Genomic DNA, 254,860 nt, shown 5'->3' on the forward strand with positions numbered 1-254,860 from the left:
TGAAACTGTAATATTCCAGAAGAAAACAGAGGGGAAACTCTTCATGACATTGTTCTTGGTAATGATTTTTTGGATATAATACCAAAAGCACAGGCAGCAAAAGCAAAAATAGACAAGTGGTGTTATATCAAAATAAAAAGCTTCTGGGCCAGGCATGGTGGCTCACTCTTGTAATTCCAGCATTTTAGGAGGCCGAGGCAGGCCGATCACTTGAGGCCAGGAGTTCGAGACCAGTCTGGCTAATATGGCAAAATACTATCTCTACTAAAAAAAAAAAAAAAAAAATTATCCGGGTGTGGTGATGTGCATCTGTAGTCCCAGCTACTTCAGAGGCTGAGGCATGAGAATTGCTTGAACACAGGAGGCAGAGATTGCAGTAAGCCGAGATCGTGCCACTGCACTCTGGCCTGGGCAACAGAGAGACCCTGTCTCACAAAAAAAAAAAAAAAAAAAGCTTCTGCACAGCAAAACAGAACAAAAAACAATCAACAAAGTGGAAAGGCAACCTATGGAATGGAAAAATATATTTGTGAATTATGCATCTGATAAGGGATTAATATCCAAAATACCTAAGAAACTCCTACAACTCAATAGCAAGCAAAACAAAACAAATAAATCAATTTAAAAATGCATAAAGAATTGGAATAGACATTTCTCCAAAGAAGACAATACAAATGGCCATTAGGTATATGAAAATATGCTCAACATCAATTATCATGATGGAAATGCAAAAAAAAAACCACACCTGTTAGGATGGCCATTATTAAAAAAATAGTGTTGACAAAGATTTGGAGAAATTGGAACACTTACGCACATTGACGGGAATGTAAAATGGTGCAGCCTCTATGGAAAACAGCATGGAGTGCCTCAAAACAATTAAAAATAGAATTATTCCTATGATCTGGCAACTCCTTTTCTGGGTATTTATCCTAAGGTATTAAAATCAGTGTCTCAAATTGATATTTGCAAACTCATGTTTATTACAACATTATTCACAATAGCCAAGATGTGGAAGCAACCCAAATGTCCCTCAACAGATGAATGAATGAAGAAAATGTGCTATATACATACAGTGGAATATTACTTAGCCTTAAGAAAGAAATTTTATCATATGTGACAACATGGATGAACCTTAAGGACATTATGCTGTGTGAAATAAGCCAGGCACAGAAGGACAAATACTGCATGATTCCGTTTATATGAGGTATCTAAAGTAATCAAACACCATAGAAGTGGAAAGTAGAATGCTGATTACCAGGGGAAGGGGAAAATGAGGAATTGCTGTTCAGTGGGTATAGTTTCAGTTATGCAAGAGAAAATATTCTAGAGAGCTGCTGTATAGCATTTTGCATGTAGTTAACCATACTATACCGTATGCTTAAAAGTGTGTTAAGATTATGTGCACATAAAATAATAATAAACTAATTAATTAAAATAAAATGAAATTTGAACAGACATCTTACCAAAGAAGATATACAGATGGCAAATAAGCATATGAAAAGATGCCCAACATCATATGTCTTTACAGAATTGTAAATTAACATTTAGATACCGCTACACACCTGTTAGAATCACAAAAGTTCAAAACACTGACAACTCCAAATACTGGTGAAGATGTGGAGCAATGGGAACTCTCATTCATTATTGATGGGAATGCAAAACGGTACAGCCACTTTATTTTATTTTATTTTATTTTTTGAGACAGGGTCTCGCTCTGTCGCCCAGGCTGGAGTCCAGTGGTAGGATATCAGCTCACTGTAACCTCCTTCTCCCAGGTTCAAGTGATTCTCATGTCTCAGCCTCCCCAGTAGCTGGGATTACAGGAGTGTGCCATCATACCTGGCTACTTTTAGTATTTTTAGTAGAGACGGGGTTTTACCATGTTGGTCAGTCTGGTCTCGAACTCCTGATCTCAAGTGATCCGCCTGCCTTGGCTTCCCAAAGTGCTGGGATTACAGGCATGCACCACCAGGCCCAGCTAATTTTAGTAGAGACAGGGTTTCACCATATTGCTCAGGCTGATCTCAAACTCCTCACCTCAGATGATCCGCCCGCCTTGGCCTCTCAAAGTGCTGGGATTACAGGCGTGAGCCACTGCGCCCGGCAGGTACAACCGCTTGGGAATACAGTTTGCCAAATGAAACTAAACATACCCTTACCGTATGATCCAGTAATTAAGCTCTTAAGTATTTGCCCAAGGCGTTGAAAACTTACGTCCACACAAAAACGTGCACACAGCTGTTTTATTCATAACTGCCAAAACTTGGAAGCAACCAAAATGTACTTCAGTAAGTGAATGAAAAAAATAAACTATGGTGCCTTCAGACAATGGGATATTGTTCAGTGTTAAACAGCAATGAACTATTAAGCCATGAAAAAACATGGAGGAACAAATGGTTTCTAAGTGCTAGAAACCAATCTGAAAAGGCTACATACTATATGATAACAAGTATATAACATTCTGGGAAAGGCAAAACTATGGGGACAGTAAAAAGATCAGTGGTTGCCAGGTGTTAGGGAGGTGAGGGGGATGAAGAAGTGGGGCACAGAAGATTTTTAGAGTAGTAAAAGTAATCTGTATGATACTGTAATGGTGAATACATATCATTATATATTTGTGCAAACCCATAGAATGGACAATACCAAGAGTGAACCTTAATATCAAGGATGGACTTGGGTGATATTGATGGGTCAATGTATCTTCATCAGTTGTAGCAAATGTACCTCTCTTGTGTGGAATGTTGATAGTGGGAGAGGTTGTGCATGTGTCAGTACAGGGGGTTTATGGAAACTCTGTACTTTCTGCTCAATTTTGCCATGAACCTGAAATTGCTCCAAAAAATCAAGTTGATTTTTAAAAAGACAAATATATTTTTAGACAAGCAAAGCTGACAGGAGACCTGAACTACAGGAAATGTTAAAGGATGTCTGTCCTTCAGACAGAAGGAAAATGACACCAGACAGAAATAGGGATTTACAAGAAGGAATGAAGAGCACAAAAAATAATGAATACGTGAAAAACATGTTTTTTGTTAAGTATCTTTAAAAGATAATTGTATTTAAGCAAAAAAAAGTAGCAATATTTTATTATCTTCATAACACATGTATAAGTAAAATGTATGATCAGGCCTGGCACAGTGGCTCACAATTGTAATCCCAGCACTTTGGGAGGATGAAGCGGGAGAATCACCTAAGGCCAGGAGTTCGAAACTAGCCTGGCCAACATGCTGAAACTCCTTCTCTACTAAAAATACAAAAATTAGCTGGGCATGGTGGCGCACACCTGTAATCCCAGCTACACAGGAAGCTAACGCAAGAGAATCACTTGAACCCGGGAGCAGAGGTTGCAATGAGCCGATATTGTGCCACTGCACTCTAGCCTGGGCAACAGAGTGAGACTCTGTCTCAAAAAAATAAATAAATAAATAAAAATAAATAAATACATAAAATGTATGCTCATATGTAACATAAATCTGTTGAATGACTTATCCTATTTTAATACACTTAGATGCTACTGTAAATGATGTTTTTAAATTTTCAGTTTCCCATGATTTGATGCAATTATTAGAAATGTTTTTTTAACAATATATAGATTGTGTTTCCTGCAACTTGTTAAAGTCATCTATTTGTTCTAGAAGGTTTTTTTTTGTTTTTGATTTTTTTTTTTTTTTTTTTTTTTTTGAGACGGAGTCTCGCTCTGTGGCCCAGGCTGGAGTGCAATGGTGCAATTTCGGCTCACTGCAACCTCCACCTCCCTGGTTCAAGCAATTCCCCTGCCTCAGCCTCCCGAGTAGCTGGGATTACAGGCACACGCCACCACGCCCAGCTAATTGTTTTGTATTTTTAGTAGGGACGGGGTTTCACCATGTTGCCCAGACCGGTCTCGAACTCCTGACCTCAGGCAATCCACCCACCTCAGGCTCCCAAAGTGCTGGGATTACAGGCGTGAGCCACTGCACCCAGCCTAGAAGCGATTTTGTAGACTCCATTGCATGTTCTACATAGACGATTATATTGTGCAAAGAATGACTTTTTTTTCCCTTATTCCTTATGCCTTTGTTTCTTTTTCTTCCCTGATTGTCCTGGCTATAAGCTTTACCATAATTTTGAAAATAGTGAGTAAAGCAGATATCCTTGCTTTATTTTTGGACTTAGGAAAAGAGCTTTAATCAAACACAATTAAGTTTAATGGTAGCAGTAGGTTTTCTGTACATGTTCTTTATCAGCTTGAGGAAGTTCACTTCTATTTTTAGTTGCTGAGAGTTTTTTTTTTTTTAATTGGGAATGGAAGTAGGATTTTATCAAATATTTTTTGTGTACCAATTGAGACTATTGTATGGTGTTTTTTAGTTTGTTAATATGGTGGATTCTACTGATTGATTTTTAAAGATTAAACCAACCCTGGGATATTATTTCTGAGATAAACCTCACTTGGTCATATATTTTTGGTTTTGATTTGCAAAAAAAAAAATTGTTAAGAATTTTTGCATCTATAGTCACAGAGGCATCAACCTGCAGTTTTCTTTTCTTTTCTTTTCTTTTTTTTAAGCCTGGTTTTGGTTTCAGGGCAATGCTTATCTTAAAGGATAAATTGGGAAATATTCCTTCATCTTCAATTTTCTGGAACAGTTTGTTAGATTTAGCATTATTTCTTCCTTAAATGTTTGGCAGAATTCACTAGTTAAGCCATAAGTCTTGAGCTTTCTTTGTTCAACATTTTTAACTACAGAATAAACTTCTTTAGCTTAAATAGCTTCACAGATATGAAGCTATTTAGGTTATCTATTTCTTCTTGAGTAAGCACTGATAGATTGTGTCTTTAAAATAATTTGTATATCTAAATTTCCATTTGTTAGCAGAAAGGTTTTTAAAAAATAGTATCCCCTTGTTATCTTTTTATATCTGTGGAATCATTCGTGATGTTACCACTCTCATTCCTGATACTGGTAATTTGTTTCTTCTGTCTCTCCTTTTTTCTGACCAGTCTGACTTGAGATTTATCCATTTTGTTTGGCTTAAAGAATTAGCTTTGGTTTCATTGATATTCTCTGTTCTATTTCTTTTTCTCTTTCATTCATTTATGCTGTTTATTATTTTTCTTCTCCTTATGTTGCATTTGACTTATTTTTAGCTGTGTAATGTAGAAACAGATTATTGATTTTGCCTTTTTTTCTAATAAAGACAGTTTAGTGCTATAAATTTCCTTCTGAATACTGCTTTAGCTCATCTCATAGATTTCTAGATATTTTGTTTTTATTTTTATTGAGTTCAACTTACTCTCTAATCTCCCTTTTTATTTCTTCTTGAACTGTGAGTTATTTAGAAGTAATTTAGCTCCCACATATGAGGAAATTTCCTAGATAATTTTTTGTTATTGATTTCTAATTTAATTCCATTTATGGTCTGGGAGCATACTTTGTACAATTTAAGTCATTTTATAGTTTTGGGATTTTTTAATGGCCCAGAATATATCTTGGTAAATTTCCCATGTGCATGTGAAAATAATTTGTAGTTGCTATTTTTGAGTGTTCTATGTCAATTAGATCAGGTTAAGTTAATATTGTTGTTCAAATCTTCTATAATCTTACTGATATTCTGTATACTTGTTCTATCAATTGTCAAGAGAGTGTGTTGAAATCTCTGAGTATAATTTATATTTGCCTATTTTTCCTTCCAGTTCTATCAGTTTTTGCTTCCTGTATTTTGTAGCTCCATTATTAGGTATAGAAAAATTAGAAATTATTATTTTCTCTTGATTAACTGACTCCTTTATAATTATGAAATGACCATTTTTTGTCCTGGTAACAATATTTGCACTAAATCTATTAATGTAGTTATTCTAGCTTTATTTTCATTTTTTTAACATAATATGTCTTTTTCCTTTCTTTTACTTTTAACCTGTGCCTTTTAAATTTATTATTATAGGCAGTAATTAGATGGGTCTTGCAAACTTTCCAGTCTGATAATCTTTTAAAATTGGAATGTTTAGAATATTTAGAGTTAATGTAATTGTTGACTTACTTGGGTTTAAATCCATCATCTGGCTCTTGGTTTTCTATATGTTTATCTGTCATTTGTTTCCTTTTTTCTCTTGTTTTTTTTTAATAATTGAGCAATTTTTATGATCCTAGATTTTCCTACTTTTTGCCTTAGTAGATACAACTCCTTTGTTTCTATAAAAGTTAATTCAAGGCCCGGCATGGTGGCTCACGCCTGTAATCCCAGCACTTTGGAAGGCTGAGGCGGGCGGATCACAAGGTTAAGAGATCGAGACCATCCTGGCCAATATGGTGAAACCCCATCTCTACTAAAAAATACAAAAATTAGCGGGGCGTGGTGGCATACGCCTGTAGTCCCAGCTACTCGGGAGGCTGAGGCAGGAGAATCACTTAAACTCGGGAGGTGGAGGTTACAGTGAGCCGCGATCACGCATCCAGCCTGGTGGCAGAGCGAGGCTCTGTCTAAAAAAATAAGTTGATTCAGTGTTTATAATATGCATCTTTAGTCTATAGTAATCTATTTTGAAATAGCATCATGCCACTTTGCATATAAAAAAAGAGCCTTACAAGAGTGAATTTCCATTTCGTATCCTCTAGCTTTTGGGCTAATGCTGTCATATATTTTACGCCTACATGTTGTAGACCTCATACTGCATTGTTGTTGTTATTATTATTTGAGACAGAGTCTCACTCTGTCACCCAGGCTGGAGTGCAGTGGCACGATCTCGGCACACTGCAACGTCCGCCTCCTGGGTTTAAGCAATTCTCCTGCCTCAGCCTCCTGAGTACAGGCACCTGCCACCACGCCCAGCTAAATTTTGTATTTCTAGTAGAGATGGGGTTTCATCATGTTGGCCAGACCAGTCTCGACCTCCTGACCTCTCGTGACCCGCCCACCTCAGCCTCCTGAAGTGCTGGGATTGTAGGCATGAGCCACCGCACCTGGCCACATTGTTATTATTTTTGCTTGAAACAATCAAGTACCTTTTAAAGAACATTTTAAAAGAAGGAGGGAAGTCTTTCATAGATCTTCTACCACATTGGCCACTTCTATTGCCCTTTATGACTTGGTGTGCATCCAGATTTCCTTCTGGGATCAATTTCCTTCATTTCAAAATGTAGAAAACCACATTTTTTATAGTGCAGATCTGCTGCTAATTTAGTCTTTCCATTTTTGTATGCCTTAAAAAGTCTTTATTATGTCTACGTTTTTGGAAGCTATTTTCTTTCGGTACAGAATTTTAGGATGACAGGTTTTTTTTTTTTTTCTTTCAGTACTTTAAGGTATTGCTTCATTATGTTCAGGCTTGTGTTTTTCTGATGAAAACAAAACACAAAAATTAGAAAGACCTGATGTTCTCCTTATCTTCACTCCTCCATATGTAGTGTGTCTTTATTTATTCTGGCTGCCATTGTCACTGACATCAGTTTTTCAAGCAATTTGACTGTGATGGGCCTTGGCTTAGTTTTCTTCATGTTTCTTGTCCTTGTGATTTGTTGAGCTTTCTGGTTCTAAGAGTTTAGATTTTCATCAAATTTGAAAAGTTTTTATTTATTATGTTTTCAGTTATTGTGCCTTATCTTTCTCTAGAGACTCCAATTACATGTATATTAGGTCACTTGAAGTTGTCCCACCACTCACTGATGTTCTGTTCATTTTAGTATTTTGTATCCGTGTTTCTTTTTTTCTTTTTCTTTTCCTTTTTCTTTTTTTTTTTTGAGATAGAGTTTTGCCCTTGTTGCCCAGGCTGGAGTGCAATGGCATGATCTCGGCTCACTGCAACCTCCACCTCCTGAGTTCAGCGATTCTCTTGCCTCAGCCTCTCGAGTAGCTGGGATTACAGGCACCTGCCACCATGCCCGGCTAATTTTTGTATTTTTAGTAGAGATGTGGTTTCACCATTTTGGCCAGGCTGTTCTCAAACTCCTGGCCTCAGGTGATCCACCCACCTCGGCCTCCCAAAGTGCTGGGATTACAGGCGTGAGCCACCATGCCTGGCCTGTGTTTCATTTTTGATAGTGTCTATTGTCTAACTTCAAGTTCACTGTGCATTACCTCTGCAGCGTCTAATTGGTTATTATTCCATTTTGTTGTATTTTTATCTTGCTCTTTGAATTTGAGTCTTTTCAAGTCTCTTGTTTTTACATCTATCATGCCTTCATTTAATATGCTCAATCTCTCCTGTCTTCTTGAACATATTAAGTATGTCATATATTATGTATTTAATATTATGTATAAATGCATAACTTTTTATTGTTCTTGCCTACTTTTTACTGTATTTTTTTGAGACAAGATCTCTCTCTGTTGTCCTGCCTGGAGTGCAGTGGTGCAATCATGGCTCACTGCAGCCTCGACCTCCCAGGCTCAAGTGATCTTCCTACCTCATCCTACTGAGTAGCTGGAACTACAGGTGCATGCCACCATGTCTGGTTAATTTTTGATTTTTTGTAGAGATGGGGTCTTACTATGTTGCCCAAGCCAGTGTTGAACTCCTGGACACAAGTGATCCTCCTGCCTCTACCTCCCAAAGTGCTATGATTACAAGTGTGAGCCACCATGCCTGGCCTGTCCTTGCCTACTAATTCTATCTATTTCTGAATCTCTTTTTGTTGATTTACTTTCTCCTTATTATAGGTCATATTTTCTTGATTTTGTTCATGCCTTTCCATTCCAATTGCATGACTGCCATTGTAAATTTTGTTTGTTTGTTTGTTTGAGACAGAGTCTCTCTCATTGCCCAGGCTATAGTGCAATGGTCCGATCTCGGCTCACTGCAACCTCTGCCTCCTGGGTTCAAGCAATTCTCCTGCCTCAGCTTCCCAAGTAGCTGGGATTATAGATGCCCACCACCATGCCTGGCTAATTTTCGTATTTTTAGTAGAGATGGGGTTTCACCATGTTGGCCAGGCTGGCCTTGAACTCCTGACTTAAGGAGATCCATCCTCCTCAGCCTCCCAAAGTGCTGGGATTACAGGCGTGAGCCACCGCGCCTGGCCCTGACATTGTAAACTTTTACCTTTGAGGTGCTCAATATTTTTGTATTCCAATAAATATGTTGAACTTTGTTCTGGGATGCAGTTAATTTACTTGGAGCAGATTAATTGTTTTGAGGCCTGCTTTTAAGTTTAATAAGCAACAGCAGAATAGCCTTTGGTCTAGAGAAGTGATTCTCAACAGGAGCTGATTTCCTTCTTTAGGGGACTTTCTGCAATGTGTGGAGACCATTTTAGTTGTCACAAGTTGTGGAGGTGCTGCTACTGGCATCTAGTGGGTAGAGGCCAGGGCTGCTGCAAAACATCTACAATATGTAGGACAGCCTTCACAACAAAAAATTATCCAGCACCAAATGCCCACAGAGGTAAAGTTGAGAAACCCTGATGCAAGAGCTCATTTCCCTTCACTACTGTGACAATACACTTCTGGGCACTTTATCCAATGCTTCATGAGTTATGAAGTTTTCCACTCTGGCTGGTGGGAACAGAAACTATTCCCAGCCCTGTGTGAGTGCTAAGGATTGTTTCCTGTGCTTCTTTTGGGTGGTGCTTTCTTCAATTGAAAGTAGTTTCTTCTGTGCAGGCACTGATCAGAACCCAGCTGAAGACTTGACAGGAATCCCTGCAAATCCCTGGAATTCTCTCTCTCCGTGCAGCCCTTATTCTCCATTATTTTATCCCAAAAACTCTAACTGTGTTGCTTTCCCTAAAACTGCAGCTTTGTCTCCTTAGCTCAGGGAGATCATCAAGCTCTATGTGAGCTATCCTTGTGCTGCAGCCTGGTAAATGTCTCCAGGCAGGAAGCTGGGGAAATCATCAGGCTCACCTCTTGTTTTTCAGGGATTATGGTCCTGTGTTGCCCCATGTCCAGTGTCTTTTGAGAACTGTTGCTTCATGTATTTAGCTTGCTTTTTCAGTTGTTTCATGCAGGTAAGTTAGGCTCCTGTTACCCTACCTTGTCTGGAAGCGAAAGTTTTCTAATACTTTGTAACACTGGGCCAAGACCTTGCATGTCTTCATCATTCTGAGAAAATTAACTGCCTCTTTCTTTACATAATGTCATGCAAAAGAAACACTTTATTATCAAAGTATGGGTGCATGCAGGCATCATTCATAGGAAAATAAAAAATAGAATGTTAAGTGAAAAAAAGGATATAAAACCAAATATATATTAGGAATACAACTATGTTGTTAAAACTATGGAAATAGAAAAGGGGATCATGCTCAAGTGGAAGAATCATTGGCTATTTAAAAATTATTTTTCGGCCGGGCACAGTGGCTCCCGCCTGTAATCCCACACTTTGGGAGACCGATTCAGGCAGATCAGCTGAGGTCAGGGGTTCCAGACCAGCTTGACCAACATGGTAAAACCCCATCTCTACTAAAATACAAAAATTAGCCGGGTGTGGTGACGTATGCCTGTAATCCCAGCTACTCATGAGGCTGGGGCAGGAGAATCGCTTGAACTCAGGAGGCGGAGTTTGCCATGAGCAGAGATTGTGCCACCACATTCCATCCTGGGTGACAGAGCGAGACTCCGTCTCAAAAAATATATATATACTTTTCAAAATGTTTGTATTGTATTATATTGCTTTTATAAGTTTATAAGTGTATACATTTTAAAAGAAAAGATTATATATTCTCTAAGTGAAATAAGGCTATCACATTCTGAGAGGTGAAGTGCTTCCAGACACCAGAGCCCCAAGTAAGAGCCAAGACACTGGACAGGTTATTTGCATCTCCCTTTCAAAATGATAGATACACATTAAATATTTATTGTTAATAGCATAGAGTGACACATTGTATTTGTGAAATTATAAAAGGCATGAGGTTCAAGAGAGAAAAGATTTTAGCGCAGTGCAATACCCCTAGCATCCTCTGGGACATGAGCTAAAAGAGTGCAGCACCAATATTCCTACACACAATTGATTTTCAATCCTATATTGTATTAAGTTGGACTGGCAATGAAGGTGAACTTATGTGACACTATCATGTCAGTTTGGTCAGATGATCTCTATTTGACAGACCTAAAGTTTCCTTTTTTCTTAAATGGCTTGCCACATATACTCTATGACAGATTAATTTTAAAGTAACATTTCAGAGAAACTGTATTCATTACTAAATCTGATAAAATATATGCAGGTTTCAAACCCTGTGACATGGGTTTGTTTCATTAGGGTAGATGGATGAAAGGAAGCACCAAGAATCCCTCTCTTCACTTTAACAACAATTGTGCTGGATGAGTCTGTCTGGTGTAATTATTTTCTGTGTGTGTGTGTGTGTGTGTGTTTTTGAGACAGAATTTCACCCTTTTTGCCCAGGCTGGAGTGCATTGGCACGACCTCGGCTCACTGCAACCTCTGCCTCCCAGTTCAGGCAATTCTCCTGCCTCAGCTTCCCAAGTAGCTGGGATTACAGGTATGTACCATTATGTCCAGGTAATTTTGTATTTTTAGTAGAGACGGGGTTTCACCATGTTGGTCAGGCCGGTCTCGAACCCCTGACCTCAGGTGATCTGCCTGAATCGGCCTCCCAAAATGCTGGGATTATAGGCGTGAGACACCGTGCCTGGCCTGATGTAATTATTTTGAAACTCTGGAATCTATTTGAAGGGTTGCAGCTTCCAGGGGAAGACTTGGATGACATTTAAGAATTAGGACATTCCAAAGCAACCACATATATGGGGGAGTGTAGGAAGGCACCACACATGCTCTGGGAAAGACATGGGCTTAAAAAAAGACCTGAGAAAACCTGAAGTTTATAACTAAGTCTGATTCCCAGCACAGAGACATCCTACAACAATTTTTGTTAAAAAAAAAAAAAAAAAAAGCAAACCTCTGGAGAAAGAAGAGTCAGATTTCTAAAGTTATCATATTATAGATTCAAATGTATAGTTTTCAATAAAAATCACAAAGCATACAAAGAAACAGAAAATTCAAAGGTACCATACAAGGTACCATAAAATTTAAAAACGTTTAAAGTTATATTTGGTATACATGGGAGCTCAACAATGTGTACACATGGACATAGAGAGTGGAAGACTAGACATTAGAGATTCCAAAAGGTGAGAAGGTGGGATGGGAGGGGGGTGAGGGATGAGAAATTACCTATTGGGTACAATGCGCACTATTCAGGGGATGGTTACACTAAAAAGCCCAGACTCCACCACTATGCAATCAGTATATTCATGAAACAAAAATGCACTTGCACACCCTAAGTCTATTTTAAAAATTTAAAAATCCAGAAAAATGATGTAATTTGTGACACCAATAAGTGAAAGAGGTAGGGACAGAGCTGTATAGAAGCAGACATTTTGTATGCTATTGAAGTGAAGCTGGTAAAAATTCAAATTAGAGTGCTATAACTTTAGGCTGTTAAATGCAATCCCCATGGCAACTCCACAAAGAAAATAGATATAGAACATACACAAAAGGCAATATAAAGAGAATTAAAATGTTTCACTACAAAAAAGTCAACTAAACCAAAAGAAAGCAGTAAAGTAAGAAATAAGGAACAAGAAAGCTACAAGCCTATAGAAAAAAAAGCAAAATAGCAGAAGTCCTTTCATATCAGTAATTACTTCAAATATAAATGGATTAAACTCTCCAATCTAAAGACAGAGATTTGCAGAATGAATTTTAAAAACATGATCATCTATATGCTGTCTAAAAGAAGACTTATTAGATTCAAAGACACAAACAGTTGAAGGTGAAAGGATAGAAGAAGATATTTCGTGCAAATAGTAACCAAAAAAGGACCTATACTAACATCAAATGATATTGACTTTAACTCAAAAACTGTTACAAAAGACAAAAAGGACATTATATATTGACAAAGGAGTCAACTTACCAAAAATATATAGCAACTATAAACATTTATACATCTAACAGACCATTAGAATATATGAAGCAAAAATTTTTAGGATGAAATAGACGGTTCTACAATAATAGTTGGAGACTTCAATACTCCACTTTTATAAATGAATAGGACAGCCAGACAGAAGGTGTCAGTAAATAGAGGACTTGAATACCAACTAGACAATAAACCAACTAGATCTAACAGACATATGCAGAATACTCCAAAAAACAAGAGAATCTATATTTTTCTCAAGTGCACATGGGACATTCACAAAGATAAACCATATGTTAGGCCACAAAACAAGTCTCAATAGATACAAAAAGATATACAGCATACAAATTATCTTCTCTGACCACAACAAGATGAAGTTAGAAATTAATAACAGAAGAAAACTGGTAAATTTACAAATAGGTGGAAATTAAACACACTTCTAAATGACCAATGAGTCAAAAAAGAAATCACAGGGGAAATTGGAAAAAACTTAGAGATGAATTAAAATGATAACACAACATTCAGAAACTTATGAGATGCAGTAAAAGAGATAAAAGGGAAATTTATAGCTGTAAACATATATTTAATAAGGAGAAATCTCAAATCAACAACCTAACTTTACAATTTAAGGAAGTAGAAAAGCACCAACTAAACTCAAATCTAGCAGAAAGAGGAAATGATAAAGATTAGAGCAAAGATAAATAAGGAATAGGAAAAAAATAGAGAAAATAAATGAAATCCAAAGTAGGTTCTTTGAAAAGATCAACAAAATTGACAAACCTTAGGTTAGCCTGACAAGAAAAAGAGGACTCAAATTACTGAAGTCAGAAATGAAAGTGAGGACATTGCTACAGATTCTACAGATAAAAATGACTTAAAGTGAGTACTATGAACAACTGTACACCAAGAAGTTAGATGATCCAGATGAAATGGACTAATTCTTAGAAACACAAACCTACCAAGACTGAACCATGAAGTAGAAAATCTGAATAAACATATAACTAATAATAATAACAAAAACTCCCAACAAAAAAAATCCCTGCACCTGATGGCTTCACAGGTAAATTCTACCAAATATTTAAGAAGAACCACTATAAATCCTTCTCAAACACTTCCAAAAAGTTGAATCAGAAAAAACACTTTCTAAATTATTCTGTGAGGCCAGCATTATCCTGACACCAAAACTAGGCAAAGACACTACAAGAAAAGAAAACTACAGAACAATATACCTTAAGAATATTAATACAAAAATCCTCAAAAATACTAGCAAATTGAATTTAGTAACATTAAAAGTAGGATATGATACACTGTGACCAAGTGAGGTTTATTCTTGTAACGCAAGCATGGTTCAACATACAAAAATTGATTGGTACACCACATTAATAGAATGAAGGGGGAAAACAACCATAATTATCTCAAATGATGCAGAAAAAGCATTTGACAAAATTCAACATCCTTTTATGATTAAAAAAATTCAACAAACTAGGAAAAGAAGGAAGATTCCTCAACATAATAAAGATTATATATGAAAAACCCATAGGTAACATGATAGTGATTTGTAGAGACATAAAGTAGAACAGTGGTTACTGGAGGCTTAGGGAAGAAATAATGAGGAGTTACTGTTTAATAGGTAGACAATTTCATCCTTGCACAGGGGCCATGCTAATCTTCTCTGTATCATTTCAATTTTAGTATATGTGCTGCTGAAGTGAGCACATGGTAGAGAATTTCACTTTGAGATAATAAAAAACTTTTGGAGATGGACAGTAGTGATAGTTGCACAATACAAATGCACTTAATGTCACCCAAAATAGTTAAAATGGTAAACTGTATTATATATATTTTTAATTTTTAAACGCCTGTGACACAAAATCTTTTAAAAATGTATTTGTGTTTTTCTGTTCCACATTTCTTTGGATATGATGTTCTAATCAGCCAGGGGCACCTGTAAAAGAACTATTTTCAAAACAAGATAAAATCATGACTCTCATACAGATATAAAATGAACATAATCTACAGATTTTATTTATTTCATCATTATGAGGAAACTGGTAAGGTATTACAACTTCACTTCAAAGGATAAACAAATGATGCACTTAAAGGTATGAGTAACAGAAGCAAAAATTCAGGAAATACAGAGAACACCATTAAGATACTCCCCATGGGGAAGAGGGACATTGACTGAAGCTCCTCCATGAGAATTCTGTGTTCAGCAACAAACAGTATTTACATAATCATGATAATGTAAACATGAACTACCATTTAAAACTCCAATTATAATAGAATTACACTGAAAACGAGATGAGGAGGAAGTAAACGTGAGCATAAAGAAAGAGAAATTAAACCTCAAATACTCAACAGGTGTCAATAGATAATGTATACAATAAATAAGTCAATCTAGCAAGATAACAAATTATTTGGAAACATATAGGTAAATACTAGAAGCAACAATTGAAAGTATTGAAAGTTGTTTCTGTGGATCTTCATACATGAGAAAACACAAGCACCAGACTTATTAAACAAAGACTTTTAAAAACTTGTCTTAAATATGCTGAAAGAGCTAAATGACAACATGGGAATAGAACTAAAAGAAATAAGAAAAAATGATATATTAAAAGTAAGGATATCAACAAAGAGAAAAATTGTAAAAATGAACAAAAAATTCTTGAGATGACATGTACATAACTAAGAGATTGTGCCACTGCACTCCAGCCTAGGTGACAGAGTAAGACTCTGTCTCAGAATAAATTAATAAATAATAATAATAAATAAATGTAAATGAATTAAACTACCCAATCAAAAGTTACAGATTGGCAGAATGGATAAAAATATGTGATCCAAATAGATTCAGTCTACAAGAGAAGCACTTCAGATCTAAGGACACACCTACATTGAAAGTGAAAGGATGCAAAAAGATATCTCGTGCAAACAGTAACCAAAAAAAAAAAAAAAAGAGCAGGGGTGGCTATATTAAGATGAGACAAAATAGACTTTAAATCAAAAATTGTTAAAAGACACAAAAATTACATTACATATTAATTAAAGTGTCAATTTATCAAGTTATAACAATTACAAACATGTGTACACCAAACACCGGAATTCCTAAATCTGTGAAGCAAACATTGACAGAATAGAAGGAGAAATTGTTCCACAGTAATATCAAGAGACTTCAATATCCCTCTTTCAATAACGGATAGAACAACCAGATACAAGAGAAATAAGAAAATAGAAAACTTGAACAACACTATAATTTTATGTGTTAACTTGAGTAGTCAGGTACTCAGATATTTGGTCAAACACTATTCTAGATATTTCTGTGAAGGTATATTTTGGATAGGATTAACATTTACATCAGTAGACTTTGAGTAATACAGATTGCCCTTCATAATGTCAGTGGGTCTCATCCAGTCATTGGAAGTCTTTAAGAAAAATACTGACTTCCAATGAAGAAGAGGCAATTCTGCTAGAAAACTCCATTCAGACTTGAATGGCAACTCTTCTCTAGGTCTCCAGCCTGCCAGACTTCCTTGTAGATTTGGGACTTGCCAACCTCCACATTTGGGCCAGCCAGTTCCTTTAACACATGCACACATGCACTTGCATACACACACACACACACACACACACTATCTCTCTCTCCCTCTCTTTCTTTCTCTCTCACTCACATCTTATGTGATCTAGTCCTGTTTGCCTCCACATTCCTTTGGTGTTTTAAAACATACGGTGCTTATTAAATTGATTTTTCATTGTTGTTATACATTTACTACATCTGATTAGAAGAAGTCATAGTCATTTGTTTAAACTGAGTTTTTGTATATTTTTCCTTAACTCAGAGAACCTACCTTTTCCTGCTTGGATTCTCTGCTGTCACTGTGCAAATGTGTAAAGTCCTTAGGGGAAAAGCCCATGTGAACCTGTTGCTTCATTCTTGTGCTTCCTTCCCTTTTGTCAGGGATTGTAGCCCCTCAAGCTCTGTCTGCGTGAGATTGAGATCTCTGGTCCTTCAGTTATGTGTATGTGTATATGTGTGTATGTGTGTGTGTGTGTGTGTGTGTCTATATTTTGTCCAGCTTTCTTTATTGCTGTCCAATGCAAGCTACTCAATGAAAATGAAATATTTTACCCTGAACTGTTTTAAACCAATGAATATTTTGCCTAGAATTTCAATAGCAATAGTGAGTATTCTTCCAGCCAGAATATCTTGCCTTTCACTGTTTAGAACTACACTGAGTATTTAATGCATTCTCTTCAAAGCCTATTAAAATATCACTGTCTTTTACATTTTGATTTTTGGTGATGGGTTTGCATAAGACACTTAAAAATACTATTATATACCCTCTTGGCCTTTCCTGTTTCTTGTATTTTAAGTAAATGTAGCAATGAGCTTTGTGGGTATCAGATTTGCTTGATGGAAGAGTAGCCTAACCGGCCCCCACATTCTGTCCCTGTGCCATGTCTCCCCCTTCCAACTCTTGACATCCATGTTGATGCTGGAGTGTGGAATGACCATAATTAAAGCACACATGCACAGCCATAGTTTCTGTGTGAATGTGTGTGTTTGTGTTCAGCAATTTTGTGTGGCCACAGGGTGCACATGGCCATTTTGTAATTTGTGTGTTGGTATGTTTGGTTAATGTGTATGTGTGCTTAGAGGGTGTATGGTCAATATGGGCTCTCAGATAAAGTGCAGTCTGTGTGGGTGGTTTGAGTGTATGTATGGTCAGAGTATCAATTACTCCAATAACAAATTTTGTTTGTGGTAAGAATGTTTATGGTCATTTGAAAATTATGTATATGTGAATGTGAGTATGTGTTGTCAGTGTTTGCCTGTGTCAGAGGGTGCTTGTTATTGTGATAAGTGTGTGTGGGATAAGTATATTTTATTTTATTGTATTTATTTATTTTTGAGACAGAGTCTCGCTCTGTCATCCAGGCTGGAGTGCAGTGACGCGAACTTGGCTCACTGCAACCTTTGCCTCCTGAGTTCAAGTGATTCTCCTGCCTTAGCCTCCTGAGTAGCTGGGACTACAGGTGCGTGCCACCACACCTGGCTAATTTTTAAACTTTTAGTAGAGACGGGGTTTCACCATGTTGTTCAGGCTGGTCCCGAACTCCTAACCTTGTGATCCACCCACTTCAGCCTCCCAAAGTGCTGGGATTATAGGCGTGAGCCACTGTGCCCAGCCCAACTCTCCTTTTTTCTTTATGATCTCTCACCAGAATGCCCCTTAATGTCCATATTTCTACCAATAATCTTATCAAGGCAATCTAGTCTTTTCTATCAGATGCCTCAAAACTCTTCTTTCCTCTGCCCATTGCCCAGTTCAAAAGTGACTTCCACATTTTCAGGTATTTGTTACAGCAGCACCACACTTCTCAGTACCAAAATTAGTATTGGTTTGCTAGGTTTGACAGAACAAAGTACCGCAGTCTGAGTGAAACGACAGAAATTAATTTTCTCACAATTTTGGAGGCTGGAAATCTGAGCCTAAGGTGTTGGAAGGTTTGGCTTCTTCTGAGGTGTCTTCACATGGTCTTCCCTATGTGTGACTCTGTGTCTAAATTTCCTGTTCGTATAGGGACACCTATTGTATTGCATCGGGGCCTATCCTAATGATCCCATTTTAACTTAATTACTTCTTCTTCAAAGTCCCTATCTCCAAATACAGCCACCTTTTGAGGTACTGGGTGGCCGGACTCCAACATATAAATATTGGGGAACACAAATCAGCCTGTAACAGCCAGGGTCAGCAGCATCTGCACCTCCTGGGCACATGTCAAAGAGGTAGAATTGCAGGCCATGTCCCCAACCTGTGGAATCAGAATCTGAAATTAATGAGAGCCCCAAGCAATTTGCACATTATACTGTGAGAAGTGCTGTTCTAAGTCTTTCTGGTTTATATACACATTTCAGTTTGAGAGGTGCTGGCCTGGAAGTCTTCCTGGGTCCAAAGTAGAAGTGAGAAAACCAACAAACAGAACTAATTGTTTGTTGTAGTAGGGCTGAGGTCAAAAGAGGGTGCTTAGAAATCAAGAACCATGATGAGTGTGCTAAGGCCACAAGTGGATACACAAGCAGGGGAGGCCTCTCTGAGAAGATGACATTTCAGCTGAACACTGAAGCAAGTGATGAAATGGCCATGGGAGCGTCTGGGGAAACAGTAGCAAGGGCAAAGATCCTGGGGTTGGCATGTGCTTAGTGCATGTAGGAAGCACAAAGGAGGCTGGGATGGCTGAGGCTGAGAAAAGCAGGAAGCCAGTGTTGGGAGGTAGTGGGTGTGGATTGTGTTGACCCTATAGCTCATGGTAAGGACCTGAAATACATTTTTGAGTGAAATTTGAAGCCATTGGAGGGTTTCAGTTGAGCCGTCACATGATCTGATTTTTAAGAGAAATCTCTCTGGTTGATGTGCTGAGAATAGATCAATGAAGGCAAAGCAAGAAGGTGGTATCAGAGGCAACTGCAGAAATCCTGGTGAGAGACGAATCCAGGTGGCCTGGGCTAGGGTGGGAGCAATGGAGAGGAAAAGTGCCCAGAGTCTGGTCATGTTCTGAAAGCAGAACTGATAGGATTTGTAATGACGGGTGTGAGATAAGGAGAGAGAGAAAGAGAAGAATCCCCCAAGTCTGGTCTGTGCACCCCTGCAGATCAGCCTTCTCAGAAGTGACTTCATATCTTGCCTTTGGGGACTACAATTGGCACAGACAGATGTCTCTTTTAAACATGGTGGATGGAGCATATATGTTCATCTCTGTTCCTCCCCAAACCCCTAAAATGTTGATAAAAGAACAAAAGCAGGAAACCCACAGGACAAGGGCTGAAAGACGGGGCACAGTGAGCAAGTTAGAAATGACAGATCTGCCTTGATCAAATGTAGAGGAAGGGATTCAAAAGCTTAGGTACCAACAAGCACAGGCGACCAAAACAAACATGGAAAAATGGGATCACATCTAGCTAAAAAGCTTCTGCACAGCAAAGGAAACAATCAACAAAGTGAAGAGATAACCCACAGAATGGGATAAAATATTTGCAAACTACTCATCAGATAAGCAGTTAATAACCAGAATAGATAAGGAGCTCAAGCAACTCTATGGGAAAAAATCTAATAATCAGAATAAAAAATGAACAATACATCTGAATAGACATTTCTCAAAACAAGACATATCAATGGCAATCAGGTATATGAAAAGGTACTCACCAGCACTGATCATCAGAGAAGTGCACATCAAAACCACAATGAGATATCATCTCACTCAAGTTAAAATGACTTATCCAAAAGGCAACAGCAAATTCTGGTGATGATGTGGAGAAAAGGGAATGTTTGTATGCTGTTGATGGGCATGTAAATTAATACAATCGGAGGTTCCTCAAAAAACTAACAATAGAGGTATCATATGATTCAGCAGTCCTGCTGCTAGAGATATACCCAAAATGAAGGAAGTCAGTGTATTAAAGAGATATCTGCACTCCATGTTTATTGCAGCATTGTTCACAATAGGCAAGATTTGGAAGTAACCTGTGTCCATCAACAGATGAATGGATAAAGAAAATGTGGTACATATACACAATGGAGTACAGTTCAGCCACAAAAACATGAGATTCTGTCATTTGCAACAACATGGCTGGAGTCTGGGGGGTCATTATGTTAAGTGAAATAAACCAGGCACAGAAAACAAACTTCCCATGTTCTCACTTACTTATGAGCACTAAAACTTAAAACAATTGAATTCACGAAGATAGAGAGTAGAATGATGATTACAGAGGTTGGGAGGGTAGTGTTGGGAAGGGGAAGTAGGGATGGTTACCGGGTACAAAACTACAGTTAGGTAGAATGAATAAGATCTAGTATTTGATAGCACAACAGGGTGACTACAATCAATGATAACTTGTATATTTTAAAATAACTAAAAGAGGCCAGGCACGGTGGCTCACACCTATAATCCCAGCACTTTGAGAGGGTGAGACAGATTGATCTCCTGAGGTCAGGAGTGCAAGACCAGCCTGGCCAACATGGTGAAACCCTATCTCTACTAAAAATACAAAAAAATTAGCCAGGCATGATGGTGGGCACCTGTAATCCCAACTACTCAGGAGGCTGAGGCCGGAGAATCACTTGAACCCAGGAGGCAGAGGTTGCAGTGAGCCGAGATCGTGCCATTGTACTACAGCCTGAGGAACAAGAGTAAAACTCTGCCTCAAAATAATAATTAATAATAATAATAATAATAATAATAAAATAATAAGATAAAATAACTAAAAGAGTATAACTGGAGTGTTTGTAATACAAAGAATAAATGCTTGAGGTTGTGGATACCTCATTTACCCTTATGTGACTATTACACATTGCATGCCTGAATCAAAATATCTCATGTACCCCATAAACATATACACCTACCATGTACCCACAAAAGTTAAAAATTAAAAAAAGTATAAAAAGGCTTACGGAGACTGGAATGTTAGAATAGATGTGTCAACTAAGACCTACTCTCCCACCCTGAAAGAGTCCAAAAGACACACCTTTCATGACTGTGAGAAATAAATTGGTAGCCAGGTGTGGAGGCTCATGCCTGTAATCCCAGTGCTTTTGGAGGCCAAGGTGGGAGGACTGCTTGAGGTCAGGACTTTGAGACCAGCCTGGGCAGCATAGTGAGACCCCATCTCTAAAAAAAAGTAGCTGGGTGTGATGGCATGTACCAGTAGTCCCAGCTACTTGGGAGGCTAATGTGGGAGGATGGCTTGAGCCCAGGAGTTCCAAATTACAGTGAGCTATGATTGCACCACTGCATTCCAGCTGGGGCAGCAGAGCAAGACTCTGTCTCTAAAATAAAAAAAGAAGAAAAAACATGTGCAGAGATCCCCAGCATTCTTGAAGAGCTCTGTGATAGCTTTTCTATATAGGCCAGAACTTACATAAGAGATGTGGTAACTGAATTGAGAAAACTATGTGCAATAGGAGTCACTGGATTCCAGGGTGACAGAGGCCAAGTGGATGCACTCAACCACCAAAGGCAAGACGGGCATAGTTACTATAAGGAACAGCAGAGGCAAAGCAGCAGTCAAAACTGTGATTCCATAAACCTACGGCATTTGTTAGTTGATCATGGTGGTCCTAGAAGTGAAACAGATAAGAAACCTACAGAATTCTTACTTCATCTGTGTTAGCATAAAAGTTCTAGGTTAAATGAACTAAAAGTCTAACTTGACTCAAAAAAAAAACAGAGAGAAATAGCCCTGTATTAGGCCATTCTTGCATTGCTGTGAAGAAATACTTGAGTTTGGGTAATTTATAAGAAAAGATATTTAATTGACTCACAGTTCTGCAGGCTGTATAGGAAGCATAGTGGTGTCTGCTTCTTGGGAGGCCTCAGAAAGCCTCCAATCATGAAGGAAGGCAAAGGGGAAGCAGGCACATCACATGGTGAGAATGGGAGCAGTAAACCATGCTGTAAGTTTTTAAATGCATATAAGTAAATAGGCCGGGTGTGGTGGCTCACACCTGTAATTCCAATACTTGGGAGGCCAAGGTGGGAGGATTGCCTGAGGCCAGGCACTCAAGACCAGTCTGGGCAACATAGTAGGGCCCTGTCTCTACAAAATATTTAAAAATTAGCAAGGTATTGTGCTGGGCTATGATTGCACCACGGGACTCCAGCCTGGGTGACAAAGTGAGACGCTGTATCTAAAAAAACAACATGGCTGGGCATGGTGGCTCACGCCTGTAATCTCAGTACTTTGGGAGGCCAAGGTGAGTGGATCACCTGAGGTCAGGAGCTCGAGACCAGCCTGGCCAACAAGGTGAAACCCCATCTCTACTAAAAATACCAAAAATTAGCCGGGTGTGGTGGTGGGCGCCTATAATCCCATCTACTCGGGAGGCTGAGGCAGGAGAATAGTTTGAACCCAGGAGGCAGATGTTGCAGTGAGCAGAGATCACACCACTGCACTCTAGCCTGGGCAACAGAGCAAGACTATGTCTCAAAAACAACAACAGCAACAAAACCCAGAATCCTGTCTTCATTCATTAGAGAATGCAATTAAGCCTGGGTCGGGACGCCTGCCTTCCAGGTGGTTAAGGGAGTTCAGCAATGGTGACCACTCTGTACACATCATGGTTGTGGTCCCTGAACTTGGCTTTATTAGACTTGCCCTTGAGAGGGGGCAGAAGGCCCGCATGCCACAGGCATCACTGTGCTGGTGGTGGCTCATGCAGTCCTGCAGAGGTGTGGAGAAGAGTCCCTCACCTTGAGAGGACACAGGGGGTAGAAGGCTACCCGAGGCGAGGCTGGATGGGGAGACAATGTTGTCCCATGCAACTCTGTGAAGAATCATTCATTTCTCACTGTGGTGGACAGCAGAGACCAGGGTCCTGGGCTGCAGGGGTCGGAGCCACAGCCAGCTGGTTCTGCCTCCCAGTGAGGCTGTGTGGGCCGGGGCAGGAGGGCTTTGGAGCAATAGCAGTTCCTAACAGTTGATCCTTTTGAGCCCAAGCCCTCCAAATTTGATCACCAGCTCAAGGTTCTGTGAGCTGCCAGACCCATAAATCCAACTGCCTCTCCTCCTCTCCATGGAGACCCTCAAAGTCATCTTGAAGATGCTCCACGTTGTAAGACGATGTCACTCCCAAGCTTCATGGGGTCTTCCCAGATGTCCCAGTTTCCAAGGCTGGCATGACCAGTCACCTGGTTCATTCTCAGTCTAGGACTCAGACTCATCCTTGTCCTCTCATTTCCCAAATGTGGGCTGCGAGCAGCCGAGTAGATGTTTTAGCTGAAATGTCCCCAAACCCCCTTCCATCCAGTCTCCTCACTGCAGCCTGCATGATCTCTTCAGAGTCAAACAATGGATGCTCCGGTCCAGCCTCCTTGCTGGGCTCTGCTCCCCTCATTTTGAGCCCCATCACTAGGCGGGGTCCCTTGAGCCCAGAGGGGCCCGTCTCCATCCTCCTAGGGCCTCACAAATGCCTACTCGGCGCCTGGTCCCTGCTGCAGCTTCACTTCCCCAGGCAGCCTCCCCAACTCAAGGCCGGGTCTGCCTGATGCGCCTGTGCTCCCTTCTGAACATGACCTTCCCTGTGGACCTCCTGCCTCACTTCTCAGAGTGTGACGATGCACCACGGAGGCCACAGGGGATCCCATGTGTGTCCCCCTCCATCCCCCTCCAGCCTGCCCATGGCTGCCGGCTACCTGGGCACAGAAGTCCTGTTTGTTTCACTTCCTATTTCCTCCTGTTGCTACGAGGGAGGCACTCAGCCTGATTCTGTGGAGTGAGTGAGTGGAAGCTGGGGAGAGGGAAGAGGGTGTGTGGATGGAGCAGGGGCACGCAGGGGACTCGAGAGCAGCCGGATCCTGGGAAGGGTGAGGAACCAGGGCGAGGACGCAGCCCCTCGGGAAGCTTAGGTGGAGTTGGGAGTGCCTGTGGCTGCGTGGAGGGTGGCGAGAGTCAGAAGCCACAGCGGACAGCCCTGGTCCCCACAGAGAGGGCTTACCTGTTCAGGCAGCACAGTGGGCTTAGGGAATGTTGACAGACATGGGTGAGGGCAGTGTGAGGCACAGATGGCAGCAGCATGTCAAGGAGGTGGGTGTAGGTCCTAGACCAGAAGCAACCAGCACACGGCACATCCCAGGCGTGCTCCCAGCAGGCCTGTGGTGGTGCCTATGATCTCTGCCAAGTAATGGGGTCAGAGAAGACAAACCCATTCCACAAATGCAGAAGCTAGTGCTCGAAGCGGAGTGACTGACTCTTTGTGATGGAGCCTGGGCTAGAACACAGGCTCCCATTCCCAGGTCCTTGTCCCATGCTACTCTAACAGCCTGGAAGTTTCCCATATGTTAGATGGAGCAGTGAGAGGCAGACCTTATCCAGCCTTCCCCTCCTACTTCTCTTGTTCTTGCTACAGAGAGATGGATGTTGCTAACTCTCCCATCACTCTCAGACTTTAGGTTAGAGCAGCAAGGACTTCCTTGACCACAGCATCTAAAAGAGCCACCCAGCCCCACCCTACTTGCTAATCCTATGGCTGCCTTATCAGTCTCCTGGGCCTATTGTAGCAAATCACCACAAACTTGATGACTTAAACAAACAGAAATTTCTTTCAGTTCTTGAGGTAGGAAGTCTGAAATCAAAGGCACTGGGCTGAAATCAAGGAGTCTCCAGGGCCACACTCCCTCCAGACTTGTGGACCCTCCTTGCCTTCTCCAGCTTTTGGAAGCACCTGGCATTTCTTGGCTTGTGGCCACATCATGCAGTCTTCAACACAAGAATGTTCACATCTCTTTCTGCTCCCTCTTCACATGGCCCTCTCCTCTGCCTGTGCTGTGTCTCTCTCAGCCTCCCTTTCCTGAGACACAAGTGATTGCACTGGGGGCCCACCCAGATCATCCAGGAGAGTCTGGCCATCTCAAGAATCTTAGCTGAATTCCGTAAAGTCTACCCCATTTTTTAAAATCACATATTATTCATGGGTTTCAGGGATTAGGATGTGAATTTCTTTGGTGAGGTCATTATTTAGCCTGCAACAACTACTTTATTTTTGTTTTTCTTCATAGTATTTATCACCATCTGTCCAAGTCCATTTTGTATTGCTATGACAATACCTCAGACTGGGTAATTGAAAAGGAAGACAGGCTTATTTAGCTCCCAATTCTGCAGGCTGGGAAGTTCAAGGGCACAGTTCTGGCTTCTGGTGAGAGCTCTTGTGTATTGTCCTAACATGGCAAGGAAGGTCAAAGTGGAAGCAAATAAGTGTAAAGAGTCAAAACCCAAGAGGCATCATGTCATTACGACAACTCACTCTTATGGGAAGAAATACAGACTCATGAGAACTAGTCCAGTCTCTCCAGAGCAATAACTCATTGCCAGGAGTACAGTACCAAGACATCATGAAGGATCCATTCCCATGACCAAAACACCTGCCACTAGCTCCCACCTCCACACATCATCATGTTGGGGGTCAAATTGCAGCATGAACTTTGGTGGAAAGAAACCATATGCAGTCATAGTGCCACCCGATGAGGACACAGTGAGTGGTTTCTGTCTATACATACTATGTCTCCATCTAGAATGTCAACTCCATGGGAGCAGGAACTTTGTCTTGTTCACCACTGTATTCCCAGTGGTATGTGCCTGCACATAGTAGGTACTCAATAAACACTTATGACAATATAGAGACTGAACTGAGAATAAGAATGCACTGTGGTTATATACAATGCTGATGTGAAAACCAATCTCCTCTGTGCACTGGTAATACACAACACCTGTTGGAGGAAAATGACACAACTTCACTTAGAGATTCACAAAGAAGACCTGAATAAAAAGAGAGGCATTCCATGCTTCTGAATCAGAAGAACTTAGTTTTTTAACAAATCAAGTTTGGGAATCAAAATCCCAAAGGAATTTTTCCTGTACCTTGGCAAAGTGACTCAAGAAAGTTTCATTTGGAAGAATAAATAGGTGAAACGAGACTAGACATTTAGGGAAAAAGGAAGAGTAATCAATAGAAATTATACTACCAGTCATTAAAGCATTTAATGAAACTATCATAATTAAAGTAATATAGCATATAATTTTGGAAGAAAATTCAAAAGAAAAATTAATGGAACAGGAAGACACTGGTTTAAACCAGACTCTAGTAATTATAAAACTTAGAATAAAATCAAGAAACATTTCAAATAATAAGTTGAGTAAATATTCCTGAAATATTGTGTAACTGTTTACGGAATAAAAAATGTGAGAGCTATGCCTCCACTATACATTTAGAGTGGTGACTAAGACATGAGATCTGGGTTCAGATCTCCACCTCATGGCTTACTTGCTGCACCACCTTGGACTACTCACCCCTTAAAGCCTCAAATAGGAGTTAGCAATTCCTAGTATCATTGTGAGGATTCAGAGATTGAGTGCCTAGAAAATACTAAGCACACCCTAGGTGTGTGGCTAAGTTATTTAGAGCTGATTCAATGAAAAAATGAAATGACGTAAAACCTGGAAAAAATGTAGTTTAGGGTCTATCAGAATTTCACATTGGTAGCAACAAAAACAGCAAAGAAAAGCATAAATAGAAATTTATCAGAGTTGAGTACATAAAAATTCAAAGTATACGTGGTATATCACAAAAAAATCTTCAAAATTGAAAAGGAAAAATACTCTGTATAAATCAGATGCACATCTAGTTACTATTTATAAAATATACATCTTATGAATGAATTTATGTTTAATAGCACAGCAGAAAATTTGGAAATAAAGGCCAGGTGCAGTGGCTCACACCCATAATCCCAGCACTTTGGGAGGCCGAGGTGGCTCACTTGAGGTCAGGAGTTTGAGACCAGCCTGACCAACATCATGAAACCCCATCTCTACTAAAAATACAAAAATTAGCGGGTGTGGTGGCATGTGCCTGTAATCCCAGCTACTTGGGAGGCTGAGGCAGGAGAATCGCTGGAACCTGGGAGGCGGAGGTTGCAATGAGCCAAGATTGCACCACTGCACTCCAGCCTGGGTGACAGAGTGAGACTTCATCTCAAAAATAAATAAATAAATAAAATAAAAGAAGGGAGAGGACCAGAAGGTAGCTATGCGTTATTGTCAATGAAGGATTTGTTTTGGGATGAGATTTAGAGGGTGCTTATTATGTTGCTGAAAATATACACAGTCACATATGCAAGATCTCTGCCATGTAGAGCTCAATTGTGAGGCACCAAGGGATATAATCTATCCAATTCCAAGGAATGGAGACTCTGCTCATGTGCACACATACACATACACAAGTTATGTAGCATTTGAAGATTAAAATGTCTTTAAAGCCTTTCAAAATAGTATCAAAAACATGGAATACCAAGGGCTTTATTGGCCCCATAAGGGAAACTTGCTTCCTTAAAGAAAAGCACACCGTTCCAGTCAAAGCCTTGGTAAAATAACCAGTTTCTCCAATTGTGTCCTGTTACAAATGAAAACAAATTCTTATTTGCATTTATACAAATAACCATATTGTCATAAGTTAAGAATACTCACAAATAGTTTCCAGATTTTGTAGAAATCAGATAGAGAGAAACAAATATGCTCCTAATTTTGTTCATAGGAGTACATTAAATTGTTAAAAGCTGTCAATATCTCAAAAGAAAAGTTTCAAGACTCTAAAAAAACAAAACAAAGGATTAGCAACATTTAAAGCAAAAGTTGAAATGGTTACTTTAGTCTTCTATCAGTTCAGTTTATGCAGTTAACTCCTGTTCTGCTTGATATTCCTGAACACTTCAGCTCTCCATAAGAGTCCTGAAAGTTTTTTTTCCCTCTGTTCTAATGTCACAACCTCCAAAGTTATCAGAAACCTACATTTAAGAACACCTGTTAGAGGCCGGGAGTGGTGTCTCACACCTGTAATCCCAGCACTATGGGAGGCTGAAGGAAGGTGGATTGCTTGGGGTCAGGAGTTGGAGACCAGCCTGACCAATTGGTAAAACCCTGTCTCTACTAAAAATACAAAAATTAGCCGAGCATAAGTGGTGGGCACTTGTAATCCCCGCTACTCGGGAGGCTGAGGCAGGAGAATCTCTTGAACACAGGAGGCAGAGATTGCAGTGAACCTAGATTGCACCACTGCACTCTAGCCTGGATGACAGAGTGAGATTCTGTCTCAAAGAAAAAAATAAACAAACAAAGAACACATATCAGAGTTCTAAAGCTTATTATAGAACCACTTTCTAAAAAGGACCAAAAGATGACAATTGCCTGTAGATGAAAAAAAGTTTTAGGGCAGCCATAATCAAAGACACAATTGACAAGGAAATTTGTTATCTCTGCGGCACACAATAATTTAACATAATAATTATAATTATTACTGACAATGTCCTCTAAGTTATATCAGAATTATAGGAGTTTCCCATAATTTTGGAACACATGCCAATAACATATTTATATAAACACAGCCCAAAGAAAATCAAACACCATTTCATATTTGACAATGCTTCCTGTATAATTTTTGTAACAAAATAAGCCAAATTATGTCATTTTTGGACTTCAGGGAACCTAATATCTTAAATGATTAATTAGGTCAGAAAAAGACATAATTTATAATTTGATTTTGGAAAGTTTGTCAAATATCAAATGTTTAAAACACTTGATATCACAAAATAAGATCACAGATCATTGTAAAATAAGTCATTCATTTACCAAAGTGATAACTCAAGGATTTCAAAAAAAGGTGAAAACCTTCATTCTTTGAGAGAGGAGACTTAATTTACCAAGAACAAGCTGTAATAAAAATAGCATGAGGCCAATTAAATTTGTTTTTCAAAATTTTATAAACAATCTATAAAATCTTAATCTTGACCACAAGATTCAGCTTCCATAAGCCTTTTATAACTTTTATAACCTTTATTAAGGAGTTGGTTAATGCTTCAAGAAAACCTTGTTAATCTGACAGAGGGGCCCATATACTAGTCTTGCATCAGTGTGCCTTTGACATTAATGATTAATTTATAGAGAAACTGAACTTATTTTATCTTTTGAAATCAGTCCTTACAATCTCACATGCCCACCTCTTCTGTGATACTCCTTGGGCCTTAAGGCATATTATATAGCTTTAATTTCTTGCCCTGTGTCTCAGAAGTGCAGCTTATTTTGATTAGCATCTTCTATAGGTCCTAAAGATGAGGCTCTAATTGCTGTCAGTGTTAAAGATTTAGTAGGACTTCATGTCCTTTTTAGACCCAGAGTCAAAGCCCTGTAATGTATGAATGTGGTAACATCAATTTAAAAAATTTTTTTTGGCTGGGCGTGGTGGCTCATGCCTGTAATCACAGCACTTTGGGAAGCTGAGGCAGGCAGATCACAAGGTCAGGAAATTGAGACCATTCTGGCTAACATGATGAAACCCTGTCTCTACTAAAAAAACCAAAATATTAGCTGGGTATGGTGGCATGCACCTGTAGTCCCAGCTACTCAGGAGGCTGAGGCATAAGAATCACTTGAACCCGGGAGGCGGAGGGAGGTTGCAGTGAGCCGAGATTGTGCCACTGAACTCCAGCCTAGGCAACAGAGCGAGACTCCATCTCAAAATAAATTTTTTTAAAATCTCAGTGTTTATTCCTAAGCAAGCCAAAACTTAATAACAATATGACAGCCTGACCATATAAACGTTCTTGTTTGTTTGTTTTTTAATAAATCCTCTTATTGTGACTTACACCGACCGTTCGTGACATTCTTGGACTTTTTAGTTTGTCCTGAACATCCCTCCTTCTTAAACAACCAGTCATTTTATTTTAGGACTAAATTTACCATACAAGATTCTTTCTCATATAAAATTATTTCTCTTTCAGCTTTCTTACTGACCTCCTGACCTCAGGTGATCTGCCCGCCTCGGCCTCCCAAAGTGCTAGGATTACAGGCGTGAGCCACTGCACCTGGCCTATACATAACCTTTAAACAAGATTTGAATTATACAAAACTTGTTCACCTTTTTAAAAGAGACATATCTTTTTTTTTTTTTTTTTTTTTAGCAAGAATGCTTTCCTACAATACATATTTTTTGGAAAATACCCAAATAATGAAATTTTGGATTCTAAATTATAACAAGTTTGTCTACAAGTATTTATGACATTACATTTACCTAAATAGAAACAAATAATTATAATTTACTTTAATTGTTTAGCTAGATTACTTATGGAAACTTCAATAGTCATGATTTAAAGTTATGAAACTGCCATTGCAAAATTATAACTGAGACAATGAAAAAAATATAACCTAACTGATTCCATCTTGCTTCTAACCTCCAAGCTGTCCTTGTTCACACCTGGCCTTTGGGAAGAATTTAATTTATAGTTTAGCTTTGAAACAAAGATGTTAACAGTCCTTTTCCTTTCCCAAAACAAACCTCCTTACTGCATGTGGACTAGACTGCCTAAAGCCACAAGATTAGAAGTTATGATAATTTTACTAAATAATTCAAGATGTAACTTTTTTTTTTTTTGAGACAGAGTCTTTCTTGCACTGTTGCCCAAGCTGGAGTGCAGTGGTGCGATCTCGGCTCACTGCAAACTCCACCTCCCGGGTTCATGCCATTCTCCTGCCTCAGCCTCCCAAGTAGCTGGCACTACAGGTGCCTGCCACCACATCTGGCTAATTTTTTGCACTTTTAGTAGAGACGGAGTTTCACCATGTTAGCCAGGATGGTCTCGATCTCCTGACCTCGTGATCCACCCGCCTCGGCCTCCCAAAGTGCTGGGATTACAGGCATGAGCCACCACCCCTGGCCCCAAGATGTAGCTATTTTTATTAAACCAATATCAATGTCTTATTTATTAAGGATTACACAAGCAAAGATCATTCTGTCTTGGGCTGGGTTTATAGTTTTGTAACCCCTATGCCAAATTTTGACACCTTTTAGTATTTGGCAGGGATAAGTATGAAATTGCTTGATTAATAAATGCAAACAAAAATGTATGCTGGCAATTCTTAAGATATTTCTTATATTACTTTGCCAATAATTTTAAAGCGAGCTTACTTAATAAATATTTTAATTAAGTTACATAAACTTGAAAAAGCATTTGACTAGTCTTTTCTTTTTTTACTATCTGATTTCAGCACTTTCATTTCATTTTTTAAGCCAATTAACGAGCACTCTTTTATATATTTGTAGTAGTGAAATATTGTGTACACAACACATAAATACATAGACCTATTAGGCATGCCGATAGAAGTACATTTTATAGATTCATAAAAACCTTTTTTTTCCTATCTTAGACTTTCAGATTCTTGATAACCTGTTTCACAACCCTGGGCAGTTGTCAGCTAAATAGCCTTGAAATTGCATATTAAAGGAAGTAACTCAGGTGAAAGTCAAATAGCAAAATTTACATTATAAGGTATGGAGAGTAAAAGTGTGGTGTGCTAAAGGGAAATTAAAACACATTTAATTGCCAATTAAACATAAAATTATAGAAATCATAAGGGCCTTTTAAATACACACACACACACACACACACACACACACACAAAGATCCTATAGCTTTTACTTCAGAACTTTTAGCCATGAGATAAATACAAATTCACCAGCTTGCAAAAAGAACTTGTTGGATCTAAATGGTGGTTTTTGTCTTAATAGAAAAATAGCAGCAGATTTAGAGAAGCCAGAAAAGAGAAAAAATGGAGAAAAAGAGGACTTAGAAACTCTATAGTTTGCAGGTTGACCTTAGGGCTCTTTTTCCTTGATGTAAATGTGCACGAAGACCATATTATCCCGATTTTACATAAACTTTCGCAAGTAGAGGTGCCATAAAACCTATGGAATGCTCAAAAGGGGGTCATTCTCCTTGTTTTCTCCTCATTCTTAGATTGTTTCCTGCTTTTTTTTTTCTTAAGAAGAGGAACTGAGCTGTGGCCTAGGGTTTTTGTGTGGTGGATTGGTGTGTGCTGCCTGTGCACAGGACTCCACGGTGTGTCACCACTACATCACTTCCACCATCTTACATGTTTCAGTTTCTCTCTCTAGAGGTCTGTGACCTCAGAGAGGGCTCAAAACAGTGGGTGATCAGTCCTTATGAGCCATTTTTAAAATTAATTTTTGTTGGAGATTTACCTTCAGGATTGTGGCATGTCATGGTGGGGTCAACCTCCTAGACACTCCCACGAGGTCCCCCTTCACCCAGGGGCACCTTTCAGCTGGGAGGAGTAAATGCTGTTTCTCTTTGGAGCTGAGAAAATTCAGTCTCTCATTAACATATAAAAACAACAGTTCAGTTCCTTATGCAAATGCACACAGACAAACCGAATTAAGATTAAATTTGAGAGAAAAAGCAGTAGAGAAGATCCTTTAGAATGCATCTCCAAACTAGAATTAGGATCCTTAAACAACTTCAGACCAGAACAAACAACAACAACAACAAAAAACCCAACAACAATATGATCACTGAACACTCTAATGGTAAGGAGAAATTAAGACCAGCTGTTGTTAATCTTAACTTTAGCCAAGACAAAACTCCAGTTCAGTTACTTACCTAGGGATGGGTCTCAGGCTGAAGACTGCTCTTCACAATCCTAGAAGCAGGGAAAAAATACAAACAAACACGTCTTACCTGTGGAAGCAAGCTCAAACTTCATACAGGAGTTACCTGCCTTCCATCGTTACGGAAGCAGGAAAACCTTGACTTCCTTGTGTGGGAAGCAAGTGAAAACCTTGACTTCCTTGTGTGGGAAGCAAGTAAAACTCCAAAAAAAGAGGAGTTGTACAGCAAAATAAACTTTAGATCTCGACCAAATTTTGGAAGATCAGAGATTCTCTGGAGGCAGTGTTCTCAAACCTCAGCAAATTTTCCTATTGGTTTGAGTCATAAAGTTAGCTCATGCTGATACCAAGCATTGATAGGAGATTTGCCAAAGGTCAGGGTCATCTCCATTCAGAATCCCTCCATGGTTACCAAATGTGAACCCCCAAAATTTGAGACAGGTCTCAATTAATTTAGAAAACGTATTTTACCAAGGTAGAGAACACATGCCCATGACACAGCCTCAGGAAGTCCTGACAACATGTACGCAAGGTAGTCGTGGCACAGCTTGGTTTTATGTATTTTAGGGAGACATGAGACATCAATCAATATATGTAAGAACTACATTGGTTCTGTCCAAAAACACAGGGACAACTTGAAGCAGGGAGAGGGCTTCCAGGTCACAGGTAGGTGAGAGACAAATGATTGCATTCTTTGGAGTTTCTGATAAGCCTTTCTAAAGGAGGCAATCAGAATATGCATCTATCTCAGTGAGCAGAGGGATGACTTTGAATAGCATGGGAGGCAGGTTTGCCCTGAGCAGTTCCCAGCTTGAATTTCTCCTCTAGCTTAGTGATTCTGGGGGCCCAAGATGTTTTCCTTTCACACTAGTATGCTAGATGTTACTAAAAATTAAATCTTTAATCTTTAAATAGTCTGAGAAATAAAGATCTACACTATACAGATTATGCTTTTGCAAAACTTCAGAACATGATCAAGAATTTAGTAAAGGGTTCTTTTTATCATAACACTGATTCAGCTATCTGGTCAAATCACTCATTAATCTTCTAGATAGTCTTTAAGAAAAGGAATATACACAGAATGTTCAATCTTCTTAAGTCAAATCTATACAAAGAGATTAAATCACATCAGAATTTTTAAAAAATAGAGATAGGGTTTCCCTCTGTTGCCCAGGGTGGAGTGCGGTGGTGGGATCACATATCCCTGTAGCTTTGACCTACCTGGCTCAAGCCATCCTCCCACCTCAGCCTCCTGAGTAGCTGACTACAGGGTCACACCACCACGCTGGACTCACTTCATTTTTTGTAGACACAGGGCCTTGTTATGTTGCTCAGACTTGTCTCAAGCAATCTGCCTGCCTTGGCCTCCCAAAATGTTGGAACAGGTGTGAGCCACCACACCTAGACTAGAAATGTCTTACTTGCAGAAAGGTTCTAAAATGGCTAATCAAAGATATTGCCATACTTTAATTAGTCCAAAAGATGAAAACCTATTCTTTTAAATCAATGGATTGATGTGAGTAAGGATCACCAACCAAACAAGGAAACAACACAGATGGTAAAGCTCAGGTACCTTTTTCTTCGCCCATCCTTGTTAGATCAGCTGCAAGACACTGATGGCAAGCTCTGTCATTTTACAAACTTTAGGACAGCCAGCTACAAACTACAACAATTACATATTCCCCAAATTTCCTCTATTTTACTTTCACTGTTTGAGTACAGGATAATGAAATGTCAGTCCTCTTAATAATCCATTTTGCTAATGTAATGTACAAGATATATTCTACAATAAAACTTTACAGCTGCTAATATAAATAGCAGTATTCAGTTTATTCCAACTCTGAAATTAGTTCACTAAGGAAAAAAAAAAGAATCAGGTACAATGTGAATGACTGAAAATCCAGAAATAAATACCATATTCCCAGACATTATCTTACCACTAATCATGATTTTATATTTTATACTATTACTTGAATAAATTTTGCTTTTAGAATTTTGGAATTTAAAAAATTGCATTATTCTGATACCATCAGTTAATTGTTTGCTAACTACTTTTTCTTAAAGGTCAGTGAATTGTAAAAGGCATATTTCGCAGAAAATGTAAGATATCATGTGTTGCATTTTAAAATTTAATTTTAGAGTTAGAATTATACTATTTAACTACTTTCTATGCTAGGTAATGTCACAATATACTTAAAAAGAGTTACATATAATACATAGTCACAAAATATAGATTATATGTATAACTACTACCCATGGGTGTGGAAAAAATACCATTCACTCCCAGTATCTTATGCAAAAAAAAGAAATGTTTACTAACCCATTTACAAGGGCACATTTGCAATCTTTCTTCTATTGGCTCAGCCTCTTTTTAATGAATGTCCACAATCACTAAGTGATACTGTGGCAAACTCTACTCTTCCAAGACTCCCTAGAGACAATCAGCATCACATTTTAATTCCAAAGACCATTAAAAAAATGTACATTGCAGGAAAAAATAACTTTCAACAAGAGCCACTTTTTCTGACCTTGTCAACCTGTGAATCAGCTGTTCTTAGAAGCACAGTCATTTAGACACGACACCATTCCTTCAGATGACGCGGTCTTAAGGAATTTAGTAATTATGTGATTTACTAACTTCTGACAAACTGAAAAGGCCTCCTCACCTACTCCTGGAGTCTTCCCAGAATCCAGGCACCCAGTGTAAGAAAACAGGTGTTGAAAGCTCTGCTGTCACTTCTGTAAAAGCAAACTAAGTATGGCCTAAGAAAGACTCTGTACTTCTATATGTGGGTTCTTGTGGACAAACTGTAAGGTAGCTTAACAGGTAGACAAGATTGAAAACCTAATTTAGGAGTCTGTGCCTATAACAATAGCTGAGTCTTGACCATACTTCAACCACTCATGTACTGCTAAGTGTTCAAACTGTGTTCAAATAAGGCAAATGCCAGCCTGTAACCAATCCAGCTGTTTCTCTACCTCATTGCCACTTTCTTTCTTTCTTTTTTATTTTTTTGAGACTGAGTTTTGCTCTTGTTGCCCAGGCTATAGTGCAACGGCATGATCTCGGCTCACTGCAACCTCTGCCTCCTGGGTTCAAGCGATTCCCCTACCTCAGCCTCCTGAGTAGCTGGGACTACAAAAGCCTGCCACCATGCCTGGCTAATTTCTGTATTTTTAGTAGAGACGGGGTTTTACCATGTTGACCAGGATGTCTTGATCTCCTGACCTTGTGATCCACTCGCCTTGGCCAATTATATTTTTAGAAGGCCTGTACACTTGGAAAAGACTATTATAATAATTAGAATAACTTGTCTCATTATTTATTTAGAAATGCTATATTTAAAAGTAGGCTAGGCCAGGCATGGTGCACTTTGGGAAACCAAGGGGGGTGGATCACCTGAGGTCAGGAGTGGGAGACCAGCCTGACCAACATGGTGAAACCCTGTCTCAACTAAAAATACAAAAATTAGTCAGGCATAGTGGCAGGTGCCTGTAATCCCAGCTACTTGGGATGCTGAAGCAGAAGAATCGCTTGAACCTGGGAGGCAGAGGTTTCAGTGAGCTGAGGTCATGCCATTGCACTTCAGCCTGGGCAACAAGAGTGAAACTCTGCCTCAAAACATAAAAGAATGAAAGTAGGCCAACAATAGGAATTTTGCAGTTGCACAACAGAGAACGTAAATGAATTAACATTCAGTGTCCATAGCATGTTACATACTGTGACTTACCCCATCTACCCTGAAGCATTTACTCCATCCATGTGGTGGCTCAAATAGAGTTCCCGTGTTAATCCCACAATGAACCTCAATAATTCTCACGTCACGGTGGTTGTAAACATTTGTTAACGGAAAAAGAATGCTTTTCCTAAAACAGCTACATAACACTAAGACTACTCAAATTTCTAAATAATCCTTTTACAAGACAGCCTGGCAACTTCCTTTTTTTCATGGGCGTCCGTGTGAAGAGATCACCAAACAGGCTTTGTGTGAGCAACATGGCTGTTTATTTCACCTGGGTGCAGGTGGGCTGAGTCCGAAAAGAGAGTCAGCAAAGGGAGATAAGGGTGGGGCCATTTTACAGGATTTGGGTAGGTAAATTACAGTCAAAGGGGGTTTGTTCTCTGGCAGGCAGGAGTGGGGGTCGCAAGGTGCTCAGTGGGGGTGCTTTTTGAGCCAGGATGAGCCAGGAAAAGGACTTTCACAAGGTAATGTCATCACTTAAGGCAAGGACCGGCCATTTACACTTCTCTTGTGGTGGAATGTCATCAGTTAAGGTGGGGCAGGGCATATTCACTTCTTTTGTGATTCTTCAGTTACTTCAGGCCATCTGGGCGTATACGTGCAAGTCACAGGGGATGCGATGGCTTGGCTTGGGCTCAGAGGCCTGACATTCCTGCCTTCTTATATTAATAAGAAAAATAAAACAAAATAGTGTTGAAGTGTTGGGGTGGTGAAAATTTTTGGGGGGTTATATGGAGAGAGAATGGGCAACGTTTCTCAGGGCTATTTCAAGCGTGATTAGGGGCAGTGTGGGAACCTAGAGTGGGAGAGATTAAGCTGAAGGGAGGTCTTGTGGTAAGGGGTGATATTGTGGGGATGTTAGAAGAAACATTTGTCGTATAGAATGATTGGTGATGGCCTGGATACGGTTTTGGATGAATTGAGAAACTAAATGGAATAACAGAAGGAGAAAAACAGGTATAAAAGGTCTAAGAATTGGGACGACTGAGGACATCTGATTAGAGAGTGCCTAAGGAGATTCAGCATAGTCCTGCCAGCAAAGATTATTTATTTACTTCAAGAGTTAAGAGTGGCAGTTTGGGGATAGCACCAAGAGATATCAGCTGTGATGGCTTGGAAAAACAGTGTAAACCGGCAGTGTAAACAAGAGCAGGGCATGTATGAGTAGTTGAGAATGGTGAATAGGAGTATGACTAGACAGAAGATAATAAGGATGACAAGTATTTTAGGGGGCACAGTCTAAGTTGGTCTGGTGTCTGGAATGAGACTGGGGCCTCTATACGGAGCATCTATACGGAGCTTAAATGGGCTGTACCCCGTAGCATTCCAAGGACAGGCCTGAATTCTGAGAAGGGAAAGTGGTAAAAGTATTGTCCAGTCCTTTTTAAGTTGGTGACTGAGCTTGGTGAGGTGTGTTTTTAAAAGACCTTTAGTCCATTCTACTTTTCTTGAAGACAGAGGACCGTAAGGGATATAAAGGTTTCACTGAATACTAAGAGCCTGAAAAACTGCTTGGCTGATTTGACTAATAAAGGCTCGTCTGTTATCAGACTCTATTGAGGTGGGAAGGCTAAACTGAGGAATTATGTCTGACAGAAGAGAAGAAATGACTGCGGTGGCCTTCTCAGACCCTGTAGGAAAGGCCTCTACCTATCTAGTGAAAGTATCTACCTAGACTAAGAGGTATTTTAGTTATCTGACTCAGGGCATGTTGAGTAAAGCTAATTTGCCAGTCCTGGGTGGGGCAAATCCTCGAGCTTGATGTGTAGGGAAGGAAGGGGGCCTGAATAATTCCTGAGGAGTAATAGAATAGCAGATGGAACACTGAGAAGTTATTTCCTTGAGGATAGATTTCCACGACGGAAAGGAAATGAGAGGTTCTAAGAGGCAGGCTAGTGGCTTGTACTATAGCATAACCTGCCTTTGCTGGTGTGTGGCGATTAGGCCTGGTGGAACCACCATAAATAAATCAAGCGTGATCAGGGTGAGGAACAGGAAAGAAGGAAATTTGGGGAAATGGGGTGAATGTCAGGTGGATCAGAGAGATACAGTCATGCGGGTCAGGTGTGGTATCAGGAATAATGTGGGAGGCCGGATTGAAGTCTGGGCCAGGAACAACGGTAATTGTGGGAGACTCAACAAAGAGTGAGTATAGCTGAAGGAGCCAGGAAGCAGAAAGTATATGCATCAGGTATGAGGAAGAAAACAGATTTTGGAAGTTATGAGAACTGTAGAGAGTGAGTTGAGCATAGTTTGTGATTTTGAGGGCCTCTAAAAGTATTAATGCAGCGGCAGCCACTGCACGCAGACATGAGGGTGTGGCTAAAACAGTAAGGTCAAGTTGTTTGGACAGAAAGGCTATAGGGTGTGGTCCTGGCTCTTGTGTAAGAATTCTGACCACGCTAACCATGCCTAGGAAGGAAAGGAGTTGTTGTTTTGTAGAAAGTGCTGGGGTTTGAGAGATCAGTAGGACACAATTGGCAGGGAGAGCACGTGTGGTTTTATGAGACTTATGCTGAGATAGGTAACAGATGAGGAAGAAATTTGGGCTTGATTGAAGTAATGGGGGCTGTCTGTGAAGCTTTGCAGCAGTACAGCCTAGGTAATTTGCTGAGCTTGATAGGTGTCAGGCTCAGTCCAAGTGAAAGCGAAGAGACGCTGGGATTAAGGGTGCAAAGGAATAGTAAAGAAAGCATGTTTGAGATCTAGAACAGAATAATGGGTTGTAGAGGCAGGTATTGAGGATAGGAGAGTATATGGGTTTGGCACCATGGGGTGGATAGGCAAAACAATTTGGTTGATAAGGCGCAGATCCTGAACTAACTTGTAAGGCTTGTCTGGTTTTAGGACGGGTAAAATGGGGGAATTGTAAGGAGAGTTTATAGGCTTTAAAAGGCCATGCTGTAGCAGGCAAGTGATAACAGGCTTTAATCTTTTTAAAGCGTGCTGCAGGATGGGATATTGGTGTTGAGTGGGGTAAGGGTGATTAGGTTTTAATGAGATGGTAAGGGGTGCATGATCGGTCGCCAAGGAGGGAGTAGAGGTATCTTATACTTGTGGGTTAAGGTGGGGGGATACAAGAGGAGGACACAAAGGAGGCTTTGGATTGGGAAGAAGGGCCGCAATGAGATGCAGCTGTAGTCCAGGAATAGTCAGGGAAGCACATAATTTAGTTAAAGTGTCTCAGCCTAATAAGGGAACTGGGCAGGTGCGGATAACTAAAAAGGAGTGCCTAAAAGAGTATTGTCTAAGTTGGCACCAGAGTTGGGGAGTTTTGAGAGGTTTAGAAGCCTGGTCGTCAATACCCACAACAGTTATGGAGGCAAGGGAAACAGGCCCTTGAAAAGAAGGTAATGTGGAGTAGGTAGCCTCCGTATTGATTAAGAAGGGGACGGGCTTACCTTCCACTGTGAGAGTTACCGGCAGTTCGGCGTCCGTGATGGTCTAGGGGGCTTCCGAGGCGATCGGGCAGTGTCAGTCTTCAGCCGCTAAGCCGAGAAGATCTGGGAAGGAGTCAGTCAGAGAGCCTTGGGCCAGAGTTCCAGGAGCTCTGGGAGTGGCTGCCAGGTGAGTTGAATAGTCCGATTTTCAGTGGGGTCCTGCACAGATGGGACGTGGCTTAGGAGGAATCCCGGGCTGTGGGCATTCCTTGGCCCAGTGGCCAGATTTCTGGCACGTGTAGCAAGCTCCTGGGGGAGGAGGTTCTGGAGGAACGCCTGGCCGCTGCGGTTCAGGCGTTTGGAAGTTCTTGTGTGCTGGAGATGTGGCTGGGGTTTGTCTCACAGTGGAGGCAAGGAAGTGCAACTTTTTTCTATTATTGTACACCTTGAAGATGAGGTTAATTAAATCCTGTTGTGGGGTTTGAGGGCCGGAATTTAATTTTTGGAGTTTTATTTAATGTCGGGAGCAGATTGGGTAATAAAATGTATATTGAGAATAAGACGGCCTTTTGACCTTTTAGGGTCTAGGGCTGTAAAGTGTCTCAGGGTTGCTGCCAAACAAGTCATGAACTGGGCTGGATTTTTATATTTGATGAAAAAGAGCCTAAACGCTATCCGATTTGGGATAAAGAAAAAGGAGCATTAACCTTGACTATGCCTTTAGCTCCAGCCACCTTTTTAAGAGTAAATTGCTGGGCAGGAGGGGGAGGGCTAGTCACGGAACGAAACTGTAAGCCCGACCAGGTGTGAGGAGGGGAGGTGATAAAAAGATTATAGGGTGGAGGAGCGGAGGCTGAGGAAGAATTGGGACCTAGCTCGGCCCGGTGAGGAGCAGCCTGGGGAGGAAGGGAGAGGTCAGATGGGTCTGTAGAAAAGGAAGATTAGAAAGACTCAGCGATGCTTGGGGTTGGTACTGAAGGGACAGGCGGGAGGGAAAGAAGGAAGATTTGGGACGAGTTGCACTGGGCACAGAGACTAGGAAGGGACTGATGTGTAAAAGAATGCCGGGATGTCAGGCACCTCAGACCGTTTGCCTATTTTACGACAAGAATTATTTAGATCTTGCAGGATGGAAAAATTCAAAGTGCCATTTTCTGGCTATTTGGAACTATTGTCGAGTTTGTATTGGGGTCAAGCGGCATTGCAGAAGAAAATAAGGCATTTAGGTTTTAGGTCAGGTGTGAGTTTAAGAGGTTTTAAGTTTTTGAGAACACAGGCCAAGGGAGTAGAAGGACGAATGGAGGGTGGAAGGTTGCCCATAGTGAAGGAAGCAAGCCTAGAGAAAAGAGAGAGTAGAGAAACGGAGGGAAGGGGTTCAGGGGTTCTTACCTTCCAGAAAAGTGGGAAAAGGGGTTGGGGCGCAGAGATAAGAGGTCGGGGCGCGGAAATAAGGGATGGGGTGCAGAAATAAGGGGTCGGGGCATGGAAATAAGGGGTTGGGGTACAGAAATAAGGGATTGGGGCACAGAGATAAGAGGTCGGGACGCGGAAATAAGGGATTGGGGCACAGAGATACAAGGTTGGGGTACTTGCCCCTCCTCTAGAAAAGTGGGACTTGCCGCTAAGAGTGAAGGAGAAGGGGTTGAGGGGTACTTGCCCCTCTCCCAGAAAAGCGGGACTTGCCGCTAAGGGTGAAGGACCAAGGCAGGCGTCCCTACGTGGTCTGACACCCTTGAAACGTTAGTGTATAATCAGAGAGGTGTCCCTGCAATGATTAAACACTAAGGGAAGGCTGCCTTCCCAGTCCGTGACCGGCGCCGGAGTTTTGGGTCCACGGATAAAACTTGTCTCCTTTGTCTCTACCAGAAAATGAAAGGAATTGAAATTAAGAGAAGGGAGAGATTGAAGTGTGGTGCCAAGATTGAAAGGAGAAAGAGGTTGAGGGATAGTGAGGGAGGTTGGAGAAGAGAGTAAAAAGAGGCCGCTTACCGGATTTGAAATTGGTGAGATGTTTCTTGGGCTGGTGGGTCTGAGGACCTGAGGTCGTAGGTGGATCTTTCTCACGGAGCAAAGAACAGGAGGACAGGGGATTGATCTCCTAAGGGAGGTCCCCCGATCCGAGTCATGGCACCAAATTTCATGTGCGTCCGTGTGAAGAGACCACCAAACAGGCTTTGTGTGAGCAACATGGCTGTTTATTTCACCTGGGTGCAGGTGGGCTGAGTCCGAAAAGAGAGTCAGCAAAGGGAGATAAGGGTGGGGCTGTTTTATAGGATTTGGATAGGTAAAGGAAAATTACAGTCAAAGGGGGTTTGTTCTCTGGCGGGCAGGAGTGGGGGTCCCAAAGTACTCAGTGGGGGGTGCTTTTTGAGCCAGGATGAGCCAGGAAAAGGACTTTCACAAGGTAATGTCATCACTTAAGGCAAGGACCGGCCATTTACACATCTTTTGTGGTGGAATGTCATCAGTTAAGGTGGGGCAGGGCATATTCACTTCTTTTGTGATTCTTCAGTTACTTCAGGCCATCTGGGCGTATACGTGCAAGTCACAGGGGATGCGATGGCTTGGCTTGGGCTCAGAGGCCTGACACTTTTCATACATTAACACGTGGAGCCCATTTTAAAAGCTCTTTAACAGTGACTGTCGAAACAGCTTCCTAGTTATTCATATGTTTCTTCTTTTTTTTAAGTTTTCAAATTAGTTTTAGAAAAACTTAAACACTGATGAATTTGGGCCGCTATCAAATCCTTAAGAAGCATTTTTGCCAAATAAGATGGGCAAACGTCCTACATCTGCTAAATCTGACATGAGAGGCCATGTATTTTTGAAAAAAATGAATAAATAACGATTTCTAACAGTCGCTGAGCCTTTTTTTTCTGTTTGTTTTTCTTTTCTTTCTTTCTTTCTTTCTTTTTTTTTTTTTTTTTTGAGACAGTCTCCCAGGCTGGAGTGCAGTGGCGCAATCTCGGCTCACTGCATCCTCCACCTCCCGAGTTCAAACGATTCTCCTGCCTCAACCTCCTGAGTAGCTGGGACCACGCTCAACTAATTTTTGTATTTTTAGTAGAGAAGGGGTTTCACCATATTGGCCAGGCTAATCTCGAATTCCTGACCTCAAGTGATCCACCTGCCTCGGTCTTCCAAAGTGCTGGAATTACAGGAGTGAAACACCGCACCCGGCCTAGCCTTTTAGTTTAAAATTATTTCAGTGTTATTTTCACACTCTATGTTTGATAATACAATTTTTTTTTGAGGCCGTTAGGCTTAAAGTATATTTCTTAAGAGCCGACTTAGCACATAAAGCCGGCCCGTCTGTACTGCTGATGGACCCTCAGTAGATTTGGGGTGCTGACAGCAAGGGGCAGTTTCAATAAAGAACTTCACTGTGAGGAATGACATCCGAAAGAGATGGTGCTGGAAGGCAGGCGGGAGACCAGGGTGGGAGCAGAAGAGGAAGCCGCCGACGAGGGAAGGAGATGGTGTGGGACGCCGAAAGCGAAGGGCGAGCAGAGGAGCGAGGAGCGGAGCGCAGCGCGGGCGGAACCGGCGGTAAGGGCGTGGGAAAGGCCGTGTTTTCAAATGAGGCGGGCGCCGGGAGAGGCGAGCCCGGCCGGGGGAGCCACGCGCTCTGGTGGGGAAGAGCTGCCTGCAGACTGAAGCCGAGAGGAGGAAGCAGCGGATCTCCAGGCGTCCCTGCAAACTCCCGTTCCCTCCCCGCGCCCCTCGTGGCCCCCAGCCCGTTGGCGGCGGGAAGGCGCAGGATTCGGAGCTCAGAGGCCCGGGCCGCCGGCCGCCTCCCCTCCGTGGCTCGAGGGCGGAGGCGGAGGCGGGGACCGGGGTACCTCGCTCGCGCAGCCTGGAGCCCATGCTGGGCTCAGCCCGACCCTGCTTTGGCAGCTGCCTGCCGGGTCTCCAGCGCCGCCGGACCCTCACGCCGCCACCTTCTCTCCAGCCCAGCGCCGCTGCGGCCGCAGCCTCCTGCCGAGCATCTTCCAGATCCCAATCCCTGAGAATCAGTTCTGGGATGTAACAGAGCAAGCGGACATTATTCTGGGATCAGCAAGCCTCGGTCACTGCAGCCACCACACTACGTGGGTAAGTAAAGGCCTCTGGGATCAGCATGGACCATGCGGTAATCCAAAGAGGTTGAAATATTAATTCACCATAAAATCTTACAGATTTATTCCCTTGAAACGCGATTTTCTGCAGTCATACAGCCTGAGACAGCTGAGTGCTCTAGCAAAAGGACCAAAGGAGGCAGGTCCTCTAGGGCAGAAAGAGTGAAAACATGAAAGAGACCACATGGCGGCCCACACTGCCCGAGGCCAGGCCTGGCTGACAGCTGGACGGCTGGACCCACCTGGTGGCCCTTCAGTCCTACTGTGGGCAGGAGCAGAGCCCCCGGGGCCTCTTGCAGAGGAGTGGGCTCAGTAGGGGGCAGGGACGGCCTTGGGGGTTGGGGACTGACCAAGCCTGGGGACTGTGACCCCTAAGTGGGGCCCATTATAGAAGCTGGTGATGACTTCCTTATTTTCTCCAGAGATGGTATGATACTCCATAGTGTGGAGGTGCCATATTTAGCCATGTCCCTGCTGTCAGCATCAAGAATATGTTTTTTGCTATTATTATGACTTTTGAACCCAAATGCCCATCAACGATAGACGGGATAAAGACAATGTGGTACATATACACCATGGAATATTATGCAGCCATAACAAGGAATGAGATCAGGTCAGGCATGGTGGCTCACACTTTGGGAGGCCAAGGTGGGAGGATCACTTGAGACCAGGAGTTTAAGACCTGCCTGGCCAACATGGCAAAACCCCGTGTCTACTGAAAACATTATACAAAAATTAGTCTGGATGGCGGCGCACACCTGTAATCCCAGCTACTCGGGAGCCTGAGGCACGAGAATCGCTTGAACCTGGGAGGCAGAGGCTGCAGTGAGCTGAGATTGTGCCAGTGCACTCCAGCCTGAGCGACAGAGCAAGACCCTGTCTTAAAAAAAAAAAAAAAAAAAGAGGAATGAGATCATGGCCTTTGCAGGGACATGGATGGAGCTGGAAGCCATTATTCTCAGCAAACTAACACAGAAACAGAAAACCAAATACTGCATGCTGTAACTTATAAGTGTGAGCTGAACAATGAGAACATGGACACAGGGAGGGGAACAAGACACACTGGGGCCTGTCGAGGGTTGAGGTGAGGGAAGGGAGAGCATCAGGAAAAGTAGCTAATGCATGCTGGGCTTAATACCTAGGTGATGGGTTGATAGGTGCAGCAAAACACCATGGCGCATGTTTACCTATGTAACAAACCTGCACGTCCTGCACATGTACCCCAGAACTTAAAAAATAACATTAAAAAAGAATTTTATTTTCACCAGGTATTCAATATTATACTTTTGCCATATTTTACTAATAACTTTAGAATTTTGACATTCCTTAAAAATGTTTTACATTAAATCCTCACTTTGTTCTATAACTTTGCTTACTAGACTTGTCCTTTCCTAGGTTTTTACTAAAGTTTTTTTGTGTGTGTGGTTGTTAGGAAAACCTGTTAATGTAACAAAAAATAGAAGGAACAGTAGAATGAGTGGTGGCATACCTACTTCAGGTTACATAAATGGCAACCTGTGCTTGAGATCATTCTTTTATAAAAAAGAGATGCATCAGGCCTAAGTCATGTACAGCTCCCTTGAACATGTTTTTATATTTTCTCACCTCATACCCATGGGATAATTAATAGCATTGCTTTGCTTTTCAATTAAAGGCTGTATTGTACATGCCAGTCTGTGCTTGCTCTTTTTGAGATGTGTCCTTGTTCATCTTTATCAGTTTTGTTGTTGTTGTGTTTGAGACAGAGTCACACTCTGTCGCCCAGGCTGTAGTGCAGTGGCACGATCTTGGCTCACTGCAGCTTCCGCTTCCTGGATTCAAGTGATTCTCCTGCCTCAGCCTCCTGAGTAGCTGGGATTACAGGCGTGTACACCTGGCTAATTTTTGTATATTTAGTAGAGACGGGTTTCAGCATGTTGGTCTCGAACTGCTGATCTCAAGTGATCCACCCGTCTCAGCCTCCCAATGTGCTGGGATTACAAGCGTGAGCCACCATGCCCGGCCAGTTTTTATCTTTAAAGCTAACGCAGATGACGTTGATGTTAAGCCCCGGAGGCTGACAGAATAAAGGGCACCAGAGGGAAGTCAGGGCATTACTCCCATTGAGTAGAAAGGCCACTCATCTTGCCCTTCCGGTCCACAATTCCCAAGTAGAAAATTGGATTCTCCTGCTGGTGCTGGGGGCTCTGCTTTCAGCGTCTGCTCTGTGACCTTTCGCTCCATTTTCAGTGAGTTCGTGGTAGTTAGTGTGAAGTAGGAAGTGACACAGGCTGCCTGATTGTGTGGCTGTTTTGGAAGGTCATTTTTATTTTGAACTTAAAAATCAGATGTTTTGGAAGAACCTACACCCACCTTTGAGCTATTGTCTGATTTAAAAGACTGCAGTGTGTGTCTTCCCAAAGTGGATGCACTTAGGTTTATTAATGTTATATTCGTTAATGGCGTTTCAATATTTGGTTACAAATGAGGAATGTCAGTTCAGTTTACCAGTGACTTCAAAATAGAGACCTGGTAGAGTTTTCTTTTAGGTTGTGCTTTTCCAAAACCCACAAATGGACAGAAACTAATTTATCTTATTTCATCATAGACTTACAAAACACATTTCAGTGCCTAAATGGGATTTGGGATTTTTGTTTGTTTTTTTGTGTTGCTTTTGTGAGTGTGTGTAGAAACAGTCTTGATGTGTTGCCTGGCCTGGTCTGAACTGCCTCAGCCTCCCAGTGTCGGGATTGTAGTCATGAGCCACCGTAACCAGCCTTGATGAGATGTAATGTTCCTATTCTGCCTTCTTGAACTTTGCTCAGTCAGTACAAGTATTCTGTTCAAACTGATTAATTAAACCCAGGAACTGAATACATTTAGATAAAACTTGCTACTTGAGACTCGGGCACCGGGTGGATTCGAATGATGCCGTATCTCGTGATGTCTACCCTCTCACTATCCACATTCAGGGATGGGAAGGATTTGGGGAGTGAGGAATGTTTATAGAAGTTCAGCCCAGCTCCCTGCTGTAGAATGTTCTTGTATGAGCAGTCCAGCAGTCAGTAAAGCAACCCTTTTCATTGTTGAACTGCTCTTGTTCTTAGAAAGTTCTTGTTTCTGTTGACTTGAAATTTGCTTCCGTGGTTTAATTTTTCCCGCTGTTCCGAATTCTTTCACGTGCCACGCAGGACGTGCCTGTTCACTGAGTTCATAATCTTACTTCTCATGGGCCTTGTACTTAGCCTTCTTCAAGCTGATCATGCCTCAGGTTTTGCCTCCTTCTGTCACCAGGCCTCCTCTTCTGGGCGCCGGCCTCTGGCTCTTCCCTTGGGGTCTGGCCAGCACCGCAGGCTCTGGGCCAGCATCAGCTGCCCCGGGGCTCTTAGCTCTTGGGAGTTGCTCCTCCATCCTTTGCCTCCCTGGGCACCGACCTCGTGCCTGGTCTCAGTCCAGGCTCAGCCAGCCAGACCGGCTCTACGGGGCCTCCTCTCCCTACAGGATGGCCAGACGCTGCGCCCCCCCACTGTGCTCCAAGGCCCCACCCTGCTTCTCTGGACACTGGATCTGTAGTGTAACGGGAACAGGTCACATGACAGTTTCCTTTCTATACCTTTTTATCTTCTGTAGACTATTGAGATTTAGTAAGCATGTCCGTTTGCACATGCTTAAAATGGTTGGAAAATTTTGCCTTGTCTATGTTTGCAAGCAATGAAAATTAAAGGTGGTAGGGATTATACTGACTTATTTAATCTTGGGCTCAACATTTTCAAAGCTATATTTTTTGGGTAATATATGAAAATCATACAATGTCTGCCCTTACAGTTTTTTTTTTTTTTGCCCGTATATTTTTTTTTTGAAGACTTACTTTGTACTCTTCTTTGTTTTGTTTAACATAACATTTCAGAATAATATGCCAAGTAATGGATGAGCGTTTGTTAGGTTGGGCTAGGAATGGGGACTGGGGTAAGGCCGACTGTAGTTCTAAGAAGAGGTTCCAGTTTAACACCATTCCTTTAAGAATTATATGTTATTTTAATTCAGAGCAAAAGCCACACAGCTGCATATAGGCATAAGTGAGTCTTTTGAGGAAGTAGGTAACTGAGCTATAAAAAGTCGAGATTGCAGCCAGGTACGGTGGCTTATGCCTGTAATCCCAGCACTTTGGGAGGCCAAGGCAGGCGGATCACCTGAGGTTGGGAGTTCGAGACCAGCCTGACCAACATGGAGAAACCCCATCTCTACTAAAAATACAAAAAGTTAGCTGGGCATGGTGGCGCATGCCTGCAACCCTAGCTAGTCAGGAGGCTGAGGCAGGAGAATCGCTTGAACCCAGGAGGCGGAGGTTGTGGTGAGCCAAGATCACGCCATTGCACTCCAGCCTGGGCAACAAGAGCAAAACTCTGTCTCAAAAAAAAAAAAAAAAAAAGTTGAGACCACACAGCTGAGGGACTGCAGTGTGTGTTTCTTTTCTCTTCATTCTGAAAGAACTTTTTACTATTTAAAAACTAATTTTAAAGTTATGAAATATTTCAAAATATAATAAACTTTTTTTGGCCTTTTTTCCTCTTTTTGCTTCTTGTATTCAGTCTGCATACTAATTTAACAAAAGCCCACCTCTCTAGTAAGTGTGAAAGGAAGAGAGTGAGAAACTGGTGGTGTGACCTCCACTCTGGAGCCCCGTGTCCCTTCTGAGAAAGATGCCTCTTGTTGTAGAGAGGACACACAGTGGTTCTGCTCAGCTGCACTTGGGCATGGAGAACAAGAACCGATATAGACGAAGGCCTGAATCTGCAGAGGCAGCCCCTGGGTTAGGAGGCACTTCTGCAGCCTTCAGAAAATACAGACGAATTAATTCACTTATTGGACTGCCTTGATAGAATAGGATTCTATACAGAGGATTATTTGAGGTCAATGATTGGAATGTGATTTTAGAAAATATTCTTTCCTTGGAATTCTTTGGTTTTATGCTGTAGTGTAGTTTGTTTGTTTGTTTGTTTGCTTTAGAGGAAAATTGGTGCTTTCAAGGAAGGTTTTAGGATGTAATGGCCAAAAATAGAAAAACAAAAATGATCGTCTGCACTTGAATGCTGCTGCTGCATGAGACTAGCCTTGCATTTTTACTATTACAAAGTTAGGGCTGGGCATGTGGCTCATGCCAGTAATCCCAGCACTTTGGGGGCCGAGGTGGGCAGATCACTTGAGGTCAGGAGTTCGACACCAGCCTGGCCAACATGGTGAAACCCCATCTCTACTAAAAATAAAAAAACAAATAGCTAAGTGGTGGTGCATGGCTGTAGTCCCAGCTACTCGGGAGGCTGAGACAGGAGACTCTCTCGAACCCGGGGGATGGAGGTTGCAGTGAGCCGAGGTCATGCCATTGCACTCCAGCCTGGGCAACAGAGTGAGACTCCATCTCAAAACAAAGTTAGGTATGTGAGGATACTCACAAGACATTATACACTAGACATTTTACATTGATTTAAATTATACTGTTAGAGCTTGAACGACTTTGTAATATTCTTTGGACCAAATCTGGCTATGATTCAGAATCACCTGTGAATGAGTTTTTGAAATAATGGTGACTTCGATCGCATACTTAGAAGTGCAGATCTAGCTGACGTACTCTTTGATTAGGAACAACTCCTTGTGTGGTCTGTGCCATGCATGTGTGTGTGGCATGCATGCCTGTGTGTGTATGTGTGTGTGTGCCGTGCATGCAAGGGTGGGGGTGTGTTTATGTGCACTCCTGTGTGTATCTGCTCCTGTGCATGAGTGAGTGCTTGCTTGTGCACACACATCCCTTAGAGGCATGGATCTGTGGACTTATTGTTCAGTCAGGGACATGTGTGCACGTGTGTCTGTGTGCATGTTGCGTGCAAGTGTGAGGTGTCTGTGACTACACACATGCTGGTCTCATTATTCCTAGCTTCTCATACTGCAGTTTTCTTTGTTTAGTACAAAGCTGGAAGCTCTGCCAAGGTTTTTTCTTGGTGCGAGCCAGGATCAAAGGGCTATGGTATTTTAGAGCTTGTAAGCTGAAAGCCCTTAGAAGGTGGGAACTTCACACAGGATCATAGTCTGTAAGATTCCTGGTCCTTCTCTGGGGGCAGTCAACAATGATCTGTACCTCACTCCCAGCCTCCGTGGGCCATGCTTGGCTCTCAGGAGGCTGGGCCCAGGACAAAGTTTGCACTCCTGGTCTCACCACCCCTAGTATCGGCTTAGGGAGCCTCTTGTGAGTGCAGCCATGGATGTTTGCTTTCAGGGAGCAGGAGCAAAGGTTTGGGGAATGTTTCTGTCCTCACCTATTTTGGCAGATAGGCAGTGTGAAAGGTGGTGGTTCGTGGGTTGTGTTCCCCATCCCTAGTGTATTTGTCTGTTTTCATACTGCTATAAAGAACTGCCTGAGACTGGGTAATTTATAAAGGAAAGAGTTTTAATTGACTCACAGTTCAGCATGGCTGGCGAGGCCTCAGGAAACGTAACAATCATGGCAGAAGGCAAAGGGGAAGCAAGGCACCTTCTTCACAAGGCAGCAGTAAGAAGTTCCAAGTGAAAGGGGAACAGCCCCTTATAAAACCATCAGATTTTATGAGAACTCACTCCCTATCATGAGAACAGCATGGGGGAAACTGCCCCCATGATCGAATTACCTCCACCTCATCTCTGCCTTGACACGTGGGGATTATAGGCATTAATTTCAAGATGAGATTTGGGTGGGGAAACAAAACTTAACCATATTATTCTGCCCCAGCCTCTCCCAAATCTCATGTCCCTTTCATATTTCAAAACCAATCATGCCTTCTCAATGGTCCCCCAAAGTATTAATTCATTCCAGCATTAACTCAAAAGTCCAAGTCCAAAGTCTCATCTGAGACAAGACAACCCCCCTCCTCCGCCTATGTGCCTGTAAAATCAAAAGCAAGTTAGTTACTTCCTAGATACAATGAGGGTACAGGCATTGGGTAAATATGCCCCTTCCAAATGGGAGAAATTGGCCAAAATGAAGGGGCTATAGGCCCCATGCAATTCTAAAATCCAGTGGGGCCATCAAATCTTGAAACTCCAAAATGATATCCTTTGACTCCATGTCTCACATTCAGGTCACACTGATACAAGAGGTGGGCTCCCATGGCCTTGGTCAGCTCCACCTCTGTGGCTTTGCAGGGTACAGCCTCCCTCCCGACTGCTTTCACAGGCTGATGTTGAGTATCTGTGGCTTTTCCAGGGGTGTGGTGCAAACAGTCAGTGGATCTACCATTTGGGGGTCTGTAGGACTGTGGCCCTCTTCTCATAGCTGCACTAGACAGTGCCCCAGTGGGGACTCTTTGGGGGGGCTCTGACCCCACATTTCCCTTCTGCACTGCCCTAGCAGAGGTTCTCCATGAGGGCTCCATTCCTGCAGCAAACTTCTGCCTAGACATCCATGCATTTCCATACATCCTCTGAAGTCTAGGTGGAGTTCCCAAACCTCAGTTTTTGACTTCTGTGCACCCGCAGGCCCAATACCACGTAGAAGCCACCAAGGCTTGGGGCTTTCACACTGTAAAGCAATGGCCTGAGGCCTGAGCTGTACATTGTCCTTTTTTAACCACAGCTGGGATGCAACATACCAAGTCCCAAGACTGCAAAAAGCAGCAAGGCCCTGGGCCCGGCCCATAAAACCATTTTTTCCTCCTAGGCCTCAGGGCCTATGATGGGAGGGGCTGCCTTGAAGACCTCTGACATGCCCTGGAGACATTTTCCCCATTGTCTTGGCTATTAACATTTGGCTCCTCATTACTTATGCAAACTTCTGCAGCCAGCTTGAATTTTTCCTCAGAAAACGGGTTTTTCTTTTCTATCCCATCATCAGGCTGCACATTTTCTAAACCTTTATGCTTGCTTTTCTTTTAAACATTAGTTCCAATTCCAAATCATCTCTGTGAATGCATAAAACTGAATGCTTTTAAGAGCACCCAAGTCACTTCTTGAACGCTTTGCTGCTTAGAAATTTCTTCCACCTGATACTCTAAATCATCTCTCTCAAGTTCAAAGTTCCACAGATCTCTAGGGCAGGGGCAAAATGCCACCAGTCTCTTTGCTGAAGCATAGCAAGAATCACCTTTGCTCCAGTTCCCAACAAGTTCTTCATCGCCATCTGAGATCACCTCATCCTGGACTTCATTGTCCATATCACTATCAGCATTTTGGTTAAAGTCTTTCAACAAGAATCTAGGAAGTTCCAAAGTTTCCTACATCTTCCTGTCTTCTTCTGAGACCTCCAAACAGTTCCAACGTGTGCCTGTTACCCAGTTCCAAAGTTGCTTCCCATTTTCAGGTATCTTTATAGCTGCACCCCACTCTTTTCAGTACCTATTCATTGTATTAGTCCATTTTCATACTAGTATAAAGAAGCTTTCCTGGGACTGTGTAATTTATAAAGGAAAGAGGTTTAGTTGACTCACAGTTCAGCATAGCTGGGGAGGCCTCAGGAAAATTATAATCCTGGCAAAAGCAAAGGAGAAGCAAGGCACTTTCTTAACAAGGTGGCACAAAGGAGAAGTGCCGAGCAAAGGGGAAAGAGCCCCTTATAAAACCATCAGATCTTGTGAGAACTCACTCACTATCACAAGAACAGCATGAGGAAACGACTCCCATGATCCAGTTACCTCCACCTGGTGTCTCCCTGACACATGGGGATTATGGGGACTATGAAGTTTATAATTAAAGATGAGATTTGGGTGGGGACGTGAAGCCTAACCATATCACCTGGTGTTCAGATGAAGAGGTTGTAGAAGCATATCTACTGCTTAAAGAGGGAAATTGGAGTCAGGAAGCTCTAGGCTTGGTTTTCTTCAACATTTAAAACAAACCCAAGGAAGAGATGGTGCAGCCGTGCAAGCCCCTGGTGGATCTGTTGTGTCTCACTCAGGTTTTGTATTTTCTCTGTGTCTTCAGTAGTATGTGTCTTACCGACACCGCCTTAGGGCTCCTGGCATCCTCCAGTCCAGTTCTCAGCCTGACACATCATCGGCACTCAGCACCTAAGTGTTCTGAGAGGGAGTGCAGCTCCTAGGGGTCCGTGTCCCATGTCCTCCTGTTTCCTGCTGGTGGTGTCTGGAAGTGCTGTTGACGTTTGGGCCCCAGTCGGTCCTTGTTACTGCGGGTCTTGTGCTGTCTCTGGAACAGCCCTTTATGGGCACCATCTACTCACTCATTCACTTCTTTTGGCTGACATGGCCCTTGGGCTCTCTTCCTGTCCTTAGATCCCTCAAGGCCAGATGCAGTGTTGAATGTGAAGGCTTCCAGCCCCTGCCTTCTGTCCCAGCTTCAGGCTGGCCCGGCTCCTCGTCCTGCTGTCCTGCTTCAGTTCCTCCACATGGCTTTCACTCCCCTAACAGATTTCTTCAATTTGCAAGGTAGCGTGGGAATGATGACTAGAACATGGCAGCACACATCAGGCAGGTTTATGAAATTATGTTTTAAGAGAACACAGAATCCCAAATTACTCGTCTTGTAATACGTGTTAAAGTGTGTAACCTAATTGCTGAACAATGAAAAACAATTCCTTTTAAATTTAAAAACTCACTAGTTAGCTGAGAACCTAATGGTAGTTGCAATGTACTTTAAATAGAAAAGTCCTCTTGCTTGACAAAGGTAAAGGAAACTGTTCGGTCCGACTTTGTTCCTTTCATGCCTGCCAGGGCTTCTGGTTTCACGGAGATCTCAGGCTAGGAGCAGCCCTGAGCAGGGAGACTGAGTTACAGAGAATCCCCACCAAGTTGCAGGCAGAGGGACAGCCGAGGTCCTCAGGAAGTGCACGAGAGCAGAACCACTATGGCAAGTTCACTGAGAAATCTGGAAAGTTAGAATCCCAGCCCGAGTCCATCAAATCGAGCATCATAAAATTAAGTTTTCCTTACTGTGAAATGGCAATTCGTAATGATTTCTGAGAAGTGGGACCCATGGTGGTGTCGATGTCTGAGCCAGGTGAGGGTGAGATCCCTGGCGCCATGGGCTGGCCCCCAGGATGCCCTGGAAAACGCATTCTGTTCACAGCTGTGTGATTCTTTTCTTTCTGTGTTGGTGAAGCAGCCAGACCCGGTCCGTTTGGAATGCCTGGGATGGTGCCGCCGCATGTTCCTCCTCAGATGCTCAACATTCCGCAGACCTCTCTGCAAGCAAAGCCCGTGGTAAGGCCTTCCCTGCGTTGGGTCGGGTGGCGGGTCTCAGACACGGTGTATGCATTGAATTTCAACGAATGCTAAAATAAGTTCCTAACCTCTTGAATTGATATGTGAAATAGATGCCAGTGTTTGTTGAAATAAAAATGAGCCAGGAAACGTCAGCCTGGGCCTGAGTCGGGTCCTGCTGGCCACGTGTGCATGACGTGTGCCCTTCACTTCAGGCCCCACAGGTGCCCAGCCCAGGGGGCGCCCCGGGCCAGGGTCCATACCCGTACAGCCTCTCTGAGCCAGCACCTCTCACTTTGGACACGAGCGGGAAGAATCTGACAGAGCAGAACAGCTACAGCAACATTCTTCACGAAGGGAAGCACACGCCGCTGTATGAGCGGTCCTCGCCCATCAACCCGGCCCAGAGCGGCAGCCCTAACCACGTGGATTCCGCCTACTTCCCTGGCTCTTCTACATCATCATCTTCTGACAACGACGAGGGCAGCGGAGGGGCGACAAAGTGAGTGGTGCGTGGGTCGCTGGGTGCTTCCTGGCGGGTAGTGACCTGGGGAAGCTGCCTTCTGGCCTGCCAGCCCAGCTGGTGTTTTGCTCAGAGATGTAGTTTATTGCAGGTGGGTGGTGGTCAGTCTGTACTCAGATGGGGGCTCCTTGGACAGAGAGGAGAGAGGAAGAGTAGGTATGTTCTTGAAGTTTCCATGATTTAAAATCTGCACCATCCCAGCCCCATGGCCTGGAGCCACAGGAAACTTTCTGGGGAGGAATTTGACAAGAACTGGTTTGTGTGATGACCAAAACATGGGGGCATTTGTCCGGTGTGGTGCCACTCACACCCACCACAGCAACCCCCTGCTGACCCCCGAAACATTAATCTTCTGGCTCCTGGATCAAGGGAGCTCTGAATTTCCACTCCTTCTAAACTCAGCAGGTTACAGGACACTTTGGAAATAACACTGTTTGCCCAAGCAAAACCCTAGAAAGCTGCCTAGACCCAGGCTGGAATTGTTTCCTTAGAGGAGTATTTTAAACACTGTGCGGGCTGGATGCAGTGGCACATACCTGTAATCCCAGCACTTCGGAAGGCCAAGGCAGGTGGATTACCTGAGGTTGGGAGTTCGAGACCAGCCTGGCCAACATGGCGAAACCCCGTCTGTACTAAAAATACAAAAATTGGCCGGGCGTGGTGGCATGTGCCTGTAGTCCCAGCTACTCAGGAGGCTGAGTTAGGAGGATCACTTGAACCCAGGAGACAGAGGTTGAAGTGAGCTGAGATGTCGCCAGTGCACTATGGCCTGGGTGACAGAGCGAGACTCCGTCTCAAAAAATACAAACAATAATAATAATAAAAACACTGTGTGTCCCTGAGTAAATGAGTTCACAAATATATAGTTGGTTAAAATCTGATCGAAGAGGCTGGGCACGGTGGCCCATGCCTGTAATCCCAGCACTTTGGGAGGCAGTGGCAGGCGGATCACTTGAGTTCAGGAGTTCAAGACCAGCTTGGCCAACATGGTAAAACCCCATCTCTACTAAAAAATATAAAAACTAGCCAGGCGTGGTGGCATTCACCTGTAATCCCAGCTACTCTGGAGGCTGAGGCAGGAGAATCGCTTGAACCTGGGAGTTGGAGGCTGCAGTGAGCCGAGATCACGCCACTGCACTCCAGCCTGGGTGACGGAGCAAAACTCCGACTGTGGAAAAAAAAAAATTCTGATCAAGGAAATCTTAAATTTGTACACCTCCCCTCCCTTTAAACTGTCTAATATTTTTTTAAAAAAAAAAAGAAAGAGAAAGAAAATGTCTTTCCTTTAAGTCAGTGTCTCTTTTTCCTTAGTGTGAACTCCACAGAGTAGATAACCAGGGCTGGTTGATGTTACATCTATTTCTGATGTAAGAAATCTAAGAGACGTAGTTGTTAGTTTCCATGCCAGTTCTTACCTGGTGTGTCACCTGAAGCAGGTGATCTTTCCTCTCTGTCCTCTGTCCATCTTTAAAATGGGAACGAATGTCGGTTGACCCAGGGCAGAGGTCACTGAAGGGCTCACTGCCATCCAGGGATGCACACCCTGTTTATGGCAAAGAAGTATAAAATTAATAAATGTTGATTTGCTGTATGTGCAATGCTAAAACTCTAAAATGAAGTAAAAAGTTGCAATTGAATATTCAAAGTTTTAAATTAACCTCTAACAAGATAATATATTGAGTATCCTTTGAATCAGAATCTCTGGGTTGGGGCCCCAAAATTTGCATTTTAAATAAGCACCTCAGTCAGTCTTTTGCACACTGAAGTTTGAGAACAACTGCTTGATGGTCTTGGAAGCCCTTATGCACTAGAATTATAAGGCATCTGCATTTTGTTGTAAAATGTGACTCATGTCAGCAAGGTCAAAGTGTCTGTACAATACAGTTTTCATCTTAGTTAAATGTTCTTTCTGAACTCTGAAACATAGGTAAGAAGTAAGACAAAAGCAAAATAAGTAAGCTTTATGACCCCAACAAGAGTTCCATGCTAGTGATGGAGATGTGGAAACCAGGTCAAGGTGCTGACTTGGGAACATGGGTGGTGACTGGGGCACGTCTCAGTTGAGGTGCTTGTTCCTCCGGCAGGGAGGGATTGAGAAGAATGCGAGTTGCCCATCTAATTTGGCAAGTTGTCTGTATTAGTCTGTTCTCATGCTGCTAATAAAGACATTACCCAAGACTGGGTAACTTGCAAAGGAAAGAGGTTTAATTGACTCAGAGTTTCCACATGGCTGGAGAGGCGTCACAATCGTGGTGGATGGCAAAGGAGGAGCAAAGTCACGTCTTGCATGGCAGCAGGCAAGAGAGCATGTGCAGGGGAACTTACCTTTATAAAACCATCAGATCTTGTAAGATTTATTCACTGTCACGAGAATAGCACAGGAAAGACATTCAATGACCTCCCACCAGATACCTACCATGACCTGTGGGAATTATGGGAGCTGCAATTGAAGATGAGATTTGGGTGGGGACACAGCCAAACCATATCATCATCTTTGTTAGGATGAGCTGAACTTGGAGTGAGTAGAACTGCCCGAACATGTCCTGTCTTTTCTGGGTATGCACCTCCTACCTGTCTGTGAAGGTTATGGTCAGCTTTTTGGAGCTCTGGGCATCTGGTCTCCCTCTGACCTCTCACAGTGCTTATTGTCTTTATCTCCGTTATGGCATCTTTACTGTTTTCTGGAGATGCATCTTGTTTCTGCCACTGGAATTTGACCTGCTCAGAGTCTTGTGTTTTGCCATCCTTGTGGTATGAAGTGCCATGAAGAATGCAGGGTACATCCTGTAATCAAAGATTGGATTCAAGCTGTGTGTTAGGAGTAACTTAATTTCCTTGAATCTGCTTCCACTTTTATTATAATAAGAAAGAGACAGACATGTTAGACTTGAGAGGAGTGAAGGCAGAGGAGACGAGGGTGTTTGTTCCTGAAGGCTTTGGGGTCAGAAACTGACATTTGACTTGGGGTCAAACCCTTGATCACGGGCATCCTTTGCTTCTGGCAGGTGCAGGGGTGTGATTTGGATTTATGTGTCCACAGCTGCCAAGTAGAGACAATGTTCATGGTTTCCTGCAAGGGTTCTAGCGTGTTGAATGCGTTGAATATAGTGGAGCAGAAGCCCATGAGTAGAAACCTCCGCAGGAACCAATGTGAGTGCAAGGAAACCTAAACTGTCATTGATAGATTGTTGGAGGCTCAACGTGGACAAACCTGAGAATTGAAGACTCCAGAGGGCCTGGTGATGTGGGGGTCCACATGCTTTTGTGCATTTTACCTGCTAGATCTCTACCAAATTCTCACAGTAAATATTGGAGAAAAATCCCTTGTACCTCTGGCGCGGGGAAGAAAAAGAGAATTATTTTAAAATGTGAGAGAACACTCTTTTTTTTTTGAGACGGAGTCTTGCTCTGTCACCCAGGCTGGAGTGCAATGGCACGATCTCGGCTTACTGCAAGCTCCGCCTCCCAGGTTCAAGCAATTCTCCTGCCTCAGCCTCCCAAGTAGCTGGGATTACAGGCTTGAGCCACCACACCCAGCCAGAACACTCTGTTCTTAACAAGGCCTTCTGTCAGGAGAAACTACCTAACCAGAGCCTAACCTGCTGGGTTTCACGAGAACCTAATTAATCTGAGGGAAAGGAAACACCCAAATCTAGCTCCCCATAGCTATCCCATCCCAGCTAAGCAGGGCCAGGGACTGAGAATCACATTTGAAGATCACAGCCCAGAGACTCATTATAAGACTCAGGCCTAATAATTGTACCATAGAACCTGTGCCCCCCTGAAAAGAGAAAAAACAAATCATATAAAGTGCTCAACTGAAACAAGAGAAAGAAGAAAAAGAATGGAAGACATGGAGAAAGAATGGAAAACAGTAACAAATATAGTAAGTAGCTCTTAATCCACGTATATCAATAATTAAACATCAGTGATGTACATATGCAAATTAAAAGAAAGAGGCTGTTGGATGGAATCAAGACCCAGCTATCTGTGTCTACAAGAAACTCATCTTATATATGAAGACTCGTTCTCTTTCTGTTAACAAATGGTTATAAGTACTGTGATGTGCGAATTACTGAGGTTTATTGTGGAATGAACACAGGAACTCTATTTGAATCACTGCGTGAACGGAGACGTGGTGAATGGTTCAGGGTAGATGGTGTAAGTCACAGAATGTTCTAGTAGATGGGGAAACACGCCATGGCCACTGAGTGTTATTCATTTACTTTCTCTGTTGTGCAATTGCAAAGTTCCTATTGTTGGTCGACTTTTAAATAGAATATTTCTAAGTAAATAGTGAGACAAGTTATTCTAGTTATTATCATAGTCTTTTCCAAGTGTCAAGGCTTTTTAAAAATATAGTTGAAGTCATGGTAATTTTTTAAGGAAATGTTTTTGTAGGCCTCCCAAATGACAGTGTGTTAGAATAGAAATTTTTCTTTTTTTTTTTGAGATGGAGTCTCACTCTGTCACCCAGACTAGAGTGCAGTGGTGCAATCTCGGCTCACTGCAAGCTCCGCCTCCTGGGTTCATGCCATTCTCCTGCCTCAGCCTCCCAAGTAGCTGGGACTACAGGCGCCCGCCACAACGCCCGGCTAATTTTTTTGTATTTTTAATACAGGCGGGGTTTCACCATGTTAGCCAGGATGGTCTCGATCTCCTGACCTCATGATCTGCCCGCTTTGGCTTCCCAAAGTGCTGGGATTACAGGCGTGAGCCACCACACCTGGCCTAGAATAGACATTTTTAAATTAAGTATTTAGAACAGATTTTTTTTAGTCAACAGATTTTCTTTCAGGGATAATCTTTTTTCCTGTGCTTCTTTCCCTCAATGCCTTCTTTGTCCTTATTTCTTAATGGTTGTTGTGTTTTCCCCTCTTCATTTGTTTTTACTCTCATAAAGCTTCACAACCATTTCTGCAGTGCTTCTTTTTGTTGCTGTGTGCTTAGCATGCAGTAGTATTTTCATTTGAACATTTTCATACCTTAGGTTAAGATTTTCACAGTTTCTAGTACATTATCTTTTGCATTTATTGTTGTGATTATTCTCTTTGAAGTGACAGCAGAGCTTTCAACACCTGTTTTCTTACACTGGGTGTCTGGATTCTGGGAAGACTCCAGGAGTAGGTGAGAAGACCTTTTCAGTTTGTCTGGTCATGTCAGTAAATACTGTCTTATGTTAGTAAATCACATAATTGCTAAATTCCTTAAGATTACATCATCTGAAGGGAGGGTGTCGTGTCTAAATAGCTGCGCCTCCAAGAACAGCTGATACACAGGTCGGCAGCATCAGAAAAAGTGGCTTTTGCTGAAAGTTATATTTTCCTACAACGTACATTTTTTATGGTCTTTGGAATTATTCACAAAATGTGATGATCATTAGCTGTCTCTTAGCCATCTCGGAAGAGTAGAGTTTGCCACGGTATCACTTAGTGATTGTGGACATTCATTAAAAAGAGGCTGAGCCAATAGCGAAAAGAATGCAAATGTGCCCTTGTAAATGGGTTAGTAAACATTTATTTTATTGCATAAGACACTGGGAGTGAATGGTATTTTTCCACACCCATGGGTGTTAGTTATACATATAACCTGTGTTTCATGAATATTTATATGTTATATGTAACTATTTTAAAGTAGTTTGTGACATTACCTAGCATAGAAAGTAGTTAAATAGTATAATTCCAACTCCAAAATTTGATTTTTAAAGTGCAACACAAGGTGTCTTATATTTTCTGTGACATAGGCCTTTCACAATTCACTGACCTTTAAGAAAAAGTAGTTGGCAAACAACTAACTGATGGTATCAGAATAATAAAAGCTTTTTTAATTCCAAAATTCTAATAGCAGAATTTATTCAATTAATAGCATAAAATACAAAATCATGATTAGTGGTAAGATAATATCTGGGAATATGGTATTTCTGGATTTTCAGTTATTCTTTACATTGTACTTGATTCTTTTTTTTTCCTTGGTGAACTAATTTCAGAATTGGAATAAACTGAATACTGCTATTTATATTAGCAGCTATAAAGTTTTATTGTAGAACATATCTTATACATTATATTAGCAAAATGGGTGATTAAGAGGACCAACATTACACTATCCTGTACTCAAATTAAACAGTGAAGGTAAAAACAAAGAAAATTTGGGGAATTTTTTTTTTTTCAGACAGAGTCTTGCTCTGTCGCCCAGGCTGGAGTATAGTGGCGCAGTCTCAGCTCACTGCAACCTCTGTTTCCCGGGTTCAAGCAGTTCTCCTACCTCAGCCTCCCAAGTAGCTGGGACTACAGGCATCTGCCACCACACTCAGCTACTTTTTTCTGTATTTTTTAATAGAGACGGGGTTTCACCATGTTGGTCAGGCTAGTTTCAATCTCCTGACCTCAAGTGATCCGCCTTCCTCAGCCTCCCAAAGTGTTGGGAATACAGGCACGAGCCCCTGTGTCTAGCCCCAGGAATATTTAATTGTTGTAGCTTGTAGTTGACAATCATGAAGTTTGTAAAATGATAGAGCTTGTCATCAGCGTCTAGCAGCTGATCCAACAAGGACAGGTGAAGAAAAAGTTACCTGAGCTTCACCATCTGTGTTGTTTCCTTGTTTGGTTGGTGATGCTTACTCACATCAATCCATTGATTTGAAAGAATAGGTTTCATCTTTTGGACTAATTCAAGTATGCCAAAATCTTTAATTAGCCATTTTAGAACCTTTCTGCAAGTAAGACATTTCTAGGCTAGGTGTGGTGGCTCACATCTGTCCGAACATTTTGGGAGGCCAAGGTAGGCAGATTGCTTGAGGCCAGGAGTTTGAGACCAGCCTGGGAAACATAGCGAGGCCCTATGTCTACGAAAAGTAAAGTGGGCCGGGCATGGTGGCTCATGCCTTGGCCACCTTTGGGAGGCCAAGGTGGGCGGATCACCTGAGGTCAGGAGTTTGAGACCAGTCTGGCCAACATGGGGAAACCCTGTCTCTACTAAAATACAAAAATTAGCAGGGCATGGTACAGGCACCTGTAACCCCAGCTACATAGGAGGCTGAGGCAGGAAGAATGGCTTGAACCCGGAGGTAGAGGTTGCAGTGAGCCGAGATTGCGCCACTGCACTCCAGCCTGGGTGACAGAGCAAGACTCTGTCTCAAAAAAAAAAAAAAAAAAAAAAAAAAAAAAAAAAGTAAAGTGAACCCAGCATGATGTGAGCCTATAGTCAGCTACTCAGGAGGCTGAGGCGGGAGGATGGCTTGAGCCAGGGAGGTCGAAGTTTCAGGGAGCTGTCATCTCACCACTACACTCCAGCCTGGGCAACAGAGGGAAACCCCATCTCTATTTAAAAAAAAACAAAACTCTAATGTGATTTAATATCCTTGTGTAGATTTGACTTAAGAAGATAGAACATTCCATCATACTCCTTTTCTTAAAGACTACCTAGAAGACTAATGAGTGATTTGACCACATAGTTGAATCAGTGTTATAATAAAAAGAACACTTTACTAAATTCTCGATAATGTTCTGAAGTTTTCCAAAAGTGTAGTCTATATAGATCTTTATTTTTCAGACTATTTAAATATTTTTGAGATTTAGTTTGTAGTAACATCTAGCATCCTAGGAAAACACAAATACTGTATGACAGCTCATATACTTTTTTCTTTTTAATTTTCATTCAAATTTCAGGGTGCTTTGTTTCTCCCCTTCAATTTTAATTTTAATAGCAGCTGTAAACACTTTGCTTCAAAATTATGGTAAATCATGACACAAAAGAGGTCTCAAGCAGAGTTTTTTTCTTTTCATTTTACTATAGCTAGCTTGTGACCACATCTACATCTTGTTATTGCTTGGCATAGCACATACCTTTTATAACAATACTCTTTGTAATAACTTATTTAACTACAAGGAACTCATAGCCTACTCAACAGTAGTATTTTAAGTTGTTAGTTCATATATTAGATGTACACTTGACACGGTTTGTAACATTTAAAACACACATTATTAATTTAAAGCTTTTGATGTGCCACATAGTTTAATATTAACTTGCTGAATGTAAAATGGACTCAAAGTTTCCTTTTGGAGTATGTTGAAAGATTATCAAGGTTATAGTTCTTGGTTATACATAATTATGTGGTTATAGTTATTTGTTTCTTAAAAATGAACAATCTTAAAGTTTAGAAACGTAACAGTACTTGGAACATTGTTCTGCATCCTTGTGGACAAAAGAAGATCCAGTGATACTTAGAGGAGAGAGACAAACTTTGGAAGCTGTCTGTTGACTATTAAGAGACTTGTCTTCCTCTTAGAGGTGGGACCAATGACTGGGAGTGATATAGGGAGGATAAGACCTGTCTCTAAAATTGCTGTGAATATTGTCCACGTAGAGTGCACTTCACTTCAGCATAGGTTGTGAATGAAAAGTATATTGATGTGCTAGAAAGGCTTTAACCAAAGGCCTGAGCTTGTCAAGCCTGAGGCCGGCACGTGGCGTGAGCGTGGTGAATGTGCAGTGGCCTCTGCCCGCACCCAGCTCCCCGGCTCTGGGTCATGAAGGGCCGCTGGGTGTTTCTCCGCATGGTGCCTGTGTCTCCTGCATTGTTAGGAGCTCCTGCTTCTCACTCCAGTTCCTCCTTCTCACTCCTGCTTCCTCCTCCAGTTAGGATCGTCAAATACAAGGTCACAAAAGGATGGCTTAGCCGAGTTCAATCTCTTCCTGAACTGTGCCATATGGAAGTATATGTCAACTCGTGAGCAAGGTGGACAGCGTGAGTTCAGTCTTCATCTAAATGCAGCCCTGGACAGTCAAACACTTCACTATTATGCTAATTCATCCACTGTGGACATATCACACTTTTGGTTATGATGATTCTTCATCTTTGAGGGCAATAGACACCACCTATGTTTTGAGAAGGTCCTGGCAGAAGCAATGATATGTGGAATAAACAGAATGTCAAGCCTGCCTGGGCAAAGTTCAGGTCCCTCCAGTTTACTGAGGAACCAAAAGAGACTGCAGTTGCCAGTCTCTCTCCAAAAGCTAATTCTAGTGCCAAGCTCATGGGATGCCGGGCACACATGGATTCCAGACAAGCGACCCATGTATTCCACTCAGAGTCAAGGGCATGGTCGTGTTGAGTCAGACACTGAGTCTCCAGATATGCTGTGAGGACAGGACGTCGTTCTCCCAGGAAAGGAGCTGCTAGGAAGACAGTGGGGGAGGAAGCGGGTGCAGCAGTAAGCATCCACCTTCAGCCTCCCTCCACCGCCCCCTCCCCTCCCCCACTCAGTGTCTTATTCAGATGCTGCTGGGTGGGGCCTGGATGTCTGTATTTTTTGCAGGTTCCTCTCAGGATTCGGATGCAGAGCAAAGCTGGGGCCCATCCGAGGGCATCGCTTGAGACTTGCGAAGGGGATGCTTATTTCCCCAGGTCCAGCCCACAGGCCCCTAGCCTCTCACGGCTCCTGACCTTGTGGTCCACGGTGTGACCAGCCTGTCCTCCCACCCCCAGGCTCTGTCGTCCGCCATCTGTTGTCTGTGGCTTAGCTGCAGGGTGTAGCTCACACAGGCTCCTGTCCTGCCAGCTTCCTTGGGGTCCAGCCCCCGGGGAACCCCAGAAGGATAGCAGGGGCAGGGGCAGGCTGGGGCCAGGCGCTGAGCCTCCCAGCTCCTTCCTGCGAGGCCACCTCAGCTGGCTCTGTCGTGGGCTGCAGGCCATGCTCCTCTTCCGGGGTGACTCTCACAGCTGTGTTCCTTGGGGCTCCTCCAACGTGACCCTCCTGTGGCAGCCCCAGGCCTGGAGCCGGTCATGGCTGGATGGGGACGGCCTTCGGTTCCTACCTGCGTGTGTTTCTTGACGCTGCTCTAAGGTCTCACCCCAGCCTGGCAGTCTCAAGCAGCACAAACTTATTACCCTCCTGTCCTGGAAGACAAAACTGAAAATCAGTCTTGCTGGGCGAAAGTCAAGGTCTGGGCAGGGCGGGCTCCTGCTGGGGGCTCCTCCTGCCTTCTCCGACTTCCCAGGCTGCCCAAGGCCCTGGGCTGCTGCCCGGTCCTCCCCTCCTGGTCTCCACTCAGCATCTGCTCTCCGGGTCCTGCTGCTGCTGTCACACTTCCTCCCCTGACCCCTCCCTCCTGCATGGAGGGACCCTGAGATGATGCTGCATCTGCCTGGCTCATCACGGCCTCTCCCCACCTGAAGATCCTGTCCCAAGTCCCATCAGCGAGGGTGCTGGTGCCATGTGAAGGTGACATGCACAGGACCAGGCATTCACATGTGGGCCCCTTGAGGGGACATTATTCTGTCTACCAACACTGCCTTCCAGACACCCACACTTTTGGAAACAGTCCCTTGTGTATGAACCTTCCTCAAAGTCACCCAATTCCAGCACTGTCTGTTTCCCTGACAGGGTGTGCTGTCCTTGGCTCTTATTTCAAAGCAGGTCGAGAAGGGAAACCCATGCCTGTCAACATTCCCTAAGCCCACTGTGCTGCCTGAACAGGTAAGCCTGTGGGGACCGTGGCTGTCCACTGTGGCTTCTGACTCTTGTTACCCTCCACGCAGCCACAGGCTCCTCCAGCTCTGCCTGAGCTTCCCCAGGGGCTGCGTCCTCACCTTTGTTCCTCACCCTGCCCAGGATCTGGCTGCTCTCGCGTCCCCTGCCCGCCCCTCCTCCATCCATACACCCTCTTCCGTCTCCCCAGCCTCCACTCACTCACTCCACAGAATCAGGCTGAGCGCCTCCCTCATAGGAACAGGAGGAAATAGGAAGTGAAACAGACAGGACTTCTGTGCCCAGGTGGCCGGCAGCCATGGGGAGGCTGGAGGGGGATGGAAGGGGACATACATGGGATCCCCTGTGGCCTCCATGGTGCATCGTCACACTCTGAGAAGTGAGACAGGAGGTCCACAGGGAAGGCCACGTTCAGAAGGGAGCACAGGGGCATCAGGCTGACCCGGCCTTGAGTTGGGGAGGCTGCCTACGGAAGTGAGGCTGGAGCAGGGACCAGGCGCCGAGTAGGCATTTGTGAGGCCCTAGGAGGACGGAGCCGGGCCCCTCAGGGCTCAAGGGACCCCGCCTAGTGGTGGGGCTCAGAATGAGGGGAGCAGCAGGTAGGAAAGACCTGGAGAGGGCAGAGCTGGGCAAGGAGGCTGGACCGGAGCATCCATTGTTTGAAGAGATCATGCAGGCTGCAGTGAGGAGACTGGATGGAAGGGGGTTTGGGGACATTTCAGCTAAAACATCTACTCAGCTGTTCACAGCCCACATTTGGGAAATGAGGGGACAAGGATGAGTCTGAGTCCTAGACTGAGAATGAACCAGGTGACTGGTCATGCCAGCCTCGGAAACTGGGACATCTGGGAAGACCCCATGAAGCTTGGGAGTGATATCGTTTTACAACGTGGAGCATCTTCAAGATGACTTTGAGGGTCTCCATGGAGAGGGGGAGAGGCAGCTGGATTTATGGGTCTGGCAGCTCACAGAACCTTGAGCTGGTGATCAAATTTGGAGGGCTTGGGCTCAAAAGGATCAACTGTTAGGAACTGCTATTGCTCCAAAGCCCTCCTGCCCCGGCCCACACAGCCTCACTGGGAGGCAGAACCAGCTGGCTGTGGCTCCGACCCCTGCAGCCCAGGACCCTGGTCTCTGCTGTCCACCACAGTGAGAAATGAATGATTCTTCACAGAGTTGCATGGGACAACATTGTCTCCCCATCCAGCCTGGCCTCGGGCAGCCTTCGACCCCCAGTGTCCTCTCAGGGTGAGGGACTCTTCTCCACACCTCTGCAGGACTGCATGAGCCACCACCAGCACAGTGATGCCTGTGGCATGCGGGCCTTCTGCCCCTTCTCAAGGGCAAGTCTAATAAAGCCAAGTTCAGGGACCACAACCACGATGTGTACAGAGTGGTCACCATTGCTGAACTCCCTTAACCACCTGGAAGGCAGGTGTCCTGGCCCAGGCTTAATTGCATCCTCTAATGAATGAAGACAGGCTTCTTCAGGTGTTTTATTTTTGTTTCTGTTTTTTTGTTGTTGTTGTTGTTTGTTTGTTTTAGAGACAGGGTCTCACTCTGTCACCCAGGCTGGAGTGCAGTGATGTGATCACGGCTTACTGCAGCCTTGACCTCTTGGCCTCAAGTGATCCTCCTGCCTCAGCCTCCCAAAGCACCAGGATTACAGGCATAGGTCACTGCGCCTAGCCTTACCAGCCCTTTAGTAATAAGCACTTTTCAGAGAATTGAAGCTGTTCAGCCTGGAGATGAGGCGCAGATATCACCCTGGACACTGGAAGTCTGGTTGGATGCCGGGGTCAGCTAAGAACAAAACAACACTGGAGAGCAGAGGCTGTGGCTTGGCTGCCTTGACCCTGCAGGAGGAGCTTGGACTGGCCCCAGGTGATGCTGCCTTTGCTGTCCTAGGAGAGGCCTGGCAGGGTCCTTTCCATCCCAGAAATGCTGTGATCAGAGCCAATAAGCACCCACTGGAAGCTTCATCTGCCCAAAGGAGTCTGCCTTCATCAGCACAATTCATTGCGCGCCAGCTTCACTCAGTGACTGTTTTGGAAGGTGAAGGGCTATCAAAAACAATTTTAAGTCCCTGCTTTCAGGAAGTCAAGCATAACAAATAATATGCACCCATGAGAACTCTCCATGAGGGGCTGAGGTCTCTGGGGCTCTCGTGAGCTGTCCACCCAGACTGTGTGATAGAACCCAGAGGAGGAGAGAACCCGGGACTGGGAGGGTCAAGAATGAATCCGGAGCTGGGCGCGGTGATTCATGCCTGTAATCCCAGCACTTTGGGAGGCCGAGACAGGTGGATCACGAGGTCAGGAGATCGAGACCATCCTGGCTAACACGGTGAAACCCCGTCTCTACTAAAAATACAAAAAATTAGCCAGCCTGGTGGCAGGGCTGCCTGTAGTCCCAGCTACTCAGAAGGCCGAGGCAGGAGAATGATGTGAACCCGGGAGGCGGAGCTTGCAGTGAGCCGAGATCGCGCCACTGCACTCCAGCCTGGGCGACAGAGCGAGACTCCATCTCAAAAAAAAAAAAAAAAAAGAATATCCGGGCCCAGCTGGCACGCTGTGCAGCAGCAGTGAAGCCTGAAGCAGGGACGCGTCTAGTGGGTGAGGCTGAACACCAAGAGCCTTGGATTCTGTGGCTGAGGCTTGGGGCCTTTTCCTAGCGGCCCTGGAGGGCTGCTAGGTGGTTCTGAGCAGCAGATGAAGCTGGGATTCGGGGCCCCAGAGTCCTGGAAGTGCACCGTGCAGAATCTCCCCAGAGGGTGCTGGCTTGACCATTATCATTTCATTGACCATTGTACTACTATTTACTACCATACTACCACCAAATTTTACCATTGACATTTATACTATTATTCACTTAAAGAAAATGATTAAAATAAATGTGCAGTTTGAAAGGCAAACTGCGGCCGGGCACGGTGGCTCACGCCTGTAATCCTAACACTTTGTGAGGCCAAGGCGGGCGGATCACGAGGTCAAGAGTTTGAGACCAGCCTAGCCAACACACTGAAACTCCATCTCTACTAAAAATACAAAAATTAGCCAGGTGTGATGGTGGCGCACACGTGTAATCCCAGCTACTCAGGAGGCTGAGGCAGAAGAATCACTTGAACCCAGGAGGCGGAGGTTGCAGTGAGCTGAATTTGCATCACTGCACTCCAGCCTGGGCAACAGAGCAAGACTCGGTCTCATTAAAAAAAGAAGAAAAAAAAAAAAAAAAGAAAAGGCAAACTGCATTACTATGGTCCACAGAAAACCAGTCACATGAGCCACCAACAGAAGAGAACACAAACTAAGACCAAGGGAAGCCATGTTCCTAGCACCGTGCCATCCCTGCTCCCAGCTGAGGCTTGGAGGAGGCCTACCCTGCTGATCACACGGAGAAGAGCCAGGACTCCGAGGTCACCCGCACACAGCGGGATGGCATCTCCGACACTCCCGTGGGGAAGCAGCGTCACTGTGCCCTGAAGACTCATGTTTGAGATAGGCAGGCAGCGCCGCTCTATCAGCTGGCTGGACAGTTTTACATCTCAGGGAAGGGCACTGTGTCATGGATGTAAATGGCATGGCACAGCAATATCTGTGGTGTCTAGTGGTGATGAAGTCCAGGTGCTGTTAGTGGAGGAAATGCTAAATTGCAGTTAGACATTAATGAAAATAGAGATGCAATGCTTTTTCATTGTGATGCATGGGACCCCAAATTCTCCCTAGACCTCTGGACCCAGCATAAGGCCCCTGTGCCTGCTGGCCAGGCTAGGGTGTGGGGACCTTACCACGGCACGTTTCCTTGGTGAGGCCATGTCAACGTTCCTCGTTTCTCACACTTAGGACCCCTCCCACGAGTGGGGGGTATGCAGCCCTCCAAGGAGCCAGTGGTCTCAGACCTGCCACCCCACAGCCAGAGGTTTCTGGCCCCAGGCCACTGGTGTTTTCCCTGCCAGTGCAGGTGAATTCTGGAAGGAGGGTGCCTGGGAGGTGGGTGTGGGGGTGGTGGGTGACTTCAAGCCTCCAAAGACCAGAGGGAAGGGTCTGCCTCATGGAGCTCTGTGAGCAAAGGCCAGGAGGCACCCAGGACCCCGAGTCCGTGCCAGCTGGCATCGGGGGGACTTGGAGATCAGCCTCCCCGGGGCCGCCACCTCCAGGGCCCTGCAGAGAACAGGGCTATCCTGAGCGTGCCAGGGTCCTGGGAATGTCCCCCCACCCCCGTCACATCCCAGTCACCTGGCTGGCCGAGGGCCACCAGAGAGGAAATAGTTTGAAAAACCAAAGTCCTTTCTGCCCCAAAATATTTTTTATTCTTGCATTACATTTGTGTTTCCAATTGTGAATAAAAAATGCTTAGAAAGTGGTTACAAAACAGCGTGAACTGGACAGGAGGAGCAGCTGGCCCTGAGGGTCCGTCACTTCTCCACTTAGACGGCGTGAAGTGGGCCTGGCATCTAGGCGGGGTCAGTCAGGCTTCTCACTCTCAGGATCTGGAAAACAAAACCGCGCAGCTGACTGTGGGCCCACCGCGGTGCTGGCCACTCGCCGAGGGCCAGGCCCTGACACCCTCCCAGGAGCTGCCGACGGGAAGGCTGCGCCAGCTCTGCCATGACCCACGCCCTGTGTAGATGGTCTTGTCCTCAGCACAGCCCTGGCGGCCTCTGTCACCTGGGCCACCCTTCTTTGTGTGACCAGTCAGCACACTGAACGGCTGCCATAAACCCAAACAGACGCTCTGCTCCTGTGCCGTCTGGAGCATCTGGGGAGCGAGCTGCCCTCCAACACCCAAAACAGGAGGCTCTGGGATGAGTGTTCCTCCTCCCTCCATGCAGAAGCTCGAAGGCTGGCACTGCAGCTCTCTGAGGAGGTGGCCCCACAGCCAAGGCAGCCCCCACAGTGGACTGGGCAGGAGACACTGGGACCCTCAGCTTGCTCACGGTGAGGCCTGCAATGCACATGCAGGAGGGACCGCAGTCAGCTCGAGGCTGTCTTTAGTGGGAGGCTGGGGGGCTGGCTGCCACCATGCGCTGAGTCCCACAGGATGAGTCCCCACCCTGGATGGCCACCTTCCCTAAGACCCCTGTGCCTACCAGAAAAGCCACTGCCCCTTGCATGATCCATGGGCAACCCCAGCCCCAAGTCCTCCTCTCAACAAGTCCAAGCTCATCTGAGGAGCTCCCACTTCCCCTGAGCTCGGCCCATCTGGAGCAAAGAGGGTGGCCCCAGGGGCTGCAGCAAGTAATGCAAACCAAGCCTCCTGGAGACAGGGGCTGCAGGTGTGTCTCGCTGACCAGGAGGCTGGCTCCCTCCATCATGGTCACAGCCCGTGGCACTGCTAAGTGTAATCAGGTGCAGAGTGGTGGGCAGCCCAGCCAGCTAACCCGACCAGCAGAGCTGACCGTGCTCGGGGTCCAGGCCACAGCTGGCGGGGGCAGTGTTGGGGGCCAGGCAGCCCTGCCAGATGCCCTGCTCTCAGACCCCTGCCGGGGACAGCCCAGCCCAGCACCCGCAGCCCCTCAGCACCCTCCTCCAGAGGTGTGGATGCAGCTGAGCCCAGAACTGGCTCCCAACTCCTGTGCTCCCTAGGAGGCTGGTTGCTTTGGATTTTATATGGACAGAGGGTAAGAAAAAGATGTTGTTTCACACTGTTTTCGAGCAAAAGTGTTTATTTTTCTCCTTCAGATATACAATCTCTTGGGGATTCCGTGCCACTGACCACCATGTACAAGGAAGGGATTCACAGGCAAGGGGTACAGGTGAGGGCAGCCCCCACTTCACTCAAGGAACAGGGCAAGGGGGCCCAGTACAGAGAACAGAAATCTCTTACGACAGCATCGTGCCCTGGCAGAAGATTCTGCATAATCACCTAGAAAATTCAATTCTAACTGAATTGATGGAATAATAGATTTGAACCAAAATAATTTACCCAGTTCTAGTAAGTACAGAAACTATACAATTCACAGCTGGGCAGTCCCAAGCAGTCTGCTTTCCAGTGGGAGGTGGAGGAGGCTGGGGACTTCCCCTCCCACCAAGGGCTGTGTTGTGCCCGCTGGGGACGAGTCCCACTGAAATCTCCAGGAGAAGAATGACCCCGCCCTCCGCAGAGCAGGCTTAGGGCTGGACGGGAGAGCGGTCTGCATGCCAGGGGTGAGCAGAGCCACAGGTCTCCACGGAAATCATGGAGAAGGGAGGGAAGTGGGCAGGAGAGAGGGCAGCCTCTCCAGCTGGAGGAGCTGCGCTTGTCTCCACAGGGTGGGCGGGCAGCCAGAGTTTCTATGCCCAACACACACCTTATCCTCACTCACAGCAGCCCACTGGCACCGGGGGCATGTCTGCTCACCTAACATTTTCTGGCGGATTTCTCATGGCCCAGCGCAACAGCTGACATTCCCTACTGAGCAAGCAGCTCCGCCAGTGTGCCCTGCCCCAGCGTCCCGCCGTCTCTCAGCCCCTGGATGAGCCCAGGGAACCAGCACTCTACTGAGGACAAAGCAGGGCTCACCTAGCATTGGAAGCTCTTCAATACTTAAGGTAGCTAATTCAATGTTTGTAAAAGGCATTTACAACAGAAAACCAAAGATTGAACTTCAGCTTCAGATTTGTAAACCATTCACATCTCTGCAGCTTAAAACAGTAAATAAAGATTATCAATGCACAAGCCAATTGCAAATGAAACCTTTTCCGATAATTTTTTTTAACATATCTTTTCATCAGGGAACGGAAAAGCTGGCATTCAAGGCACTGTACTTCTGCAGGGTGACGACAAGGTTCTAACCATCAACTCAAGTATAGGAAGTGGGTGTGGAGACGGCGCGTGGACCACAGGAACCTAGGAGCGAACAGGGTCTGAAGCCGCAAAGGAAGCAGTCTTGCTGCCCACCCGCTGTCCCCCTCGCGGCTGAGTGCTGTGCCCACAGCAGGCGGTGGGGGGGACTCGGAGGCCAAACCACACCTGGTTTCTCCGGGCGGTTCCGAGGGCGCCATCTGGCAAGGGACAGGGCAGAAGCCTACGTGATCCGCAGCCGGGGGCCAGGCATGCTGACCACAGGTGGCTGCAAGAAGACTGGCAGCACGGGCACCTGGGGGGTGTTCCAGCTGCCCTGTGCCCCCAGCTGGCCCACCTGGCCTGCCCAGGGCCCCCAGGACACTGGAGCTGGGAGCAGGCCTCTGTACTGACCCAGAGGCAGTGCACAGGGTGGGGTTGGGAGGTTGGAGAGGGCAGTACCTGGTGTGGGCACGGACAGGGTCGGGGCGGCTCCGGGAATGACCGTGGTGGACAGAGGGCTGGGCGCTGGGGGCAGACGTGGCATCCCCACTCCTGCTCGAGGTGCGGTCATCTACGAAACACAGAGACGAGAAGAGGAAGGTACACGTGGCTGCAATCAGCTGGCCTCCCTTAGTGGCCCCCAGGGTGCCGCAGTTTCTCCATCCTCAGGAGGCAGCAGTCCTGGAACCTGCTGTGACAGGCACCCTCTCAGGGCTGACACCAGACTGATGGTGTGGGGCCAGGAACCATCACCCTCCCTTGTTCGCTTCCCCAAGCTGCAGCCTGATAGCCTCTAGGCCACACACCTGGGTGTCCACCAGCCAAAATGGGCCTTGGAGGAGGACTAGTGGGGCCTGGACCCCGAGGGCGCATGAGTGGCCCCACATGCCTCTACTCAGCCACCACAAAGGCCTCCTGCTTGGCTGGTCAGTGCCCTCACAGGAGCATGAACCACCCAGGAGCTGGCAGGAGCAGAGCCCCAGGACCTGGGCAAAGCAAGTGTGCAGGGAGGTGATGGCAAGGCAGCCCTTCCACTGTCCCAGCCCGGGGAGAAGCTGTATGCGGGGTGTGCCCCAGGAAGGCAAGGCTGCTGGCCACGGGGAGTCACTCCTCTCCACTCCAGGGAGGGCCCCACTGGGCACTCTTCACAGGTGCATGGAGGGCACTCGGTGACTTCCACACCCCTTCCTGGAAATCAAGCTCGGCAGTCAGGGGCTGGAGGGGCCTCCTTATCTGGAAGGGCCTCTACGGAACCGACAGCTGAGCCCCTGCCCACGACAAAATGCCCAACACCTCCCCAAGGTGCCTCCATGCTTCCAGTCGACACCGCGGGGATCTCCAGGCGGGGAGGAAAAGGAGTCAACCGCACAGACTGGACAAAGAGAAGGAGAACTGGCCTCATGCAGATGACAAGACTGTGTATGCAGAAAACCCACAAGAATGGACAAACCAATTTCTAGAACTAATAGCAAATTTAGCACAGTTGCAGGATATGGGGTACGAAAGTCAACCATAGTTTTATATTCTAGCAACAGGAAGCTGGAAAAGGAGATTTAAAGAAAAATAACATTTATAATAGCATTCCAAAACATCAGCTACCTAGGGATAAATTTAATGAAAGAGGTATAACATCTTTACACTGCAGAGAAACAAAAAAGATGCCAGTAAATGGACACTACGTTCACAGGAACGCTCATGTTGTTCATATGTCAAACCTCACCCAGATAATCAACAGACTGAGTCCACTCCCAGTCGAAATCCCAGTGGGCTAGCCTGCAGAAAGTGACAGGCTGTTCCTAAAACATATGGAAATATTAACGACCTGAAAAAAATCAAGAACTTCTTGAAGAAGATCCACACTGAAAGTCTTTTCCTGAGCAAAGATTAAACTTCCTAGAAAACTTCAGTCATTAAGAGAGTGTGGTGTTGCCGCAACGATAAGGGAATTGCTAAAGGAAACAAAATAGCAAATTCAGAAATGGACCTACACACAGACGGCCACTTGACAAATGTCTGCTCAATTCAGTGCAATTCAATATGGAGAGGAAGGGGCTGGAACGATCAGATATGCAGAGAGGAAAAAAACAGATTGACCTCTGCATCAAAATATACTCAAGAGTTCATTTGAGATGGCTCATGGGATCTAAAGCAATAGCTAAAGCTGCAAAGCTTTTAGGAAAAACAAAATTAAAATTTTTACCATTTCATGTTCACCATTAAGAAAGTGAAAACACAAACCACAGATTGGTAGACTATATCCATTATATATATATACACACACACACACACACACACACACACAAGGGGTCTTCAAAAAGTTCATGGAAAATACATATCATGAAAAAACTATGCATGACTTTCAAAAAAAATCTTTGCACCCAAATAAACTTGTACTAACTTATTGCAGCATGTCTGAAGAGGAGGTAGTCTCAGGCACTAAGAAGAAGAAGACTTCAGTTTGAAAAGAGCCCCTATCACAATAACGTGAATTCTTCCAAGCAAGAACCAACATCACATGTATGGTGAAGCTTGGGTGGAAGAATGGTGAGATCACTGATGCTTTCTGAAAAGTTTACAGGGTCCATGTCCCCAAAGAAAATAGCAGTTTACAAATGGTTGACTTCTTTTAAGAAGGGATGAGACCATGCTGAAGACGGAGCCCACAGCGGCAGGCCATCCGCATCACTTTGTGAGGAAAACACTCATCTGGTCTGAGCCGTAAGTGCAGAGGACGGGTGGTTAACAGCAGAAATAGTGGCCAACACCACAGACATCTCAGTAGGTTGAGCTTACACAATTCTGACAGAAAAATGAAAGTTGAGCAGACTTTCCACTCAATGGGTGCCAAACCCATTGCGCCCACATCGGGCGCAAAGAGCAGAGCTGTCAGTGGTAACTTTGAACAAGTGGGATGGAGATCCTGAAGCTCTCTTTGAACTATAGCGACATGAAACGTGGCTTTCCCGGTATGGTCCTGAAGACCAAGCGCAGTCAAGGCAATGGTGCTGAGGGCTGGAAGTGGTCCCATCAGAGCAAAAGTGGGCCAGTCAAGAGCAGATTGTGGCAACAGCTTTTGGGATGCTTAAGGCATTCTGCTTGCTGACTTTCTGGAGGGGTAACAAGGAATATAACATCTGCTTAGTATGAGAATGTTTAGGGAATGTTAGCCAAAGCTTCAGCAAAACCCCCCCTGGAAAGCTTCCCCAGAGAGTCCATCTCCATCACGACAATGCTCCTGCTCGTTCCTCTCACCAAAGAAGGGTGATTTTTGCAAGAGTTTCTATGGGAAATCACCAGGCATCTACCCTACAGTCCTGATTTGGCTCCCTCTGACTTCTTTTTGCTTCCTAATTTTGAAACATCTGTAAAGGGCACCCATTTTTTGTCAATTCATAATGTAAAAAAGACTCCATGGCCATGGTTAAATTCCCAGGACCATTAGGTCTTCAGGGAGGGACTAAATGGCAGCATCATTGCTTATAAATGGCTGGCATCATTGCTTATAAATGGCTGGCATCATTGCTTATAAATGGCTGGCATCATTGCTTATAAAAGTGTCTTGAACTTGATGGCACTTGTGTTAAGAAAAAAGCATGTATTTCTTCTTTAGTAGCTGTAACTATAGGTATGTGCCACCATGCCCAGCTGTTTTTTTTTTCTTTCCAGACAGGGTCTTGCTCTGTTGCCAGGCTGGAGTGCAGTGGCACTATCTCGGCTCACTGCAGCCTTGACCTCCTGGGCTCAAGCGATCCTCTCACCTCAGCCTCCTTAGTAGCTGTAACTGTAGGTATGCACCACCATGCCCAGCTGGTTTTTTATTTTTATTTGAGACGGACTTTTGCTCTTGTCGCCCAGGCTGGAGTGCAGTGGCACAATCTCGGCTCACTGCAACCTCTGCCTCCCAGGTTCAAGCGATTCTCCTGCCTCAGCCTCCTGAGTAGCTGGGATTACAGAAGCCCACCACCATGCTGGGCTAATTTTTTTTTTTTTTTTTTGTACTTTTAGTAGAGACAGGGTTTCACCATGTTGGCCAGGCTAGTCTTGAACTCCTGACCTCAGATGATCCACCCGCCTCGGCCTCCCAAAGTGCTGGGATTACAAGCGTGAGCCACTGCACCCAGCAGCCCAGCTAATTTTTGTATTTTTTGTAGAGATGAGGTTTTGCCATATTGCAAAGGCTGGTCTTGAACTCCTGGACTCAATCAATCCACCTGCCTCAGCCTCCCTAAGTGCTGGGATTACAGGTGTGAGCTACCATGGCCAGCCATATATTTCTCATTTTTATCTTTTAATTCCATTTTTCTGTGAACTTTTGGAAGCCCCCTTGTATATGACAAAAGATACATGATGAACTCCCACAAAACAAATCAACTTTTAAATGGTCACTATCCTTGACCAGGCACTTTTTAAAAGACGGCTGATAAGAATATGAAAAGTGCTCTAAGGCAAATTAAACAATAATGAGAAACCTACTACTAGACCTCAAATTCTTTTTGCAAATACAATTTCAACTACAATGTCCTACACAGAATATTTAAAAAGTCACAAGAAAAGACAAGGCAATATAAAGAAAAACTAGGACAAAGAGCAAACAAAAACTAAAAAATATTATGTGAAGGAGATACAAGATAGAGAATTTTGGTAAAGAGTCAGAAACTTTTTTTTTTAAAGATACAGCAGATATGGTTAAAAAAAAATTTCAACTGAAAAACACAATAACCCAAATTAAAAACTGAATGGATAGGTTTAACAGCAGTTTAGACACAAAGAAAAATTTAGTGACCTAAAATCTAAAGCAAATAAAACAGGAAGGTATGATTCATTCAAAGGAAAATATTTAACTGACAAAAACATGCCCAAGGAAGCCCAGACATTGGACTTAGTAAACAAAGGCTTTAAACCGACTGTCTTAAATGTGCTCGAAGAACTGAAGGAAGCCATGGACACAGAACTACAGGAAGTCAGGAAAATCACAGAGGAACACAATGAGGATATCAACAGATAGGAATTATGAAGGGGATCAAATGGAACTAGAAGAGCTGAAAATAATAACTGACACTTACAAATTCACTAGAGGGGTTCACCGGCAGATCTGGGCAGGCAGAATAAAGAATCAGCAAGCTGGAGACACTTACAATGGAAATGATCCTGTGAGGAGCAGAGGAAAAAAGTGGCAGAGTGGACAGAGCCAGAGGGTGGTCCACCATGAAGTGGATGAGTAAAACATTACGGGAGTCACAGGAGAGGAGAGCCCAGAGATGAAGGCTAACTCTTATGCTGCAGTGACTCTCCACAAGGGGGCCAAGACCATTCAAAGGGGAAAGCAGTTTTCAACAACGTCTGCTGGGAAAACTGGATATGTACATACCAGGAAAAGAAGGTGGAGCCCTGCCTTGCCTCACAAAAATCAACTCTATCCCAGCACTTTGGGAGGCCGAGGCGGGCGGATCATGAGGTCAAGGGATCGAGACCATCCTGGCCAACATGGTGAAATCTCGTCTCTACTAAAAATAAAATAAAATAATTAGCTGGGCATGGTGGTGCAAGCCTGTAGTCCCAGCTACTTGGGAGGCTGAGGCAGGAGAATTGCTTGAACCCGGGAGGCAGAGGTTGCGGTGAGCTGAGATCATGCCACTGCACTCCAGCCTGGCGACAGAGTGAGACACAATCTCAGGAAAAAAGAAAAAAAAATCAACTCTAAATGGACCAAAGTTCTAAATGTCAAAGCGAAAACCAGAAAACTCTTAGTAGGAAACTTAAGGAAAAGGTTTCACAACATTGGATTTGGCAGTGATTTCTTGGATATTTCACTAAAGGCACAGGCAACAAATGAAAAACAAGACAAATTTTAAAACTTTCGTGCATCCAAAGGCACTATCAACAGATCATATATCTGATAAGGGATTAATATCTGGATTATGCAGAAAATTCCTAAAACTCAACAATGAAAAAAACGAGCTGATTCAAACATTGGCAGAAGACTTCAATAAATACTTCTTCAAGGAAGACATAGAAACAGCCAATAAGCACATGAAAAGCTGCTCAATATCACTACTCAATTAGGAAAATGTAAAGCAAAACCACAAGATACCACTTCACACCTGAGAGGATGGCTACCATCAAAAACCAGAAAGGATGGCTGAACGCGGTGGCGCGGTGGCTCACGCCTGTAATCCCAGCACTTTGGGAGGCCGAGGCGGGTGGATCACTTGAGGTCAGGAGTTCGAGATCAGCCTGACCAACATGGTGAAACCCCGTCTCTACTAAAAATACAAAAATTAACTGGCCGTGGTGGCAGACGCCTGTAATCCCAGCTACTCGGGAGGCAGGAGAATTGCTTGAACCTAGAGGGTAGAGGTTACAGTGAGCCAAGATCGTGTCATTGCACTCCAGCCTGGGCAAAAGAGCAAACCTCCGTCTCAAACACACACACACACACACACACACACACACACACACAAACCCAGAAAGGAAATCTTCTGTTGGCACAGATGTGGAAAAACTGGAACCTTTGTGCACTGTTAGTGGAAATGTCAAATGGTATAGCTGTTATTGAAAATAGTTCCTCGAAAAACTATCATACAATTACCATATGATCTAGCAATTCCATTTCTGGGTTTATTCCCAAAAGGATAAAAGCAGGGTCTTGAAGGGATCCTTGTACACCTATGTTCACAGCAGATTAATAACAGCTAAAAGATGGAAACCACCCAAGCGTCCACTGACAGAACTGACAGACAATCCCGTAACAGGATTCCCCTGAGAATGGATGTGGTACCAGATACAATGAACTATCACTCAGCCTTCAAAGGAAAGGAAATTCGGACATGCTACAACATGGATGTCATCGAGGGTGCCCTTGGAGGACATTTTGCTAAGTAGAATAAGCCAGTGGAAAAAGATACCGTGTGATTCCACTCTATGAGGTACATAGAGGAGTCAAAGTCAGAGAGACCAGAAGCAGAATGGAAGTTCCCAGGGGCTGGGGGAGGGACAATAGGGAGTTATTGTTCAATGGGTACAGAGTTTCACACAATAAAAAGAGATGGAGATGAACAGTGGTGGTGGCTGCACAGTATTCTGAATTTATTTATTTTTGAGACAGGATCTTGCTCTGTCACCCAGGCTGGAGTACAGTGGTACGATCATAGTTCACTGCAGCCTCCAACTCCTGGGCTCCAGCGATCCTCCCACCTCAGCCTCCCGGGTGGCTGGGACCACAGGCATGTGCAACCACGCCTGGCTGATTTTAAAAAGTTCTGATACATACTATAACATGGATGCACCTTGAAAACATTGTATCAAATGAAATAAACCATTCACCAAAGGGCACATACTGTATGATTCCATTTCTATGAGGTACTTAGAGTAGTCAAAGTAATAGAGACAGAAAGAAGGATAGAGGCTACCAGGGCCTGGGAAACCAGAGGTGCCAGAGAGGGGGCTGAGGAACTAGTGTTTAATGGGGATAGAGTTTCTCTGGGAAAGATGAAAAGGTTCAGTGGATGGATGGTGATGGTTACACAATGCTCTGAATGTACTTCATGCCACTGAACTGTACGCTTGAAAATGTGTAAAATTGTAAATTTTGTGTTTTATATATATATATATTTTTTTTTTTTTTTTTGCCATGACAAAAATGAAAGTTTAAAAAAACCCTTAACACTTAAAAAGAATCCAGAACATCTGAACAACAGTTAGCACTGCTAATCCTGAACGCTGATATAGCTGGAGCCCAGGCAGCAGAGATGAGCCTGCCCAGGCTCCGGGTGCAGCCTTGCAGAGCTGTGGGACCATGTTCAGGAGTCCTGACTTTGTCCTAGAATAATGGGGTTCCACTGAGAATAAATTTGAGGACTCAGACTGGCGGAGGTGTACCCGTCAAGAGGACCCTGCAGTTGTTCAGAACAGAAGTCACAGTGGCGGAGCTTGGGAGTGTGGATGTGGAGAGAAGGGAACAGATTCAGCTCCAGCATCATTGGAACAGCAACAAAGACTGACAGCCGGGTCAAGAGCCAGTCCTGGAAGATCTCCACAAACCGCAAGCACTAAGTCTGCTCTCCTACCACAGTGCAGCCACACGAAAACACACTGACAAAAGGTCATCTGAAAACTAACAACCACACTTACTTCAAATAGCAACAGAAATTATAAAATATTTTCAAACAAAGGTTAATGAAAATGCTGCACATACTTTTGGGATGCAGCTAAAACCATTAGTGGGCACTTTATAGCCTTGAATGCCTACATTACAACAGAAAGGCTAGAAATCAATGAACATATCATAAGAAACTTTCCAGAACAACAAAATTCACCCAAAGATAGAAGGCAAGAAATAAGAAAATAAATTAATGAAACATACAATAAAGACTATCAAACACAAAATGTGTTCTTTGAATAGGCTAATAAAATGTACACCCCTAAGGAGATTGCATAAAGAGAGAGAAAGAGCGAAGGAGAGGCAGAGAGAGAGGAGGCAGAAATCACCAACATCAGGAATGAAATCAGGACATCACTGTAAATCCTGCAAATGGAAAAAATAATAGCTATTATGGATACTTTTATGGCAATTAATTTAAAATTTTAGATAAATTTAGAGGAGAGATACCAATTGCCAGAAAGGCAGAATTTAACAAAACAAAACAGAAAATCCAAATGGTGTTAAAAGTGTAGAAGAAATTGAATCCATAGTAACAACTGTACCCTCAAGGAATGAACAGGTGTGTGATAAATACAGCAAAAATATCAATTAGAGTGTACGTAGTGGGTCCTATGGATGTTCACTCTTCTGTGTGTTTGAAAAATTTTAAGGTAAAAGATCATAGAGGAAAGTATCCCACGCTAAAAAATACAAAAACAAAACTCCAGCCCAGATGGATTCACAAATGACCTTTACTAAATATTTGAGATAGAAATAACACCAGTCTTCCACAAACCCCTCCAGAAAGCTGAAAAACAGCAGATGCTTCTCCAACTCGCGCTGACATCAAACAAGTTAGGTGTGAAAACCTAGGACAGCAGGTCCTCACTTCCGCCCCACATTGGCTCAGGTGCGTGTGAGCTATGGCCCGACGCTGGTGTCACTTGGGTGACATGCACACCTGCCCTGGTCTCCAGCCTGGGCACAAACAGAACCCAGGCAGAGGTGGGCCTGTCTGCCAAGACCAGGGCTACCTGCTCTGAGTGCGGTGCTTGGGCTGCCCAGGCTGGGGCAGCTGCTGTATCTGAGCTGTGGAGTCACAGCCCCGGCCTGGCCTGGCCTGTCCTTTCCACCTGCCAGCTGCGGAGCTGTGGGCGCGTCGCTCACCTCCCAATCTGTAAAGTGGAGAAGCCTAGTTCTTGGGGCTGTGGGGAGAATGAACTTGGATCATGAAAATGAAGAGCTTAACTGGACACCCCTCTGCCACACAGGGCACTAGCAAATGCTGGAGGCAAGGCTACCCCACCCCAGGAGCACCCGCCCCACCCGCCCCGCACTCACAGCCCGCGCCTCGCCAGGGGCAGCCCAGCCTGCCTGGGCCTCCATGTCTTGCAGCTTCTGGGTCTGCTTCAGCTGGTTGAGCGTGGGCTTCAGCTGCGCGGCCCCCACCGTCTTGCTCGTCCACTCGTCCACCAGCTTGTGCAGGTCGTCCGTGAAGGTACCCTTCTTGTTGTTGCTGTTGTTCACCTGCGCCTGGACGTGCAGGGCGGGCTGGGGGCCTGGCTCAGGGCCTGGGGCCAGGCTGCTGGTGGAGGACCCTGGGGAGTCACACACAGGCCAGGATTGGTGACGCCACACACGCGCCCAGGCCCCCAGTGGGCTGGCCGCATTCATTCTTACGTGACAGCTGAGACAATGGTCTCACTTGGGCCAGGCAGCACCTTGCTTCAAGAGGCGGTCGGATTAAGGGGCCTGGCTGCCCAGGGTCAGACATGGTGGGGCATTTCCATGGGCTGTGCCAGGTGGCCATCACCCACCTCAGAAGCCAGGCCAGGGGACAGGACTCTGCAGCAGCCGGCAGCCTCTGCTCAGCATCCACTCTGTGCCCACCGCTGCCCATCCCCAGACTCACGTGTGAGAGAGCTCAGGAAACTCCTGGCACAGCCAGACGCACTGGGCTTCCGAGTCATGGTGCCTAGAGTCAGGTTCCTCGGGCTCTCTCTGGCCTGTGCGTCCTCAGCCGTAACATGAGGACGCGGGGCGGTGGAGTACCGTGTGCAGAGCGCTCAGCACACACGGCGGGCTGGCCTGCAGGCAGCCCCCTGGCCCACGGGAAAATGCCTGCCAGGGCTGCCTGACTTGCATTCCCATGAATTTTAATGGTCTGGTTGTTTGGAATTCCAGACATAGAAATTGTCCTGACCAGCGCATTCGAGGAAGGTATTCATAAAGGGTACCCATGCCTGGGGCTGCCTGACGCGGCCCCACCAGCTCCTGCCATGGGCTGCGGCCAACGCCCTGCTGCAGGAGGGAGCTGGGAGCCGCTCTGCTGACCATTAGCACACCAGAGCACTTGGCTGCTTCATTCAAAGCGTTTTTTAAGGGACTAAAATGAGACTTTAAAAATTTTAAATCATACCCTTTCCATGCAACACATGTAATTTCTCGTTGGCAATTTTGAATAAGCCAATTCAAAAATTTTCTGCATAGATAAACAATCTAATGACCATCTCTTCAAACAAGCTGTCCCAAAATGTAGTGGACTTTAGTGGCTAGCAATGAAAAAGCACAGACACAGACAATTAAAAATTAGTGATGAGATTTGACACACATGGAGCTATTCCTACATGAAAAGTTCAGCCAGAAAAGAAAAAAAATATTTTTTCGAGAGAGAGAGAGATGAGAGAGAGAGAGAGGTGAGTGGCCCAAGGAGACTAATACCCACTCAGTCCTGGCATCTCTCCTCGTGGGGAGGCACTCATCTTTAGGACTTCAAGGAAATACGCATTCCTACGGTTTTGGAAAAGGAGCCAATTAATGATTGGCAATTTGCGGGTGTTCCGGGGAAAGATAAGCCCGTTAGATGTGAACTGGCGAGACCGCACAAACTCTAGGCGCCACGGAGACACACGGGGGAGCCGAGGACAGCGATCCCGCCAGGCAGAAGCGAAGCAGTGCCCGGCCGAGAGGCATGGAGCAGGCGCGGGGCAGGCACAGGGCAGGCCCACGCCCGCCCGGCCGCGGGAACCCTGATGTGCGCTAGCCACGAGAAAGCCCATGCGATGAGAGAGGACAAAGGGGGAAAAAACCCGGATAATTACTACTGCTGTGTTCTTTGCCTAGGCAGAGACGCTTCAGGGCAGACCCTGCAAGGGAAAAAGAAACGACACAAGACCACAGGGTTAGGCAGAACAGCACACACTGGGACACGCTACCACACTAAGCAAAAGTCGTCAGTGTGCAGGGAGGGGCAGACACAGGCAGCAGTTCAGAGAGAGGGCCGACCCGGCCAGGGGAAACGGGGCAGCCCCTGGAGAGAGGGTGCAGGCTCCCACGAGCTTCGCCGAGGGGGCAGAGGTGCCAGGGCCAAGCCCCTAAGCTTCAGGGAGAAGTGTTTGTCTCTAGAAGCATATTCTAAGAAAAGTAAAAGAGAAAGAAAAAAGAAAAAAAAAAAGAAAAAAGCAAAGCACACCGCTTGGCTTTCAAACATCAGGCTTCTGGGAGCCCCACTGATGGAGGCAGGACACCCTGCTGAGTCGGCCACAGGAGCTCTGGAATGGAGCTGGGCACAGCTGGGCTTGGCCGCCGAAGCCCATCGGAGGTTTTCCAAGTGCAAAAAGATACATTGTTTTGCAGGTTGGAGGCCAAGTCTGGATCTCAGATGGCTGCCTCAGATGAGGTCAGCGGCAAGTGTTGAGTAGGGGACTCGAGGGTTTCTATCTAGGGGCTGACCTCAATGTCTGGGGACACTACCGCCTCATTAACAAGTCAGTATCCACAAGGGGTAGGGCAAGGCCTCAGCCTGGAACATTTCTGGCCTCCTTCTAACTGGGACCGCCACTAAACCGACTGGTCCCAACTACCCAGAGGGCACCTGGTATACACTGAATGCAATGTCCTAGCCAGTCAGTGCCCAGCCTGGTGGGGACAAGGTCCCCAGGGCAGGCTGGGCCAGAAGGCGCGGCCATCCCTGCTTATCCTATAGGCAGGCAGAACTGGGACGGGCAAGCACAGGCTCAGACTTCCCCAAGGTCACTCGGCAAAGCCGCACTAGCACAGAGGCTCTGTCTACACTCCAGCCCACGGCCCCTTGCCAGGAGCACACTCCCTCTGCAGCAGGAACACGCTCCTCAGCGCTGTTCCCGGGAGACCTAAAAAGGAGCGACTCTGATCTTGCAAGGACTCAGAAAACCTGGCAACGTCTGCCTTCCTTCTCCAGAAGGGCTCATGCCTCCTGCCTCGGGGGACAGCGGTCAACTTGTCGTCCAGCTCCTTGGCCCAAGCTCGGCCTGAGTTGTGCATCCTGGACTTGGAAACCTAGCTCAACTATTTTTAGTCCATTCTGTCTGTTCCTGAGCTAGTGTGGGGAAAGGTGAGGTGGTGTTCTGTTGCAGACTTTACTGTTCAAATAAAAAGGAGGGAGCCCAGCGGAAGGGATCCAGACCAGTGGGCTCTGGGTGAGCAGCTCCGAAGGGCTGTTCCCTGGCTGCTCTGTTCTGAGGTGAAACCCTGCCAGGAACACAGAGCTGATATCCCCTCGGTGGCTCACTCAAGTTTACAGGGGAGGTATGGCTGGTCTTCTGTAGTGCAGGAGGGGCCCCTGAAGTCTGTGATGCAGGCTAGGCTGGGATCCAATATGTCGGGGCACTATGTGAGCACCAATTTCCCTGGCAGGCTTTGTGGGGGGCTGTGGCCCATGGTCCCATGTAGACAGTCCTAAGCCAGGTGCTTCAAAAAGCTGCTCTGTGCCTATCTGGCAGCTCTTGGTGTGGCTGGAACTCTACATTCAGTGCTAATTCCTGGCTGTTGCCATGCTGGGAAGAACACCACCAAACAGGCCGGCTGCCGGCTGGGAACCACCAGAGGGAGCCTGGACCTGCGATCAGAGCTGGGACTCACTCACTGCCCTGGGAACCTGGGGTCTGGAGTGTCTGGAGGACACGGCACCTGCTCAGAGCCAGAGAGCCACCCTGGCCCATGGAGCCCTCCACGGGCCCTTCCTAAACTTGGGCCCTTCCTAAACTTGGGCCCCTCCTAAACTTGGGCCCCAGTGACCAGTGTGCAGACGGCTCCTAGACCTCCAGACAAACTGATGGGTGCCAGTCTTTCAAGGCCATGCTGTCGGACGCCACTCACTGCAGACAACTGGGCTGGGGCAGAGACCTCCCCACACTCTGGACAGCCCTGTCTGTCCCTAGGTGGCTCCTTAGTCCACCTCTCCAGAGCCTCGGCCTCGATTGGGCCCTGCCCCTCACTTGCCCACCATGCAGATGGCACCCAAAGACGGTCTCCCTGTGGGGCTTCCATCCCCAGCCAGGCCCAAGAAGAGGCGGCGCCAAGGCCCTGGACTGCTCAGTGGTGCTGGGGCGGGGGCTTGGCAGCCTCATCCCAGCTGTTGGGGGATCCGCTGCTTTCTTCCCAGAATGTAAAAGTGGCAGCACACAGGACGACAGGAGGGCTGGCTCTTGGACTTGGCATCTCCTGCTTTTGTGCAGCCGACATCAGCTGAAGCCCCCCAGGCGCAAGTGGAGGATCCCTCCCCACTCCAGCCGTGGCACAAAAACAGCCTGCTCTTGGGTCAACGGCCCTGCCCTCTGGGTAGCCCGAGCACCTGCCCCATCCAGACCCTCAGCCTGTGGCCAAGAAGACATCTCAACCAAGAAGGATTCAAACTGAGGGTGTGTGCCTGGGACAGGGAGACTAAAAAGTGGTCAGCCCCTGAGCAATCCTCACATTCGCTTTTCACCTCACAGGGCTCAATACTGCCCAGGAGCCCACGGGACAGCTGGGGCAGCCCACCTCCCATCATGGGTGCCCTGGCGGCTTCACCTCAGTCCCCCACAACTTCCCGCGCACCCTCAGGTGGGTCAGCCCCCGCCATGGTCAGCACTGGCTCCCTTTTCTGGCACAGGAGAAAAATGGGCATCCAGGGACAAAACCCCTTTTAAGGTGTCTACGTATTGAACAACCATGTTCTTGAGCCAAAAACTGTCCACAAAGCATGCATTGGGAAGCAGGATCTGCCTTGGCTCTGCCCAGGGAGACCTGGGGCTGTTTTCATGTTGCCTTGAGCTAAATGACCCCACATTGCACTAGGCCCCGTTGCACACAGGCCTGCTCCACAGACAGCCCACAGTGGTACGCAGCACTGACCACCCTGGCTGCAGAGGTCAGGGCCTGGTGGGCGCAGTGCAGGGTGGGGGCCCTCCTCTCTGGATGCCCTCCACCCTGAGGCCTCCTGAACACCGCTGCAAAGAGCCTCGCTGAGCACGCACTCTCTCCCCACCGGGAGGGATGAAAGCATTCCACGGTGGGAGAAGGCCTAGAAGGCATCGTGCAGTGACACCGGAGGGTCCCTGAGCCAAACATGCTGCATCCAACAGCCAATGTGGAGAAAACCCAAAGAGATACCAGCGTGCAGAGAGAAAGGCCCACAGGGTGCCAGCACATGCCCGGTCAGGTGGGAAGATCCAGAAGGACCCCAGCTTCTGACAAGCAGAACCAACAGAACCACGACCAGAGGTGCCATCTCAGCATCTGCACCTGACCCTTCTCCCTGGCTCCAAGGCCAACATCCCTTAGAATGCACTGGGCCAGGTGCGGTGGCTCCCACCTGTAATCCCAGCACTTTGGGAGGCCAACGTGGGTGGATTGCTTGAGCCCAGGAGGTCTAGACCAGCCTAGCCAACATGGTGAGACCCTGTCTCTACTAAAAATACAAAAAAGTAGCTGGGTGTGGTGGTGCAGACCTGTGGTCCCAGCTACTTGGGAGGCTGAGGTGGGAAGATTGCTTGAGTCAGGGAAGCGGAGGTTGCAGTGAGCTGAGATCTTGCCACTGCACTCCAGTCTGGGTAATAGAGCCAGACTTTGTCTCAAAAAAAAAAAGGGAGACTGCTCTGGGGCACTGGGTCATGTGAGCTCCCCACAGCATCTGCTGACCACAAGGAGGCATCTGCAAGCTGGGTGAGAGGTCTATGCCAAGGGGCCCAGCTCACAGGGGTTCTAAGCAGGGCCTTGCACTCCCTAGGGGTCTGTCCACCTGCTGCTCCCAGCCTCCACTGCTTTATTCCCTGTCCTGCACCTTGAGTCAGCTCGGGCCCCTGGAGGTGCCTGCTGCACTGCCCTGCTCTATCCCTGGGCACAGCCACCTGGGCACCCGCAGCCCATCCTCTGGCCTGGCCTCAACCCACCCTGCCTGGGGCCGTTTCATCTTCTCTGACCTTCACAGAGGCCAGGATCCTTCTATATTTCAAAATTTAACACACTTTGTTTTCCTGTAACTGTTTCTCTTCCAGGAAGTGGGAGTGTCCCACACCAGGGCAGTGAGCTGAAAGCTCTCCCCAGGCTCTAGGGAGCAAAGCCTGGGCTGGCTGCGCCGGCTGACCCCCCCAACCGCACCTTGGCATCCACCCTGCTCCTCCTCTACTTGCAGCACGACCCCCGACCCCTCGGCGTCTTCCATGCACTGACCTCAGCATCTTCCTAGTCCATCTGCTCACACTACCCCTGCCTGCATCCCTCCCTCCCGGCCTCCAAGCCCGGCGCAATCCCACAGCTTCCGCCCAAGTCCTCAGCCTCTCAGCGCTCACAGGGCTGCCCCCACCCCTGCAGTCTTTCCCCTGGAGGTGCTTGGTCTCCTCACAGACCCCACAGCTCTCCCTTCTCTTTTGGGCTGCCCTGGGGGTTTACCCATGAGCAGCAGATGTGCCAGGGGATGGCTCAACAAGAAGTCCAGCCTCCACAGCCCAGGGGCACAGAGACAGGAGGGGCCAGTCCCAGCCACATCCCAGTAGAGTGGCAGAGACTTCGGAGGCCTGGAGCTGATCCAGACAGGGCTTGAGAGGCGACCAGGGCAGAGGCCCACCTGGGCTCTCCCCGGCCAGCAACTTCAGAGTGTGGGGGAACTGGGGGAGACATTATGGCCCAAAAAGACTAAGACTAAGACTTGCCTGATGGGGGCTAAGCCGTGAAAACAAGCAATACCACAAAACACAGCATGGGGGTGGAAGTGGGGCCTGGGTAGGCGCCATACCTGACACCAACACCCTGCACTGAGTCTCCCAGGTGCCCTCACCCCCAGTGACAGCCCCAGATCGAGCCGCACATGCAGGAGCCGGAAGAGGAGCAGCAAGTGAGGCACAAGGCCAGCAGGGCCGGGAATCGGCTGCGGAGAAGGAACCACAGCCAGCTGCCGTAAGAGGACCCAGAGACGCAGGGATGGGGGGGAAGGCGCCCACTCCTCCCCAGATTCAACTCAGCAACTCACCAGACACCAGGCCACCCAGACCCCCAGACCAACAGCCCAGATGACATGGTGGCCGAAACAGGGCAGCCTGTTAAACAGGCGAACGGGAAGCCCTGGGAAGGCCCTGGCATTTCTACATGGCCCTTGTGTCCTCGACTTGCCTGCCCGGAGAATGATGACCCACGTGGACCTCTGATGGGGTGGGTGGATGGCAGTGGACGCCTCCCACAGGCATGGCCTCTGGCTCCCAACAAGCACAATGTATCTTTATTGTACAAGCAAAAAGTCACGTGCCCCAAACCAGCATATCCAATCCAATTGTTTAAAAAGCTTAATTTTCCTGTTAAAAAGACAAAAGCCTAAAAATCTCACAGCTTTTGGTTCACTGGCCGATCGTCCTGAGGGTTAAAAACAAACTGCGTGCTGTGGGATGGCCCCAAGCAGGCAGAGCCTTCCCTGGAGATGGAGTTCCTGGGCACTAACTGTGTTCCAGGGGATCTGAGCAAGGCTGGGACTGGGTTTTGGCTTAGTAGCAATTGGAGGAACTGCATCATTGACTTCATCCCTGCGGTCACGGGAGGTCACAGGAAAATACAGCAACTAAAGTGCTCCCACTGGCTGGAGGAGGAGGAGCCGGCCAAGCAGGATGCATGCTCCAAAGAAGAGCTGCCCAGGTGGCCATCACTCTCCTATTTGGGGTTGGAGACAGCAGTGGGTGAGGAGCAATGACAAAGGGGACCAGACCTGCCCTTCCAGTGGGGAGGGGCTGGGGAGGCCCGAACTGGAGCACGTTCTCTCAGCATTTCCACATGCAGGGCACAGGGCGGTGGGTGTGCAGGGTACTGGGTGCTGGGATTTGGCCCTGGTACAGAAACCACGCCCTCCAGTGACCTTTAGAACCGTATAGGCTCGCTATGTGCATGTCTTCACAGTCCAGACACGCGTGACACACATTGTGCATCTGGAGGAGGTTGGGGTTGTCTTTTTGTTGTCGCTGGAACTGGGGACAGCAGACATGTATATTTGCCACAATTGCAACAGAAAAAAAAACTACATCCAACATAAAAAAAAAAATTAAATAAATGAGGTGACGAAAAGAATGCAAAGGGCTCCAGTCCTTCTGGGCAGAGGTGCCCGGGGCGGAAGGCAGGCCAGCCGCTGCACATGCTTTCCGTGCCCAGGCACCAGCCATGAGCATGCACACACGCTGTGTGGGGCTGGGGGGTAGGCGCTGGCGGCCGCCGCTCCAGGGGACCGGCTCATGGGGTTCCACTTTGATATTAAATAGGTGACTTTGATTGGGTGGGGGAGGCATCCTATGAAATGTATGAAAGGTAATGAAGACAGGGAGGGGGTGGGGGGAGAAAACCAAGGGCCAGGAGGTGATAAAATACAAAAGAACAAATACAGACAGATGGACACAGATACGGGTCCACTGAGGAATCGAGCACGAGGTTTGCTACTAGACTTATAGGTCACTCTCTCAGACGTTGGGTGGTAAACCGTCCAGCCTGCAAATGAATATAAAGGGAAGAAAACAAAGAGACACTCATCAAGTACAGGTTGCTGCGATTCCTCCTCCACACCAACAGCCACACCAGCCTCGTCACTTAACATCCACGGCTCCATCTAGCCCAGCCCGGAGCACCAAAGCCACTGACCATGTAATGGGAAGGAGGCAGCGGGAGAGCAGAAGAGAAGCAGCCCGGAGAGGGGCGGGCAGGGTGGGGTGGGCGGGGCGGGGCGGCTTCATGGTCACCATGATTTCTCTGGACAGAGATGGTGAGGACAGGAGAGCACCTTATTGAGCAGCTGCTGCTGTCCACGCAGCGTTGACGAGAGAATTTCCTCCTCAAGGCCAAACTCCCAGCTCGAAAGCTGTGCCCTCGTCCCCCCAGCCGTCCCTCTGGACTTTGGAAGGACCCGGTGTTTAGCACCATCTGGCTCCGCTGTGGGGGTGGGGGTGGGGCAGCCAGTGCCTGGGAACTGGCGCCGGAGCACACAGCCGGATGCCAGGTCCCCTGCCCTCCCCAGTCCTAGCCACTTCCCCAAGGTCCACTCTAGCAAAGCATCACCTCCCCCTGAGCTGCTTACAAGCAAGACTTGGTGGTGGATGGGACAATTCCATTCCTTTCATCCAAAGACTACGCCTTTTTTTTTATCCTTTTTAAAAGAAGCCTCTTAACAGCCTTTGCCACAGCTTGCAACCCCTCTACACAACACGGGCGTGCTCCTGGGGACACCACTGAGGCCCTACATGGCTAGCACATGCTCGGAGACAGGCAAGCTGGAAATCACCTTGGCCACGCGCTCCGCCTCCATCACTGGCTAAGCCGGAGCAGATGTCCGAAGACAGGGAGGCCCGGACGGAGCAGGGCTGCTGGGTCTGCACTGCCTTCCCACTCAGGCCCGTGCTGTCTGCAGTGAGCCCCACACTGGCTTGGGCAGGGTCCTTAGCGGGAGGGCCTCTGCTGGAGTCAGCCAAGTGACCTGGGCGGGGGGAGAAGAGGCGACAGGCACGATGAGGCGCCGCCGGGTCGGGGCCGTGTGGATTGAGTCTGTTCTGCCTGCTCATTGCTGGGTGACCTTGGGGAAGCTCACGTCTCCTGCAGACCACAGGCACATGGCCACATCTCCCACAGAGGAGTGATGGGGAAGAGCAAAGAAAGTGCCCAGTCTCTACCAGCCCCCACTGCCATGCTGGACTTGCGTTGAGCAAATATAGTGACAGAAGACACACCCAGGCACACAGTGGCCTGTGTACTTCTCATCTCAGTCTTCCCTTAGCTCTGGGAACTGTCTCTGAATTCGTGTAATGGGTATAATTCATGGCTGTGTGCCCTGAAGGTTGTGGGCTTATAGTGAGCTTACGGTGGCTTGCCTGGCATGCTTGGGGACTTGGGCTCACAGGGGCTCCAGCCCAGACTGCCAGGGCTCTCCACCAGCAAGCAGGCTGCAGTGCTGCTCAGGAGGCCTCAGGAAGCCCTGACATGCAGGGACGTGGGCTGGTGGCTGCCTGGGGCCAGGCCAGTGCCACTCAATGACTAGGTGTCACCTTTAACAAGACTGGGAGATCATCACCATCCTCCCGTCCTCCCCCAGCCCCTAACGACAGTTGCTCGGCTGGCACACACCCAAGAAATGGGTCAAAGGAAGCAGCCACCATCCGTCCACGCAGTGCCCTGCAGAGGAGCAGGTGAGGGAGGGCAGCCTTCCCTGGCACAGCCCACAGCCTAGGGTCTCAGGCCCAACGCTGAGCAGCCCCTGCCCACTCACGGGCCTTGCCTCTCTGCATGAGGACAGAGGACCAGGGCTGCCTTCATGCTGCAATGACTCCCCTGCTCCAGGGAAAGGAGATTCAGTAAGGAGACAACCCCGAGTGGTCTTCCAGGTCTGAGGGTGTCACACCTGCACGGAGCCTACCTCCCAGGCTCACTCAGGGGTCCCCAGGCCCGCTCCCATCCCAGCCCTGCACCTGGAGGCCGACCTGTGCTGGAGGCCACGACCTTGAGCTGCCGCACCAGGGGATTTAGCAGCTTGCCCGCCTTCAGCTTGTTCTTGCTGGTTTTTCTCCGGCGGCCAGTTGGGGGTGCCGTGTGGAAGAAGCCCACGTTGGGGGGCAGTGGCTTGCCCAGGCGGCGGTACAGAGCTTCGATCTCCTGCTTCTGCTGGCTCTGCAGCTCCGAGATCTCCTTCAGGTGCCTGCAGGAGGGGACAGGAGGGAGCGCCAATGGGCTTCCTCGGTGTTTCCAACACCGCCAGCCCCTCCAGGAGGGAGGCGGCATGGGAGAACATGGGATGAAGGGTGGGCACCCTGCCTGTGCCTTGGCCTGGGCCACTCAAAGCGGCACACAGGGGCTGTAAAATGACACTGTTTGTTCATATCTAAACGGGAGGTGCCAAGGTGGTGGGCCTCTGGCATCGACGTGCCCAACAGCACGGGCCAGGCTAAGAAGCCTCAAACTTCCAAATACCCAGACTCGGAATGCTTACATTGATACTTGCAATGAAAGTCCCAAACATGAACACAGGTGAGGGGAAATCAGCAGGTGCCAGGCACTGGAGACTGCCTCCATTTATCAGGCAAATGTGTGTTATTTCCTCCACAGGGGAAACGGAGAGTGGAAGGCAGCTCAGACCAATGCAACACGCCATGAAGAAGTCAGCGAGACGCTCACTGACTTCCAGAGGCCATGCCACACCATATGTGAGCCCATTGCAACAGGTCCCACATCACCCCGCAGGTGAAATGCAGGTGGCTCATTGACCATGGGCAAGGGCAGAGTCTAGAACTGCCGAGGCAAGAGGAGGATGCCGAGGGGAGAATGCAAAGGGGAGGATGCGGAGGGGTGGATGCAGAGGGGAGAATGTGGAGGGAAGGATGGGAAGGGGAGGATGGGGAGGGGATGACGCAGAGGGGAGGACGCCGAGGGGAGGACACCAAGGGGAGGAAGCCAAGAGGAGGATGCTGAGAAGAGGATGTGGAGGGGAAGATGCGGAGGGGAGGAAGGTGAAAGGAGGATGCTGAGGGGTGGATGGGGAGGGGAGGATGCAGAGGGGAGGAAGCCAAGGGGAGGAGGCCGAGGGGATGCAGAGGGGAGGAAACAGAGGGGAAGAAGGTCGAGGGAGGTAGAATGGGGAGGGGAGTAGGCTGAAGGGAGGATGCGGAGGGGAGGGTGCGGAGGGGAGGAAGGTGGGGGAAGGATGGAGGGGGAGGAAGATGAGGGGAGAATGGAGAGGGGAGAAAGGTGAGGGAAGGATGGAGGGGGAGGAAGGTGAGGTGAGGATGGAGAGGGAATGATGGAGAAAGGAGGATGAAGGGGGAAGAAGGTAAGGGGAGGATGGAGAGGGGAGCATGGAGAGGGGAGGAAGGTGAGGGGAGGAGGCCAAGGGGAGGAAGGTGAGGGGAGGATGGAGGGGGAGGAAGGTGAGGGGAGGATGGAGAGGGGAGGATGAAGGGGAGGAAGATGAGGGGAAGATGGATAAGGGAGGATGGAGTGGGAGGAAGATGAAGGGAGGAAGTTGAGAGTAGGATGGAGGGGGAGGATGGAGGGGTAGGTAGGTGAGCAGAGGATGGAGAGGGGAGGAAGATGAGGGGAGGATGGAGAGGAGAGGAAGATGAGGGGAGGATGGAGGGGGAGGAAGGTGAGAGAAGGATGGAGGGGGAGGAAGGTGAGAGAAGGATGGAGGGGGAGGAAGGTGAGGGGAGGATGGTGAGGGGAGGGTGGTGAGGGGAGGATACGGAGGGGAGGAAGGTGGGAGAATGAAGAGGGGAGGAAGGTGAGGGGAGGATGGTGAGGGGAGGATGGTTAAGGGAGGGTGGTGAGGGGAGGAAGGAGAGGGGAAGATGGAGAGGGGAGGAACGTGAGGGGAGGATGGAGAGAGGAGGAAAGTGAGTTGAGGATGGAGAGGGGAGGAAAGTGAGGGGAAGCTGGAGAGACAAGGAAGGTGAAGGGAGGATGGAGAGGGGAGGATAGAGAGGGGAGGAAGGTGGGGGAGGAAGGTGAGGGGAGGATGGTGACGGGAGGATGGAGAGGAGAGGATGGGGAGGGGAGGGGAGGAGCTGGGCCTCCCTGTTGCATCACAGTGCTCTGAGCTTCTGCAAGGCCCAAGGCCACCCCAGGGGCCCTGCCTGGAGGCCTGTAACCCCTTGCCTTCACCCCAAGTGCCCCTCGTCTTCCTTTGACGGCAAGGAAAACAGGTAGTTTTCAAGGTTGGAAATGAAGAAGCAAGTTCTGATTTTACTCCTGAATTTCAACACCTGCCACATAGGCTTTTTGTTTTTTTGTAATGACTTCCTCTAACTACTAAACAAGATAAATAAATAAAAATAAAACTCTGAATGGCTTTCTCCCTACAAACACCAGAGAGACACAGCATCAGATGATCTTGTGGAAGGGAGTACTATTTCAAGAGAGTGCTGACTGCCCCAGCGTTGGGGAGCGGCTGCGTGGGCAGGGGAGCGTCTTATCCAGGCTGGAGCTTATCCAGGTTGGAACTCTGCTCCGAGGCCGCACCCACATGGTCCAGCTCCCGCGGTCCCAGACTGCAATGTGGCTCCCACACAGGGGGTGCCCTGGACCACTCCAAGCTGCCCCTGGGCTGCTCACCACAGAGCCCCGCGGCCTGGGACATCTGAAAGCACAGGCTGGGCTCAGCACAGGGCTCCTGGAGCCCTAGGAAACCCCAACGCTCATGGCAGAAACGCTGCAATGAGGCACAGGCACCTCGGTATTCAGAGGGTTCAAATGAAAGCAAGGTTGGGGAGCTGCTGGCTACTGTCTATCAGATGCCAAGTCACCTCAATTCCCAGTTGAGGCTGAAAATCTTCCCCACCCTTTCCTAAATGGTCCCCACTTCCCTCTGGACTCCACGGCCCTCCCAGCATCCACTTCCTGTTCTTAGGATCCTGGAAGTCTCTCCTTTGAGGTGCTTCTGGTCCTCTCCCTGCCCTTTCCCTAGACCCCACCTGCCCCTGGCTCCCAACCACTTCTGCCATTTCTAGTCCCCACCCCATTATCTCTACCCTCTGTCTCTGGCTCCTGGCCCGTCACCCAGGCTCTCAGAGCCTATAGCAGCTCCTCTCCCCAGTGTTCTCACATCCACACCTTCCTGACCCCTACAAGCTTCTCTTCGTAGCAGCCACAGCTGGGGTGTGGCTTGGCAACATCTCAGCTCCCCTTTGTGCCTGCTGACCCTGACCACTGGCTCCCCAGGATAACATTCCTGCTGAGCAAATGTGCCCAGGATCTGCTGCCCTCTATCCCAAAAGGTTCTAGGTCATACCCACCTTGGGCTCCATCCACTCTCTGGCCTCCACCAAGGATCTGTTGGGCCATGTGGCCAGTGGGGGCCACCTTCCTGGAGGCCTCTAAGACCAGCAGTGATTCCACCCATCCCTGCCTTCCTGCCTCTCCCAGCAGCTCCAGTTCCCTCCTCAGTTCTCCACGAACACAGAGACACTCACTATATCCTCAATGTATGGCACTGACCACCCCGCCAGCCTGGGCAGACACTCTCTTAGCCTCTGTGCATACGCTGTGCAGAGAGGGCTCGCAGGAGAGAAAGGAGATGTGCATGGCTCTTCCCACATAAGCCTGTGATTTCCAACAGGACATGACTTACAAACGTGCCTTCAGGCACTGGTGAATTTGGTATTAGCCCTCCCATCCCGAAGGACATCCCAGTAACCCCCCAGCCGCAGCAGGACAGAATAAATATTTGCTGGATGAGGGAAAGAGACATGGAGAAAGAGAGAGGAAGAGAAAGAAGGAGGGCGGGAGAGAGAGAGACAGAGACAGAGACAAAGAAAGGAGAGACAGATAGGAAGAGAGAGTGTGGCAAAAACAGAGTGGTGGGAAGCGAGACAGGGAGAGAAGGAATGAAAGGGGAGAGAGAGAGAGAAGGAGAAAGGAAGAAAGAGGGAAGGAGACAGATGAGAGGCAGACAGGGTGAGGAAGACACATGCCTCAGTGATCCCCCAAGACATACCCCCAAGGGCAGCAGGAGGAGGCATGGCACCCAGAGAAGCCAGAAGCCAGGCAGACAGCAGGGTGGGGGCCGGCCCAGCCCGGAGGACTCTGAGTGGGAGATTGTCTACTCAAAATCACAGGGATGCTGGGCCTGGTGGCTCACACCTGAAATCTCAGAACTTTGGGAGGCCAAGGCGGGTGGATCACTTCAGGTCAGGAGTTTGAGACCAGCCTGGCCAACATGGTGAAACCCCGTCTCTACTAAAAACAGAAAAATCAACCGGGCGTGGTGGCAGGCACCTGTAGTCCCAGCTACTCGGGAGGCTGAGGGAGGAGAATCGCTTGAACCCGGGAGGTGGAGGTTGCAGCGAGTGAAGATTGCACCACTGCACTCCAGCCTGGGTGACAGAGCAAGACTGTCTCAAAAAAAAAAAAAAAAAAAGCCTTCATCACTCCCCTGTCTCTGCTTGGCAGCTCCAAGTGGGCGCTGCTTGGCCAGGACTTCAGCCCCGGCACCAGGGTTCCCTCACAACTGGGAAGTGGTGCCATGGCCCGGGGGCAGGGGCAACACTTCCTGCCCGCAGGACCTACTTCTCCCGCAGACTCTGCAGCTCCTTCTTTATGTCAGCATCCTCGAGCTCCGAATCATTGTCGCTGCTGATGTAGGATGACTGGGAATGGAAGGAGGTCACGCTGATCGTGGGGACCTTCATGCCCACCCTGCTGGGTGTCTCGGGGCCCAACGAGCCGGCCCGAGAAGGCCTCTGCAGGAAGGCGGTGGCCTTCTTCACGAAGTCGCCAGCCACGCTGCCACTCACGGGCAGGGATGCCTGCTTCTGCACCGGGGGTCTCGCCCGAGGGCCCTCGTCCCCAGAGTCGCTGGACACGGGCTCGCCCACGCCGACCTCGATGGAGGAGGCCGTCTGCGCCCGCCGCACTGCCAGCTTCACGTCGGGGCTGGAGGGGGCCTCGTCCAGGTAGACGTCGGGTGGGGCAGAGTATCTCAGGCTGTGGGGGGAGGCCAGGGTCCACTCGTCCTGAGTGCTGACCACCGAGAAACGGCCCACAGTCTTGGCTGGTGAGCTGACATCCTGCTGCTCTGGACGTTTCCAAGGGGACCCCGAAGCTCGAGCGCCAAGTGTCTGGGGGTGGCTAGCCTGGCCCCCCACTGTGGAAATGCCCATGTCACTTGGCGGGGGCTCTGCTGAGCTTTCTCCAGCGACTCCACCGTCCCTGTCTGTGGGCTCCACACGTGCAGGTCTCACAAAAGCAGGTACATCCTTGGGAAACAAGCGGAGATGAAGAGGTTTCATGTGAACATCAGCACAGAGCAAACCCTGCCAACCAGCCAGGGGGTCGTCAAGTCGCCCTTACCTGGGGGACGCTGGGGACCACATGGGAGTCTGAGGCCACCTGCCTTCCATCTCTGTCATAGCCCAGCATACTCCTGGGAGACGACTCTGCTATGGGATCAGAAACGTTACTGGGGCTGAAGGAGGAGGAAGAGGCAGAGATGGCTCACAGCTGACCCGAAGCAGCCCAAAGTGATCCCATGGGAGTGCCTCCAGACAGGCAGGACAATGGAAGTGGGTACTGGGAGGAGCCAGCTGTGTGTGCTCACAGCAGTTTTGGAAACTAAAAATACTCCATGATGTCTTGGCCCCACGGCATTCTATGACAGATGCCCAATAAACCCGGGCAAGAGAAGAGGCGTCAGCCCCGGGCAACCTCATGCAGCCAGGCCTTCTCTGTGCACCTGAAGGCCAGCACCCTGTCTCATCCCATCGTCTGATGTGAGAGGGTCCCACAGCGCAGATCAATGGGGCTGGGTTCCAGCCCTGCTCCCACGGTGTCTCAAAAACTGTCACCCACTGCATCTGCAGCTATTCCGGTGCTCTCCATCTAGGGAGCTCTTTCTGACCAGCTTTTCCCAGGGTTGCCGTAAAGAGGCAACCAGAAAAGCCAAGCAAGCTGACATGGGGGCCTCGCCTGAGCTGAGACCCTCATGTGACAAAAGAAACTCGTGGGTAGGCCAGGGCATGAGCCAGACCTATGCGCCGTGGGGAAGGTGGCAGCAGCGGATGGAGCCTCTGGGGAGGTTGGGGCCGCCCGCACATGTACACGTGTCTCCTTTGCACACCCCATGTGGAAACTCACAAGGGAACAACACCCAAATCAGATTCCTAAGGAGCCCCAATCCAGTCCTTGTCACGTGTCCCCAAGCCGTATGCAACACCTGACTCCCCTCCTCATATCCCCATGCCCACCTCCAGGGCTAGGAGGTTCACTGTCAATCGCACTCTCTCTACTTCTAAATGGCTCCAACCTCCAGGAAAGGTCACTTTTGCCAAACTAGAATCTGTCTCCTTGGAGCTTCCCCCATGAGTTCCACACTCTGGAAAGAGTATGGACTTGGAGTACGAGTTATATCATTTGCAAGTTACTGAAGCTCAGTTTGCTCATCTGCCAAAGGGGCCCATGGGACGGACACATCTCAGAGCACAAAGTCAGAGTCCGTGGAGCGCCACAGGCAGCCCAGCGTGATCAGGGCTGGCACTCCAACACAACCTCTCATTTCCACCCTTTTGCGAAGACGCTCTTGCTTCTGCCCCGTCCCTCATCTTCCTCAGGCTAAACATCACCAGTTCCCTGCGTGCACAGCTTCTGACCCCAGAGCCAGCTGCCCCGACCCCTCTTAAAGTCTGGCGTCTAGAAATAAATGTGGCCTGGGACTACGGGGTCCCGCCTGCGGCTGATGTGCGCTGAGGTTTCCGTTAGGAGGCTCGGGGGAGTCCTGATTCATAGTGTGCCCATCCCCCAAGAAATCCTGGGCTGAGAAGGAACCTCAGACCCCACAAGATCAGTCCGGCTCCCTTAGAAGGGACACTGAGGCATGCAGATAATGAAATGAGAAGCAAAGCAAAGGCGTTTCCACAGAGACACACTGGCAGCCAAGAGCCACAAGGGAAAGCCCCACGGCAGGTCTTCAGGGATTGCCCTGGCACCTGGCGCTCCCAGCAGTCACAGCGCCCCCCCACCGCACTGCTCTGCTATAGCTGAAGTAAGGCTGGGTTTTTGTGGGCATCTTGTAACCTTGCTGAAGAAAAGCAAGGGCTGGGGTGGGTCCACCGGAACGTGTGCAGACCCTCAGCCACTGGAGAGTCCAGGAGCTGTGATGTGTCCCTGCAACATCACAGCACCCACCAACTGGGGCTTTATCCATTTCCCCAGAGGACTTCATCTCTCTAGAGTGTTAGCATGTGGCTCCTTCTAGAACTCAGTAGGTTTTAATTAAGTCAGGGGCATCCAGTCTTTTGGCTTCCCTGGACCACATTGGAAGATGAATTGTCTTGGGTCACACATGAGATACACTAACAATAACTGATGAGCTTTAAAAAATTGAAAAAAAAAAAAAAAAAGCTCATAAGAAGCTTACCAATTTGTGCTGGGCCCATTCAAAGCCATCTTGGGCCACATGCAGCTCATGGGCCAGAGGTTGGACAAGCTTGAATTAAATCATGACAGGCTCCTGCTGTGTCTGGGCCCTACCCTAGATGCTAAAGGATCCCTTACAGATAAAAGGATCTTTAAGAAATGCTTTTATGCCTTAACAGATGAAAGACGAGGGTGCGGATGCAGAAGGTTCTGGGGCAAGGAAGCCAGGCAGCACCTTGTGAACGCAGGGTTCAGCAGGAAGCTGTTACCTGTCATTGACGAAGACGTGCCCTGCTCCATCACGGCCCCTCGAGTGGGGGCCAGTTCTGACTTCTCCATCTGGAGAAAGAAACACAAAAAGAGAAGAGCCGTGAGACTCACATGTCAGCATCTCAACAGCTGTATCTGCAAATCCACTCCCCTCTTCTCAAGCTGCCCCTGGGCTGCCCCAGCCCCTCTGTGTGCATGGATGGGGCTGAGTCACCTGACGCTGCACAAGCATGACCCCAAACAGGGGCCACTTGTTGCAAAACATGCATGGGTGAGTCAGACACACGTAGGTGGGTCACCAAGAGAGGGACGGGCCCTGAGGGAGGGCGGCTCTGCATAGCCAAGATGCCTGCCCACCCCCGGGCCTGCGCCCGGGCTCCGGCCCCTGACCCTGACCCAGGGCGGTGTCTCTGGGACAAGGCAGCTACTCACCAAGGGCTGGGGCAGCTGGGCACGCCCTGAGACCGCCTCCTTAGGCACTGGGGGCAGGGCCAGGTCCCCCCCGCAGACCTCTGAGCGGGGCTGGTCCCCTCTCAGGGGCTCCAGGGTGAAGTCTCTGTCGCCCACCTCCACAGGGGTCCCAGCTGAGGCTGAGGAGGTGGGCACGTGCTCCTGGTAGAGCAGAGTCCGCAGCTTCTCGTCCAGGCTCTTGATGGTGCTGTCCACAAAGCCCACCCTGGGGGGCGGCCCTTCCCCATCCGACTCCAGGGCTGAGGGTGGCTGTGGGGGGACGGTGGGCCCCAGGGGTGGGCTTGGGAGCTGGGAGGTGGCCAGGCTGACAGCCCCCACTGCGGCAGGAAGCAGGGGAGCAGGCTGACCCAAGGCGGGCTGTGGGGTCCCGCTGTGGGGGCTGGGCTCAGGCGCAGGAGGTGGCAGGGGCTCCCTTGGGGCACTGGCGTCCCTGGTTGAGGCAGCCTCTGGAGCTGGAGTGCAAGGTGCTAGGCCCACCACGAGGGGCTGCACAGCAAGCGGGGCCTCGTGAGTCTCCGCTAGTGGCTGAGACGTCTCGAGCTCACTGGTCAGCCCCTGAGGTGTCCCTGGACCCCCTGCCTGGATGGCAGTTCCTGACGCTGGCTCTGGCATGGTGCTGGTGGCTGGAGCTGCTCCATCTTGGGGCAGAGCAGTCACAGGAGGGGAGGAGGGGGCCAAAGGGGCTGGGGGTGCCCCAGGAGGGTTGCTGGGGCCCGCCTGGCTCAGGAGCTGCTGACCGGCTAGAAAGCCGGGTTGTTCCTTCGAGGACAGCTGGTCTTTATAGGGTGCTGAATCTAGAAGAAATGGGGAAAACGCCTTTGTACCAGGGTACTCCAGTCCTATCTACCTGTTTCTTCCTTGGCTAAAAAGATGCCTTACACGGCCTGGCCATGGCCCCAGCATGCTGGTCTTCTCTGTTTCCTGACACGCCAGGCTCCTGCCTGCCTGCAGCTTAGCCCAGCCTTGGCTGCTGCTTCCTGTAACACCTCCCACAGGTCTCTGAGCCACCAGCTTCGCAACTCCAGGTCCCTGTTCCCATAGTGTCCCTTGTGGCTGAACCAGCACCACCCTTCCTTCTGTGTCTTCTGTAGCGTGTGACCATCAGCTGTGGCTGTTGCCTGTCTGTCATCTGTCTGTCCACACCCTCACCCGCACGGACAGCTCCAGAAAGATACGGCTCTTGTCTATCTTGCACTGGACAAAAGTTATTCAATGAAATTTCAAAATTAAAGAGTTTAAGTAGTGAGCTGTACACACTTCCATGCCCAGGAGTGAGCAGGAGCCTGAAGCCTTCAGACCCCCAGTCTTTGGTATGGTCAGAAGCGCAGCCAGGGCTGGTCAGTGACCTTGTGGGAGGAATCCAGAACCCCAGCAGTATAACCAAGTCTCACAGTGCCTTGTGCAGGAGCTCATGGAGCCTCCACCAGGCTCACAGGGACTGTGGGCATCTGAGAGGTGGCAGGACAGTGTTTCTCAAACTTGGCCTTGGAGCCCAGTTTTCCTTACTTGAAAATGCAACCCGACCTTTTTTTTTTTTTTTTGGAGATGGTCTGGCTCTGTCACCCAGGCTGGAGTGCAGTGGTGCAATCTCGCCTCACTGCAACCTCTGCCTCCCGGGCTCAAGCAATCCTCCCACCTCAGCCTTCCTTGTAGCTCGGACCACAGCTGGATAATTATTGTATTTTTCGTATGAGACTGGGTTTCACCATGTTGCCCAGGCTGGTCTTGAACTCCTGGGCTCAAGCAATCCGCTGGCCTCGGCCTCCCAAAGTGTTGGGATGACAGGTGTGAGCCCCCACGCCCAGCCCACTTTGTCTTTTTAAAAAACACAAAGAAAATGAACACAAAAAAGAAAACTGTTCAAAAAATAAAAGGTGAGAATGGGGAGATTAATAGGACCCTGATGCCCTCCCTCGTGCCCCCAGACTCCCTTGGTCCCCATCCCCTGCCCGGCCCAACAAAGGTAAACTAATTTGACCAACATTTCCTCCACTGCTCTTCTTTCCGGCCTTACTGTTCGTCTGTCTAAACATGACGGTTGTGCTGCACGTTCTATCAATGGAATGGTACTCTATTCTGTGGTGCCTGGCCTCTCTCACCGTGTTTGTGAGATGTGTCCTTGTTATTGTTTGCACAACTGCACCATGATGCACGCATCCGTTCTGTGTTGGTACTCGCTGGGCTGTGGCTGGGTGGGACCACGACTAACACTGAGGCACAGTGTGTGCAGGCCCGTGTCCTGCCAGGCACACGCCACTGGGGAGCTGCTGGTCACTGGTCCCCTTTAGCTTTATGTAAGGGTGCCAAGCTGCTTCCCCAAGCAGGAGCCAATGCCCCCACCATCGGCAGCCTCTGAGCACCCCTAGGGCTGTGTGATGGCATCTTATTGTGGCTCTTTATTGTTTTTTAATTATGGAAAAAACATTTAAGATGAGATCTGCTGTCTTAACACATTTTTAAAAGCATGATACTCTATTGTTAACTATAGGCACTATGTTGTGTGGCAAAGCTCTAGAGCTTACTCAGCTTATATAACTGAAACTTTATGCCCTCCATGGTAACTCCGTTTCCCTCTCCCTCCAGCCGCTGGCAACTTCCATTCTGCTCTCTGCTTTGACTGTTTTTGACTTTGACTGTTTTAGATACTGCATATGAGAGGAATGAATCGTGTAGTCTTTCTGTGCCTGGCTTATTTCATATAGCATAATGTCCTGTAGGTTCATCCATGTCGTCGCAAATGGTAGTTTCCTTGTTTTTGTGGTTAAATAGTACTCCACTGTGCAAACATATCACATTTTCTTTATCCATTCATCTGTGAAGACACTTAGGTTGTTTCCATATCTTGGCTATTGTGAATAACGCTGCAATGAACACAGGAGAGCAGGTATTTCTTCCAAACCTTGTTTTCAATTATCTTGAATATATACCCAGCAGTGGGATTGCTGGATCATATGGTAGTTCTATTTTAATTTTTTGAGGAAGGTCCACATTGTTTTCCATAATGGTTGTAGTAATTTACACTCACACCACACTGCACAAAGGTCCCCTCTCTCCACAACCTGGCCAATACTTGCAGTCCTTTGTTTTTGAGAGCAGTGATCTTAACAGGTGTGAGGTGATAGCTCAGTGTGGTTTTGATTTGCATTTCCCTGATAATACTTAATTCAATTGAGTACCTTCTCCGGTGTTCACTGGCCATCTGGGTATCTTCTTTTAGGACACACCTGTTCAAGTCTCTTGCCTGCTTTTCTACAGAGCTGTCATTCTTTTCTTTTTAATTTGTGGTTCTTCATGATGCTGGGTAGAGAACTGTCTGGGGGCTATCTGTACTACAGAATCTCTCACTCCGTGACTCGCCTATGTGCTCGATTAGTGGTGTCTTTTGATAAACAATAGTTTTTGATTTTAATACAGTCAAATTTAACCAATTTTTAGCCAGTCTTTCCATTTGCATATTTTGTTGAACTTTTAACGTATGTGTTCTACGTGGGGGCCATAATGATACTGCCTCTTATTACTTCTAGGAACTTTACTGTTTTCCCTTTTACATTGAGATTCACAAGCCACTTGTTACTGAGTTTTGTGTGTGGTATGAGGATCATCTCCCTGTGTGGACAGCCTACTATCCCAACTCTTTCTGTTGAGAAGACCACCCGGTCTCCACTGTTTGACAATCGGACCTTTCTTGTCAACCACGTGTCCAAAGATGTGGGCCTGCTTCTGAGCTGGCTTGACTCCATTGCTCAATTTCTCTACCCTTGTTCTAGGACCAGATTGTCTCTGTGACTCCAGGTTTATATGAGTCACAACATCCGGGAGAATGGTATCCTTCCCCTAGAAGCTGTCTTGGTTTTTACTGGTTTTTGCATTTCTGTAAAGAGTATATAATCAGTGTGTTGATGCTCATTTAGAAATTGTTAGAATCTGAATCTGCAGATCTTTTTGGGAAGAAGTGTTTATAATACTGAATCTTCCAGTCCATGAATATGGTACATATCTTCCTACTCATTTCTTTTTAAAATTTCTCTCAATGTTTTGTAGTTTTTGGTATACAGATGTTACATACTTTTCGTTAGATTCATACACTGGTGTTTGGCATTTTTGTATTACTATAAATTGAATTTTTCAATATTCTTTATTTTCTGATTGTTGTTGGTATACAGAAAGATAACTGCAGTCTGTAGCTACTTTGCTAACTTATTAATTCCAATTTATCTGTAAATTTAAATCTCTATGTATATAATCATGTTATCAGCCAACAGTGGTAGTTTTATTTCTTCCTTTCCAATCCTTATCACTTTTTAAAACAGTAATTGTTTTAATACCATTAGATATTGAGGCAAAATGATAAAATTATAGTGTTACCAAAAGGCCATGATTATTTCTACTTCAAAATAGAAAGAGTTTTAGCAAATGTATTCCTTGGAAATAACTGCTATTTAGCCCAGTAATTTTATAGGTAGAGCTTCTGAGTCAAAGAAGTTATCTTGCTTTGTCCAAATTCTTAACAAAAAATAGTAATGCTAAAAGGAATATTACCTTTTATGTAACATTATATAGAATTATATTGATCAGAACAATCATTCAGCTCTGCGTGTCTACTATGTGACATGCATTATGTATTTATTTCCATTTACAGAGTGGTTGATATTGGAGTAGATAATAGAAAAACACCAACCTCAAGTTGGTATCAACTCAAATAAGCAAACATTTTCTTTGGAAGACCTTGTTTAGAAATCAATAGCATTTTCTTCAAATGAAAAATAAAGTGTTTGTGACACCACCATGACACTTCCTTATACATATTTACAAAAAGTGGTCAGGGCATTGGCTCTTAAATTGGGCTGCAGGTTGGGTCCTACCCCCAGAAATCCAGATTTACCTGCATGAAGCAGGGCGTGAGCTTCTTCAGTCCCATTGCTTTCCCTTCTTTTTTTTCTCCCTTTTTACCTCTCCCCCTTCCCTTCCTTTCCTGCCCACCCCCCGCTCCCCTGCAATATCTAGGACACAGGATACTTAATAGAAGTGCTGAGAATAGGCATCCTTATCTTGTTCCCCATCTCAAAGAGAAAGCATTCCACATTTCACCATTAAGAATATTTGCTGGTTTTGTTTTGTTTGTTTTTTGTAAAAACAGAATTTCCCATCTATTGGGATATAGTGAATAAATTTATTCGAATTAAGTTAAACCAACCTTGCATTCTGAAATCACTGCAACTTAGTAACTTGTCATACATACTCTTTTCATGTATCACTAGATTTAATTTGCTACTATTTTGTTTAGTATTTTTGCAAGTGTTGATGGGAGAGGAAGAGATTGACCTGTTATCTTCCTATTTTATAATGTTCTCAGTCAGATTTTTGTGTCAAAGTTATGCTAGTTTGATAAAACAAGCTTCTTTGTTCTCTGGACGAGTTGGGTTAGATCAGAATTATTTCTCACTTAAGTATCTGTGGTAAAGCCATCAAGCTGAAACTTTTCCTTATAGGAAGGGTTTTTCCCCCTTATACACACCTCTGTGTGTTGACACTCACTGAGATGGAGGCCAAGGGGTCCAAACATATGTGCCTGATTTCTTTCTCACTGCCTTTTCTTCAACTATGATTTCTCTTTCCCTAACATTTGAGTGCGTCCATCTTTCTCATTATCGTGAACACTTCTTGGTTTTTTAACTATGCAGCATCCATTTGCTTCCTTGTTGGGTAGTGGCACTCCAAATTTCCTCTTGGAAACAACTGTCCCCTACTTTAACTCCAGGGCTATGCCTGCAATTTGGGCACAAGTCAGTGTACATTCCAGCCACCAGCCACAACTGCTTTAGAGAATGTGTCCTTGTTCTGCATAATAGGAGTCAGGGCCAGATGTATGAAACCTTTCAAAAAGGGTCTCTATTTTCTACCTGAAAGACTATACACACTGAGCTGTTCCAGCAATCTTGTCACCATGAAGGGTAGACATGAGAAGGCTTCTAATGACTGATTTGACTTTTTAATGTTTATAGCACCTTTCAGATTTTCTATTTCTTCTTAAGTTTGGTAAGTTGTAGTTCCCTAAGACATAATCCAAAGAAATTTTCAAATTCTTATATTTGTCTTAATGTTTGTAGGACTGTAGCAGTGTCCCCCCCTTTTCATCCCTAATATTGATTACTTATGTCTTTCTCTCTCCTTTAGTCAGTCTCATCACAGGGGGCTTACTAATGCTATGAGCCATTTCAAAGAACCGTTGCTAAGCTCTGTTGATACCCTATTGTATATTTGTTTACTATTTCATTAATTTATGTTCTTATCTATTTTACTTTCTCCTTTCTTTATTTGGGTTCCATTTTCTCTTATGCTAACTTTTTGCACTACATACTTTTATTACTATCAGACTTTTCTCCTGTCCAATATATGCATTTAAAGGCTACAAAGTTTCTGCTCAATATGCTGTTAACTGCATTTCACAAATTTTGATATGTAATATTTTCATTAGCATGATGTTCATATCATCATTCAGAATGTTTTATTAGTTTCCATTGTAATTTCTTCTTTGTCGAATGAGATATTTATAAATGCACTGCTTAACTATCAAATGTGGATATTTTCTAGTTATCTTCTAGTTAATGAGTTTGGGTTTACTTCCAACTTTAATCAAAAGCATGCATCAAGTGATTTTGATTCTTTGAAACTTGTTGAGATTTGTTTTGGGTCTGCGTAAAGTTAAATTAAAAATATTCTGTGTGCATGAAAAAACAGTGCATTCTTCAGCTACTGAGTACAGTGTCCTGTATATATAAGATACTAATTCTGTGGTTGAAATTTTCTCTATCCCTACTGAGTGTCTCCTATTCCAAAAGCTGAAATCTCCCATGATTGTAAATTGCTCCATTTGTTTTAGTTGTGTTAATTTTTATTTTATGCATTTTGAGGGCTTATTACTAAATATAAGCAAACATTAAATTATTATATCTTCCTGGCCTGTTGAATCTTTCACCATTATGTTTTTGCCTTAAAATCTACATTGATATAAAAATATAGACATTAGCTTCCTCTAGGTGAGTATTTGTGTGCTCTTTTTCCATTTTTTTTTTTACTCTTAATCTTTTTATAATCTTATGTCTTTGTTCTGTTTTTTTTTTCACTTTTGAGAATCTTTGAGATTTAGTCCATTTACATTTAATTACTGATCTACTTGGGTTAAAACTAGCATCTTACTAAAGATTTCTATGTGTTCTCCATGTTCAGTGTTGCTGTTTCTTTCCTTCTTTGCCATATTTTAAAAAATTCCTTCCCCACCTGCCCCCTCCACCACAAGTGTGGAGGTTATCTGCTATTCTACGAGTCTCACAGGGGTTATTCTAGAGACTACCATTTGCATTCTTGATTTGGCTCTCTGCCTAGGCAACATGGAATCCTGGAGCCCTTTAAATGCATTTCCTGCCTCCTGATAAATATGTCCCATTTTCATGCATTTTAACATGCCAAACATTTTAAACCTCAAGACATTATTTTTTCATCCAGTCAAAATTCACTTAGATCTACTCATACATTTATAATTCCATCAGTTTTTGTTCCTACCTGCATTCTGGCCTTTCATCTGCAGTCATTGTTCTTCTGTCTAAAAATATTCCCTTTAGTATTTCTTTAATTGAGCTGTGAAGGTGATGACTGCTTTTCTCTTCATTTCATCTTCATGGAAGTCAGATCCTTTTACCGATATTTGAGGTTGGGGCTTATTTCCTTCAGCACTGCGAGGACAGCACTATTCCTTGTCCACTGGCATATGTTATCTGTGCTGAGACAGGGGCTTCCAAACCTTTAAAGGACCTGTTTTTTCTTGGGCATCCTTTAAATTTTCCCATGTGCCTTTGATTTTCAGCACTTTATGATATATGTAAGTGCAGATTTCTTTTTTAACTTACAGAGTTTGGAAGTTTCTTGAATTAGTGGCTTCATGCCTTCCAATTCTCTGCATTATCTCTTCAAACTTGTTTTTGCTGCATTCTCTTGTTTTCTGGGACTCCAATTACATGATGTTTGACCATCTCACTGTAATCTCTATATTTCTTAGCACCTCTTTTCTATTTTCTACTGTTTTCATTATCCTTATTTTACTTTAGTTTCTTTAGAGCTTGCCGATTCTCTCTCTGGCAGTGTACAATCCATCCTCTGATGTCTTAATTTTAACTAATGTATTTTTCAGTTCTACAACTTCCATTTAGCTTTTTTTTTTGGCATAGTTTCTAATTCTTTGACAAAAATTTCAATCTAGTCATTTGTTTCTTTTAATGCAGTAGGCAAACTTAGTTCTCAGTCTGATAACTCCACCATTGGGAACCTCTGCTGACATGCTCTGTTACTGCTGTTTGGATCTTAATAGCTTTATTTAGGTATAACTGCTACAATAAGTTGCACATATCTAAGTTTTGACACAGGCATATAAGTAAAATCATCACAATCTAATGAACATAGTCATCACCCTCCTGGATGTTTCCTTGTGAACCTTGTGTCTGTTCTTCCCTCTCCTTTCCTGCCACGCCTTTGTTCCCAACTACTGATCTGCTTTCAGCCACCACAAATAACTGCATTTTCTAGAATTTTATATATGTCCAGTCACATGGCAAGCATTCTTCCTTGTGTCTTTTCATTCAGCATAATTATTCTGAAAATCATCCATGCTGCAATGTGTATCAACAATTGATTCCTTTTACTGCAGAGTAGCATTATAGTGTATGGATAGACCACAAAGTGTTTCACAAAAGCACGTGGAAAAATTCAAAGAATGTTAGAGAAAAAACAGGTTCTTTAAAAGTTTGGAAGCTTCCGCCACCGTACAGACAACATATGCCAGTAGACAAGGAATAGTGCTGTCCTCACAGTGCTGAAGAAAATAAGCCCCAGCCTCAAATCCTGGGGAAAGGATCTGACTTCAATGAAGATGAAATTAACACAAAAGCATTCATCAGCTGCACATTTCAACTCAAGAAATGTGAAGGATAGACACCTAAGCCGTTTCCAGGTCTTGGCTATTATCAATAACACTGCTATGAACATTCCTTTGCAGTGTATAGGCATCTGTTTTAACTAATTTTGGTTAAGTACACAGAAGTAAAATGGCTGGATCACATGGTATCTGCACATTTACTTTTTAAAGAAATTAACAAACTGTCTTCCAAAGTGGCTGTACCATTTCATACAGTGCCTAAGAGTTCCAGCTCCTCCATGGCCTCGCCAACACATGATCTGTTAAAGTTTAGTTATTTTAATAGTGTACGGTGGTGTCTCATTGTGGTATTAATTTGCATTTCCCTACTGAATAACCATCTTTTCATACACCCCTTTGGCATCCACATATCTTTGGTGAAGCATCTGTACCAACCTTTTCAATAGATCGTTTATTTTCTTACTACTGTCTTTTGAGAGTTCCTGATATCTGGATACAAGACACCTTTATCACATATGTGCTTGGAAAATATCTTCTCCTAGTCTCTAGCTTATGTTTTCATTCATTTTGTGTCTGTCAAGGAGTAGACAGTTTAAACTTTGACGAATTCAGTTTACTAATTTTTTGTTTTACAGATCATGCTTTGATGTTGTATCTTAGAAATCTCTGCTGACCCAAGGTTACATAAATTTTCTCCTAGGTTTTCTACCGTAAGTTTCATAGTTTTCAGTGTTACATTTAGGTCTGCATTCTATTTTGAGTGGATTTTTGTATATAGTATGCAGTATGAATAAACATCCTTTTTTGTGTGTGTGTATAAGGATGATCAACTGTTACAAAGCTGAAAAGACTGTCCTCTCTTTCCTGAAAGTCATTTAAATGTTTATCAAAAACCAAACATCTGTAGGTTGTGTGGGTTGATTTCCAGACTATTTCATTTTGTTGATCTATTTGTCTGTCTTTGCATCAATACCACATTGTCTTGATTACTGTAGTTTTATAATAATTATTGAAATCTGGTATTGTTAGTTCTCTGATTTAGTTCTGTTTCCAATTTTCCATGCCCTTTGTGTTTTCATGTGAAATTCAGAGTTGGCTTCTCAGTTTCTACAAAGACTGCTGGTCTTCTGACTGCAGCTCATTGGCTCTGTCGGTCAATTTAGGGAGAATTAGCACTGTAACAATACTGTGTCTTCTGACCCATGAACAGGGCGCTTGTTTGGATCTTCTTTAATTTCCATGAGCATTGTTCTGCCGTTTTCACTGTACAGATCTTGCACATATTCTGTCAGGTTTAACCCTAAATAATCCATACAAAAATAATTTTCAGAATTTCAATCTTTGATTGTTGTTAGCATACAGAAATACAACAGCTTTTCATATATTGATCATGTATCTTACTACCCAGCTCACTTATTGATTCTAGTTGTGTTGGGGATTCCATTTGTTTTTCTACACAAACATGTTTTCTGCAAATAAAGATGGGTTCAGTTTTTCCTTTTCAATCTGGATGTGTTTTATGCCCTTTCCTTATGAACTGCCCAGAAGCTCCAGTAAAATAAGGAAGAGAGGTGGAAGAACAGACATCCTCACCTAGTTCCCGATCTTTGGGGGATGCTTTTCGGCTGTTTACCATTAAGTATGATGTTGCCTGTAGGATTTTGTATATTCCCTTCATCAGGTTGAGGAAGTTCCTTTCAATTCCAAGTCTTCTGAAGATGTTTATAATTGTTGGGTTTTGTCAACCGCTTTTTCTGCATTTATTGAGACAACCATATGAATTTTCTTTGTTTTCTAGTTGATCAATATGGTGAATTACACTTCTATAGCTTTTTGAACATATGAACTACAGTTATAGTAACTGTCTTAATGTACTTAATCTGCTAATCCTAATGTCTGTATCAGTTATGGTTTGGTTTAGAAGGTAGGGTTTTTCTTATGTTGTCCTGTCTCATAATTTGGATTGGATGCCAGATAATGTAAAATTTAACATATTGGGTGCTGGATGAATTTGTATTCCTATAAACATTCTTGAAGTGTGTTGTGGGATGCAGTTAAGTTACTTTGAAACAATTGGATCTTCTCAGATCCTGCTCTTAAGATCTGACAGGTGACGTAAGAGAAGCACTTAGTCTAGGGCTAATTATCCTCCACGACTGAGGCAAGCGCCTTTTTTGTACTGTACCCAAAACCCCTTGAATTATAAGGCTTTCCAGCCGGCTGGCAGGAACAGACATTCCCAGGCCTGTGTGAGTTCCCGGGTCCACTCCCTCTGATCCTTTGTGGTGGGTCATTCCTCAGCCTGGGTGAGTTTCCTCACACACAGTGCTCTGCGAAATCATCCAGGGGAATCACCCGTTATCTTCAGACTCTTCTCTCCGCAGCTCTCTCCTCTCCAGAACTCTGCCTTGGAAATTCTTGACATTTGGGGCTCTCCACACTCTCAGCTTGGTCTCCTCACTCCACAATCTCCCAAGCTCTGCCTGGGCTCTTCCTTCCCTGCTCTGGAATAGAAACTTTTTCAAGGCAGTAGGCTGAGATAACTGTAGTGACTTTTTTTCAGTCTTGCAGGGTCCTTCACTGACTGATGTTCGAAGCCTTGAGAAAAACATTGTTATATAAATTTTGAATGCTTTTTAAGTTGTTTTCTGAAGGAAAACAAATCTAGAGACTATTATTCCATCTTGGCCTAAAGCAGAAGTACAAGGGCCCTTTTTATTGTTGGTGGTTTCTGCTGCTTCTCTTTTATGCTATCTCATTTCTGTCTCATTATCTGCCTGGTCATCTTTTTCAACATACGTCAACTTAAAAGAACTTTAAAACTTACCATACAGTAAAATTAACTTTTTCTTTAGGGGTAGAGTTCCATGAGTTTTGACACACATGTATCCATTTAGTTACCACCACAATCAGGATAGAAAACAATTCCATCACCCCAAAACACCTCCTTGCATGTTCCCTATATAGGAACATTTTCCTAGTCTCTGGCAAGCACTGACCCTGTTCCTTATCATTATAGTTTAGCATTTTAGAATGTCATTATAAATGGAATTATACAGTATGAAGCCTTTTGAGATTGGCTTCTTTCACTCAGCTTAATGCCTTTGAGGTTCACCCATGTTGATCAATTTACCAATGATATATTTCTTTTTCAAAGTACCATAGTTTTTATCTATTCACCCACTGCAGGAAAACTGGGTTGTTTCCAGTTTTGGCAATTGGGTAATTATGAGTAAAACTACAATCATTCATACATAGATGTTTAAGTGAACATAAGTTTTCATTTTTCTAGGGTAAAAACTGAGTAAAATTGCTATGACATATAGCAAGTATATCTTTTATAATAAACTGCCTCACTGTCTTCCAGAATGGCTATACCATTTTACATACCCCCAGAAATGTATGAGTTCCAGCTGTTCCACAGCCACACCCAGATTTGATGCAGTCAGTCTAGTCATTCTAACAGGTGTGCAGTGATGCCTCCCTGTGGCTGCTTTAATTTGCATTTCCCCAGTAGTCAATAATATTGAACAACTCTTCATGTACTTAATTACCATCCTTATATCCTGTTTGGTGAAGTATCTGCTCATCTGCTCAAGTGAGTTGCTCATTTTTTTTTTTTTGAGACGGAGTCTAGCTCGTTCGCCCAGGCTTGAGTGCAGTGGCGCGATCTCAGCTCACTGCAACCTCTGCCTCCTGGGTTCAAGCAATTCTCTGCCTCAGCCTCCTGAGTAGCTGGGATTACAGGTGCCCGCCACCACGGCCGGCTAATTTTTGTATTTTTAGTAGAGATGGGGTTTCACCATCTTGGCCAGGCTGGTCTTGAACTCCTGACCTCATGATCCACCCGCCTTGGCCTCCCAAAGTGCTGGGATTACAGGTGTGAGCCACTGCACTCAGCCAAGTTGCTCATTTTTTATGCTCATTTTACTGTTGAGTTTTGAGAATTCTTTAAATATTCCTAGCACAGACACTATGTTGGATATGTGATTTGCCATTATTGGCTACCAGTCTGTAGCTTGTCTTTTCATTCTCTTAACAGTAGTTTTCACAGAGCAAAAGATTTTGACATTGTCTAATGTATCCATTTTTTCTTTTATACATCATACTTTTGGTGTCAGGTCTAAGAACTCCTGCCTGGCACAGATCAAAAAAGATTTTTCTCCAATGTTTCCTTATAAAACTTACACAGTTTTTGCATTTTACATTTGATCCACTTTGAATTAAGTTTTGAGTAAAATGTGAGGCTTAGGGTAAAGGTTCATTTTTCTGCATAAGGATGACCGACTGTTCCAACATCTATTGAAAAGATTATCTCTTCTTGGATTGCTTTTGCATCTTTGTCAAAATCAAATGGTCATATTTGTGTGGGTCTATTTCTGGGCTCATTCTGTTCCACTGATGTGTGTACCAATCCCTTTGCCAATATTATACTGTCTAGATTACTGTAACTTTATAGTAAGCTTAATATTCAGTAATGTGATCCTTCTAACTTGATTCTCCATTTTCAAAATGATTTTAGCCATTTCTATTTCCTTTGTACTTCCATATAAATTTTAGAATGTCAATATCTACAAAAAGTAATCTGCTTTAACTTTTGTTACTGCAATGCATCTACAGATCCATTTGGGTAGAAGTGACATTTTTACTATGTTGAGTCTTCCAATCCATGAACACAGTATGCTTCTCTATTTAGTTAGGTAACCTTTGATTCATTTCATCGGTACTTTGTAGTTTTCAGCATACAGATTCTGCATGTTTTATTAAACTTGGATCTATGTAAATCCTTTTGGGGGAGCTCCTATAAATGGTATAGCCTTCAAATTTTGGGTTTTCAATTGTTCACTGCCAGTATATACAAATATTGAGGTATTTTTGTATGATGACTGCGTATCCTATGGTATTGCTAAACTCACTTATTAGTTCTAGAAGTTGTTGCTGTAGAATCCATGTCATCATCTACATATGAAATCATGTTATCTGCAAATAAGATAGTTTTATTTCTTTCTTTTTAATCCACATGCCTTTCACTTCTGTTTCTTGCTTGTCTTTAAATCTGGCTAAGACAGTTCAATGCTGAATAAGATAGGTGAAAACATATTCTTGCCTTGTTTCTCAATCTTAGGGAGAACACATTTGGTCTAAATATGCTGGAAACGGTGGGTTTTTATGTTGTGTGTATGTATGTGTGTTTTAAATTAATCAGACTGAAGAAGTACCCTTATTTTCCTAGTTTGCTAAGAATTATTACTTTTTTTTTTTTTTTAAGATACCTGGGTCTTGCTATGTTGCCCAGGCTGGAATGCAGTGGCCATTCACAGGCACAGTCTTAGCACACTGCAGCCTCAAACTCCTGGCCTCAAGTGATCCTCCTGCCTCAGCCTCCCAAGTAGCTACAACTATAGGCATGTGCAATTGTGCCTGGCTTGTTTGCCAAGGATTTTTGTCATGAATGGATGTTGTATTTAGTCAACTGATTCTGCTGTGTCAACTGTTATGATCATATGTTTCTTCCTTCTTTAGACTATTAATATGGTGGACTGACTCTTCAATATTGCTCTCCCAGCATATACCCACTTTCTCATGGCACACTGTCCTTTTAATATAGTGCTGAATTTGACTTGCTAATATTTTGAGAATATTTGCCCTCTATGTTCATGAGACTTATTGGTCTATCATTCTCTTTTTTGGTACTGTCTTTGGCTGGTCCTAAAATCAGGGCAGTGCTGGCCTCGTAAAATGATTTGGGAAATGTTCTTTCCTCCTCTATTTTCTGGAAGAGATTTTGTGGAAGTGGTATTGGTGTTGAATCTCTTTTAAATGTCTGGCAGAGTTCACCAGTGCAACTATTTTGGCCTGGAGAATTCTTTTTGGGGAGATTTTTAACTACAAATTCATTATTAAAAGAATGAATTTAAAAACAGGTACAGGGCTATTCAGATTATTCTATCTTAGATGAATTTTAGTAGTTTATGGCTTTTGAGGAATTAGTCTCTTTCACCTAAATTGTTTAATTTCTGTCTGTAAGCTTGTTCAGACTATTGCAGTATTATCCTTTTATCCTTTATCTACAGTAATATACCTATTTTATTCCTGATATTGGTCTTTTATGTGTTTTTTTTCTTTTTCTTTTTTTTTTTTTGTTGAGACGGAGCCTTGCACTGTTGCCCGGGCTGGAGTGCAGTGGCACGATCTCGACTCACGGCAAGCTCCACCTCCTGGGTTCACGCCATTCTCCTGCCTCAGCCTCCTGAGTAGCTGGGACTACAGGCACCCGCCACCATGCCCAGCTAATTTTTTGTACTTTTAGTAGAGACGGGGTTTCACCGTGTTAGCCAGGATGGTCTCGATCTCCTGACCTCGTGATCCGCCCGCCAAAGTGCTGGGATTACAGGCGTGAGCCACTGCACCCGGCCTTATGTGTTTTCTTTAGTATTGGTATTTTGTTTTGTCCTTGCAGTCTTGCTAGAGGTTTATCATTTTACTAACGTTTTTAAAAATAAGTTTGTTTCATTGGTTTTTGCCTGTGATTTTTGTTTTAGATATCACAGCTTTCTGCTCTTGTCTTTATTTTCTTCATTATGCTTGCTTCGGATTTATTTTGCTATAGGTTTTCCTTGTTTCTTAAGGTAGAAGGTTGAGTCATTGACTTGAGACCTCTTTTCTCATCTAAGCATTTTAGTACTATAAATTTCCCTCTAAGTACTGCTTTAACTACATCCCACAAATTTATTATGCTGTATTTTCACTCTTGTTCATTTCAAATTGTTTTCTAATATTCCTTCCAACTTTTTCTTACTGTAAATTATTTAGAAGTGTTATTTAATTTTATATTACACTGTATCGGAGAACATACTTGACATAATTTCAATACTTTTAAATTTGTTAAGTTTTGTTTTATAACTCAGGATATATTAATTGTTCCATACGTACTTGAAAAATGTATTGTTTTTGAGTGCAGTGTTCTATAAATGTCAATTAGGTCAAGTTAGTTGATAGTGTTTTCAGATCTTCTATATTCTTGATAATTTTCTGTCTACTAGTTCTATCTATCATTGAGAGTGTTGGAGTCTCCAACTACAGTTGTGGATTTGTCTATTTCTGCTTTCAGTTCTGTTAGTTTTGAAGCTCTGCTTTTAGATGTATACACATTTAGGGCTGTTATGTCCTTTGAGGAATTTACTCTTTATAAATACATAATGTCAGCCGGGCACAGTGGCTCACGCCTGTAATCCCAGCACTTTGGGAGGCCAAGGCGGGTGGATCATGAGGTCAAGAGTCGAGACCATCCTGGCCAACATGGTGAAACCCTGTCTCTACTAAAAATACAAAATTAGTTGGGCACAGTGGTGTGTGCCTGCAGTCCTAGCTACTCGGGAGGCTGAGGCAGGAGAATCGCCTGAATCTAAGAGGCAGAGGTTGCAATGAGCCAAGATCGTGCCACTGCACTCCAGCCTGTCAACAGAGCAAGACTCCGTCTCAAAAACTAACTAACTAAATAAGTAAATAAATAAAGTCTCTTTTTAACCCTGGTAATTTCTTTGCTCTGAAGTCTATTTTGTCAGAAATTAAAACAGGCAACCCAGCATTCTTTTGATTTGTGTTTGCATGGTCTGTCTTTCACCATCCTTTTTCTTTTGACCTTTCAGTTCATCAGTATTGTTGTACTTGAAGTTTCTAATAGATAGCATGTACTTAGCTCAAGTTGTTTGGTTTTTAAATTTAATCCATTCTCATAATCATTTTTTTAATTGACGTGTTAAAACTGTTAACTTGAGGTTAATTATCAGTATGCTTAGATTAAGGTCTACCATTTTACTGTTTGCTTTTGTTTTTTTCTCTCTGTTTTTTAATTAAAAATATTTTATTTCTCTTCTCATTTCCTCTTCCGGGTTATTTGAATTTTTTTTTTTTTTTTTTTTTTTTTTGAGACGGAGTTTCGCTCTTGTTGCCCAGGCTGGAGTGCAATGGCGCGATCTCGGCTTACTGCAACTGCCGCCTCTCGGGTTCAAGTGATTCTCCTGCCTCAGCCTCCTGAGTAGCTGGGACTACAGGCATGTGCCACCATACCCAGTTAATTTTGTATTTTTAGTAGAGACGAGGTTTCTCCATGTTGGTCAGGCTGGTCTCAAACTCCTGACCTCAGGTGATCCCCCCGAACTTGGGCTCCCAAAGTGCTGGGATTACAGTCATGAGCCACCATGCTTGGCCTTTGAATTTTTTTAGTTCATCTTATCTACTATGATTTTGCCTATACACATCTTTTTGTATAATTCTTTCAGTGGTTGCTCTAGGAATTCCAAAATATATACTTAACTTTTGACAGTCTACATGGAATTAGTAGTTTACCTTCCATTTGCCACACTGGTGGAATGGAAGGTTAAATTGTTATAATCTTTTTTTTACTTCAATTGTCAGAAATGTTTTAAAGAACTCGAGGAGAAGAATAGTCTATTATATTTACAACTTCTGTTGCTCTTCCTTCAGCCCGGATGTTCCAGGTTATCTTCTAGTCTCATTTCCTTTCTGTCTGAAGATCTTTAACAATTCTAATTTTAGAGTAGGTGTGCAGCCCATGAATTCCCTTAGTTTTCTTTATTTGAGAATGGCCTTACTTCAGCTTCATTCTTGAAGGGTATTTTCCCTGGAAACAGAACTCTAGATGGACAGTTTTTTCTTTCAACACTTTAAAAATGCCCTGCTGCTTTCTTCTGTACACCACACTTTCTGGCGAGAAATCTATAGTCACTCGAATCACTGTTCCAATCTAGGTAATGCATAATTTTTGTCTGGCTGTCTTTACTTTTCAGCAGATTGATTTGCATTTAACCTATTTGGGGTCTGCTTAGCTTCTAGAATCTGTAGACTTACGTCTTTCACCAAACTTGGGAAATTTTTAGCATTATTTCTTCAAATGTGTTTTCAGCACTGCATTCTTTCTCTTTCCCTTTTGAGACTCTAATGACACACAAGTTAGCCCTTTAGTTATTGTTCCGCAGTTCCCTGAAGCTCTGTTTATTTTTCTCTATCTTTCTCCCCTGTTTTCCAGTGGGACAATTTCAGGTATTTTAACTTTCAATGTTAAAAATTCCATTTGTTTCTTCTTTGCATCTTCTGTTTCTTTGCAGATACTACTTTATCATTTGTTTCAAGAATGTTTGTCATTGCTTTTTCAGTTATATTTATAACAGTTGCTTTAAAGTTTTTGTCAGATCATCCCAAAATCTACATCGTCTTGTCACTGGCACCATGGCTACCTTTTTCCATGCAAGTTAACATTTTCATGGCTTTTCATTTGATAAATTATTTTGAATTCTATTCTGAACATTTTCAATGACATTAGGAAATCCTGAGACTTGTTTAAACCTTATGATGAATGTTAACATTTTTGCTTCAGTAGGCGATCAACCTAGTTAGGTTCAGACTGCGAGTTGCAACCCGCCTTCTATGGGCTGTGGTTACATGTCAGTTCCACTTTCAATGCCTTCCCAGTACTAATCTCATCTGAAACAGGTGTACTGGAACCTGGGCGAGGTCTACTCATTAGCTCAGTTGCCCAAGTTTCTTATATGCTATTAGGGTCAGATGCATGCATGCACAGGTTGGGGGTGAGCCCAGGAGTCCATAAACAACTTTATAGGGTTACTTTCCCAAACTCCTTTTCTGTGCTCTCCATGATACTTCCTGGTTCCCTAGGACTCACCTTTCCAAACCTCCGAACAGAAACCACCCAATTCTGTGGCTGTGCCATGAATGACAAGGTGGCAAGAGGACAGAGAAAAAAAAATGTGACAGGTTTTGGTTCTGTGATCCTAGAGTCCTGGCTTCCTCAAATAAAGAATGGTTCTCTGCTCTCACTATTTTGGCTCCTGCATGTTCCTGTTACCTGCTGCTCCTGTTACCTCCAGAACTGTCGGGGTGCTGGTGCAAGAGAAGTGGGGTGAGCAATGGGGAGGGGTTCTCTCTCTTCTCTGAGCTTTAGGAGTTGCCTTTCCTGGTCTGGGAGATGGAACTACAGGATCTCTCCTGGAGGCTTTCCTGCCTGCACCAAAGCATTTGCTTCTGCTCCTTGGGCTGTACTTCAGTCAGACCAGGAAATATCAAAGGAAAACATTCAACTCACCACCAGCTCAGTAGCACTTTGAATTCTGGGGTGCATCCCCAATCTTCCCACTGCTAAAATTTTCCCAAGTACTCAGACAGCTGTGTCACACATCAATCCAGGATTTACAGTGCATTTCAGTGGAAAGAAAAATGGATGTGTGTGCTTTCTCTACCTTACCCAGCACCCAACTCTTTGGTCATTTTATTATGTGCCAGATATTGTATTCACAAAATTGTTCATACAAGTCATGTGAGGCCCAGAATAATATTCCTTCCTGCAGAAAGGCCTTCCGTGCACATGCCTGAACCCACGGCACTCCAAGACCGTCCTAATGAGGGGCTGAGATACTCTGAGGTGGGCTCCTCTCTCTGCAGGCCTATCTCCTTCCAGCTAGTCCTTCCTTCTCCAGTACAGCGCTTCAGCAGGACCACCCTCAGGGCCCTGGACTCTATAAGCTCCTTTTCTCTAGCCTGATGAAGCTGCTGAAGCCACAAGGCCTCTCAGCCAGCCCTGCAGGAATGGGAGATGCTCCCTGGGGAAAAGGAGCCAAAACTAGGTTCACATCCCTATGTCTCCATCCTTCCCAGGACCCCAGCCTAATAATTCTCCACTATGATCAGATTTCAAATGCCTTCACACAGATGACTTTTATCATTTTTTGGTTATTCTCAGTGGATGGTTTATCTAAATTAACAGATCTGCCACCAATTTTTCCTTTTTTTTAAATAGAAAAAAGACCAGCTCAAAAAGGTTTCCTGAGGTCACTCAGTGCATAGATGAAGGAAAGAGGGTTTAATTTCATTCTATTAACTGTACTGTCCCCTAAACTTACACCACAGTGTCCCCTGCACCCCTACATCACAGGAAAAATTAGCTCTTAGAAGGGTTTTTCTTATAATTGGGTGTGTATGTATTAAAATCCAGAAGTAATATATGAACATATACTTATTTAAAAATTCAATCTTGTAGGCAAGGCTGCTTCTCTCTGATTTCTCAGCCCAGGCTGAGGCCAAGCCCTTTACCTGAGATCACCTTGTTTCAGCTCGTTGCTTTGTTTGGATTTCGTTATTAGGCTGACCTGTCCCCCATGGGAACGAATCTCCAAAAGATAATTGGAGTCACTGGAAGCACATGACATAAAATTAAAAATGATTTACAGATATTTTTCATGAATGTGCCATAAGGTTATGTCAAGTTATAGAATCAGTAACTTTCCCCTGCCAACTGATAAGGAATTAAACCTTAAACTTGTTCAAGTGACTATTTTCAGCCTCCCAAAGGACCATCAAGATTTAACTAACAGCCCAAAGCACGGGCTTGTTGGCATCTGTACAGGCAGGTGCAGGTGCAGATCAATGCACAGTGATAAATGTCTGTGTGAACACTTTAAAATCAGAGTCTCAGCACCAACAGGGACTTTCCCACCCCACCCCCCAAAGCAAGCAGAACCAGCAGAGGCGTGTCTGCTGCAGGTGTGCGGCACAGAGGAAAGGGACAGGAGCAAGGAGTTGCCAGGTTAACACTGTGAAGGAAGGACAGCGGAGCTCTTCAACACACACCTATATGGCCATGCGAGCCACCTGCTTGGTGGGGTAACAGGGCAGACTCAAACCTGGAGGCTGCTTTGACTGAGCTGATTCAGCAGAAAACAAGGATAGGAACACAGCCCCCCACAGGCTGCTCTGCGCCATGGGAGACAGGGCAGGGTGAGCCCCCTGCACGGACCTGGGCACGGGGCACATACTGGCTGGGTCATGCACAGAAGGAGGCCTGTACATGAAACAGGGAGGGGCTTGTGTGGGTGCCTGCTGCTCATACCTTGGCTGGCTTCTGGCGGCAGGGAGCTTAGAGGAAGTGGGGGCGAAGATTCAGGGGCCTCGGGGGCGGGGTGCTCAGCCACCGGACAGATGATGAACCACCTCTTCCCGGTGTGCAGGACTGAAGGGCAGAACAGAAACAGCACACTGAGTGAGTGAGCGCCTTTCCAGGCCAGTGTGACCCCCATCACCTGCACCAGACTTGCCACAGTGGGTCTGGGGAACTCCTTTACACCTATGGGATTTTCTCCAGGAAGGGTGTGGGCAGAGAACACTGTTCCCAGTCATTAATCCCCAACGCTTCCCTCCACGAAGCAGGTGGTTCCCCAGGCTCCTTGGTAAAGAGGCCCTGGTGATGGGCTTCTGCCTGCTCTTCCCTCACACCAGAGGGCAAGGGGTGCACAGCAGAACCTGGGGTGCCTCACTGGCAGCCCCCGAAGCTCCCGAGAGGACCCCTCGCGTAGGCTTGGTTCCTGGGATGCCCAAGGCACCATCCATGAAGGCCGTGATGCCGGTTGCAGGTGACAGCTCCTCGGACAGGGCAGCTGTCCCCAGACTGGGGCCCCTGGTCACCACATGCTTCCATAATCTCCCCAAGCAATGGCCAAACCCCTGGTAATATGCTGAGTGGGGACTTTCATCAAACGCCTGCTTAAAAGCAGGGAGGGAAGTTGCAGACTCACCATTCTGCTGATACACGGGGGCGTTGGCTTGGGATTGTCGGCTCTCCTGAATGAGGTGGAGGGTCAGAAATGAGCCCACTGAGCTGCAGCGCCCACCTGCCCAGCCACTGCACTCTCGCCACCTCCCACCCCGGATTTCACAACCTCACCTCCCCGGTGCCCAGGCCGCAGGTGCTGAGGTGTGGCGGGCTGGTCCCTGGGTCAGAGCCACGGTCGGCGTCTGTGTCCTCGCTGAGCATGTCCTCTGCCTTGTCCATGACATCCTTCATCTGCTCGATGAACGTTTCCCGCTCGGCCTGCAGGATAAAGTCATGCTCCACCTGCAAAGGGACATACTGCCAGTGAGGACCAGCTGCAAGGCCAAGACCACCCTGGGTCTTCATCTGGATTGACGGATGTCTACCCTGTACCAGGCCCCAAGGGAAGACATGGTGAAAGGGTGCAGTCCCCAAGACAGGGGCTGGACAGCTCAGCAAGTGACATGGATGGCCCCAGGATGGGAGGAGAGCAGCCTCATCTTGAGAAGCAACTCCCTCCTCCAAGCATGGGACCTGGGCCAGCAATGCCCTGCCCCAGCTGGAGCTGGTTACAGACCCTGAGGCCGGTCCAGCCATCTTCAGAACAGGTAAGTGCATAGGATGCAGGGGGCCGAGGACAGGGACTGGGAAGAGGGGAGGGGGTCCATCTGGGCACAGGTGCCCAGGCAGTCATGACAGACAAGAAGGATGGATTTGAAGGCAAAGGTTCCAGCCAGCAGGAGGTTGTGGGGGACAGAAAGCAACAGGGGGACGGGAAGGTTATAGCAGGATGGCCACATGTCACCTGTCGGTCTGCGCACCCCCTGCTCTCCCAGCCTCAGGCTTTGACCTTCAACTATGGCCCTGGCACACAGGCAAGCGTGGCCTGATGTCCAACGAGCAGCTCCTGTCATGGCTGAGGGGAGGTCCCACACCACAGCCTGAATGCCACGAAGCCTCCAGACCAGGGGCTCAGGAGACGTCCACAGTCTCCAACTTTCACAGTGGGCATGTGGCCCTGGGCTCACACGGGCTCTGGCTAAATCCTCGGCCATTCAGGCAGAGAAAATGCTGTGCATCTCATAAAACCATAACCAATGGAAGAGGTCAGCCTGTGCCACCACCCAGTGGGGTCCAGACCCTGCCCCTTTCCTGCCATGGCACCTCCTCCCAGGCACACACCTCTGCAGTCACCGAGATGCTCTAGGCCCTGCCTGGGGCATCTGTGGTCTCAGATCCCTTCTAGGATGGGCACATCTGCCCTACTATAAACAGCTGGCTGAAAAGCAGAGCTCCTCTGCGCTCCACACTCCCCTGGCACCCCAGACCCCAACCCCAGGAGCACCACCTGCATACACCTCCAGACAAAGTGCTGGCTTGTGCTGTGTTCCGTGATTCACCACTTAATTTAGTGTAACATGTGACTGCAATGTTGTCTAAGAGGAGTACACTGTGGCCAAAGTTGGAACATCCAGCCAGCTGTGACTGCAGTGCCACATACGAGAATTTAAGCAACGTTCCAATTTTGTGAAACTTTCACTAAACAAAACTGAACTAGAACCCCTTTGCAACTAGAAAATGTTTTCCTATTATGTTTCTTTTTAAGTACGTTGAGAATAAAATTAACTTGAAAACAAAATAAAAATCCAAAAATACAAGGTCCAGGTAAAACCTGGCATTAGAATCCATGCCAATTAAATGAAACTTCTGCAGTTCCACCTTTACTAAGGGGCTGGCAAGGTCGTCATGGTCAGAATGATGAACCCAAGGCCTGCCGACCTCTAACCACTGATGGGACATTCAGGGACAGCTGGTACCTCATACTCACAGAAAGACAGTCCACAGGGCGGGCAGAAGCTTGTCTAAACAGCGCCTGTCCCGCAGGCCACACACCCACCCTTCAACTCGAACCTCTGGAGCCAGTCTGTCCCTGGGATAGGAATGGGCTGTGAGGAGGAGGGCTGCTGGGCTGTTTTTATGGACCACATTTGTATATCTGTAGCATGCTTACTTCACACAGGTATGTTAGGTGACTTGGTTTACTAAGATGGCAGAAAAAGCAATAAAATGAGAGGAGTATCCGAGTGCTGAGTGAAAAAAACAAGGCTGAGAAGATGCTATTTTTACAAAGCACACAGCTAAAGATAGCCCCATTGCTTACTGTGCAGGACTTAATGTGTGCAGCTCACAAAGACTCACACACAGAGACACACTGAAAACCAGGGGGCCAGTGGACACGACACAGGCTGATGTGGCTGATGTCGCATGTGTGGCTTCCTGCTCGGGCAGGCAAGCACTGGAGGCGTCAGCCGCACATGCAGCATCAGCTGGTGGCTGAGTGATAACTTCACGGGCGTTCACTTTATTATTATGCTTTATCATGTTTGAAACACATGTGTATAAAGTAATACAAGACACAGGTTTAAAACACAGTAAGATGAGAGAAGAAATGTTCTCCAGTTTCAGCGGCCCAGTGAGGACCTGGTGTTTGCGCTGCGCTGACGAACCAGCTGCTTGCTGCTGACAAAGACTCCTCCCTGACCAAAGCGCAGCTCGCGCCTCTGACCCTCCAACTAGGCTTGACTAGGCCCCATCATGTCTTCAGCCTAAGCCAGTTGTAGAAAGAATTCCCAGCCTTTGTATCTGACCATATTCCTCATCTCCCACCTTTGAGGTTGAACAAAGCCTCTCACCCACCCCCAGCAAGGATCCTGTTACGACGGTTTCTCCAGAATCCCTGACCTTGATGTCTCCTCTTAGCTATTTTCCAGCCACCCATCACCACACTGCTCCTCTGCTACCAATCCCCTGTGGTCTCTGCTGCATTTGGAGTTAAACTCATTCTCTCTCGCTTATTGCCACAGTCCTGAATAAAGTCTTCCGGACCACTGTAGCAAGTGTCAGAAGAATTTCTCTAATGCTGCGGGGGATTATGCTCTGGACCTGGGATCTGGGAGGGCTTTGTCCAAGGTGTCTCTGCAAAGCAGACACTAAGGCAGGGACTTGCTCCCTAGGAGCAGAAAGCCAGGGGCTTCCCCCTGCAAAGCCCACATGAGGCTTTCACGAAGCCAGGGCAGGGGTGGCCAGGGGGATGCAGCCCAAGGGGGCAGCTTTCTGATGATGTGCAATGCAGCAGCCGCAGGCAGGCACGTGGGGCAATCTATGATATTAACTTGAGTGGTATATTCTATTCCCTACTCATGCCGGCCTACTCCAGGCACTTGGTAGCCATCTGGAGTGAGCGCTACAACACTGTCCAGTGTCCTGCTGGCCCCTTTAGGACCTGGCTCCCTAAACCTCACTCATGCAGGAATAATGGTCTGGGGAGAATGTTCTCCTGGGAGGCAGTCACGGATGCACCAGGAAATTTGAGGAACACACATGCATCCTTTCCATGTTTCTTCGTGCGTGCTTTCAGCTGGAGAGTTTCTGAGGGCCTGAAAACGATCCCCACTCCTAGCCTGGCTCAGGTGCTGGGGACCACAGGTGTGGGGCTGTGAAGGCCTACAAGGTGCTCATGGACTCAGGTTGGTCTGCACAGGCAGGGAGGGGTGGCTCCAGAGGGAGATGCAGGCAGAGCTGGGTGGGCACATGGGACATGGGTCAGGGCTCAGAGCCCGCACTCCAGCTGGGGAGGCTGGAGGAAGCTCTAAGCAAGGACCACAGGACATCAGACTCCGGGATGCCCTCCCGTGCCTCACTGAAGGAACCTACCCACAAGGCTTCCTTTTATTTGGAGGAAGGGCTCAGATGCTCCAGAAGCCCTCAGGGAGCAGCATCTTAGAATGGTTAGAACATCCTTCAAGCTGTTCTTCCAAACCCAAGGGGTTTCCGCCCAGTGTGGGGAAGAGCCCGAGGCGTAAAAGGTCAGCACTGTCCCGAAAAGCCCCTGGGCCAACCGACACCTCCACACAAGGCCAGGCTTGACATGTGACCTGTGGCGCTCTGCTCAGGCCCACACGTGTCCAAGAAACACCGGGAGCCAAGCCACCCAGACCCAGCCTCACCATATACGTGGCAATTTCATCGGGTGCGTCCCCGTCCAAGTCGAACTTGAAGGTCACCATCTTGTGGTTGTGCGTCTCCAGCTGGCACTCCACCATCTTGTCCCCAGTGTTGCACACCTGGAAGGGGCAGCATCAGCACCCACCACGCGCGTACCCACACGTGCACCCGCCACACCCCCACACACCCCCAAGTCGCCCCTCCCCCCACCACACCCCCGCCACGCCCCCACCCCCACCACACCCCCGCCACGCCCCCACCCCCACCACACCCCCGCCACGCCCCCACCCCCACCACACCCCCACCACACCCCCGCCACGCCCCCACCCCCACCACACCCCCGCCACGCCCCACCCCCGCACGCCCCGCCCACTCACGTTCAAGATGGTAAGCCGGGGCCGGCTGGCCCTCTCCTGCCGGGAGCGCGCACGCGTGGACCTGCGGTGGTGTTTTCGGGCTGCCCTGCCCTCCAGCCTGCCCCCTCCAAAGGCGCCTTCACAGCTGTCACTCAGCTCTTTTCCAGAAGTGACATCAGAACCTCCATAGCTGAGCAAAACCCAAGAACATTAATGGCACCAAAGGACAACCAGCACGTCGGCAATGGCGGGGAAAGTCAGCTTATTTGGAACAGTCTGGAGTCTCCAGGGCCCAAATCTGTGACCTACAGAGGCAGCCCCTGTCCTGTGCGAATACCCCAAGCCTGCTTCTGGGCCCTCACCCAGCTCCCTGCTGCACCCAAGTGGCACGGGCAGAAGGAAGCACAGGCTTCCTAGCTACTAGCTGCGTTACCTTGATCCTCTCAGTCTCCTGACCTGCGAATCAGCCCCTGTGCCTCAGTTTCTCCATCTGTGCTACAGCAACAGAAACACACCCACCACTGTTGTGAGGCCAATCCGTTTTGCAGTTTGCAAAATGCCAAGCCCAGGCAGTGCCCAGCACCCCAGGAGGGTGGAACAAATGGTCACAGTTCAAATAAGGACACGGTTCATTTCCTGAAACACCTATGTCCACAGCCCAGGAGGCCAGGAAACCCAGGATCGGGGCTGGATTCAGCCCTGTACACAGGGGGCCACCCTCCCAGCCCCCTCCTAGTCTCTGGGCACTGTCAACTCCGCCCATAGCCTCTCCGTTCTGGAACATTCTCAGCACTGCAAACCAGAGCAGAGACCCAGAGCCCAGCCAGGGGCCTCTGGCTACCAAACTCCAACAACAGCTGGCAAGACCCAGAGAGGAGGGCCCTGAGGCTCCACCAGGTCAGGTTTGAAAAACCCCTAATGGCATCAGGGCAAACTATAGTGAGTTCCAGGGGAAGCAGCGGCAGGAGCCAGGCTGAGTGGCTGTACGGGCCTGCGCCCCTACACCCGTCCTGCGAGGTCGAGGCTGGGCCACACTACCTCTCACAGCTCTGCGGGAGGCCGGGCGGCTTGTCCTGTGAGGCCTGCTCCTGAAATAAACACCCGGAGAAAAGAGAACAGGTCATGCGGACTCCCGCCTCCCTGTGGGCACAGCCACGCATAGTCAGCTCTCCCTCCCAACCTCCTCGGCCCAGCCTGCCCCCCTGCGTTCTCCCACTCTCTTCTGCAGCCAGGTGGGTACGACCCGGGGGGCGTCACAATGGGAGCAGGCATAGAGGTTTTTATCTTGTTGAAACGCTTGGACCCGAGTGGATTCATAAAAGCTGGGAGCCACTTCCTTTCCAAAAATGTTAACCCACTTTGATCATCCCTCAAAGAGGACACACTGGTGCTATGAAAGCTTTTCACAGTCTCTTGCATCCTGTCCCAGGGAAAGCATCCTCTAAACCTGTATCTATAAAAATCACACCCTCTGTCTTGATGTGGCTTACAGAAAGTGTGAAATCTAGGGAGAGGTGAGAACAGAACCTGGGTGGCTGTCCCAGAGCTAAGCAACCCCGACCTCTAGGACTAAGACCCCAGGTCACTATGCGGATCCCCGGTGGCCACAACTGCCCAGTCATGGGACAGGCTCGGGGGAGGGGCACACACCTCTTGGACTGGTTCCACCGTCAGCTGGACAGTTGGGCAAGGGCTGGCGATCCCGGGCCTGCCAGGCAGCGGCGGGTTTGCTGGTGGCAGAAGTGTGGCAGTCTGGGTGGGCACACTCTGCACAGAGGCAGACACCGTGGCCAGGGAGCTGGGGAACTGAGGCAGGAGCTCAGGGGCAGCAGGCAGCAGCACTTCTGGCAGAGGCGGGGAGAGGACCGCAGCCGGTGGCACAGGCACGGTGGGGACCTGAGCGGTGACGTCCACAGCATAGGGAGCTGGGTGGCCAAGCAGAATCTGGGGGCACAGGGGACAAGGTGCAAGTCAGGGCCGGCGCTGCCTTCACTGAGGGGGCCGTGCCCAGGTGTGTCTGGGAATACCCAGGCCGAGATGGGAACACCCCTCTCCAGACCACACCCTCCCCAAGGGGAGTCCCTGTCTCAGAGCACATTTAGCAGATGGAGTGAGCAGAGAAACAAACAGGAATGGTCATTCTCACACCCCTTTCTGTGGAAGAGTCTATTTGTGTGCAAAGGCCAGGAACAGGGCTCCGTCTATGAACCTGCCAAGCTTGGTTGAAGGGTCAGAGAACAGGACACACAGCATCAAAGCCAGGCCCCCACCACCCACTGGGGCCTGAGGCAGCCTGCCCCATCTGGCCCCCTGGTCAGAGTGTGCATAGGGCCTCAGAGCGCACACTGACACCTGCCGCCTCCTGGAGGGCGACTGCGGCTTAGGCTTGGCTTTCTCACTGTTCTCGTCTCTCTCTAAAAGCTCCTTGGCAGTAAAAGGTAAGACAAGTGGGGAAGGAGGAACCATGGATTGGAAAGTGCAAGTACCCTCTGTCTTCTGCCCCCATTTTGGAGTTGAGAAGGCTGAAATTTTAGAGGAACTTCTCACCTCTCAGGGCTGGAAGGAACAGCCACATTCACTGGGCCTGCTGGCCCTGAGACCCTCTGTTGGCAGCCAGTGGCAGGGTCAGAAATACCAAGCCCCAGCCTAGCAGGTAACCACTTCCCTCCCGGACAGACAAGACACCCCAGCTGCTGCATTCAGGGTACCCCATGGGGTGGCCAGCCCAGCTCATCAACAGACTTCTGGACCCTTCCCCAGCCAAACAGCAGGGACAGCCACTGAGTCTGGCAGTGACCCTCACATGTCACAGGGCACCCCTCTGTAGCCACTAACTGTGCCCAGAAAGGCTCTTCAGGTAGGAAAGCCCAGACAGCAAGGTCCCCCTCCTGCTCCCTGGTGTGGCCCTCGGCTTTCTGATAAACAGACCTGACTGCAAACCAGCGGGCTCTGAGCTGCCGCTGAAACCTGCTGGGACCAACAGCACTTACTCGGGTGGGCCACAGGACGGATGCGATTCTTCCCACTCACTGTCTAATCAAACGCCACCCTGCTATCCAATATGTACCATCCCTTCCTTCTCTATGCACAAAGCCCTCTGGAGATAAGACAGCAAGAAGTGATGGCCAGGAGGAACGGCTCACGGTGGGGCAGCTTACTCTAGTCTGGATTCAGCACTAACGGAGCTGGGGGGCACCTGGCACCAGGAATGCTCCACCCCAGGCCCCTTCACATTAGGACCATGCCAGCTGCTTTCCTGCGGAGGCTGAGGCTCAAACGGCAGGGCTGTGCCACAGTTACAGGGCTGACAGGGCTCAGAGCTGGGGTAAGGCCAGGTAGGAGGAGGTCAGGTAAGGAGGCCCAGGTGGGAAAATGCCAGGAAGGATGGGACCCAGATAAGGAGGCCCAAGTGCGAGAGTGCCCAGGTGGGAAGGCTCCCATACTAGCCCCTCTCCCCTCACTCGAGTTTGAACAGAATAGTCTGCAAGCCCCAAAACGTGAGTGGACTGTGTAGGGGTGTAGATCCCTGTGGGAAGGCCTCCTACCAGCAGGGCACATATCCTGTGTTCCAGAGCGCCCCTTCACAGCCAGCCAGCATGCTGCCACGAGGTATCCGCCTGACCTGACACCAGGACATGGCCCCGGGTCCCACCATAACCACCCTTGCAGCCAGCAGTGCCATCTGCCCCCAGCCCCTGCCCCGCTATCGGCCTCACTTCCTTGCCCTCCCTAAGATGGGGTTGTCACCCTGCCTCATCCTGACAAGATGCTCTTTGAAGGGCGGACCTCAGACAGACACCCTGTGCCCCAACGCAAGCCACACCAAGGCTGCCAGACCAGGCCTGGGTGAGGGCAGGTACAAAGATACCACAAGAGCAGGGGCCACAGAGCCGTGGGAAGGTAGGGACACAGAACCTATCAGGCACGGACTCCTGCATCTCCTGACCCATTCGGAAAACGGAAGAGACGCAGATGCCTCACGCTGGCGCCAGCCCCTGCCTCCCTCAGCCTCACACACATCTCTTCCTGAGAGGGGCGACCCCGGGCAGGGCTGCCTCCTCGCCTGCCTCTGTCCTCCTTTGCATCTCTGGGTCCTGAGGGTCCCCAGACGCTGGGAGGGTGAGCCCCTGCCCAGCAGGTGATTACCTGGCTCCCTGGTGCAGCAGCTGGAGCAGCTTGTTCAGGAAGGTGGGGCTGGAGGGGCTCAGGGCGCACAGGCAGTGCCGGCTGCGGGGGCAGCACAGGTTGTGGGGGCAGCATGGGTTGCGGGGGCAACACGGGTTGAGGGGGCCGTGTGGGTTGCGGAGGCAACACGGGTTGCGGGGGCAGCACGGGTTGTGGGGGCAGTGTGGGTTGTGGAGGCAGTGCCGGCTGTGGAGGGGTGGCCCTCATATTCTGCACCGTGTGGTGGGGGGAAGGAGGGACATCAGTAGGCGCCATCTGTGGGAAGGCCGCTGGGTACACAGGTTGGGCTGGGAGCTGGGCCACGGCAGAATGAATGGACAGGGCAGCCACGCCCGGTGGGGCTACGGCCAGCAGGGGGATAGTGGCCGGTGCATTTGGCACAATGGTCCGGCAGGGCATGGCCAGGGGTGCCCCAGAGGGGTGGGGCAGCTTCACAGCCTGCAGAGGCAAGGCTGGGGACGCAGCGGGGAGTGGGGCAGCGAGGCTCGGCAAGATCACGGCTGGAGAGAAATACTGAGGTGGTGGCACGGGAGGCCCGGTCGCGGTCGGCAGGTCTGGGAGGGCCGGAGGGAGGCCGTCGATTCCCGCCAGGGGCGTGATGGGGGGTACAACAGGAATCGGGGGCATCTGAAAGAGACACAGGAGTGTGTCAGTGTGGGCCCCAACCAGGGTCCCTGCCCACAGCACTTGCATGCAAGGACAGCCACAGTCATTGGGGACGAGGGGACACGGGATGAAGACAGCATGACCCTTTCCCTCCAAGACACCTTTGTGTAGCTGCTGTTGAAGGGAACCCAAAGATAAACCCAACAGATGCAGAAATCTCAACCATGTAAAGCTCTTCAAATAGAAAAGGAAAGTTGGCAGGCTGGGAATGACCTGCTCGATCACCCCTGGTCCAGCGCAGGGAGGCCTCCCTGTGTCCACACTCACGACAGCCATGCTGGGGGCTCTGAGGGAGTCAGGGGCAGCTCACATAGTGTGAGCAGCAGGAGCAGTGACCACAGGTCATAGAGGAGTGACTTCAGAGCCCTGGTGCTTTCATTCAGAATGGCTGGGACTGTCAGAGCCACCAGACTGGCCCTGAGCATCTGAAATCACCTTAGCCTGATCCCTGCAACATGCACAAATTCAAGTTGAAACCTGACTTTTCAGAGGGTTCTCAGAGAAAGCAAATCTTTGAGCCACCTTGGCTGGCTCAGGGGACACCCCTATCCTGTCCAGCCTTGCCACACCAGGAACTCCCGAAACCTTGCCTGTATCTTCTCTTCTCAGCATTGCATGTGCCTCCTGGGGGTGGCTGACACTCGGCCACATGGACATAGCACTTCCATCTTTGACAGCCTTCTCGTGCATGCTGGTGTGTGTCACCTGGCCTACACCTCCATGTAATCAAGAGGCAGCAAAAATGCACATGGACTCCTGTCTGTCTGAACGAGCAAGATAACGATTTCACTAGACCCTGAAGCTGCCTAACGTCCTATGGTGACATCTGGGCCTGAGCAGGGTGAGACAACACAAAAGAATCTTCCAGGTGGGGCTCGTGAACCACAGGAACACTCACTTGCCCCATCTTTAGAGTGAAGCACACTTCCAGTCTTATCACTGATCAGCCTGTCTGGGTCACTGAAGCCCTCGGGAGTACCTAGAATCCTCCATGCCATTTACCTGGGCAATGGTGCCCTGGCCCCGGCTACATTCTGCACCAGTTACATGCAGTCAGGTCCCTCGAGTGAAAGACAGTGTACCCAGAGAGAGACAGCAGAAGTCACTTCAGCTGTGTGAGTCGAGCCTTGCTGGCTGGGCTTCCCTGCAGTCAGCAATGCCACAGGCTGGCTTTGGAACTCCGAGGAGCCACATGCCGCACGGCCCTGGAGGAGCTCCACAGGAAGAACGCTCCTCTGAGGCAAACCTACCTGCTTTCTGTGCCAACCCAGCAACCACTTCAAGGACTGTCCACGACCTTGGACTAACAAACCTTTTCCTATCCTGGATGAGCCTGGGCACATGGGTAAGCTGAGGGCAGATGGGCACCTTGCTGGGAGGGTGCCAGGTGATGGGGTACTGGGCTGCCCGCCCTCCCTGAAGGACCCCAGGGAGGTCATGGCCTGGAAGGACCAAGAGCAGCCTGCCAGGTTGGTAGAGAAGGTGAGGCTGGAGGGCAGGAGACAGCAGCCAAGCCAGCCACCAAGGGACAAGTGGCTGGTTGTGTGGGTCCCTGGAGCGTTCCTGGTGCATATGACTGTGCACACTGCCCAGCCCGGACTCCCCAGCCCAGCCCCAACTCCCTGGCCAGCCCAACCCCAGGTCACAGGTCATATGCACAGACAACCCCCTCTGTGGGTGTCCTAGTGCACCAGCCAGGGTCTGGCAAAGCGTGCGCCACCACTGACGGCAGCCATCAACCTAGAATTACCTGCGGAGGGACTTGAGCAAGCGGCTGCAGGGGCGCCTGTGGCATCTGGAGGGGCTTCAGCTGAGCGGGGGCCCCCACCTGGGAGGCTGGAGCCAGGTACGGTGGCAGGTGGGGGGGAACCGGCTGGAGGGGGCCCACGGGCTGTGGGGCCAGGACCTGCGGCAGGGGTGTCGGCTGGGCCAGCGGAGGAGGCTAGAGGGAGAGAAGGTAGCTCCCCTTAGACCACCAATCTGCCCAGACAAGCGCACCCCACTGGTTACACATGACAGGATATCAACCCTCACCCTCACATGCACACGCACACACTCACATTCACACATGCCTGCACACACACACTTGCACAGTCACACGTATACACATTCAGACACACAGATCACCAAACTCCAGCCAGCCTGGAGCCAGGGCACAGCAGATCTTGCAGAAATGTTCTGAGTGAGCAGAGCCTTCCATGTGCAGGGCACTGCGAACACTATGCACGCACGCAAACACACACACACACGTACACACACAAACACATGCACATACGAGAGTCACTCCCATCCCTCAGGCACACCAAAGACCTGGGGGAACCACAGAGAATTTGAGCGAAGGGTCTGTGGGAGGTGCTCATAGACCTGGGCCCAGGGGCCAGCACAGGTGACTGCCTGCCTGGAGGGACAGTGGCCACAGGAGGTGCCACACTCACCTGCTGGCCGGGGGGTGCTGGCTGGCCTGGGCCCGTGGGCACGGGGGTGCTGGGCGGCGGCAGCACGGGGGCGAAGCTCATGGCCGGATCCGGGAAGTGCTGCTGGAGGGACGGAGGGCAGGCGGGGGCCGGGACAGAGCCCACCGGCAAGCCAGGCTGCAGAGAGCACCAGGGCCACACTCAGCAGCAGCTCTCGGCCACCAGGCCCCCTCCTGGGCAGGGGCAGGGTAGCCTCATGTCATCCCTGTGCCTGGTCCCTACCAGGGTCCCTCTTCCCAGGAACATGACAGCAGAAGCAGTGAGGGAGCCCTGGGCATCATTCACAACAGTGAAGGGCCAGGAACAGCACAGCCCCCAGCCCAGGGGTGCCCGGGCACGTCAGCCCCACAGAACATTACACAACCACAAAAAAGGCCAGCACAGAGGCTTTGCAGAACCATACAGAAAGGCTCCCGAGGACATTAAACTGGGGAAGCTCACGGTCCATATGACTGTGACCATGTAAGATGAAAACTTATACATAACTCACAGATGATATGGAGAGAAATGGGCCCTGGAACAGCATGTGAGCACTCCAGCGGCGGAGTGAACACAGACCACAAAAGAATGGGAAATCTAAGCTCTCAGAATGGGTATTTGCTGCCATTGAGGAATTGCTGCGAATTTGTTAATTTGTTGGTGTACTAATGGAATTGGGCTTTGTTCTCTGAGAGTCCTTATTGTGCAGAGCCGGAGGCTGAATCATTTACAGGGGAAGTGTCTTGCTGTCTAGGATTTATTTCAAAACAACGAGAATGTGAGGAGCAGGCAGGGCTACAGAGGATCATGGCTCTTCCACCCTGCCATGAATGTTCTCTCCCGTGGGGTTCTCTGGATCACGTGAGTGATGGCATGCCCAAAACTGCCCTCCTCACTTGTCTTTCTCGGTGGGTGCTTTATGAAAGGCAGCATGGTGTGAGTGGTTGGAGCAAGTGTATCTGGGATCGAGCTGGGCTTCTGGATTCACCTGAAGCCAGGGAGTGGAGGATGGGCCTGACTGGGCCGGACCATCCGTCTACCAGCTCTGGGCACTGTACACAGCCCAGGAGCTCGGGCAGGGCCTGGCAGCCTGGAGCAAGTGGCCTCGTGCTCCGGACAGCCTCCAGGGCAGCCTGGCAGCCCCACGGCGGCTGCTCCTCCTTGGCTGTTTCTCCTCCTTCACTGGGCGCTGCAGACACATCACCATGGCAACCATCCCAGGAAAGGCACGGAGGGGTAGGGAGAGCCCTCAGCACACCTGGGGACTCCTTCCAGGCCTCATGCTTTTTGAGTAAGTTGTCTCTGTGTCACTAGGTAGGAAGACTGAGACTCAGGCCCCTGGTCCAAGGTGACTGTACCTGTGATGTCCCTGCTCAGGTGTGCTGGTTTCCACACTGATGCTGAGACCAGCAGCATCACCAAGGCCACAGGAAAGGGACTTGGCCCAGTGGGAGCCCAGGCCAGGAGTGCCTCATGTGGTATCACATGGCATGGGAAGCCCTAACCTAGGCTGAGGAGGGATGAGAGCCAGGCAGAACATTCCAGTCCAGCCTCAGTTCAGCCAATCCTCAAAGCCAAGAACCACCACTCTGGAGCAGCAAGTAGCCTTTTCTTTTCTTTTTTTTTAAATTTGTTGTAGAGACAGGGTCTTGCTTTTTTGCCCAGGCTGGCCTGGAACTCTTGGGCTCAAGTGATCTTCCTGCCTTCGGCTCCCAAAATGCTAGGATTACAGGCATGAGCCACCACGTTCAGCCTCACCTTTCCTTAAATGAGTTCTGCTGTTTAAAATTGTATTTCACTTCATTTTGTGAAATGAAGAAAACTGCAAATGCAAATTGCAAATGAGTCCTGGGGCTGCAGTCAGCAAAGGCAGACTCAGCAAACAGCTTCCACTGCTTTTCCAAAGGGCCTTTCTGGACCCTTCCGACTGAGCAGGCCTGGGAAGGCTGGTCCCGCATGCAAGGGTGCAGCAGGGCAGCCAGCAGGACAGAGGAGGCCAGAACAGCCCATGTGCCCACGCTCAGCCGACATCAAGAAGACGGGCCACAGCGCTGAGTGTGCGAGTGACAACCAGCATAGCCAAAGCGCCAGGCAGGAGCTGCTCACGAGGGAAGAAGGAGCTTGGCCCGGAGTACACAGTGGCTGCACCTGTGATGTCCTTGCTTGGGCTTCCTGGCTCACACAGTAGGTGAGAGCCCACCCCATAAACCACCCTCTGAGGCTGGGTGCAGTGACTCATGCTTGTAATCTCAGCACTTTGGGAGGCTGAGGAGGGAGGATCACCTGAGGTCCGGAGTTCGAGACCAGGCTGGCCAACATGGTGAAACCTGGTGTCTACTAAAAATACAAAAATTAGCTGGGCATGGTGGCACATGCCTATAATCCCAGCTACTCAGGAGGCTGAGGCAGAGGAGTCGCTTGAACGCAGGAGGCAGAGGTTACAGTGAGCTGAGATCATGCCACTGCACTCCAGCCTGGGCAACAGAGCAAGACTCCGTCTCAAATAAACAAATAAATAAACAAACTACGCTCTGAGGGTACCAATCTACTGCCTGGGGCTCATGGGCAACCCCTCTGTGGCTGGGCACTTCGGACTGCGAGGAGCAATTGTTTTGCTTTCTAAAGTGTTTTTTAAAAATCAAAATAAAAAAATAAGTGCCAAATGTGACCCCACTCATCTTAGTCTTTCCCATGGGAATCAACCCACATGTGTCGTCGCAGCCCGAGGCTCCATCACTCCTTTGCCACATGTGCTCCCTGAAAGTGTTCCCCTCATCCCCGCCCTATTTTCATAGCTCTGACTTTAACCGCTACACAATATCTGGGAGAGAAGTGCCAGGAGCCCCTCAGGAGGCTGGGCAGCGAGATCGAATCTCAGGTTTCCTTCGTACAAATGATGTTTTTCTGTGATCTATGGAACAGTCTGGGATAATGTCCCAGGCCCAGGGCACTGTCAGTGGGTATCATGATTGTGGCTGTGGGTTGTCACCATTATCACTGTGCCCGCTCCCCAGGGGGAACCACTCAGTTCTACCATAGCCTCCCAAACTCTGGGTGCCCTGGGGTCTGTTTTCCAATAGGGTGTCCTTCCTATCTAGTAGGTCTTTATGGGAATGTCAGGGCTACTCGGCCAGCAGTTCCGCAGCTGACAGCAAGGACGGGGCTTTCCTCTGGGCCTGGCTTTTGAATGTCTCCCCAGGGGAAGTGTGGCTGGACACTGACCACAGGCCACTTTTAATGCTGAACACAGTGCAGTGCAGCCTGGACAGCCCATCACAGAATTTAGAGCCCTCAGGGCCCTCAGACCAGGTAATGGGGATGGGGAAGGGGGTGGGAGTGGCGCTCTGACTCACTGCAGCCGTGGGCTGCTGGTAGGCCCCCAGCGAGGGCAGGCTCTGTGGCAGGACGGGCCCCTCGCTCACAGGGGGGCTGCACACACACTGGGCCGGGGGCGGCGCTGCGTCGGCAAGGGAGCCAAGCACCACGCTCTGCTGGCTGCTCTGCGAGTCCGAGTACACGGTAGAGCCCTGGCCGCTGTCGAAGGTGCTGTCCGCTGGGGAGGACAAAAGCAGGACTTAGAGTGGACATCTCCAAATGTCACATGAACAAACACTGGCTCATCTGCATATTTTCTTCTGCAAAATAAAGGCTTGATTGTTTCTCCAGATCACATAAATAACCTGCACATATTGTTTAAACAATTGGCTGCTACAGAACCATACTGGGGATGCTGTCACGGTGCCCCACTCCAACACTGCCCATGTCTGGCCAGCATGATGTCAGGGCGGGTACATTGTGCCAATCCTCCCACAAGGCAGGTGCCCACAACCAGCCCGCTGTGGCCTGGGCAGCAAGCACACATTCCAGCTCTTAAAGGCACAAGGGACTTGGGAGGCCAAAGAAATGTCTGAGGTAAGAAAAAACTGATGTCTTCACTGTGGAGATAAATATCACCTGTGTTTTATAAGAGGCGAGGGTGTCTCAGCACTCTGACCACCTTCACACACCATGGCAAAGGGCCCAAACTGTGGGGATTGAGGTCACGGGACCAGGTCTAACTTGGTTGGAAAATGGGGTCAAGGTGCCCCCAACACCCGCAGAGAGGCCTTGAGAGGGAAATGCACCCACTATTCCCCTGTGCAGTGGATGCGGTGGCAGGGGTGACACCAAGCGCCCATGGCCTGAGCTCCCCCAGAGGCCTTGCATGGCTCAGGCTGGCCTGGTCCCCATCAAACCCAAACAGACCTGCCTGCTCATGAGGGCACAGACAGGACCCCAGAGCCCACGGGCTTCTCATACTACGGTGTGCCTGGGAACATCTTCAGCCTGTGGGGTCATGCCAGCAGAGGGGAAAACGAAAACCTGTCTGAAATGGTACTTTGGGCTTACTGCTTCCAGATGCCAAAAGCTACAGAAACTTTAGAATTTACCACTTAAAAACGCCACGCTATTTTCGCGAGGGGCTGCATTTCAGAATACTGTGTCTGTTTATAATTTAAACAAAAGGGAAATCCTGTTGGCTTGGCGTTAAAATAACTTTTCCCAGGAATGGACTGAACCTATTGTAACCTAGGAAGACATAAGAAATGCTGAGGTTTAATTGTGCAAAACCAATCAGACAGGCAGCTCTGATTTTTAATGAGCCGAGTGGTCACTAAAGTGGTCATATCCACTTAGAGAAGAGAGGGGAGAGGAGGACGGGGAGGAAGGGGAGAACGTGTATAGACCTGACAAGTTTCAAGTAGAGCAATTCTAACCATATGTGTAGCATTTTATTTATTTATTTTTTTGAGACAAGGTCTCACTGTCATCTGGACTGGAGTGCAGTGGTGTGATCACGGCTCACTACAGCCTTGACCTCCCAGGCTCAAGCAATTCTCCTGCTTCAGCCTCCTGAGTAGCTAGAACTACAGGCATACACCACCACACCTGGCTAATTTTTCTATCTTTTGTAGAGATGAGGTTTCGCCACATTGCCCAGACTGGTCTCGAACCCCTGGGCTCAAGTGACCCACCCACCTTTGACTCCCAAAAGGAGCCACCATGCCTGGCCCACATTTTACATATTTAAAGTGAATATGTGCCGGGCATGGTGGCTCATGCCTATAATCCCAGCATTTTGGGAGGCTGAGGCAGGCGGATCACCAGGTCAGGGGTTTGAGACCAGCCTGGCCAACATAGTGAAACCCCGCCTCTACTAAAAATACGAAAAAAATCAGCTGGGCATGGTGGCACACACCTGTAGTCCCAGCTACTCAGGAGGCTGAGGCAGGAGAATAGCTTGAACCCAGGAGATGGTGGTTGCAGTGAGCCAAGATCCTGCCACTGCACTCCAGCCTGGGTGACGGAGCGAGACTCTGTCTCAAAAAAAAATAAAAAAATTTTAAAAAATTAAAAATAAAGTGAATATGGGCCAGGCACACTGGCTCATGCCTGTAATCCCAGCACTTTGAGAGGCTGAGGCGGGCAGATAACTTGAGGTCAGGAGTTCAAGACCAACTTGGCCAGCAGGGCAAAACCCCGTCTCTACTAAAAATACAAAAATTAGCCAGGCATGGTGGCACATGCCTGTAATCCCAGCTACTAGGGAGGCTGATGCAGAAGAATCACTTGAACCCGGGAGGCAGAGGTTGCAGTGAGCCGAGATTGCGCCACCGCACTCCAGGCTGGGTAACAGAGCGAGACTCCGTCTCAAAAAAAAAAAAAAAAAAAAAAAAAGTGAATGAGTTCATTAATTACACAATTAAACATTTTAGAAGACATTTTTGAAACTATTGGCAAATGTGCTACTACAGTCACCAGCTGCTTAAGGAAGCCCCCGCTTGGTCAGGACACTTGGTGGGCAGTTTAAGAAAACACAACAAGGGAAAACCGTAAAAACTGACATACTGTTGCATCTTCCAATACAATAACGTGTGTCTGTTTGCCAATCTTGTTACACAGACCAGGTTCTTCTTGGATTATGGGGTTCCTGCTCTTACCCAGCATATCCCAGAGCAAGGTGCAGAAGGCTATGCGGGGTGCTATCCATTATGAAACAGAAGGGGATAAAGGTGTACACGTGTGCACACATGTGGATGTCAGTGTGCATGTGCGTATTCATGTATGAATGCAGACGTGTGCATGTATGTGTGCATGTGAATGTGTTCACATTTGTGGGGGTGTTCGCATGTGTACATATGTGTCCATGTGCATGCAGGCTGGGCGTGCCTGTGTACACACACGTGGGGCATGCATGTCTGTGTGCAGGTGTTCACGTGTGGTAGCCATGTGTATGTGCATGTGTAGATGTGCCTATGTATTTGTGTGTGTGTTCTATGTGTGCCTATGGGTGTTCTATGTGTGTGGTAGGCTACATGTTTTATTATTGTTTTGTATTATTATTTTTGTATTAAAATACAAAAATTAGCTGGGCATGGTGGCACATGCCTATAGTCCCAGCTACTCAGGAGGCTGAAGCGGAAGAATCACTTGAACCCGGGAGGCAGAGGTTGCAGGGAGCCAACATCGCACCAGTGCACTCCAGCCTGGAGACAGAGCGAGGCTGTCTTAAAAAAAAAAAAAAAAATTGGTAGCATCTGTTGCCTCTAGGGAGGACAATGAAGTGATTTGCTACCTCCTGGCCTTTTTGAATTTTACACCATGTGGCTATATTACCTACTTTAAAGAAACCGCAATGAACAAGTAAAAGTGTTTTTGAGGGGCCGGTTGCGGTGGCTCACACCTGTAATTCCAGCACTTTCAGAGGCTGAGGCGGGCGGATCACGAGGTCAGGAGATTGAGACCATCCTGGCTAACACGGTGAAACCCTGTCTCTACTAAAAATACAAAAAAATTAGCTGGGCGTGGTAGCAGGTGCCTGTAATCCCAGCTACTCAAGGGGCTGAGGCAGGAGAATGGCATGAACCTGGTAGGCGGAGCTTGCAGTGAGCCGAGATCGCGCCACTGCACTCCAGCCTGGGCAACAGAGCAAGACTCCGTCTCAAAAAAAACAACAAAAAAAGTGTTTTTGAGAAGCATGGCCATGGCCTCTGCACAAAGCACACAGAATCCTCAGTTGGTCTGGAAGTGGGCCTGTCTGCAGAGAGAACACCCACACCTGAATTGCAATCATCAGTCAGTCAATGTCTCCATCTGATTTTCCCACAGTGGATCAAACCTGAATTATATTATCTGACCACAAGCTAAACATATAGAAATATCCTCAAACTACGTCTTTTCAAAGTTTGAAAAAAGGAGATTTTTAAACTCCCATCCTAGGAATTATTTAACCCACAATTACAATTTAAAAGTGCGTAGTGCTGTGTCAGATGTGAAGAATTTCTTCTTACAAAAAGTCTGTGCTCTTTAATTTTTTAGATGTATCAGAAAATGGAGCAATAATGTACCAATTTTATTCTCCAAAGCAAATCTGCGCAGGTTCGAGTGACATAAATAGTAGGCAAACCATCTCGACATGATGACTGCTTGTTTGAATTTAAATAGCCTACTTTAAAGAACTAGCCATTTCAATGATAAATGAAGGATGTGCATATTAAATAAATTAAACAGACTATTTCAGTCTTTGCACATGAATGATCTGAAATATTGGCCCAGGCAGGTCCCTTGGCTCTGTCATTCTATCCCATGCATATTCACAGAATGAACAATGCCATGTCCCTCAGTCCTCAGCTCACTGCTGAATTCTTAGGATGTTGAGGGCACAGACAGAAACTTTTCTGCCTGTATGTGCAGAAGATACTAGGTTTTCCCTAAATGGTCTTAGATGAAACCTGATCCAAAGTGATTCCTGCCAATTCATCAGTAACACCCTACTGAAAATGTACAAAAGGTCCCAAAGGTTCTGCCTTAGAAGGGAGATACTACGGGGGATGGGAGGTCCCCACGGCAACACCACAAGCCAAGCCAGCAAGCAGCACACTCTGTTCCTAGGACAGATGTCCCACCAAGCAGCCACTGCCACCACCTCACCTGGTCTTCACATTCCCCCCAAGGGGCCAGAACTGTCATTCTCAGACAGGTTAAGGAACCTGCCCTAAGTCCACAGATCCATAGCACAGAGTGGGACTGAACTGGCTCCACCAGACCCTGCTGGCTCACAGCCCATTTGTCCCCATCTGTCCTGAGAACATGAACTTCATTGAGCCTTAATCTCCTGGTTACAGATCACCGGGAAATGCTGAGAAAGCCCCAATCCCTTCACTGAAACAAGGCTCACCCATACCTAGGGTCCACACCCTGCATGGTGGGCTGGGGGGACAGGGCCCAGGCTGGTCACAGAATCAGGCCCTGCACATCCCAGTGCTTGGGTCTGCTGGCCCCACCACCCTGGAAGTTGCTCTCTTATGAAGTTCCCAACATGCCCTGGCACCAAAGGTGCTGGCAGAAGGCGAGCCTGTCATGGGGCATAGGCGCCCAGCCAGGACTCCCGGAAACTACCTACAGCTAAAGCAATCACCCACGCTATGTGAGGACAGCTCAGAGCTACACGATGTCTCCTCCGAGGGGATGCTATGCTGACCCCCTTCCTCACAAAGCATTCCAATAAAGGGAGAGGACTTCATTTTTCTTTGCCCAATAGCTGGTTTTTGCAGGATAGGTGGGAGGGGTGCCCATGGCCACCCCACCCCTGAGCACTCACAGGCCAGGGAGGTGGCGCTGGTCGGCAACGTAGGTGGCAGGAGGTGCTGGTCGGCCTCCGGCTCCTCGGGCTCTGGTGGCCCGGGCTGCCCAGCCTGTGCATGGTAGGTCACCTGGACCTGCAGGGGCACCGGCGGACCCCTGGCCTTGTCCGGGCTGCCCACATCCTGCTGCTCCTTGGGCTGCAGCACGGGCCAGATCCTCTCCCGCCGCCACTGGATCAAGGCCACGCGGTCACGGATGGACTTGGCCACGATCTTGACGTCACTCTCGTGGAAGAATCCAGACTCAATCTGTAAAGGCAGTCATGTTGTCAGCATCGCTGGGGATCAGCCCTCACCGGCCCACACCCCTTACCTAAAGTGCTTTCCCATCACTGGCTCATCCACGCAGGACACGCTCGCCATCCCACTGCCACTGAGTGTAAAATCCGTGGGGACAGCTCAGAGATGGCATGGCAGGGGTTTGCCAGGCAAGGCAAAGAAAGACCACCACCACGCAGGCCTGACCTGCCTCCCGCAGAGTCCACAGCAAGAGCAAAGCAGACCAGCCCCTCAACCGGACCTGAGGGCTCCCTGAGCTCCCGGCGCCCCCGGGGCTGGTGGCAGACGGGAAGGGGCTCCTGATTGTCTCCATGCTCAGAAGTGGTGACAAGGAGCTTTGGAGCTAGCATTTTCCTGAAACGTCTCTGAGTCTGGGGCTGCCCAAATATGGGGAACGGGGCCACACCCGAGTTGCAGATGGAGGAAGGACATGCGTTTTGTAATTAGGGACCAGTAAGGTATGCACTGATGCCTGGCAAATTTTAAAACTGATTTACCAAGCACAGCCTTGAGAGCATTTGTAAGAGAGCCCGAAGGTCTCCAGGAAACATCATGAGCTCGCCAAGAATATTCATGGAATAACTACCTTCTTTCTTCTGATAAAAGAGATCCCTTTTGAAGGGGCTGCTCTTGCTAGGCTGCAGTTGTAGTGACCACAAACACATGAAAACATGGGAGAACAAAGATTCCAGATCCACCCACACTTCCCCTCCCTTCCTGAGCACCTCAGTCCTAAAGGCGCTAGGTCAGGCTGGACCAGCCAGGCCTCCGCAGTAGGGCAGAGGTGCCCGTGCAAGAGGGCATCCTGGCTTCGGGGCAGTGCCAGGCACAGAGGGAGTCATAGCTATTGGGGAGGGGAGGTGGTTCAGCACCAATGGAGGCCGGCGACCCCACAAAAGTGACCAAACAAGAAAATATATTAGGGATAGTGGACGCCAGGCTCCTCAGGTGTGGAGAGGCAGAAATTTTCAACAGGAACCTTTTTGCCAGGTGGGAATTGGAGCTGTTGGTGTGAAGCGCACAACAGACGTGAATAAACACAGACAGACTGCACAGGCAGGCTCGCGACACCTTCGCGGTGTAAATGCACAGACACATGCGTACTTGTGAACTGAGTTCACCAGGAGGGCCTGGGAGCAACAACACCCACAGCAAGGAGCATGCAGAGCTCGGCCAAGACAGGAATGCAGTGCTGCTCTAAGAGGCGGCAGCTCAAGGCTGGGCAGGAGAAGGACAGGATAAGCTTGACAGTGAGGACGTGCTCAGAGTGACAGGGACGTGCAAAACGGCACGGGAGCCAGTGCTGAGGGCCTCCCGCTGGCAAATCTGGGGCATTTTGAGCATCAAAATGAACAGTAACACAATGATGGTTTGAAGGACATGTCCACAGACTCTGACATGCATTTTGCATATGGGGGTGGCAGGAGGGGTGAGGTGTCACTGCTGGTATCAGGTTGGGGGCGGCAGGTAGGTGTGGCCTCTCTATCCCCATCTCTCCCTCTGTTTCTCCTCTGTGGCTCCCTCACCCAGTCTCTTTGCCTCCCTTTCCTGTGGATCATCTGCTCTAGGGGAAGCCATGTCACAAATGACCCTATGCAGAGGCCCTCCTGGCAGGGAACTGAGTTCTGAGGCAGGGTCTGAGACTGCAGCCCAGGCCAACACCTGATCCCATCTCACTAGGGCCCTGAGCCAAGGCACCTGATCCCTGACCTCTAAGGCTGGAGCCAGGGCATTTCAAGTGACTCACTAGGCAGCAATGGGACAGTTCATCTGTGGAGCAGGACCCATTGAGTAAAACAGAAAACCATGAAGCCACAGAGAGGTAAAGAAATAAGTGAGAAGACTGGTGACAAACAAGATATTTACAGTGTCCAAACATTCTCCATGAGACACGTACAGTTGCGAAAGGTGAGAGGAGCTCAACTTAGAGAAGCCACAGGCGCCCTGCACCAAGCTCAGAGCCAGCATCTGCCTAACTGGTGGGTGAAGCTGTGCATCCCGGGGAAACACATGCAAACTCAGCCCCTTCCATGAGATTCCTGTGGAGATGCAAGACCTGACTGTGACCCACCCACAGAGGGCCACCTGAGCCCGTCCCGAGGGACAGGACATGGAAGTCAGGCGAGGAAAGGGGCCCAGAGGACTTGTGATAGTGTCACTGGGGCAACTGGGGACCTGAGTGGCCCGAGGATAGGAGGATGGGCCTGAGGATTGACGGTATTTCCGGATGCAAGAAAGTGCCCTAGTTTCAGGAAGCAGACATGAAAGTATTCAGGGCTTCAGGGGAATCAGGTCAGCCACTTAGTCTCAAATGGTTCGTGGAAAATAAATGGTTCTTTGTAGTGTCCTTGCAATTTTTCAGTAAGTTTGTGATTATTCAAAAGTCTTTGTTTCAAAAGACAATTTTTTTCCACAGAATGATGTTCCCTAACAGAAACAGCCCTGGTCAGTCTCCCCTGATTCAGAAGAGACATGAGTGGGGCGGGGGAGGGGGGACCAGTGAGGTGGGACAGAAGCTTACGGCTCAGTCAGTGGGACCCGTCTACACTCAGGGTTGCCGCTGGCCCCAAACCAGCCCCAAGGCCACTCAGCAGCAGGGCAGCCCGCTGGGAAGGAGGAGAAACCAGGCACCAGGTTCCCTTCTGGCTCAGAGTCCAGAGCAGACTTTTTTCTAGGGAGCCTCAAAGAATGGGCTCCAACCCTAGGGGGTCTCACAGGGAGGCCGAGGCAGGTGTCCCTGTCACTGGCACCCGGGTGCAGGTATGCACAGCCAGCCAGACCTGCTTGGCCCGGGCCTCTGCTCCTAGTGAGCATGTGGGTGAGGCCATTCCTAAGGCTCCACGTAGCCTCGGGGTCATATCCAGGGCGTGGCCCCACCCTTGCCCACCTCGGCCCAGATACGTGACCAGAGGCTGCCAAGGCCATGTCCTCCTGCTGCCATTACTATTTGCTGCTGGCGCCACAGCCCGCAGCCCATTTTCCCTTGAGATTGTCTTCATCATCACCCCCAGCCTTCCTCTCTAAAGTGTTTCTTCTATTTTATTTCCCAAACAGGAAAACATTTAGCCATGGTGAGTGCCACACAGGCGCATTGCATTATCAGGAGAGTATGAAGGTGGAGGGGAGGGCTGGCTGGGAATCCCCTTGGGGGTTGACTCCCAGAGTCCCTTCCAGATCAAAGCTGGCCCAGGCCCCACAGAGCCCGCTATTTCCTCTGTCTCTCTCTGGGGAGCTCCATCTGGCCCCTTCCATCTGCCGAGTGGAACTTGCTGAGAGGTGACTTCAGGGGAAGGAGAGCTCTGCCACATCTGCATTCTCTCCCACCCTCGGGGACCTTCCAGAAAGAGGTCTCATCTGGATTCCAGAACATCTCTAAGACCTAACATCTGCTAATCTCAGGGACTTTTGTTTGTTTGAGACAGGGTCTCGCTCTGCTGCCCAGGCTGGAAATCATGCAGCGGGATACAGCTCACAGCAAAGGCCTCCTAAGCTCAAGCAATCCTCCTGCCTTGGCCTCCCAAAGTGCTGGGATGACAGGCATGAGTGACTGCACCCGGCCTAATCTCAGATTTTAGGAAGAAGAGCAGCCTCAGAGCCAGGTGCTAGTGTCTCTCTAGCCTCAGCAGATACACCAACATCAAGCTGTTTTCACTGCATCACGGCGAGGCCCCTCCAGTCTAGGGTCCATGGCAGGGCTGGTGTCAGGACCCCAGGGAGGCCAGTGACGGACTCTGGTGTCTGAAGCGGGTGGGAAGGAGGAATGTGAGGTTAGAACCTGGAAAGGCCCCATAGGGACCCAGCGTCAACCTGCCGGGGCACACAAGCTGTTCCCGGGGAGTGAGCCCCAAGGTAGGAGCATGTTGCTTCCAGCTGCTGTCAGGGGGCTCTTGAGGTCCTGCCTTCCCTGTTCTTAGCAGAGCGGGGTGGGTGCTGTTTATTGTTGTGCTTTAGCTGAGCACAGGTCATGTCCCTTCTTCTTGGATGCTCTATTTCACGGGTGATGTGTCTCACAATGAAAAAAATGTAAAAGATGCAGAAGCGGGGGTGAAGGTGCTCGGACCAAGGGGCCTCTGCTGTGAACGCAGGAACACAGCCGCAGAGTTCAGCCAACTGCCAGGGATGGGGACTTGTGTGGTGACGGGCACAGGAGGCTGTAGGTTGAAGGGACAGCTGCATCCACAATGACCCTGCAGGAGGGCGGGGGCAGGGAGGCCGAGTCTCCGTGTGGATGAAAAGCAGGGAGGAGTCGCAGTCTTGGGAGGCTCCTCCCACTTGCCTGTCTTCGGAGCAGCTAGACAAGGCCCAGGGCAAGTTCTGGGCTTTGCCACCTTAGGACAGAACCCAAGACAAGCAAGGAGGCCACGAGGTCTGGTGGAGGCAGCAACACTGCTCTTGTAGAATCCTGGGCCCCTCCCCAGGCTGCACCACCCATGTTGGAATCAGTGCTGAGTGGGCTCTGATGTCCCCTCTGCCGCTCAGCCGTCGCTGTAGCACTTGGCCTCCTGACACAGCTCCCCGGTCCCTCGTACCCTGTCCCCCCAGCACTGACCAAGCATAACCACATTCATGGAAGGAACAAGAGCGCCTCATTCTCCTGCCCTTCCTGAGGCTGTCACCACATCAAAACCAGGTCATCCAAATGTCCTCCTATCCTTGCCCTTGGCCCAGACCTCAGCACCGGGACAGAGGTAACTCCCTGCAAGGTCAGAGCCAGCACAGCTGCCCCAGGACCTTCCTCATCCTCATTTGTGCGTGAGACTCCCACAGGTCATCCTCATCCTCCCTCGAGGCCATCTTCTGTCCTCTCAAAACCTCAGCCATCCCACTGAGCGGCCAGCCAGGTGCCTCCAGAAAGATGTTCTTGGCCTGCAGCCACCATCCCAATCCTCAGCTTACACGCTGTACATAGCCTATGCAGCATCTCACTCGGCACTTGCTATTTGCAATGAATGTGTGAACGGACAGCTGTATTACATCAGCAGAGAAATGGTGCACCTGAAGTCACAGGACAGATGTGCTGGTAATTATCTGAATGTAATTCACAGCAAACTTGTAGCAATTCAATTTGAAAAAATGTACCTCTGTGCACCACATGGTCATGGAGAGCAATGAAAGATCCTCCAGGAAGCACAGAGCTCATCAACCCCATTAGATCTGCTCATAGCAGAGGCTTCTGTGTCTGGGTCAGGGATGTGAGCAGAGACAAGCCAGATGAGAATGGGCCAGGTGGGGACACAGGTGGCCACTTTGCAGCATCTGGGGTGATAGTGCAGCCAGCTTGCAGGAGCCCCACAGAGAAGCCAGCCTGGGCGCCACCCCACCGTGGGAGCTGTAGCCATCCTCACTGTGCTATCACAGCCCAGGACATGGGCCACTGTGCAGGGGAAGGCAGAGGCCTGGCCCAAGGCACTGGCAGCCTGAGGAGGTGTCTCCTCCAGTCCAAGTCCCAGTCACTGAGGCCCTGCACTCAGGTCCACACCAGGAACACCCCATCCTACAGCTGTGGTGAGGTTAGGAGCAGCAGGAAGCATGCCAAGACCCCAGCAGGACCTTAGCTCAAGTAGCCCAAAGTTCTCAGCCACACAGCCAGCCCCAGGAGCAGTCCAGTTCCACCTGCTTCCTTCCTCAGGGGTCGCGGCTGCAGGAAGTCCAGCTGAGAGACTGCTGCTCCCTGCACTGACCTACACCATGTGGCCCACTGAATCCCTCATGTACCACATACCAGTGCCCCCATGGACAAGGAGCTGCCAGGAGGAGCAGAGTCTGTGACAAACACGCAGCTCACTGGCACCCAGCATTCCTGGCTCCAAGGGCCCAAGCACCTTCCATGATATCGCCAAGCCTCAGTTTCCACACCCGAGTCAGACCTCCGCAGGAACCTTCCAGAGCAACCGCCCCTCCCACCTCTCTGCAACCCCCATCCAGGTGTGATCCACTTCTCTTTACTGAGACCCAGCCTGGCCTGGAGAAGTGAAGCTTGGGAAGAATCATCAGCCTGGAACTGGTGACTGATGGACATTTTCAACAGACGTGATGTATTCAGTAAAAAGCTTATTCAAAAGAAAGAAAAAACGGCGAGCACCTTTGTGGTCAGGACACATGAGCCGAGGGCTCTCTATCATGAGCCGGATTTATTTCTGCTCGGGTGTTCACTGCAAATGCGCAACTTTCTTACCATGCAATACTAACTGCCTTCTTCCTAGCCTCTCGTTCCCACTGGTCTTCCCCTTTGTGACTTTGTTTTCACCTGTTCCGGTGCAGACATTCCTGTCCTTCGTATCAAGTTGTCTGACTTAATGTCAACGTTTGTTCATGTTTTGTAACCAACAACAAAGACGTCTCTGTCTGTCTCTAGGCCCTGCACTAGGGTTCTCAGGCGGCAGTGTTGGCCCTGGGGCCCTCCCAGGCCAGGTTCCCACCACTGTCCCTCTCTGGCGTCCACTGCCCAATGCCCAGCAAACATGCCCTATCCCTGCAGGGGTGTGACCAAAGTCTGCTTGTCCAAGAACTTCTAACAGCCCCCAGCCCAGGGCAGCAGTGCCCCACAGAACATTCCAGGCCAGAAACGTCCTGCATTGTTCAAGACAAGAACCACTAACCACACTTGGCACCGAGCACTTGAAATGTGGCCAGTAGGACTGAGAAAGTGGATTTTAAATTTTAATTAATTTATATTTTAATAGCACATGTGGGCAGTGGCGATTTTACTGGATGGCACAGACCTGAGAATCAAGTCAGAATAATCTAGATCTGTCCCACCTGCTGCACCTGTCCCCACATCCCGCACAATTCCCATTCCATCGCTGACCCCCTGGCATCGTCAGCGTGGCCTCTCCTCCTACCACTGCACCTGGACCACTCCCACTCCTTTCTGCCTGTGCCTATGGCCCTGTCTCTTCTGCCTCTCATTCCAGTCGGCTCAGCGCCCCCTCCAATGAGGCCTCGATGACACCCCAGCACAAAGGGGCACTTCTGCTGCCAGCCCCAACCCGCTCCTCATCCACAGAGCTGAAGATGATGAGAGGAGCAGGAGGAAGAGAAGAGGCGGAAAGGTACCCCCGACCCGCCTTTCTAGGTGGAAAAGTCCCAGGTCCCAGAAACCCAATGTAACAGTGCTCCCAAACAAAAGGAAAGGCGAAGATCCCAAACCCAAAGCCACCACACTTACACAAAGTCAGCAAGAGTCCGGCAAAGCAAGCGAGGCCTTTCTGACAAGTCAGAGGTCCTGGGTTGCTCTCTGCACACCCACCCTGAATTCCCGCACTGCACTGGCTTGGAGCTGCTAATCCCCTGGGTGCTGTGTTTTTGAGGGGACTCCCACTTAGGCCACCCCTGTGCAGACCCTAGGCAGACGTGGCCAGGCTGTGAGACCTCAGCTGCCCACACCTGCCTGGATGGCACCGCCACACCCACTGGCCTTGCAGTCCCCTCCAGAGCAAGCCCTCTCAGCCCACTTTTGTTCTCATCCTTGGAAGCCATGAGCTGCCAACACCTGCACTCACCACACCCCATCTGAGTCCTGCTTACCATCTCTTGGGCCACCTCATCCGGCGTCTCCTTCTCCAGGTCGAAGGTGAACTCTATGGCTCCATTGTCCTTGGGCTTTCCCTTCAGTTTCTTGGGGTCTTCCACCCAGAGCCTCAGGGCGATGGTGGACTTCCTGCCGTGGTCCTCCTCCGCGAGCTCCACCCTCACGCCCGTGTCCTCTGCGAAGAAGGCGTGGCTCAGCAGGTCTTTGATCTCGTACCTGGAGGGAGAGCAGCTGACAGGCAGGGGCACGGGCGCCAGGGCCTCCATGCCCAGGCTCCTGTGTCCACGCGCACCAGGACAAGGACAGGCACACCTGCAGGAGCCTGAGGCCAGGCCTCATGTCTCAGCACTCCCAGGGGTAAAGAAAAAATTTCAGTGAATCCAGTCTTACTATTAACACATAGTGTTTTAAGACTTCCTTTATTCCCCCTCATTATAAAAAAAAACATGCTCATAAAAGATTCAATGATACAAAAGAGGATTTGGAAAAACATTAGGCCTCCCATTATGCAAATACAGCCCCTGTGGATGTGCTAGCCAGCTTTCAATTGTCAGAAGACACAACTGAAACATTTTAGTGTTTAGTCCTGGGTAGGTCTAAAATGGACACAGAGGCGGAGCCCCCCACGCTCTGAGCTCCCTGTGCCCAGTGCCATGAAGCGTGACCTTTTCAAGGGGGCTTCCTTCAGGATGCTGGCCAGATGACAGAGAGCAGGGCAGAGGGTGAGCTGGAGAAGAGTGAGGACCTGCAGAACTGGGGGGCCCCAGCCAGACCCAGCCTCGAAGGCTCTCTGCAGGGATCCGGGAGAGCGGGCCACAGGGTGTTGCCATGGTGACCACTTCGGGGCTCTGCAGGGCTTGGCCACTCAAAGAAGCCTCCCTAACCACTAACCTATAACCCCCTTTACCCTATAAATGGAACCACACAGCACACACTCTTTGGGGCCTGGCTTCCTCTGTGTGTGCTCCAGAGTCACCTGTGTAGTTTCGAGTATCCACAATCCGTCCCTGCTTACTGCTGAGGGGTGTCACATCAGATGGTGGGTGTACTCCAGTGTGAGGGGGAGGGAAGGCTGAGGAAGCACCCCCAGCCTTCCACCTGACCAACAGGGAAGGACAGGCCCTGCTTGGAGGTGGGGAGCCGGCTTTGTGGAGCGGTTCCAGGCCTGCTATTTTTGAGAAGGGCCAAACAACCCAGTCCATGAAATACACATCAGGGCTCCAAATGGAGGCCCACACCTAGAGCCACTGGCGTGGGGATGTTCTTCAAGGCATGGGAGTCATGCAGAGAGGAGCAGAGGGGCTGGAGAGAAGCCCCAGGTGCTCAGATGCTACAGGCTGGGTCCTGGAGGAGCAGTCAGCCAAGGACAGGACTGTCCTCAAAGCCAAGGAGGGGGCTGTCCCCAAAGCCAAGGAGAGGGTTCCCAGATGGTCAACAAGGACATGAGGGCCTGGCCTCCTGGCCTGGTGTCACCCACACGCACTCAGGGCCGACATGCTCACCAGCCCCTGCTAACGTGCCCCAGACACCCTGGCCTGAGCCTGCCTGTCTTGAAGTCCCCTCATCAAGAACACAGCTCTCAATGCCAGCTGGAATGAGTTCAGCTGGAGATGGACCCCAGAACCCAACCCTTCAGGGGAACTCACCTTTCCTCCTTGTTTTTGCAGATACACTCCCCAATAATCTCCTTGATTTCAGGATCGTGCACTTTCTCAAAGCTGGCCGGCTTGATACCCTGACAGGGAGAGAGCAGAGTTACCTGACCCGATCGGCTGCCGGAAGGCGAGGCCTCCACCACAGTGGGAGGAACTCCCACTCCCAGCCACGGCAGGACACGGGCATTGGACTTAACCTGCACAAACTACTAGAAAACTGGGCAAAATATGTGAAACGGATGACAGGGCAGCGCCAAATGCGGGCTCTGGGAGAAAGGGACACAATCCCCCATGGCCCCAGCTCACTGCCCAGAGCAGTTCCCAGACAAGGCACCGTAAACCAGCAGAGCCCTGTGGCCCCACTGAGTTGAGGGGTAGAGCTGAGTTCAGGAAGGCTGAGGAGGCCACAGGCAGAGTTCCAGAAAGAAGAGAACATACAGCAAAAAAAAAAGAGTCCCAAGTATCTGCACCTGGGTCCCCTCCAGCCTTTGCTGAGGACCAGACCACAAAACCACATGTGCATTGTCAATGCCACAGGGCCGGGTGAAGAACCACAGGGAGCTGCAGGCAGGGCAATTCGCAGAGTTCACACAGGTCAGGATGTGTACAATGTACAGCATCCAATCAGAAATTACTAGAAATGCTGAGATGCAAGAAAATGTGACCCACGACCCTGCAGAAAAGCCAGCCAACAGAAAGAGACCTACAAATGAGAGGGGCTGCAACTTGTAGGCAAGCAGGTTAAAACTCTTTACAGATACATACAAGTAGTAAAGGAAAATGAACATAAAAAATGAGAGATAAAAACAGAACCAAATAGAACTCGAGATGAAAAGCCCATCTGAATTGAACACTTCACCGCAGCAGACTGACAGCAGATTACACACTGCAGAAAAAAGACGAGTGAACCTGAAGATGTGGTGCAGCAGAGAAAGATGGTCACTGAGGCTCTATTCTGCTCATTTCAGAATCTGAAATGCTACCAAGGTCACATATGCACATGACATTCATAAAACTGGAATCCCAAAAAAGATAAGGGGACATAAAAAAAGACTTGAAGAAATAATGGCTGAAAATTTCACAACTTTGATGGAAACTCTACGCCCATAGATGAAGCGAGATAAAGCCGAGCTGGGAATAAATTGAAGAATTCTGTGAAACCGCTGCAATTCCCTTCCAAATCTCCCCTCCCCACTGCTTGAAGCCAGGAGCCTGGTCTCCTACCATTCAGAACCTTCTTGGGTCACCCCACTTCTGTCAAAGCCACCATCACCCCGGCCACAACACACTGCACACCTCCACCTCAGCTGCAGAATTTGATACTGGGGTTAACACCTCAAATGCAGCAGTCAGTCTCTGGAAAGATGTTGATCAGAGCTTCACCGAGCCTCCCAAGTAGGGCCACGAGGGCCCCTGTGCCAGGAGGCTAGCAGAGGCAGCGCCATGATGCGGTGGATGGGACGCCTCCTACAGAGCCAGGCCTTTCTAACCACACCTGGGCTTCCTCCCCACACCTCCTCCTTGAGGGTGCAGGAGCACTATTTGTGGTCACTGCTGCTGGCCAAGGGCCAGGCCATGCGGCTTTGTTGCGGGGGCAGCCTGAGGGACAGTGGCTCCTCGCCCAGCTGATGGCTGTGCATGAAGGGAGCAGAGGGCAAGCCCTGCAACCGGACTCAGAAGCAGCAGGGCGGGGCCAGGTGCTGCTTGCAATCTGCTAGGTTGTTTTGTGTTGGAAGTGGAGTAAGACAGTGTATGAGCAACTAATTTTTAAAAATTTTAAACACAATGAGGGTACCAACTATCACGTTCTTTCTCCTTCAACACGATTTAGCCTTCAAAAGCTTCACCTGACTCTTAATATAGAGAACATAAAGCATAAATTTTCCCAAGGTCAGGGAGGAGGGTGGGGGCACGCCCACCTGCCCTGGGTGCTGGAGCCCCCAGCCTGGGGCAGACACAGGAGTGAAGAACCTAAGGGCTCTGCCCAGTAGTGTATACCCCCAGGGTCGAGGAGCACCACCAGCCCCTGGGACAGCTTCAGGACAGACCACCATCCACCCTCCACAGTGAACCCAGGGGCCCTCCCATCCCACACCAGCACCCCAAGGCCTGGCAAATGGAGCTCTTAATCTCTGGAGCGCCCCACTTCCTCCTGCTGCAGACCATCCCTGCCTCCCTGGAGGGCCGCTGCACACAGCCAGCAGGTCCTGACACTCCTTCCAGTACCCATGGAAAACTGTGTGCCTGTCTGTGAAGTTTCTGACCCAGGCCCACAGGTGAGTCAAGGACTCTGTCTGCCCTCCCACTTCCTCAGGGGTACACAGGAGGGGCTCAGAACAACCAAGTGACCGATGATTTACAACAACCAAGGGACAGAAATGCAGGTAATCTGCAAGGAGGGCTCGGGATGGAGGGATGGGTCAGAGTGAGGCTGTGCAGCTGCTGAGGACCACAGCCCCTGGTGCACCTGCAGAAGCAGCCATGGCCCCGCAGAGCAGCACTGAGGGGCAGCGCGGCCCCACCCAGTCAGGTGGCATGTGGAGACAGCAGGGACTGCAGGGATCAGGGCAGCCTGGGCCCTCAGTGCGGACGCCGCATGTCAGGGACAGCTCTGCAGGCCACTGGGCTTCACAACAAGACGGATGGTGCAGAAAACAGGCACAGAAAGCCTTGGCCTGGCCATTCCATTTCCAGATGTTCTGTTTGCATTCCCTCCACCCAGTGGGGCCACCACAGAGGGAGGACAAGACAGATCTGTTTATGCAGCTGAAGCCATCCGATTAAAGAAAAAAATCACAGCGACAGCAAAACAGGGATTAACGTTCCCAGCTGCCTGGCGCTGACGACTGCCTAGAGACACACTTGGTGTAGGGGTGACTGGTTTAGCTGAAAAAGAAATCAAACCATTGTTTCAAAATAAAGAAGATAGGAAAGCAGGCAGCCATGGGCGGCCCAGAGTGTGAGCACTGGGGATGGGTGGCCTAGGCACGCCTCCAGGCAGGGGGCTATGGTGAAGCTCCAGCCTCTCTGAGCCTCAGTCTCCCCATCATCCCTGCTGTGAGAGCGACAGCCTCCATGGGTAAGCACTGCCCACAGCACCCCATGCACCACCATCCCTTCAGGTAGGAGACCTTGAGTAACCACCCCGCTACTAAGCCTCAGTTTCCCCCTCTGTAAAATGGCCAATCTCCTCAGTTTCCCCCTCTGCAAAATGGCCAAGCTCCTTACACAGCTGCCAGGATGGCTTTACAGAGCCACATGGAGCCCAGCCCAGGGCACGGCCCAAGGCCTCTGTGTCCTTATTAATTAACCAAGGGGCCAGGTGGACTCACACAGGTGACCTTGCGGTAGATCTGGGCCGCGTTCTGGCACTCCGAGTAGGGGTACTCCGAGGTGGCCATCTCCAGCATGCACATCCCAAAGGCATAGACGTCCACGGACTCATCGTAGTGCTCCTCGTACATCTCGGGCGCCATGAACTCGGGAGTACCTGTGCCCGGAAGCAACAGACGCAGCGGTCAGCTGGCCACGGGCCCAGGAAGAGCTGGAGCCAGTGTCCCGGGAGCTTTGGCTGCCCAGAACCCCATGTCCCCTCCACATCCCATGGCACACTCAGAACACCTGGACCCCAGGGCCAGCCCTGCCCCTCACTTGGGACACAGGTGTGCTTTACAGACAGGGTTCCAAAAGTTCCACCTGGAACCACAGGAGTCCAGGGTTAGAAATCAGGTGACAGAGCCATCCCCTGCTCATAAGCTGGGAGACTATGACTTCCCAGGGGACGGGGTCCGAGCCTGGAAGGAGGCAAAACCCTGAGCACGCCCTCGCCTGTGGACACTATGATCCTGCCACAGGCTCGGCCACAGCCACGTTCAGAAACCCTGGAGCAGAAAGAACTTGGGTTGCTACAGAGCTACCTAAAGCCACAAAACCCCTAAATGTCCCAAAGTGGGGAAAGGCTGGGTACACTCAGCCCACCCCTACAAGTGTCACGCAGCATGTACAACAATCAGCATCACTGAAGACAGTGTCCCTGAATGGGGGTGGAGTAGAAAATGGTACCCACCTAACAGAACCACAGAGTTGCTAAGATGGGAACTGTATGTGGCTCCTAAACACAAGAGATGCAAAAACAGTGTCTTCACTGAATTTTTAAGTGCATGGCAAAGTTATGATAGGCTGAGCAAAATGAGCATGAGGCTAGACGTGCTGGCTGGCCTCACCTATGCAAAACCAAACCCCCAGGGCAAGATGATGTCTGCAGGGGGCGAGGGCTGATTTTTATTTTACTTATATTGGTCTGGGGTTTCTCTATTCTCTATAATAAGCTTTAGCTTTCATAATACAGCAACTGTAAAGGCCTTTTTAATAAAATAAGTCCGGTTGCATGTCTGTCGCGCTGAATGCAAAGAAAGGGGACTAGAGACTTCAGTACAGCTGCTTTTAACGTCTGGATGTTTGTTGACTTTGGAAGGTCTTCAAAATTTCTAGTTTCTTTTTAAAAGCTCAAGCTAACTAATTAGTGCGTTTTAAAAGCACGTTTTGTTTACCCGTCATTTCAATTTAAAATCTGTTACTTTTTTTTTTTTTTTTTTTGAGACGGAATCTCACTCTGTCCCCCAGGCTGGAGTGCAATGGTGCAATCTTGGCTCACTGCAACCTCCATCTCCCACCCAGGTTCAAGCAATTCTCCTGCTTCAGCCTCCCAAGTAGCTGGGACTACAGGCGTCTGCCGCCATGCCCAGCTAATTTATTTGTATTTTTGGTAGAGACGGGATTTCACCATGTTGGTCAGGCTGTTCTCGAACTTCTGACCTCAAATGATCCGCCCGCCTCAGCCTCCCAAAGTGCTGGGATTAGAGGTGTGAGTCACTGTGCCTGGCCACTCTTTTTTAAAGTTAACATTTTGGATAAAAATTGGGACAAGAATACGGTTTAGATTTCAGTCTTAGGCACACAGAACTCTGGAAGAACCCATGAGAAACAACAGGAGCTGAGTGGAGGGGCCTGATGCCGGGAACTTTTATTCTTTTGGGTTTTTTAACCACATGATTATACTGAAAATTTGCAGCACTAGCAATTTTTTTTTTTTTTTTTTTTTTGAGACTGGATCGTGCCCTGTCGCCCAGGCTCGAGTGCAGTGGCATGAACACAGCTCACTACAACCTCGACCTCCCAGTCTCAAGCAATCCTCCCACCTCAGCCTCCCAAGTAGCTGGGACTACAGGTGTTCACCATGCCGGGCCAATTTCTTTTTCTTTCTCTTTCTTTTCTTTCTTTCTTTATTTCTCTCTCTTTCCTTCCTTCCTCGACCCCTTTTTTTTTTTTTTTTTTTGTAGAGACAGGGATCTCACTACATTGCCTAGGCCAGCCTCGAACCCCTGAGCTTAAGCAATTCTCCTGCTTCAGCCTCATTCTCTAGGAGCCTGAGCAGCTGAGGACACTCCTGGTTGTGGCCTCTCTAACCAAAGCTTCCTGGACTCCAGCTGAGCAAAAGCTGGGTTGACGAGGGACAGCCCACAGAGCTGGGCAACCATGCGGGTCACAAGGTCTCCCCACTGTGCCTGCTGGAAACACCTGGCCTTCATCTCAACCTGATCCAGCAACTCGAAACCTCGTTTCCAAGAGGGCAAAGAGCCGCCCAGCCAGAGGAAGACGAGGGGCTCTGCCGGGGCTGCCGCTTCACAGTGGGCTGTGCTTCTTCCTCCAGGAGTGTTCGCTCCTGAGTAGGAGATCCCAAGCCTCCCTCCTGCCACCCGACTGCACCCGGGGTTTGAGACCTGGGTTCCTACCACTTCTGAAGTCAAATTTGCAAAATCTGCCCAGAAAGTGCGCAGAGCTCAAAGCCCTGGGCATGGGCTCTCCACGGTCCTGGGCCCCTGCTCTCAGCCCCTCCAGGAGGGAGTGGAGACCCTCACCTATATACCCATTTCACAGATGGGGAAACTGAACCCTGGGTCAGCCCCTACGCTCCACCACTCAGCTCCCCCAGAATGCCAGAGGCTTTGTGTCCACAGGGCCACCCCCGGGCAGCCACCTTGCCCCAGATGTCACATTCTGAACAGACTTCCCAAACCAAAGCAGCTCTGGAGTCTCATTTTCCCCACACCTGCCAAGTTCTGTCCCCAAACATGCAGCAGAACTAAGAATTCACAAAGCCCCAAGATCGACTGCTCACTGTCCTGCCCTCACATTGGGGGCACGCTGGGTCTTCATTAACATGGGGGAGCCTCTCCCAATCTGATCTGATTGGGTGCCATCTGGGCTTCCTGAGCCCCGACCCACGCTGCTTGCCCTGCACATGTTGCAGCTTTCCCATCATCCTGGCCCCAGAAACAGCTGCTCCACAGCCACCCACGCATTCTTTTCAAAGCCGGTGGAGGCCCCCACCCAGGACCAGTGGACACTTCACACCCACTGTGCCAGGAGCACACCTGGGGCCAGGTACATGGCACAACGCAGACCCCTGGTCTCTGCAAAGAAGCTCTGGGCCAGCTGCCCCTAGGGGCGACGGCATCTCGCCCCAAAAGAAGGCTGGGAAGGCTTCTCACAGGAGGGCATCTGTACTGAGGCCTGAAATGCCCAACAAGCTGAATTAATTCCTTGGTGCCCTGCTCCTATCCTGTGCACAACGCCTGCTCTGTGCCCCGCCCCACAGGTATGTGGATTCCCCAGATACTCCAAGTTCTCACTTCCTTGGGCCTCACAGCCCGGGTGACACCTCCCTGCCCACTGAGAGCTCCAGCGTCACTGGCCACAAACCTCCCAAGTTCCTCTGTGGTCAGGGCAGCTTCCCTCTCCCGAGTGCCCACAGTGCCCACACACACCACGAGCATAGGCACCCAGCCCACCTCCCCTGCTAGACAATCAGAGCTGGCACCCAAGCCACAGCCACGGAGGGAAACACAAAGACCATCTGGGGCCAGAGTCGGACAAGGCAGGGGCAGCAGGGGAGGGAGGCAGCCAAGTCAGCTGTCCCAGCCCAAGTGGCCTGGGAATCCAACGAGTGGGCAGGCCCTCCAGCTGAGCTACAAAAGGCTTGGCGGGGTAGCCCAGACACCCTGGCCCGAGGCTCCCGCGCCCAGACGCTCCTCCCACTGGGTCTCCTGCACCAGGTCTGAACAAAACTGGATGCTCGCCAGCACTCAGTGCTGCCCAGCTTCTCATGGGCTCCAAGGGCCTGGGGAGGAGAAGCAGGTTTACCTATCACACTTTTGGCAAATGACGCTCTTTTCAGAGTGGCCAGGCCCAAGTCGCCAATCTTCACAGACCCAGTTGGTCCGGTGATAAAAATATTGTCACATTTCAGGTCTCGGTGGATGATGGGTGGCGTCCTTGTGTGCAGGAACAGCAGGCCCTTCAGGATCTGCCGGCACCAGCTGCGGAGAACCTTGGGCTTCATCACCTTGAACCGCTTCAGGTACCTGCAGGGGTTCACGGGCACAGCTCACCAAGCAGCTCACCGGCAGCGGCCCCCTAGCAAAGCCCCCACCTAACACTGCTCAGGCCTGGTACAAAGTCCATTCCCGTGCACACGGCACATACCTGTGACAGGTAGTGAAGGTGAGACGGGAGGGCCGGACAGTTCCGCCCTGGAGCCAGGCCCCTGAGCAGGCAGCTGGGTGGGCTCACAACCCTCTTGCTCCCCTCATGCCAAGGACCTGGCTACTAAAGCTCATACTAGGCTCCATCTTGACCTCACTGGGAGATGGTGCCAGGCTGACTTGTAAGTTGCCCGAGGCAGGACGGAGTACCAGCCAGCAGATGCTCAGGTGAGGGGGTGAGGGTTACGAAAGGCCAGGGCCTGTCAGAACCACAGGGGCCAGCTGGGGCTCTCTCTGCCACTGGCCACCTCTGCGGCCTGCCCTGAGCTGTGCCCTGGGAGGAGGTGGGTGGGTGAAGCTAAGAAAAGGGCTCTCCTCTTGCAGCGCATCCACCTATGAGGGAAACTGCCCGGCTGAGGGGCACTGAGGCCCTGCCCAAGGCTGCAGGGTCCAATGGTTCAGATGGACCCAGGATACACCACCAGGCAGGGAGCCCTCATCCCCACAGTACAGACTGGGACCTTAGTGAGCAGCAACAGGCTGCTGTGGCCACCCCACTCCCCACTCCCCAGCCCTCACTAACCACCTCCACATCCTCAGAATCCCACAGTCCCCACTGTGCACCCCGCCCAGCCTGCGTCCTGAGCCTGAGGATGTGCCGGCCTGGCTCCCAGGCAGAAACAGAACCCCAGCCAGAAACAAGGCCCAGACACCATAGACAGATCAACCATCTCCCTGGGAAGTAAACCACCTCCTGGCATCCCATGCAGGAGAGGAAAGAGGAGACAGCCTCCCACAGGCACCAGCCAGGACCACCCCAGCAGCCCAAGACCTCACCCCCAGCTATGGTAGCCCTGCACCCATGCCAGGACCCGCCCCAGCCCTCAGGAAGCGGAGCTTACGTCTTCAGCGTCCCTGAGGTCATCAGCTCCGTCACCAGCACAATGCACCGCTTGCCCTTGGCGCTAGACTCCCAGAAGTCGTAGAAGCGCACGATGTTGGGGTGCTGCAGGCCTTTCAGCATCTCAGCCTCTTCCTTGAACCGCTGCCGCTCCAGCTTGGTGAGCTTCCGGTCCTACAGGGCAAGAGACATGCTAAGTGGGCAAGAGATGGGACACAGAAGGGGACACGGTGGCGTCACATCCCAGCAGCGCCACGCAGTAGGACCAGCCCTTCCCATACTCACAGGCAGCTAAGCGGCTACGACAGAAGGGCATGCAGACACTGGCACCACAACTGCTGACTCCTTAGTCCCCACAACCCTGGATACAGCCCCCAAAAAGGGACCTCAGCAAAAAGACATCCTAGGAAGCCGAAGAGGTCTCGCAAATCCACACGGCCACACTTGAGCACTTTTTCCAAAAATACACCTCTGAGGCCTTTGCCTCCTCCACAATCACTCACTTTCTGTGTGTTTGTGAAAAGAATGGATCATCAGTTTACTTCTAACGTATACACAACTCAGAAGAAGTACTCAGGGCCCAGTGGATTAGAACAGAGAAGATGTGGACAGGTGACTGAGATAAGAGCTGAGAATGGAGGGAAGAGAAAAGCGCCAGCAGAGCCAAACTGACCAGTCAGCAGCCCAGAGGGCAGCCCAGGCCCTCCTGTGCAGGAGGACACAGCAGACACCTCCCCAGACCCTTGGGCCACTGTGTCTGCACAAGCCAGCAGAACCAATCACTGACCTAAGTTTAAATAGAAAACAGCAAACAAACGCCACCATCATCACCCGGGAACCCTGGTCAGGTGCATGCCCCACATGCCCGCTCTGCCCACCATCCCACAAGGGAACCACCAACCCCAGGCACCACATTCAAACACCCCTCAGCACTGGCCACCCTCCCGCCGCCTGTCCAACCTCCACCTCTCCCCTCTGACTCCCACCACCCCGTCTGAGCTCACCCATCCCTCGCCACCCTCTCTCCCACCTCATCCCTCACTGTAGTCCCCCTGGATCCTGGCCCTTCCCTTCCCCCAAATACTTCAATAGATTCTCTCCACAGAGGGCTCAGAATAAATCCAGGGAGCCCGCATGGCCCCGAAAGCTCCATGTGCTTCCAACTTCCCCTCACGAGGTGACAGCCATGTCCAAAGGCCCAGCCAAGGCCTCTCCTGCTGCATACGTGCCACGCCCTTCTCACCTCCACCTGAGGTCCTGCCCCCAGGATCACCTCCTCATCTTGGTCCAATGACCCCACAGAGCAATGCCTGCCTCTGTTGCACCAATTCCCATGGGAATGTCAGAAAAGAAAAGTGTATTTTCCGAAGGAAACCAGAAACATAACTAAACACAGAACAGCAAAATTCCGGGGAATTCTAAACAGACAGAAAGCAGGTAAATCTGGACAGATGAGGGGAGAGATCAGAGTGAAAGTAAATGCAAGCCAAGACCCCTGGATCCTTCCGGAAAAGCCCAAAGAACATCAAGCCAGACTCCAAAGCAGAGAGGAGAAGCGGGCGGCAGGATCGCGACAAGGGTCATCTTGGGAAAAAAAATTACATCCCAAATGCAGCCGTGCCCATGAGACCCTTCTTCCTCCATCAACCCGCCAGACCCCTCCCCACAGCACACACCCTCATGGGCCCCTTCATTCCAGTGTGGGACTGCGCAGTGACTATCACCACAGGGCCAGGCAATACCCAGAGAAGCCATTGTCATGATGGGGCCAACCCAGAAAACAAATAATTCAGAGACCAACAGCAACTCCCAAAAAAATCTAATTAATGTTCCCATAAAGATTCAAGAAGTTGACACAAGTAAGTAAAATCAAGCTTCTATTTAGAAAGGAACATTCAAGAAAGAGCTCTTGCAAATTATCATAGGGATGGGGACTGCCCTTCCTAACCAGCTCAGTGTTTTAGAAATAAGATATTCCATAATCCAATGAAACATTAAGTACAAAAAAGTTAATGTTTAATCCAGACAATAAAATGGAAACATGTTCTACTCATCAAAAACGATTCTTTAAGCCAGGTGCGGTGGCTCACACCTGTAGTCCCAGCTACTCGGGAGGCTGAGGCAGAGGATGGCTGGAGCCCAGAAGCTCAAGACCAGCCTGGGTAACACAGCAGGATCCCATCTCCAAAAAAATGGTTATTTATTTAAGTCAAGTCACAAACTGGGAAAAACTATTCTTAATACATATATCTGACAAAGTACTCAGATCCAAAATGTATAGAGAACTCCTGTAATTTAATAATAAACACATGAACTGATACTTCACCAAAGACACAGAAATGGCCAACAGCACACGGAAAGAGGCTGAGCATCATCAGTCGCTGGGAAAATGCCAACAAAGACCACACTGAGATACATCCCATACCTACCAGAAGGGCTAAATTAAAAGATGGATACGGCCAGGTGCGGTGGCTCACACCTGTAATCCCAGCACTTTGGGAGGCCGAGGCGGGTGGATCACGAGGTCAGGGGATCGAGACCATCCTGGCTAACACGGTGAAACCCCGTCTCTACTAAAAATACAAAAAATTAGCTGGGCGTGGTGGCGGGCGCCTGTAGTCCCAGCTACTCGGGAGGCTGAGGTAGGAGAATGGCGTGAACCCAGGAGGTGCAGCTTGCAGTGAGCCGAAATTGTGCCACCACACTCCAGCCTGGGCAAGAGTGAGACTCTGTCTCAAAAAAAAAAAAAAAAAAAAAAGTGGATACTTCCAGCTGCTGGGAGGCTGGGGAACAGTGGGCCCCACCTGGCACACTGCTACCAGGAGTTCAGGTGGCGCAGCCCTCAGAGGAGGGCTTGGCAGGGTTCACACCTGCTCTGTGTCCAGCCACTCCCCTCCCGGGATCCATCTGGGAGGAAGGAAAACATAAGTCCATTAAAAATGGACTTGGATATTGGAAGCAGCATAATTCATCATAGACCCACCTGGAAACCACCGAAACGTTTGGGGCCACGTGAATGAACCATGCTGTACCCATCCAAATAGGACCATGGCTCAGCAGCAAAAAGGAGCACGCTCCTGCCTCTCAGCAGCACAGGTGAAGGCCAAAAGCATCGGACTGAACAAAAGAAGCCAAACAAAAGAATATGTCTGGTAGGACCCCCATCTTCATGTGAAACCCTGGAAAAGACAGACTAATATCTGGGGGATGCCATCAGAATAATGGTTACCTCTGGGGTGGGTAGAAGTGGGAGCCAAGAGATCTTGGGGTGGAGTGTGATGGAGAAATGTTCCACATCATAACAGAGCACGTGGGCTCCACCTCTATGTGCATTTGTCAGAGCTCAACTTGCACACTTAAGTTGTGTGTTTCATTATCTGTAAATCACCCTTCAATTTTTCATATGTAAAAACAAAAAAAAAAAAGGAAAAAAATCCAAAGACCAAATGAGAGAAGTAGAAGAAAGAAAATAGAAGAGAAACATTAAGAGACATGGAAGAACTGCCTGGAAGTCAAACTATGTCAAAAGGGTTCTAAGAACAGACACCATGAAGTATAAACAAATAGTAGAATAGCATTTCCCTGAGCTGGAAGGAGAACGATTTAGAAGAAAATGGCCCACCAAGGCCAGGTCAGAGTAAATGAACAGCCCACCTCCACGGCTGTTCTAGTGTAATGTCAGAACCCCGAGCAAGTCCTATCTGCAAAGGAACGGCCCAGGTGGGCGGCGAGTCTCATCGGAGACACTGGGCGCAGGTGGCAGGGACAGTGTCCTCAAAGTGCTAACTCAGAATTCTATACGCTGTCAAACGGACACCAAGCCAGGCAGTCCAGACTCGTTTTCAGACATGCAGGAGCTGAAAGTTAACTTCCCATGCAGTCTAGGTGGAATAAGTTACTGGAAGAAATGTTTCCACAACACACAATACAACATAACACAACACAACACAACAGAAAGACATGCACCCAGGGTGACCCTCGAGGTCCCTGGGGGTGAAGGAAGCTGGAGAGGAGATGGCAGTGCTCAGCTAGGCCAGTTCGCCCAGGAAGCCTTCTCTGGGAAACAGCATGTCAGTTTACAATTCCCTTTCTGTGCGCCTAGTCCTAAATTCTAGAGGAAACTCACAGGATCATTTATAGCACAAGTTATTTTTGCCAGTATTTTAGCACCAACAGTAACGTGTAAAAGATTTCATTGTAGTTTCAGAGCAAAATGTTCACATTCTAAATGACTAAGGAAAAACGGGAAGTAGGGGGGCGTACCCTGCATGCACTACAGTCTTCATTTTTAACAGCAGTTACCTACTGAAGTTGATACATTTAAGACACAAAAGTCAGAAATGGTTAACAATGGTGCCTCTTAGAGGTGGGCTTGGAAGGGAAGAGGATCTCATTTTATATTCTACACCACACGACTATTTTAATCAATGTAACACATTGCTTGGTAATTTTTACAGTAGGGGAGACAGGGTCTCACTCTGTCACCCAGGCTGGAGTGCCGTGGTGTGATCATAGCTCACTGCAGCCTCAATTTCCTGGGCTCAGGTGACCCTCCCACCTCAGCCTCTTGAGTAGCAGGGACTACAGGCACATGCTACCACGCTGTCTAATTTTATTTTTTTAGAGATGGTAGTCTCACCATGTTGCCCAGGCTGATCTTGAACTCCTGGGCTCAACAGATCCTCCTGCCTTGGCCTCCCAAAAGTGCTGGCATTACAGGTGTGAGCCACCATGCCCAGCCTGCTTGGTACTTTAACGGTCGGTTAGTGTGTCCCCCTCTGAGCCCTGCCCAGAGCCCACCTACAGGGTATGCTGCCCCCACAGAGCCTGTCCACATCCTCATCACCTGTTTGCTGACATCGGATTGGCCTGCATTACAGGAGCAACTCCATGAACACCTGTGGACTGAATTCATTCATTAACCTATTAGGAAGGCTCACAGTCAACAAGCCAGGGCAGGAAGAATGCACCTGATCCCTAAGTGATTTCCAAATCCTGCCAGACTCACACGGTGCTTAAAGGTTTGGTGTTGAGTCAGAGGCGGGGGCCTCCTGGCTGCTCACTCAACGTGATGCCCCTCCCTCCCAGACACTGGAGGGTAAGGTCAATCAGCACCAATCTTCCTCCTACCAAGTCCCCAGTGCTATGCAAATTCATGGCTCTTGTTCCCTCATAGTGGTGAAAGTCAATCAGATGACAAAAGACTTAAGGCATTCTGGGACAATGCCAGCTCTTATTTGCTCTAGGAAAAAGGTCCTGTGGGTCACACACAGGCAAGGCAGGACAGCACCCCCCAAGCCGGGCAGCAAAGCCCCTCAAGGGCTGCACGAGTCACACAGCCAGGGTGGTCAGAAGATTCTTGGTCCCAACGGCCCTTCCCAGCACCCCCAGGACACCTGGGAAACACATCAGGGGTTGCCTTCGATGTTGACTGAGAGCATCAGAGGTTCCTGCCCTGAACATGGCAGGGTTATCTGCAGGCAGCCCCCTCCTATGACACTTCAGGGCCACCTGCTCTGCCAGAACAGTCCCCAGTGGGCAACGGTTGGAGATGTCAGACCTACTAGGGGCACACTTGGGATTCCGAGGCATCTTCCTTTCAGCTAGGCAGGACCCCAAAATCCAACCCCTTGAAGGGGCAGAACTGGGTCCCACCAGGAGGTGAGCCCCACGCACACTCGGGCAGAGGAGAGTGCCCAGAACCAGCGAGGCTGAGCTCCGAGAGATAAGCCTGCTGCAGGGCCTCGCTCCAGTTCCATGGGGCCGTAAATCAAAACCAAAGGAAGCCTGGAGCTTCTCTGTCCACAACAGTCCCATGCACAGAGAACTGGCCCAGGACAGAGGCCCCAGGTGCAGGATGGGAGGGCATCAGGTCTCTGATAGAGCTCAGGCCTAACCAAGGACTTATCTCCCTGTCACTTAAGTGCTCACACCCAAAAGCCATGATATCCACAGGGACACACTGGGAAGACAGCATGAGACTTCCACCATATATGTGTCCCCTTCTGTCCCCTCCACCCCCGGGAGGGTGTCCCCACTGCTCTAGGAGGCCCGGCATCCCCACACACTCCACGCCCTCCTGGTGGGAAGAGCCTCCCTGCTACTCCCAGGTCTGGAAGATTTGAACCAGTCGACCCAAGCTGGGGGCCAGCAGGCTCCTGCCTGCCCTTTCACCACAAAGTGGAGAGAGGGTCTGGGTCTGGTTCCAGGAGGACAGGGTTTGGCAAGTGCGCAGGAATGGCTGGTGCAGAGCAAGCCACACCATCCCCCATGCTCTGTCTGGAGTCGCTCAGTCACGGAGGCTCTGGGTGTGCGGAAAGGGCTGTTCACAACCCCATGGGAACGCAGCCAACAGATGAGAAAACCAATAAATATGCAACTACACACTGTGCCAAAAATTACCAGTCAGGGCACCCCTGCCCCCGAGGAAAAGCTCCGGTTTCAGGCAGCCTGGGGAAGAGGGCATCCCCCACCCCACCTAAGGCATAGGCAGGTCTGAGGTCCCTGGAGGAAGTGGCCTCTGTGCAGGCATGATGTTTGAGCAGTGGGTGGTTTATGTCACTACAGGGCCAGGCAACGGGGCGCCACTTGGACAAGAGGCAGGCACTGGGCCTGCTCTGCAGTGAGTGGTCAGTGGGCTCAATGGAGCCATTTTGATGTCAACACCAGGCATCTGCCGCTGACCAGCGAAGGGGAGGCCTGACAGAGCTCTTCCACCTGCTGCCTCCAACATTCTCTGCTGGTCTTAAAACAAACTCACTTCCTTTAAATCCAAGTTCCCTCTTTAACCTCATCTTGAGCAACAAAATACACAACCGCATTGACAGGTGAGCCAGTGTGTGTTTTTTCTAATTCATGATTTTAAAAAGAACATCATGGCTGGGCACAGTGGCTCACACCGGTAATCCCAGCACTTTGGAAGGCTGACGCGGGCAGATCACCTGAGGTCAGGAGTTCGAGACCAGCCTGGCCAATGTGGTGAAACCTCATCTCTATTAAAAATACAAAATTAGCCAGGTGTGGTGGCAGGCGCCTGTAATCCCAGCTACTCGGGAGGCTGAGCAGGAGAATCGCTTGAACCCGGGAGGTGGAGGTTGTAGTGAGCCGAGATCACACCATTGCACTCCAGCCTAGGCAACAAGAGTGAAACTCTGTCTCAAAAAAAAAGAACATCATTATAAAGATGAACATTTTTCCCGACACCACCAAATAAAAGTGGCCAAGGAGTGTGAGGAGTCACAGACGGAGGCTGATGTGCCCCCAGACTTGTTTGCAGAAAAGGGACCCTGACGCCGGTGACCTGTCCCAGATGCTGCCCTCCATCTGGATGAGTGCAGCCAGGGAAGGAGGTGCTCAGTTGGGGGTGAGTCGGTGGCACTGGACTCTTCCTACATTCAGTCTTCTTTGTCAAGGGCTCCAAGAAGTTTACAATTATCTGAGGCAAAAACCTGAACTTGAATATCTGGCCCCTGGTTGCTTTTGTAAATCATACTATTTTATTTAAAAAGGGAGGGAGGAATTATTAGCTGGGTGTGGTGGCACACGCCTGGTGTCTCAGTTACTTGGGAGGCTGAGATGGGAGAATCACCTGAGCCCGGAAGCAGAGGTTGCAGCTGAGCCAAGATCCTGACACTGCACTCCAGCCTGGGCCACAGAGCAAGACCCTGCCTCAAAAAAAGGGGGTGGGAAGGGGCAGAGGGAGGAGGGGAAGGTGCCAAGTGAGCTTTACTCTCTTAAAGGCCACCTGGGACCCTGCCGCCCCCACATACACACCGGTACTCACCCTGTCACCCACACACAGAAAGAAGTAGGTGCCTGCCTGCCCCAGGGGTAAGTTGGGATGTAAAATGTGTCATCATAGGGTCAAACAGTTGTAAAAGATGCCATTTCCAGCATTTTATAAATACTGACTTTTTAAAAATGTTCCTTGAAATGTTTCCCGTGGAATCCAAATGTCGGCAATCTGATGCCCTCCACCAGCTGTTTCTAAACACGGGAATAAACACGTCTCCAGCTCCAACCAGGACGCAACCTCCATTCCCACGGAGGTGATGGACACGACGCGGCTCTTCCCGAAAGCCTCTCACTGACTGCCCTGCCACACTTCCCTGCCATCACATCATTCCTATCGGAATCTAGCTTTCCTTAGTTTCCTGCAAACGTAAGACTCTAAGGACCAAAGGATTTTCTTCAGAACTGAATCACTACCATAAATTAGCAGTGCATAGTTGACCAAAGCAAAGGGATAACTAATTTTGTTGAAAGTGCCTCCGTTACTGAGCCAGATGGAGCTCTTGTGCCAATTACTTGGGGTGTCCATGGGTGACTGTAAATCATATGTAGAAGGAGGCAGGCCCAGCATCGTTCTGTCCACCTTCTGGTGTGTGGATGTTGAACTTTGAGAAAGCCTGATCCTGTCAGCCAGTAGACGGGTGGAGAGAGTCTGTCATGGCCTGGTCACGAACTCTCCATGCTCCCTTGAGCACGTACAAAACTCCAGCTGTCCTTCCCCGGGACCAGCTGGCAGCCGTGCCAGGGACTCCTCTAGGTTCTACTGAACACATGCAATGGGGGTGGTGCCCGGTCCATACTGGCTTCCCATGCCAGCACCCAGCATAAGAGCCAGCAGCAAGGGGAGGTCCAGGGAAGGTCGGGGGTCCCCACCCACCTGCCTGTTAGGAAGCCCCCATGCCCAGCATGAGCACGGCAGGTCAGTTTTGGGACAGGTCCTCTGTGCTGGGCCCCGCCCTCCCCACCACAGGGCTCCGGTCACAGGGCAGGCTGCAGGAGCCCTCCCCACCCCAGGCCCACCCAATACCCTCCATCGTGGGCAAAGACAGGGCCACCATGGGATGCCAGTGGAGCTGTCACCACGTGGCAGGGATGGGTGGGCAGCCCAGGAGGAGGGCAGGACCACAGAATGGAGCCATGAAGGCCAAGATAAAGAAGAGGACCAAAGGGGGACCCAGGCTGGGTCAGGCACCCCTGAGGCAATGAACCATGACAGGGTGCAGCTGACAGGACTGTGGACCACCTGGGGTCTGATGCTGGGGCAGCACGGGCAGGCAGGAGCCTTCCCAAGGTGCCCACTCCCCGGGCCCACCACACCCACAAAGCCTCTCCCAGGACCTGAAGCCTCACAGTCCACAGACCAGATGTGGTCCTTCCTTCCAACAGGAACCTCACCAGGGCTGGACAGCCCCCAGCCCCCTCCTCAGGCCATCCCATGGAGGTCTCCCCAGCTAGGGCCTCAGGAAGACCCAACCCTCTGCCCAACAGCAGCCATGACACGCCATCCAGTTAGTCTTTCTGCCCATCAGCTCCTGGCTGGGCTGCAGGGTCATCAACTCTACCTCACTGGGCCCCATCCCCCTTCACAAAACAGGAAAGGTCGGAGGTCTCCTCAGGGTTAGTGCAAGACTGTGCTGACAGGTAGAGTTGCCCAGAACCGCAGCTGGCACAGCCAACCTCACCCTCGGCCCCTTCCTACCATGTCCCGTCCTGCACTGGTGTTGGGCAGCATGGACAGAACAGGAAAAGCTATTCCAATCAGAGAGACGGGGTGGAACCTAGGCTCAGACACTAACCCTGCCTCTGAGCTCAGCTCCCCATCTGTGTAGTGGGCAGATAGCAGCACCCATCCCCCACAGTGTCCAGCCCTCAGCAAGTAATATGCACCCTGTGTACACCCTCGTGGGCTCTGGGTGGTACACCTGCCTCCAGAGGAGGCCTGGCCCACTGCAGATCAAGCAGACAGGACCTATGCTCATTCACACCCTGGGGGAACGACTTTAAACAACCAAGACTCCCTCCCCAACAACCCTGCAGCCAGGGAACCCTGTCCTGGAGGAAGAGAGGATCCCCTTTGGTCCCAGGCCTCCAACACCAGGTGATGTCCCAGCCAGGAGGAGCCCGGCGCTAAGCAGGGTGGGGCCTGGATGCGCCTGCACTCTCCAGGCTTCCAGGGCAGGGCACCAAGGCCAGCGCCACCATCTGCACCTGCACTCACCTGGATCAGAAATGACAGAGCCCAAGCGAGGAAGCAGATGGGCAAGCTGGTGGCAACAGGTAGAGCTGGGCACATGGCATACGGGTGTTTTATTTCCAAATAAATGTTTTAAAGCTTGCAGGGCTGACCTAGAGCTCCATAAAAGCAAAGGAGCCCCCACATAGCCTCTTCCACCTGAGCGACCCCACTCTCAGCACTGCGTGTCCCAGATGGGCTAAGCCTCGGCCCACACTACCCTGAGCAGGCGCCTGCCCAGCCCTCTGTGGACAGGGGTCTCCCCAAGGACCAGCATCCTTAAATGAAGACCACCAGCTAAAAGCCAATGACAAACTTGGAAACAATCCACACTTAATCCTTAACATTAGGGGTCTCTGAGGGGAAAGGGAAAGGGCTTCCTCCCTAGGATCCGTATCCACACTTTTGGATGCAGGTATCCCTACTGCGGTCAGAAGAACTGATGAGCATTTGTCCTTGTGTGCACTTTTTGAAAGAGAGGAGCAGGAGGGACTCAAGCCGGGCATCACCCAGGGCTGCCACAGGCCCTCCAGGACAGTGGCCAGCCCCGCCCATGGCATGTTGACCAATGGGACTGGGGGTGTTGGTAGATACAGACCATTCACATTTAGGGGAAACGGCTCAGAAAGCTACCTTGTCAGAGGGCCACCTCGTGCCAAGGCACCTGCCATCAGGCTGGAGGGAGGAAGAGAGCTTGAACCCATGCCCCTCCCCTCCAGGGACATCCAGGTGCCCTCCTCTCCTGTCTACAGGTGGGCTTAACACGGGCAGCTGAGGGGCAGAGGGACACAGGCCTGGCCCCGGTCTCAGCCGCAAGTCCTGGTGCCATGTCACTGGGTGGCCACCCTCCTCTCCAAGGCCAGAGGTCAGCAGGCTGCCCTGGCCCTGCATGAGTCCTGAGAGCCAACCTGTCACATCCAGGCTCCCCACGCCCGTCTGTTCTCCTTCGGAGGTAGGGGGAAGAGGGAGAGCCAGGCAAGGGGTCCCTGGGGCAGAGGGGTACAGCCAACTCAGGACAACCAAACCCCAGGAAGCCGGGGCAGCCCTGGCCCTGACAGCCAGACAACCCAGACACACACCCCCAACATGGACAGGCAGCTGTGCAGGCAGCAGACACTGCAGGGCCAGCCCCAAAGGAGGAGGCCTTTCCTGTTCTCAAGGGAACACTGACATTACTTCCTGACGGGGAAATGTCTGCTCGAACCCTCGGCCCTGGACCAGAGCAGTGGTTCGACCACCCCAGGATGAAATGAAAATGGGGCCCTCCCAGTGGGCACACAACTGAGGAAGAGAAATCCCCATGGGGCCATCCCACCACAAAAACTTTCCTGATTGCAGGCCTGGCTCCTCCCCAGGAGAACACATTGGCACTCACCCAAGGTAACTGGGAGCCCGGCAGGCACAGGCCAGGCAGCCACCCCTGCATCTGACCACACCATGTATCTGGTTTCTAGAAAGGGCCAGCCCCACCCCATGGCCACTTCCCGCAGGGACACCTAAAGATAGATTTGGATAGCACCAGGGACACAGGTCAGCAGGGTTAGCAGCTCCACCATCAAGAACAGCTCCTGTGGGGTGAGGCAGGCGGGGCACCCCAGGGCAAGGCCTGTGGAATCCTGTGGAGTTCCACAGAATTCTGAGTAGACAGCTGTAGAAGCCAAGCTACTGGGGTCTTCCTGCGGCTGCCCTGCCCCCACACAGGGTTCAAAGGCTCAGGGCACCCCAAGGTGGCAGTGGGTGAGGATCTAACAGTCTGTGGAATATTGTGGCCCCTCGAAGGCAGGCTCTTCCCCCCACCCCACCCCCCCAACATAGGGAAATACCCAGACCTGTAGCTCTGGGCACTGAGGAAGGGCTGGGCATTCTGGTGCCTGCTACTGTACAAGGCCCTGGTTCTGGCTTGGTCTTCTACGCCTACGCCCAGAATGAAGTCACCTAGGCCTCACTTCCTTTCCTCCCCAGAGGCCCTAGGTGGCCGAAGCTATCACCAAGAGCTAAGATGACCTTGAAGGCCAGGCTACTAGGGTTCAAGGCCGGTGTTGGCCTCAGGTCAAGATGTCCACTGAATAAACATGCACCCAGGCACAAACATCTGTGGTGTCCCTCTAAGCCAGGAATGGCACCAGGCTGCTTGGCAGGGGAGTGGGGGCACCAACAGATGGCCCCAGCAGCATGAGATCAGGGCCACAGGAGGACCATGGAAGGGTAAAGCAGCATGGGGGTGAGGTTAGGCCCCCCTGCCCACATCTGCACCCCAATCCCATTAACTGACTCCTCAGTACCTCCCAGAACTGGCGGCAAGAGCCTTGGGGACCACAACCGAGACGGCAGGTACACAGCACACATATACCTGAAATAAACCTCAGCACCACTCATCCTCATGCCACCATTCTGACTCTTCTGGAGAAAAGGAAACCCCACACTCAGCACTGCTTCTCCCACTAAAGTTGTGCGGCCCAAAACAGTAGCTACACATGTGGCTAATGAGCACTTGAAATCAGGCCAGTCCAGGTTGAGATGTTCTGTAAGTGCACAGTACGTGGCAGCAACGTAGTATCTTCTTAAAAGATTTTTTGGGCTGGGCACGGTGGCTCTCGCCTGTAATCCCAGCACTTTGGGAGGCAGGCGGATCACGAGGTCAAGAAATCAAGACCATCCTGGCCAACATGGTGAAACCCCATCTCTACTAAAAATACAAAAATTAGCTGGGCGTGGTGGTGCACGTCTGTAGTCTCAGCTACTTGGGAGGCTGAGGCAGGACAATCGCTTGAACCTGGGAGGCGGAGGTTGCAGTGAGCCGAGATCTCGCCACTGCACTCCAGCCTGGCAACAGAGCAAGACTTCGTCTCAAAAAAAAAAAGATTTTTTTGAATCTTATTGATAATTTTATATTGATTCACATCAAAAACATAATATTTTAGATATACTAAATTCCATCTGTTAAAATTAATTCCACCTGTTTTTTTTTAGTTCTTTTTGTTTTGTTTGTTTGTTTGTTTGTTTGTTGTTTTTTTGAGACCGAGTCTCACTCTGTCACCCAGGCTGGAGCGCAGTGGTGCAGTGGTGCAGTGGTGCGATCTTGGTTCACTGCAACCTTTGTCTCCCAGGTTCAAGCGATTTTCCTGCCTCAGCCTCCCGAGCAGCTGATACCACAGGTGCTCGCTACCACGCCTGGCTAATTTTTGTTTCTTGTTTTTTGATACAGGATCTCACTCTGTCACCTAGGCTGGAGTGCAGTGGTGTGATCATGGCTCACTGCAGCCTCGACCTCCCAGGCTCAAGCAATCCTCCCACCTTGGCCTCCCCAGTAGCATCACACCCAGCTAATTTTAGTATTTTTTGTAGAGATGGGGTTTTGCCATGTTGCCCAGGCTGGTCTCAAACTCCTGGGCTCAAGCGATCCACCCACCTCAGCCTCTGAAAATGCTGGGACTACAGATGTGACCTACCACGCCTGGCTTCCACTTGTTCCTTTTATACTTTTAAAGTGACTGCTAAGCTGAAAATTGCACATATGGCTCACATTTGTGGCTCACATTACATTTCTATAGGACAGGAATGCCTTGGAGCATTACCACTAAGCAGTAGACTAAAAGCAGAGAAGCAGGGCAGAACTTCAGCAGTCTAACAGGGCTGGGAAGATGGCAATCAGAGCCCAGAGTCTGGCAAGGAAGAGGGGCCTTGGTAGACGTGCAGGCTTTCAGATTAGCCCTTCCAGAAGGGCTGTATACTAGAAGGCTGGATAAAACAGAACAGACCAACCAGCCCTCACAGGGGCTGAAACACAGCTTTGAATCAGTTCAATTCCAGACGGGGTTAATATGATTTGCTCTTATTCTGCTGCCTACTAGAGGCAGTAAAAAGTAAATCTCTAGTGAAAGACAAAATCACCCAGAGCCTCAAATATGTCCATAATTTCTAAACACATCAATAAAAAATGACCAAGAAGATCAGGAGACAAGACCAAAATGATGAAAAATAAAAATAAAAGAAGAAAAACGAGACGATAACAACAAATTCCCAGGGGATCCAAATATTGCAGTTATCAGACACAGACTTTAAAATTTGTGTGAAATTAAAATTAGTGTAAAATTAGTATGGTCCAAAAAATAGCAGGACAAATAATTTCACCAGAACTAAAATCTATGAAGTCAGAAACAAATGGAAATCTAGAACTAAAAAGTAAAATTAAACCCATCTATTGAGTTCAACAGCAGATTAGACATAGGTGAGAAGAGGATTAGCAAACTGGAAGGCAGCAGAAAATAAACGAACTGAAACATGGACAAATGCATATGAAAAAGAAAATTTAAAACTTATAGAAGACAAAGGGGAAGGTCCAACCTATGTGTAAATGGGGTTCTGGAAAAGAGGGTATAAATAATGAAATCAAAACATTATTTTAAAAATAAGGCCAGGTGCAGTGGCTCACGCGCCTGTAATCCCAGCACTATGGGAGGCCGAGGTGGGTGGATCACCTGAGGTCAGGAGTTCGAGACCAGCCTGGCCAACATGACGAAACCGTCTCTACTAAATATGCAAAAATCAGCTGGGCATGGTGGCTAGCACCTGTAATCTTAGCTACAGTCAGGGAGAATTGCTTGAACCCAGGAGGCAGAGTTTGCAGTGAGCTGAGATCGCGCCACTGCACTCCAGCCTGGGCAACAGAGCAAGACTCCATCTCAAAAAATAATAATAATAAATAAAAATAATACCCCAGTTTGTGACCAGCTTGGGCAACATAGTAAGACCCCATCTCTACAAAAAAATTAAAACAGCCAGGCATAGTGGCGCATGCCTGCAGTTCCAGCTACTCAGGAGGCTGAGATCAGAAGATCACCGGACCCCAGGGGTCCTAGGCTGTAGTGAGCTATGATTACACCACTGCACTCCAGCCTGGGTGACAGAGCAAGGCCTCATCTCTAAAATAATAATAATAATGCCACCACATTTTCTAAAATTGAAGCAAGACACCCATAGATTCAAGAAGTGCTAAAAGCCCCAAGCAGATTAGATACAAAGAAAGCCACACCTGGGCACATTACAGTATAAAACTCCTAAAAATCACAAAGAGAATATCTTAAACTCAGCAAAGAGTGGGGGGGGGGGGCACTACCTTCAAAGGGGCAGCAAGTAGACTGACAGCTGACCTCAACAGAAACCATGTAAAATGACTATGCAATAACATCTCAAAGTGATGAAGAGGCCAGGCGTGGTGGCTCACGCCTGTAACCCCAGCACTTTGGGAGGCTGAGGCAGGCAGATCACTTAAGGTCAGGAGTTCGAGACCACCCTGGCCAACATGGTGAAACCCCGTCTCTACTAAAAATATAAAAATTAGCCAGGCACGGTGGCATGCACCTGTAATCCCAGCTACTTGGGAAGCTGAGGCAGAAGAATCACTTGAACCCGGGAGGCAGAGGTTGCTGTGAGCCGAGATCATGCCACTGCATTCCAGCCTGGGCCACAGAGCAAGACTCCGTCTCAAAATAAATAAATAAATAAATATATAAAATTAAAAAATAATAAAGTGATGATGAAGAAACAAACTATTAATCTCAAATTCTGTATCCAGCAAAATTATTCTTTAAATAAGAATAGGGACTCTTTTAGACAGAGACAGCAGTGGCAGCACATGGGTACTAAATGGAATACAAAGGGGAAAACTTCAGGTAAAGGGAAAGTGGTGTGAGACGTTTGGAAACGCAAGAAAGAACAGAAAGCAATGGAAAGGATAAATGCATCAGTCATTGTCACTCTCTGCTAGTATTAACTGTACAAAAGAACAATTTAATAATGTCATATGGGATATAAAAGACAGGGAGGGTTAAATTATATAACAGTACACAAAAAGCAGGGGTGGGTAAGAAGAGTGGGTAAATGGAGTTCAAATGTCTTAAGATGCTTATACTGCCCACGATGTGGTAAAGTGCTAGTTTATATCAAACTTCAAACTTTGGATACATGTTGTAATCTCCAGCATAACCACTAACTTTTCGTTTTGTTTTGGTTTTGAGATGGAGTTTTGCTCTTGTTGCCCAGGCTGGAGTGCAATGGTGTGATCTCGGCTTACTGCAACCTCTGCCTCCTGGGTTCAAGTGATTCTCCTGCCTCAGCCTCCCGAGTAGCTGGGATTATAGGCATGCGCCACCATGCCTGGCTAATTTTGTATTTTTAGTCGAGACAGGGTTTCTCCATGTTGGTTGGGCTGGTCTTTAACTCCCAATCTCAGGTGATCCACCGGTCTCGGCCTCCCAAAGTGCTGGGATTACAGGCGTGAGCCACCATGCCCGGCCAAGACTAAAAATTTATAAATGAATCTATAACGAATTTGTAAGTGCAAACTCAAAATTGCCCAAAGATTCATGAATAGCTCATCTAGTTACAGGGCAGCCACATCTGAGAATACACATTGGTTGTTAAAATTACCATTACATGGATACATTAGTATGTGATAAAATAATGACCAAAAAATATGAACGAAGTAAAGTGAAATAAAATGACACGTGGAATGAGCACAACTCACAGAGCCCACCACCCCTGCCCTCTTGTCACCTGCTACCCTGCCCTCCTCAACTGTCCAGCTTCAGAGCCCAGGGTTCCCAGGATGTGCCCATTGCAGAAGCACAACCATCCTTGTTGCTCCAATCTACTCTGGGAAGACGGCTCTTATATCCCTTCCCAAGATCAGAAGAGGATCCCAAGTACAACACAGAGCTCAGGGCTCAGTCGGTGCCCCCTCCCTGGAAGTAGGCTGATACACAAATGAGGGAAAAGCCATCTCTCCTCCTTGACTGAGACTAGAAAAGCTCAGGTCTGGTGCCCACGGGGACTTCTCCACCTCCACCTATGACATTTCACATTCAAAAGGTGGGAACAGCCCCAAGGCGGAGTCCAAAATTCTGAGTCCAAGCATCCCAACACACACCCTGGAGGGCCCAAGTTTGAAGAGTCTTTTTCTCACTCACACCCAGAGATGAAGAAACACCCCTTCCTCCACACCTTCCTCTCTCTTTTAAACAAACATCTGCCAATGGTTATGACCTACTGGACAGCCACACACTGGGCCCATGAAGGTGACCTTGAGACAGGACTTCTACCCTGAGGGCTCAGTCCTATGAGCCCTGCATGTCGATGCTGCTCCCATTTTACAGAGAGGGAAGTGGAGACACAGACAGGCTCAGCAGCTTAGCAAGGGGCCGGCCGGACCTTGAACCTCGGCAGCCTGACTGTGGCTGCCTCCCCATCATGTGCCCCGACCACAGGCCACTCTGGGGGCCATAGGGAGGGAGAGGAGGGCCTGGCTGAAACAACATAGCCAGGGTTTATCCTGGAAGGCTCAAGATAAGAGCCTCTGAGCAGGCAGGGTAAGTAGTCATCTGTCAGCCAGACGGATGGGGCTGGGGCCAGCCTCTCTGGGATGCTGTCCTGCTGGGGGGCCACTCACACACTGTGACTCCATCAGGCAGTCAAGCCACACCAAGCCCGGCAACAGAATCCACTCTATGCATGACTAACCTATCCTTATCCCAACATCTGGCTGCTGGTTTTGCTGAAACCTAGAGTAGCCTGGGAAGAAAGGGAATGAAATCTCTCCATTTTGTAATTTCCTGCAGGGTCTGGGGGCACCTCCCACAATTGAAGAGTTAAAATTAGGTGAATGAATTAATAAGCCAGTGAATAAACAACTAATGAATGAGGAATGATGAGTGAGGGAACCGATGATGAATGAGTAGATGAATAACTGAATGGTGAGCAAAAGAGTGAATGAGTAAATGAGTGAGTGAATGTGTGAGTGTGTGAATGAGTGAGTGAATGGGGTAGATGAGTGGATGAGTAAGTGAGTGAATGTATGAGTGAGTGGATGAGTGAGTGAATGAGTAGATGAGTGAGTGAGTGGATGGGAGTGAATGAGTGAGTGAATGAGTAGATGAGTGAGTGAATGAGTGAGTGATTGTGTGAGTGATGAGTAGATGAGTAAGTGGACCAAAAAGTGACTGAGTGGATGAGTGAGTGGATGAGAGTGAATGAGTAAGTGGATGAGTGAGTGAGTGAATGTATGAGTGACTGGATGAGTGAGTGAATGAGTAGATGAATGGTGAATGAGTAGATGAGTGAGTGAGTGGATAGGAGTGAATGAGTGAGTGAATGAGTGGGTGGGTGAGTGGATGAGTGGGTGGGTGAGTGCATGAGTGGGTGAGTGAGTGGATGAGTGAGTAAATGAGTGAGTGAATGTGTGAGTGGATGAGTGAGTGAATGAATGGATGAGTGAGTGAGTGAATGTATGAGTGAGTGGATGAGTGAATGAATGAGTGGATGAGTGAGTGAGTGGATGGGAGTGAATGAGTGGGTGGGTAAGTGGATGAGTGAGTACATGAGTAAATGAATGTGTGAGTGAGTGAGTGATGAGTGAGTAGATGAGTGAGTGAATGAGTAGACCAAAGAGTGACTGAGTGGATGAGAGAGTGAATGAGTGACTGAGTGTATGAGTGAGTGGATGAGTGAGTGAATGAGTGACTGAGTGTATGAGTGAGTGGATGAGTGAGTGAGTGGATGAGTGAGTGAATGAGTGACTGAGTGAATAAGTGGATGAGTGAGTGAGTGGATGAGTGGATGAATGAGTGAGTGAATGAGTAAGTGGATGAGTGAGTAAATGAGTGAGTGAATGTGTAAGTGAATAAGTGAGTGGATGAGTGAGTGAGTGAGTGGATGAGCGAGTGAATGAGTAAATGTGTGAGTGTGTGAATGAGTGAATGTATGAGTGAGGGAATGTGTGAGTGAATAAGTGAGTGGATGAGAGAGTGAGTGGATGAGTGATTGAATGAGTAAATGTGTGAGTGTGTGAATGAGTGGATGTATGAGTGAGGGAATCTGTGAGTGGATGAGTAAGTGAGGGGATGAGTGAGTGAGTGGATGAGTGAGTGAATGAGTAAATGTGTGAGTGTGTGAATGAGTGAATGTATGAGTGAGGGAATGTGTGAGTGAATGTATAGTGAGTGAATGAGTGAATGTGAGTGAGTGAATGAATGAGTCAGTGAAGAAGGGAGGGAGTGAATGAGTGAATGATATGAGCGCATGAGGGTAGACATCCTCTGGGACGTGTTCTCCTGGAAGCCACTGAAGTCCCTGGGGCTCCCATAGCGGCCCTGGACATACCCTTGAGACCCAAAGGAGGGCCGGTCTATGTCTGCGCTGGCCTCACACAGCCTGGGACATAAAAGAGACAATGAGCATCTGGAGAACAAATGACCATGATGGTGCCCTGGACCCTGAAGCGGGAGAAACCAGCCCTCAGGCAGCAGGCCTGCCCATCTTGCCCTCTACTCAGAGGCCTAGAAGGGCAGAGAGCCCTCACCTGCTCAGGGATGCAGAGTGGAGCCTGAGGGCTCACAAGGAAAGGGCCTGGTATGATCTCAGCAGGCTCAGGAGGTGGACAGATCTGAGTGAGAGCAAAGGTCATGAGGCTGATGTGCGGCAGGCTTGAGTGCCCCAGCACCCATGCGCACAGGAAGGCGAGTTCCCCAGCACCTGGGTTCAATGGGCCCAGAGGCAGCTGCAGACAGTGTGGTCCCACTCGCTCCCCTGACAGCCGCCCTGACCCAACTCCACAGCCTGGCAGCCAGTGGTCTGCCCCAGGCTCACACTGTGGCCAGCGCCCCTAGTCACCCAGCAAGGGCCCAACAGTGAGCAACGCCCCAGTCCCCCATCCCTGCCCACCCTGCCCATCCCTCACCCCTCCATCAGCACGAATAGCCCCACCTCCCTCGACACCCCACTGTCCTCCCCAAATCTCAGGAGCACCACAGCCCACATCCCTGGGGTAGGAACGCTTACTGCAGAGAGGCAGGGAAGTCACTCACGTGGGGACAGTGCATGAGGCCGTCGGCAGATCAGCCACACCAGCCATGGGCCCTGCTCACCCAAGCAGGCAGGGTCAGGCCGTGGGACTGCTGCCCAACCCCACCATCCTCACAGTGGGGCCCCAAAGAGGGGAACCCCCAACTCCCCACCACAGCACGGAAATGCATCTTCCATCTCTCCCAGGCCACAGAGAGGTCATGATCTTGGTGCCCACAGGCGTGGGGCTCCTCCCTGGCCATGCTGTGGGGGTGTCCCACCAATCCCCCAGTCAGAGTGGGGGCACAGGCACCATGATAGACCAGCCCCACTCGCTTCCTGGAGGATGACATGGAGAATCTCCCCTGGGATCCTGGGGGAAGGGCGGGCTTCGACCATCAGCAATGGTGACTTTCAGCAGGCACTCCACCCTGCCTTGAGGCACCCAGAGAGGCCACACAGCCAGTGCCACCAGCAGGCCTGGCTCAGAGGTCCTAGTCCCCTTCCACCACATTGCAGCCTTGTTCCTTCCACCCAAGCACAGCCCTGGGAGCTGCCCCTTCTACTTTAAGCTGTTGCTCCTCAACCGCACCCCAAAACCCTACAGAACCCCCTTTGAAGTGGTAAGAACAAACCAAGACCAGAAGAATCCCAGATGTTCTAAATTAAGGTTCCTGAGGCCTCAGCCAGGGTCTTGGACGCGAGGGAGAGGGGACTGAGGTCCACCTCAGGCTGCAAGACCTGTCCCGTCTCAAAGGCACACAAGGGCTGAGGTGTTCCATGTGTCACCCCAATGGAGAGCAAGCAGCCCCAGCCCACAGCTGTCATGCCACACACGTGGTGGGTGGAGATGGGGAGCAGGCACAGAGACCAGAATGTCCCGGCCTTGCGCCAGTGTGCCTTGAGGTGCCACAGGCCTGTCCTGTGGCGTACAGCCCCAGGAGATCGCCATGGACTCTGTACCCCAGGGAGGCCGCCAGGTGCTCGCACCTACCTGGGGTGGAGCTGGCCCCACCACCACATTCCCCTGCTCAAAGGTCTATGTCCTTCTGCTCAACTGTTTTTTTTCCAGGAAATCATTTGGAAGAAAAAAAGCTATTCCCAAGGGTCTTCAAGGCCACAGTTTCATAGGAGAGCTGCAACCTCTTGGTCCGATCATAAAGGAAAATCTCAACAACGAGGCTGCTCTGCCAGGGCACCAAGCACCCCCGGAGCTGTGGTCACCAAGGCCCCATCAGAGGGAGGGGCTCTGCTGCACGAATGTGAATGCACAAAGAACACACACAACTTGTAGAACATGCATACTCACAGAACCTGTACACATGGAGGACACATGCATTCACAGAACACACACGAGGAACATGCACATACACAGAACACACATGCAGAGCACACACAGCCACAGAACACACACACGGAGGACATGCACACATGCAGACAACACACAGAACACACACACGAAGAACACACAGAACACACACACGAAGAACACACAACACACACACACACAAAACACAGAACACATACAAAGAACACACAGAACACACACATGAATAACACTCACATGAAGAACACACACACGAAGAACACACAGAACAAACACACACAGGAAGAGCACACAGAACACACACAAAGAACACACAGAACACATGAACACAGAACACGCACATACAAAAAACATACAGAACACACACACGAACACACACAAAAAACACACAGAACACACATGCAAAGAACACACAGAACACGCACACACACAAAACACACAGAACACACACAAAGAACATACACAGAACACATGGACACATGAACACACAGAACACACTGACACACGAACACACACAAAGAATACACAGAACACACATGAACACACAGAACATACGCAAGAACATGCACACATGAACACACACAGAACACGCACGAAGAGCACACACAGAACACGCAGACACACAGAACACATGCACACATGAAGAACACACAGAATACATGCACACACAGAACATGTGCACATGGAGAACACGCACATGTGCAGAACACACACACAGGACACGAATACATGAAGAACACACCAAATACACACATGTGCAAAACACGTGCACACAGAACATGCACACACACAGAATACACATAACGTACACACGGAGAACACACATGCACACAGAGAACACATGCACATGGAGAACATGCAAACATGGTGACACATGCACACAGAAAACGTGCACACAGAGAAACCAGCCAAATGGCAGGACACACAAAAATGAGGCCTCCCTTTCAGCCTTGGCGACAAGGGTGTGGGTGGTTCTCCTTTCTCTACAAAAACATGTTACCTCTATTGTTTTCAAAATATTTCTCAGAAGAATATAAAGTGAGAGGGCGGCAGATAACATGAACACAAAAACTCCACTTTCAGTGGAAACGTCCAGTTCCAGCACGGTGGTGTAACAAGGGACACCCATCTCCAAAGCCGGTAATTTGGACCTGGGGACGTCCCCTGCTCCAGGCTCCGCCACAGTGAAACCAACCAAAACTGAGATGCTTGTGTGTTCTGTCTGGGAATCGTCACTGCAGCATTATTTATAATAGCAAGAAAAGCCAGACACCGGAGGCAGGGCCTGGGGAGGAGATGAAGGTCCTCAGGGCAGTCACGAAGCCCCTGGACAAGGAGGAAGGGAGCAGGCATCAAGATGCCATGTGGAAGGGTTGGGACACGAAGCTGTCCCCCTAAAGTCCACAGGCACGAGAACGGAACTGTGAACGAGAACGGTGGCTGTGTTCTCTCCGAACCCACAGGAATTCTTTTTTTTCCTTTCCTGTATTTCCCAAATTCTTTGCAATCTACTGAACTTCGCAAAACTAAAAACAGCGCCTGGAAAGGGCGTGGGTGCCGGCAGCAAGCGAGCCTCCCTGTTGCAGGCACCGCAATCCTGGCCCGTGACTTAGGCCAGCAGCAGAGCACTGACAGTGAGGCTATTTTCATTTCCACAGTGAGGTTACCATGGAGTTTAATTTCCTCAAGTGCTCCCTCTGGCATCTGTTCTATAAATGGCTTTGGGGTTTGCACCAAATACACTCACTGGAGACAGAATTACCAATTCTGTAAAGCTCGCAAACCAACCAGCCTGTTGGGCTCCTCCTGAAGGGTCCAAAAAAGGAGGGGCTGGCCTGATCACCCTGGGCGTGCACTGGACACCTACTGCATGCTGACCGGGAGATCATGAATGACAGATGCTCACCCTCCTCAGGAGCTGGTGGGGAGCTGAAGGTCTGCTGCCTGTAGGGGAATGGTGGACAAGGCCCCCCCGCCAGAGATCTGGGGCAGGTCAAACCCACGGCTCTGCAACTTAGGAGTGCTATCTGAGCCTGAGCGTTTTAGAACAAGGTAAAGGATATATGGGAGATCCTGATAACTAACTGGGGTTGGGACTTAAGGTTTGTCAGGCATCCTCTACTTTCTGGTCTGCTTGCAAGTTCCCATGATAACGGGTTAACAATAATGCCTGAAGGTTCTGGCCTCAGCTTCCTGCACAGCTGGCCTGGCCTCTCATCTGGATGCCCCAGGATATTACCCTCTGGGGGCAGCCTCTCTGCTCTCCAAGGAAGCCTGGCAGGGGTGGGCATCACAAACAGCCCCAAGGCACCCCTCCAAGCTGGGAGCTGTCCTCCTCACTCAGCAGATAAAGAGACAGGGCCAGGGAGTCCTCTACATTCCCAGGGGGTGGCAGAGCCAGAACAAAACACACTGCCTCCCCTCTCCATGTCCAGCCCTCAGTAACCCCAGCTGCTGCACACCCAGCCGCTGCCACAGTGTATCCCCAGAAAAACCTACAAACATGAGGCAAGAGCTGCCTCGGGGACGCAGGTGTCACTCTAGGCCTGGATTCTGGCTGCCCTCCCCAAGAGGGCACAGCCTCCTCCTGTCCATCCCCCAAACTCGGGGCCCTGATGGCAGCAGAAGCATTGGTGCCCATGGTCAACATTCATTCTGCAAGGGAGGGCCAAGCACACGTCTGCCCGGTGCTGGCTCCTGGGACAGGCCCTCCCACCTCCCCCAGTCACGCAGCCACCACCCTCCATGGTGTTGTCCCATCCAAGGACACTAAATATGGCTGCCTAGAAATCCACCCCCACACCCAGTCAGAACTCCCCGGTGCATACAGGGCTAAGGTGGGGCAAGCCACGTGCTTCTCAGGGTCTCCTGGGTCCCCAGGCAGGGACTGGAGCCAGGGCAAGTGCATGCCAAATGCTGTGCCCTCAGCCACCAAGGCCAGGGCGGTGAAGGTTTCCCCCAGCACCCTAGGTCCACGTGCCCAGGTCACTGCAGGCGACCCTTGGCAACTCCCTGTACCCACCTCAGCCTGTCCACCAGCACCACAGGGCTCAAAAGGGGCAGCCCCAAGCCCCAAAGAAATGGGGCCCTACATGTTAGGAAAAAGACACGCACTCCAGACAGATCACACTGTCCACATGGGCCTTGGCAGGGAGGACAGGAGACATCAGTGATGCCCTGTACCCCGCATGCCCCTCAGGCACCACCCTCTGCAGCATCAGTTTCCTCATCTATAAAATGGGCCGTGGGCAGGAGGATCCCAAAAAATTGTGCCCCGAGGCTCTGCACGGGGTCTAGGCTACAGCCAGCACTCAACAACAATTGCCTCCAGGGGTGTCCCCACCAAACTGGTGGCTTTACCTGAGGCTCAAACCCACCCCTGATTTTCCTCTTGCCATCCAAAGCCCCCAGTACGTCTGGAGCCTGAGACCCACTGGCCCAGAGGCTGCCAGAAGGCACTGGCGTCACACGGAGCCAGTGTCCCCAGCAGCAAGACAATCGGAGGACCCCGCACTCAAGGGGCCACAAAGAAAGGCCTTTAACACCATGTCCCCCAGAGAGAAGCTTCTCAAAGGCTGCCCCCAGCTTCGTCTGTGTCACTCAAAGAGTAAAAGTCAACACCAAAGATAAAATAAAATCCCTCAGCAGTGCCAAAAATACCTCCCCACGGGATGAGGCTGAGCGGGCGCCAGCTTCCACAGCAGCAACTGTTGCTATGGAGACCAGGCTCCAGACAGCCGGCCGCGGGGCGGGCCGAAGGACAGAGTGGGGGCCAGGCACAGGGTGCAGGGACGGACAGGGGCTGACCAGCAGGATGGGGGAGATGACAGAGGCTGGCCAGCAGGGTGGGCCCCCAGGAACAAGGGGGCCCAGGATAGGGCTAAGCCTGAGTGCCAGCCTCCACCCACTGGGGCCAATGGCCTCTCCAGACCTGGGGGGTCCAGGGGCTCCCACCTGCACATAGGCTGCCCACTCCCCATGAAGGCTGGTGCTGGCCTTTCCACACAGTGGCCGTCTGCTCACTGACACATCTGTGCTGACAGATGCCCTGAACTCAGGAAGTGGGTAAGGTGCTACCAAAGTGCACAGTCCCAGCCCAGTGCTCCTCAAGCCTCCCCAGTCACCGGTAACATTGATCTACAAATGAAGGGGTGAGGAGGAGGTAGTATGCTCAACTGGAAAATCTGTACCAGAATGGATGGAGGAAAGCAGGACCTCCCACAGACGTTAACACAGCTCTGATCTGAGCCCAATATGTTCAACATATTATAGAGTGCCTAACTCCAATATCCACTGGCCTCCCCTGACCTGAAGCTGTCCCCTGCAAGCTCAGTTCACTTCTTGGCCTGTGGCTTCCAGCATGATGAGCTCTTCAGCCCTGCTGGCCTCTGGCCTCCTCTGTCCTCACCCAGGGCCAGGCAGGACAGGGTCAGTCCAAGGCCACCAGACACACAGCCCCAAGGCTCTGCCCAGCTTGGGGTCCCCATACCCCCACCAGACACCCATGTTCCTCCTTGGTGTCCTCGGGCATCCCTCACTTTCTGAGCCTCCCTGAGCCCCAAACAGTGCTGACAATCTGCTATGACATTCACATCAGGGCCAGGCAGGACAATGAATGTCAGCCCGTGTCACAGAGCCTGCAAACACCCACTCTGTCCCATCCTGTCACACACCTAGCCCGTGATGGCTCAGAGTCAGCACCCTTGCCCACCCCTGCCCCTCAGTGGGAGCCAGCAGCTTGTTCCTGCAGCATCCCCCATGCCAGGCACCTTGGGTACCCAACAACAGTTTGCTGGGGGAAAGTGGGGCTTCCCAGCACATTTAGAACCCTGAGTCCTCCTGGGGCCCACAGCCCCGAGGGCTGGCCCCGCCTTTCTGGCCCCCATTCCAAACCTGGGCAGTTCTACCTGCAGGTGCTTGGGCCTCCCTGACTCTTGGAAGCCATAACCTAATATACTTTCTCCATTCCATGCAGCTGACAGAGGCCATCAGTTCTTCTGCCCGCCCTCGTCTGCCTCCCCAGCAGAAATGTTGAGCACCCAGGCTGTCCTTGCCTCTGCTTCTCCCACTCCCAGCACCTCACAGACAGCTGTGAAGCCCATATCTCTGAACGGTTTTCATATACTCTCCCCCAGGAGCCTTCAGTGGCTCCCTAGTACCCACTGACCACGCAGGCAGTTAAAACACCTCCTCAGTGTGGCCTTATGTCAGCCCTCTCCTCTCCAGCACTTACCAATACAGCCCCCACACCCCCACCACACACACACACACCAGCCAGCCTTCCCTGACACCCATTCCCAAGGATGCCATCCCGCGGCCCCATCAATGCCTCCAGGCTCTGCTCAGGGAGCTTTGTCTAGGAAGCCCTCGGGACATCCCTCCCACAGGGCTCCTGGCTGGCCCCAATTGCACCATGTCCACAGGGCTGCGTGGGTAACCAGTGGGGACCGTGACCAGGCTGCAGCAGCCTCCCCCGGCTTCAATCACCACACACAGGGCTTCCAACACCACCTGTATTCTCTTACAGTTCGAGATGCCTTGTTCCCTGTCCCACGGTCCCTTCCTCCCTCTTCCACACCCACATCCCCTTCTCTGTCTCAGAAGCTCCTGCCTCCCACTTAGGACGGCCTGAAGATGACATCTGGCCAACCCTGACAGCCCAGAACGATCTCCCAGTCTCAAGATACTTAACTTAATCCCATCTGCAAAGTCACCTCTGCCGAGTGCAGTGGCACGTCCACAGACTGCAGGGGACTAGGCCTTCAACGACCAGCCCCTGTGCCCCCGGCCTGGACCCCGCAGCCACTCCCACAGGCTCCCTCCCAACCTGCTCTGTGGCCAGGGTCTCCTGGCTCCCCAGGGCTGCCTGTTCTCATTTGCTTTTTCTTTCTTTCAATGAAAATCTGAAACCTCCTCACTCAGCAGGCGCCTCCCCAGCCTGGGTGGCTGCTCCTCTGCATCCTCTGCTACCACCCGCCACCAATGCCCGCAACTCAGACCACTGTCCACTCCAGCCATGGTCCTGACTGCCATACCTTTCCCTGGGCCAAACCCCTGGCCCACCAGGCCCCAGGGGGCCTCATTGCAGCTCAAGGTCCTGAGCTGAGTTCAGCAAAGGGTACTTGGGGTTCCCCTACTGGGGTCATACTTGCAGCCCCCAGGAAGGACCTTCCCAGCACCCCCCGAAAAGCTCTGGGCCCTACCCCTCCAGCAGAAGCATCACTGCCCCACCCCACAAGGCCTGTGGGGCTCTGAGCATCCCATGCCCCCCATCCTCCACTGCCACCCACTTGGACACAGACCTCAGAGGGCCCCTCTCCTCCAATGGTTGCCACGTGGAAACCAGCCTGGGTGCCTCGCAAATGGCCTTAGATGTGGTCCTTGCAGGAAAAAGGGTGAGGTCTACCCTAGCAAGAACCCCCACCCCCACAAAGGCAGCCTAGCCCTTCCAAGCCGGCCTTCCAGCCAGAAGTGTCCAGCAAGCACAACCTATGTGTGCCTCAGTATCCCTGCCCCAGGGAAAAGCTCCTCAGGGGCTTCAGGGAGGCTTCAGTGAGGGAGGAGCATTTAGCCCCGGCTGCAGTGGTGTCCAGTATCACGCTGGAGACTAAGGCCTTTCCAACCCTCCTGATTCGGCCCCCACCATGCCACCTGCCCCAGCCCCACCCCATGTAATTTTTCCTCCCCCAAAGAGAAAACACAGCAGAACCCTTTTGTGGAAAGGCCATCAGCCGTGCAAATACCCACCCCTCCCTGAGAGCTGTGGCTCTCAGCAGTTCCTGCCCCTCCCAAGCAGAAAGTGTCCTCTCCCCTGGTAGGGCCGGGCTGACCGCCCACGGGACAGGTGAGGACTCGGTGAGGTCAACTCAAAGGGCTCCTCATTCCCACGGAAGCGCCGGAGGGGCAGGCCATTCCCTGGCAAACGAGCCAAAGACGAGACATACACACACACACACACACACCCCCACACACATGTGCACACGGAGTCCAGCAGAGGCCCTGACAAGCATACCAGGCCCCCACACGCAGCAGGGCTGGGAGCTTGGGGTCAGCCATGGAGTGGGGCATGGGTAGGAGTGGCCTGCACTGTGCTGAGCGGCCACCTCACTAGGGCCCAGTGGTGTCTGGACACAGAGCCATCTTGTATGGTCAGGGTCCCACACCAAACCTCAGTCACCCCTCACTTCCCCAAGCCTACCTGGAGGCCAGGAACTACGTATGTCCCAGGTAGCATCAGAGTGTGAGACCCCCCTGTGACCTCCAGCGCAGCCAGCAACCCTCACCGGCCCAGCCTGGTTTCCAGGTGGAAAGTTGGCAGCTGCCTCTGCTTAGCCTTGCCAGGCCCCAAGGGGCTCCACTCTGGCCTTCAGTGAGTGGGAGCGCGGGCACAAAGGGCCTGCCTGAAACCCATCCATAAACAGTTCAGGAAGCGGCCGGCAGGGCTGGAACGTTCCAATGTCACCATCTCGCTCCCCTCGGGGAACAGAGCATGCCTTTGTCTTTTTATCATTGCCTTCATCAAATATTTACAGAGGCTGACAGGCCATTTCAGACAGGCCAGATATGAGCCAAAAGGGCTCTTTCTCAGGACACGGGGGAGACACAGGTCCTGGGCACTTGGGAGGCACATGGTCCAGCATGTAGCCCTGGGCAGGGAAGGGAAGGGAGGGCCTCCTGCAGGGCAGGACCTGTCCATAGCCCTCAGACACATCCAACCTGGGGCTTAGGTACTAGTTTTCTGCACACAGTGCCCAGGGCTAGCAATAGGCCAGGCCAGGCTGACACCCCAGCCCTGCTCCCACAAGCTCTACAGCAGGAAGAATGAGCCTCGTGGCCAGGCATGTGTTCTCCACGTTCCACCTCCCGGGCTGCCAAGAGCATGCAGCGTGAGCACCCCAACCAGGAAGGCACGCAGGGGCCTCAAGCTGTGAAGGCTGGGGTCAGCAGCCCACCTGGACCCATCCCCACTCCCCCTGCTCCTCCAGCCCAGTGTGAATGCTGGGCAACCTTGCTCGGAACAGTCTCAGCCCAGACAGCCCCAGTGTCCACAGATGGCGACAGATAAGCAGACAGTGAAACGCACTCGGCCACACAGAGGGGCTGTTAAGAGCCAGGGCCACACAGACTCATCCCAAGCAGGACCCTAAAGCAGGCAGAGAACAGCCACAGGATGGAAAGGATTGGTGGTACCAGGACCCTCTGCTGGGAGGGGACGCCTAGGTCCTCACTGGGGAGGGGCTGCACACACACTAACTGTCCCTAAAAATCCATCCCAGTAAAAGAAAGGCCCCTTGCTGTTAGCATTTTATTTTCCTTTACCTTTAAAAAATATCATCGGTCCCTTTCTATCTTAAGATCTATTTCCATATATTTTTTCATCTTCTTCTGTTTCATTTGTTTCTAGCTGTTTTAAAGGTTTTTGCCCTTTTCCCCCAGCTAACCCTATTTCATCCTTCTCATAAATGCGCCTAGCCAAGTTTATTCACTTTCATGCCTCCCTTTTAAACCCTCTTTTTACAAATGGCGCAGGTGGCCGTCTGTACAGAACCCACCTGCAACCACCACACCCTGAGCCCATGTGGCCGTCTCACCTCTAAGTCACCCAATCCAGAGGCCCAACAGGTACCAAGAGCAGCAGGGCCATGCTCCGGCATCCTCTGGGCTCAGTTTTCCCCAAGCTCAGCCGCAAACGAGGGTGCCAAGTTCACTGCGTCCAACCACACCAAGCCAAGGGCACCAGAGCGACTGACAGGCTGAGGAACTGGGCAATGGCAGCCCAGGGTAGGCGTCGAATTGCCGAGAGGCTGAAGGAGACAACAGGCCATCATTGTCCAGCCAGCAACTGGGCTCTCCAACACTGTGGTTCTCCCACCACCGCTGGCTCTCGAGGGAACATGCAGAACGTGCCCTCCTCTGGGCAGACACAGACAGCCTCGGGTCTCCCTCCTGTAAAGATCACCCAGCCATATCCAGCTGACCCAGGACCTGCTGCAGTGACAGACAAAGTCTGGATAGCCCATCAGACAAACCTGCCCTGGACCTCTGGCTCAAGGGGCCAGAGCAAGGCCAGGCCTCGAGGAGGCCCCCGGATAAGCCATCCATGTCCCCAGGGGTGTCAGGGCCAACAATTCCACTCAATGGACCTTCCCCACCCCTCAGCACCTTAACTCCTGCAACCCCCCATGGTGTGCACTCCCAGGTGGGGACTAGGGCAGGGGAGGCTGAGACTAAGCCAGGCAGCATCCCCACGCAATGCCTGCTCAGCATGGCCTGCCACTTGCCCTCCTTGAGGGGATGGAGCACCAGGCTGGGGCTGCCCTGGACACACACAGGACCTGCCCAACCGCTGCCCCCCCTCCTAGCTCTTCTCCACAGCTTTGTGTTTTCTTTTTTTTTTTTTTTTTTCTTGAGACAGAGTCTTGCTCTGTCACCCAGGCTGGAGTGCAGTGGCACTATCTGGCTCACTGCAAGCTCCGCCTCCCAGGTTCACGCCATTCTCCTGCCTCAGCTGCCCAAGTAGCTGGGACTACAGGTGCCTGCCACCAGGCCCAGCTAATTTTTTTGTATTTTTAGTAGAGACGGGGTTTCACCGAGTTAGCCAGGATGGTCTCGATCTCCTGACCTCGTGATCCACCCGCCTCGGCCTCCCAAAGTGTTGGGATTACAGGCTTGAGCCACCGCACTCGGCCCACAGCTTTGTGTTTTCAATGCTTCTTCCAAAACACAAATTCACTACGCTGCTCGAACCTCTTAATTAAAGACAAGAAATTCCAAGAGACCTGTCCGGGCAGATGTCAACAGCCTTGCAGCTGGCTGACCCAGGAAGATGGTTGCCTAACTTGAAGACACAGGACAGGGCCAGATAGGAGGCCTAGGGCGTCTCCCACCACCTGACGCCAAGCCCAGCCGCCACCAGGTGGAGGAGGGTAGCCTAGAGTCACCAACCTGGGCAGGGCTAAGGTAGGAGGTCACCAGGTCCAGAGCCCAGGACTGTCCTTGACATTGGGGGAAGCCTGAAAACAAGAAAATCAGGGGCAAGCATCTCGGCTCAGTCCTGGTGCCACCAGAATGGGAGAGAGGTGGCCCACTCAGACCCCAGGCATCAGTCATCTTCCTTCTGGGAGGCCTGTGTGACCCCAGCACAGCCAGGCTGAGAAGCCGCACCCCACAGAGGGCAAGGGGACTTGCTCACACGTCTCAGGCCCAGACAAGGACCTCCAGTCACAGGGGACAGCATGGAGGCATGCAGGGTGTGTGGGAACCTGGGTCCAGCTGGAGGGGGCCAGGCTGGGACTGAGCAGGCCTCCACCCACCCCAAACCGAGCCAGCGAGAGGATGACAAGTGGGTCTGACCCAGGCCTGACTCACACCCGAGGAGGCCCCGAGCTCGAGACTGCACCAAAGCTGCCCAGCTCAACTGCAGGTCTTGGGCAGCAAGGCCAGGGGTAGAAGGACAATGGGGCAAGAGGGCAGGGCTGGACAAGGGGGCAGCAGGGCCAGAGCTGGGCAGGGAGTGGGGGCCCAGAGGCAGTCTGGGCTATTCACTGTCACTGCACATATCAGCGCAGACGCTATGATCATGACTTAGCAAAAATGCCCAAGAGTATAAAAAACGAGCTAAGAAGGGCATATACCAAAGTGAAAACTGCCACATCAGAGGATGGAGGCTGTGGACAGCTCCTCCTCTGTCAGGCTTCCATGTCCATCATGTCATCTTCCCCAGGAAGCATCCCCTCCACAGTGGCCATCCCCATGAAACCCAATGCCCGGGCACCCTCCCCCAACTCAACAGAGCTGGTCCAGGGCTGGCAGGTAGGAGGAACAACACAGCCCTGCCCCTACGCCCTACTGGGGTAAGCAGGGCTCCCTGTGAGGCCTGAGGAGGGGCCCCACCCAAAGCAGCTGGATGGGCAACAGGTGGGTCCCCATCAGCCTCCTCCTGCCAGCAAGCCCCGCCTGCCTGGGGAAACTGCAGCCGCTCAGCTCCCTCAAGGCTGACAGCAAGTCCTGTTAGCATCAACCACTCAACCTAACTCAGAGGCGGGGCAGTTCCAGCTCAGGTGCCTCAGGCACCTAAAGGGAGGAGGGAGCTGGGCGATCCTGAGGCCCAGAACCACCGGAGCCTGCAGTCCACCCTCCTCAAGCTGCACCACAACCCCTCAGGCTATGCAGGTCCCCACTCAGCCCCTGGCTGCCTGGGTGTACAGGACAACATCTTGTATTTTCCTGTACCTCAGTTTCCTCCTTAGTAAACTGGGAAACTTTACTGAGGGGGGAATCACAGCACCTCCCTCTCAGGAAGCTGATATGCCTCTAGAGTATACAGTGGTGCCCCACTGACGTGAGCATGGTCATTTCTTAATAACAGCACTCTGACTTCCTCTAGGTCCCCCACAGGGACCAGCCTAGCCGGATCTGACCTACACATGCAGCACCCGAGCCAGGAATGCACGACCTCACACGGTCGTACAGAAACACCACACAGGGCCGGGCAGTGGCTCATGCCTATAATCCCAGCACTTTGGGAGGCCGAGGCAGGCAGATCACCTGAGGTCAGGAGTTCGAGACCAACTTGGGCAAGATGGTGAAACCCCGTCTCTACTACAAATACAAAACTTAGCTGGGCACGGTGGTGTACACCTATAAATCCCAGCTACTCGGGAGGCTGAGGCAGGAAAATCGCTTGAACCCAAGAGGGTTCCAGTGAGCCAAGATCACACCACTGCACTCCAGTCTAGGAGACAGAGCAAGACTCCCTCAAGAAAAAAAAGAAACACCACACAGATCCAGATGGAGTCTCCATGCAAGACCACTGGCCCTAAACCTTCAGAAGACAATGCTGACAGATTTAAGAACAGTAATAATAAAAGGCAGAGGGACTGTTCTGGATTGAAATTGACATGACAACCAGACACAACACGCAATCCTTGACTGGCTCCTGGATCCCTTCCCTAGGAAGCGCAGTCCACCCATCTGAGACCTCACTGAGTGCCTCAGGTCCTATCCTGGAGAGCCTGGAGCACGGCAGGAGGTGGAGGTGATGTGGGAGCATCCTCGTTCCTATCAAGAGACACAGGCTGAAGTACTCAGGGGTGAACTGCAAATGGGTCAGGAAATCACAGACACAGATATACAGGAGAGTGGTAAACACTAAAAACTGGTAACTCCAACTTCTCTGTTGGTTTTTCCAAAGTTTTCCAAAATAAAATGTTGGGGCTAAATGAAAACTGGATTGTTGGCAGAGAGGAAAAAGCTTTGCCAGGGTTGGCACAGAGGGTAGGGAGCTGGGGTGGCCACACAGGAGGGAAGGAAAATCATCAGGGCCCACAGATGCCTGGGTGTGGGAGCTGTGGACAGGGAGGAGCCTGCAGATGCAGCGGGCATGTGTGCTGTGCTGTTCTCTGCAGGCCCAGGCAGAGGAGGGCTCTAGCACACACAGACACTGACGGTCTTGGAGGGACAAGGTAACCAAGACAGACACAGCAGGCACGCTCCACCCACAGCCCGCCACCCCTCCTGACCAACAGAAACCCAGAAACTCACTATGCCCAGCCCCAGAGAACAGATCATAACCTGCTATACCAATCAAGCTTTTCCCAGATACAAGCACAGTTACAGTTGGCCACACAAACACATGCTAACCAAGGAGACCAGAGAATCCCTGGTAAATATTTCTCTTTATGGATTAAAATATGAACAAAGCCACTTGAAAAATTGACCTTTTGGCTGCTTGGCCCCCACCTAACCACCCATTTGTTTCCCACCATCAAATGTGGTTGTGATGCCTGGAGCTGTGGCAGCCCTACTGTAGCCATGAGGCCAAGCAAGACTAGGGACAAAATGCCAACATGGATGAGGACAGAAGAAACAGAGAGAAAACCCCATGTCCCAGCTGATGTTGCTGAGCCACCTCCAGGGCTGTCATATGGCCATCTCCAGATTCCAGATTCTGAGTAGGATCAAAGGTCAGCATTGCTTCCCACAGTCGGCTCACAGCTGAGAATTGTCCCATCTCCCCCACCGGAGAGCAAGCACACACAGTGCCCAGAAAGCAGGGGTGAGGGGCGGATTGGGGAGAGTGAATACCAGAGGGAGCCCGTGACCCTCCACTAACAGTCAGCCTGTTAACGCCCCTCCCCAGAGCCAGTCCTGGCTTATAAGATAACTGTAAAATGAAAGAAAAAAAGGAGGTGGCCCAACACCTTCCCCCTCGCACCCTTCAAGAGCTTCACAACACAGTTGGCATCGTAAAGGCTCTGAGAAGTTCCTCAACAGCAATGCCTGTCTGACCCACCACACCCCAAACACATCTAATGACAGCACCCCTTCTGCAGCCACCCTCAACAAAGGGTTCAAAATAGCACCAAGACCAGGAACAAACCTCAGAACCATGGCCTCTTGCAAAACGATAGCTTTAAAGACACTCCAGAGACAGATTCTAGAAGTCGTGACACCCTGAACTGCAGCTGTATTTTTAAATGCTATACATGTGTAAACAAGACCTAGAAGGTCCTATTCAAAAATAAAAGCAGTTGTGTTCACCTGGTTGGATTATGGTTGATATTTTTTTTTCAGCAACATCTTTTTTTTTTTTTTTTTTTGAGACAAAGTCTTTACTCTGTTGCCCAGGCTGGAGTGCAGTGGCGCGATCTTGGCTCACTGCAACCTCCACCTCCTGGGTTCAAGCGATTCTAATGCCTCAGCCTCCCAAGTAGCTGGGATTATAGGCGCCCACCACCACGCCCAGCTAATTTTTGTATTTTTAGTAGAGACAGGTTTTCACCATGTTGGCCAGGCTGGTCTCAAACTCCTGACCTCAAGTGATCCACCTGCCTCGGCCTCCCAAAGTGCTGGGATTATAGGTGTGAGCCACCGCGCCTGGCCCATTTCTGCAAACATCTTTAATGTAGCTGTTGCATTTTTAAAATTAATCAACTATTTTTAGAGACATTCTAGATTTATGGGAAAATTGAGCAAAAAGTAGAGTTCCCATACACTCCCTCACACCCACACACAGGTTCCCCTATTATTAACATCTTGCACTAGTGTGGTACACTTGTTATAACTGATGAACCAATATTGATGATTAACTAAAATCCAACATTTACACTTGGGTTCACTCTGGGTGCTGTACATGCTATGGGTTTTGACAAATGTATAATGACATGTATTCACCAGTAAAGTATCATACAAAATAGTTTCACTGCCCCACAAATCTGCCTCTTCATCCCTCCTTTCCTCTAATCCCTGGCAACCACTGAACTTTTTTTTTTTTTTTTAACTGTCTTCATGGTTTCTCGTCTTTTCCAGAATGTCATCTAGTTGGAATCATACAATATGCAGCCTTCTCAGATTGGCTTATTTCACTTAAATATTCATTTCTGGCTCCTCTCTGTGTTTTCATGTCTTCATAGCTCATTTCTTTTAGCACTAAATAAGATTGCATTGTCTGCATGTGCCATAGTTTGTTTATCCATTCACCTGCTGAAGGACATCTGGGTTGCTTCCAAGTTCTGGCAATTATGAATAAAGCTGCTATAAACATCCGTGTGCAGGTTTTTGTGTGGACCTAAGTTTTTAACTCCTTTGGGTAAATACCAAGGAACGCAGTTGCTGGATTGCATAGTAAGAGTGTGTTTAGTTTTATAAGAAACTACCAAAAGACCTTCCAAAATAGCTGTACCATTTTGCAATCCTACCAGTAATGAATAAGAGTTCCTGTCACTCCACATCCTCACCAGTATTTGGTGTTAGTGTTCTAGATTTTGACCATTCTAGTAGGTGTGCAGTGGGAGCTCATTGTTTTAATTTGCAATTCCCTGATGACTTATGATGGGCAACATCTTTTCATATGCTTATTTGCCATCTGTGTGTCTTCCTTGGTGAGGTATCTGTTAAGCTCTTTGGCCTATTTTTTTAGCTGATTGTTTTCTTATTGTTGAGTTTTAAGAGTTCTTTGTAAATTTTGGATAACAGTCCTTAAGCAGATGGGTCATTTGCAAATATTTTCTCCCCAGCTGTGGCCTGTCTTCTCATTCTCTTGACAGTGTCTTTCACAGAACAGAAGCATTTAATTTTAATCAAGTCCAGCTTATCATTATTTTCTTTCAAGGACTGTGCCTTTGGTGTTATATCTAAAGTCACTGCCAAAGCTAGGTTTATAATTTTGGATTTTACATTTAGGCATATGGCCAATTTTATTTTTTGTGAGGGGTGTAAGGTCTGCGTCTGGAATCATTTATCTGCATGTGGATGTGCAGTTGTTCCAGCGCCATTTGTTGAAAAGATGATCTTGTCTCTATTTTATTGCCTTTGCTCCTTTGTCAGAGATCAGTTGACTTTATTCATGAGGGTCTATTTCCGGGCTTGCTATTCTATTCCATTGATCAACTCATCTGTTCTTTTACCAATACTGCACTGCCTTGACCACTTTTCTTTCATTCTTTTTTAAAAATGTTAATATAATTTAATGAGAGCCAATTTAAATTAGAAGTCGTAATCAAGTATTCTGGGAAATGCTTAGAATTCAATGCTCCAGGGAAGAGAATTGGATGTGAAAACTCTCAGAAGCAGGAAAACTTACAGACAGTGTTCAGGTTGCCAACCTCCAGCGTCCCCACTCAGTCCTCTCCACCCAGCTGGGATTCCCCAAAACACAGCCCTGAATTGTCTATGGTCAGAGGCAGATCCTAGCTTGCTTTTCAAAAATCCCAGCTGCTGCCGTTCACACCCTTTTCCTTATCTGCAGCTCAAGCACTAAGGCAACAGCGGCACAGGTGCCCACAGCTCCCGGGTGGGGAGACAGGCAGCCTCGGGAACCAGCCTCCACCTGCTGGCTCGGCTTGCTCTCCACATCTCTACTGGAGACAACTGTTTATTTTGCAGGGGGAGCAAGAGGGGTGAAAAGAAGTTGACCTGAGGCCCCTGTGTGCTCAGGTGAAACACATTTCTCTCAATAGAGCCCCCAGCCATGAAGGGCAGCTAACACCATCCACACTGCACAAAAGGGTAAACCAAGGCTCGCAGAAACAGGTGCCCTCCCATGGCCACACACTGGGAACATGGCAGGGCCCTCCTACCCCTGGGGTATTTTGTGTGCACCAGGTCAGTGCGGCTGGGACCTTTGGGGCGACATCCTTCCTGGCTTTGAGGCTCCCAAACCCCCCTTCCCACCATAGCAGGCAGATGCTGATGCCCCATCACGGCTGCACAGCCAGGGCGGACCACAAGGGAGACCCAGACACACGGCCCAAACCCCTGCTGGGCCAGGTCAAGTTCTTCTCCATCAACGAGGTGACCTAAAGCTCCGTGCCATCACCTTGGGTGTCTTCCAGCTGCAGCCTGAAGCCAGACCCAAGCCACAGGCCCTGAGAGACACCTACAAGATGACTATGGGCATAGAAGGGCTGCAGCTCCCAGCTGTCCTGGAAGATGAGGGGCAAGTCCAGCCAGCCCAGGACCACTGGCCAGCTCCACCCAGACCGTGGATTCATGGTGGCCAGCAGGGCCCAGGGGTGGGAAGAAGGGTAACTCCCAAGGGAAGGGACAGTTGTCTTTAAGGTGCAGCACAGTTCCCAATTTTGTCTTAGCACCTAAAACTCGGAATCTGCTGCCCATTGTATGAATCATGTTTTGAAACAGTTCTGGCATCCTGGAGCACCCTCCTGTCCTGGGCAGCCCCTCTGGGCAGGGTAATGAGCTCCTCCCTCTTGGCCCCCCGAGACACAGTCCTGGCCCATCCCTGCACTCCTGGGGTGGCTACCCAGGCTCCCAACTCAGGATCAGCCTGGGAGATCCCACTCCACCCGAGGACCACCCTTGGCCACCTACAAAGCACTCAGATTAAGCATGTCCCAAGCCAAGCCCTGCCCTTCCCCTAAATCCACATTTCCCCCTCCCCCTCAGAGGACAGCAGCCACATCCTGCCAGGCCCAAAGCTGCTGCCACACCATGATTCCTACCTTCTCTCTCTCTTTTTTTTTTTTCTCTTGAGACGGAGTCTCGCTCTGTCGCCGGGCTGGAGTGCAGTGGCGTGATCTCGGCTCACTCAACCTCCGCCTCCCGGGTTCAAGCGATTCTCTTGCCTCAGCCTCCCGAGTAGCTGGGACTACAGGTGCCTGCCACCACGCCCAGCTAATTTTTGTATTTTTAGTACAGACGGGGTTTCACCATGTTGGCCAGGATGGCCTCAATCTCTTGACCTCGTGATCCGCCCACCTCGGCCTCCCAAAGTGCTGGGATTACAGGCATGAGCCACCACGCCTGGCCTTTTTTTTTGAGACGGAGTCTTGCTCTGTCGCCAGGCTGGAGTGCCAGTGGCACGATCTCAGCTCACTGCAACCTGTCTCCTGGGTTCAAGCGATTCTTCTGCCTCAGCCCCCCAAGTAGCTGGGATTACAGGTTCCCACCACCATACTTGGCTAATTTTTTTGTATTTTTAGTAGAGACGGGGTTTCACCATGTTGGCCAGGCTGGTTTCAAACTCTTGACCTCAAATGATCCACCCGTCTCAACCTAAGTGCTGGGATTACAGGCGTGAGTCACCGTGCCTGGACGATTCCTACCTTCTCTACCTTCAGATCTGATGTAAATCCTGTGCTCTCCACCTTCAAATGCACCCAGAATCTGATGCTTCTCCCCTCCCCGCCGCCTCTATCCCACCCAGTACCAGCCCTGTAATCTTGCACCTAGACAGTGGCAGTCACCTCCCTGCTGGTCCCCTGCCTCTAACCTCATCCCCAACTGTCCCCAAGGTGGCCAGAGAGATCCTGTCAAAACCTCACTCCACTCCCGCCCCTCCTCCAGCCTCGCTCAGAACTCCCCAACCTGCCCAATACATTTCCAGGTCTCACAGGCTCTGTCTCCCACGGCGGTGACCTGTCCTGCTCACTATGGTACCCCAGGTCTAGAACCAGGACACACGTTCAACAAATGCTCACTGAGTCAACATACACACAAGCCTGCACTGTTGAGACCCAAGCACAGGCCTCTGGAACCTTCAGGAACATCCGCTCCCTCCCCTTCTCTTGATGCTATCTTTTGGCTAGCTGTCCATCAATAAAGCTTTACGCAACCTCAGAGTAAGCCCCCAGCTGTCCCCGGAAATGACAGGACAGGGTGGGGGGATGCAACTCTCAGGGCCCACGAGATCCTCCCGCTGACCTGGAGCTTGTCCTGGACTTGGTGGCCACTTGCTTCCCAGAGCCTGACACAGTCATGGCACTGCCACCAAGTCTAGGTCCTCACAGTCCAATCCAATCCAGTCCTCCGCGGGGGTCTCCAGCGCAGGCCTCATCTTGCACCTCCTTGGCCTCTTCCAGCCCTGATGTGTCCCAGCCCCTTTGTCTCCCTTGCTGTAAGATGGTCTATAGACTGTCCCCATCTGGGTCTGTCTGGTGTCCCAGTGGCCACCTCTAGGTCACCTGGGTCTGTTATATCCTCTGGAAAAGCAGCCGCCTAGAGGAGGGCCCAAGATCAAGCCTGGAGACGCGGGTGACCCGTGAAGCAGCCAGGGCACGTGTGGACATTTGCGTCCACGTTTAATGTGAGGAAAAATAAGAACACTGACCCTCAGCTGCCCCAGCCACATCCCAGGCACTCCGCAGGGCCTGTGGACACAAATGCAGAGGCAGGATGTTTCTGCCACCACGGAAGTTTCCAGTGCTGCGGGAGGGCATGTCCAGCTGCCCTGGCAGACCTCCTAACATGCTGACGAGGAATGAGAAAACACAAGCTTTGGCAATGGCAAATGGCATGTGGGGGCTGGCCCTCCACACATCTGAGCCAGTGCTGGGGTCCTCCCTCTGGGGCTCAGAAAGCAGCACAGGTACGCTTGAGTCCCATGGTGGCCTGGTCCTGATTCAGCTCAGCCAGGCGCCCACACGGCACCACTGAGCCACAGGAGCACCTGCTTCTAGTAGAAAACAAGCTGTGGTGCCTCAGCCTCAATGTGTCCCCCATGACGGTGACCTGCACAGGCTGCTGTCTGTCATCGCTGCTGACACACACCTCGCCACCACCACTCGGGGGGCAGAAGCACCACTGAGAGCTTGGCGCCCACATTTCTGCCCCGGTGGGAGGGAGGGAAAGTCCGTCTGCACAGGCCTTTCAGGGAGCTAGCGCCAGCCTTTTTTGCCAACTAAACCAAAACCATGGTCAGCATGGTGCAGAAAACATCTCGCCCAGGAAAGCAAATTCAGTGCTGGCATCCAACTGATTTCAAATTACAACTCTCCCAATAAAATTAAGCACTTCAGAGAATTTTTAAAAGGGGTGACCACCAGCCAAATCGGGTCAAGCCTTCTGATTGTCTTGCCCCAGTGAGTGAGTGCCATGCACCTCCTCTGTGCCCGGCACTGGCTCGCCCCCTCGTCTCCTCTTCTCCCCATGTCAGCTGGGTCAGGGCTAAAAGCAGGTGAGGCTGGCAGCCGGGCCTCTAACGAGAGGCCATCGGTGCAAAGCACGCAGGCTCTCCAGTCCCCCAAACCCTGGCCTAAGGCTGCGCCCATGACATGCAGAGCGCCTGCCTAGAAAGGTGATAAGGATCCCACCTGCACGGGACGACGGGACAGCTCAGCACTGGCACTGGCGGGGCTGCCAGCGGCTGGGAGAGAGGCTGTCGGGTGGCTGGGCTGTCCTTGGAGGATGGTGGGGGGACCACCCACTTGGCACAGGCCATACTCAGCGAGTCTCCTCCGGCATCATCCACTCCCAGACCCAGGAAGATGGACAGGACACTGAGACACCCGGCTGGGGCAGGACACATCGTTCCTTGAGCCCTGCCCCCTCTGGGCGGCACCAAGCAGCAGCAAGACCTACTTTGTAACTTTCTGGAACTAGAAGCAGCGCCCCCACCCTTAGTCCTCTTTAGGACTCCACCGCTCTCCCAGGGCCCAGCAAGTGCTCTGAGCTGAGGATCAAGGAATGTACATCTCCATGAAGTAGAAAGACCCCCATGCTGGGTGCAGGCCCCAGCACCATCTTGGGAAACTCAGGTTCCAGCCCTGCCACAGCAGCTCAGAGGCAGTGGCACTGAGATCCTAAGATCCTGTTTCCCCTAAAGTAGGGAGTTGCTGACAGGGAGGCGTCAGTGTTGTTAAAGGGGGTGAAAACCAAGCTTACTCCAGGTCCCCAAGGGAGACACAGCAGAAACAGGAAGGGGAAAGGCAAACAGGCTGCCTCCCTGGGTCTGAGTTGGCTATGTTTTCTCAACCTGGGGACCTGTGGCCAGCTCAAAGGTGGCAGCAAGTGAGAATGGGAGCCCTGAGCCACATGGAACAGTGTTGGTCCAGCAACGTGGGTAGCCAAGAAGGGCGAGGAAGTCACAAAAGCTCAACACCAAAAGGAGAAGGGAACAAGATTGTGCTGACCCAACAGAAGGTGGCAGAGCAAGGGGTGGCCACAGCACCACACCAGGCACCTCCCCGTTGCTGTACTGTGGCCTCACCACCCCCTAGAGGAGGGTCTTGTAGAAGGTCAGGCCAGTGATCCAGATCAGCACCCCCAGGGTAGCCGGGCCGGCTATGGCAGGTGGCAGACGCTCCCAGAGCCGACACGGAGCCCCAGGCTACCCCGCACCCTCTCTGACAGTACAGGGGTCTGTGGGGGAACCAGGGCTGGCCAAAGATGACCACAGGAACACAGGACATGTGGGCAAGGAGGAAGGCGGTGGGATTCTGGTGTTTTACTTCCTTGTTACCATAATGTGTTCTGCTGCCAAGAATAAAAGTTTATTCAAGAGAAGAATGACAGGGAGGTATTTTAAAATGGCTTCCCCCACAAAAAACAGTGCAGGTTCCAGCTTTGCACATCTGGAGAATTCAGAAGGTGAAACACCTCACTGCCCTTCGATGTGAGATAAATAAATATTACCCTCTCTACAGAGTTCTTTCAACACTAATTTATCAAAGGAAATCAGATGTCCTCTAAGCCAGGCTTACTAGGTCCACATGAAGGCGTTTCTCCCGTCTGGCAGGGAACCCTGAAAAACACAAGTGAGGCCCACTGGCGCCTCTCAGTTCTCCAGGGAGGCCCCCCAGTCTGTGGAGGGCAGAAAGGGGAACACAGCCCAGGCACCTGGACAGACTGCAGGTGCTGCGGGAGTAGGGGAAGAAAGGGATAGAGGCCAAGAGCAATTCCAAGAAGGGCTCCTGGCTGAAGGCAACATCCCCCTAGACCCTCCCTCCACAGTGTAAAGCGTGACTCCCAGGAACCCTCCCCATGCCCAGAATGCTAGGGGTCATGTGCAGGATGGCATCTCCACACTGTGGACTAAGAGAGCCCCTCACGACACAAAGCCAACACACCTAGAGAAGGAGCACCCACCTGTCACCCTTCCCTGCTCAGTGAGACCTAACCCCACATCCCACCCAGGAGCACACTCCCCTCGCAGAGTCCAACGCCCCTCCCACAGCCCCTGATCTCCCTGCAGCCCTACACCCCACCCTCTTCCGTTCCACACGCCCACCAGCCCCTGGCCCATACCCAGGACATCACACAGGCAGCCCCATCAGTCCTTCCAATAGCTCTGCACAAAGTCAGCCTACACCATTCGACACACAGGCAGGGGCCCTCCTCCCCTGATCCCACGATGCCCTGCCATCTCCTCACTGGTGACCTTGGGGGTTGTTCCCCTCAGTCCTCACAGTTTGTGATGAGGAGACTTCCAGCACAGCCCCAACACACACCAAGTTCTCAGCAAAGGGGGCTATTCTAAACAGGTCCAGACTCCCTCTCATGGAAAACCCTCTCAGATCAGCACAGAGAGAGCTGATCCCAAATGACACACATCGACTAGGGACAAATGTTGGAGGTACTTCTTTTGGGGGAGATGCAGGGAAACCACAAGTTTGGGGCACCAGTAACATCCTGGCAAGGAACATCAACATATAGACAAGAAGCATATAGACCAGAAGCACCTCTCGGTTGCTGTTCCCACCTAGAGTCAAGGAGCAAGAGACCCCTGGACAGAGGCCAGGCTCCACCCCATGCCTGCAGGGGACAGACCCAGAGACAGAATCGCCTGCGTTTCCTTAAAGGGAATGGGAACTAACAAGCTCCAAGAGTCACATGCGCCTGCGATGCCTCAGCCAGATCAGCAGGCTCTGGCTGCCGAGGTCTAACTCAAATCCAGCCTACTGCAGCACCCCTGTTCCATCCACCACCCTGCAGAGGCAGCATCTGAGGGTGCTCGGGTCAGAAGGGCAAGAGCAGGAAGACCACTCGCCAGAATCAAGAGTCGTCTCCCCTTTCAGGCCCTCTCTTCTCTCTGCTTTCCCTTGCAGCAGGAATGCCCAGCACACCCCAGGACCCCCAGATCACAGCCCCCTGCCCCACCCACCGCCTTTCCTGTACCATCAGAACCTACAGGACCATGAGGGAGGGGAGCTGTTCAGTCCCTCCTAAGGACCTCACACAATGCCACTGACCCCTAACTTGAAAAGCCACATCTCCAAGGCAGAACCAAGGGGTGGTGGAGAGGCAGGTCTCTGGAGCTCTTTGTCTTGGGAGAAAGGCTGACGACAGGTCGACACCCACCGAATTATCCAGGCTTGCACACACACGCAGGCCACCCTGTCAGGGCCGGAGGATATAGCAGTTAAATCCCATTTCTGAGTCAAAAATGCAAGAGTCCCGCAGTGTGGCCAGCGGCCCTAGAACACAGCTTGCCCCAGCTAGCCCCAGCCCCGTTTCAGGCCTGGACTGGACAGCCAGCTAACTTTACAGGCCAACAGAGTACACTTACACCTCCAGCCGGCACTCTCCCAGACTGGCTCACGCCTGACAGCTGCCCACCTCCAAGGAGGGAGGCCTGTAAACACCCCCTGGACAGGCATGGCCTCTGCTTCCAAGGCTGGCCCAGGACAGCTAGGGTGGCTTTTTATATAATCTTGCAGGGCTGGGGCTGACACCACGGTGATGGCAGGATTATGAAAAATGCATGCCCAGAGCCTCTGCAGCCAAGAAAAACCCCCACCCGCATTCTGCATGACTCGGTTTTAAGACCTCTCACACGTCCATTTTGTGAACAAATGGAGCTCTCAGAGCAGCAGAGGCGACTAACCACACTTCCAGGCCTTGCCCAGCTGTCCCCAGAGCTCTACCAGGCACCACGTCTGGGTCACAGGCCCTGGGTCAGAAGAAGTCTCTGCAGGTATCCCTGCTGGGGCAGCCACGGCTTGCTGGACACAGGAAAGTACTAATTTATGGGCAGCTCAGAGCCCCCAAAACACTCTGACTGCACACACCTGGCCTTGAAGCCTCCACACTGTTTTGCAAAGACACAACAGTCCAGACTCCCTGGGTCATTAAAGTAGGTCATCGGGACTGGAGAAGCAGCAGCCTAAGAGACACAGCTTCCGGGGCCCACTCTCCAGGGCCCTCTCTACGCCCATAGCGTGCACACTTACACCAAACGCACAACAGAGGCCTGCCCTCGCCACCAGCTGACTCACAAACCGCAACCTGCGCACGGACACAGCCAGGCCCCACATGCCGTCCGCACACCTGGTACGCATCCTGCCAGCCATCCACACAGAGGGTGACACACATGGAGCCCCGCCGCCCCCAGGGCTTCTTAAGGCCAGGCGCAGGAGCAAGGACGGGCCCAAGGACGCACTCGCGGACAGACCCTGCGGAAAGCCCCCTGCGGGCTGGGGCACCCTCACCTGCAGCTCACACCAGGCCACCTCCACCCAGGTCTCCGTGTCCAGCCCCTTGTAGACCGTCTTGAAGGAACCGCGGCCCAGCTCGATGTCGAACTTGAGGAAGCGGCCGTCCAGAGAGGTGGCCACGGCCTTGAGGTCGTCCTCGTCGTCCTCCTCCTCTTCGGGCTCGTCCCGGCGAGTGCGCCCGGGCTCAGGTTTCGCCTCCGCCGCCCCCTCATCCTCCTTCCTCACGGTCGCCGCCGCCTCCTCCCTGGGGCCGCCGTCGGGGGCAGGCGCGGTTTCGACAGCGGCCGCGATGGGGTCCGGGCCGGGCTCCTGCGTGCCCACGGGCTCGGGGCCGGCGTCCGCGGGGGCTCCGGGGGCTCCCGGCTGCGCTACCGGCGCTGCGGGCGCGGGGGCGGCGGGGCGTCCGCGGGCGCGCTCCGCGATGAGGCGGCGCGTCTTGCAGAGCAGAAGCACCCGGCGCTGCAGGGGCTGCGGGGGCTGCGGGCCCGGCGCCTCGGCTGCCTCCAAGCCCGGCGGCTCCTCCTGGTCCGACTCTACCACGCTGCGCCGCAGGAAGCGCTGGGGCCCCGGCCGCGCCGCCTTCGCCCGAGGCTCCGCCATGCCCGCGGGTCCCGCGCCGCGCCCGGGCTCCATCAGCGTGCCGGGGGCGTCTCGGCGGCCGCCATCGCCGTCCATCTCTGTGGGCCAAGGACACACAGGCCCGCGTGAGCGCCGGCCCTGCCGCACCTGCCCAGGCCGCCGGATGAGACAGCGCCGCCCTAAGCCCGCGCCCTGCCCAGCCCCGGCCGCGGAGAGAGCCTGCGGGGGCCGTCTCTGGGGACCCTGGGAAAGGGGGGCTGCAGACGGGACCAGAGGCTTGGGTTGGGGAGGAGGGGTCCGTGCCCTGCTCAGCCCCAGGCTGCGGAGAGGGACGGGCCTGTGGTGTCCCTGGAACCCTGGGAGAGAGGACCTGCTAGGGTGTCCCTGAGGGCCCCGGAGGCCGGCAGAGGGATCTCGCGCCCTGCCCAGCCCTGGCCCAGGAGGGTTCTGCTAGGCTGTCCCGGAGGCAGCTGTAAAGGGGATAGGGAAGCCCGGGGGTGGGAGGAAGGCAGTGGCCCGGCGGCGGCTCCACAAAGGACGCGGGCCCGGGGCGCGGGAGGGGCGCGCGGGGAGGGGGCTGCAGCGCCGCGGCGCGCACACAAAGGCGGCGAGCGGCGTTGGGGGGAGGCTCGGCACTCACAGGGCGAGCGGACGCCGTCCATGCCCGCGGCCCGGCGGCCAGGGCGTGCGAGGCGGGAGAGATCACGCTTCGAGGACGGGGTCCGAGCTCCGGGCGAGGTCCGCGCTGGGGTGGGGGCCGTGGCGCCGCTCCGGCTCCTGCGCGCTGCTCTCTCGGGCCGGGCCACTGCGGGGCCGCGCTCCCGCGTGCTCCTGCCGGCTTCGCGCGGCTCCGCTCCCGCACCGGCTCCGACCCGGCGCGCGGGGAGGGCGGGGCTCCGTTCGCCCCGCCCCGGACCGGCGCAGGGGGCTGGGCCTGGCACGCCCACCTGGCTGCGGACGGGCTGGCGGACGGGCTGGCGGACTGGCGGGCGCGCGCGGCCACCTGCGGGCCGGCTACCTGGGCTCCCACCCCCGGTTCTTTGCTCGAGGTAGCGCTCCTGTCCTCTGAAGTTCTTTGGAACGCCCCGCAGGGCTGTCAGCTGCGGAGGACCCCGTTTGTTCCTGAGAGGAGGCAGCAGGCTCAACGCCTCAGCACGCCGCAGCCAGGCGCGCTAGACCTCAAGGCCCTGTGCCAGGACAGAATGGGCAGGCTAGGAAGAAAAGGACCAGGGGTACCGCCGCCCTCGGGAGCCCAGCCTGGGGCTAAGCCTGGTGGGGGTCAGCGTGTCCTTTCCTGCCCTCACTTCACCACCAGGAACCATGAGGACCTCATCATCACCCAGGGAGGCGCTGGTGATCTTTATGCCCATTTCACAGTCTAGAGCAAACTGAGGCGCCAAAGGCAGAAGTTATATGCTCTAAATCTCAGAACTTTCAAGACCGAAGCTGAGCTGGAATGCCTTGAATGGGATATGGAGAGGCTTCCAGAAGCCCGTTGACCCAAAGTGTTCTTCCTTCCCACCTCTGCCAGATGCCTCCTCTCCCGAGAAGTCTTCCATGATCTCTCGCTCCTTCCTCCTCTAGACCCCCACGGACAAGCCCTCTCTTGGGCGTCTCTGGCCCTAATGCAGCAGGTGACCTGTGTCAGTAACCATACTGCTAAGTTCTGAGCCCTGCTCCAGGCAATGCCCTGAGCTAACACTTCACCCTTACCCCAGCCTCCATGATCCTAGGTGAGGAAACTGAGGCACAAGGGAGCTACCAGAGTATTCTCATCTCAGTCCCCATCCCACTGGGCTGGCACCCCCATCAGATACACACACACTTCCAGAGATGAAAAGATGCTTGTGGGCCTGTAGGCCTTGGAGCCCCTGGCACAAAATAACTAGTGTGGCATAAAAGCCAGCAGAGGCGATATCTCACCTTCACAATGTAGAGGGAAGAATATGCCAGGCCAACTGTTGCCCAGAGAAGCAGGACTTCCTGGAGCCCCGCTGGGCACTGGCACTGGCTGAAACTAATTTGTGAGGGGCAACAGTGAACATCCCTTCCCAGCTCTGGGTTCAGCAATGCCACCCTGTAGCCTGAAGTCAGCAATGCTGGGAGTATTTACACTGCGGAAATTGGCAAACACCTCAAATCAGGACTTTTCTCCCCAGAGAGCCAGTGGTTAAATAGTGTGCTAGGTGTAGGGCTATGCATTTGGCACTTGCCTGTTATTTATATAATCTAATCTACCTTGTGAGACAGGCATTCATTCCGGGGCTCAAGTCCGCTGGCATGAGCCCAGAGCTCACACGAGGAGGAGGCCAAACAGCAGACGCCAGCTCTGCAGGACAGAGAGGCCTGAGGGACAGATATCTAAGTTGCATCTCCTGGGGCAGGAGTCTTCCAGGTAGAGGTCAGGGGTGGAAAAGGATCTTTTCTGTCTTCCCTTTGGAGGCTAAAGACCCCCCAACCTTGCCCCTAACCAGCTGAGTGAACTTGGGCAAGTCCTGGTCCTTCCTGAGCCTCAGTATCTGGCCCTGCAGAGTGGGCTGATCATCCTGACTTGCCCACCTTAAAAGGCTGCCAATTCCTTGTAGATTCAGTCAATCTAGGAAGGGCACCAAGTCCACAGACCTGTTCATGATGGGTGTGTTCAAGCCTATCCAAGGGAAAACCAGGATGGGACAGAGCTAACGTGTTCTGAGACCAGCACACACCTATCTGGCCTCCTCCTGCTCCCAACAGGCCACACTGGCAGTGTGTGGGCAAAATACCTGCCAGCATCGGAGAAGGTTCATCAGCACCCATGGCTGCTGCCCACCCACACTTGTACACATGCATGGGAAAGGATGGCTACACCCACAAATCAGCAGGGAGCAGCCCAGGCTGTGGGGAGTGGGGGACAGCCTGTCCCTGAGAGAGTACTGTGTGCTCTCTGAGCCCTTGGGGTGAATTCACACATCTCTGCTTACACACCTCCCATGGTGGAGAGCTCATTCTCTCTGCCAACCCATGACCATTAGGGTACACAGCTAAGTCAGTAGTGGACAGGTCACAGTTTCCTCTGCAAGGAATCTCAGGCTGGGCTCAGGAGCAGCTCCTGGGATCCTGGCAGATGGAGCCTGAGGGATCCTTGGACAGACCTTGGAAGTCAGGACTTCACAGCACTGGCTATATGCCCTTTGGCAGGTCACTGGATATCTCTGAGCTTCCATCTCCCTGCTGCTAAGACGGGGAGTATAAATACTGTAGTCTGCTTTGCTGGGTGTCCTGAGGCTGCATGATCCAGGGTCATGATGCCAGCATTTGTCTTTTGGAGGTTTGTTTTTTGTTTTCTGCTTTTGTTTTTGTTTTTTTGAGATGGAGTTTCACTTTGTTGCCCAGGCTGGAGTGCAGTGGCGGGATCTCAGCTCAGCTCACTGCAACCTCTGCCTCCCAGGATCAAGCAATTCTCCTGCCTCAGCCTCCTGAGTAGCTGGGATTACAGGCGCCCACCACCACGCCCAGCTAATTTTGTATTTTTAGTAGAGATGAGGTTTCACCACGTTGGCCGGGCTGGTATCGGACTCCTGACCTCAAGTGATCCAACCACCTCAGCCTCCCAAAGTGCTGGGATTACGGGGCAGCATTTGTCTTCAATGTTTAGAACAGATGAGTACATTGAGGTCTTGCCCAGAGATTTTTCAACTTTAAGTAACTTTCTCAAAGCCTCAGAGTGGAGACAGTGACCTCTACCCACAGCTATCACCTTAGCTTCCACAATGCCAGGGAGCCCCTTTGGTGAAAAAAGTTTCTCCCAAGTCCAGGCTATGCTCCAGCCTGCCCAGCCAGTAGGCACGTGCAGGCACACACCTGCTCCATGCAGATGCAGTTCCAGGAGCTGGGCCTCAGCAAGCAACAGGACCATGGTTTCAGTTTGCTCATCTGTGAGATGGGCATAATGGTCATGCTCAACAGTCTTGGCAACAAAAGGCATTCAACAAATGCTCATGAAAGAAGGGAGGAAGGGAGACGGGGCTACCCCCACTGCCTCTGCTCACATCAGGGCCCATTGACGGTCACTGGGTAGAAGGAAGAGCAGGGTCTAGCCATGCCCAGCTGGAGCTCAGTCCACAATTGCCCCGTGGGGCAGGTTCTGCCTCTGAGTGGAGTCAGGCAACCTATCTAGTGCTCAGGTCCAGTGTGGCCAGGCCACTTGCCTGAGTGCCCCTCGGGTCACACCATGGGGAGGATACCCTGGCAGGGGCATCAGATGGGGAGGACAATGCTGGAAAAGCAGAGCCCAGAGAGGCCAGGAAAGTGGCTTGGGGGAATGCAGGAAGACCTGTGACCTGAGGAAGGGTGTGGGGACAGGATGAAGGCCTGACAGTGTGTGGTGGCAGGAAAGTGGCAGTAGGTGGGAGCAGGTGGGCTGTGGAAGCTCGAGCCCCTACTGCTGGAAGATGATGTCAGAGGATGGGAAGGGCATGACCAGGCTGCAGTGTCTTCCTGCTGTGGGTCATAGAGCCTCAGGACAACCAGCAGGATGGAAGCTCCCCGTGGGTAGGGCCTGAGGTAGGCAGGTCGGGTGGTACAGGATGACGCAACGCTTCTGACTCAGCTGTGATGGATGAATGGTTGAAGAACTTGTTTCCTTCCAACAGCAGGGTTCCATTAGAAATGTTCCGAAGTATGACACACAAATCAGAAAATGATCCCCAGTTTCCTAAGTCAACACTTCACTGTGTAGGACTTTATTTGCGATTCTAGTGGAGAGGTGAGATTTGGGGTGACGCTCAGTTCTGGTAAGGCAGATCATACAGCTAAAAGTAGGCCAGGTGCTGTGGCTCACGCTTGTATTCCCAGCACTTTGGGAGGCCGAACGGGTGGATCACCTGAGGTCAGGAGATCGAGACCAGCCTGGCCAACATGGTGAAACCCTGTCTCTACTAAAAATACAAAAAAATTAGCTGGGTGTGGTGGTGTGCACCTGTAATCCCAGTTACTCAGGAGGCTGAGGCAGGAGAATCACTTGAACTTGGGAGGCAGAGGTTACAGTGAGCCAAGATTGCGCCACTGCATTCCAGCCAGGGCAACAGAGTGAGACTCTGTCTCACGACAACAACAAAAACAAACAAACAAAAACAAAAACAAGAAAGGCCGGGCACAGTGGCATGCACCTGTAATCCCAGCTACTCGGGAGGCTGAGGCAGGAGAATCGCTTGAATCTGGGAGGCAGAGGTTGCAGTGAGCCAAGATCATGCCATTGAACTCCAGCCTGGGCAACAAGAGTGAAACTCCGTCTCAAAAAAAAAAAAGTAAAACTGCAAGTACAGGGAAAAAGAGAGTGCATGGATGTGGGAGGAAGGCAGAGTCACCCTGACCTCCCCCGCAGCTCCTCTGGCCTCAGTTTCTCTATCTGTAGTATGGGACCCGCTGGGCCATCTCAGCTGCTGGTAGGAGTCACCGTCGGACCTGCATGACCCTGTCTCACACCCTCTAGCCCAGTGAGTCTTACACACAGCTGCCCTGCAGCATCTCCAAGGCCTGAGATGCCGCCCCCGCAACCGGAGATTCTGCTGTGTGGGATGGGGTGGGCCCGGCCTCAGGTGTTTGAAAGCTTCCAGGTGGTCCTGCGGAGACTCCACGTGCTGTGAGGGTCTGGCACACAATGGCACTCAATAAAAGCTGCCTGCGTGGGGGGTGCACCCGCGTGGAAAGAGCAACAGAGCTGACCCTCCATTCCACTCTCTGGCCGCAAATCTTGTTTTGCTGTGCTCCCCGAGAGCAGCCTCATGCCATGTGCCTCTCAGGGTTGCTTGTTTCTCTCAGGGGAGGAATCAAAGTTCAGCTTCTGGAGCCCCACAGCTTCCCTGACTTGGATACTGACACCTGGCTCCCAGGTGGCCCTGAAGGGCAGACAGGTACCTGTTGCCCCTGGAAAAGACCTCAGGTCCTGCTCACCAAGGCTTTTATTTCATTTTTATGGGTCAGGCCAGCTAAGCCAGCTCATGTGGCTTAAAGGGCAGATGATGGGGGCCTTGCTGCTTTGGTCTCCTGGCGGAGGCTCCACGGCAGGGTGGAAAGGCTGCAGAGTACCCACTATTTAAAGAACACTGTGGCCGGGTGAAGTGGCTCATGCCTGTAATCCCAGCACTTTGGGAGGCTGAGACAGGTGGATCACTTGAAGTCAGGAGTTCGAGACCAGCCTGGCTAACATGGTGAAACCCCATTTCTACTAAAAATACAAAAATTAGCTGGGCATGGTGGCTCACACCTGTAATTCCAGCTACTCAGAAGTCTGAGGCAGGAGAGTCACTTGAACCGGGAAGGCGGAGAGGTTGCAGTGAGCTGAGATTGCACTCTGTCAAGAAGAAACAAAGAAGGAAAGAAAGAGAGAGGGAGGGAGGGAAGGAAGGGAGGGAAGGAAAGAAAAGAAGGAAAGAAAGAAAAAAATAAAACAGAAAATAAAGAATCCTGTTCCTCTGTTCTTGGAGGTGCAGGGTCCAGCAGGGCCTCAAGGGGTTCCGGGTTGACTAAATGGTTCATGGAGAGAGGGGATCCATGCCCCCAGGAGGAAATAAGCAGTGCAGTCCTTTAGCCCCAGGGCAGCGGCCACCTGAGGCACCAGGACACACCCCTAGCCTATCTGATGGTGCAGGACTGGGTGGCACCAGTCCCCCAGAGAAAGAGGACAGAGCCCTGAGAAAAGCTAAGGGGCATAGCGGGCCAAGAACTGACATCCCATGATTGCTGAGTTGACACCGGCCCATTCATGGTGGAAAACCAGCAGCATCCTCTGGTGTGACATATTCCCAGTGGCCACAACAAATCATCGGGCACAGCTGGCAAGAATTGGAAATGAGGCTGTGTCAGCAGGAAGTTGAGGCTGACATTTTCAAGGAAATACCCAAGGTTGGATTCGCTGGGGACCAGAACCAGCCAGGGTGACACTGGCTTTCAGCTTATGTCCAGAGCAGAGCGTGTCATGTGAAGGGCAAGCCAGGGAAGTGTCAGGATTTTGCTTTCTTCAGGGTATGACCTTCCCAGGGGTAATCTGGCCACATCTCCTTGATTGACCCCAAGCCTAGGCTACCACATGTTCCCCATGGGCCCACAGGGGAGAGTGACATCTGGGCCTAGAGAGATGGGGGAGAATGTGGAGCCACTGGCGAAGGTCAGAGGGAGCTCCGGAGCGGGCGTGCTGTGGGAGGGGATGGTGAACTTGGCTTGGCCTGCTTCCCTGCTGCTGCTGCTAGGGACATCTGGCCACCAGAGCCAGAGATGGGGGTCTGGAGGGCAGAGGGAGGAGGCGCAATGTTCTAGAACACAGTCCTTATTTCTCTGTTTTTAGTAATTTAAAAAATTATGTAACATTTCGTTTACTCCCAAATATCAAAACACTTCGATTTTTAAATAACAGCTTTATTTAGATATAATTAATGTACCATAAAGCTCATTCTCATAAAGTGTGCGATTAGGAGGTTTTTAGTACATTCAGTGTTGTGCAACCATCACCTCTATCTGATTCCAGAACATTTTCATCACGTCAGAAAGAATCCCTGCCCCCACTAGCAGACGACGCTCCCCATTTCCTCCTCCCCTCAGCCCCTAGCACCCACTGGTCCACTTTCTGTCTTTATGGATTTGCCTATTCTGGACATTTCACATAAATGGAATCCTACAATGTGTGACCTTTTGTGTATTATTTCACTAAGCATCATGTTTTCAAGGTTCATTCATATTCTGTAGCATGCATCAGAATTTCATTTCTTTGGTTTCTTTTCTCTTTTTCTTTTTCTTTTTTTTTTTTTTTTTTTTTTTTAGATGGAGTCTCACTCTGTTGCCAGGCTGGAGTGCAATGGTGCAATTCTTTTTTTTTTTCTTAAGACAGAGTCTCCCTCTGTTGCCCAGGCTGGAGTGCAGTGGTGCGGCCACGGTTCACTGCAGTCTCTGCCTCCCGGGTTCAAGCAATTCTCCTGCCTCAGCCTCTAGAGTAGCTGGGACTACAGGCACATGTCACCACGCCCAGCTAATTTTTGTATTTTTTTTAGTAGAGATGGGGTTTTGCCATGTTGGCCAGCCTGGTTTCTAACTCCTGACCTCAGGTAATCCACCCGCCTCAGCCTCCCAAAGTTCTGGGATTACAGTACAGGTGTGATCCACCACCCCCACCGCGATTCTTTTTTTAGGCCCAAATAACATTCCATTGTTTGGATATATGGACTGATGTTTTTTGTTTTTTGTTTTTTTTGAGACAGAGTCTCACTTTTGTTGCCCAGGCTGGAGTGCAATGATGCGATTTTGGCCCACTGCAACCTCTGCCTCCTAGGATCAAGGCATCCCCTGCCCCAGCCTCCCGGCTGGGATTACAGCCGCCTGCCACCATGCCAGGCTAATTTTTTATATTTTTAGTAGAGACGGGGTTTAATAATGTTGGTCAGGCTGTTCTTGAATTCCTGACCTCAGGTAGATGATCCACCCACCTCAGCCTCCCAAAGTGCTGGGATTGCAGGCATAAGCCACCGCACCCGGCCTGGATTGATTTTTTTAAGAGCGCAAATTCATTATAAAAAAATTTATAAACCAGGTGTGGTGGCTCACGCCTGTAATCCCAGCACTTTGGGAGGTCGAGGTGTGTGGATCACCTGAGGTCATGAGTTTGAAACCAGCCTGGCCAACATGGTGAAACCCTGTCTCTACTTAAAATACAAAAAAATTAGCCGAGCGTGGTGGTGCACCTCTGTAATCTGAACTTCTCGAGAGGCTGAGGCAGGAGAATCACTTGAACCCGGGTGGCAGAGGTTGCAGTGAGCCGAGATCGCACCACTGCAACCAAGCCTGGGCAACAGAGCAAGACTCCGTCTCAAAAAAAAAAAAAAAAAAAAAAAAAAAAAAAAAAAATATATATATATATATATATGAAACAGAAAAAGCAGAAATAAAAGTGTTTAGGCCAGGCGTGGTGACTTACACCTGTAATCCCAGCACTTTGGGAGGCTGAGGTGGGTGGGTTGCCTGAGGTCAGGAGTTTGAGAGCAGCCTGGTCAACATTATGAAACCCCGTCTCTACTAAAAATACAAAAAATTAGCTGGTTCTGATGGCAGGCGCCAATAATCCCAGCTACTTGGGAGGCTGAGGCAGGAGAATCGCTTGAACCTGGGAGGTGGGGGTTGCAGTGAGCTGAGATCGCACCACTGCACTCCAGCCTGGGAAACAAGAGCGAAACTCCATCTCAAGAGAAAAAAATGGTGTTTTAAGTTGTGCACAATGTCACTACCTCAACATGATCCCCACCACAGCCCCTGTGGCAGGCACACATCTATCAGTGTGCAGCTGTCCACACGGGAGGGCAGATCAAATAAATGAATGTGATTGAACATTTTTCTTCTAACTACAGGGTTATTATTTAATTTTACTTGATTAGGCTCACACCAGATAAAAGGTCATATTTTCTGTTTTGCTGTAGACCTCAAACGTCCTGGGATTGCAGGTATTTGAGATCCCCACCAGGACTCCTGCTGAAGCAGGGCCAGCCCCCAGGCGTGGAGAACATCATTGCCCCCCAGCCTCCTCTGATCAGACCACTGCCAAGCTGCACCAGTAACAGGAACCAGGAATCTTGAGAAGCTGGAGGTGAACTGTTGAGCCCAGTAAGTTGTGAGACCTCAGTTAAGTCTTACAGCTGAAATAATGATAATAATGGCCACCATTACTGGGCACTCAGTGTGTGCTAGGTGCTGAGCTAATGCTTTGCAAAAGTACTCTCGTTTCACCCTCAGGACCCCCTGGATGTGGCAGCATTCACAGATGAAAATGCAGCATGGAGAGGGGACCCATCATGATCGAGCTCCACACCCAGCAGGTGGTGCCGCCTGGAGGTGAGCCCAGGAGGACTTGCCCAAGACTCCATCCTGCAGCTGCCATCCAGCTTGTCCCCAGGCCTCTGTGGCAAGTCCTAGGTTCCCTTGAGGCTTCTCTCTTGGGACTCCTCTCTTATGAACAGAAAGTTGAGTCATGACCCTCCTTTAATTCTACGTTGACCCCAGGCCCAACCCTGTGTGCTGACTGTCCTCTAGCATAACCACTGCCTGCCACAGCCCTGAATTTGACCTTCCCCCTTGGCCCTGATTGTTCATGCCAGCCCCACCTCAGCCTACAACCGCTATCTTATACCTGCTATCTTTTTTTTTTTTTTTTGAGACAGTCTCGCTCTGTGCCCAGGTTGGAGTGCAATGGCACGATCTTGGCTCACTGCAACCTCCACCTCCCAGGTTAAAGGGATTCTCCTGCCTCAGCCTCCTGAGTAGCTGGGACTACAGGTGCGTGCCACCACGCCAGCTAATTTTTGTATTTTTAGTAGAGACGGGGTTTCACCATGTTGGCCAGGATGGTCTCAAACTCCTGACCTCGTGATCCGCCCGCCTCGGCCTCCCAAACTGCTGGGATTACAGGCATGAGCCACCGCACCCAGCCCCTGCTGCCTTTAAATGGAGTCACCTGTGTAGACTGATACAGGCTTTCTGAAAGCAATTTGTGACTGGAGCAAGAGCCTAAAAATTGTTCTGACCCTTTAAGTTAGTAATTCTCTTTTGGAGAATTTACACTAACAAAGTGACCAGCAATGCAGATAGTGTTGTATAAAGATGTTCACTGAAGGATTATTTGTAATAAAACATTATGAATAATATAAATAGTTAAGGAAACAGTCCTATTCCTACATAATCAAATATGGTCAAGCCGGGTGCGGTGGCTCACACTTGTAATACCAGCACTTTGGGAGGCTGAGGCAGGCAGATCACTTGAGGCCAGGAGTTCAAGACCAGACTAGCCAACATGGTGAAACCCTGTCTCTACTAAAAATACAAAAATTAGCCAGGCATGGTAGTGGGCGCCTGTAATCCCAGCTACTCGAAAGCCTGAGGCAGGAGAATCGCTTGAACCCGGGAAGTAGAAGTTGCAGTGAGCCGAGATCATGCCACTGCACTCCAGCTCCAGCCTGGGCGACAGAGCAAGACTCTGTCTAAAAAAAAGGCTGAGCCATTTAAATGCTCTTCATGGAGTTGTGTAATGATTAGAGATACTGTGAAGTGACAACGCACAGGAAGAAACGCGGGAAGGAAATACACCAAAGCACTGCCAGTGAATGCTTCTGCTCTTGTGCATACGTCTGCATGTCAGACAAGAGGCAGTTCTGCCTGTGTCTTTAGACAGGGAGTGCTGACAGACCCCCAGTGAGGCCGTGAGATGAAGGAGGGGGCTCAGCAGAGAGTGTCGAATGCAGCTCAAATCTTGGGTCTGGAGGCTTCTGGCTCTGATTTAAGCCTTGGCGACGCCCTCTGGCCATGACCTTCGACTGGCTTGTTAATTTATCTGAATGTCAGTTTCCTCATTAGTCAAAGGGGCAATGGAGGTGCCTCTTTCCTGGTTGTGAGAGAGTCCTGGGGAAGGTCTTAGCAGCCCTGGAAGGAGGCAGATGTGTTGGCTTTTGCAGGCTGCAGAGATGGCCATCAGGTGTGCTGGGGCAGCTTGGGGAAACTGGCTACTGCTGTCCTCTTGACACTGGGCAAACTCAGGCTGGGAACCCCCAGCTTCCTTATTGTCGCTTCGCCAGCAATGCCTGCCCACAGAGAGAGAAATGGCCACCCGTTCCAATCTGCCTGGGCACATGTCCTCACCTCCGTTTCCACAGGGGGACACGGAGTTTCAGGGGACACAGCAACAGGTGTGTCAGGACCACAGAGCCAGCGGGGGTCTGTGTGGACAGAGCAGAAAGAAGGAACCGGGCAGCCACAAGTTTCGGCCCCCACCCAGTGGGCTTGGTGGGGTCCTCGGACCAGAGTCTATGCCTGCTGTCCAGGCAGGTTCTGACCGTGGCCAAGGCCGGGTTGTCCTCCCAGCTGGGGGAGCTGACTCAGGCCTGGGGCTGGCAGGGGTCTCTCCTGCCCAGAGTTTCCAATTTGCACTCAGTGGGGCCCCAGGCAGCCTGGCAATTGGAGCCGACCAAGTCCCCTTGAGAACCCCCAAAGGGGCCGCATCATTCTCCATGTGAATATAGAAGAGGGTTTTTTCCACTTACTGATGAACTTGCCTGCCAGATTTCTGTTTTTTTCCAGCAGACTCAGTCCAAGTTGCTTGTGCCTGTCCCTGGAAGTGCCTGGCTCATTCAGACTGAAGGTGTGCCCGGGTAGACGTGAGGCCGCTAGCAAATGGCCTGCTGTGCACATGGCCCAGTGCTTGCCTTGGAAAATGACTGTAGCATGTGACAGACCACGTGGGAGGCATCATCCACCCGGGATAGCCAGGAAGCTGCCCAGACGAGGGGCACGGAGCCCAGGATTAGGAGACGAAGAAGAAGATGATGAGACAAAGTCATTTCCTAGAGGATCCAAGCGGGAGGGCTTTCTAAGAATGCCACACAATCCAGGAGCTAGATCTACAGCTTATACAGTCGATTCTTGGATCTGGGGGAGTCATGCTTTGTAGTCTCTTCGAACACTGAATTAGCGAATCCCAAACCATTGTGTCCCAGCAAAACACAACACACTTTCCAATCAGCTCCATGTACAGATCGGCACACTTCCTCTCCTCTTTCTGGATGGGCAGTTGATTCGTTAATAGGGAACCTCAGTCAACAGCACCATAACTCACATGTGATGGAAGCTTCTCTAACACACATTTTCTCCCCTAGGCACATCACAGCTTCTCTATGCTTAAGAACACAGGGCAGCTCTTCAGCACGGTGCCTGCAGCCATTTGAAACAACAAAATCACCAAAAAAACCCCAGAAAGTGTGGCACTAAATAGAATGCAGGACTGACAACCCAGGAAATAAAGGGACAAACGTAAGTAGAGAATTAACAGGAAAACAATACAAATGGGCCAGGTGTAGTGGCTCACACCTCTAATCCCAGCACTTTGGGAGGCCAAGGCAGGTGGGTTGCCTGAGCTCAGGAGTTCAAGACCAGCCTGGGCAACACAGTGAAACCCCGTCTCTACTAAAATACCAAAAAATAAAAAATAAAAAAAATTTAAAAATAAGCCAGGTGTGGTGGTGTGCACCTGTAATCCCAACTACTCCGGAGGCTGAGGTAGGAGAATTGCTTGAACCTGGGAGGCAGAGGTGCAGTGAGCCAAGATCACGCCACAGCACTCCAGCCTGGGTGACAGAGCGAGACTCTATCTCAAAAAAAATAAAACAGACACACAAAAACAATAAAAATGGCTCCTAGACAGGAAAAAGTGCAACTTTGCTCATGAAAAGAAAATTGCCAGTTGATACCACAGAGAGCCCTCATGACGCCAGGTTCTACCTATTGGTCTAGCATAAACGAGGAAGCATGAAAGTGCACTGAGAGGCTTGGCCTTGGGGACAGACCCTCCCATGCTTTGCTGGGGGCAGCCATCCACTGTTTGTGTCAAGGAAAGTCACAAATGAGTGGGGTCTCCAAGGCGGGGTCCTTCCCCAGGAGCTTGCACTGGAATATGCACCTGAGCATTCCCATGTATAGGCTCAAGGACAGAACTTTTCATTATGAGTGACTTGCCTTTTGTCTCTCCCTCATATTGCTGTAGGGCTCATCTTATTCTTTCAGTTGTGTGTGCAGGGGTTGCATTATCTTCACATCTCATTTTCAGTGGTCTGAGGAGTAAGGCCCCAGGCATTCAACATGTAGGGTGGGTGAGCAGGATTGCAGCCTTTCCTGGAGCCAGTACGTTGGCCTCAGGCAGCCCCTGCAGGGGGTCTCTGACAGGATCACCAGTCCCAGCCACAGGACAGTGGCCTAGAGGGGACCACAGCACGGGTGCTGGGGGCGGGGCAGGGGTGGGTCCTAGATTTCAGCCTTCTTGTTGTGAGCCCATTCTGCTGAGGCCTGGGTGGGGCATGCCCCCTCCCACCTCCTACCCAGTGCTGGCATATTACAGACCCTATGTGGGGTATGGACCACAGAGGGTCCACATAGATCAGACACACAGGTAACTTTTGCGCCACCCAGCCTGATGGTCTAGGGCAGACCCAGGGTGGTCACCCAGTCACGGGACATGCCCCTCCAACACTCCATAGTAATAACTGTCACCCTCTGGAACAGCTTGGTCCAGACCCAATGTACACGTGCTGTTTTAAGGTCCCACAATGACCCTATAAAGTAGGAACTGTGATTCTGCTCAGAAAAATAATACAAACAGCTTCTAGATATGAAAACGTGCAACTTTGCTCATGAAGAGAAAATTGCCAATTGAAACCACAATGACAGCCCTCATGACGCCAGGTTCTACCTCTTGGGTTGGCAAAAATGACAAAGTGTGAAAGCGCGCTGAGAAAGATCTCCGACAGAGTTAGGTTTACAGATGAGCCAGGCTCTTAGACACTAAGTCGAAGTCACCCGCCTAAGGTCACGTGCTGGTACCTGGGGAGTGTATGCAAACTGAGGCAGTTGGTCCTGAGCCAGGCCTCACTGGTCAGGAGGCCGAGCTCCAAGAATCAAAGGTGCCCAGCAGGGTGAGGCAGAGCTCCCGACACCACACCTCCTGACATTTCCCATTGTCAGCCAGAATGAGATTGGCAGCAGAGTTGTTTTTGCTTACTAAACGTTTCATTTTTTTTTTAATTTTAAGAGGGGGTCAGCCGGGTGCAGTAGATCATACCTGTAATCCCAGCACCTTGGGAGGCCGAGGCTGGTAGATCACGAGGTCAGAAGATCAAGACCATCCTGGCCAACATGGTGAAACCCCATCTCTACTAAAAATACAAAAATTAGCTGGGCATGGTGGTGTGCACCTCCAGCTACTCCAGAGGCTGAGGCAGGAGAATTGTTTGAACCAGAGAGTCAGAGGTTGCAGTGAGCCAAGATCGTGCCATTGCTCTCTAGCCTGGCGACAGAGCGAGACACCATCTCAAAAAAAATAAATAAATAAAGAGGGGGGTCACTATGTCACCCAGGCTGGAGTGCAGTGACTCTTCATAGGCGCAATCATAGCACACTACAGCCTCCAATTCCTGAGCCCAAGTGATCCTCCTGTCTCAGCCTCCCAAGTAGCTGGGACTACAGATGTGTGCCACCTTGCCTGGCTCAACTTTTATTTTGAAGAGTTTCAAACCCACAAGAAAAACTGTGAGATTTTGCACTTGCTTTTTGCTTTCTCTCCCTGCTGCTTGCATTGACTGCCTTCAGGTGCCACTGCCTCTGCCTCCCTGTGTCCCTAGCTGTCCTTTGGGCTGTTCCCCTAATGAGTGACCTGCACAGAGCTGCAGGCCAGCCTCTCTCTGCTCAAAAACTCTGAGCTCAAATGTGGAGATGCTGCTGATTCTAGTGTGTGTCCTTCCTCTAGTGCACATCTCAACATTTTTGCTTGCAAGTGACAAAATGCTAGCTCAAACTGGCTTAAGCCAAAAAGGAAATTCATTGACTCCTAGAGTGGAAAATCTGGCAATCAGTAATAGTTTCAGGTATGGCTTGATCCAGGCACACAAGTGCTTCCTTTCCCTCTTTCAGCTCCACTTCCTTTCATGAAGGTGTCATGCCTGGTCCAACTCCCCCTAGAGGGGTACCCATGATGACAGCAGCTCCCACATGACCTTCTTGGCCTGGCCTCTGCTGCCAAGGAAGAGCCTTGGGTTGGAATCTTATTGGCTGACTTGAGGATTTGTTCATCCCTAAACCAATCACCATGAACAGGGCTGGAGTGCTCTGATTTGGCAGACTGGGTCACATTCACCTGGAGTCAGAGGGCAGGTTGCTGGAATAGGGATTGATCCCAGAAGAAGGGGGAAGGTCAGCTGTCCCATCTTCCCATGACCTTGATCTTGGGGAGGCTGGCTTGGCTCACCTTGAAGGTCTCCACTAATTCCCAGGGGTTCCCAAGCATGGCTCTTACTCTCTTGGCCTCAGTTTGCTGGTCTGTTAAATAGGTCAGTAAATAGGGCTGTGGAGGGGTCGTGGGAGGACCCCCAGATGACCTGGCACACAGAAGGTGCCCATCAAATGCCAGCCCTGTCCTCCCAGGCTCCGTGCTCAGCACATGCCTGCAAGGGAGTCACAGTCTCTTGGGGCCTTTGGAATGGGAACCTATGTTTCTCTAAAACGCTTTATGTGAACTGCTCAAGGAAGTCACTGATCAATAAACCACAGCAGTGACCCTTTTGATGAACAAATACGTATTGATTTTAGAAAAGAATTGCTGTTTTGCAAGATAATTGGTTCAGTGAGACCAGAAGGCTTCTTTGTTTTAAATAAAGACCTGATAAAGAGTGATGTCTGCAGGGCAGGAGCAGGTTACTCCCCAGCTGCCTGGGACCGTGAGTGTTTTCCCACAGGGTCATCACAGGCCAGGCTGGAGCAGAGCCCTGGAGCCTGCAAGGCTACGGAACATGGGGCGGCTTATGCTTCACTTGTGCTTTGTGGGGCTTGAAGAGGGCTTTGGTTCCGTGTCTTTGATAATGTGGGGTTGGAGGTTGGGGGGAAAGGAGGTATTGGATCTGAAACTGAGGAATGGACATCAGGCCAGGCCAGAGGTCAGACCAGTCCAGGTGTCAGAGAGAGAAAGCCAATGGGTGTTCTGGCTGCAGAGGTGAGAGGCAGCAAGAAGCCCTCGGCCTCTCCCAGGGCTCTCCTCAAACGCCTGGGCTGGACATTCTACTCTTTTGACAGGTGGAGAAACCAAGGCCCAGAGAGGAAAAGAGAGCTGCCCAAGGGCCCCTAGCAAGCAGGTCACCGAAGAGCCAGGACTCTAGGCTGCTGGGCGGCCAGCCCAGAGGGAGTTAGTTATCTGTGAGCATCGGCCAGATTTGGGGAGTGTCTCTAAACACAAGAGCAATGGGGGTAGGATGGGAGAGATTTTAAAAGGAAAAGGTACATCTGACCTATTTAAAAAATATTAAGAAATGAGATTAAAAGGCAGCCATCTATTTGAGAACACGACATGAAACATAAGAGGGCATTTTTAATATGAAAGAAGCTCATGCGGATCAGTACAGTAAAGACCAAACTCCCAAAAGAAAGGAGGAGCCACAAAAGGTCACAAACCCAGAGGACAACGGTGTGGTCTCTTCGGGAACAGTTGTGAGGCAATGAAGGCAAACAGATGTCTTCACACATGAGTTTAGCTGTTCTTGTTCCAATAAGGTCCAGAGTTGGCAGAGGACTGGCAAGACGGGTGCCCTCCATGTCACTGTGGGCAGGCCAGTAAGCAGAATCCTTTAGGAAAGCAATTTGGCAAAAAGTCTCCCACATTTTCCCACTCTTTCATCTACTTCTAGGAATTTACCCTAAGGAAAGCAGAGACTGAAGGATACAGTTGTTTATCTAAGAGTTATTCAAAAGGCCAAAAGAGGCTGGGCGCGGTGGCTCACTTTGGGAGGCCGAGGTGGGCGGATCACTCGAGGTCAAGAGCTCTAGGCTGGGCACGGTGGCTCAGGCCTGTAATCCCAGCACTTTGTGAGGCTGAGGTGGGTGAATCACAAGGTCAAGAGATCAAGACCAGCCTGGTCAACACGGTGAAACCCTGTCTCTACTAAAAACACAAAAATTAGCTGGGCATGGTGGCGCACACATGTAGTCCCAGCTACTCAGAGGCAGGAGAATCGCTTGAACCTGGGAGGCGGAGGTGGCAATGAGCCGAGATCATGCCATTGCACTCCAGCCTGGGGCGACAGAGTGAGACTCCATTTAAAAAAAAAAAAAAAAAAAGGCCAAAAGATTGGAAGCAGTCACAGGTTCTGGCCAGAGGGCCTGGGGCTGAGAACAGGACATGTCCTATTCCATATCAGATGGAATCGCTGGCTGAGGATGATTGTAAGGAAATTGTGAAAGGCGTGGGGAAATGCTTGTAAAACAATGCCACTTTTTTATTTGGAAGAGGTGCTACATTTATTAATTTTTGCTCCCTGAGGTAGGTCATAATGTTGTTGCCATTCATTTGTCCCCTCCACTGTAGGGAGATTATTCCTCCTTGTCACGTGTCCTCAGCTGTTCCTGCCTGGGGCAGATGCTCCCCAGCTCACCCACTGAAAGGAGCAGCAAGGAGACTTTCTCTGCTCAGAGTCTCAAGTGCAGGAGGCTGTGCACCAGCACCGGCAGCAACTTCAGAAAAGATTTCAGTTTCTCTTGGCCCCTGTGTTCCTCCAGATGGTGACTGCTCCTTGCTCAGCCCGGCTGTGGGATGGGAAGGTACAGGGAACAAAGTGTAGCTGTCACAAAGCCCTCACATAAACTGAATGAAAGGTCAATCTTTGTTACCCTAAGCGCCTGGGGTTTTGAGATTGTTTATTACTGCAGCAAAAGTTCACTGATACACTCAGCACTGGGTTCCTGGCACTGCAAGAGTTTGGTGTATCATAGAAACTCGATGAACAATTATTAAAAGATCAAACAGGCCGGGCGTGGTGGCTCATGCCTGTAATCCCAGCACTTTGGGAGGCCAAGGCGGGCGGATCACGAGGTCAGGAGATAGAGACCATCCTGACTAACACCGTGAAACCCCATCTCTACTAAAAATACAAAAAATTATCCAGGCATGGTGGCGGGTGCCTATAGTCCCAGCTGCTCAGGAGGCTAAGGCAGGAGAATCACTTGAACCTGGGAGGTGGAGGTTGCAGTGAGCCGAGGTTGTGCCATTGCTGGGCAACAAGTGTAAAACTCCGTCTCAAAAAGAAAAAAAAAAGATCAAATAAAGAAATAATCTCAGAGAAAGTACTGTAAGAAACTATACCGAATATTATCTGTGGTTATTTCTTTTTTTTTCTTAGTGCTTTTCTGGTATTTTCAGACGGACAGCTACAGCTGTACCATGTGATTTTAGCAATGACAAACAAATAAATGTTAAAGGTTTTGTTTTTTTTTTAAATAAGGATAACAAAAGCAATGTATTGTATTGGACACCTGCTATAAAACTTTCCCAAGGCCAGGCTCGGTGGCTCACGCCTGTAATCCCAAAACTTTGGGAGGCCGAGGTGGGCAGATCACCTGAGGTCAGGAGTTTGAGACCAGCCTGGCCAACATGGTGAAACCCCCATCTCTACTAAAAATACAAAAATTATCCAGGCATGGTGGCGGATGCCTGTAGTCCCAGCTACTTGGGTGGCTGAGGCATGAGAATTACTTGAGCCCAGGAGGCAGAGGTTGAGATCGTGCCACTGCACTCTAGCCTGGGGGATAGAACGAAACTCAGTCTCAAAAAAAAACTTTCCCAAGACCCAAGAGAGGCTGTGAGAAATCTTTTAATTATTATTGTCATTAAATATTTAATTATTATTGTCATAGAAAGGTATGGCCAGGCACAGTGGCTCACACCTGTAATCCCAGCACTTTGGGAGGCCGAGGCAGGTGAATCACTTTGAGGCCAGCCTGGCCAACATGGAGAAACCCATCTCTACTAAAAATTTAAAATTTTAAGAAAAAATGTGAGTTGGCACATGTCTATAATCTCAGCTACTCAGGAGGCTGAGAGAAGAGAATCACTTGAACCTGGGAGGCAGAGGCTGCAGTGAGCCAAAACTATGCCACTGCACTCCAGCCTGAGAGACAGAGTGAGACTCTGTCTCAAAGAAAAAAAAAAAAGTATAAACAGGTATAAAAGATGAAGCCTCTCTCACACCCCTTACCTGATTCCCCACCACACATCCACTTACAGACAACCCCATCTCTCATTTCTGGAGTTTACACACAAACAAGAGTGCAAGTGCTTAATTTTCCTCCTTTGTTCACACCGGAAGAGCGTGCAGAAGCCGCCGCTCAGTACTTCCTTCTCAGCCTAACACTATGCTTCAGAGATCTTCTACACAGTCTACATGAGGGGTCCTTGTTCTTTCTGACAGCTGTGTAGCATTCCCCCTGGCCAGAGGGATCATGGTTTATGTAACCAGCCCATTCTGCTTTTGCAAATAAGGTTGCAATGAGCCTGTGACTTGCTCGTGTCATGCCCCTCTGTAGGATGAATTCCTAGAAGTGAAGTTACTGGGTCAAAAACTTTATGCATTTGTAATTTTGATAGCTTTTGTCAGATTGCACTCAAGAGAGACTGTACCAATTCACACTCCCTGCAGCTGAGGCAGGGGAGTGTCCATTCTGCAGCCTCTCCTATGGAGAGTGTTAATTGACTTTGAGATTAGGAGAAGAGCAGTAATTTCCATGTCTCTTGTTACAAGGGAGGCTCAGCAGTCTTCCCACGGGTCAGGGGCCATTCTTTTTTTTATTTTTTTATTTTTTTTTTTGAGATGGAGTCTCACTCTCGTCGCCCAGGCTGGAGCGCAGTGGTGCTATCTTGGCTCACTGCAACCTCCGCCTCCTGGGTTCAAGTGATCCTCCTGCCCCAGCCTCCCAAGTAGCTGGGATTACAGGCAACCACCACCAAGCCTGGCTAATTTTCTGTATTTTTAGTAGAGACAGGGTTTCACCATGTTGGTCAGGCTGGTCTCGAACTCCTGACCTCCGGTGATCCACCCGCCTCAGCTTCCCAAAGTGCTGGGATTACAGGAGTGAGCCACCGCACCTGGCCGGGTCAGGGGTCATTCTTATTGCTTTTCTGCCAACTGCCCACACGGGGGCTGGCGTCTTCCTGCCCCACCGTAAGGGCCCAGGGCTCCAACATGAGTCCTGAGTGTGGGGACACCTGAATGATGGCATGGCTGTCAGGACAAGGCCTCCCAGCCTCCGAATGTCTGGCCGTGGGAAGGGGAGAGCCTCAGCCACAACATGAGCCTGCTCTCGGCTCATGTGTGGCATGGTGTGGACATGGCACCTTCCCATAGCCAAGACAGCTAGGCTCCCTGCCCACCACTGAGCTCAAACCTGGGCTCCGCCATCTCCGTAACTGGAAAGCAGAAACAACACCAGCACCTCCTCCTGGGGATGTAGGGAAGAGTCAGTGTCCGGTGGCGCCCGGCGGCGGAAATTTGTCCCATCATCGCGGCTTACCAAGGGGAAGGTGAGGCTCTGCTGTGTAAAAGGCTTGTCCCAGCCCTGGCCATTCCACAACTCAGTTGGGCCCATTTCCTGTCTCCACTGCCCTATCACCAGAGTGTCCAGGGAGAAGCTGGATGGCAGGGCAGGGCACCGAGGACCCCAGGAGCCCAGCCGTGGACTTTGGATCTATCTCCCTCCCTGCTCCCGACACCCTTGTCCTCAGTACTCAATTGTGGGTTCTGCCTCCTCAATCAGATCCCAACTAAAAAGTCACCTCTGCAGAGAGAAGAGGTTCCTGCAGGGCTCTCTGGTGACCTTCATCTGTGCTTGCAGCCCTGCCTGAATCACCCTCCAATTTTATTTTATTTTTATTTTTATTTATTTATTTATTTATTTATTTGACACAGAGTCTCGCTCTGTCACCAGGCTGGAGTGCAGTGGTGCGATCTCGGCTCACTGCAAGCTCCGTCTCCCGGGTTCAAGCCATTCTCCTGCCTCTGCCTCCCAAGTAGCTGGGACTACAGGCACCCACCACCGTGCCCAGCTAGTTTTTTGTATTTTTAGTGGGGACGGGGTTTCACCGTGTTAGCCAGGATGGTCTTGATCTCCTGACCTCGTGATCTGCCCGCCTCGGCCTCCCAAAGTGCTGGGATTACAGGTGTGCGCCACCACGCCTGGCCCATCGCCCTTCAATTAAAGTGTCACCATCTCCCTTGCCAGCAGGTCTTAGCATGAGAACTGTGTCCAGCTGACCCTGGGCGCCTCCCCAGTCCTCAGCAGAGCCTGAGCCGCTGGAGGTGAATCGTGATGGGATTTCAATGAGCAAGGCCTCCGCTAGGCTCTGAAGGCGACCCCTGAGCCCAAGACGAGTGCAGGGGCTGTGGCCACTGGAAGTGTGACCCCGGGGGCCTGATGGCCTCCATTCAAGTCCTACCCAAGGCCACCCCAGGCCACACCTGCCTGAGGAAGAGATGCTGTAGTCTGGGGGCACTGCCACAACCTCACCTCCTGGGCCTCAGTTTCCTGTCTACAAATGGTGTCGTGGCACTGCTGGCCCCACAAGGCCACTGAGGGGGCAGAGTGGACATCTGCAGGGCTTGGAGCTGGTGGCCCAGGCTGTATCATAGGAGGATCAGCTACTGTAGTTCTATGCACCCAAGACCCCAAACCCCTGAGTCCACCCTTCCTAAACCCTGGACAGTGAGGGATGCTGGGACCGGGTTGGCATCTTACCACTGCCCAAGGTCCCTGTCCTCACTGTGCCACATGAGGGGAGGCTGCTGGAATGACTTGGCACTTAGTTCATACCTGGGTTCCTGCCAGTCACAACCCCACCTCACAGGTCACCAGGCAACCTCCCGAGAGGCCCAACTCCAGGCAGGGATCAGCAGAAACCCCCAGGCCTGCCCATGCCCCTCCTCATGGCCCTCAGGCCTGCCAGCAGCTCACTGAAAGGGACACAGCTTTGGGTGGTTCTGCAGCAGGGCCACTTGTAACACAACATTGATTTGTCATTCTGTTGAATACGTTAATTTACTCAGAGATATTGTTTGTAACTTTTGAATTGTTTTGAAAATGTGCATAAGTTGTACATGACACAAAAAGTCAGGATGGTCAGGTCTAACCTCCAGTGGATGCAGGAAGCCCCTCCCAAGTCCCTGACAGGTGTCTGCCCAGAAGTGCCTTACTGCATTCACATCTGTCATGTCACTGCCCTGGGACAGTGAATAGCCCTGCCTCTGCCTGCTCCGCCCGGCCCCTCAGCTGTGCCTCCCTGGACACACTGCCGACCACCAGATCGGCCATTACATTCCAGCCCAGAGAAAGAATCATGGGGTGAATTAATGAGAACATGAATTAGAAAGGTCAAAAGTTCTGGAAATTGGGCAGAAATGCGTAACAACATCCTGGAGGTTGCCAAGAGGCCAGCGTTGCAGGGAAATGCCCAACCATCCACTACAAAATTCTCAAGCTGAACAACACAGTTTACCGAGATATAATTCACATAGCATAAGTTTCATCCTTTTAAAGTATATAATTCAGTGTGATTTAGTAAACTCACAAAGTTGTGCGACCATCACCACTAAGTCCATAAGATTTTCATCACCTCTAAAAACCCTGTACTCATTAGCAGTCACTTCCCATCATCCCCTCACCAGCCCCTGGCAACCACTAATCTACTGCCTGTCTATAGACTTGCCAATTTGGCACATCTCATATAAATGGAATCATACAGTATGTGGCCTTCAGTGTCTGGCTTCTTTCGTCTGAGCTGCTTCCAAGTCATCTGTGTTTAGCCTGCATCAGTACTTCATTGCTTCTTGTAGCTGAATAATATTCCACTGAATGGATAAATCACATTTTGTTCATCCATTCACCAGCTGGTAGACATTTCAGTTGTCTCCGCTTTTTGGTGATTGTGAACAGTGCTGCAATAAACACTCATCTACTGTGTTTTTGTACATGTCTAAGTGGAATTACTGGGTCAAAAGGTAATTCTTTTTTTTTTTTTTTTTTTTTTTGAGATGGAGTCTCACTCTGTCACCCAGGCTGGAGTGTGCAGTGGCGTGATCACGGCTCACTGCAACCTCCACCTCCCGGGTTCAAGCGATTCTCCTGCCTCAGCCTCCCGGGTAGCTGGGATTACAGGCGTGCACCACCACCATACCCGGCTAATTTTTGTATTTTTAGTAGAGACGGGTTTCACCATGTTGCCTAGGCTGGTCTCGAACTCCTGACCTCAGGTAATCCACCCACCTCGGCCTCCCAAAGTGCTGAGATTATAGGTGTGAGCCACCGTGCCCAGCCGTCAAAAGATCATTCTATGTTTAACCTTTTGAGAAACCTCCAAAATGGTTTTCCACTGTGGCAGCACCATTTTACATTCCCACCAGCAATGTGTGAGGTTCCAGCTTCTGCAGGTCCTCGCCAACACTTGCCCTCTGCCTGTTGGTTTTGGTTTTAATGCCGGCACACTGGAGGATGTCACCTGCCCTATGCCTGTTTTTTTGTTGTGTTTTGTTTTAGACAGAGTCTCGCTCTGTTGTCCAGGCTGCAGTACAGTGTCGCAATCTCAGCTCACTGCAACCTCTGCCTCCCAGGTTCAAGTGATTCTCCCGCCTCAGCCTCCTGAGTAGCTGGGACTACAGGCACCTGCCACCACACTCGGCTAATTTTTGTATTCTTAGTAGAGACAGGGTTTCACCATATTGGCCAGGTTGGTATTGAACTCCTGACCTTGTGATCTGCCCGCCTTGGCCTCCCAAAGTGCTGGGATTACAGGCATGAGCCAATGCGCCCGGCCTGCCTGTTGGTTTTAATGTCGGCATACTGGAGGGTGTGGGCAGTATTGTGCTGTGGCTTTGGTATGCTTTTCTTAGGTGACTGATGATGTCAAGCAGCTTCCCCGTATTCATTCTCCATTTGTATCTCTCCTTTGGAGAAATGTCTATTCAGATTATTTGCCCAGTTGTGAGTTGGGTTGTTTGTCTTTCTGTTGTTGAGTTTTAAGAGTTCTTTATGGGCTGGACACAGTGGTTCACGCCTGTAATCCCAGCATTCTGGGAGGCCGAGGCAGGTGGATCACCTGAGGTCAGAAGTTCGAGACCAGCCTGGCCAACATGGTGAAACCCCGTCTCCACTAAAAATATGAAAAAAATTGGCCAGGCATGGTGGCGGGCGCCTGTAATCCCAGCTACTCGGGAGGCTGAGGCAGGAGAATCGCTTGAACTCAGGAGACGGAGGTTGCAGTGAGCCGAGATCGTGCCACTGCACTCCAGCCTGGGCAACAGAAGCGAAACTCCGTCTCAAAAAAAAAAAGAGTTCTTTATATTCTGGATACTGGTCACCTATCAGATATAAGATCCTTGCAAATATTTTTTCCCATTCTGTGGGTTGTCTTCTCAAAAGTTTTTAATTTTGATGAAATCCAGTTGATCTATTTTTTTTTCTTTGGCTGCTTGTGTCATCAATCTTTTGGCCAGACAGCCACACTCTAGCTGAGGCCCTGCCCCTCCCCTCTGGGCCCCTGGTCACCTCCTTTCCCCTCCCACACCAGGCCTGCTCTCAGAGCCCAGGTGCGCTGCGGCCCCTGCTGGCGGCTGTAGGCATCGCCAACCCTGTCGTCCCAGTCCTGGGACGCGCCTGCTGCCCTCCCTCCCTGTCCGCGCGGGCTGGTTATCAAGGCTGACTGGCTTAATGAGGGGTTCTGAGAACATGGGAGTTAGAAATGATAAACTTGACAGACCAGCATCTGTGCTCAAGGCTACTGTCATTTTCCCAGGAAGGGAAGGAAAGGAAAACATTTCCCCTTCCCTGGTCCAGGTCCAGCACTAGACCATAGCCATTCCTCATTTCATGCTACCCCCACCCTGTGAGGTCAAGATTCTCATCCCCATTCAACAGAAAAAACCAAGGCTCAGGGAAATGAAGTGAGTGCTCAAAGTTCTAGGGTTACTAAACTCTAGAACAGGGACTGACTGACTCACTCACTCATTCATTCAACAAACATTTGTGAGGATGTGCCTCATACAGACCCCCTGCTGAGCCCAGGCACGTGGCAATAAAGAGAAACAGAGACCATGTTCTGGCGAGCTCACAGTCTTGGGAGACAGACAGCAAATAAGAGCCATAGGGGAAGTTCGGCGCAGTCGCTCACGCCTGTAATCCCAGCACTTTGGGAGGCTGAGACGGGTGGATCACTTGAGGTCAGGAGTTTGAGACTAGCCTGGGCAACAGGGTGAAACCCCATCTCTACTAAAAATACAAAAATTAGCCAGGTGTAGTGGTGCACGCCTGTAATCCCAGCTGCTTGGGAGGCTGAAGCAGGAGAATCTCTTGAACCCGGGAGGTGGAGGTTGCAGTGAGCCGAGATGGCGCCACTGTACTCTAGCCTGGGTCACAGAGTGAGACCCAGAGGTCACAGAGTGAGACCTATCTCAAATAAAATAAAATAGCCATAGGGAAGTCCAGGCAGGACCCCCAGGAGCCAGGAGCCAGGTTCTGGAGTTTAGAGTCGGGGATCTGTTGGGGGAGTATGGGAGAAGGGATGTCACTCTCCTGGAGCCCACAGCCCCATGCTGACGTCTGACTGTAGGGACTGGAAGCTTCGTGGTCCTGCTCCTGCTGCAAGCAGAACCTATTGCCCAAGATGCCCCCCGACCCTCCAGGGGCCTGCCTAGTGGTTCTGTTACCAAACAGAAGAGTCATAGACAGAAGCAAAGTGCGGGACTGAGAGAAGGCCCCTACCCTTGTCCATCTGTGTGGATAGACAGCCTATGTTTGTGTTTGCTTCACACATCTACAAAAAGACATTCTGGAAGGAAACAGAAGACCTAAATACATAAATAACCATGGCTGCCTGGGTGGGGCGGTGGGGACAGGCATGGCTGGGAGGCCTTTTGAAAATGTAAACAGTTAAACATCAGTATTCACAATTTAAAAATAGAAAGCGGCCAGGTGTGGTGGCTCACACCTGTAATCCCAGCACTTTGGGAGGCCGAGGAGGGCAGATCACCTGAGATCAGCAGTTCGAGACCAGCCTGGCCAACATGGTGAAACCCCATCTCTACTACAAATACAAAAATTAGCCAGGCATGGTGGCGCACACCTGTAGTCCCAGCTACTCGGGAGGCTGAGGCAGAAGAATCGCTTGAACCCGGGAGGCAGAGGCTGCCGTGAGCCAAGATCACGCCACTGAACTCCAGCCTGGGTGACAGAGCAAAACTCTGTCTCGAAATAAATAAATAAATAAATAAATAAATAAATAAATAAATAGGAATGATGAAAATGTTATAAAATTGTGGTGATAGATGTACCACTCTGTGAATATACTAGAAAGTACTGAATCATACACTTTAAACGGGTGCATTGTATGGTATGTGAATTATATCTTACTAAAGCTGTTTAAAAAGGAAGTGGCGGCCAGCTGCAGTGGCTCACGCTTGTAATCCCAGCACTTTGGGAGGCCAAGGCAGGTGGATCACTTGAGCCAGGAGTTTGAGACCAGCCTGGCCAACATGGGGAAACCCCGTATCTACTAAACATACAAAAATTAGCCAGGCGTGGTGATGTGTGCCTATAGTCCCAGCTACTTGGGAGGCCGAAGTAGGAGGATCCCTTGAGCCCAGGAGGTTGAGGCTGCAGTAAGCCATGATCACACCACTGCACCCCAGCCTGGGTGGAAAAAGTGAGACCCTGTCTCAAAAAATATAAATAAATAAATAAATAAATAAATAGGAAGGGGAAGGCCGGGCGTGGTGGCTCACACCTGTGATCCCAGCACTTTGGGAGGCCAAGAGGGGGCGGATCACCTGGGGGCGGATCACCTGAGGTCAGGCATTCGAGACCAGCCTGACCAACATGGTGAAACCCTGTCTGTACTAAAAATACAAAATTAGCCAGGCGTGGTGGCGGGCGCCTGTAGTCCCAGCTACTCAGGAGGCTGAGGCACGAGAATCTCTTGAACCCAGGAGGTGGAGATTGCAGTGAGCTGAGATCCTGCCACTGCACTACACCCTGGGCAGCAAAGTGAAACTCCATCTCAAAAAATAAAATAAAATAAAAATAAATAAATAAACGAATAGAAAGGGGAAAACTAACAGTGCTGAAAGTTGTTCATTGAAATGTGAGAGTGGTGCAGATGGGGGCCAGGGAGACCTACAGATAGATGTATCAGCCTGATTTCGCACAACCCGGGGATGGTCAGCAGGCATCAGAGCCCCCAGCAGGCTTGCTAAAATATAGACTCCTGGCCTCACCCTCAGACCTTCTAAATCAGTGGCGTGGAAGAGGCCAGGGCCTGAGAATCTGCATTTCCAACACGTTTCCAAGGATGCTGGCACTGGGTCCTGGGATCCTCTTTGAGGGCTGCTGGCCTAGATGGCCTTTGGTAGCACTGGGCACCTTGGGGATCGAGAGGGAAGGAAAGGTTAACCATACACCATTTTGAATTTCATACTGTGTGATTAGTCTATAACAAAAATATATAAATAAGGTTTAAACATTTAAATATTACTAGAACTTATAGAAATTAGGTGTGTGTAGCTGAGATGGCTAAGTGTCCTCCGCTATTCATTCTCTTTTTCTTCCTTAGGCATAGAAACCCTGAACTTTAGTTGAGAACATGGTTGCCTGGAGTAGAAACTACATCTCCCAGCTTCCCTTGTAGCTAGGTATGGCCACGTGGTGAAGTTCTGGCCACGACACATGAGTGAAAGTGTCCAGAAAGCTCTGAGAAGTGTCTTGGAGGGTCAGAGCACACCTTTCTTCCTCCCTTCCTCCTTCCTGCTGGCTGGGATGCAAGCTTGATGACTGGAACTCAAGCAGCTATCTTAGGTCATGAGGTGGAGGCTACATGTGGAGAAAGCCAGGGCAGGAAGCTGGGAGGAAACGGGTGCCTGCCAATGTGGAGCTGCCACCGCAGCCGTGTACAGCATGCCTCCAGACATCATTTGTGTAGTAAAGAAATGTCTGTCTTGTTTAAGCAACTGGTACTTTGCCATTTGTGTCACTCATAGCGACACTTAGCCCTGAGTGACAAAGCATATAGAGCCCCTGGCGCAGGGCCTGGCTCACGACAGGTGCTCCAGCTGAGCATCCCCCAGTAACCCTGTACCTGCAGCAGGGAGAAGGGAACCCAGGCCTGAAGCCTAGGGACTCCCGTGAGCCTAGGAGAGAAGCTGACCCAGAGGAGGACATAAACTCCCACCAGCCCCGGCCTGCCCAGCTGTTGGTTGTAGGTCATTGGCCTTTGAAGGCCACACCACCCACTGTTTCTAGCACTTACTGTCCCACTGGCAGAGGGCATTGCCCTAAGAAGATGACATGTGTCCAGCCACATGCTTCCCTGACTGCAGATTCTACCAATTGAATTAGATTTTCCTCTGGTTGATGTTAGTGTGAGTCTTCATTTCCTGACCATCTGCTGTTTGGGTGGCAGGAAAGCCCTCTGGGTGCCAAAGGGATGGCAGCCCAGAATGGAAAAGGCTCCACAGATGCCAGTGAACAAAGAGGCTGAAGTGACGTTCTGCGGAGGCCCCACACTGGGCTGCCCCCTCTGCGCAGGCAGCCGTCCCACACACGGGGTTGGGAACTCGGCCGCTTCCGAGCCCAGTGCCTGAGCCTTAACTTAGTCAAGAGCCCTTCTCACACTGAACACTTGTGAAAATAGGTTTATAGTCAACTAAGAGGGGAGGGGCGTGTGAGAGAAAGTGTGGAGGGGAGGCAGGGAGGCGGATAGCACAGTACCAATGCCTCTTGGGTCCCAGCATGACCAGCGCAGAAAAAGTACAGCCTCAGGCCACGCTGCCCTTGTTTGCTTGTCTTCTAAATCCTAAACACCATGTGCTGGCTTTGGACGGCTCCATTGACACCCTTCCCCCATCACCTCCCGGAGCCTCACTGCCCCGTGTTAGCACTGAGCAGGCACTGGGAAGTCATCTCCTTATTGCTACCTGCCGCATTCACTGACACATTTTCTTCTATCTGCACACCCAGGTTCACAGCAGCATTATCCACAGAGCCAGGATACGGAAGCAACACAAGTGTCCAGCAACAGATGAGCAGATAAACAAAATGTGGTGTCTCCATATGATGGAATGTTATTCAGTCTCAACAAGAAGGACATTCTGGCACATGCTACACACGGATGAACCTTGAGGCCACTATGCTAAATGAAATAACTTGATCACGAAAGGACACATACTGCATGATTCCACGTATATGTGATACCCAGAGGAGTTGCATTCATAGAAACAGAAAGTCGGATGGTGGCTGCTAGGGCCTAGGGGAGGGAGGAATGGGGAGTCAGCATTGAATGGGGACAGAGTTTCAGTTTGGGATAATGAAAAAGCTCTAGAGATCTGTTTCATAAATTTGGATATATTTACACTACTGAACTATACACTTAACATGGTTAAGGCCAGGCGTGGTGGCTCATGCCTGTAATCCCAGCACTTTGGGAGGCCAAGGCGGGTGGATCACCTGAGGTCAGGAGTTCAAGGCCAGCCTGGCCAATATGGCGAAACCCCATCTCCACTAAAAATACAAAAATTATCTCGGCGTGGTGGCACGTGCCTGTAGACCCAGCTACTCAGGAGGAGTAGCTACTCAGACAGGAGAATCGCTTTAACCTGGGAGGCAGAGGTTGCAGCAAGCCAAGATCACGTCATTGCACTCCAGCCTGGGCGACAGAGCGAGACTCTGTCTCGAAAAAAAAAAAAACATAGTTAAGATGGCAAAAGAAAAATCATGTCACATTGATCACAGACCTAGAGCTTCCAGAGGAAGACATAGAGGAGTATCTCTGTGGCTGCGTCATCAGGGATAGGAAACACACTGAGAAGACGTAAGAAAACTCAGGTGCTCGAGGGCCGAGGGAGGCACCAGGAAGACCCATGTGGAAGGAGTGACGCCTCCACAGAGAAGGTGTATTTGAGGCCCACTAGATGTGCTTTTGTCTGCTGCTAAGTCCACGGTTTTGCCTGGCCCGGGCTAGTCTGCAGCCGCTGCTGGTGGGGTGCAGGCACTGTGGAACTGGGGCCCCGCCGGCCAGGTATGCAGCGAGTCTGGGTGTAGGCAGGCCTGGAGCATGTGGAATTCCAGATCAAGAGGGGATGGAAAGGTAGTCACCAGCCAGGGTCGAAAGGGGACGCGCATTTGGAGTACATGGCCAGCACCCCACATCATGGACCTGCCCTGCAGCTGTGGGAGTCCACAGAAGAGCCCCTTCCTCCTCCTACAGTGCCCCCAGCGCCCTCTATTGCCAAAAGGCTGGCACTGCACTCACTGGGAGGGAGAAATGTTATCCCAGAGCAGGAACTGAAGGGTGACTTGGAGCTCAGAGGTAGTGAACTGATGCAGTGACCCTAGGGGGAACAAGAGACCTCTTGGACAGGATGCCAAAAGAAATAACCGTAAAATTTGGCGAGGTGGGCTTCAAAAATTTAAACCTTCTGCTTATCAAAAGACACTATTAAGAAAATAATAGACAAGACATAGAACTGGAAAAAATATTTACAACTATATCTGAAAAAGAACATGTATCCAGGCCCAGCGTGGTGGCTCATACCTGTAATCCCAGCACTTTGGGAGGCTGAGGGGGGGTGGATCACCTGAAGTCAGGAGTTCGAGACCAGCCTGGCCAACATGGTGAAACCCGTGTCTACTAAAAATACAAAAATTAGCCGGGCGTGGTGGCGCACATCTGTAGTCCCAGCTACTCAGGAGGCTGAGGCAGGAGAATTGCTTGAACCCAGGAGACAGAGGTTACAGTGAGCCGAGATCGGATCACCGCACTCCAGCCTGGGTGACAGAGTGAGACTCCATCTCAAAAAAAAAAAAACACATATCCATAATATATAAAGAACTCCTTTTAAAAGTCAATGCTAAAAAAATGAATAACCTGAATTTTATTATTATTTTTTAGAGATGCAGTCTTTCTCTGTTGCCCAGGCTAGAGTGCAGAGGTACAATCACAGCTCACTGCATGCAGCCTTGACCTCCTGGGCTCAAGGAATCCTCCCATCTCAGCCTCTTGAGTACCTGGGACTACAGACATGCATCACCATGCCCAGCTAATTAAAACAAAAATTTTTTTAGATGGACCTGAATTTTAAAATGAGCCAAAGACCTGAACAGACCCTTCACAAAAGAAAATATATGAAGAGCTGGCTGGGCGCAGTGGCTCATGCCTGTAATCCCAGCACTTTGGGAGGCTGAGGCAGGCGGATCACGAGGTCAGGAGATCAAGACCATCCTGGCTAAAATGGTGAAACCCCGTCTCTACTAAAAATGCAAAAAGTTAGCCGGGCGTGGTGGCAGGCGCCTGTAGTCCCAGCTACTCAGGAGGCTGAGGCAGGAGAATGGTGTGAACCTGGGAGGCGGAGCTTGCAGTGAGCCGAGATTGCACCGCTGCACTCCAGCCTGGGCAACAGAGCGAGACTCCATTTCAAAAAAAAGAAAAGAAAAGAAAAGAAAATATATGAAGAGCTAATGAACATGAATTTGTGTGCAATACCATTAGTCACCAGGGAACGGATAACTAAAACCTCAGTGAGTTACTACTTCAAACACATTATAATGGCTAAAATCTCAAAACCCGGAAAATATCAAGTGTTAGGACATGGAGCAAATGGAACACACAGCCACTTTGGAAAATGGTCTGTCAGTTTCTTATAAAACTAAACATACATTTACTATATAATGTGGACATTTAATTCTGTTTACTCAGGAGAAGTACTTGTTTGAGTAAACAAGTACTTACATACCAGTGTCTTAAGGAATAGATTTATTTGTAACAACTAAAGCTGAACAACCCAAACATCTATTCCCCAGGTACATGGATAAACACACTGGGGTGCATCCCAACAGTGGCATGCTGGTTAGCAGGGAGAAGGACTTCAGAACTGCTGATCCAGGTAGCAATATGGATGAGCCTCAAAAACATTTTGTGGTGGGGCAAGGTGGCTCATGCCTGTAATCCCAGCACTCTGGGTAGGACTGCAGGTAGCACTGCTACCTGCAGTCATGAGTTCGAGACCAGCCTGGCCAACATGGTGAAACTACTAAAAATACAGTCTTTACTAAAAATACAAAAATTAGCTAGGCGTCGTGGTGGGCGCCTGTAATCCCAGCTACTCAGGAGGCTGAGGCAGGAGAATCGCTTGAACCTGGGATGCAGAGGTTGCGGTGAGCTGAGATCGTGCTATTGCACTCCAGCCTGGGCAACAAGAGCAAAACTCCATCTCAAAAAAAAAAAAGAAAAAAAAGAATGAAAGAATGGATACTGGATATATCCATTCTCTGCCCCAGGGGACAGCATATTCACTCCAGGTGACAGGTCAAGATGTGGCCAATTCAGTTCCGTATTTCCCAGCCTTCCTCGAAGATAAGGGTGGCCCTGAAACCTAAGGTGCAGTCTACCGGGGAAATTTAGGGCCTTTGCTTTTAAGAGAAAAGGGGGCCCATGTGGCTTGTGATCTCCTCCTTGTTTCTCCCTGGACTGCACACAGACATGCTGTCTGGACCTCAAGCAGCCCTATTGTGACCAGGAGGCAGCAACCCTGAGGAGAAGGCCAACAGCATCCCAGAGATGAGGCCCAACTCTGGCAGCGTGCCCAAGGATGAATTCTCTGGCCACCATCTCCCAAGGTCAGGCTGGACACCAGAGGGAGGACACACATTTGGTGATAAGTTGTGATGCTGCCTTTAAAACATTCACTCTCACCTGACCTGGAGATGAAGTACAAGCATTTCACCTACCTCCGTATCTCCACGACCAGAGGCCTCATGTTGCTTCTGGAACCCATCTTGGGAAGAATGGGTGCCTCCCTCATTCCCAAGTGGGCCAGCACATGAGCCCAGTATGGAGAGAAGGAAGAAAAATGATAATCGGAGTCCACTTTAATTGACATTTATGTTTAAAGCAAATTCACAGAAACAAGGGGAAAAAAAGGAGGGAAATAAATGCTGCTATTTTCTACTATGGTTAGAATTTTTAACAGAGAAAAGAGCTTCTGACTCCTCTGTCCTACAGTCCTGTGGACACCAGGGTTAAGGGCAGACACTGTAAGCAGATCCTAGTGACAGTAATTGCTCCCTGTCTTTCACCACACCCCAAGGACAGCAGTGAGTCCCAGGGAGTGAGGGCAGCTGTTAGAACCGCTGGAGCAAGCATTGCCACCTGACCCCAAGGCCTCTGCGAGCTGGTGCCTCACCCCAGGGGTGGCCCCCACCTCAAACTCTGAGTGCAGGGATGGGTGATGGTTGTGGTTACTGGCCTTTGGTGATGATGTGTCCTGTACCAAAGCCAGAACTGCCACCCTAGTTGGGGAGCTGGACACTCATGTCCAACGGCCACTGGGAGAGTGGAAAGGGGCCAATCCTGGCCAAGGATACCTGTTGCAAGGCTGCGGGAAGCAAGCCCTCATGTCACAAGGGCCCAAGCCAATCACTGCAGATGGGGGCGCACTGGTCGTGGACAGCTCTACTTGCTAGAGGGAGCTCATGGTCACCGTAGCCCTAGCAAAGTCAGCAAGAAGGTGGGCAGCGGCCTCAGGGGACAACCAGACCATGCAGGTGTGCTGGGGTCGGGGAGCAATGGGAGAGGCTCGGTCCCCATCACCCCTTTTCCTCCCTCCCTCTCCCTACTCCCTTCTTTCTCTCTCTCCACACTCTCTCTTGTTTTTGTCCTCCTCTGTGAAGCTTTCCAAGAACTCTATGTTCTTCAGTCTTTTCCGTACTCAGACCCCACGGTCCTGACCCATCATGGCACAACTGTGAGGCCCCACTATTACTGCCTCATCTGCCTGCATTTGCAATCCAGGACACTGAGTCAAAAGGAACCTCTGTGCTGGGCGCAGTGGCTCATGCCTGTAATCCCAGCACTTTGGGAGGCTGAGGCAGGTGGATCACTTGAGGTCAGGAGTTCAACCTCACCAACATGGTGAAACCCCGTCTCTACAAAATTAGCCGGGCGTGGTGGCGGGTGCCTGTAGTCCCAGCTACTTGGGAGGCTGAGGCAGGAGACTCACTTGAGCCCAGGAGGTGGAGGTTGCAGTGAGCCGAGATCGCACCACTGCACTCCAGCCTGGGCAACAGAGTGAGACTCATCTCAAAATAATAATAATGATAATAATGTAGGAAGTACACATGGCACTGCACCAGAGGCAAGTCCTCTGAAGAAGGGCATTTTTGTTATCTAACAAATAAACAGATGGACAGGGAAAGACCAGCAGGGCTACAAATGTGCCATGTGCCCCCTGGGGGAACTGGGAAAGGACGGCAAGGGCACAGAGGAAGCAAATCTCATCCCATCACCCAGAGGACACCACTGGTAACATTTCAATGTTTATTTCCTATGTATCTGCATTTACATCATTGCTGATTATTCAACTCTGCAGTCTTTTCCAAGAAAGGCTGTAGAGTCAGCTTTGACGGGCTCCACTGTACTTCCTGTAATGCTTGCACATATTCTATCATATGGCGGTACCGTAATTTATCTTTTCTCTGGCATACATCTAAGTTGCCTACAACTTTTCCTTATTTCATATAATGCCATGGTGAATTATGCATAAAGCTTTTATCTTATTAAAAAATATCTCCCTGGCTGGGTGCAGTGGCTCACGCCTGTAATCCCAACACTTTGGGAGGCCGAGGCAGGGGGATCACGAGGTCAGGAGATAGAGACCATCCTGGCTAACACAGTGAAACCTCATCTCTACTAAAAATACAAAAAATTAGCCGGGCGTGGTGGCGGGTGCCTGTGGTCCCAGCTACTCAGGAGGCTGAGGCAGGAGAATGGTGTGAACCTGGGAGGCGGAGCTTGCAGCGAGCCGAGATTGCGCCACTGCATTCCAGCCTGGGTGACATGCAAGACTCCGTCTCAAAAAAAAAAAAAAAAAAAAAATATATATATATATATATCCCTATAATAGATTCCCAGAAGCAAAATTATTTGGGTCAAGGAATATAAATATTTTAAAGGCTGTTGATAAATCTTGTAACTTTATCATCTGGAAAAGTCAAGCCTATTCTTATTCCTACCAGCTGTGTATAGAAGTGTTTATCCTGTAGCAATTGTGGAAGTTTGGATATTCTCAGATTTCAAAAAGGGAGTTTTGTTTATTCCACAGGAAGTGAAAAATCATGAATCAGTTTCAATATGCATTTCTGTACTTCTGGGAATTTTTACTTTTCAAATACATAGTAGTCACTTTCATTTCTCTTGATTCACTGTGGCAGAGGCAATACTAAAAGTTTATTTAGTTATATTCTGGGGCATACAACTAAACTATGTTTCTTGGCCCCATGCTCCTGGGTATGATAACACAGCTTTCTCGCCACCTGAATGTGAGAAGAAGTGACCTGCTTCTAGGTGAAAATACTCTGCATCCCTGGGACTTGCGTGCCAAGCAGGAGAGCCCTCCTACCCACATCAGGTGTAAGTGAGTATGAAATAAACCTTATTGTATTAGCCATCAAGTGTGGTTTATTTGATACTGTAGCAGAGCCTGGCCTCTTTTGACCAAAATAGTCACCATTTAAGTTATCATTCCTGCTGTATAATAAATTAACCTAAAACTTAGTGGTTTAAAAAACAAGAATAATTTACTATCACTAGCAATTTCTATGGGCCAAGAATTCAAGAGAGACTCAACAGGATGGTTCTCTGGGTCTCTCAGGAGGCTGCAGTCAGGTGTTGGCCAGAGCTGTGGTCTCATCTGAAGGCTTGGCTGGGACAGCAGATCCACTTTCAAGGTGACTAACTCACACATGGGCAAGTTGGTATTGGCTGCTGACTGGGGGCCGAGTTCCTCCCCAAGGGATTGGTTCTCCTCAGGGCTGCTTTGTCCTTATGACATGGCGGCTGGCTTCCCCTAAAATGAGCAGTCCAGAAGGGAAAGTCTGAAGCCACAATGTGCTTTATGACCCAGCCTTAGACGTCACACACCATCTACCTCTGCTGGAATTTACTGGCCACATGCAGTCTCCCTGATTTACTGGGAAGGGAGACTACGCTGGTTATGAATACGGAAGCAAGGATCATTGGGGGCCATCCTGAGGCTGGCAATTAATTCTTAAATCACTCAAGTATGTGTGCAGAGATTTATATACCAGGAGAGGATAGCCATTATAGTGTTGTTTTCAGAAGAAAAAAAGAAGGATGCCAGGCACAGTGGCTCACACCTGTAATCCCGGCACTTTGGGAGGCCGAGGCAGGTGGATCACCTGAAGTCAGGAGTTCGAGGCCAGCATGGTGAAACCCGTCTCTACTAAAAATACACAAATTAGCTGGGCGTGGTGGTGGGCACCTGTAATCCCAGCTACTCGGGAGGCTGAGGCAGGAGAATCGCTTGAACCCAGGAGGTGGAGGTTGCAGTGAGCCGCGATCGTGCCATTGCACTCCAGCCTGGGTGACAAGAGGAAAAATCCATCTTAGTAAATAAATAAATAAATAAAGGAAAAGATAAATGTCCATCAGGTTGAATAAATCATGATATGACCACAAAATAGAATTGCAAGCAGTCACATGTTGCAGAAGAATTTTTATGACATAAAAAGATGTAGTCATACATATAACTGAGTGGCAAAACAATATGTAGAGTGATTCTGATTGGTAAAGAGTGTCTTTATTTAAAAAAGCATAGGAAAAGTGTGAAAGGGTATATACCTGGGATATTTTGGTCATCAATCAGCAAGTGTCCACACCCCTCACCTCCCACTGTGGGTGAGGGACCCTTTCCCACAACGTTGGACTTGCTTTGGTCAATGGAAAGTGGAGAGCAGTATTCATGGTCAGTTCTGAGACTACGCCATCAGTTGACTTGCATGCTCCACTTGCCTCTCTGGCAGCTTCTGACTTTGCATATGGGAGGAACATTTCCTGAGAACCAGGTGGGCCCAGGAGAATGAGAGACACACAGAGCAAGGCCACAGTTGGGACCAAGTCCACCAAGATCAGCCAAATGCCAACCAACCCACAGGTGCAAGAGCAAGACATAAATACTCACCCTTGGCTGCCTCTGAGGTTCACGGTTGCTGTTACTGAGGATACAATATCAAAACACGGACAGTTTTTATTTCTGGGCAACAGAATTATTTTTTTTTCTTACCTTTGTTTTCTAAACTTTTTACAATGAACTTACTTTTTAAAATAAGAAAAATGTTATTTGGCTGGGCACGGTGGCTCATGTCTGTAATCCCAGCACTTTGGGAGGCCGAGGCAGGTGGATCACTTGAGGTCAGATGTTCAAGACCAGCCTGGCCAACATGATGAAACCCCATCTCTATTAAAAATACAAAAAGTTAGCTGGGCTTGGTGGCGGGTGCCTGTAATCCCAGCTATTCAGGAGGCTGAGGCAGGAGAATCACTTGAACCCGGGAGGCGGAGGTTGCAGTGAGCTGAGATTGTGCCACTGCACTCCAGCCTGGGCAATAAGAGTGAAACTATCTCTCAAAAAAAAATTATTTAAGCCTACATGTATGTAAAGCAAGCTTTTGGGAAGTTTAAAACGAAAACCTTGCCCACAAACTCACCTTATGTCTCTGTTCTGCTCCTCACCCAGATGTATGGTAATCTAGTGATAATTGCAGTATGCATACTTGGATAGTCCATCTTTTCTCTAAAGAGACATTGTAAACACTCTTCCATGTTGGTACACATCCTCCATGACTAACATTTACAGTGTGTAGTGTGTATTAGTCAGTTTTCATGCTGCTATAAAGACATACTGGAGACTGGGCAATTTACAAAAGAAACAGATTTAACCGACTCACAGTTCCATGTGGCTGGGGAGGCCTCAAAATCATGATGGAAGGCGAAAGGCACGTCTCACATGGTGGCAGACATGAGAAGAATGACAGCCAAGAGACAGGGGTTTCCCCATATTAAACCATCAGATCTCATGATCCTTATTCACTACCACGAGAACAGTATGGGGGAAACCGCCCCCATGATTCAGTTATCTCCCACTGCGTCCCTCCCACAACACAAGGGAATTATGGGAGCTACAATTCAAGATGAGATTTGGGTGGGAACACAGCCAAACCATATCACAGTGACTGACGGAACATTCCACCAAGTGAATTTCAGAACATAGCATGCTTGTGTTTTTCCCACTGTTGGAAATTTCAGTTGTTTCTGATTTGTCATGCTTAACAATCAGGGGGCAATGGATATCTTCATGCATGTGCTTCTCCACCTTTCTTTGGGTTTCCCAAACATAAAGTCACACACTTGAGACTACATGAGAGGAAATGAATATTTGAATCACTCTTGGCATATATTTTAAAATTTGCCACCCAGAAGAATCAGCCACTGCCCCTCTCCACCAGCTGTATTTACAGGTGCTGGCCTGAGGCAGACAATGCAGATAACCCATCTGTGTTCCGCAGGAAATGAGCTCTGATTTTATTCTGGGGGACACTGTACCTAGCCTACCTTGTAAATAGTGGTAGCAATGAAATGTAAGAAGAATTAATTGAGTGGGTCATCTGGAAAGCTCCATAAGAGGGGACAACTGGAAATGAGCCCTGCTGTGCTCCCAACATCTGCTTCCTGCTGTGATGGTTGGCTAGCCAGCAGCCCTCATGGACCATGAGGCTACTTTGAGGATGGAATTTATACACTTTGCAAAGCAGAAAAGAAAGATCCCCAGTAACATTACGGGGGCCGAGCATGGTGGCTCACGCCTGTAATCCCAGCACTTTGGGTGGCCAAGGAGGGCAAATCACTTGAGGTCAGGAGTTCGAGACCAGCCTCACCCACAGGGTGAAACCCCCTGTCTACTAAAAATACAAAAATTAGCCAGGCATGGTAGTGGGCACCTGTAATCCCAGCTACTCAGGAGGCTGAAGCAAGAGAATTGCTTGAACCCAGGAGGCAGAGGTTGCAGTGAGCCGAGATTGCCCCACTGCACTCCAGCCTGGGAGACAGAGCAAGACTCTGTCTCAAAACACAAAAACAGAAACAAAAGAAACAGGCCACACGGCTGGGCATGGTGGCTCACGCCTGTAATCCCAGCACTTTGGGAGGTCGAGGCGGGTGGATCATGAGGTCAGGGGATCGAGACCATTCTGGCTAATACGGTGAAACCCCGTTCTCTACTAAAAAATACAAAAAATTAGCTGGGTGTGGTGGCGGGCACCTGTAGTCCCAGCTACTCAGGAGGCTGAGGCAGGAGAATGGTGTGAACCTGGGAGGCGGGGCTTACAGTGAGCCAAGATCACACCACTGCACTCCAGACTGGGTGACAGAGTGAGACTCCGTCTCAAAAAAAAAAAAAAAAAAAAGAAACAGGCCAGGCACGGTGGCTCAGGCCTGTAATCCCAGCACTATGGGAGGCCAAGGTGGCTGGATCACTTGAGGTCAGGAGGTCGAGACCACCCTGGCCAACATGATGGAAACCTGTCTTTACTAAAAATACAAAAAAAAAAAAAAAAATAGCTGGGTGGGGCAGCAGGCACCTGTAATCCCAATTACCTGGGAGGCTGAGAAAGGAGAATCACTTGAACCCGGGGGCAGAGGTTGCAGTGAGCCGAGATTGCGCCATTGCACTCCAGCCTGAGTGAAACTCCATCTCAAAAAAAAAAATTACGGGGGTACCATGCTGGCCTTAGATTGCCTATCGCCAGGCTTTTTTCATGTGAGAGAAAAACACATCCTAATTAGTGAAGCCTTTGAATCTTCAATCTCTGTACTGGCAACGAGACTGCTTTTTACCTCTCCAAAACCTTACTATCATTGGTTTTTTAGTATATTACAATGATAGAAATTATTAATAGGTATCAAAAGGCGCTTAATTCTTTTGCAATCTGGATATTTTGAGAGTCATTATAGGCAGAAGAAATAACACAAACAAAGTTGTACAAGCTGGGAAAGACAGGCATTTTCAGGGACACATCAGTTATTTCCTGGAGTGTCTGCCTGTCTGCTCTCGCCTTACTAAGAGAAAGAAGGTGAAGTCATATTGTGGAGACCCTTGCTGCCAGGTGAGACATGAATTCCATTCCCATCATGGAGAACCATGGAGGCAGGGTGTCACAGTGGAGACAATCTATGTTTCCATCTCCCTCTCTCTCTCTCTCTCATTTCTTCCATCCCTCCTTCTGTCTGTCTCCATCTGTCTCCCTTCTTCCTTCTCCCTGCAAGTCTTCCCCTTTCCCCTCCCTGCCTCTCTCCCTCCAGTTGCAGCAGGAGCGTTCTCAGGGAGTGCCCTGTCTGGGACAGAACAACTCACTGGGGAACATGGACGGGTCGCACAGCTTGGAGAAGGAGTTGGAAAGCCGACACCCTCCACAGCAGGCGAGCCCAGCCCTGCTGGCACTCTGTGAAAGGCTATTTCTGTGTTTCCTGTGTTCAGACCAAGACATGCCATCCCTGTCTGATAAATGCCCCTTTGTGCTGGAAGGGTTCTCATAAACCCATGAGATGCTCTCAGCCAGACCCAACTGCACGTGGCCCTGAGCTCTGCCCGGCAACAGTACTGCTGGGGCCGGGACCCCTGCCAGCCTAGACGCCATCAGAGCCAGAGACAGGAAATGTGGCATTCTGGGGAGCCGCCCCGGAGGTTGTGTGGCTTCTACACAGCACAGGCAACATCCACAGGTGGGACAGGCAGCCATGCCACAGTGAGGCCCCAGGTCACATGCAGAGGCCTGGCTCATGGCCAGACCTGCCTTAAATGTGGAGCTGGGAACTGAGGGGTCTGGCGACTCTGCTCCTTGGGATCCACTTCCTGAGCAGCAGTGGCCACAGGATGAGTCCCTGTGGTTGTTTGGCCCCACCCACCCCGTGTCCGGCCATGAGGACACACCTCACATCCTACCTGATCTGTGTGTGTGTGTGTGTCTGTGTGTGTGTGTGTGTGTCTGTGTGTGTGTGTGTGTAGACAGAGTCTCGCTCTGTCGCCCAGGCTGGAGTGCAGTGGTGCGATCTCGGCTCACTGCAACCTCTGCCTCCTGGGTTCAAGCTATTCTCCTGCCTCAGCCTCCTGAATACCTGGGATTATAGGCGCCTGCCACCACGCCCAGCTAATTTTTGTATTTTTAGTAGAGACGGGGTTTTACCATGTTGGCCAGCTGGTCTTGAACTCCTGACCTTAGGTGATCCACTCTCCTTGACCTCCCAAAGTGCTGGGATTATAGGTGTGAGCCACCGCGCCCGGCCCCTACCTGCTCTTGACAGGAACCAGGGGGTCCCAGGGGCCGTCCCCTGCACAGTGCCACTTCCCTGGCAGCACCCCCACCCCCAGAACTCCACGTCCACCTTCCTTGGACTAGCATATTTCAACTTCCAAATTTTTCCTATAGGCTTCGGTTAAAAGGAAGGAATAGAACCAGAGGTTCGCCGCCAAAGCAAGACTCCAGGGAAATTTGGAAGGAGAAGCAGCTGTGGAAACCAGCGTTTTCAGACCGTGAGGCACAGGTGGCCTTCAGATGAGGCCGACAGTGGCCGGGGAAAAGGGCAGAGGACAGAGAGCGAAGGGCATGCCCCCCTGCTTGCCGTCTGCAGTCGCATTCTCTGCAAATAAGGTCGTCTGGGACCCCTGCTTTTCAAGGTTATTGTCCCAGATGATGTATCTTTTTTTTTTTTCTTTGAGACAGGGTCTCACTCTGTCACCCAGGCTGGAGTGCAGTGGCAAAATTTCCACCCGCTGCAACCTCCGACCCCTGGTTCAGGCAATTCTCGTGCGTCAGCCTCCCGAGTAGCTGGGATTACAGGCATGCACCACCACGCTAGCTAATTTTTGTATTTTCAGTAGACTTGGGGTGTTGTCATGTTGGCCAGGCTGGTCTCGAACTCCTGACCTCAAGTGATCCGCCTGCCTTGGCCTCCCAAAGTGCTGGGATTACAGGTGTGAGCCACCACGCCTGGCCCCTGATGACATATCCTTGACCAAAATGAAGGCGACACTCGCTTACCTGCTGGCCTGAATGTGCTCACCAACCCTCTACTTGACCCAGTGAGGACATCCCCAGCCTGAACACAATGATCCCAACCAGCATGAAAACATGTGGGCTGACTCTCTCGGGCTTGGGACGGAGTCCTCTTTAGGCCTCGTCCCTTCACGGATTTATGCAAGGAAAATAACTAAAAATGGTATGTTTATAGTATGTTTGTTTCCAATATGCCACACTGATGACTCCTGACTTTTCCACAGTGGAGGGACACCTGCCTCATGCTGAGGGACAGTGGGAGGGCTTGTGGGAGGCACTGGGCCCCGGACTTACAGGGGGCAGCTTCTCAGAAGCAGGCTCTCCCCTACCTGTGCCCCTGCGTCAATCCTCAGCTTGGCCCACATCCCTGCCTCAGAACTTGCAGGGACAGCTGTGCCCGGTGGCTTGGAGTAGGGTTCCTGGGCCAGCAGCAACAGCCCCTCTGGGCTGGTCCCAGTGAGCTGTGTTCTCACAGAGTTCTGATGCATGTCCAAGTTTGAAAACCGCAGGCCCAACCAGAAACAGGACCAGACAACTCCCTCTAGGCCAGGAGTGATGGTGTTCTACTGGTGTGAGCTCATGCTCAGAAGTCGCAGGCTGACCCCTGTCCCCTCCCTGCCACAGCACAGGGAGGGAGTGGGGACAGGAGGCTTCCACAGCCTGAGCCTGAAGCCCCCACCCCACCGCGGGCTCTTGTGACATTCAAAGAGGTCTTCCCCAAGGAAGCTACGGGTAGCCTTGGGCCTGAGGTGGGCTGAGATTCCCTAGGCAGGACAGGAAAGGACTTTGGCTTGGCTGCGAGGTAGCTCCTGGCACCCAGCCACAGTAGGCAGAGGGTGCAGTGTGGACTCAGGCAATCTGGGTTTGACTCTCAGCTCTCAGAGCCCCAGTTTCCCCGTCTGTAGAAAGGACACAACAACACCATAATGAGATCATGCACACCCCACCTGGGCTACAGTGTGCTCAGCAGTGACTGCTGTTGAAATCAACCAATAGTCCCATAGACAGTCTTTCTTTTCTTTTCTATACATATATATATTTTTTTCTTGAGATGGAGTCTTCCTCTGTCATCCAGGCTGGAGTGCAATGGTGAGTTCTTGGCCCACTGCAACCTCTGCCTCCCAGGTTCAAACAGTTTTACTGCCTCAACCTCCCAAGTAGCTGGGACTACCAGCGCCCGCCACCACGCCCAGCTAATTTTTTTTTTTTTTTTTTTTGAGATGGAGTTTCACTCTTGTTGCCCAGGCTGGAGTGCAATGGCACGATCTCAGCTCACTGCAACCTCAACCTCCAGGTTCAAGCGATTCTCCTACCCCAGCCTCCTGAGTAGCTGGGATTACAGACATGCACCAACACGCCCAGCTAATTTTGCATTTTTAGTAGAGACGGGTTTTTCCATGTTGGTCAGGCTGGTCTCAAATTCCTGACCTCAGGTAATCTGCCCGCCTTGGCCTCCTAAAGTGCTGAGATTACAGGCATGAGCCACCACACCCGGACCTATTTTAATTTTTTTAGTAGAGATGGGGTTTCACCGTGTTCTCCAGGCTGGTCTCGAACTCCTGACCTCAAGTGATCCACCTGCCTCGGCCTCCCAAAGTACTGGGATTACAGGTGTGAGCCACTGCCCCCACCTTCTTTTTATTTTTTTGAATAAATCACCGCAACCAGACAATGAGATGGCTGACCCCTGATTCACCATGACCCTTTCTTGCCCCTCTCTAGTTCCTGTTTTCTTACACATTGTTACTTTTTTTCCCTGCTCTATAAACCCCTAGTTCTAGTCAGTCAGGGAGATGGACTTGAGACTGAGCTCCCGTCTCCTCAGCTGCAGCACCTGATTAAAGCTTCTTCCTTGGCAATGCTTGTCTCAGTGACTAGCTTTGTGTGCGGTGAGAAGCAGGACCTAGACAGAACCCTGGTGTTTTGGTAACAATTCCATACTCAGCCTCTCAGTGGTGGTGGTGTCACCACTTTTTCAAAAAAAAATTTTTTTTTGAGATGGAGTCTCACTCTGTTGCCCAGGCTGGCGTGTAGTGGCACGATCTTGCCTCACTGCAACCTCTGCCTCCCGGGTTCAGGCGATTATCCTGCCTCAGCCTCCCAAGTAGCTGGAATTACAGGCACCAGCCACTATGCCTAGCTAGTTTTTGTATTTTTAGTAGAGACAGGGTTTCGCCATGTTGGCCAGGCTGGTCTCCAACTCCTGACCTCAAGTGATTCGCCTACCTCGGCCTCCCAAAGTGCTGGGATTACAGGCATGAGCCACCGTGCCCGGCCCTCAAATTTTTTAGGAAAACAGCCATAACTCATAGCTCTGGACACCCCAACAGCCTGGGATGGGTGGGAAAATGTCTTCGAGGCTGTCAGGTGCTAACAGAGGGAAACAGCTCCCGTTCAGCCCTCTGAACTTCCTGGGTTCCATCGAGGGGGCTGAGGGTGGGAAGGGGAAGCCTGTGGGCCCCAGTGGACCTAGTGAGGAGGCATGTTTGTGCAGAGAGGATGCCTTCAGGGGCATCTGGGGGTTTCTTGGAGGAGGTGCCCCAGACTTGGAGAAGGAGGACTTTGGTCCCGGGCAGAGGAGGCAGGAGAGACGGGGCCTGCTGGCTGGGTGCACAAGCCCCACCACCATCTGATGCAAGCTCACACTGGCCCGTTAATGGCTGTGCACTGAGCCCTGGGCCAGGTACTGAGCTTTGAGACCCAGTTGACTAAGGAGATGTTACCTAATTGTAGCCCCAGGGTTGGGCCTTCAGCCCAGCTGGCTCCCTGGATGGGCCAAGGCCAGCAGATGAGGCTGCGCTGGGAGCTTGGCCTGGGCTCTTGGGAGAGGAAGTGGGAGGCACCCAGGCTGAATCTGACTCGCAGGTGGATGTCTGTTCGCCAAACCACAGACCACCTGCCCCGCCAGAGGCCCATCCTTGCTCCCACCCTCTGGCCCCGTGGCTTTGTGGCCTGAGTCAGCGGTTGATGTCAGGACCAAGAATAAGAAGCCTGGGCGGCCCCTGTCATTAGTGGTTTGCTGGGCATGGGCTAGGCCGAGCGGGCTGGACAGAGGGACGCCTGGGAACTGTGTCTGGAGGCTGGCAAAGAGAACGTGGCCAGGCCATGCCCCGGGCAACCACCTGGGTGGTGGGCAGACAGTCGGCAGCACCTGGGGGCTTTGAGGTAGATTTCTCTCCCTCTGGGTCCACCGCCACTGAGATGCTGGCCTTTTGGGGAGAAGGGCAGACAACACCACACAAACACTGGCACTGACCCAGGTGCAGACACGTGGTCTGCACTCAGGTGACGATGGGAAGGAGCCAGTCATGTGGCTATCTGGTGCAGGATATTCAGGTGGAGGAAATGGGGAGGACAAAGACCCTGAGGTAGAGAAAAGTCGACAGAACAAAAGAAGGGGATGGCCAGCATGGAGTGGGTGAGGGGAGGGCAAGGAGTGGGGCGATGTGGGGGCTCAGGTATGCAGGGGCCAGGAGTGAGGATGGTCACGGGGAGACTTCAGGGAGATTTAAGCTGTTCAGTGACATAATCTAACTCACTTTTCCAAAGTAGAATTGACATCAGCTCTATTAGAAAAAAACTAAATTGGCCGGGCGCGGTGGCTCACGCCTGTAATCCTAGTACTTTGGGAGGCCAAGGCGGGCGGATCACGAGGTCAGGAGATCAAGACCATCCTGGCTAACATGGTGAAACCCCGTCTCTACTAAAAATACAAAAAATTAGCTGGGCGAGATGGTGGGCACCTGTAGTCCCAGCTACTTGGGAGGCTGAGGCAGGAGAATGGCGTGAACCCAGGAGGCGGAGCTTGCAGTGAGCCGAGATCACGCCACTGCACTCCAGCCTGGGCGACAGAGTGAGACTCTGTCTCAAAAAAAAAAAAAAAAAAGTAAAAAACTAAATTATAGCAGCCTCTGAACAGGATAGTTGTTTTTTTGTTTGTTTGTTTGTTTTTCCTTACTCACACCTAAGAAGTCTGGAGGTGGGCAGCCCAGGGAGGCCTGTGCTGCAGGCATTGTGGATGCAGGTTGCTTCTGTCTTCAGCTCCACTATTTGAGGCTCCCATGGCCAAGGTCTCCTCACGGTCCAACACGGCTGTTGGAGCTCCAGCCATTACATCCACTTTCCAGCCAGCAAGATAGAGGAAGTAATAAAGAATGGCACACCCCTTCTGTTTAGGGTTCCTTCCCTGATGTTGCACACAACATTTTCATTGCCAGAATGTAGCCATAAGGGTACCTCTAGCTGCAGGGGAGACAGAAATGCAGCTCTGATTCTGGGAAGCCACTGGTGCAGCTCAAAGTCAGCAGCCTGTGACTGAGCAGGAAGAAGAGAACAGATAGTGGGGGATGACTACTCTCTCTGCCACTTTGCTGTGGCAGCCGGGGACAAGAGCTTTGCTAGGCACAGATGTCCATAAATGCAAAGTGGCATCAGCCCCAGCCTGGTCCCTGGGAGCCCCAGTGGGAGAGATGGATGCACAAACAGGAAGGAACAGAGCAGTGTGTCAGGGTGCAGCAGAGGAAGCGGGGGCCAGCCTCCTGCTCCTGCCTGTTCTCTGCCCGCAGTGCAGCTGGACCCCTCCACATCTGCTGGCCTGGCCTCGCTTGCTCTGTAGACGATAGCATCCCACTCCCGAATGCAGATGGCCATCATCCACTTAGCCACTCCCTTGTGGTGGACATCCACTTTGTTTCTGTTGTTCTGTGGCCTTCTAGGGCCAGCTGTGCCTCGCTGTGCAGCCTGGACACATTGCTTCTCTGTGGTGGACAGCATGAGAGGCTCTCATACCTGCGTGGTGCTCATCTCCCATCACCTCGCCCCTTATCATCCTTGACCTGGCTGTGCCTCCCCTCCCACTGAGCCCTGCCTGGTGACCTTGGCAAGTCCCTCGGCTCTCTGAGCCTCTGCCATCCCATCTTTAGTGTGGGGATGATGGCATGGCACCTCCTCACAGGCCTGGGCTTCCTTCCTCTGTCCTTCTGGAAATGGGGTGGCCACGCTACACACCCGCCTCCCTTACCTCCCTGCTCTGTACACTGACCCAGTGAGAGCTGTGGTCCCTGGGGACCACCTGATAGAAATGCAGACTCCTGGCTCCACCCTGATGCCAGGTAACAGCTCCTTCAGGTGGGTGGGGAATGGATGGGCCACGCCTGGTGCTGGCAATACCACAGGCTTCCAGGGAGTTGCCATTGCCCTGGGCCGACTGCCAGCCCCGTCCTCCTCCCGCTCATGTTAGCAAGAGCATGTGCAGGCGGGCAGGTGGGCATGCAGAGCTGGGTCACCTCAGGCATGCTGCGCCACCTTGCCAGACTTGCTTTCTCCCTTGGTGATGTGGAAACAGCATCCCTGCCTGCAAGCCTCTCCGAGATGGAGGAGGCCAGGGACTGGCTGCTTCTGAAGGCTTTCTGTGGGTGAAAACACGGTCCATCTGACCCATGGACCTTTCAACAGCTTGGTGCTTTCACGGCATGTTCCCCCAGGTCCGAGAGACACAACTGTACTCCCCATAGTACGCGGTGGGGGTCGCTTAGACCGTGCTTAGTCCCAGCTCCTAGGACAGTGGGTGAGTAGAAGGTCCAGGCCTCCGGTGTGCCTGTTCTCTGCCCCACTGGGGTCTCATTCTTGGTCAGCGGGATGGAGCCACCTGCTTGAGGTGGCACTGTGAGGAGCACACTGGGGTGACACCTCCATGGTCCTCACATGCCATCTTGCCTTATACCCACTTTACATATGAGGAAGCACATCCCAAGCCAGAAGGGGCAGATCTGAACTCAACACAATGCCAGCCCCAGAAGAATCCACTAGAGTCTTTGATGGGGGAGAGGGATGCACCAAGCCTCCCTGGGCACCAGAGAGGCATCCTGAGATACCCTGTGGGCTCCTCCACAGAGGCCTGGGGCCCTCGTACATATACAGTGTTTGTGTGTGCACACCCACCCACACATAGGGCTGCTCTGCTGGGGCACCTGCCAGCCCGTTCCTCCCAGCCACACCCCTCCTCTGTGTCTCTCCTGGGGACATGTCCCTCAGCTCAGGGTCAGCGTCTAGAAACTGGTCTTGGACAGCTCATGCACTCATGGTCTCCAGGAGAACTTGAAAGTAGGTGGTTGGGCCCGGTACAGTGGCTCATGCCTGTAATCCTGCACTTTGGGAGGCTGAGGTAGGCAGATCACAAGGTCAGGAGATCGAGACCATCCTGGCCAACATGGTGAAACCCCGTCTCTACTAAAAATACAAAAAATTAGCCAGGCGTGGTGGCGGGCGCCTGTAGTCCCAGCTACTCGGGAGGCTGAGGCAGGAGAATCGCTTGAACCTGGGAGGTGGAGCTTGCAGTGAGCCAAGATCGCGCCACTGCACTCCAGCCTGAGCGATAGAACGAGACTCCATCTCAAAAAAAAAAAAAAAAAAAAAAAGGATGGGAATGATGAACCACACTGCAGGAGCTCCCACATGACACAAAGGAAAGAATACTCTCAGGACGGGGTCTCCACCTGCCAAGCCCTCCCAGCTTGGGGCCTCTCTATGCGCCCTTGGCCTTCCAAGGTCTCAGGGCTCCCCTGCAGCTCCCAGGGCCCTTTCTGGGTGTGACGTATTTTCTCTGTGGTCCCACACCTCTTGCCCCTCCGGGAATTGAGCCCTCGTGGGCGGGCACTATCCCCCAGAATAGGAATTTGTCCCATACTGTGAGAGAGTTTTTTGTGTGAATGGTGCTGGATTTCCAGCTGCTGGTGAACACTCAGGTGTGCCAACAGTGCCCTGATTATGCGAGGACAACAGCAACCATCCCCGTCGTGGGCCACCGTGCCAGACCCTGTCCTGCAGATCCCCTCTGAGGCAGAGCTGGGGCAGTGACAGCCTGAGCCTCAGTTTCTCTGCTGTGAAGTGGGCCAACGACAGCTCCTCCTTCATGGGATGACCCCATTTGGAGGATCAGGGCAAGCGCAATCCTGCTGCCCTGCCCATGCCCACTCACTCCTACCTCCTGTCCCGGTGGCAGCCTGACTGGACAGAGCCTGGGGTCTGAGCTGGCCTTCCTTCCACTGCCCTTCTGGAAATAGAGTGGCCACACTGCCGCAAGCTGACTATGCTGTGGTCAGGATGAACTCCCCTGGCCTCCCAGGGTGGCCGCCACATGCTCTCGACCCCCAGGCCCCCAGGTGGGCAAAGTGCTGAGGAATGAACATATGGAGAAACAGAGACCAAACAACCACTTCAATCATACAACAGGTGGGGGCCCGCCTAGCATCTGGCCAGGGCTCTGGG

At 49.6% G+C, this 254,860-nt stretch overlaps 2 protein-coding genes and 1 non-coding gene across 37 annotated transcripts; 1 reads left to right on the forward strand and 2 right to left on the reverse strand.

Annotated features, from left to right (window-relative positions):
- Window positions 1-14,446: 14,446 nt before the first annotated feature.
- LOC112440958 (U6 spliceosomal RNA) lies at window positions 14,447-14,558 on the reverse strand. The gene has a single exon (XR_003028935.1). It is a non-coding gene; the product is annotated as a U6 spliceosomal RNA (small nuclear RNA).
- A 28,816-nt stretch (window positions 14,559-43,374) lies between these two features.
- On the forward strand, window positions 43,375-92,918 carry FAM120A2P (Putative uncharacterized protein C9orf129 homolog). Of its 13 annotated transcripts, XM_055091765.1 has the most exons (7): window positions 43,375-43,511; window positions 43,915-44,057; window positions 53,311-53,463; window positions 54,137-54,237; window positions 54,453-54,739; window positions 70,926-70,999; window positions 71,551-71,702. In XM_055091765.1, exons 3-7 carry the CDS (start codon window positions 53,424-53,426, stop codon window positions 71,700-71,702), a joined length of 654 nt encoding a protein of 217 aa, XP_054947740.1. In that variant the 5' UTR covers window positions 43,375-43,511; window positions 43,915-44,057; window positions 53,311-53,423. The 13 variants fall into 13 exon arrangements, 8 of the variants coding, with proteins under 8 accessions (XP_054947740.1, XP_054947741.1, XP_054947745.1 ...); XR_010109028.1 differs by lacking the exons at window positions 43,375-43,511; window positions 53,311-53,463 and adding an exon at window positions 58,529-65,235 and having other exon boundaries at window positions 43,518-44,057; window positions 71,551-71,686; XR_008619664.1 differs by lacking the exons at window positions 43,375-43,511; window positions 53,311-53,463 and adding an exon at window positions 58,529-59,887 and having other exon boundaries at window positions 43,518-44,057; window positions 71,551-71,686.
- On the reverse strand, window positions 65,254-206,175 carry WNK2 (WNK lysine deficient protein kinase 2). 23 transcript variants are annotated; one of them, XM_034967747.4, is made up of 30 exons: window positions 205,929-206,175; window positions 204,704-205,386; window positions 159,851-160,023; window positions 158,608-158,828; window positions 154,737-154,894; window positions 151,396-151,484; window positions 149,746-149,965; window positions 141,897-142,188; window positions 136,609-136,808; window positions 133,238-133,393; window positions 132,553-132,744; window positions 130,098-130,763; window positions 127,602-127,895; window positions 126,990-127,039; window positions 125,973-126,141; window positions 125,598-125,714; window positions 121,723-121,893; window positions 121,574-121,619; window positions 120,892-121,011; window positions 100,004-100,836; window positions 99,571-99,640; window positions 97,241-97,329; window positions 96,458-97,146; window positions 91,882-92,096; window positions 90,693-90,884; window positions 89,807-89,905; window positions 83,251-83,295; window positions 81,491-81,747; window positions 72,469-72,580; window positions 65,256-69,733 (listed from the first exon to the last, which is right to left on the reverse strand). In XM_034967747.4, the coding sequence occupies exons 2-30, from the start codon at window positions 205,382-205,384 to the stop codon at window positions 69,708-69,710; spliced, it is 6,642 nt and encodes a 2,213-aa protein (XP_034823638.2). In that variant the 5' UTR covers window positions 205,385-205,386; window positions 205,929-206,175; the 3' UTR covers window positions 65,256-69,707. The 23 variants fall into 23 exon arrangements, with proteins under 23 accessions (XP_054947733.1, XP_034823638.2, XP_054947723.1 ...); XM_055091748.2 differs by lacking the exon at window positions 65,256-69,733 and adding an exon at window positions 70,892-72,227 and having other exon boundaries at window positions 97,241-97,326; window positions 100,139-100,836; window positions 205,929-206,164; XM_055091747.2 differs by lacking the exon at window positions 65,256-69,733 and adding an exon at window positions 70,892-72,227 and having other exon boundaries at window positions 100,139-100,836; window positions 205,929-206,164.
- Window positions 206,176-254,860: the final 48,685 nt, after the last annotated feature.

The sequence above is a fragment of the Pan paniscus genome, chromosome 11, assembly GCF_029289425.2.
Source record: "Pan paniscus chromosome 11, NHGRI_mPanPan1-v2.0_pri, whole genome shotgun sequence".
In the NCBI taxonomy this organism is placed as follows: Eukaryota; Metazoa; Chordata; class Mammalia; order Primates; family Hominidae; genus Pan; species Pan paniscus.

Bases quoted from the DNA above. Each gene is read 5' to 3' on its own strand.
- FAM120A2P (XM_055091765.1), top strand. From the start codon at position 53,424: ATGGCTTTCACTCCCCTAACAGATTTCTTCAATTTGCAAG. The intron at 53,464-54,136 runs GTAGCGTGGGAA...GTGTTGGTGAAG, and splicing joins AGATTTCTTCAATTTGCAAG to CAGCCAGACCCGGTCCGTTT. The intron at 54,740-70,925 runs GTGAGTGGTGCG...TTTCTCCTTCAG, and splicing joins GGCAGCGGAGGGGCGACAAA to ATATACAATCTCTTGGGGAT.
- WNK2 (XM_034967738.3), bottom strand. From the start codon at position 205,384: ATGGACGGCGATGGCGGCCGCCGAGACGCCCCCGGCACGCTGATGGAG. The intron at 127,040-127,601 runs GTGTGTGCCCCT...TGTTTATTTCAG, and splicing joins CGGTGGAACCAGTCCAAGAG to GAGCAGGCCTCACAGGACAA. The intron at 125,715-125,972 runs GTGAGTGGGCGG...TGCCCCTTCCAG, and splicing joins CCCGGCTTACCATCTTGAAC to GTGTGCAACACTGGGGACAA.